The following is a 274,619-nucleotide window of genomic DNA, read 5'->3' on the forward strand; positions in this document are numbered from 1 at the left end:
GTAGCCCCACGTAGAGCGCATTGCAGTAGTCCAAGCGGGCGATAACTAGAGCATGCACCACTCTGGCGAGACAGTCCGCAGGCAGGTAGTGACTCAGCCTGCATACCAGACACACCAACAGCAAATAAAGTTAAGGTTTATCTCATTTTCTAAACTACTGCTATCATTTTTTCCTTCCTCTTCCTCTTTGTCATTTTTCCCATGGATTTCAAAAAAAAAAAGGCTATGGGGGAAAACTGAAAACAAAACCCCTTTTTCCTCCAATTTTTCCGGTTTTTCCCCAGGCCTTTCCATCTCTACTTAAGGACAGCCGGGGCAAAGCCACCTCAATATTTAAGCTCCATAGGTCTACCTTTTGAGTAGTGCTTTAAAAAAAGAAAAGAAACAGAAAACACAACATATACAGTCATACCTCGACATCCGAAGGCCTCGACTTCTGAAGAATTCGACTTCCGAAGTCGAAGCCTCCAGAAGTCCTCCCGGTGCACGCGTTCTGCACCTGCGCAGTGTGGTGCGCGCGGGGTCGGCGCATGTACAGAAGTACAAAATCGCGCTTCCCGCATGCGCCATAGCAGCACTTCGACTACCGAAGACTTCAACTTACGAAGATGACCGTGGAACGGATCATATTCGTAAGTCGAGGTACCACTGTACATGCAGTTTATTCTATCTCATTTTCTAAACTACTGCTATCATTTTCCATTTCTTCTTCCTCTTCCTTTTTGTCATTTTTCTCATGGACTTCTCAAAAACGGATATGGGGAGAAATGGGGGGGGGAAACTGGTCCCCCACCCAATTTTCCCAGTGGACATGGCAGAGCTCCTTGTAGCCTCCTGCACATGGAATGGATCCGACTGCTCCTGCTCGGGGAGGCTGTTCTCCTGCCACCGAGGGTTACACTGACTTTCTGAGACATTTTCGGGCAGCAGAAGAACGTTTTCTCTTCTCCTGGCAGACTCTCTCTTGTGTGGCCTTACATAGGTGAAATTTTCCGGCCCACATTTCTCCGCCTCCTTGATACTTGCTAGTTGCCTAAGTAATTCTAACCTAGTTGGACCGAAAGGTGTAAGGCTGCTTCTTGTGGATTTCTTTCCAAACTTCTGGAACCGTCCAGGAAATAAAACTTAGGTTCATGGTGGAAAATTTCTAGGGGAAAAGCATCCCCTGTGTGCCCAGAGAATGACTTTCTATATTTCATTTTCTCATTTCTCCACAGATGAAAGAAGGGTGTGTTTTTCTCTTTGACATCTGGTGGGAGGGTGTTCCAAAGGGCGGGTGCCTCTACCGAGAAGGCCCTCTGCCTGGTTCCCTGTAACTTGGCTTCTTGCAGTGAGGGAACTGCCAGAAGGCCCTCGGCGCTGGACCAGAGTGTCCGGGCAGAGCGATGGAGGTGGAGACGCTCCTTCAGGTATACTGGACCGAGGCCATTTAAGGGCTTTAAAGGTCAGCCAGCACCAACTATTTGAATTGTGCTCAGAAACATACTGGGAGCCAATGTAGGTCTTTCAAGATCGGTGTTATGTGGTCTCGGCGGCTGCTCCCAGTCACCAGTCTAGCTGCTGCATTCTGGATTAGTTGTAGTTTCTGGGTTACTTTCAAAGGTAGCTCCACATAGAGCGCATTGCAGTAGTCCAAGCGAGAGATAACTAGAGCATGCACCACTCTGGCAACAGTCCGTGGGCAGATAGGGTCTCAGCCTGCATACCAGATGGACCTGGTAAATAGCTGCCCTGGACACAGAATTAACCTGCACCTCCATGGGCAGCTGCGAGTCCAAAATGACTCCCAGGCCACGCACCTGGTCCTTCAGGGGCAGAGTTACCCCATTCAGGACCAGGCAGTCCTCCACACCTGCCTGCCTCCAGTTCCCCAAAACAGTTCTTCTGTCTTGTCAGGATTCAACCTCAATCTGTTAGCGGCAATCCATCCTCCAACTTCCAAACACTCAATAGCCCTGGTTAACTCCACATTCCAGCGAGCCAACAGAAGCTGAAAGGCCATCAACATGGGATAAAGCATCCCCTACCACTTGCATCTTAAAAAGCAGAGACCACCTTACCGGCAAAGGTCCATATAGTTAAAGCTATGGTTTTCCCAGTAGTGATGTATGGAAGTGAGAGCTGGACCATCAAGAAGGCCGATTGCCGAAGAATTGATGCTTTTGAATTATGGTGCTGGAGGAGACTCTTGAGAGTCCCATGGACTGCAAGAAGATCAAACCTATCCATTCTGAAGGAAATCAGCCCTGAGTGCTCACTGGAAGGACAGATCCTGAAGCTGAGGCTCCAATACTTTGGCCACCTCATGAGAAGAGAAGACTCCCTGGAAAAGACCCTGGTGTTGGGAAAGATGGAGGGAACAAGGAGAAGAGGACGACAGAGGACGAGATGGTTGGACAGTGTTCTCGAAGCTACGAACATGAGTTTGACCAAACTGCAGGAGGTAGTGGAAGACAGGAGTGCCTGGCGTGCTCTCTGGTCCATGGGGTCACGAAGAATCGGACACGACTAAACGACTAAACAACAACAACCACTCTCTGGAAACCATTTGGATCCATTAAGTGGCGGGGGTTGACCATCCGAATCGGTCCCACTTCCCTGTAGAGGGGAAGAGTTGCGGAGAAGTCCAGTTGTACCAGGAAGGGATCTGACCATGGCAGTTCCTTTGTTTCAATTTTACTGTCAGATCACCAACATCCATAGAGGTGAACACCAGGTCTAAGGCATGTCCGTGGCTATGAGTTGGGCCAGACTTATTCAGGGACAGCCCCATGGAGGCCATGCTTTCCACAAAGTCCCGAGCAGCCCCTTGTAAGGTCAGGTCGGCATGGATATTAAAATCCCCTAGGGCAGGCATGTCAAACCTGCGGCCCTCTAGATGTTTTGGACTACAATTCCCATCTTCCCCAACCACTGGTCCTGCTAGCTAGGGATCATGGGAGTTGTAGGCCAAAACATCTGGAGGGCCGCAGGTTTGACATGCCTGCCCTAGGACAACCAAACTAGGAGTCTCCAGGAGAACATCCGCCACGACCTGAAGCAGCTCGGGCAGGGAATCCTTGGTGCAGCGGGGAGGTTGGTACACCAAAAGGAATCTTGTACTGCCCCTATTGGCCAACTTCCAGAACATGCAATCAGAGAACTGGGTCTTCCCAATAGGATGCCCAGTGTAAACTAATGACTTCCTAAAAATCACTGCAACCCCCCCCTCCCCGCCCACAAGGCCTGGGCTGCTGTGTGTAAGAGAAACCTGATGGACAAGCAGCGGTAAGGACAGGCACACCTGCTTCATCCAACCAAGTCTCTGTTACACATGCCAGGTCAAGTCCTCCATCCACGATTAAGTCGTGGATGGCAGTGGTCTTATGAATCATTGACCTGGCATTTCACAGCAGTACCTTCAGGTCGTGTGGGTATCCCTTGCTGATTCCAGTATCCATCCGGTCAAGACCAGACCCGGAGGCAGGGATAGTCCTCAAACAATGACTAAACCTGCCTCCTCAGTAATGACATGGTCTGGTCTTAGCATAACTCCTCCTCCTACCCGTTATCACCGAGATTGGTTGTCCCAGTGCATCCCCCCTCTGTGGAACCTGCCCCAGCCTCCCCTTAAGAATAGGGTTGCAAGACTCAATAGTGGACAGGACTTGTGCCTTTAATTGCCCTGCTCTCTTTTGAGTCTGGAAACCTTAAAAAGAAACCAGCAGACCCTTTGCTTGGAAATTAAACAAAATAAGAACAAAATAAAACCTATTTTAAAAAATTTAAGCAATGAAAACAAAAAACAGTAAACGTTACAAACATACCAAAATTAAACAAATTCCCAAACCCAACTAAACATCCACCCCACCCCCCTGACAGAAAGAATTTTAAAAGGTAAAAAAATAAAATTTCAAAACATTTTAAAAAGAACTCTGTGCTGTTCTGAGTCCTCATGGGCAGCAACAGCAGCAGCGTCAGCTGTCCTTATGAGGCCTTTCAGGCCCCGCCCTGGCCAGGTGGTGAGAGGCAGGGACAGGACCTGCAGGCACTCACAGCAGTGGAGTCCTCCTGGGCAGTTGATTATCCGCATCAGGTACCTTACAAACATAGCTGCCAAGTTATCCCTTTTTTTAAGGGATTTTCCCTTATGCTGAATAGGCTTCCTCGCGAGAAAGGGGAAAACTTGGCAGCTATGCTTACAAATCAAAGATAAACTTGGTTCAAAATAGAGAAAGCATATTGGTAGAGATCTACTGCTTAGTTACGGCATACACAAAGATGCCGTTCTGGTTCTGCAAGAATTTTTTATAACGTCCCTCTAAATCAGGCATCCCCAAACTTCGGCCCTCCAGATGTTTTGGACTACAATTCCCATCATCCCTGGCCACTTGTCCTCTTAGCTAGGGATCATGGGAGTTGTAGGCCAAAACATCTGGAGGGCCGCAGTTTGGGGGTGCCTGCTTGAAATATTCTGAGCGCATAGTCTGGGGGAAAAAAGCCACAAATGCTTGATAAAACGAACAGATTGGTAAATCAGAAAGAAAATTCTCAAGTTCATGTCTTATTTTAATTAAATACCAATGTGCGGCAGTGTTTGAAATTAGCCAGATGCCAGGCACATTTTGCACCTGGCTACTGGCGACTCATCACTAGACAGCTGTTGCAACTGAAGCAATTTTCCACACTGCAAAAATGTACAGTATATGGTTTCTCCCCTGTACGAGTTCTTTCATGCACAGTAAAGAAACTACTGGAACTGAAGCTCTTTCCACACATCAACTTTCATACAGTTAGTCCCCTGAATGAGTTATCCGGTGTCGAGAAAGGTGGCTACTGCGGCGGTAGCTCTTTCCACACTCCAAACATTTATATGGTTTGTCCCCTGTGTGAATTCTCTTATGTGCATGAAAGGTGCTAGAGTCACTGAAGCTTTTTCCACATTCCAAACATTGATACGGTTTCTCCCCTGTATGAGTTCTTTGATGCACATTAAGGGAGGCACTCTGACTGAAGCTCTTTCCACACTCCATGCATTTAAATGGTTTCCCCCCTGTGTGAATTCTTTGATGTTTAGTAAGGGTCCCACTGTCACAGAAACTCTTTCCACACTCCCAGCATTTATAAGGTTTCTCCCCTGTATGAGTTATCTGATGTCTAGTAAAGCTGCTTCTGTAATTGAAGCTCTTACCACACTCCATGCATTTATACGGTTTCTCCCCTGTATGAGTTCTTCGATGCACAGTAAGGTGGCTACTTTGACCATACCTCTTTCCACACTCCAGGCATTCATGCGGTTTGTTCCCTGTAGGAGGTGTCTGATGTCTTTTAAGGTGAGCACTGCACCTGAAGCTTTCTCCACACTCGATGCACTTATATGGCTTTTCCCCTGTGTGAATTCTATGATGCAAGTTAAGGGAGTTGCTGTAATGGAAGCTCTTTCCACACTCAAAGCACTTAAATGGCTTTCCCCCTGTGTGAATACTATGGTGCATGTTAAGGGTCCTGCTGCAACTGAAGCTCTTTCCACACTCAAAGCACTTATATGGCTTCTCCCCTGTGTGAATACTATGGTGCATGTTAAGGGACCTGCTGCAACTGAAGCTCTTTCCACACTCGATGCATTTATAAGGTTTCTCCCCTGTATGAGTTATCTGATGTGTAGTAAGGTTGCTTTTGCGACTGAAGCTCTTTCCACACTCCATGCATTTGTAAGGTTTTTCACCTGAGTGTACTCTTTTATGTATAGTAAGATTTGAGCGTCTGCGGAATCTTTTTCCGCACATAGTACATTCATGTTTCCCCCCCACTCTGTTAATCTGATTTTCATCTACTTGAGAAGCACTGTGTTTATCCCTTGGCTTCACTGTTTCTCTCCCCTCTTGCTTGTTGGCTCCATCTTGAATCCCCAATTTCCTTTCCTTCTCTTGCTCCTCGGCTCTTTCTGGCCAGACTTCTGATGGTTCCTCCTCATCCAGGATCCCCCAAACATCTCCTGATGGAAAAAATAAATAAAAAATAAAGGTTGATGTAGTGCAAGGGGAACTTTGGGGAAGGATTAAACCTTGGTTCTTGCCCTGCGTAGCTTAACGGGGTGTGGGTGTGTGTAGAATCCTGGTATGTAGAGAATGGAATGTGTGTTGGTTCTCCTTTAAAGAGAAACGTTCCCCTCTTGGTTTTCCCTAATTGCTTTGATGTGATTTATTGCCCCGCCTGGAAGAAAGAAGATGTTATCTGGGTCCTAAGATGGAAGTATAGTGCTAAAAGTTAAATTCACTACAGCTGGGGTAACTTGGGTCCTGGGTTGTAAAAGAGCAATTAATTGTAATTAGTCTGTTAGTCCGGGATGTATGCTACCTCAGACCTGGGAAATTCGGGAGGGATTCATACCCCAGGGCGTTTGTGAATTAACATTCTCACAGTTGTACAGTGGTACCTCTACTTACGAATTTAATGCGTTCCGAACGCACATTCGTAAGTCGAAAAAAAATGTAAGTCAAATCCCATAGGAATGCATTGGGAGAAAAAATTCGTAAGTTGAAGCAACCCTATCTAAAAATTCGTAAGTAGAAAAAATTCTAAACTGCATCCAAAAAATCTAAACTGCATCCAAGATGGTGGACGGAGCTCCGTTCGTAAGTAGAATCATTCATAAGTAGAATTATTCGTAAGTAGAGATACCACTGTATTACCATAGCTGCCAAGTATCCCTTTTTCGCGGGAAACCCCCTTATTTCCAAGCCATTCCCGGTGCTGTCACGGATTTTTATATATCCCTTCAAACTCCCGGATTTCAAAGTAAGCAGCTCCAAGTCCCTCCCCCTGCTGGCCAGGGACTGGGAAAACCTTGCTTCCTTGCAGAGAATCATAGAATCATAGAGTTGGAAGAGACCACAAGGGCCATCCAGTCCAACCCCCTGCCAAGCAGAAAACAACATCAAAGCATTCTTGACATATGGCTATCAAGCCTCTGCTTAAAGACCTCCAAAGAAGGAGACTCCACCACACTTCTTGGCAGCAAATTCCACTGTCAAACAGCTCTTACTGTCAGGAAGTTCTTCCTAATGTTTAGGTGGAATCTTCTTTCTTGTAGGCTTTTCTTTCATTCCCTGCACGCTGAGATTAGCCTGCTTGTTGGGGGAGGGAGCGGAATGCAGATTCAGAGTCTTCATCGCTACCCCTCTGGTTTGTGTGTATCTGTATCACTCTGAGGTGAGGCAAGTGTGTTTTTTGGAGGCTTATTGGCTTTTGTGCACTTTAAAAAAGTTTGCTTTCCTTGTTTTGCTCCCTGCTTAATTAATTTGTGTGTATCTGGGGAGGGGGGCTGTTTGTAGAACAATAGGATTAAGGTCTTTTTCTCAACTCTGTTCATGTTATAACATTTTTGCTGTGAAGAAGAGGCATGTGATCTCTGCTGAGTCAAATTCAGTTTTGAGAACTGCAATAGTAAACCAAGCATCTGTGTTAATATCTTGTAGGCAGAGAAGCTGCCCAATAATCTTACAAAACCTCTGGAAGAGCATGACATTGTGAATGGATTAATCGAATTTATTTACCAAAAAAATTAAACATATACAGCCTTATTCTACATAATTAAAAAACTAATCTTAATTTCATGATGGAATAACCTTTGGATGGTAATATAGTTTCTCAAAAAGCATTTTATTAAAAAAAATCGATTTAAATAAAAAAAATCTCATTTTTAAATATTTTTTTAATCTATTGTTTGAAAAGCACCAAGTCCTCTCTCTAGGAAATTAGAATTCTCTCAATGCGTTCTCCTGTATCCAAATTAGGCCAGACACACAGAATTTTACATTTATTAGGAATGGTGGTTATTTGCATCCAGAGTGTCTGCCTGTACTTGACGCTTCTTAACAGGCAGAAATTCAACATGTAAAGATTTCCTCTTCACTACATGTTCACACTAGGGAAATGTAGTATCTGTGCTGAATGCTCACCTGTTGCGCAGCTTTTAAAGGTACAGCACCCAAGCCAGAGTCCCACATCTTTTTGCACAAGATAGTGACCGCCGAGGACTCCTTATCCCTTTCCCTTCTCCCCTTTTCATTGTAGGTCTCAGAATTATATTATATATAGATGGTTTATATGATTTTATTGTTATATATATGCCAATAAAGGTGTTGAATTGAATTGAACTGACCAATCGTGTCAATTCTGCCAACCCACCCCCCCACAAAAATCCTGGCTACGCCCAGGCTGGAAGACCAGTCTAAAATTACCAAATTGTTTCTGGTACCTGAACACTTTAATAGCAAAAAGTTATTTATTTATTTTAAAAAAATCTATCCTACCTCTCACTCCAAAGATGCTCAAGCTGACTAACGAACAGTAATACGCACAGAATATTACAGAGGTGTGTACAATGTCTCTCTCATATTTCCCCCCTCTAACATTTTAACAAATGAGTTTCGGTTATTGAGACATTGGGAAGAAAAGGGGGGAAGAGGAGGGTGGGATGGGGAGATGGATGGGGCTGGAGTCCATTCTGAAGGTGGGGAAAGATGATGATGTGTAGCCTGGTGTAAATTAATTTGTAGCCTGGGGGGGTTACCGTGGTGTGGACTCTCCCTGAGAATCGTAGACTGTCCCCGGGACAGGTGAGGGTGCTGATCCCTTATTTTCAAATCCAAAACTATGTGTATTGCATTGTTTTGATATGTGGAAATAGGAGCTAGGTCTTTAATCATTGGATCTTGACTGATTAAAGAATCCCTTCGATTGGTTTAAGATCACAATACCTCGTAGGGTTAATGAGGATATATACTCGGCGTGGCCAGTGGAATTGATATTCCAGCTGAACTATTTAAAATTTTAAAAGATGATGCTGTTAAGGTGCTACACCCAATATGCCAGCAAGTTTGGAAAGCTCAGCAGTGGCCAGAGGATTGGAGAAGATCAGTCTACATCCCAATTCCAAAGAAGGGCAGTGCCAAAGAATGCTCCAACTACCGCACAATTGCGCTCATTTCACACGCTAGCAAGGTTATGCTTAAAATTCTACAAGGCAGGCTTAGGCAGTATGTGGACCAAGAACTCCCAGAAGTGCAAGCTGGATTTCGAAGGGGCAGAGGAACAAAAAACCAAATAGCAAACATGTGCTGGATTATGGAGAAAGCTAGAGAGTTCCAGAAAAACGTCTACTTCTGCTTCATTGACTATGCAAAAGCAAACTATGGCAAGTTCTTAAAGAAATGGGAGTGGCCTGATCACCTCATCTGTCTCTTGAGAAATCTCTATGTGGGACAAGAAGCTACAGGCTAACTCAATTGCCTGCGGTTGGCTCTCGCTGGTCATATCCGCATGTACTAAAATGTCTTTCAGATTCTTGGTTCTGCGGAAACCAATACGTGGAGGCATACTCGGACAACCACTGTATTCTGCTCTGGTCAGACCTCACCTGGAGTACTGTGTCCAGATCTGGGCACCACAGTTCAAAAAGGATACTGACAAGCTGGAACGTGTCCAGAAGAGGGCAACCAAAATGGTCAAAGGCTTGGAAACAATGCCTTATGAGGAACGGCTTAGGGAGCTGGGTATGTTTAGCCTGGAGAAGAGAAGGTTAAGGGGTGATATGATAGCCATGTTCAAATATATAAAAGGATGTCATATAGAGGAGGGAGAAAGGTTGTTTTCTGCTGCTCCAGAGAAGCGGACACGGAGCAATGGATTCAAACTGCAAGAAAGAAGATTCCACCTAAACTTTAGGAAGAACTTCCTGACAGTAAGAGCTGTTCGGCAGTGGAATTTGCTACCAAGGAGTGTGGTGGAGTCTCCTTCTTTGGAGGTCTTTAAGCAGAGGCTTGACAGGCATATGTCAAGAATGCTTTGATGGTGTTTCCTGCTTGGCAGGGGGTTGGACTGGATGGCCCTTGTGGTCTCTTCCAACTCTATGATTCTAACCTGGGACTTCTTGTAAAATGTGCCAATGTTTTCTAATAATTTTGGCTATTGAGCTGGATAACGGGGTAAAATCGGACCAAGTGAGGAGATGATCTTTAGATTTAGATCGTTCTGCAAAGAGTGCATATCTAGGCCTATTGTACGCCCCTGCTTGTGCTGTTCTTATTATTTGTTGAGGATAGCCTCTGTTCGCAAATTCACACGCCATTTGGTTGCAGTTTATGTTGTGATCCTCTAGAGTGGTAGAATTTCTTTTAATTCTCAAAAATTGTCCGTAAGGTAAATTACGTTTAAGATGAAAAGGATGAAATGATTTGTAGTGCAAATAAGACAGCCTATCTGTAGGTTTTCTATAGGTTCTAATAGCCAGTTGGTTAGTACTATCCTGGATACAACTGTATCCAGAAAGGTAATGTGTTGACTGTGATAATGGGTGTCACTCAGCCAGCACCTCGTCAAGGTTTACTTTATTTAGAGGTTTCTTTGAGAAATTTATGTTTTTTCTATATCAAGGTTTCTTCTGGGAGATATAAGCTAATTTTTTTTTGAACAATTATTAGTTTAGTTTTAGTATTATTCACTTTATCAATATCTCATTTCAGGGATTTATCATGGCTTAGTTTTGTTTTTGCGCTGATTACATATTCCCGTGATTGTCTTTTTTGCCATTTCCCATTGTGGGGGCAGCAGCGAGGCCGCAGCCTGCCTATTGATAATACAACAGCTCAACTCAGAGCAGTTTGAAATGTCTGGATCTGCAGAGCTAGCTGAAAAACCAAGATAAATAATAATAGGCAAAACAAGTTGATGGACAATGCTGAAATGGCAAGCCCAGAAATCAAGAGGAAAAGACCTTTTAAAAAAAATGGGAAAAGTTTACAATATATTGTAAAGACCATTGTAAGCAGGGTAGAACATTAGCAGGATTTTAACCACGCTTGTAAATGAATGGAAAGTATGGATAATTTGGAATGATAAAATCTGGATAGTATTGACACATGGGGGGAAGTCAGAGTATTCTCAATATTTGGATCTTGATTTTTTTGTTGTTGTATGTTTACATATTTTAAAGTAAAATAAAAGACCACAAAAATGAATAACAACAGTATTTATATATATTTACAACATATATAAAAATGCAACCAAACATTAAAAAACATGAAACTACAGATTTCTGACCGGTACAAGATGCTCTGAGCATATGGAACCTTTTTTGGGTGGCAATACGAGACTGCGTCTTTTAGTGCTGGCTCCCCACCTAAAGAATAGTCCCCCCCAGGGAGGCAACCCAGAAGCCATCACTGGCTAATTGTAGTAGAGAAGCAAGAATATTTAACTTGGGAGAAATACAGGCATTGTGCTGTCCTTTAGCGAGCTTATGGAAGGCATTCCGAGCCACTGAGGTATCCATACCTATCATAACTATTAATGAAGGCGAAAAGGATCCTTACCCTGAGAGGTCACCATCTCATGAACCTCCACCATGACTTCCTTGTACAGAGCTCTCTGTAGGGCGCAGTTGTCGTCAGTGAAATGCAAGGACACCTCCTCAAGAAAGCTCACTGATCCCTGGAAGGACAAAACAAATGCCCTCCTTAAAGACTTTCCAAGGCAAGGTGTGGAAACCATCCCCCCCCCCCCAAGATGGGGAAACTGGAGATTTTACCTTCAGTGTTTGTTTGTTTGTTTGTTTGTTAATAAGACGTGAAAATCTGGATAACTAAATTTAAGACTGGGAAAAATGAGTGTTATGTCCCAGCCCACACTCCCTCCTTCCTTCCCTTTGTCAGGTGTGTAAATACCTAACATGCTGCCAGCAGGCAAAATGGGAGGTGGAGAGGGATGATTTTTTCAATGATGGCTTTAAGCATGCTGGTTTCTAAATTGGTTTGTGAATTTTAGTTGTGTTCTAGCGACCATTCGATTACTGTGCCACTTGGGAGACCTTTTCAATCAGATGGCCAGTTATATCCTATGGGGCCCTCCTTTTTTAACGATATATTTTTAGTACATACATTTTGCAGATGAGCAGTTTGTGCTGTGTTTAAGTTTTTCTCATGGTTTAATTTGCAGTGGACGTATGGCCTTTGATACAAAAAAAGCCAGAGACTTAATGGAGGAGGATCATCTCCTGCCATTGTCTGCAGCTCCTTCTGCACTCTAGGTGACTTGGAAACTAGAACTAATCCAGAATGCAGCAGCTAGACTGGTAACTGGGAGCGGCCGCCAAGACCACCTAAGACCTGAAAGACCCACATTGGCTCCCAGTACGTTTCTGAGCACAATTCCAAGAGTTGGTGCTGACATTTAAAGCCCTAAACGGCTTCCGTCCATTATACTTGAAGGAGCGTCTCCACCCCTATCATTCTGCCCAGACACTGAGCTCCAGCGCAAGGGCCTTCTGGCAGTTCCATCGCTGCGAGAAGCCAAATTACAGGGAATTAGGCAGAGGGCCTTCCAGGTAGTGGTGCCTGCCCTGTGGAACACCCTCCCATCAGATGTCAAAGAAATAAACAACTATCTGACTTTCAGAAGACATCTGAAGGCAGCCCTGTTTAGGGAAGTTTTTAAGGTCTCATGCTTTATTGCGTTTTTAATATTCTGTTGGGAATTGCCCAGAGTGGCTGGGGAAACCCAGCTAAATGGGCGGGGTATGAATGAACAAAACCATAATAATAATTCCTCTTGCTCATCCCTGGCTGGCTGGAGACTCTCCTGACTCCCTGTTTACTCCCCGCCATTCCTCCCCATTTCCTCCCATGCGGCCTTTACTGGGCGATACTTCTGGTTTCTCTGGAGAGAGGAGCGTGAAAAAAGGCCGCAGGATGAGGCCAGAGGACGGTGAAGGCCAGCGAGCAGCGTCGCTTGGGCGTCCCTCTTCCCCTCCCAGGAGAAGACATTTCCCTGTCACCTCTTAGTTCCCCCCCAGGAGGGACGCGGCTCCATCCCTTTTGCGCCTCTTCCTCCCGGCGTGCCCCTCCCTCTCTCCTGCCCTCCAATTCCGCCCCTGGATCGGCCGACTCCCCCCAGTTACCCGGCTCCAGTGAGGACAGCCGCCGACAGGCCCAAAATCTCCCCGGGGAAGCGGAACAGGAAGCGGAAGCTCCGCCTCTCTCGCCAGTCTTCCCTTCCGCTCTAGGAATCGAAGCTCTGGCGCCTCTGTTAACCGCTTCGGAGCCGCGGGCCAGATAGGGAGGAGAGGCGTCCGGCTGGTCTATGGCTCTGAAGCAGGAGGGAGAAGCCCTGCACGATGAGGCCAGCGGCGCCCCCAGTACAGGATTATCCCCCCACCCCTCCGCAGGTGCTCCAAGCAAGATCCGAGTTCAAGAGCAGCTTTATCCTCACCTTTAGTAGTATATTTATTTATATCCCGTCTTATCCTAAGAGTCAAGGCAGCTTTTAAAGGGGTTCCCATAGTTATAAATTCTGAAAGGCAGGCGGCATTAAAAGGGGAGGGTCTGCAAACGTTTCAAAGATCCTGGCTGGATTAAAGATGCACGTTTGACCTCTCAAGGTTCATGCATGGGGAACATGTGCCTCTCTCAACAGCTGCAGCCAGTATAGTCAAGACATAGATAATTTTTTATTGATTTTTCTCCATACAGACATTTATCTATGAAATCGCAATATAACAAAGGAATACACGTCTTTGAATCGTCCAAATTAATTGGTGAAGGAAAAAGAAGGGGATACACAGATACCAGAGTCCATTCTAACTGTTCTGAAGAAGTGTGCATGCACACGAAAGCTCATACAAAAATAAAAACTTAGTTGGTCTTTAAGGTGCTACTGAAAGAATTTTTTTATTTTGCATTCTAACTGTTGTTATTTTTCAGAGAGTTCATCTAAAGCGGCTGGGAGTTCCAAAAGTAGGCTATGGAGGCCTCTTTCAGTTGGTATATATTGCTCCATGGACTTGCACCCGGATCTTGCAAGAGTCATCTGAGGCCCAAAGTGGTGGCTCAAGTGGTGCTTGTGGAATCCTCTCCCCAGGGAGACTCGCCAGGCGCCATCTTTACCTATTTTAGGTTCCCATTTCACCTAGGGTTATGATGACCCTCAACCTGAGGGGCTTTTAAGTACTTGTGGGCTCTTCTAGCGAGGCAGTTTCCTTGTATTCGTACAGATGTGTTTCATACGTTCCCATCAGTTTGATGGTTGTAAGTGGTATTGATGTTTATGCAGTGTTCTAAGTCACCTTGAATCGCTTTTGTGAGCAAAGTGACTAATTAAAACGAATAATGGTGATAATTAGAGATGTAAAATTTCCAGCAATTCTGAAGCCACGGGGGGGGGGGGATGTTTCCTCCCCGATTTTTCCCAGGGTGTGTGTGTGTGGAAATTTTGGAAAAATTGAAAAAAAAAGTTCAGTGTGGAGTAGTTTTACAAATAGCATGAAAAACCGTGTAGACAATATATGAAAAAGTGAATGTCCACAAGGGGCTTTTGAGCCATGTGATAATGAAATCACTTTATAAGATCTGGATTAAATACAAAGAATTACTGGAGCCAAAGATACCATTGTGGACCTCAGCCACAGAAGCCATAGCAGTTAAAAGGAGGAATATGAAAGGAGAGTGGCCCACGTACCGATTGTTACTAGAACTGGATAAAGATGAGCCAACTTTGAAGAAATATGTTGAAATCAAAAGCCATCTGTCAGATTGGCCCCAATATTTTCAGTTAAACCAAAGATTGTGTACAGATAAGAAGGTCTTGCAAAAGAAACACCCAAATTCTAAGAAGACTTAACTCACAATAAAGGAAAACACATTTCACAAATTTATGACGGTTTATTAGAATGGGAAGTAAAAAACGAACAAGTTAAAGTAGTAATGGTAAGGTGTGTGCAGGACCTTGGATATAATATCTACATGGAACAATGGGAAAGATTGTGGAGGACAGATATTAAATTCACAACAAGCTACAACCTTAGGGAAAACACTATGAAGATGCTATACAGATGGCACCACACCCCTTTAAAACTCGCTAAAATGTATAAAGGCAGGTCGCCAACATGCTGGAGATGCAAAAAGGACATAGGATCTTATTTTCATATGTGGTGGAACTGTGTTTACATTTTTTAAAAGACCAGAAATCTTCATATTAGGTATATTACCAATAGAATTTTAAGATAAATTTAAGACCATTGTTTATGCAATCACGGCAGCCAGAATAATAGTGGCAAGAAACTGAAAAAATGAAATCCTACCAACGAAAACAGAGTGGCAGACTCTTATGATAGAATACCTGCAACTAGCAAAACTGATGGGAAGAATCAGAGGAGTGTTAAACCAGAAAGAATACGGAGAATGGAAAACATTTAAAGAATATCTAAAATCCTATTGTACAAACAACAATATACTTGTAGAACTAGATTGATACTTGTAAGTAAAAAGTGTATTAGATATCATAATGGATACACACACACACACACACACACGAAATAACATAAAGCTGTGCAAGAAAATATAGATAATATAAGCAGTATAATGAGAATGATCGGACGTTTTACATTTTAAAATGCTAGCAGTATTTAATTGTAATATATTGTATTTTTTCTGTTACTCTATTCTTTTCTAAACTTGTATTGTTTTTGCTTTGTATGATTTGTTTTCTACCGTATGTATATATGTCTATGTGGGAAATTAATATTTTTTAAAAAGGAACACAGTGTAGATAAAAAGTATTATGCTTACAATAAAACAACACCCTTAGCACCAACAGCAAATAATGTTAAGGTTTATTTTATCTCATTTTCTGAACTACTGCTATCGTTTTCCATTTCTTCTTCCTTTTCCTTTTTGTCATTTTTCTCATGGACTTCTAAAAAACAGCTTTGCGGGTAAATGGGGAAAAAACTGGTCCCCCACCCAATTTTCCCAGTGGACGTGGCACTGTTCCTTTTAGCCTCCTGCACATGAAATGGATCCGACTGCTCCTACTTGGGGAGGCTGTTCTACTGCCACCGAGGGCTAAGCTTATTTTCAGAGGACTTTTCACGAAGCGGAGGAACGTTTTCTCTTCTCCCGGCAGACGCTCTCTCACGTGGCCTTATATAGGTGAAATGTTCTGGCCCACATTTCTCCACCTCCTTGATATTTGCTAGTTGCCCAAGTAATTCTAACCTACCCGTACTACATTCAGAATGAGTTATCTGCCACCGGTGCTCTAGCTATCTCAGCAACTACTTCATTGCCCTCAGATCCATGGAAAACCACGGGGCTGTCCGGGCCCCATGCAATCGGAGAGGGTGCTTCGGAGCCAAACAGTCATTAGCGCTGGTTAACTCCACATTCCAGTGGGCCACCAGGGAAAAGCTGAAAGGCCATCAACATGGGATAAAGCATACCACTCTCTGGAAACCATTCGGATCCATTAAGTGATGGGGGTGGACCATCCAAATCCGTCCCACCTCCCTGCAAAGGGGAAGGGTCGCGGATAAGTCCAGTTGCACCAGGAAGGGATCTGACCATGGCAGTTCTTTTGTTTCAATTTTACAGTCAGATCACCAACATCCATAGAGGTGAACACCAGGTCTAAGGCATGTCCGTGGCTATGAGTTGGGCCAGACATATTCAGAGACAGCCCCGTGGAGACTGTGCTTTCCACAAAGTCCCGAGCGGCCCCTTCTAAGGTCGTGTCGGCGTGGATATCAAAATACCCTGGGACAACCAAACTTGGTGTCTACAGAAGCACATCTGCCACAACCTGAAGCAGCTCGGGCAGGGAATCCTTGGTGCAGCGGGGAGGTCGGTACACCAAAAGGAATCCGGTATGACCCCTATTGCCCAACTTCCAGAACACGCAATCAGAGAACTGGGTCTTCCCAATAGGACGCCTGGTGCAAACTAATAACTTCCTAAAAATTACTGCAACAACCCCCTTCCCGTCCACAAGGCCTGGGTTGCTATGTGTAAGAGAAACCTGGTGGACAAGCAGTGGCAAGGACAGGCCCATCTGCTTCATCCAACCAAGTCTCTGTTACACATGCCAGGTCAAGTCCTCCATCCACAATCAAATCATGGGTGGCAGTGGTCTTATGAATCACTGACCTGGCATTGCACAGCAGCACCTTCAGGTCATGTGGGTTTCCCTTGCCGATTCCTGTATCCGTCCGGTCAAGACCAGACCCGGAGGCAGCGATAGTCCTCAAACAACAACTGAAGCTGCCTCCTTGGTAATGACATGGTCTGGTCTTAGCATAACTCCTCCTCCTGCCCATGATCACGGAGATCGGTTGTCCCAGTGCATCCCCCCTCTGTGGAACTTGCCCGTCATTTTGTTGGCTGGGACCCACTCCCAGGCAGCCCTGACCCCTCCCCTTAAGAACAGAATAAAACCTATTAATAACAACAATATCCCCCCCACATATATTCAGTAAAATAGAAACACCGTCACCCAAACTCACCCCCACCCACCTTTCCCCCATCTCCCTCTTTCCCCCCTTTCCTTCCCAATGTTCCCAATGTCTCAACAAATGAAACTGATCTGTAAAAATGTTATGAGACATTGCACATATTTCTGTAAACCAAGAAAATAATAACAACAAAAAACAAAAAACATAAACATACCAAAATTAAACAAATTCCTAAACCCAACTAAACATCCATCCCACCCCCACCCCAAGAAGAATTTAAAAAGGTAAAAAATAAAATTTCAAAACATTTTAAAAAGAACTCTGCACTCTTCTGAGTTCTCCTGGGCAGCAACAGCAGGAGCAGCAGCTGTCCTTAAGAGGCCTGTCGGGCCCCGCCCTGGCCAGGTGGTGAGAGGCAGGGATAGGACCTGCAGGCACTCACAGCAGTGGAGTCCTCCTGGGCAGTTGATTATCCGCATCAGGTATCTTACATAACAAATCAATAAACTTGGTTCAGAATAGAGAAAGCCTATTGGTAGAGATCTACTGGTTAGTTACAGCATACAAAAAGATGCCGTTCTGCAAGAATTTTTTATAGCGTCCCTCCAAATATTCTGAGAACATAGTCTGAAAAGTCACAAATGCTTGACTAGAGGAACAGATTGGTAAATGAGAGAGGAAATTCTCAAGTCCTTGTCTTATTTTTATTAACTACCAATGTGGAACAGTGTTCGAAATTAGCCAGGTGCCAGACACATTTTGCACCCGGGTAGTGTCGACTTTTATATGCCTGTTGTCTTTGTCCATGGAGTTTTCTTGGCAGGGATACTGGAGTGGCTTGCCAGTTCCTTCTCCAGGTGGATCACGTTTAGTCAAAACTCTCCACTATGACCTGTCCATCTTGGGTGGCCCTGCATGGCATAGCTCATAGCTTCTCTGAGTTATTCAAGCCCCTTCGCCACGACAAGGCATTGATCCATGAAGGACAGATCGTGAAGCTGAGGCTCCAATACTTTGGCCACCTCATGAGAAGAGAAGAATCCTTGGAAAAGACCCTGATGTTGGGAAAGATTGAGGGCACTAGGAGAAGGGGACGACAGAGGACGAGATGGTTGGACAGTGTTCTCGAAGCTACGAACATGAGTTTGACCAAACTGCGGGAGGCAGTGCAAGACAGGAGTGCCTGGCGTGCTATGGTCCATGGGGTCACGAAGAGTCGGACACGACTAAACGACTAAACAACAACAAGTGTCGACTTATCACTAGACAGCTGTTGCAACTGAAGCTCTTTCCACACTCCAAAAATGTATATGGTTTGTCCCCTGTACCAGTTCTTTCATGCACAGTAACCACTGTAACTGAAGCTCTTTCCACACATCAACTTTCATAGGATTACTCCCCTGAATGAGTTATCCGGTGTCGAGAAAGGCGTTTACTGTGGCGGTAGCTCTTTCCACACTCCAAACATTCATATGGTTTGTCCCGTGTGAGTTCTTTGATGGATAGTAAGGGTACGACCTTCACAGAAACTCTTTCCACACTCCAAGCATTTATAAGGTTTCTCCCCTGTATGAGTTCTTTGATGCAGATTAAGGGAGGCACTCTGACTGAAGCTCTTTCCACACTCCATACATTTAAATGGTTTCTCCCCTGTGTGAGTTCTTTGATGTTTAGTAAGGGTACTACTGTCGCAGAAACCCTTTCCACACTCCCAGCATTTATAAGGTTTCTCCCCTGTATGAGTTCTTAGATGCACGATAAGGTGGCTACGGAACCTACATCTCTTTCCACACTCCCAGCATTTATATGGTTTCTCCCCTGTATGAGTTATTTGATGCACGGTAAGGTGGCTAATTTGACCAAACCTCTTTCCGCACTCCAGGCATTCGTGTGGTTTGTTCCCTGTACGAGATGTCTGATGTCTGTTAAGGTGAGCATTAAGGGCTCCACTCTGACTGAAGGCCTTTCCACACTCCATGCATTTATACGGTTTCTCCCCTGTATGAGTTATCTGATGTCTAATTAAGTTGTTACTGTAACGGAAGCTCTTTCCACACTCAATGCACTTATGTGGTTTTTCCCCTGTGTGAGTTCTTTGATGTTTAGTAAGGGTACTACTGTCACAGAAACCCTTTCCACACTCCCAGCATTGATAAGGTTTCTCCCCTGTATGAGTTATTTGATGTCCAGTTAAGTTGTTTCTGTAACTGAAGCTTTTTCCATACTCTATGCATTTATATGGCTTGTCCCCTGTATGAATTCTCTTATGTGCATGAAAGGTGCTATAGTCACTGAAGCTTTTACTACACTCCATGCATTTATACGGTTTCTCCCCTGTATGAGTTATCTGATGTCTAATTAAGTGGTTACTGTGACTGAAGCTCTTTCCACACTCAATGCACTTATGTGGTTTTTCCCCTGTGTGAGTTCTTTGATGTCTTTTAAGGTAAACATTGCAGTTGAAGCTCTTTCCACACTCAATGCACTTATGTGGTTTTTCCCCTGTGTGAGTTCTATGATGCACGTTAAGGTACCTTCTGCAATTGAAGCTCTTTCCACACTCCCTGCACTTATAAGGTTTCTCCCTTGTATGAGTTATCTGATGTCTAGTAAGGTGGCGTCTGCAACTGAAGCTCTTTACACACTCCCTGCACTTATAAGGTTTCTCCCTTGTATGAGTTATCTGATGTCTATTAAGGTTACTTCTGCAAATGAAGCTCTTTCCACACTCCATGCATTTATAAGGTTTTTCACCTGAGTGTACTCTTTGATGTATAGTAAGAGTTGAGCGACTACAGAATCTCTTTCCGCACGTAGTACATTCATGTTTTCCCCCCACTCTGTTAATTAGATTTTCATCTACTTGAGAAGCACTGTGTTTATCCCTTGGCTTCACTGTTTCTCTCCCCTCTTGTTTGTTGGCTCCATCTTGAATCCCCAACTTCCTTTCCTTTCCTTGTTCCTCGGCTCTTTCTGGCCAGACTTCTGATGGTTCCTCCTCATCCAGGATCCCCCAAACATCTCCTGATGGAATAAAAATTTAAAAATTTAAGGTTGATGTAGCTTTTTCATTATCAAAACTCAAGGCCTGGCAGTATGTTAAAAGACTATTGGAGGGTGAAACATCACCCCAAAGACGTTTTACATAAAAGGTGTTATACCTGGTTTTAAAAAAGCACCACCATTTAATCAATAATTATTAATATCTAAACTACAGAGCCCAGGGCTTGCCGATCAGAAGGTCAGCGGTTCAAATTCCCGCGACGGGGTGAGCTCCCGTTGCTCGGTCCCTGCTCCTGCCCACCTAGCAGTTCAAAAGCACGTCAAAGTGCAAGTAGATAAATAGGTACTGCTCCGGCAGGAAGCTAAATGGCGTTTCCGTGCGCTGCTCGGCTTAGCCATGCTGGCCACAGCAGTACATGTGAAAAGAATCTAGGAGTCTTGGTAGACCACAAACTTAACATGAGTCAACAGTGTGATGCAGCAGCTAAAAAAGCCAATGCAATTCTGGGCTGCATCAATAGGAGTATAGCATCTAGAATAAGGGAAGTAATAGTACCACTGTATTCTGCCATGTTCAAATATATAAAAGGATGTCATATAGAAGAGGGTGAAAGGTTGTTTTCTGCTGCTCCAGAGAAGCGGACACGGAACAATGGATTCAAGCTAGAAAAAATAAGATTCCACCTAAACATTAGGAAGAAGCTCCTGACAGTAAGAGCTGTTCGACAGTGGAATTTGCTGCCAAGGAGTGGGGTGGAGTCTCCTTTTTTGGAGGTCTGTAAGCGGAGGCTTGACAGCCATCTGTCAGGAATGCCTTGATGGTGTTTCCTGCTTGGCAGGGGGTTGGACTGGGTGGCCCTTGTGGTCTCTTCCAACTCTATGATTGTATGATCCTATGACCCGGAAGTTGTACGCAGGCTCCCTCGGTCAATAATGCAAGATGAGCGCCGCAACCCCCAAGTCGTCCACAACTGGACTTAACGGTCAGGGGTCCCTTTACGTTTACCAGGCCGCCCCCTGACGGGGGATTTACCTTTACCTTTACCAGGCCCCTTTACTTTACCTTTACCAGGTCCCTTTACTTTACCTTTACCTTTACCAGGTCCCTTTACCTTTACCAGGCCGCCCCCTGACCATTGATAATACAGCATCTCAACTCAGAGTGATTTGAAATGTCTGGATCTGCAGAGTTTGTTGAAAAACCAAAATAAATAATAATAGGCAGACCAGGTTGATGGACAATGCTGAAAGGGCAAAATTAACTGGGAAAGTTCATAAATCAAGAGGAAAAGACCTTTAAAAAATAATGGGGAAGTTTACAATTTATTTACAAGACCATTGTAAGCAGATTAGAACATTAGCAGGATTTTAACCACGCTTGCAAATGAACGGAAAGTATGGATAATTTGGAAGGATAAAATCTGGATAGTATTGATATCCAGTTGTAAATACTATCACTAGGACCCATGGGAGGGATGAGGGAAAGCCAGAGTATTCTCAATATTTCGATCTTGAATTTTTTGTTGTTGTATGTTTATATATTTTAAAATAAAATATAAGATCAAAAAATGAATAACAACAACAGTATTTATATATACTGTATTTACAACATATATAAAAATGCAACCAAACACCAAACATTAAAAAACCATGTATATCCTATAGATGCAACAAACAAACCAATACATCAATAGAAATCCATAACAACAACAATTTAACTGTATCTCTCTCTCCTGGGAGGAATAATCAAGTATCCCACAAATGAGGATCCCCCACAGAAAATAGTGTTTTTAGTATGCTTTCCCTACCATTCTCCACGCTAGATTGCCACAATGCATTATACTTCAGGATGCGATGGTTCAGAAACTACAGAGTGCTGACCGTTGCAACATGCTCTGAGCATATGAAACCTTTTCTGGGTGACTGTCTTCAACTCAAGTAATAATAATAATAATAATAATAATAATAATAATTTATTATTTATACCCCGCCCATCTGGCTGGGTTCCCCCAGCCACTCTGGGCGGCTTCCAACAAAACAGAAATTCTAAAATACAGAAATCCATCAGGGTGCTGATTTTGACCTATGCAGCTCAATGACTGCTTCTCATGAATCCACCAAGAGCATGCATTCATCATCTGAGGTCCTTCTCACAGTGCCCTCCCCAATTGAGGTGCAAAGAAAGATAATACAAGAATGGGTCTTTTAGTGGTGGCTCCCCACCTAAAGAATAGTCTCCCCAAGGGTAGCAGAGAAGCAACAATATTTATTTTCAGTCAGGCTTCTGGCCTTTAACTTGGGAGTAATACAGGCACTGCAACGTCCTTTAGCGAGCTGATGGAAGGCACTCCGAGGCACTGAGGAATCCATACCTATCATAACTATTGACGAAGGCGAAAAGGATCCTTACCCTGAGAGGTCACCATCTCATGAACCTCCACCATGACTTCCTTGTACAGAGCTCTCTGTAGGGCCCAGTTGTCCTCAGTGAAATGCAAGGACACCTCCTCAAAGCTCACTGATCCCTGGAAGGACAAAACAAATGCCTTCCGTAAAGACATTCAAAAACAAGGTATGGAAACCATCTCCCCTCTGCTCCCACTCCAATGATAGATGAGGCAACTGGAGATTTTACCTTCAGTGTTTGTTTGTTTGTTTGTTTGTTAATAAGACGTGAAAATCTGGATAACTAAATTTAAGACTGGGGAAAATGAGTGTTTTGACCCATGCCATACTCCCTCCTTCCTCCCCTTTCTTAGGTGTGTAAAGACCAAACATGCTGCCCAGCAGGCAAAATTGGAAGTGGAGAGGGATGATTTTTTCAAAGATGGCTTTATGCATACCAGTTTCTAAATTGGTTTGTGAACTTTAGTTGTGTTCTAGCGACCATTCGATTACTGTGCCACTTGGGAGACCTTTTCAATCAGATGGCCAGTTATATCCTATGGGGCCCTCTTTTTTTAATGATATATTTTTAGTACATACATTTTGCAGAGGAGCAGTTTGTGCTGTGTTTAAGTTTTTCTCATGGTTTAATTTGCAGTGGACATATGTGGCCTTTGATACAAAAAAAGCCAGAGACTTAATGGAGGAGGATCATCTCCTGCCATTGTCTGCAGCTCCTTCTGCACTCTAGGTGACTTGGAAACTAGAACTAATCCAGAATGCAGCAGCTAGACTGGTAACTGGGAGCGGCCACCAAGACCACATAAGACCTGAAAGACCTACATTGGCTCCCAGTACTTTTCTGAGCACAATTCAAAGTGTGGGTGCTGACCTTTAAAGCCCTAAACGGCCTCAGCTTAGTATACCTGAAAGAGCATCTCCACCCCCATCATTCACTGAGGTCCAGCTCTGAGGGCCTTCTAGAGGTTCCCTAGTTGCGAGAAGCCAAATTACAGGGAATCAGGCAGAGGGCCTTCTAGGTAGTGGTGGCCGCCCTGTGGAACACCCTCCCATCAGATGTCAAAGAAACAACTATCTGACTTTCAGAAGACATCTGAAGGCAGTCCTGTTTAGGGAAGTTTTTAATGTCTGATGTTTTATTGCGTTTTTAATATACTGTTGGGAATTGCCCAGAGTGGCTGGGGAAACCCAGTTAAATGGGCGGGGTATGAATGAATAAAACCATAATAATAATTCCTCTTGCTCATCCCTGGCTGGCAGGAGACTCTCCTGACTCCCTGTTTACTCCATGCCATTCCTCCCTATTTCTTCCCATGCGGTCTTTGCTGGGCGATACTTCTGGTTTCTCTGGAGAGAGGAGCGTGAGAAAAGGCCGCAGGATGAGGCCAGAGGCCGGTAAAGGCCGGCCATCCAGCAGCGTCGCTTGTGCGTCCCTCTTCCCCTCCCAGGAGAAGACGACATTTCCCTGTCAGCTCTTAGTTCCCCCCAGGAGAACTCCATCCCTTTTGCGCCTCTTCCTCCCGGCGTGCCCCTCCATTCCGCCCCTGGATCGGCCGACTCCCCCCCCCCCCCAGTTACCCGCTTGAAGGGAGGACAGCCGCCGACAGGCCCAAAATCTCCCCGGGGAAGCGGAAGCTCCTCCTCTCTCTCCAGTCTTCTCTTCCGCTCTAGGAATCGAAGCTCTGGCGCCTCTGTTAACCGCTTAGGAGCCGCAGGGCAGGGAGGGAAGAGAGGCGTCCGGCTGGTTGCCGGCTCTGAAGCAGGAGGTGGAAGCCCTGCAGGATCAGGCCAGCGGCGCCCCCAGGACAGGATTCCGCCCCCCCCCGCAGGTGCTCCAAGCATAGCTGCCAAGTTATCCCTTTTTTTAAGGGATTTTCCCTTATGCTGAATAGGCTTCCTCGCGAGAAAAGGGAAAACTTGGCAGCTATGGCTCCAAGCAAGATCCGAGTTCAAGAGCAGCTTTATCCTCACCTTTATAATTATAAAATTATTTAAAATATCCTTCCAGTAGCACCTTAGAGACCAACTAAATTTGTCATAGGTGTGAGCTTTCGTGTGCATGCACACTTCTTCAGATACACTTCTTTAGATCTGAAGAAGTGTGCATGCACACGAGAGCTCATACCTATGACAAACCTAGTTGGTCTCTAAGGTGCTACTGGAAGGATTTTTTAAATTTTGTTTTGACTACATCAGACCAACGGCTACCTACCTTTAGAATTATATTTATTTATATTCCGTCTTTTTCCAAGAGTCAAGGCAGCTTATAAAGGGGTTGCCATAGTTACAAATTCTAAAAGCAGGCGGCATTAAGAGAGGAACTGCAAACGTTTCAAAGATCCTGGCTGAAATCAGAATTAGAAAAAAATTAAAGATGCACTTATTTTGTGAAATCAGCTGAGAAGAGAGGTCCAGCGGCTGTAAAAAGATGTGTGTTTTTAATATGTTCAAATGACCTGACAGAATCTCAAGTTTGGATCAGCTATTTCAGATCAAACCAAATCCCTTCCAAGTGTGCCTCCCTTCTATGCATGTTTGACCTCTCAAGGTTTACATCCCACCCAAGCTCTTCCCTCTAGTCTTCTTCCCCTGCTTCAGGCATCAGAAACATGTGAGTCTCTCATCAGCTGCAGCCGGTATAGTCAAGCCATAGATAAATTTTTATTAATTTTACTCGATAGACGTTTATCTATGAAATCACAAGATAACAAAGGAATACAGGTCTTTGAATTGTCCAAATTAATCAGAGAAAGAAGAAGAAGGGGATATACAGAGATATCGGAGTCCATTCTAACTGTTGTTCTTTTTCAGAGAGTTCATCTAAAGCGGCTGGTAGTTCTAAAAGTATTGAGGCCTCTTTCAGTTACATATTGCTCCATGTACTTGCACCCAGACTGTGCAAGAGTCATTTGAGGCCCAAAGTGGTGGCTTAAGTGGTGCTTGTGGAATCCTCTCCCCAGGGAGGCTCGCATGGCACCATCTTTACCTATTCTGGGCGCCCATTTTAGTTATGATGACCCTCAACCTGAAGGGCTTTTAAGTACTTGTGGGCTCTCCTAGCAAGGCAGGTTGCTTGTATTCGTGAAGATGTGTTTCATACGTTCCCATCAGTTTGATTGCTGTAATTGGTATTGATGTTTATGCAGTGTTCTAAGTTGCCTTGAATCACTTTTGTGAGCAAAGTGACTAGTTTATATGAATAAAGATGATTGTTCTAATCCCTCACTGGGGTTGCTGATGGAAGATGACAGGAGCAACAACCAGAGGGCTGTTGTTTCCCCATCCCAGAATTAGGAGAAGAGGGGAAAGGCCTCTGGACCAAGGATGATGAACCTGTGGGTCTCCAGATATTCTCGGACTACAGCTTCCACCATCCCTGACCCATTCACCACACTGACTGAGGCTGATGTGGGTTGAATTCCAACAAGCCTGGTGGGCCATGTGCTACCCAGACCTACTGCAGCCCACAGACAACCCCCCTTTCCTAGGTCCTCATGTCTTTATTGGCCAGCTACTGCCTCTTTCCCCCTAGTTCTCCACCTTCTCTTTCTCCTTAGATGCTTTTTCCTTCCTCTCTCTCTTCCAACCGTCTGCAGAGTGTCTTACTGCTTTTATACCTCACCTCCCCACCCTATCAAGCAATAAGCAGCCGGCTTGCTGCACCCATCTATAACACATGCACCCCCTTCAGCCAATCAATTGAAATCGAACGAGGAGCATCTTCAGAACAGAGGCTTTCCCATGCTTGGGCCAATGTTACGAGTTCTTCCTTTTTCCTTCCGGGGGTTGGGCCCTTCTACGTTTCCTCAGAGTCTGAAGGGGGGTCGTTCCCCCGATAGGAACCTTTATAGGGTCTCTCACTTTTACGGGCTCCTTCGTGAGCAGCGAGACAGGAGCTGCCGCCCATGTTTGTCGCGCGGGCTGCCCGGTTGTGCTTCCTCTTCTCCCCTGTGTGAGTTCTCTCGTGCTCTGTCCGGTTGTAGCTCTGCCTGAAGCTCCGCCAGCAGTACGAACACTTGAACGGCCTCTCCCCGGTGTGCAGCCGCCGGTGCCTGGCGAGCTTTGACTTGCTGAGGAATTTCTTCCCGCAGTCGGGGCACTCGTAGAGCTTCTCTCCAGTGTGGAGCCTCTGATGCGTGTTGAGGCTCCGCTGGTGTATGAAGCTCTTCCCGCACGCGGCGCAGCGGAAGAGCATCTCCGCCGTGTGTAGCCGCTCTCGCCTGCAGTGGCCTGGCGCACCAAGCTTGAAAGCTCTCTCAGGAAGCGAGGCAAACGTCTTTTGTTTGGGCCGTGGCAGTGTTTTGCTGGGGGCCTTTTCCTCTGCCCCACAGGTAGTGGATTGGCCTGTCCTTCTCTTCAGGGCATTTCCTTCCTGCCACTTCCTGCGCTGACCCTCAGAGGCCTCCCTGCTTTTTTCAGCCCGAGCCACTGTGTTCTCCATTGCCAATCTTGAAACAACTGCTATCGGTTCAGGTTGCTCCACCCCGGTGATTCTCTTCGTTCTCACTCTCGGGCCAGTAACCTGTTAGAGTTGAAAGAAGGGAGTGGAGTCAAGATGCTGCTGCTGGGCACATGGAAAGGGAGGAGATGAGAAGAGCCCCGCAGGGTCAGACCAAAGTCCTATCTAGCCCAGCTTCCTGTTTCCCATGATGCTCAGCTCACAAGGAGGGCATGAGGAAAACAGCCCTTCCTCCTGCTGTATGTCCCCAAGAGCTAGTATTTAGAGGTATACTGCCTCTGAGACTGGAGGTTCTACTGCACTGTTGCAGCTAATAGATATTGAGAGACTTCTCACTGGTATTTTTCTCTCACCCTCTGGACCAGGAGGTGAGGAGCCCTTGTCAATCCAAGGTCTATGGTCTCCTCTGGGCAACCTTCCATGTCCCACATGCCATTGGTGGGTGGGGCCAAAGGCAGAAGTGAGTGGAGCAATTGATACAAAATTTATTTTTTATGGGAAGCGAAGTTTCTACCTGCACTCTCACACACCCCTCTGTCCTCTGTCCAGACGAGCAAGCAGGCATCCTTATCAGGGTTCTAGGACAAAGCCCATCTACGCAAAAATGTCTGAGTGTATAAAACAAGGCTGGAAAGGGATGAGGCCTGTGGAAGGTCCCAAGGGCTAGATAGAGATGCTTGGAGGGCTGCCCTCCAACCCTGAGTTACAGGGCGAGGTGTGTATGTGGCCTGTCTAGTTCAGCATTCTGATCAACAGAAGTATAGTGTCCAGGTAAAGGGACGTAATAGTACCACTCTATTCTTAAAAAAGGATGCGGGTGGCGCTATGGGTTAAACCACAGAGCCTAGGGCTTGCTGATCAGAAGGTCGGCGGTGAGCTCCCATTGCTCGGTTCCTGCTCCTGCCAACCTAGCAGTTCGAAAGCAGTTCAAAGTGCAAGTAGATAAATAGTTACCACTACAGCGGGAAGGTAAACGGCGTTTCTGTGTGCTGCTCTGGTTTGCCAGAAGTGGCTTTGTCATGCTGGCCATATGACCTGGAAGCTGTACACCGGCTCCTCTGTCTTGGTCAGATCACACTTGGAATACTGTGTCCAATTTTGAGCACCACAATTTATGAAGGACGTTGATAAGCTGCAACGTGTGCAGAGGAGGGCAACCAGGATGATCAAGGGTCTGGAAACTAAGCCTTACAAGGAGCACTTGAAGGAATTGGGTTTAGCCTGGAAAAGAGGAGACTAAGAAGAGATGTGATAGCCATCTTCAAATACTTTAAGGGAGCAAGCTTGTTTTCTCCTGTTCCAGAGGGTAGGACTCGAAACCATGGCTTCAAGTTACAAGAAAGGAGATTCCGACTAAGCATATGGAAAAACTTTCTGATAATAATAGCCGTTCAACAGTGGAATCGTCTCCCTCGGGGGGTTGTGGACTCTCCTTCTATGTGGATTCTCTGATGACAGTTAATATTTGACCTGCGGCTGAACCTCTGCCCTGTAATGCAAGCCGCTGTACAGCTTTTCTCCTGTGTGTATTCTCTAATGTTCAGTGAAGTTTGACCTGTGACTGCGCAGGTGTTTTGTCTCTTACCGGTCTGCGTCACCTGGTGGCCTGGGGCTTGGCAGAGCTCCTTGGAGCCTCCTGCACATGGAATGGATTCGACTGCTCCTGCTCTGGGGAGGCTGTTCTGCTGCCACCGAGGGCTACGCCAACTCTCTGAGGCCTTTTCACGAAGCGGAGGAACATTTTCTCCTCTCCCGGCAGACACTCTCTCGCGTGGCCTTAATCGGGTGGAATTTTCCGGCCCACATTTCTCCACCTCCTTGATACACACCCCTCTTTCGTCTGTGGAGAAACGAGAAAATGAAATACAGAAAGTCATTCCCTGGGCACACAGGGGATGCTTTTCCCCAACGAATTTTCCACCATGAACCTAAGTTTAATTTCCTGGACGGGTCCAGAAGTTTGGAAAGAAAACCACAAAAAGCAGCCTTACACCTTTCGGCCCAACTAGGCTAGAATTACTTAGGCAACTAGCAGCTGCCCAGGGGCCAAATTCAGCCTTCCAAGTCTCTCTGTCTGGAACTCTCCCAAGGCCACAACCTCTCACTAGCCTGGCATGGCCCCCTGGATAAGGTTCATGAAGTGCTTTGAACCCTAGACATGACTATAAAAATGTTGAGAACATGAGGAGAGCCTACAGCCAGATGAAGTCAAAGCCATCTAGTCCAGCATCCTGTCATCACCATGGCCAACCAGATAGATGTCCCAACAGAAAACCCAAAAGTATGTTTACACATCCAATATTTCCTTCCCTTAGCAAAGACAATCAATAAGTCAGTTGTTATTGGATCAACCAAAAGACACAGGGGAGAGGAGATAGAGAGAAAAACAGCGGAAATAATATTTGTCGTTCTTTTTTTTGGCTATACTGCCATTTAAGCTCAGTCTTTCTCTAAACGTACTATAGTATTGATGCTAATTGCTTTGTTTGTGTAATTGTTGTTATTGATATTCAGGAGCTTTCCCCATTTTGAATACTGTGTTGATTGGGATTATATGTGACTTGTTCCGTCCTACTTCTAATGGCTTTTACCCCAAGCAGAGCAGAAAAATGAAAGAACACTACTGAAAATAGCCTTGGCCAATTGCAAAAGCCCTCTCAGAAGCCAGCTTTCATCCGGCACCAGAAAGTAGACAGTGACAGGCCTAGGTGGTCCTCTCCAGGGTTGGCATTCCTTGGACCTGGGGCCAACACAGAGAAGGTTATCCTCCTGGGTTATGCCTGCCCACTTCAGTCAGCAAGGGCCTCAGCCACTGAATGGTGCATACAACATATGGCCACATGAGGGAATTTAACCAAGACACCAGAGAGCCACACGGCATCTCAACTCACCCAGTGAGCCGAAGTCTCCTCCATCCAGCTCCAGCTTAGCCTCCACCTCCTCAGATGGGATCTGCTTCTGGAAATGAGCAGAGAACATCCCTTTCAGCAGGGAGATGCAAGTGCTGGAAAGGGCAGACATCTTGGGAAGGGGAAGACAAGTCTCCACCAATCCACTCCCAAGGAGTGAATGAACTGCTTCCTCTTGACCTCTCTCAGGCCAGGGAAGGACTTGAATTACTGAGATGATTTATAGACCACATTTTGCACAGGCCACAGAATGCTCTGTAATAAAAACAAGGAGATAAGAATACAAAAAGATAACACAGAATGTTAGAAATAGACAAAAATAAAATGAAATGAAAAGACTATTACAACATGGCTTTCATCCCCAAAGAATTTTGGGAATGGTAGTTTGTTAAGGGGACTGAGTTTTGCATGGAGACCCCTATTCCGCTCACAGAGCTAAAATTTCCAAAAAATGCTCGTGAGGAGGATTTGATTGTTAAACCACTCTGGGAACTACAGCTCCGTAAGAGGAAAGGGGTTTCCACACAAATCTCAGCCCCCTTAAACCATGCACCTCTTTGCGGGTGTTTTGGAGGAATGTCACGGGCTGTTTGCACAATGCAGTAGGGTCACTCTGACATCACACAGCTGCCACATTGATACCAGATCATCTCAGGCTAAAAAATGGCCTCACCTTTCCCCGCTTTTGCGTTTCCTCTTGCAGGAACCCCTCAGCCAGGGCCACTGCCTGGGAGCAGGTCTCCGGCCCGCACTCCCTCACCCAGCTCTGGATCTCCGCCGGCAGGATGGTCAGGAACTGCTCCAGGATCAGCAGCTCCAGGATCTGCTCCTTCGTGTGCCTCTCGACTTTCAGCCACCGGGAACAAAGCTCCTGGAGCCGGCTGTAGGCCCCCCTAGGCCCTTCAGCCTCCTGGTAGCAGAAGCCCCGGAAGTGCTGATGCACCTTCTCCCTCCTCGTGGCCTCTTCTCGCAAGATGGCCACCTTCACTTTCCCATAATCCTCCTTGTCTCTAGCACTCAGGCTGCTGAAGGCCCATTCGGCTTCTCCACTGAGGGCCGGCAGGAGTTGGGCCGCCCACTCTTCCTTGGGCCACCGGCAGGCTTCAGCCACTTTCTCGAAGGAGGCCAGGAAAGATTTTGTGTCATCCCATGGGGATGGCTCCTCTGGCAATGGTGCGGTTCCCTGTTGAGACTGTTGGGACTCCACCATCTTCAAGAAGTCCTGCCACCGAGATTCACACTGCTGGTGCAGCACATCTCCTGGTTCCTGTTTAACCTGTTGCGCTGGTGCCCTTTGAACAAATCCCCTGATTCTCCCTTCAGAGAGCACTGTCGAGGACTTTCCTTCATCTACCTCCTTGTCCCCCGCTTTGGGAATTGCTGGGCCATGCTCCTGAATTTCGAACCCCGGCTGCATCCACTTCTCCAGGGCTGCCTGGAACTGGAGGCTGAATCCCACTGTGGGAATCTGTTCGGCAGCCATTTTGTTTCCAACAAAGGGCCCTTGTGTCCCAGTGCAGAGATGGGCTGCTGTGTGCAGAAAATGGCGCTTCTTGGATTGCGAAGTAGCTTTCTGCTCTTTTGTCGGTCTCTAGAAGAGGGCTATAGTGCTTGAGACTGACGTTAACGGGACCCCCTTGAAAAGAGAAAACAGGGTTTCAGGAGCCGAGAAAGAAAATGCACTGTGGTTGGGAACCTGTGGCCATCCTGATGTCACTAGACCATAAGTGCCATAATAATAATAATAATAATAATAATAATAATAATAATAATAATAATAATATATTATTTATACCCCGCCCATCTGGCCGGGTTCCCCCAGCCACTCTGGGCGGCTTCCAACAAAATACTAAAATACAGAAATCCATCAAACATTAAAAGCTTCCCTAAGCAGGGCTGCCTTGAGATGCCTTCTAAAGGTCTGGTAATTGTTGTTCTCTTTGACCTCTGGTGGGAGGGCATTCCACAGGGTGGGCGCCACTACCGAGAAAGCCCTCTGCCTAGTTCCCTATAACTTGGCTTCTCGTAGCGAGGGAACCGCCAGAAGGCCCTCGGCGCTGGACCTCAGTGTCTGGGTAGAACGATGGGGGTGGAGACGCTCCTTCAGGTATACTGGACCGAGGCCGTTTAGGGCTTTAAAGGTCAGCACCAACACTTTGAATTGTGCTCGGAAACGTACTGGCCACGCTGGCTGGAGCTGACGGGAGTTCGAGTCTCCCAAAACACATGGACACACGCAGCAGGTTCCCCATCCCTGAAATACACAAATCCAAAGCGCCAGCCCTACCATTGGGTTTCTTAATTCATTTGTGATCCTATTGTTTTGACTGTAAGAAAATCCTGTAAGCGGCTTGAATGTTCCAAAAATAAAAGCAAACACGTGGGATTTGAACTCTGACACCAGATACCCAGAGCAGAGAAAGCACAGAGCCTTGCGTGGGGAGTGGCCATCCTGAAATTTAAATCATTTCCCTGGATAGCCAATGTGGTGTGTGGTGTGGTTAAATGTCTGGACTAGGACCTCATTAACCAGGGTTCAAATCCCCACTCTGCCATGGAGCTCACTATGGTGACCTTGGGCCAGCCAGTGCCTCGCAGCCTAGCCTGCCTCACAGGGTTGTTATGAGGATAAAATGGGGAAGAGGAAAATTAGGTGTGCCACCTCCAGCTCCTTGGGGAAATGTAACTAATAAACAACAACAATATAGTAAGTCAAACATGAAACCTGGTAAACATTTCTCTCTGCACTTTTCCCAAATCAGTTAAAAACAACAACAACAACAACAACAACAACAACAGAGGCTCCACATTCCCAACACTCATACACACATTTACTGGGGAAAAGACACTGTGATTGCAGTCAATGGGGCTTACTCCCATCCCATGCAAGCCTACAAGGGAATTGAAAGCTTAGCGGTCTTCCCTCCCCCAAGAACACCTCTGATCTCCCTCCCAGCAACCTGACATTCACCTGACACTGCCCTGGAGGAGGACTCTGCAGCTGCAAAACGACCACTTCAGTCCAGGAGAGATGATGTATACATACATATACAGTATATTTATACTGTATACTGTATATTTAAAGCTGTTTCTGTGGGCGGGATCAGAGGAGGAAGGGGTTTGCCTACATTATTTGCATAGACATTTAAAAAACAAACAAGCACCCTCTCATCTCTATGATTACTTGTGCTCTGTTTTGTTTGTTTTACCTTTCTGAAGTTCAGATTCACCTCCTGTACAAAACGGGCTTTTCTTTTTCTTCTCCTGCCCCCGATTTCTATTTTCTACATAAATTTGCACGCGCAGGTGGTGGTGCTTAAAACCGGTACCATCTTCTTCGTTTTTTTAGTCTCGCAAAGGCTCCTGGGAAATGTAGTTCTCTGCTAAGAAGAAAATTCTAGGCGGGGGTGGGGTGGGAGGGGGGGAACTAGTTTTTAAGAAAAAAAATACACACACACGCACAGTTGTGGTCTAGCTTCCCTTCCCGATAAATGGCAAGGGCTCTTCAACGCTTGCTTTACTCAGAGTAGACCCACTGAAGTGAATGGGCACGCCACTAACTTAGATCCGTTGATTTCAATGGGTCTACCCTGCATTGGACTTTTTGTTGAATGCAACCCAGTGTACTTCTGGGAGCATATTTTTATTTGTTTCTAGAAGACTGCACTTGGAATACTGTGTACAGTTCTGGTCGCCTCAACTCAAAAAGGATATTGCACAGCTGAGAAAAAACAGGCAGCTCTCATGTAAGGAAAAGGCTGCAACGTTTGGGGCTTTTTAGTTTAGAGAAAAGGCAAGTAAAGGAGGGGAAAGGGCTATTGTGCCTGAATCTTGCTTGCTGGTATTCCACAGGCCGGCCCCTGTGAGAACAGGATGACAGACCAGATGAGCCTTTGGTCTGATCCAGAAGACTCCTCTTATGTTCTTAAACGATGAAATAATAAAATAATAAAATAATTTATTACTTATATCCTGCCCATCTGGCCAGGCCTCCCCAGCCACTCTAGGCAGCTACCAACACAATATTAAAAACTCATGGCAGGGTCCTTTCCAAATCTACTATTCTGTGATTCTCTGAAAATGTTTTGAACAAAAATGCTTTGTTTGTCTTCATATGCCTCCATGAGGGGTCTGGAGGGTGGCAACACAAAAACAGGTCCTTTTCTGCAGTGGCTCCCCATTTGTGGACAAGGGCTCTTCTGGCATTTTCGTTAGCTATCTTTAGGCGCTACGCAAAAAGATTCCTCTTCTCCCAGGGGGATTACTGGTTTGTTTGTTGTTTTGTTTGTTACTATGTTTTGTGTTTTTGTGTTCTTATATGTAAAATGCCCTGTGATCCTCAGATGAAGGGTGTTTTTGAAATTTGATGAAGTAATAGATATACAATAATGCCTACTACAAAAACAAACAAAACCATTTTCCTTACAAAAGAGCAATTTATTTAAATCTATCACTATATGTTGCAGAAACGTTCTGGTCATTGAGGCAGTCCCTAAGAAGGTTACATTCTCTATTTGTGGGATTTGTGACAACCATTGCGGGTTTGCTTTTATTTTTTATAAACAATATTTTATTAAAATGCCCTCTAGTTCTGATATTCCAGTGTGTACGTGCCAATGCTTTCATAGCCCAAATGAAACGGCAGACCCTCAAGATGAAAGAAGTACCAGAAAGTACCAAAAATACAGGAAAAAAATTTGGAGGAAAATTGCAGAGCCCAATAAGGACAACTGGGGAATGGGGGAGATAACTGGTTGGAGGGCCTTGAATCTTGAACAGATACACTTCACTCTGTAACAATTTGCTAGACACAAACACAGCACTTTCCAGGTGCTATTGGACTCCAATTCCCATCAGCACCCGAGGGCCAGCATGGCCAATAGTCATAGGGGATGATGGGAATTGGAGTCCAGCAACCTCCAGAAGACCCCCCCAAAAGTTCCCCCTATCCCTGCTCTAAAGGGGGGGGGGCATCCTTGCTTAACATTTTCCATGCTGACATTTCAGCTTATACACAAACCCTGTAAATATGGCCACACGTTACTAGTCAATGAACGCAGCCCGATCCTGCGCAGACTGGCTTCCCATTTTTCATTGAAATACCGGGTTTATATCCCTTCAATTTCCCACTCAGTAAGGATAGAGAGAGAGAGAAATTACTCAACTGGTGCTTCTCGTGAGGGAATACTCCAAATTCACGATTGCAAAGAATCAAGGGCAGGTGAAATGATCCCTATTCCAGCTCAAAGCTTTTCATTATCATATTCTAACGGAAACTGATTAGAGATGCTTACTGCGGCTCTGAACTGGACTGAAAATACTTTGTTTGCTTGCTTTCAAAATACTGATAATCTCTGGAACATTTATAGCCTGAGAAACAGGGGGCAGAGAGAGTATGTGCTATCCGTTGCTGTTGTTTATCTCTCTCTTCCTTGAGTGGAGTGCCTGAAACTTTGTCTCCCTCGCCACAGGCAATCAGTCCTAACTGGCACATTCAGCTTCAGGGATGGGGAACAGATATTGCTAGACTACAACCCCCACTGCCCTTGACTTTGGGTCACATTGGCTAAGGGCAGCTGGAGTCCAGCAGTAAGTCCAGCAATAATGTAGCAAGAACCAAGTGTTTGGCACTTCTGTTTCATGGAGCCACATGGCTCTGAAAAGACAAAGCTCTCTTCAAACGCCCCAGACGTCATTTAGCTCGCCAGCGTTGTCTTCCCCCAGAGAATCCTGGGAAGTGTAGTTTGTTAAAGGTGATGGGCATTGTTAGGTGACCCCATATTCTCCCACACGGAGCGACAGTTCTCAGTGTGGTTTAACAATCAATCCATCTATCTTCACAGGGGAACTCTGGGAACTGCAGCCCTGTGAGGGGAACAGGAGCCTCCTAACAGCCCCCAGCACACTTAACAAACTATGTTTCCCAGGATTCTTTGGAAGGGAAACCAGGAGTGTTTCAAGCAGTATGATAATGCTTTAAATGCATAGCCCGGATGAGTCCAGAACTCTCATTACAGTCGTACCTTGGAAGTCAAACGGAATCCGTTCTGGAAGTCCATTCGACTTCCAAAACGTTCGATAACCAAATCATGGCTTCTGATTGGCTGCAGGAAGCCACGGAAACCCCGTCAGACATTTGGCTTCCAAAACTATTTCATACGACATTCAGCTTCCAAAAGTATTTCACGAAGTGGAAGTGTGACTTCCAGGTTTGCAAGCAAGGAAGAGAAAAAATCCCAAGGACTCAGGCCAAAATGGCAATTTACTAGATATGTGATTTTCAAGTCTTAAGTGAAATTGATTCCTTTTACAGATGAGATGAAAACTCCAGGACAAGGCCCTGTATCGATAATCTTCCTGAGCTAATCTCTTAAGAGTTTCAAGGTCGAGGAATATCGAAACAGGGCCTTGTCCTGGAGTTTTCATCTCATTTGTAAAAGGAATCAATTTCACTTAAGACTTGAAAATCACATATCTAGTAAATCAAAATTTTGGTCTGAATCCTTGGGTTTTTTTCACTTCCTTGCTTGCAAGTTCCACCAAGAACTCCAATTTCTTTACTTCCAGGTTTGCGGCATTTGGGAGCCAAAACGTTCGACTTGCAAGGCGTCCGGGATCCAAGGTACAACTGTACTACTTATGTTCCAGACCACGACACTCCTTGCGCTGATGTGAACGACATTTGCCATTTTATCCATCGCACGGAGCAACGGATGGATGTTCAGCTTGTCGTCTAAAACCCCTGGAACTTCCTCATGTGGATGTGAAACCCATTTTTAGCTGGGGACCTTTACGGTGGAGCACAAGCGGTCTGTCTTCAAGCTTTGGGATCTTGCGTTTTATCAACCTACAGTACAATGCATCTCTGCAGCAAACACCATCGAGGTCCCTCCAGACATGGATTGCAGGGGCGCACACAGCCTCACTTGTGTCTCCTGCCATCTAGACACACACAGTTTTGAAGTTCCTCCCGGCCATCAGAAATGTGGCTTCTTATTTCCATGCGTCCTCTCGTGCTTGACGAGGTGCGTGGTCTGGCGGAACTTCCTCCCACAGATGGGGCACGGATATGGTTTCTCTCCCGTGTGGATTCTCTGGTGTCTAAGAAGGTGCGACAGACAGTTGGAGTTGTGGCCGCACTCCAAACACCTGAACCGATTCGTCCTCTTGCGGCCATTAAGGCTCGGCTTGGGACGGCTGCCCCCCTCGCACTTCGCACACTGATACGTTTTCTTCCCTGCATCTGCCATCTTTCCCTTGGACACCGCCGGGCTGAACTTCTTCCCGCAGTCCGAACACTTGTGCAGCCTCTCTCCCATGTGGGCTTTCATGTGTCTGTTAAGGGAGGATCTGTGAATGAAGCTTCTCCCGCAGATGGAGCACACCGGCCTTCCTGCTCCTTGCTGTCCCGCTTGTGGGATTGCGACTTTGAAGTAAAGCTCTTCTGCCACGGGCTTATCCCTCCAAGTCACTGTTGTTCTTCCTCCTCCCCTCTTTTCATCGTCTTGCTTCTCCTCTCCACACACTTCGTTTCCTTCCGACGGGACACAAAGCAGCTCGCCGTCATCCTGAATCGTCCACACAGGGCCTGCTGGAATGAAAGTCAGAGAATCTGATGTTAATCCTTCACTGTTTTCAGGGAATTATTGTATTATTTTGAAATGCAGTAGAAATATGAGATGATTAGGATTCCTTCCGATCTCAAAGCATGGGAAGTCAGATAATAATAATAATAATAATAATAATAATAATAATAATAATTTATAATTAGGGATAACATTGGGAATTGTTTGATTATTGGATAATTTGTATAACTTGGAATATATAATTTGCTTATTAATATTTTTAATAAATATTAATTTTTTAAAAGACAGAGAATCATAGAATTACCTCCTGCAATGCAGGAATTTTTAATCCAACATGGGGCTCAAACCCACGACCCTGGGATTAAGAGTCTCATGATCTGAGATGAGGAATTTTGCAGACAATTACGCAGACAATCCCCATGGTTAGGGCAAATTAACGGCCTTTTGGGCTTCCTCCACGTGAATAGTTCACTTTTTGAATAATAAGAATCATATGTCATGGGGGGGCATCAGGATTTTAGAGGTGCTTAGGTGGGGCATGGCCAAAAAAAGGTTGGGAACCACTAACTTAAAAGAAGAATAGTCACTTGAGCCAGGGAGGCCTATTCTGACCTGTTTTTCTTAAACAGACTGCACAGAAAAAGCAATTTGGTTCCACAAAATTCATTCCGATTGTGCAGATAAAAGATAACAGATAGAATTCTACAGGATGGGGTACTGGTGTGTGAAAACAGTCCGGATCCAAGCATCCCCAGATGGTGGAGACACCAGGCCTCTCTGCTTGGTCGCAAGTGGTTGAAAGCAAAATGTGCCCGGCTAATTTTGAACACTGGTCCAAACCGACCAGTGGCAGGGCAGGAAGGGTTAAGGACTACCAGGCTCACATCCGTGATCCAGTTCCCCACACCTGCTTTAAATTTACACACCTGCTGTTGTGATTCTGGGCGACTTTGCGGCTATTTCCCCCTCTTGGCCTCTTTGTCCAGCCGTCACCCCCTTTTTGTGAACTCTCTGGTGACTCACGAGGCTGTCCCTCCGTGGGAAGCTCTGCCCACAAACCGCACACCAGTGGGACTTCTGTCCCGTGTGGATCTTCTGATGCCGAAAGAGATTCGCTCTCCGTGTGAAGCTATGTCCGCAGACTGTGCATATGTAGAGCTTGGGCTCTGTGGGTGTTATCTGGTTTTCAAGGCCTTGCCTCCGGGTCACGCTCCTCCTGGAGAATGTGCTCCTCCTCTCCTGTGTCCCCAGAGGTGGGACTGAGAGTTCAGGGAGCTGTTCACAAGCAGCCGCCGCCACAGATCTCTCCTGCCAGCTTCCTTCATGCTGCTCCGCTGTACCTAGAACCCCGAAGTTGACCTCCAGCTCCTCTCTTCCCACATTGTTCTTGTTTGTCAGTTCATTGCCTCCTGGAACAGAAGGGGATTGGGGTAAGCAGGGGAAATGGGTGGGGGAAACCGCGCCCCAAATGTCGTTGTCACCTGTCTTGAGACAATGGAGTGTGCCTCTAGGGGTGAAGTAAACGTTTCTGAGCACAATTCAAAGTGTTGGTGCGGACCTTTAAAGCCCTAAAGAGTCTCGGCCCAGTATGCCTGAAGGAGTTTTTCCACCCCATCGTTCTGCCCGGACACTGAGGTCCAGCGCCGAGGGCCTCCTGGCGGTTCCCTCGTTGCGAGAAGCGAAGCTACAGGGAATCCGGCAGAGGGCCTTCTTGGTAGTGGCGCCTGCCCTGTGGAACGCCCTCGCATCAGATGTCAAAGAGATAAATAACTACCTGACTTTTAGAACAGGCATCCCCAAACTTCGGCCCTCCATATGTTTTGGACTACAATTCCCATCATCCCTGACCACTGGTCCTGTTAGCAAGGGATCATGGGAGTTGTAGGCCAAAACATCTGGAGGGCCGCAGTTTGGGGATGCCTGATTTAGAAGACATCTGAAGGCAGCCCTGTTTAGGGAAGTTTTTAACGTTTGATGTTTTATCACATTATTATTATTATTATTATTCTGTTGGGAGCTGCCCAGAGTGGCTGGGGAAACCCAGCCAAATGGGCGGGGTATAAACAATAATTATTAATTATTATTATTATTTTGCACTAGCAGCACTGAAGTGACCTCTCTGGGGTGCAAGCCTGAGCAGTGTTATGGGGGTCCTGAGTTCCCCAGAGGACAAGACCTCTCTCTCAGCCTCGCTGAGGATAGCAGAGCAATACATTTGGCACCAGCTTGGCTGCAGAAGTGGCTGGAAGGAGGCGTACAAGGCACCATCCAACCATCTTAGGGAATGCACTCTGGATTTGTGTAGGGTTTACTCCTTAGCCCTTTATTCTCCTGAAGATATCCCACAAGGCAGCAGAGGTTTCCTTCTGGGCTACCTTCCCTTCATTTCCCTCTACAGCAGTGTTTCTCAACCTTTTTTGGGCCACGGCACACTTGTTCTATGAAAAAAATCACGAGGCACACCAACTCTGTGCCGCCCTATATTTAGTTTAGTTTGTCTAAATTTTGCCGCGACGTGCGGCGACGAGAAGGGCGATTTACATTGTCACGTGCCTGGCGGCCGCCAATAGTCAGTGCTGACCCGCCGGAAAGGAAGTTGTTGAGCTTTTTTAGAGGAGTTAAAGTTGTTGAGCTTCTTTGAGGGAAGCCAGTGATGTACCAGTGATCTACCACAGACACCCAGTGATCTACCGGTAGATCACGATCTACCTGTTGGACATGCCTGGAATAGACCATGTGAAAAATGAACATAAGGCTTTAGCTGCGGTCCGTTCATTTTCAGCTTTGTATTATTGTTATTAAAAAAGACATTCTGTTGTTGCGCCCATAACCTCGGTTTAAGGCGCCCTTGAGCTCCTAGCTTTCATATCTCAGTTTCTAGCACTGCTTTGAAGCATACACATAAAGACGGTAAGTGTGAATTTTCTAAGGACATTTCCAAAAAACACAGATTTACTCGCAGCTCCTTACTCAAGAGTGCCCTGGAGGAACCAATCAAAGTTTGCGAAATCGCCTCTCTCTCCATAGAGCTGTATACCGAGGGCAGAGCGGATCACACACACATATAAACACGCACAAAAGTTGCTTTTCTTTCCAAAACGCAGAGCCTCTTCCGGATTCCTGCGACGGGCATGCAAATCCGTTTCCAGATCCGCCAAGCCAGGCTCTCGCATCGCTTCGCATCCACCTTAACTCCTCCCCGGCCCCGTTCCCACCCACTTAAAAAAGAAAAGAAAAAGCGTTACACCGAATTACCTCTTCCCTTCCGTGTCCACAGCCTGGATGTAAAAATACCGGGCGGGGAGGACCACCTCTGCTCTCAGGCCGGGTCCCCATACCAAACTCTTCTCGGGGCTCAGCTGGCTCCCCGCAGCCGACTCGCAAAGGGCCAGGATCACCGTACCCAATGGCCAGTAGCAAGTCAGCCCAAGGCGGAACATTTACAGAGCTTCCCGTCGAAGGAGCAAAGGGCAATGCGGGGGGTGGGGAGGCGAGCGTCTCTCTCGCGCTTAGAGACGGCAGTTTTGCAGGACGGAAGGCAGCGGGTGTTTCCTCCGCTTCCTGCCCTCGTCCGAAAGCTGCAAGGGAGAGGCGGCCTTTGTCTGGGCAATGCATGAGCGGGGAGAGGCTCCGGGACGGCAGCCACATGCCAGTTCCTTTGTCTTGTGACGGCAGCCCCTACTAACGACGGCCGGAGCCTTTGCGCTCCTCCGCCCGCATCTCCGGCGCGGCAAGAAGAGAGGGGCGAGGGGGGGGGTCGCCAAACGTCGCGGCACACCAGCCAGTGTCTCGCGGCACACTAGTGTGCCGCGGAACAGCGGTTGAGAAACGCTGCTCTACAGCACATGCAGAAACCACCTTCTTAATCACTGGACCCACTTTTGGTCTCGTCCACTCAATTCGCTGGAGCCTGTCTTCGTAAGTCCCTAATTCACCTAATTCTTCCAACTCTATGATTCTATATACAGATTTTTTAAAAAACAGCTGGCACATCTGCATATATGAAAACCAATTGTAAGGTAAGGAACGGCACTCGCTGCCTCAGCACTGGAAATAGAGGGAGCTATTCCATACCTAGAAAGCCAGCATTCTGGCTGCTCTTCTTCTTCATCTCCTCCTCCTCACAGAATTCTGGTGCAGTCTCATCCCCTTCAGAGAGGGTCACAACCACTTCTGCCAAAGTTCCTAGAGCCTAGAACAGAGTGGAAAGAGAGAAGAGGTTAGCAGCTCAAAGGATCTGTTCAAGGATCTCATTCCTCCATCCATGTTCTATCGCCAATTCTGCATCCCGCCAAACCTTTTAGGAGAGGTGGGGAGCCTTCTATGCCTGATCTTTAACTGCCCACGCCTGGCAGGCGAAACCTGAAAGGGCACAGCCATGCACTGCTCTCTTAACCTCAAAAATCCAGGAAGTCCAACAGCCCTGTGTGGCTCTTTGCAAAAGGGCTTTTAAACAGCCCTGTGTGAATTTTTGAACCTCCCATTTTCAAGGGCTCAAAAAGTAGCACAGGGACGAAGGAGCGGTTTCCACTGAAATGGCTGCTAAAATGAAGATAACCCCCTCCATTTCAACACATGTCCCACTGCCCATCATGGGAGCACTTCTTGCTCCAGCAAAGAACAATCGGGGGTTTGCCTTAAAGTTTCCAATTGTTCCTTTGATGCCCCTCCATTATACATGGCATCAAGTAGAGGGTGCGGGGGGGGGGGGGTTGGCTTGCCCAAAATGGCCTTGCAGGGCAAATGGGGATGGCCAGAGGTTCCCCAGCTCCTTCGCCTCACCTGTCCTTCCAAACCTTCAGCCTTTCGCTGTCTCATCAGGAAATCCTCAGCCAGGGCCACAGCCTGGGAGCAGGTTGCAGGAGTACCATCTCGGACCCAGCTCTGCATTGCCGGTGGCAAGACCGCCAAGAACTGCTCCAGGATCACCAGCTCCAGCACCTGCTCCTTGGTGCGCCTCTCTGGCTTCAGCCACTCACGGCACAGCGCATGGAGTCGGTCGCAGGCCTCTTGGGGTCCCTCAGCTTCTCGGTAGCAGAAAAGCCGGAAGCGCTGGCGCTGTGTCTCTGTCGTGGCGGCACCCTTGCTTGAGATCTCTTTGCCCGCTTTAACGCTGTCTCCCCTGTTGCCAGAGTCCAGATCCTCTGAGGTTTTGGGAGCTCCTCCTTTGAGGCCTGGCCAAAGACCAGTCGCTACCTCTCCACAAGCTCCCAAATCAGCTACCGTTTCGGAAGGGACCAGGAAGGATTTGGTGACGTCCCAGCGCATGGTTTTTGGAGACTCTGGGCTCTCCTTGTGAGGGGTGTTCACCGCCTTCAGGAACTCCTGCCATTGGACTTCCCAGCTGTGGGCCAATCCCTCCTCAGCTTCCAGCCGCCCTGGTCTCGGCATGGCCCAACTGGCAAATTCTCCAATCGTCCCAACCTGGGCAACACAGAGAGTCCTTGCTCCATTCTTCATTGCTTCCAGATCCCCAGGATTAACCACGCCCACCTCAGCTGCTGCGCATTCTCCTGACATCTTTACCACAGACAAATCTTGAAAACAGTTCTCAAGCGCATAAGATTTTTTTAAAAAAAGAAAAAGAAAAAACTGAGCCGCTTTCTGAAGGCAAGAAGCAAGCAAGGGATGCCTAGCCTTTGTGCTGGACTTTGTCCATTTCAGCTAGCTGATCTTGAAAGGAACAGGTGTGCAGAAAAACGAGGGGTTTGCACAGGAGCTACTAACAGCTTGCTCCTCTTGGAAACTCTGCTTCTCCCTAAAGGAAAAAAAAAAGAACTGTGAATCTGATCACACGCTTTCTGAACTTCCCCCCTGAAGAATCCTGAAAATTATAGTGTGTTAAGGGTGTTGGGAACTTTAGTTCTATGGGGTGAGGTATACCAAGTTGCCATAATTCTTCGACGGGGGGGGGGGGGAGTGTATTTTAAATATACTGTGCATATGCAGCCACTGAATCACAGCTGGTAAGGCAGTCTTCCTGCTTCTTTTGTAAAGAACTGGAGGAGGCTGGAGTTAATAGCCCATAAAAGCCCACCTAAGAATTAATATTTGCTTTTCCAAACAAAGAAAGCCCACCTAGTAAATTCAGAGCAGAGGTAGCATTGAAACTCGAGATCTTCCGGGATTCCACCCTTATCCCCACGCGCCCTCATAGTTCATCACCTCCGATTCACAGGCTTTTAAACCTGTTTAAAATTAATAAAATAAAATAAAATACAAACACCCCCGAGAGAAGCTGGGATTAGAAGCTTATTGCAAACGAACGGTGTAGTGTCCGGACGTTGAATTAAATAAGTAAGTCCTACAAATTCCACCCGCTTTCTCGCTCTAAGAACATAACTTTGGGGGTGGAGAGAGAGGAGGAAATCAGCTGCAAAGCTGTTTTACCATCCCACAAAACACACACACACACATCCCAAGAAATTTCTCCTCCGGCTTCTCAATACCTGCCCACCTTCTACTTCCACAAAAACTGATTTCCCTGCAAAGGAGCCTCTTTTTTGCATTTACTTGCTTCCCACGTGGCTGATGCCGACCAAAATAAGGACGAAGAAACTCTCCCGGCGGCTGGGAAAGGGGAGGAGCCTGCGTGGGGGCGTGTCAAGTCTGCGCGCGCGCGCCTGGATCCTGGGAGGACCAGCTTACTGCAGAAATCAGCAGCCCCGCCCACCCATCCCCCGTGGCCTCTCTAGGAATCCAAGGCTCTTAAACCCTGGGTGCCCGGAATGTGAGCTGTATTCGCTGAAACGAGGGGGTGGGTGGATTTTCCTGCAAGGCGAGGGGCGGAGATCTAAAACAGGGGTGGGATTGGGGGGAGGGGTTGCTACAGCCCTCCAAATGTTGGCCAATGGGGGCTGGGGTGGTGCGACCTGGGGATCTGCAACATCTGGAATAAAAGCCCCACCCCCATCAACGTTTGCTAAATGGTCAGAAGACTTAATATAGAAAAAGCTGCATTCGGCAGGTGGCGCCAAGAGAAATATTTGGAATTGTTTGTATGAAGTGCATGTGCAGCGGGCTCTGTCGGAACCCATTCCCTTCCCCCTCCAGCTCCCCCCCCCCCAATTTTTAGTTTTGAATGTATTTATTTTCACTGCAAAAAGTGAATGTAAAAAAAAATGTTTAAAAAACCCCCACATCAGGAGAGCTACATGTTCCACTATCCTTGTGATCAAGGGGTTTGAGCAATTCCTATGAGGATTATTATTATTATTATTATTATTATTATTATTAAGAGACCTGTAGGGTTGGAAGGGACCACGGTCAGCTAGTCCAGCCCCCTGCAATGCAGGAATTGCAGCAAAATGATCCCTAGCAGATGCCCTGTTTAGGGAAGTTTTGAATGTTTGATGTTTCATTGTGTTTTAATATCCTGTTGGAAGCCACCCAGAGTGGCTGGGAAGGCCCGGCCAGATGGACAGGGTATAAGTAATAAGTTTATTGTTGTTGTTGATGATGATGATGATGATGTTGCTGTTGTTTATTAAGTTTATAAACCACCCTTCATGAAAAGATCTCAGGGCGGTTCACAGAATAAAATGCAATGTAAAAACACAGGTAAATAATAATAACAAAAAACCCCAGCAAAACAATAAACCCCCCCCCTTCCCACAGACACATTTAAAAGGCTGTAGAATATTAATATTCTTACCCTAAAGTAATGAAGCCAATGTTGTTGTTTTTACAAAACGTCTTGTTCCCACTGAGGTCACATCAATGCCATGATTTAAAGCGTTCTTTTAATAGTCATGGAGAATTCTGGGAACTGCAGTTTGTTGAGGTTGCTAGGAAATGTTTTTTTGTGAAGCCAACAGACCACTTAATGATCTTCCTGCCCATTGCAGCCATTGTCATGTGCTACGCTGGGTGATTTTTCGTTTATATTCCCATTATGACTTTAATTTCTTACATAGTATTTTATTGCATTACAATTTTGAATTCAAAAATCCTAATACAAGAAATAAAGGGATAAAAATACAACTAAAAATCTATATGAATATTTAATACAATGCTGCAGACTGCCTAAAGGAAGCTTATGGCTTGCACTATGGGAAACCATGGGTTCGAAAAAAGGTAATCACCCCGTCGCAGGGATTCGAACCGCTGACCTTCTGATCGGCAAGCCCTAGGCTCTGTGGTTTAGACCACAGCGCCACCCACATATAAAATTGTATAAAATTATGCAAATAAAGGATTTTCCTTCCCCTCTCATAATGCCAGAACTCATGGACACCCAGTGAGACTGAATGCTGGACATGCAGCACAGAGTTCAGCTTTGGAATATTCTCCCACCAACTTGGGACGTCTGTGTTCAGAGAGGGCCACCTGTTCAGGCCAAGTGAAATGGCCACCTGGTGGGTGAAGAGGTGTTGGAGGAATCATGAGAGTTGGAAGGGGCTCCCTAGGGTCATCTAGTCCAACCCTAGGGTCATCTAGCTGCACGAATCGCAGCTAAACCATCCATGACAGATGGCCAACCAACCTTTTTGTAAACTCCAATGAAGGAGAGACCAGCACCTTCCGAGGGAGTCTGTTCCACAGTCGAAAAGCTTTTACCATCAGAAATCTCTTCCTAATATTTAGTCGGAATCTCCTCTCTTGTCATTTGAAGCCTCTGGAGCAGCAGAAGACAAGCTTGCTCCATCTTCATGCAAGAGCCCTTCAGATATTTGAAGACAGCTATTGGTTAAACCACAGAGCCTAGGGCTTGCCGATCAGAAGGTCGGAGGTTTGAAGGGGCGAGCTCCCATTGTTGGGTCCCAGCTCCTGCCCACCTAGCAGTTTGAAAGCACATCAAAGTGCAAGTAGATAAATAGGTACCGCTACAAGGGGAAGGTAAACGCCGTTTCCGTGCGCTGCTCTGGTTCGCCAGAAGCGGCTTAGTCATGCTGGCCACATGACCTGGAAGCTGTACACTGGCTCCCTCGGCCAATAGAGCAAGATGAGCGCCGCAACCCCATAGTCGGTCACAACTGGACCTAATGGTCAGGGGTCCCTTTACCTTTACCTATTATATCACCTCTGTGCCTTCTCCAGGCTAAACATACCCAACTGTGTAGTGGAGTCTCCTTTGGAGGTCTTTAAGCAGAGGCTTGACAGGCATATGTCAAGAATGCTTTGATGGTGTTTCCTGCTTGGCAGGGGGTTGGACTGGATGGCCCTTGTGGTCTCTTCCAACTCTATGATTCTATGATTCTAACTGCTCCTCCTAAGGCTTCTGGGTGTCATTCAGCCCACCCTGCACCCCTTAAGGTAGTCAAAACTATGGAATTTGCTCCCAGAAGAGCTAGTGACTGGCATCAACTTGGATGGTCCCTCTGCTCCTTTGCCCCCCCCCCCCGGCCCAATTCTACTCCACTTTACCTGGAGCAGAGAGCTTGGAAGCTGGATTGTGTAATCTAAAGCCAGAGGCCTTACATGCAACCCCCCCCCCCCACACACACATTCCAGGTATTTAATTAACTCATTCTGTAAGTGTGGACACTTATGCAGTCAAAACAGCACCACCCCGGGCACAAGAGGAATGTTTGCGGGAATCCCAAACTCTTCTTCTTTGGCGATCACTCATAGCCGACTGTCTTCCATAAACACGATTTTAACAAGCGCAAAGGAAACTTTGGTGTCCCATTGCGCCAGAAGTGGCTTAGTCATTCTGGCCGCATGACCCGGAAAGTTGTCTGTGGACAAACGCTGGCTCCCTCGGCCTGAAAGCAAGATGAGCGCCTCAACCCCATAGTCGCCTTTGAGTGGACGTAACCGTCCAGGGGTCCTTAACCTTTACCTTACCTACAATCCTAACCCCACTTAACTGGGAGTAAGCCCCACTGAATTTAATAGGGCTTACTTCTGAGTAGACATGGTTAGACACTGCAAGCATGCTCAGTGGGTGAGGAACTGGGCCCCTGTGGGCAATGGAAACGCAGAGGTGGGGAAAGGAATGGGATATCTTGGAACAATGGGTGGGGTATCTATATATATAAAAATGTAAAAATCTTGAAATTGACGGCCGCTATGTTCTCCGTAACCGCTTGACCGATCGTCCTGAAATTTTGACACAGCGATCCAGGCCACTCCCCGAGGGTTGTAGGGGACATGAAAAACCTCAAATCACACACCTCGGCAGGATTTGACCCGCTTTTCCACCAAGTCAAACAGCGCCCTCAAGTGGAATTCCTCCCACAGTACACCCCCTCCCTTCCTGAGAAATGTAAGCCACACCCACAAACCAAATGACATCACCATCAACCAAGCCACTTAAACCGCACAGGCGGCCATTATCAGACAGACTAGGCCGCTTTCCAGACTAGGCCAAGTGGAGGTAAGGGGGGGGCAATAGAGGGCAGGGATATGTAATGGGTCAGAACGGGGGGGGGGGACGACACAGGGATGAAACCTGCCCTCTCCACAGTGTCTCGCCTCGACTCAGGGGGACTCTGAGGCTCAGGGGGATCTGAAGGGGGGCTATTACCCTCCATTTCACAGACTAACGCACAGCAACGCGTGCAGGGCCAGCTAGTAAATAATAAAATTATTATTATTCTTAGATGCCTGACACCCTGAACAGGAGCAGTCCACACACAACCACATTTTGTCTCCATTATAATCACATCTCTGGGTGTGTTTTAATAATAAGCCCCCTTGGGAGCTAAAGAGGGTATAATACTCTTCGTGGATAAAATCAAACCTGTGGAGACCTGGAACCCAATTAGGAGACTGGTGTTACGTTTCATTGTTTATTTCATGAGAAGTTCACAGGCTGTCTCTCCCACCTAGAAACCCCTCAAGGTCTTTCACACCTTCCTATGCAGAGAGAAAGAAAACACTGGCAAACATTGTGACAGAAAACCTCTGATAAGATCCAAGTGAAGCAATTTGTGAATACTTTCCAGAAAGTCTTTTTCATGTGCCTCCTACTGCATTCTTCTTCTTTTTTAACAAGCACTCCATAAATTAAGCAATTTTGTTTCAAGCTGCAATCTGATACACATTCGCCATGGCAGTAAGCCCCATTGAACTCAGTGGGACTTAACGTCTCTGTAAAACCTGCACAGGATTGCCCTGTAAATGGTAGATCTGTGAGCCATAACTGTTCGAAAGCACAACACCAACAATATATGGATGGCTATTTATCCATCTGCTCTCAAACATGGACAAAGACGTGAAATTTACTGCAGGGCGGCACTGTGAAGATTTACACCATCCATTTAAAGCACATGGTTTTCCCAACAGAATTGTGGGAACTGTAGTTCCCCACCACCACGGAGCTACAATTCCCTGCACCTTTAGCAAGCTACAGTTTGAGGGATTATTTGGGGGAAGTGATGTGGTCTAAATGTGTGTCGGTTGTGCCTTAAATGGGTGGCGTGGCTCTGCCCAGTATGTAACGTGGGCTTCCCCAACCAGGCGCCTCCCCCGATATTTTGAACTATGACTCCCGCCAGCGCCAGCCAGCAGAATCAAAACATCTGGAAGTCCACCAAGAAAACGAAATACTAATTCAGAGGGGATTTTGGGAAAGCTGCCCTAAATTGTCCTCAAAGGGAACACATCAAAGCTTGCTTCACACCAAGTCAGCTGGCCGATCTAGTGATATCTTTAAAGGGAAAGCTTTTTTACTGCTTGAAAGGTGTACAATTTTGCAAGGTAGGGTTAAAAAATTCCTTCCCAGCCTTTTTTTAAAAAAAACATAAAGTGTAAGCCGCTTTAATTATCGTAGTAGAAAAGCGGGATGCAGATAATAAACTAACTAAACTATTACTTTGATACAAAATACTATTTTATTCTTTAAAAAAATGCTCCAAGGCTTATTGTTCCACCCGAGAAACTTCTTTAAGGGGTGACGCTGGGGGTGGGGGACTGAACCCGGGGCTGCCTGCGTCCATTTCATACACGAGTTAAACTTTAATAAAAATTCTACACGGCACCCTCGCTACCCAAGAGACTAGGGCTGCAATCCTATAACTACTTAATGGGAGTAATGGTCAGTGGCTGTGGTGGGGCAGAAGGGAGCCCAACAGCAGGTGGCGCCAGAGCCAACGAGAAAATCACAAGAGTTGGAATAGGTGGAGCCAACTAATTCTACTTTTGTCCCCACCCTCCTGCCGAGTTCTACAAGGGCAGAAACGGACTAAGGGCAGCACGGAACACTCCTCTGAGCTACCGGTATCTGTAAGACGGCAGTCGGCAGGCAATGGAGGCTGGTCCACTAGGACAAACGGGGGAGGGGTCAATGCTCCACCAAGCTCAGTCGGTCCTCAGCAACACCCACCTGCATACAGTGTTCTCCTTGCAGAGCAGGGAGAATAGGGGGAAACTAGAACTAGGCTGGCTCTGCCTGTCGTCAGCTCTCTGCCTCTCAGCCTTCTGCCATACTAGACCCAATAGGCAGCAGCCCACTGCTATGTACACCCACAGAGGTGAGCCCCACCTGTGAGGATCAAAGCCCAAGTTACCAAAATTTTGCAGTGGAGACATATTCCAACGTTGGGTTACTAAAACACACAGAAACTATACAGGACTAGTTGCATGTCGCACATTGCCCATGACCAGTTAATGCAGAGGAAACTGTCACCATATTCCTCATGCCCCATCCATTCCAAATATAGATAAATCATTGATGGGGGTGGAGGATGGAATTGCAACAAGATCTTCATAGCCCAAATAGGCATATTTCCTCTGCACATCCACAGATGTCCATCCACCAACATTTATTGGCACAGCAGCAACCTAACCATATACAGAGGTGGATGCCTAGCAACCGAAAAGCTTTGGTGTTAATTACCGCTGCAGTTCCCATACTGGGCATCAGGGTACGCTAGTGAGCAGGGGTAGGACTCGCAAGCGATTCGCTGCATAGGTTTCCCCTCTTTCCACGAGACGGCAACAATTGCTGCCCATCCGGACACTAAGTGCGATTGCTCAATTCACCTCTGGTATAACGGCATAGTCAAATTCCCTCAGAGGAGTGTGCCTGTTGTGACTCTGCTTGAGTACACTGGCCTGGGATTTTTCTCTTTCCAAGAAAGAGGCATGTCCAGTCCCAAAAAGTCAGGAGCGGATCCTGAACGGGCGGGGATTCTTACACCTAAACAAACTATGCTAAGACTGCGGTCTGCTCTCGTATCTTAGTCCGGGAGGCCGGAGGGGACATGCGCTTCAGCTCTCGGACGGCTGAGAGACGTAGGATGAGGGTTTCTCCCCCTTGTGCTTCCTCACGATGTGCTTGATCACATGTGCCCGCTGGCTGAAGCTCTTGCGGCAGACCAGGCAGGTGTACGGCTTCTCTCCCGTGTGCATCCTCTGGTGCACTTGGAGACCTGACGAGTGCCGGAAGCTCTTCCCGCAGTCGGAGCATTGGTACGGCTTCTCCTCGGTGTGGATAACTTCGTGGGTGAGCAGGCTCGTCTTCTGGTTGAAGCTCTTCCCGCAGTAGGAACACTTGTAGGGCTTCTCCCCTGTGTGGATCCTCTGGTGCCGGTTGACGCTCGATTGCGTGGCGAAGACCTTACCGCACACGGGGCAGGGACTCATCCGCTTCCCTTTGTACAGCTTCGCCGGGGTCTTGATGAAGCAAAGGTCGCCGCCTGGAACGATCACCGACTCAATCGTCCCCACGGACACATCCTTCCCCAGATCGATCTCGGGTTCGTTCTGGTGCTGGGGGACGTTCTCCTCCTCCTTTTCGGCGCCCGGCACATCTGAGGACTGCGCCTGGATCTCCGTCCCTTGCTCGTTCAGCAGCCGCCAGCTCATCACACTGCCCGTCTGCCGGACGCTCTTCTTGCATGACAAGCATTTGTAGACCTTCTCCCCCGTGGAATCCACCTGGTATGGGGCAATGCCCCATTTCGGCTTGAAGCTCTCCCCGCACTCCGAGCACTGGTAGGACTTCTCCTCAGTGTGGACGGCCTCGTGAGCCATGAGGTTGGCCCTGCGGTTGAAGCCCTTCCCGCAATCGAGACACCTGTAGGGCTTCTCTCCCGAGTGGATGATCAGGTGTCTGTTGAGGCTCGATTTACGAGTGAACTCTCTCCCGCAAGCGGGGCACACGTGTCTGCCCACGCCCTCCTGCAAGCTCTGGGGGCCCGTGATCTTCCATACTTGTATTTCGTTTGCCATGTGTCCCTCTGCTCCGCCTGGATCGCCAAAGCTCCCTTCTTCCATCTCACATTCTTCCTCTTCCACATCGGACTCCGATTCTTCAGGGGACAGGTGCCGCGCTTCCTTTCCGCTTTCATCCAACAATATTTCACGTCCTGGAGCAGAAGAGAACAGCGTTTATTGCGGCCGTCCACGTCAGAACGGAACACCGTGCAAGCCGGTTCAAACTTCTATATAGGTGCAGAAACTGCAATAGAATTTAGTACATGGAAATGAATTGCATACAGAGTGGAGTTCAACGTAGAATTAAATTGCTTGCCCAGCACGATGTCTCCCTCTCTCCTGCCCTGCAAACCCCCTACACCTGTTCTAGGCAGAGGGCCTTCTCGGTAGTGGCGCCCACCCTGTGGAAGGCCCTCCCATCAGATGTCAGATAAATAAACAACTATCTGACTTTTAGAAAACATCTGAAGGCAGCCCTGTTTAGGGAAGTTTTTAATGTCTGATGTTTTATCACTTAAAATTTATTATTATTATTATCATTAGGTCTGTTGGGAGCTGCCCAGAGTGGCTGGGGAAACACAGCCAAATGGGCAGGGTAGAAATAATAAATTATTATTGTTATTATTATAGGGTTTTCCCCAGCCCTCCAGAGCAGAATTGGGGGGCAGAAGGAGGGAAATCCCTGTTACTTCCACTCGTGCAACACCCTAAGTGAATCCCACCTGACGTATAACGCCTTCCAGTTAACGAAGCTTTCCTTATTGAACACCACTAAAACAAGAAGATGGTCTGTAGCGAAGGAGGGGTTCTTTCGGATCATTTAGGACTTTAAACACTAATATTTCCATTGTGTGTTATGCCCTTCCGAGAGCCATGAACAAAAATCATGCAGAGAGGAGGACTGTCCATGCTCCGGGGATTTCTGCAGGGATACCATGAACCCTAAGTCACAATGGTTACATTCTCCTGCCAGTCAGAGATAGCAAATGCCTCTGGATACCAACTTTGCTGTCCCTCGAGGCTCAGATGGTCTCAGTGGCCCGGAGTGCCTTCCATCAGCTTTGGCTGGTGGCCCAGCTACGCCCCTATCTGGACAGGGATAGCCTAACTACTGTTGTCTATGCTCTGGTAACCTCAAGGTTAGATTACTGCAATGCGTTATACGTAGGGCTGCCCCGGAAGACAGTTCGGAAACTTCAGCTAGTGCAGAATTCAGCGGCCAGGTTGCTCACCAGAGCAAGACGCTTTGAGCATATTACACCGATCCTGGTCCGATTGCACTGGCTACCAATTAGTTTCTGGGCCCAGTTCTTTGTTCTTTTTTTCTTTTGATAACATTTTATTAATTTTCCAAAAGCAACAACAAAAATAAAAATAAAAATAACAACAATAATGCAGAAAGAGAAAGAGAAAGAAAACACCATAAGCAAAATTTTTAAACCATAATTTTTGCTTGACTTCCCTCCACTCCCCCTCTTGGTTCCATTGTTTAGTACTCATTCACGCACATCCTTTAAACCTTATATTCTTAATAATCCAATTTTAAACCTTCTTCATCTTGTTACAAGTGATGTTTAGAAGTTATACTAATGTAAAAATCTATACACAACGCTTAAAAGATATGCATTAAACATTTGCTCCTTTTTATAAAATTCAAAGTCCTCTTTATTTTCTTGGGTTTCAAGTTAACTGATTTTGTCCTGCATAGTTCAATAGTTTATTTTGCCAATCTTCTTCATCTTCTTTGGCAGAGGCTTCTTCCTTCTTTAGGAGCTGGCTGGTCTTGGCCTGGTGTCCACTCTTAAGCACAGGAACAAAGTATTTCGTTCAATAAGTCCATCAAGACCTGTACATCTCAATATCATAACTTCATTTTTTTAAAAAACAATCATTTCCCACATTCCTTTCCAATCTTTATATGTCTTTTCCCAGGCCTTTTTAATGATTTTACATTCCCACCACCTTTTATCCTTTTTACCCTCCCATCCTGTTTCTTCCCTATCACAGTCAAAGCCTCCCAGATCATTTCACACAGGGTATCATTTTTATCACTAAAAGCCTCCTGTTTCCGGGCCCAATTAAAAGCGCTGGCTTTGACTTATAAAGCCTTAAATGGCTCAGGACCACAATACCTCAAAGATTGCCTCTTTCCATATGAACCTTCCTGGACTCTGAGATCACCCTCTGAGGAACTTCTTTGTCTGCCTCCTCCATGAGAGGTCTAGAGGATGGCAAGGCGAGAACAGGGCCTCTTCTGCAGTGGCTCCCCGTCTGTGAAATGCTCTCCCCAGGGAAGTTCGCCTGCCACCTTTAGGCGCCAGGCAAAAATGTTCCTTTTAAACCAGACCTTTGGTTGACCTGATTGACATCCTATACCCTTTTAAAATGTGGCTCTTTGGGGGGGGGCACATTATTGGGTTGTTGTTTTTATTTTGAATATATATATATATATATATATATATATATATATATATATATATATATATTGCGGTTTTTATTTGATAAAACAAACAACAACTACTACTGATGTAAACCACAGAGGACTGTTGTTGCCTTTGGGTGCTGCTTGTGGGCTCCCCTGGTTGACCAGTGGGGAGAACAGGATGCTGAACAGGGTGGGGCTCTGGCCTGACCCAGCAACCAGGCTCTTTTCAACCAAAGCTGCCTTCATAAACAGGGCCGTCTGCCGACTACGTGCGAAATAAAAAAATAAAAAAATAAAAAAAATAAAAATAAACAGGGCCGTCTTAAGCGTATCTGGCGCCGTGGTTCAAAGATCCCAGAGTTGTCGACCTTTCCCCAAGCCTCTGCGGGGATCGCTGTCCTCCAACGGAGGCTTGGAAAGGAAGCTGCACGCCCGCCAGCCATATGGTTGGTGGGGCACAGCTGGCGGGTGTGCAGGGAAAGGGGAGGCCTCTGGCAAAGCCGCGCAGCTCCCCCACTCGCTGGGACGCCCTTGAGAGGCCAGCGCCAGTAAGCCCAACAGGAAAGACGGCTCTGTTCAGAAAGCACAGAATTTAAGAGGCATGAAAGCCTTACCTGGCGAGGTGGGGCTGTTGTCGACCTCTTCCTTTACCTCTGTCTCCATCAAAGCCTGGTCTCCATCCGACAGGCCCACAACCACTTCATCGTACGTGTCCAGATCCTAAAACAGCCAAGTGCGACCCCCGTTATTAAGCCACAACAACAGGCTGTCCAATTCAGACTCTGGCCTATGCTGCCCCCGCAGACCACAACTGTCATATTGAGAGTCAGGTGCCACCAGAATAGGACCTCCTGGCAGACCAGAGTTCAAATCTCTCCTTCGCCATGAAGCTCACTGGGTGACCTCAGGCCAGTCGCTACCTCTCAGTCTAACCTACCTCGCACCTTGAGCTCCTTGGAGAAGGTGGTGGGATATAAATGGAGAAAAAAACAAATCCCTCCACAGTCCAAGGCAGAGGTGACCAACTCCCCTCGTAGGCTCCGCTTCTCCCTCCCTCCACGATGTGTTCTCGAACTCTGATCATGTCTGGATGCAGGATCAGAGAGGGAGGTGCAAGTTTGCGCAGAAACTAGCCCACCGTCCTATATAAAAATAAATTTTGAACCCATTGTTCCTCTAATTTCTGCCTCTGGCACGTGGCCCTCAGAAGGGAATGCGGCCCTCAAGAAGGAAAAGACAGCCCACCCCCTAGGTTCAGGCAGGATTCTTGACCAACTGTTTCAGTCAAGAGCTGTTATCTGGGGGTACCAAGAATGAGATGTGGTTTTGTGGATCCTGCCTCAGAATTGGGAGCCTGCGCTAATCAAGAGGGAGAGTGACCCTGCTCACTTTTTGTCTAAACTAAAAAGCCCCAAATGCTGTGGGCTCTCTCCAGATATTGTTGTTCCCTTGACCCTTATGGCCAACATCTAGCAAGCCAGGATTATGACAAACTTCTCTCTATCCACTTTCCTCTCACAACACACCATTGTTCCTCACCCCCCCTTCCACAGTAAGAATGAATGGGTGGTTTGTGAGCCATGGAGAGCAGCTCTACACAAAGACCTCCCCAAAAGTATCATGGGAACTGCAGTTGCCCCGCCCCACACAGAAAGCTACAATTCCCAGCACCCTCAACAACCGAAAAATCCCCAGGATTATTTGGGGAGAAGCCGGCTGCTTTTAAATGTGTGCTGGATGTGTTTCGATTTTATTGTGCGGATCTGCCCAGAAAGGGACAGAGACTGAGCAACTGAGGAATGGGTTCTCAAACCTCAAACAGTGTAACTGTTAAGAGAGACCCATGTTCGAATCCCCACTCAGCCATGATGCTCACTGGGTGACCTTGGGTCCTTGCCCATGTGGGTCCAGGCCACCTGCTCCTTGCACCCACACCATCACCACCATCATATTCCCCCGAGGAAGTTTCCCCATCCCCCCAAAAACCCCTCACCTGCCCTTCCCACCCACTCCCTACCTCTTGAGGCCTCAGCAGGAAGGCTTCTGCTAGGTCCACCGCCTGGTCGCAGGATGCCGGGCGACCATCCCTCACCCAGCTCTGGATCTCCGGTGGCAAGACAGCCAGGAACTGCTCCAAGACCACTAGCTCCAGGATCTGCTCCTTGGTGTGCCTCTTCGGCTTCAGCCAGCCGTAGCACAGCTCCTGGAGCCGGTCGCAGGCCGTACGGGGGCCCTCGGCCTCCCAGTAGCGGAAACCCCGGAAGCGCTGGCGCTTGGCCTCCGTGTCGATGTGGCCTCCGCTCGGGACATCGCCCTTCCCGTTTGGGTCTCCCGGTTTCAGGGTCCTGGAGATCTTCCAATCTCCGTCTCGGAAGGCCGGGAGGTGCTTCGCCCTCCTCTTCCTGGCAGGCTCCTGGCAGACGTCTGGGACAACTGGAGAGGTCTCGTCCCCCGACGGCTGAGCGGCGTCCCACGTGGAATGAGAGGGCTCGTCTCCCGGCGGGCAGCCCTGCCACAGAGCGTCCCAGGAGTGCAGAGGCCGTTCCTCTGGCTCCACCTTGATCTCCTGGGGCTCCAGGTGAGGTGGGCTGTGGTGAGGAAGACCCTCTTCATGCACCTCCGTCTTGAAATCTTCCGAGCCTGCGACAAGCGCCTCTTTCATTGTCGTCCCTGGGCAGCTTAGCGGCCTCACGTACCAACCTTGATGAGGCCTGGGCGAGAAAGGGCGAGACGGGATTCAAGGCTAAGTGTGATGTGATAAAATATAAATGAAATTTATGGGGAGGGGTATTGTTTTCATTTTGATTTCAGCGGCACCTTGGTTCTCAAACGCCTTGGTACTCAAACAACTTGGAACCCAACCACTGCAAACCTGGAAGTATGTTTGCAAACTTTTTACAGAAGCCAAACATACTCCGTTTTGAGTGTTATGCTTCTGATCTGAGTGTTACGCTTCCGTTTTGAGTGCCACACTTCCATTTTGAGTGTTATGCTGACATCTGCCTGTTTTTGCTACATATTTTTCATTTTTTGTTTTTGTGACTGTGTGGAACCCAGTTCAGCTACTGATTGATTGATTGATTGATTGATTGTGTAACTGCAATACATTGTTTATTGCTTTCATTTTATGGAGCAATGGTCTCATTAGATAGTAAAATTAATGTTAAATTGCTGTTTTAGGTTGTTTTTTTTTAAAAAAAGTCTGGAACAGATTAATCCATTTTCCATTACTTTCTATGGGAAAGCGCACCTTGGTTTTGGAACGTTTTGGTTTTGGAACCAACTTCCAGAACGGATTAAGTTTGAGAACCAAAATACTACTGTATATATTTTGAGGTTTTATATTTTGATTTTGTTCTGTGAACCGCCCTGAGACCTCTGGGTATAGGGTGATATATAGGTTCAATAAATGATATTAATATTTTTAAAAATGATTATTTTATTATTTTTAAGGATGTGTGACACATGGCTTAGACAGGGCACAGGAAGCTGCATTATCCAGAGCCAGACCATTACTCCACCTAGCTCTGCGCCACCTGCTCTGACTGGCAGCAGCTTAGACAGGTGCTGTGAGGGGCAAACAATACAGAGAGCCCCCTCCCATCTTGAGGACCAGTTCGTCCAATAGCAGCGGAGCTAGCGGGGAGGGGGAAGAGTCCAGTGGGGAAGCAGGAAGTAGGGGAAAAGGCTCTGGCAGGATGGCAGAGCCTCTGTTACAAGGGAGACAGGAAGAAAGAGCGGGGGAAAGGGGGGAGAAGGAAAACATGGAAAGGAGGCGGTTTCTCCCTCCGGTTCCGGAATTACGCAGGAGGAAGAGGGGAAAGAGATTTGGAGTACCCAGACTCCTATGTTGGAAGAAAACGCGGGAAACGCCATTCCAGGGTTCTGACCCAGACTGAGAACATGAATCCTGTACAGCTCTAGCACTGTAAATAGTTTGCACACAATAAAAGCATGAAAAGGCAACGGTTTGGAGAGTCGTTACTCTAGAGTAGCCGCAGCGTGCCCTCTATGACAGCCGCAGCGTGCCCTCTATGCCCTCTTCCTTAAATTAATTCTTCAATAAATTATCTTTCCACTGATATATTATTTTATGGTATTACTCCAAAAAAGTGGTGTTATGAGCCATCATTGCCAAAACAAAATGACACCTGATTGGCTCTCTAAACACTCCTTTTTCTGGTTATTTGGCTATAACGTTCAATAGACTACAGATAACTGAACAAACTTTGCTGCATTACATTCTTCATTAAATTATATTTCCATTGATATAAAATTTTATGCAGTGTTCCCCCCCCCCGGAAAAAATGTTTAGGGGTACTCTCATTTTGTCTGAAGAAAATCACCATATTATAGTTCAAACTGGGGAAAATAAATACAGTAAATGGAGGAAAGTACAAATATTCACAAAATGTTTTGGGGTATGCGCCCCCCTGCACCCCCCCCCAGGAAAAAAGCACTGATTTTATTGTATCACTCTCCAAAAAGTGTTGTTATGAGCCATCAAACCTTGGAAATACACTTTCCCCAAAAGGTTTCCACAATTTTGGCCCCTAGTGTAAAAAACAGTGCTGTAGATGATAAAAAATGGAAATGTAATTTTTTCTTACCTGCAAAGGTGATGATAGTCCCCTTCAATAATCACAAAAGGTGACTGCTGTTCAAGGGTTCTGTAGCCCTCTTCCAGAATCCCTCTAGGTGACTCCTGTCCTGCCATTCCTTCCCTTTTTACACCACTGACACCTGGTTCAGACTCAGTGGACCTTTTCCGTTGTTTTAAAATTTGTCTAAAGTGAGACATAGCGCTATCATTGAAAGTGTTGGTGGCGTGACTCACAGCAGCTGCATCAGGGTGATATTTTTCAACAAAACTCTGCACTTCGACCCATTTCGCACACATTTCTTCGATCAGGGCAGTAGGAACACTTTCGCTTCTCTTCTCGTCCTCCTCCGAAGACAATTCCTCCGTTGCCGCCTGTTGCTGCTCCATCAGAATGTTCTGGAGTTCCTCTGTGGTGAGTTCCGTCTTGTGCTCCTCCACTAACTCCTCCACATCGTCGCTGCTCACTTCCAAGCCCAAGGACTTCCCCAGAGACACAATATCCTCAACGAGAGGAGCATCCTCTTCAACATCCTCAAATACGCCTTCAGGGACAGCCGCTGGCCACAATTCCTTCCATGTGGACGTCAGCGTTCTCCGAGACACATCGCCCCATGCTTTGTCTATGAGATGCAAGCAATGTAGGATAGTGAAGCGGTTCTTCCAGAACTCTCTGAGGGTTAGCTCTGGGTCCGAGGTCACCTCAGAGCACATTTGGAACAGTGCTTTGGTGTAAAGCTTCTTAAAATTAGATATGACCTGCTGCTCCATGGGCTGGATGAGGGGAGTCGTGTTGGGGGGCAAAAACTTGACACTGATAAAACCAAACTCTTCCATCAACTCGTCCGCCAATCCTGGAGGGTGGGCTGGAGCATTATCCATAACAAGCAGGCACTTCAGTGGAAGGTTTTTGTCCTGGAGGTATTTTTTCACGCTTGGCCCAAACACTTCATGAACCCACTCAATAAAAAACCGCCTGGTTAGCCAAGCTCTGCTGTTTGCCCTCCACATCACAGGCAACTTGCTTTTTATGACATTGTTTTTCTTAAATACCCTGGGGTTCTCAGAAAGGTAGACGAGCAAAGGCTTCAACTTAAAATCTCCACTTGCATTCGCACATAATAAAAGGGTTAGCCTGTCTTTCATGGGCTTGTGTCCTGGCAAGGATTTCTCCTCCTCTGTTAGGTAGGTCCTCTTTGGCATTTTCCTCCAAAAGAGGCCTGTCTCGTCACAGTTGAAAACTTGTTGGGGGAGGAAACCCTCGGCCTCTACATAATCTTGAAATTCCAAAACAAATTGGTCGGCGTCTTCTTTGTTGGCACTGGCAACCTCACCATGTCTCCCCACAATGTGTATGCCACTTCTCCTCTTAAAATTATCAAACCACCCTCTGCTTGCCTTGAAACTCTCGCCCTCGGCATTTGCTCCAGGTGTGTTTCTGATGAGGTCGGCATGCAAATGCAAAGCTTTCTCACAAATCATGCTCTCAGAAATGCTGTCCCCAGCCAACTGTTTTTCAGTTATCCATATGAAAAGCAATTTTTCCACTTCCTCAATTGTCTGTGTTCTTTGTTTTGTAAGTGTTTTAACACCTCTCGCAACGTTGGCTCCTTTAATGGCTTTTTTATTTTTTAAGATGGTACAAATGGTAGATTTGGCTATACCAAACTGCAAGGCCAGATCACGTACACGGGCACCACTTTCATGTTTGGAAATAATTTCCTTCTTCACCTCTATTGTCGTTCTGTTAATGGTTCTCTTGGCTTTGCAGCTTTTATCCATTTCTCACAGCAAGGGGTGATTGGCAGAGGGATCCTGAGATGAGATGAGCAGAGATTTGATTGCACACAGTCACAAAAACAAATGGGTTGCAAGAGAGTCACCAAATAAGCCCAAATATCACCTCCATGCTCAGGACTCAACAGCCGGCAGCTAGGCCTCAGGATCTTGCACTCAGCAGAAGCCGCGTGGCATGTTCGACTTCTGAGGCGTGTTCAAAAACCGAAGCATTTACTTCCGGGTTTACGGCGTATGTAAACGGAGACGTTCGGAAACCGAGGTACCACTGTATACCGCTCAATTGTGGAAAAACCAACAAACAAACCCTCACACCTTCGTCCTAAGGTCCCTGGGCGGATCACAACCATTAAAAACCCAGTGCGGTGTAACGGTAAAGAGTGTTGGACTAGGACCTGGGAGACCTGGGTTCAAATCCCCACTCTGCCATGATGCTCACTGGGTGACCATGGGCCAGTCCTCATCTCTTAGCCTAACCCACCTCACAGGGTTGTTGAGAGGATGGAATAGGGAAGAGGAGAACCAGGCAAACCAACTTGAGACCCTTTGAAAATAAAGGTGGCCATCAATGTAATAATAATAATTTAAAAACCCAACATGAAAAACAAAATGAGCTAGGGGAAGTTCCACAAATGTGCGTAAGGCCAAAATAGACCCTTTACTCTTCAAAGGGCTCCACACAAGACTCACTGCTGTCGTGTGGCAGCATGAGTCCTACAGACCCTCCAAGTGTCCATATTTTCCTGGGACAGTCCTGGATTTGCAAAAGTTGCCCCCGTTTCTGATTTGATCCCACTTTTCATTGGGACGTCCCTATTTTCACCCGATAAATGTTGGAGAGTAACAGAGTTTTGCGACCCCCCCCCCAGCCAGGAGATCAGTAATTATATACAGTACAACCTTTAGAAGACATCTGAAGGCAGCCCAGCAAAGGGAAGTTTTAAAATGTTTTGTTATATATGTTGGAAGCAGCCCAGTGTGGCTGGGAAAACCCAGCCTGATGGGCGGGGTATAAATCATAAAATGATGATGATGATGATGGAGGAGGAATATTTTCATTGGAGAAATGTTGGGAGCGTATGAGTGTTGGGGGTTGTTCCTGCGCCGGATCAACCCTGCAGCCGCTTTGGGGTGTTCCTGGCCATCTCGACCGCCCTTTCCGCCTCTGCTTTGCGCCTGAGCCGAGCTGGGGAGGCGAGGGCGCACCATTGCACCGCCCCGACCCGGGGACCCCATTTCCAGCCTTGCGCCCCTTCCCAACCCCGCCAGACCCCTCCTCCGCCCCCCTGCCCTCCTTCCAGAGACCCTCACCTGGGATACCACCGGCGATCGGGCTTGGGAAAGCGCTGCTTCTCCGGCGGAGGCAGCCCCCTGCGCTGGGAAATTCAAAATTCAGCTTCTCGAGGAAGAGGTGGAGCCTCCCCGGCCGTGAGAGCAGAAAGGAAATGGCTCTCCAGCCGCCGCCACCCCGCCCACCCTCGCCTCTTTGAAGCGCACCCAAAGAACCCTGGGAACTGTAGTTTGAAGAGGGTGCCGGGAACTGTAGCTCCGCCAGAGGGAGAACTACAGTTCCCGGGATTCCAGCTGCCGGGGAGGGGGAGAGCCATGCGCTTTCGACGCCTGCGCTGCTGCGCGCAGCTGCGCTCTCTGAACTTAACTCGTGGCTGGCCAAGGGTTGAATGGAGAGGCGGATGGGCCGGGTAATATCGCTAGTCGGAGAATGGTGGAGGTTGAAGGGATACCACCGGTCATCTAGTCTAACCCCCTGCAATGCAGGAATCTGTCACCCAACGTGGGGCTCCAACGCACAGCCCTGGGCATCAGGGCCAACTTCTTCTTTTTTCTTTTTAATTAATTCATTTGGTTTTTCTGATTAAAATTTTACAGTCACAGATATCCAACATTCAGCATATAAACAAGATTCCAAGGAATCTCTTGGACTTCCCCCCTCCCCTTTGTGGGTCCTATTGTTTATCATTTCCTCCTGCATCTTTTATAATAATCCAAATCTTTTAACCTCTCCATTGTATCCAAAATTCACCACTAAACTACAGTAGGGGAAAGTGGGGCACATTGATCCTTCACTTGGGGCACATTGAGCCATTCCATTTTAAGAGCAAAGAAAGCATTTTTGCTACACAGTATAAACTTCCAAAAGAGTTTCAAAAATATCTCAAAGTTCTTAAGAGTCAGCATCACTTCAACTTGTACTCATTAAGTAAACATGGAAATGTTACCATCTTAGAAGCACCAGCAGTTCCTCCGAAGCAGAGTGGTTTTAGGCAACAATTTTACAATATCCTCAAAAGGAATCAAAGCTTCTGGTTCATAAGAGGGAGTGAACTTGGGCCGCTCATTCACTTTGGACAGAACACATTTTAGAAATTTTACAATGAAGTCCCCATATTCATCAGTTCCAGTAACTTCAGCAACATAATGGGAAATTGTGGTTTTTCCTAAAATCTTCACGATAACAAAGTTTCCCTCTTTCACATCAGTCTTGTTGAATTCTATATTTTCCTCTTCCTCTAGTTCAGGCATCCCCAAACTGCGGACCTCCAGGTATTTTGCCCTACAACTCCCATGATCCCTAGCAAACAGGACCAGTGGTCAGGGATGATAGGAATTGTAGTCCAAAACATCTGGAGGGCCGAAGTTGGGGGATGCCTGCTCTAGTTCATCTTTAGAAAATGTTTCAAAATCAGTCGAGTCACTTTCAAACAGCTGGCTCGCATTCAATTTTTTTCAATAAAATATTTGAGGACCCTGGGGACCCCCAAAATATACCCTCCAACATTTCTCTGAGGAAAATAGGGATGCCATAGTCCATTATTATTATTATTATTATTATTATTATTATTATTATTATTATTATTATTATTATTATTCTATACCCCCTGCCCATCTAATTGGGTTGCCCCAGTCACCCTGGGCAGCTTCCAACATGTATAAAAACATAATAAAACATCCAACATTAAAAAGCTTCCCTATTCAGGGCTGCCTTTAGATGGCTTCCAAAGGTTGTTTTTATTTTGGTATGAGCTTTCGTGTGCATGCACACTTCGTCAGATACACTGAAACAGAATCCACCAGACCCTTATGTATATTCAGAGAGTGGGGGGGTGGGGATGATGGGAATGGGTGATGGGCTGATGGGAGTGGTAAACCTGTAGATGGCTGTTAACGACTGCTGATGACTGCAATTGGTCCTGGGGGGAAAAAGCAAGAGCTGAGGCGCTAAAGAAAGCTTGATCATGCATAATGAGATAAGAATCCAATGTCTTTATTCATCCCAGGTGGCTCCATGGTTTTAAGCTTGGTAATGAGTTCCAATTCAGCAACTTCTCTTTCCAGTCTGTTCCTGAAATTTTTCTGTAATAAAACAGAGATCTTGTATAGAATGTCCTGGGAGATTGAAGTGTTCTCCTACTGTTTTCTCTGTCTTGTGGTTCCTGATGTCAGATTTATTTATCCTTTGGCGTAGGGTTTGGCCTGTTTGTCCAATATAGAGAGCTGAAGGGCACTGTTGGCATTTGATGGCATGCACAATGTTAGAAGATGCGCAATTAAATAGTCCTGAGATGGTATGTTGGATGTTGTTGGGGCCAGTAATGATGTTGTCCAGGTGTATGTGGCAGCAAAGTTGGCATCTGGGTTTGCACACGAAAGCTCATACCAAAATAAAAACTTAGTTGGTCTTTAAGGTGCTACTGAAGGAATTTTTTTATTTTGCTTCGACTCAGACCAACACGGCTACCTACCTATTCCAAAGCTTGTGTAGTCCTTGGCTCAGGGGTTCGCCTAACTCCATACTCTCCAACATTTCTCTGACCTCCCCCCCACCCCGTTTTACAGCATCCTTTGCTGGAGTGCCGATTCTGGTGAAACTGTAGATTTACAGCATTCGACTGCTCCTGAATATGGAGGCTCTACATAACCAACATGTGTTAAGAGCATAGGGGAAAGCATTGCTGTACTCAGTCCGTGCTTGCAAAAAACTTCTCACATGCATCTGGTTGGGCTCTTTGAGAACTGCATAGGGCATTGACCTGCCAGGCTTTTTTTTGGATGTTCTGGAGTTTTTTTGTGGTTTTTTTAAATGTTATTGAAATATTTTGACATAAAATACAATAAGAATCAAAGTAGCCTACGAAACAAGAATTTTTAAAAGAACAAAAAGATATAAAAGAAAAAAGGGGGGGGAGAAAGAGGGAGGGGAAACCACCCTACAAGGCCCTTCACCATATTTATATGCTATACTAGTGGATTTTAGCCCGTTTAAAAACGGGCGCTAGAGGAAGCGGCCTGCCGGGACTGGCTTGGCGGTGGCGGGTCTTCCCGCCACCGCCAAGCCAGTCCGCAGCGGGGGCTTTTCGCCGTTTGCCTTCCCCTGGGGGAGGCAAACGGCGAAAAACCTCGCCGCGCCGCAATTCGGCTCCGGGACTGGCTTGGCGGTGGCGGGTCTTCCCGCCACCGCCAAGCCAGTCCGCAGCGGGGGTTTTTCGCCGTTTGCCTTCCCCTGGGGGAGGCAAACAGCGAAAAACCCCGCCGCGCCGCAATTTGGCTCCGGGACTGGCTTGGCGGTGGCGGGATGTTCCCGCCACCGCCAAGCCAGTCCGCAGCGGGGGCTTTTCGCCGTTTGCCTTCCCCTGGGGGAGGCAAACGGCGAAAAACCCCGCCGCGCCGCAATTCGGCTCCGGGACTGGCTTGGCGGTGGCGGGTCTTCCCGCCACCGCCAAGCCAGTCCGCAGCGGGGGCTTTTCGCCGTTTGCCTTCCCCCGAGGGGGAGGCAAACGGCGAAAAACCCCGCCGCGCCGCAATTTGGCTCCGGGACTGGCTTGGCGGCGGCGGGAAAAAGGGGAGGAATTCCTCCCCTTCTTCCCGCCGCCGCCAAGCCAAAGCGGGCTTCCCTCCGCGCCCGCTGCCGCTTCGGCTTCCTCGGGTTCCCCGAGGAAGCGCCGTCCCATGCCGGAGGTGTGCGGCAAGGCTGCCGGGGGGGGGGAGCGCTTCTCTCCCCCGCCGCCTCACCGCGCACCTCCAGCATGAGACTGGGCTTCGGAGCGGCGGTTGGCGGAGCGGCAGTTGGCTGTTCCCTGTGTCCCGAGAGCGCGGGTCCAATCCCTGTGTCCCTGGTTGTCCCTCCGTCCAATCCCTGTGTCTCTGGGGGACATGCGCAGTACCCCAGGGACACACGGGACATCTGGACGCAGGGACAACATGGACATTATTATATAGGATTGTATTTCCTGCCATTTATCCACATACAGAGCTGTTCATGGGGGGGGGGGGTTAAAGAGCTACCATATTTTTTGTGATTGCATTTTTTAAAGAAGCTGTTTTCAGTGTTGTATTTTTAATTGTCGCATTCTGCCCTGGGTCCCTAAGAGTGAAGGGCAGGTAATAAATTAAAATAATAATAGCAGCAGAAATCAATATTGGAACTCCCTGCCTATTGACACCAGGCAGGTGCCTTCACTGTAGAACCTTTGTTTTTACAAGCCTATCCAGATATGAAGGATGTCGACATGTGTTTGAATCTTCTTCCTTTTAACTTTTCGTTGTTTTTAATTATTTCTGAACCTTTTAAATAGCTGTTTTTCCTGATTTTTATTTAAAAAATAATTTGTATTCTTTCTATAAAACCACTTTGAGGGTGTCTTTTAAATTGTATGTGTGCATACAATTGTGTGCATGCACACGAAAGCTCATACCAAAATAAAAAACTTAGTTGGTCTTTAAGGTGCTACTGAAGGAATTTTTTTATTTTAAATTGTAGTGACCTGAAACATTTTGTTACAGTGGCCTCACTTGTTATTGAGTGCTCATATTGAGGGATACAAGCCATTCCGTTCCCATCACCCCACCTCTCTTTCTTTCTCACACAGCCTTAGCATCTTTGGGATGTGGATCTGGCTTTTTTTATCGTTGTCTGGAAAAGGGAAAATTATTACCGGTATTAAATTTCAGTGTGGCTGGGCAAGGGTTAAAGGCAGCGAGCGGCGGCTCCTAGAGAGGCGTGGGAACTGGGGTGGGCTGCTGGGGGTGGGGAAGGAAGGAGGGAACTTCCTTTTCCTCTTTTTCTTTTTTTTGCACCCAGAAGCTGCACTTTGAAAACAGCCAGCAGAGGACGCTTGGGATGGAGGCAGCACTTTGGAGGCTGATGAGGGGTGAGAGCAAAGATGGGGGCATTTGGGTTCCAGGGGGTAGGGGGTTGAGGTGGTCCTAAGGAAGGAAGGCAGGCAGGGGGAGAAGAGGCAGGCAGACTGGTGTTGCCTGCACGGGCTGGCAGCAGCCCTCCAAGGTTTCAGGCAGGGGGGCATCCATTCCCAGGCTGGCCTGGAGATGCCATTGGGGATTGACATTCTGCATGCCAAGCAGATGCTCTGCCACTGAGCCACACTGGTTGTGTAGAAAAATGGATCTGGGCAGAACTGGGACGCCCTTGGCCGCAGCTTTAGCTTGGTGGTTTGTTCTCTCTGCTGGTGAAATCCCCTTCTTAAGAGGAAGCCTCTCTCCTCCTGCTTGGTTGCCTATAAAAAAAATAACTCAAACAATGCCTGAGCATGTTCTTGGTTCCCACCTCTAGAATGTATAACTCTATGGTGAGATTCATAGAACCGTACAGTTGGAAGGAGCCCTGAGGATCATCTAGTCCAGCCCCCTGCAATGAATATCTGCAACCTTGACATTATCAGCACCATGCTCTAACCCAGGCATAGGCAACCTTGGCTTGACAGGTGTTTTGGAACTACAACTCCCATGATCCCTGACCACTGGCCCTGTTAGCTAGGAGTCATGGGAGTTGTAGTTCCTAAACATCTGGAGAGCCAAGGTTGCCTATGCCTGCTCTAACCAACTGATCTCGCATTAGAGCAAGAGCATGCCTTGCTTTTTGCTTTGTGGTGAGAGTCTGTTTTTAAAATATATATATGACGTTTTATTGTATTTTTAATATTCTGTTGGAAGCCGCCCAGAGTGGCTGGGGAAACCCAGGCAGATGGGTGGGGTATAAATAATAAATTTATTATTAATAATAATAATATAATTATTGTATGTTCTCATTGTACCGAAGGATCTTAGCAAATATTTCCACATTCAGAGGTAGTGTACCTCCGAATACCAATTGCTGGGGGCAGGGCTCTGCTACCTTCTGGGTCCTGCATGTGGACTTTCAAGATTGATCCCTGTTGGGCAAGGTGTGATGGATATTTAGCCTGATCTTCTGTTGATGCAGGCTAGAATAGCATTAGTGGTTTTTGCTGCTGCATTACACCATTGGCTCATGTCAAGCATGTGGTCTCTCAAATTCTATACATTTCTGTAATGTTGCTCTTACACCTCCTTTTTCTATACAGTCGTACCTTGGTTGTCAAACGCCTTGCTACTTGAACGTTTTGGCTCCCGAACACTGCAAACCTGGAAGTGAGTGTTCCGGTTTGTGAACGTTCATTGGAAGCCAAACGTATGACGCGGTTTCTGCGGCTTCCAATTGCGTGCAGGAAGCTCCTGCAGCCGATCGGAAGCCATGCCTTGGTTGTTGAATGTTTTCGGAAGTCGAATGGACTTCCGGAATGGATTCCGTTTGAAAACCAAGGTACAACAGTACTGAAAAGCCTCAAGCGCAGTAACCTTTCCTTTCTGTTCTTCAGGAAAAAACGAATCTTCCAAAGTGGGGAGAGAGCACTACAGCCTAGCTGTGTAGCTGAGGGGCTCTGAAACGTCGCCTCCTCCACCTGGTCCGCTTCTCAAAATTGGCCAAGGCTTGATGGTTGGGATGTAGGCCGAGAGTGATGCAAAAGGGCAACCGGTTGAACCAAGCCCGAAGACAAAATGGCCGCTGAGCAAAGGATGGTGTCCTGTTTGGCTCCCCACCAGTATGAGGCTGTGGCGGAGAAGGAAGTAAAAATGGAAGAGCTGGACCCAGCGGAATCCACACCACCAGAGGGGCCAAAACGCTTCAGAAAGACCCCCCAAGGTGGGACCACTGGGGAATGCCTCAGCCGGGCCATTGCGAAGCAAGCCGAGTGTGAACTGGACGATGGGTTGTTGTCCCATTGCTGGGAGGCCCAGTGGCAGGAGTTCCTGAAGACCATACAGTCTCCATTTTCCAGGTGGACCAGCTCTCCGCAGCTCCCCATTCCATTGGCTCTCTCGGAAACGTCGGCCGGGGTTTGCCAGGGCCCCCTGCAAGAAGCGGCGAGCAGGCTCCCTTCAGGCATCAGAGAGGGGTCCCCCAGGACCGACCCCTTGGATGCGCAGCCCAGAGAGAAAGCTGGTTGCGGGGCTGTGAAGGGGGAGACCCCGCACGAGGGAGAGGCTCCTGGCGCTGAAACGCGGCGCCAATGTTTCCGCTGGTTCTGCTACCAGGAGGTCGAGGGGCCCCGGGGAGTCTGGGCCTGGCTGCGGGAGCTCTGCTGTGAGTGGCTGAGGCCCGAGCTCAACTCGAAGGAGCGGATCGTGGATTTGGTGACCCTGGAGCAGTTCCTGGCCATCTTGCCGGAGGAGATCCAGAGCTGGGTGGGCGAAGGCGGGCCAGAGACCTGTGCCCAGGCGGTGGCCCTGGCCGAAGACTTCCTGCTGAGGCAGCAGGAGGCAGAGAGGTGGAAACAGGAGGTGAGGATAGTTCCCGCCACCCCACACTCTGAAGGGGTCTCAAGGTGGGGGTGGCAGCGAGCGCTTTGGTCCTTCCTCCTGTCGCATCCCAAGTCAGGTAGAAAGAAAGAAAGGCCCTAGTAGATCAGCAGATGCTACAGAAAAGAGGGTACAGACTTGGGCGATGGTTACTTCATTGTTGTTTATTTCCTCCAAGGAGCTCAAGGTGGCTGCATGGCTCTCTCCCCTCCCGTATTATACACACAAAACCCTGTGAGGTATGGTAGGCTGAGAAGCAGTGACTGACAGGTCCAAGGTCACCCAGAAAGTGGGGATTTTAACCCGGGTCTCCTGGGGTCTATTCCACCTCTCTCACCACTGTAGCAAATGGTTTGGTTGAGATGTTTCTGCCAGAAGGTGATAACGATGGTTGTCATAATAATAATAAAAGTAAGAAGGAAAAGAAGAAGATTATTTAAGATTGTTACTCGTGGAATCCATAATAATTGGCCATAATAAAGCAATAGGCAAGTATTAATGATAATACAATACTAGTACCTAATTAAAGTTAATAGTTAATAATTAAAGTTAAAGTTAATAACCAACTTATTATTTTATTATTGTGTAATGTTAATAGTACATTTGTAAAGATCAATAATGATGCTAAAATAATTTTGAATTGGTTATTTAGTAATAAATATACATTATTAATCATAGCTGCCAAGTTATCCCTTTTTTAAAGGGATTTTCCCTTATGCTGAATAGGCTTCCTTGTGAGAAAAGGGAAAACTTGGCAGCTATGTTATTAATAGTAATAATAAAAAATTAGACACCAGTAGTACAGTGTAATTGTTGATTTATTGTTTTAAAAATAGATTAATGACGTGCTAAATTATTACGGAAGTGGGGCCTGCAACAAAGTGTGAAGTGCTTCTGTTCACAGTGCCAAACTACCATGCTATCTCTCTTGGATGCTTTAGTTGAGATTCCTGCAATGCAGGGAGTTGTACTAGATGACCCTCAGGGCCCCTTCCAACACTAAGCTTTTATTATTTTATGCCCTCTTTTTCCAGGATACTCCATTTCATTATTTGCTTCTCCTCCTGCACCCTCCAGTTTCCAAGCAGAATTATTATTATTATTACTACCCCACCCATCTGTCTGGGTTTCCCCAGCCACTCTGGGTGGCTTACAGCATATCTAAAAACATAATAAAAACATCAAATTCCCAGTTCCTTGCCTCCTTAGCCTGTTTATAAACGTATATTGCTGTTATTTAAATCAATAAATATGAGTTAATTCTTTTAAAAGGAAAAGTACCCTTTGTAAACTGACCACTCGAGTCACACTGCAACACTTTGCCTCCAAACCTCTGCTTATTGCGTTTCAGGTGCTGGGAGAATTTGAGGAGGTGGCGATGAGTTTCTCTCAAGAAGAGGATGCTGGAGAGAGGCCCCACCCCAGGGAGATCAAGCAAGAAGGCCAGGAGGGGACCACGTTGCTGGGTAAGCATCTTTCACTGTAGCAGTGTGTGTCCCCCCCCAAAATAATGTATTGCTATTGTTTACCGCCCTGCGCTACTTTGGCCACCTCATGAGAAGAGAAGAATCCTTGGAAAAGACCCTGATGTTGGGAAAGATTGAGGGCACTAGGAGAAGGGGACGACAGAGGACGAGGTGGTTGGACAGTGTTCTCGAAGCTACCAACATGAGTCTGACCAAACTGTGGGAGGCAGTGGAAGACAGGAGTGCCTGGCGTGCCATGGTCCATGGGGTCACGAAGAGTCGGACACGACTAAACGACTATACAACAACAACAACCGCCCTGCGCTTCTTTGGGAGGAATTTTTCAAAATTTCAGAAACAATTTTCCAGCATTGCAGGGGGTTGGGCTAGATGACCCTTGGGTCCCTTCCAACCTTACAATTCTATGATTCGATGATGATGATGATGATGATGATACAGTGAGCTTTTCCAAGAAAATGCTTCCTCTAACAGAATTGAGAAAAGTCTAGAGATGCAAAAATGCGGGGTAGCTGGGAATTCCCCCTCCCCAGTTGTTTCTCAGTCCTTCACATCTTCTTGGCTGAATGACTCCCGGGTCTCCACAACAATAAACGTGAGGTTTTGTTCTGTGGTTTGTTTCTCCAGCAACTGGTGTTTAGAGATAGACTACTTTTGAACATGAAGGTTCCATTTAGCCATTCTCAGAAAAGGCCTGCTGGATCAGGAGAGCATACTGTCTTTTCCAGGTTCCATTTTTAACAAGCTTCTGTTTTTTATTCCAGCAGGTGATGGCTGGGAGAGCGAGGAAGAAAGGCCCTCATTTGAGGTGCCGCTGGAAAGAACAAAGCCTCGAGACCCAGAAGAGGGCTTTGGGGATCAAGACGGAACGAGGCAGGAACAGAGAATACAAACAGACAACAGTCGGAGTAATAAATCCACCCTTTGCCAGAGTGCTGATTCTGGTGAAACTGTAGCACAGCGAATAATTTCCATGGGCAAGCGGCAGTATGTGTGCAATATTTGTGGGAAAGCTTTTACTCAGAAATCAAACCTCAACAGGCATCAGAGAATCCACACAGGAGGAAAAAAGTATCAGTGCTTTAAGTGTGAGAAAACCTTTAATTGGGAGACTAGCTTTACTAGACATCAGAGATTCCATTCGGGTGAAAAGCCTTACCTGTGCTTAGAATGTGGGAAGAGCTTCAGTCGGAATGCAAACCTTATCATCCATCAGAGAATCCACACAGGAGAGAAACCGCACCAGTGCATAGACTGTGGTCAGAGCTTTAGTCATATCTCCAACCTCATCAGGCACCACAGAGTTCATACTGGAGAGAAGCCTTATAAATGCCTAGAGTGCGGGAAGGGCTTCGCTCAAAAATCAAACCTTATCAAACATCAGAGGGTGCACTCAGACGACAAACCACACAGATGCTCTTCTTATGGGAAGAGATTCAATCAGAGGCCAAACCACAACAGACTCGAAAGGATTCTGCTTGGAGAAAATGCATGCAAATGCTTCAAGTGTGGGAAGGTCTTTTCCCGGAAAGGGAACCTCCTCAGGCATCAGAGCATCCACACAAAAGATAAGCCGCATAAGTGTCCGGAATGTGGGAAACGTTTCAACCAGAGGACAAACCTTAATGCTCACCAGAGAATTCACACCGGAGAGAAGCCTTACAAATGTCCAGACTGTGAAAAAAGCTTTCGGTGGAGAGCACACCTCCTCATACACAAGAGACTACACACAGGGGAGAAACCGCACAAGTGTGGTGATTGTGGACAGAGCTTTAGCCAGAGATCCAACCTTGTGAGACATCACCGAATCCACACTGGAGAAAAGCCATACCGATGCTCAGACTGTGGGAAGAGCTTTGGTCAGAAATCGAACCTGATCAAACATCAAAAGATTCACACTGAAGACAATGCTCTCAATCCAAAACCAAACCATATTCGGCACAAAAGAATTATCACAGGAGAAATCCTGTATAAGTGTTTCAGATGTGGGAAAACATTTTCCCGGAGAGGGAACCTTCTTCGACATCAGAGCATCCACAGCAGAGAGAAACCACACAAATGCTCTGTCTGTGGGAAGAGGTTCAATCAGAGAACGAACCTCATCAGCCACCAGAGGATTCACACAGGTGAGAAGCCTTTCAAATGTTTGGATTGTGGGAAGAGTTTTCGTCAGAGCCCGCACCTTATCAAACATCAGAAAGTCCATATAGAAGAGGAGGTGTCATACAGAAGTTCAGATTGTCCGGAAAGTGTAGATCCAGGGTTGAATCCTAGCAGACATGAGAGAATTGAGGTGGGAGAAACCCCGTACGAATGCCTTAAGTGTGGGAAAATATTTAATTGGCAATCAAACTTTATCAGGCATCAGAAAATTCATGCTGGCGAGGAGCCTCACAAATGCTCTGACTGTGGGGGGAAATTCAACCAAAGGAAAAACCTCATTGCCCACCAGAGAATCCACATGAGAGACAAGACCTACAAATGTCCAGACTGTGAACAGAGCTTCACGTGGGAAGCTCACCTTATCATCCATCAAAGAATCCACACGGGAGAGAAACCCCATAAATGCACAGAGTGCGGGCAGAGCTTCAGCCAGAGGTCCAACCTTATCCGACACCAGAGAATCCACACGGGTGAGAAGCCCTACAAATGTACAGACTGTGGCCAGAGTTTCAGTCGGAGAACGCACCTTGTTGTACATCAGAGAACGCACACAGGGGAGAAACCACACAAATGCCTGGACTGTGGGCAAGGCTTCAGTCAAAGGGCGCACCTTACAGTGCATCGGAGAATCCACACAGGGGAGAAGCCCCACAGGTGCGTGGACTGTGGGCAAGGCTTCTGTCAAAGATCGAATCTTATCAGGCATCAGAAGACCTATGCCTTCGAGAAGAACAAATAAGAGATGCTTCCATTGTAGCCTGTGCTGTCTTAGCCAGTCAGAGAACCACTGGGGACAGGGCCAAAACCATTATATAGCGCAGGCTGAGAGAGTGACACTTTTACAAAACCTCCAATATTGCTAGGCATCTTGGCAGGAACAGAGACTAGGAGGCCCTGCCTGCACCCAGAAAGTTGGGTGAGGACATGAGACCTCTCCTCCAGCTCCCCTTCCTTCTTCCAAGCCTTGCAAAGTAGCGACAGCAGCCAGTGGCTTGCGATGGACCAGCTACACTTGAAGAGAAAAGCATCTGGAACCCATTCCGACTTGGGGGAAACACCCGAGGCAAGGACCAGGGAACCCGTGGCCCTCCCAGATCCTGCCAGACTCCAACTCCCATCAGCCCCAGCCAGCATGACCAAAGTTCTCGGGGAATGATGGGAGTTGTAGTATTGATGTAAAAATTTTCTGAGACACCGTTAATGGAATCTTTCAAGGAGTTGGAGATGGCGTTTATAAGTGGTCCATGTTTCACAAACATACAGTAAGCTTGGTAGTACAGTAGCTTTGTAAACAAGCATTTTGGTTTCCCTGCAAATGTCCCAGTCCTCAAACATTCTGCACTTCAGTCGGGAGAAAGCCGCACACGCAGAGCTCACACATCACTTGGGAAGACAGGCGCACTAATATCAGTGTACTGGAGGAAGCAAAGATCACCAGTGTTGAAGCAATGATTCTTCAACCTCAACTTCGTTGGACTGTTGTGCGGATGCCTGATGATCGTCTTCCAAAGCAACTACTCTTCCTCTTCCTGGAATTCTGTGTCTCCTCCGGATCCAGCCCTCTTTCTTTCCAGTGGGACACCCCAGGTACCCAGTGCTAGCTTTCCCAGATAAGACCCCGTCTTTGCCTCCTGTCCCCTCCTTCCTGTTCCTCCCCAACATGCCCTTCTTTCTCTTAGAATGTAAGCCTGCGGGCAGGAGACCGACTTCTCTCTTTTGCACCATTGTACAGCACCTGGCACATAGAGGCACCTTTACAAAACAGCAACCCTAAGAATAAATGCACCGTGCTTAGAAGGCTGGAGATTGTTCAATTATTCAAGCGAAGGGAATCGAGAGACATTTGACTGTGCAGGTGAGCTCGCTGCTAAAAGTGACAAAGGTTTAGGGATGATATATGACACCATCGCGACACATGCGTCTTCATCCAGTGGCAGCCTAGAGCGTGGAGATAGAGACGGGGGGAACTGTATGATGTCTCAGCGAGAGAGCACCTGCTTTGCACGCAGAAGGCCCCGGGTTCAATTCCTGGCATCTTCGCTTAGGGCTATGAGAGACTGAAACCATGGAAGGCTGCTGCCAGTCAGTGCAGGCCGTACTGCACTAGATAGACCAATGTTTTTAGCCTGCATTTGGCTGATTCCTACGTTATCACCCCATGCCAGTTATTTTTTTGCCCCATTCATATGACAGGCTTTAACCAAAGGATCTCAAGTGTGCAGGGCCGGTTACAAGAAATAATAATGGTAATAATAATAGTAAAAATAATAAATATTATTTATAGCCCACCCATCTAGCTAGGTTTCCCCAGCCACTCTGGGCGGCTCCCAACAGAATATTGAAAACACCAAACATTAACAATTTCCCTGAACAGGGCTGCCTTCAAGATGTCTTCTAAAAGTCAGATAGTTGTTTATCTGTTTGACATCTGAATGTAGGGCATTTCACAGGGCGGGCACCACTCCTGAGAAGGCCCTCTGCCTGGTTCCCTATAACCTCACTTCTCGCAGTGAGGGAACCGCCAGAAGGCCCTCGGAGCTGGACCTCAGTGTCTGGGCTGAACGATGGGGGTGGAGATAAATAAAATATATTTTATTTCTGCTATATATTTTGGAAAGTTGTTTATCCTCTACTGATCTGGACACATTTGGATATCACAGCCAAATTTTGCACAAAATTCCTGAAAGGACAGAGCAGGGTGTTGTGTAGGGATACCACTGGACGCCATTTTGAATCAAGATGGCAGGCTGAACCTTTCAAAAATGAAGACGCTTCTTCAGGTATACTGGGTCAAGGGAGTTTAGGGCTTTAAAGGTCAGCACCAACACTTTGAATTGTGCTCGGAAACGTACTGGGAGCCAATGTAGGTCTTTCAGGACTGGTGTTATATGGTCTCAGCGGCCACTACATTCTGGATTAGTTGTAGTTTCCAGGTCATCTTCAAAGGTAGCCCCACATAGAGCGCATTGCAGTAGTCCAAGCAGGTAGGGTCTCAGCCTGCATACCAGATGGAGCTGGTAGACAGCTGCCCTGGACACAGAATTAACCTGTGCCTCCATGGACAGCTGTGAGTCCAAAATGACTCCCAGGCTACGCACCTAGTCCTTCGGCGGCACAGTTACCCCATTCAGGACCAGGGAGTCCCCCACACTACGGTATATATGACACACTATAACCAAAGACTCTCGAGTGCGCAGGGCAGGTTACAAGAAGTTACCCCCAAAATAGCATTTACACCAAAGATGCCAAGCCTTGCCTCCCTTGCTCCTTAACATTACACCTCTCCAAAAAAGATGCTCTTTTGGGTTTCGTAGAATTGTTGAATTGGAAGCTACCCTAAGGGTCATCCAGTCCAACCCCCTCAAACAGGGTCATCCCAGCTCTATCTGGAGATGCCAGGGATTGAACCTGGAACCATCTCAAATTGGGGAGAAGGGTCTGTTTCATCCTCAGGGAACATGCTGGCAAAACAGGGCATGGAAGGATTGAAAAATCACCGGCTGATGGGCAGAGACTTCAATCCTGCTCTTGGGGGGGTTGGGTCTAGGCAGGATTTCACCACCACCCTGATCACCCGGGGTTAAATCCTGCTGCTCTGGCAGGTGGCCACTTGTATCACTGTAGGGAGACTTGGAAGTCCTGAGAGATCACTAGAAAACAAACACACACTGGTGGGGAAAGGGGGAGGTAGAGTAGGCTTAATTTTATTAAATTTACATCGCTCTTCCAGCTACAAATAACCCCAGAGCTATTTACAACTAAAGTAAAAATACAATAATAAAAATCACATAAACAATATTCTAGAAGACAGTATCGTGAGAGGGCGTAATTTGTCCCACCCAGCCTAAGGCCTTATTGCCACCATAGCTCTAAAGCATCGTACAGCTTTAAACAGTTGTGGCTACCCCCAAAGAATCTTGGGAAATGTAGTTTGTTAAGAGTGCCAAGAATTGTTAAGAGACCCCATTCCCCTCATAGAGTTACAATGGCCGGAGCGGTTTAACAATCAACACCTATCATGGGAGTTAAAATTATTGGACTTAGTTGAGATGGCAAAGGTGTTTAATCAGAGAAAAATCATCAATATTTATGAAAGACTGGAAACTCGTTATAGACTTTTTACGTGGAAAAGAAAATGAACTTATGAAATCTAGGTTTGAGGATTGAAGGAAATACTGGTTTATCGAAAGTGGAATTGATGGGTGTTGTCTTGGAGTGGATGTTTTGAATAATTTTCTATATATAGAGGACAGCCTAGTGCGGCCACAGAAAATATCGGACTGTTAGTTGAGAATAATGTGTGGAGTTCTACTTCTTGGGCAAGAGTTCAAGGATGCGCCCCAGCCAGACGGGTGCTACACAGGGCCAATGAGGGGACCTGGCCTGAGAAAGAGTCTTCAAGGGCCAGAGACGGGGGCTTAGAGGCCCCCGGTTCCAAGGTTCTCCACCTCTGTTCTAGGGGGTGGCTTTCTCACGGGAACAGCTTGCTGGATCAGACCCATCTAACACAGCATCTTGTTGTCACATGAGCAAGCCTGCAAGCAGAAACTTAGCCCCACAGCAACTCTCCCCCGTCCTGCCATTTCTAGCAACTGGTATTCAGAGACATTACTGCCTCCAACCATGGCGGCAGAGCGTGGAAACGAGCAGAATTGAAGAGTTTAGGGCAGCATTTCCCAAAATTGGGACTCCAGCTGGTTTTGGACTAGATCTCCCATCATCCCTAGCTAGTGAGACCATTGGTCAGGGATGATGGGAATTGTAGTCCACAAACTGCTGGAGACCTGAGATTGGGAAACACTGGTTTAGGAGAATGTTCCGACAAAATATTTATCTAACCATGTGTTGTTGTTTTTTGGGAGGAAGCTAAGGCACAGAGGCCAAATGCCACCCTCCAATGCTCTCTACCTTGCCTGGGCACTCTCCACATGCCCCATCATCTCCCCAGCTACACCTGCTCTGACCCAGGCCATGCCCCATAGCAGCCCTACTCTCCTTGAGCGTTTTTACCTGGTTGGAATATGTCGAACTCTGATCATCCCAGAGGATGCTGGTCCATTTGGGCGGGCGGGGCCCTCGCTCGCCCTGCCTTCTTACCTGCAACCAGTCCAGAGGGTGGCATTGCCTGCCCACTTCCTCCGCGTCGCCCCCTGGGCAAAACCAGAACCAGTTGGCCTTGCCTGTCGTTGGCTCTCTGGCACCACCTACTGTCAGGCTCCCTGCAGTTCACCCCACCAGCCCCAAGGGGAAGCACCTCCCATAGGATAACCCCTCTGTCAAGGGCACTACCCAGCCAAGGAATGCATGCGGCCGATAGTTAAGTATTTATTGTCAACGATAACACAGTTGCTTCTACAGCTCTGGACACCTATGCACTCCAATCTAATGGTTAGGCAGCTATTCCAAGGAGCAGTTGCAAAACCAGGTCCCCTCCACCAGTTTATATATATTCTCCCCGATGGATTGCATGCACGCAGCTGGAGACTACGCCTACAATTTCCTCTGTTCCTCCCTTTTCAATCCCCTCCTGGTTCTGGGGGACAGTGACGCAGGAGAGGGTGTGGAAGTACCTGGCCCACCGCTTCTTTCTCCTCCCAAACCATCCTGTGCGCCAACTCCCGACACTTCCCCTTCCTCTTGCCTCCTGGTTGGTACAGATCCCCACAAACCACTGTCGCCCCCCCCCCCAGTCAGATTCCAGTCCCCCATTCCCCGGTGCAGTCGTCCGTGTCCTGCCGGTCCCTGACACCCTCTGACTTTTCTGGAAGGAACACAGAGAGGGTTGTGCGGGAGCCTATCAAAACCATCCCACTGTACAATGGAGAATTTTCATCTTCATCCCTCCAGCCGCTGTTGCAAAAACGAGGGGAAAAATGTATTTTGCCGCCTTAAAGGCTCAATCAAGTTATTGTGGGTTTTTTTTTTTTTTTGTGGATTCCAGTCTCACAAAAGCTTACGCTGCAGTAAATGCATTTTACTCCTCATGGTGGCGCCATAAGGCGTACTAGGCTTCAGTGCCTCTCTAGTCCAACATCTTGTTTGCCACAGTGGCCAACTAATGGGAAGCCCACAAACGGGATACGGGCCGCCTCCCGCGGATGTTCCCTAGCAACCGGCCTTCAGGGGCAGTGTATAGCGTCGTCATCACTAGTAACCAAATATATTCTCTGATTTCCAGGGATGCTCGCTTCTTTCCTGAACCCTTCCCCGCCGTCGGAGCCTTGGGACGACCTCCGCTCTGTGTGGATTTTCTCGTGGTTTGTTAGGATTACTCTCTGGTTAAATGTTTTCCCGCAATAGGAGCATTTATACGGCCTCTCCCCCGTGTGGATCCTCAGGTGTCTTTTGACGCTGGATTGTGTCGTGAAAACTTTCCCGCACAGAGGGCACTGCCTGTTTCCCGCTCCTTTGTACTGTCTTTGTGGAGCCGACGTTTGGCAAAGGTCGCCGGCTGGAATAGCCGTGGGTTGTATCTTCCACCCCTGCACCGGGTCTTTGGCCCACCTCTCTGCTCCCTCTTGTGGGCCGCAGATTCCTTCTTCGTTCCAACGTCCCGATTTTGGCGGGGGCGCCCCCAAAAGTTCCCCCCCCTGCTCGTGCACCAGCCTAGCACCTCCTGGAACAGAGAGGAAATTTTTGTCAAATGGGAATCTCGGAAATAGGGAAAAGATAAACGGCTGCAAGCCTGAAAAGGGGAGTCCTGCTGATAGAGGTGTCAAAAAAAGGTTATTTATGTATGCCGCTACTGCGGCCCGTGTTTTGTTAGCCCCCAAATGGAAAACGAGCAAAAGAAGAAGAATGGCAACTTAAACTAGTGGAAAATGAAATAAAAAAATTCCTTCAGTAGCACCTTAAAGACCAACTAAGTTTTTATTTTGGTATGAGCTTTCGTGTGCATGCACACTTCTTCAGATACACACGAAAGCTCATACCAAAATAAAAACTTAGTTGGTCTTTAAGGTGCTACTGAAGGAATTTTTTTATTTTGCTTCGACTCAGACCAACACGGCTACCTACCTGTAGTGGAATATGCGCAGCTTGTGGACCTAACTTATAGAATAAGACAAGAAGAAGAACATGCGTTTGAAGAAGGTCGGAAAATGTTTATTGAATATATGGGAGGAAATTGTGTGCAATTGAAAACGTTGGCAGCATTAAGATAAATTCAACAGTGTAAATAAGTTTTGATGGATGTAATAATGGAATACTGAATGGTTTAGTTTATATAAAATATGCAGGGATTTATGTTATGCAAAATGAACCATGGAAAGGGAAGAAAGGAAGTCATTGATATTTTAAGGTTGTATAAATGAATATTCTAAATTGTAAAAAAGATATATATACTGTGTGTGTGTGTGTGTGTATGAGAGAAGAGGTGCCATAAGTATTGGGATTCCACCAGCTCTTGAGGACATACCTGCGTAGACAATTGTTCCCCCATTCTCCTGATCTGAGCTTCCTTCATTAACAGCTGTTTCTAACTGCTGTACTGTTTTGATGGGGGTGTTTATTTTAATATTTTGACAGAACTGCTTTAGCAGTAGTGGGGCTCCCTGCCTTCTACCCTAACAGCCCTAATGAAACTCACCAGCCACTGCTCTGCGTGTCACCAGACTACAACTCCCATCTCAACCCTGGCAGGGCTGATGGGATCGAGAGTCCGCCAGCATGTTCCCCACCCCTGCTGTGGCCCCCTTGCACCAAATGCATTCTCCCTTGAAGTTCCCCCATCTCTAAGGCAAATCAGTCTCAAGGTTCCCCCTTCTCACCAATCTCTGCTGGGAAAGAGAGGCTCTCTCGGGGTCCTCCAGGCGAGATCTCAAGCACGTCTTCTGAGCGAGGCCCTCCTAGCTGAAAACCCTCGATGGTGCTGTTCTCTTCTGGAGACAAAGGGAGACAATACTGAACGTAAGAAAAGCCTGCTGGATCAGGCCAGTGGCCCATCTAGCCCAGCATCCTGCTCCCACAGTGGCCAACCAGAAGCCTGTGGAAAACCCACAAGCAGGATTCGAACACAAGAGCCATCTCCCCTCCTGTGGTTTCCAGGAACCTGTGCTCAGAAGTGCCTCCAGCCGTGTTGGCAGAGCAGAGTCACTGTGGCTAGCAGCAACTGATAGCCCTGAATTTGTCTCATCCTCTTTCACAGCCATCTAGGTTGGCCATTACTGACTCCGCGGTGGGAGAGACTTCCGTAGTGTAACTAGGCACTTCAAAAAAAATGTTGCTGGGAGGTCAACCATTGAGCTTCACCAGCAATAGTCTCACTTGGGAAGGAGGAGAAACAGGTGGAGGTTTGGGGAAAGCACTCTATGTTTACCCCCCCCCAAAAAAAAGCACTTATAAGAAATTTGCAGCCGAGAGCTGGTGCCTGCTTTTGCTATCGCTTTCCCCTCCTCCTGCCCCGTCTCTTTTCCTTTTGTGTCATGACTTTTGGATTCCCAAGCCTGAGGAGCAGGGAACATGTTAATATCGGTTGCCGTAAGCCCCTCTAGGAACCTTTCGAGGCCGAAGAGCAGAATTTTAAAAACTTGCTTCCAATAATAATACATCGAATAAATCATGCTGGACCAACCGCGTTTCCCTGTCCAAGATGCCAGGCTTTCTGTGAGTGGGAGAAGGCCCAGGCAAAACCAAGGACTGAGGAAGTCTTACCCAGTTGGCTGGCGTCTTGGTCCATGAGGGAGTCAACTGCTCCACCACCGACCTCCTGCTTGGGCCTCCTCAACTCCTTGGCACCGGACGGAGCCTGTTCTTCTGGTGGAAGTGGGGTGACCACCTCTGCCACAGCCTGGAAAAATAACAAGGATGAAGCCTTTTAGCAAATAAGGAGAAAAGGCTGCTTTTTTTGGGGGGGGGTGATTGGCGGACGAGGGCGGTTTTTCCTAGTCACATCTCGCCAATTTCAAATTTCTTCCGGAAGAGTAGCGTCTGGTTGAGGGCCTGTGGCAGGAGCCTGAGAAATGTTCTCTGGCACGTAGCACAGTCTCAGAAGCTGACCCATATTATCAGACTGTGCAAGCGCCACATTGAGCCCGATACGTTTTGCCCTGGTACAGTGGCTCTTCCTTCCCTTCGTCCGTGACTCAGAGGAAGTTGCGACACTTAACGTCTACTCTTGACAAACTTTTGGAGGGCCTCGTTTCACTTAAGGATGCAAGAAGAGGCCAACCAGATCAGGCCAGTGGCCCATCAAGTGCAGCATCCTGTTCTCACAGTGGTCAACCAGATGCCCATGAGACATTTGTGGGCAGGATCCGAGTGCAAGGGCACCTTCCTCTCCTGCAGTAACTGTTCGTAGCCTTGTTCTCCATGAAGCTGTCTGCTTTTGAACCTAGACCAGAACAACCCCCTCCAGAAACCGTTTCTTTCCCCCCCTTTCTTTTCCAGATTCATTTATTTTATATGGTTCATTTAAATTTTGCCCCATAAAAAATTAACATCAACAGACATCAATGGCATGTGTGCTTTTGCTTGTGACGCAAATCACTTTTGCCGTTTCTCTGATATAATAATAATAATAATAATAATAATAATAATAATAATAATTTATTATTTATACCCCGCCCAACTGGCTGGGTTTCCCCAGCCACTCTGGGCGGCTTCCGACTGAATATTAAAAACAGTACAGCATCAAACATTGAAAACCTCCCTAAACAGGGCTGCCTTCAGTTGTCTTCTAATAGTAAAATAATTGCTTATTGTTTTGACATCTGCTGGGAGGGCATTCCACAGGGCGGGTGCCACTACCGAGAAGGCCCTCTGTCTGGTTCCCTGCAACCTCCCCTCTCACAATGAGGGAACCGCCAGAAGGCCCTCAGTGCTGGATCTCAGTGTCTGGGCTGAATGATGGGGGTGGAGACGATATTTTTTTTTAATGATGAAAATGGGGGCAGAATTTAACATCCTGTGCTTTTTCTCAGTCTAACATGTCTCTCCAGAGTGTTCCCTGGGTGGCAGGAGTTTTGGATTTGCTGGGTCCCAGCTCCATTTGTGTCTACCTAGCAAACCAAACGAGACCCACTCTGTTTTATTTGGCTGAGTTACAATTAATTTGGCTTCTATTTCCAAGTTTCTGATTCATCGCTTGCATTATGTTATGGGGAAAAAATTAATAGAAACAAAATTTGTTTGTTTTTAAAAAAAGAAGGGCACCCAATAGTGAAAGGGAGCGAGTGTGTGCTCAAAGACCCCTAAGTATTTTTAAGTAGGGCCCAAGACAGCTCAGATGGTAGAGCACAAGACTTTTAAGATTGGGGTCGCAGGTTCGAGGCCCACATTAGGCGAATGATTCCTGCATTGCAGGGGGTTGGACTAGATGACCCTCAGAAGTCCCCTCCAACTCTATAATTCTAACAGGAAACTCAGTTTCTGTGGGCTGATCCTCACCCAGGCAAAGCGGTACCACTCAAGCACAAGAGGAAGACACCAGCAGACTCAAGGGTTTTAGGATTTTGCCTGCCCCATGTACAAACCCTCCCAACTTAGCATCTTCTGAGATTCACACAATGGTGTGAAGGTTGTAAGAAGCAGAATGTCTCTTCCACCATCCTGTTCTAGCAGATGCCCCAATGCAATGGCCACAAGCGGGAACCTGAGCACAACAGCACATAGCCCCACTGGCGAGTCCCAGAGGTGTGCTGTGCCTCCGCCGGTGGCTCCCCCCAACATGCGCTCAGTTCCTCTCCTATCCCAAGATTGCCACGGGCTACATGCCACGCCGTACCTGCTGCTCCTGGCTCCGAGAGGCCGCTTGCAGGAAGTCCTCGGCCAGGGCCACCGCCTGCGAGCAGCTTTCCGGGTCCTGTCCCCTGACCCAGCTCTGCATCTCCGGCGGCAGGATGGTCAGGAACTGCTCCAGGATCAGCAGCTCCAGGATCTGCTCCTTCGAGCGCCTCTTGACCTTCAGCCACCCGCGGCAAAGTTTTTGGAGTTGGCCGTAGGCCCCTCGCGGCCCCTCGGCCTCCTGGTAGCAGAAGCGCCGGAAGCGCTGGCGCTGCTCCTCCCTGCTCATGGTGTCCCCGCGCAAGATGGCTGCCTTTACTTTCCCATAATCCTCTCTGTCTTCGGCCTCCAGGCTTCGAAAGGCCCACTCGGCTTCTCCGCTGAGGGCCGGCTGGAGGCGGGCCGCCCACTCTTCCCGGGGCCACCGGCAGGCTTCGGCCACTTGCTCGAAGGAGGCCAAAAAACCCTCCGTGTCCTCCCAGGGCGTGGGCTCCTCTGGTAACTGTGGGAGCCCCCAGGCCGAGGGAGGATGAGACTCAATTTTCCTCAGGAACTCCTGCCACTGGGTTTCCCAGCGCTGAAGGGTGGCCTCTCCTGGTTCTGGTTTCACCTGGTCCGCTGGGATTTTGTGGAGGAAGCCCCAAATGCTTCCAGCCTGAAGCACACGTGGTGGTTTCCCAATTCCTGCTCCGGGGCAGGCTGGATCTTGACCCCCCGCTTTGTTCCTTGGGAGTTCCAGAGCGGGTGCGAGCCGGAGGCCAAATCCCGACTTGGGTCCCTGGTCTGCAGCCATGTTGTTCTCTCTCTTGCAAGGAACCAACTTCGCCTAGCTCCGAGATGCAAGCTCCCAAGCGCCGGTCGCGAATGATGCTGGGCCGATGGGCTGCTCAGCATCCAGCATCTGACTTTCCTTGCTCAGAGTTGGGCCAGGCTGAGCAGCAGAGCTCAAATGTGAAGCTAGATTTCTCCCTGCGGGGAAATAAAAAGGGAATGATTCCAGGATTGGAAGGGACGATGCACAATATGAAGCAAGTTGCCCCTATGCCACTGATACTGCGCTCGAGGATTGGGGGAGGCCCGTAGCTCAACGGTCCTGCTTCAAAGGGTCCCAGGTTCAAATCCTGACATCTCCAGGCAGATCTGGGATAGGCTCCCTGCCTGAAACAACGGAGAACTGATGCCAGTCAGTGTTGCCAATATTGAGCTAGATGTGCTCAGTATAAGACAGCTTCCTAGGTTTTTGCTAGAGAGAAGAATCCATTGAACATGGTGGGGCTTCGCTCCCAGCAAATACAGAATCATAGATTCTGAATAGAGACATTGGATTCTTATCTCATTATACACGATAAAGCTATTTTTAGCCATTTTAGCCATCTCACCCCTTGCTTTTTCCTGCAAGACCAATTGTAGTCGTTAACAGTCCTCAACATGTTTACCACACCTATCAGCCAATCACCCATTCCCATCACCCTTCTGAGTAATACCCCTCCCCACCCTCTCACTATATATAAGGGTCTTATGACTTCAGTTTCAGTGTATCTGAAGAAGTGTGCATGCACACAAAAGCTCATACCAATGACAAAGTTAGTTGGTCTCTAAAGTGCTACACGGGTGGCGTTGTGGGCTAAACCACAGAGCCTGGGGCTTGCCGATCAGAAGGTCGGTGGTTCGAATCCCCGCGACAGAGTGAGCTCCCGTTCCTCGGTCCCTGCTCCTGCCAACCTAGCAGTTCGAAAGCACATCAAGAGTGCAAGTAGATAAATAGGTACTGCTCCAGCGGGAAGGTAAACGGCGTTTCCGTGCGCTGCTCTGGTTTGCCAGAAGCGGCTTAGTCATGCTGGCCACATGACCCAGAAGTTGTACACTGGCTCCCTTGGCCAGTAAAGCGAGATGAGCGCACAACTCCAGAGTCGTCCCCGACTGGACCTAATGGTCAGGGGTCCCTTTACCCTTTACCTAAGGTGCTACTGGAAGGATTTTTTAAAATTTTGTTTCGAGAATTGCAAGGGTCATGTAGCTCAACCCCCTGCTATTCAGGAATCTTTTGCTCAACAAGGGACTCGAACACATGATCTAGAGCAGGGGTCAGCAAACTTTTTCAGCAGGGGGCCGGTCCACTGTCCCTCAGACCTTGTGGGGGCCAGACTATATTTTGAAAAAAAATATGAACGAATTCCTATGCCCCACAAATAACCCAGAGATGCATTTTAAATAAAACCACACATTCTACTCATGTAAAAACACCAGGTATGCCCCACAAATAACCCAGAGATGCATTTTAAATAAAAGGACACATTCTACTCATGTAAAAACATGCTGATTCCGGGACCATCTGTAGGCCGGATTTAGAAGGCGATTGGGCCGCATCTGGCCCCCGGGCCTTAGTTTAGGGACCCCTGATCTAGAGTACCGCGCTCTAACTGCTACAGTTTGGTTGGTTGTTTACACAGTTCCTAGCTGACTTTTCCTCTGGGGTTTTCAACCTTGTTGGGTCCACGGCTCCCTTGACCAACTACATTCTTTCTGCGGCATCCCTGTGGGGCTCAGGAGCCCAGATATATCCCCCCTTGCCTGCAGAGCTAGCAGCCCCTCATCCCTTTTCAACCTCCCTCCCTTGTGGAGGGTTCCCTCAGCCTCCTCTCCTCGGTCTGTGAGCTACCCCCACTGCCCCAAAGAGAGGTGCCTCCTCACCCTGCCCCACAGGGGCCTGGGAAGCACCCCCTGGCCAGCCCCAGAGGCAGCATTTGCCTGGAGAGCTTGTAGCCAGGGCGGCTGCAACAAAAACCTGTGCAAGCCTTTGGGAGGCAGAGATGCGAGAGGGCATCAGATGAGGGATGGAGGCCAGTGTTGCCCCACGGCACCTGTGACCATCATTCAAGGCACCCCAGCAACTGGCCCAAGGTAACTTAGGTAGCTTCATGGCCGAGTAGGGATTCGAACTCTGGTCCTCTCCTCCAGTTCTGCCACCCTGGGATTTCAGCTTCCATACAAGTATCGCTGTGGAGAGCCTGTGTGGTGTAATGGCTAGAGTGCTGGACTAGGACCTGGGAGAGCTGGGTTTGAATCCCCGGCCTCAGCCATGCTGCTCAATGGGTGACCTTGGGCCAGTCACTGCCTCTCAGCCTAACCTACCTCACAGGGTTGTTGTGAGGATGAAATGCGGAAGAGGAGAACCACGGAGACCACCTTGAGCTGTTTGGAAGATAAAAGGTGGGTTTATAACTGTAATAAATAAATATAAATATATAAATCCCACATTGCCCTTCAGCCATCCCACCCCCAACCCCCGCCTGTTCCTGGTTCTCCTAGACGTGCAGGATCTACCCCTTCGGGACTCACCCAGATCCAAAGCCACGTGCTCCTTCCTCCCCGCAAGGAGGGATCCCCAGACCCCCAAAGCAACAACGTGTCTTGGCAGGAAAGTGAATATAAATTTCTTATTTCTCCTGGCACAGAAAGCTGTTCTCCAGACCCCGGAGATGCGTCTCCCTGCCCTGCCAGAGCAAAGCCAGCAGCCGATCTGCCGGCGGCCCGATCCTTTGTGGCTTTACGCGGAAGAAAACGCCCTGCAAAGACTTAACTGCTGCTCGGAGTGCGTGACTTTCTGCAGCCCAAGCGAGGCGCCGGCTCAACTCCTCTCTTCCAAATATCCCTGCCTCTAGGTCTGCACCCTCCTCTCTCTTTCCCTTGCCTTGTGCATTTGCTTAAAAAAATAAATTAATAACAATGATTATTATTAAAATAGCCGCGGCCGCTTTAAAGGGGACGTCCAAAAAGCTTCCTTGGGAATGGTAGTTCACAGCAACAAGGAACTATACTACAAGTCCCAGGATGCATGGCGGGGCTGGCAGGAAATGACATCATCTCTCCCTCCCTCCCCCTGCTGCAAAGCTTTGAGCACATCGAATAGGTAGGGCAGAGAGGGATTTGAAATGGGGGTTAGGATGGGGAAAGAGTGTGCAAAAATAGAAACTCCCGTTGTTTGAACGAGATCAGGCAACAGGAGCTCTGTGCTGAGATAGGTTGGAGGGAGACTGGGGGCTCATCTCCAGTATATATAATATATGAGATAATATATGAGATAATATAATATATAATAAATATATACAGTGCTTTTTTTCCCTAAAAAATGTTTAGGGGTACTCTCATTCCGTCTGAGACTCAGGAAGCACCGAGACTGGAAATGAGGCCGCCATCTGGGGTAGCAGTGGAACTGACGATTCACCACGCTGGAGAAGAAACTAATTTTTTAAATTTTTTAGATTCACAAAATGTTTAGGGGTAGGTGTACCCCTGTGTCCCCCCAGAAAAAAAGCACTGAATAAATATATATAATATATAATAAATATTATGAAAAAATATATTCTCCAAATATTTCTATTAGTTTTCAGTATAGCGAAATACAGATTCAACCAACATAACTTTTTAGAAACAATGGGTAAGGAAAGTATGCACATTTTTTACAATAAATAGAACCTGCACTGCATTTTTAAAGCAGCATCATATCGCTTTAAGCAGCCATGCTAATATCACCCGCCAAAGAATCCTGGGGACAAGAGTTGAGTTTCTTAAGGGTGTTGCCATCCCGCTCACAGAGTTCCCTATAAAGGGGGATTTATTGTTTAAAACACTCTGAGAACTGTTGCTCTAGGAGGGGAACAGAGGTCTGCTAACAGCTCCCTTAACAAATCACAGCTCCCCTACTTTGGGGGGAAGAAGCTACAATATGGAATCATAGTATTGTGGAGTTGGAAGGGAACCCCAAGGGTCATCTATTCCAACCCCCTGCAATGCAGGGCAGTTTAAAACTAACCAAGATGATGGGCTATGCCGAAATGGAAAAGATGACCGCCAGGATCAGGCACCAAGATGACAAGAAATTCAGTCAAGAGTGGAAAAAGTTTGTAGAATATCTTAAAGACCACTGCGTATACTTAAAAATGTTAGCGGGATTGTTGCAACACTTATAATGTACCGGTAATATGAGTTAAGGTAAAAAAGGAGGTAAAATAGATTAGAAAAATGTACTGTACTAAGATGCAAAAAAGAGGGGAGTCTGAGGGATCTAAGTAATCCCAGAAGTGTAGAAATTGAAAATGATGTGAATGTATAAGAATATTGTTTTAAAAATGGAAATACAGTAATAGAAAACCCGTATCATGGTGTTTTAAAGGTATGCAACCAAAACATCAAGGGCACTGGGGCAGTCTCTAGCCAAAAAAAAGTTGGCAGCTGTACTGGGTGGCAGCCAACTAACTTCTACTTAAGAGCAGGAATTAGTGTGCCTGTTAGTCCTACAACCTTCCAAACTGATTTTCCTGCCCTTTCTGTCTCCTTTATTTCTGCTTATAGCATTGCTATCGTTTTTAACTCCTCCCGAGTTCAAGTGGCACACTGTCAAATAGAATTTAAACGGATGCTGCATATGGAGTGTTGCATCTGCCGCGGCCTTACGCAGAGCCAGGCCATTGCTCCATCTAGCCTAGTGATGCCAACTCTGACTGGCAGCTGCTCTCCAGGGTCTCCTCAGAGTTATTCCACATCACATCCTATGCCATTCTTTTAAGTCAGGGACAGAGAATTGTTGCCCACCAGACGTTACTAGACAAGACCAAGACAGAAACAGGATTCCCGCCGCAGTGGTACCTATTTATCTGCTTGCACTGGTATGCTTTCGAACTGCTACGGTAGGTTGGCAGGAGCTGGGACAGAGCAACAGGACCTCACCTTTATGAGCCTCCGAAACTTGTAGGCTCTACAGATCACCACACAGACAGCCATCAACAAGAACAAGGCTAATCGTACTTTGTTAAAACCTGTTTAATGTGCCGTACTTGCAAAGTCTTTCACAAAGATACCTGAACTTTGTTATATTGGTCCCTGCCCACAATCGCCTTCAGTAACTGTGGATATGCCTCCTTGTTCCATGACTGTGTTCTCAGTTTCCAGGACATAAGGCCCAAATCTAGTATGGACAGTCAACTTAAGGCTTGCCACCCAACTAAGGATTTCAGATGACCAAATTCGAATGACTTTAGGCCGCAATATAGTGTCTTTTTGGCTTTCAAGAGATCTTGGGAAAGGCAAAAACTAGTCCTGTCTCTCTCTGTACTAGAGCTTTCCAAACTGTGTGTTGCGATATTTCAGTGAGTTGGCTGCAGTGTGTAGTTGTGTTGCACAAATGCTCCTCACGCTCCTCCCGGGGCTGGAAAGGGGTTAGTTTAACCTCCGGTTTGCTAGCAAAACTGAATTACTGTGTCTCCGAAATGATGCATGTCTAAAAAGTGTGTCACCAACGTGAAAAGTTTGGAAAGCTCTGCTCTACACTATAATAAAGATTATATCCTTTGATAAACCTCTTCTCATTTTATTCACTATCTATGTTCCAGTAGAGCAAATGAGAACAAGCAGGAGGTTTTCAGAGATGTGCATTCTTTGTGGTGTAGCAAGAGTTGTATTTTTGCCAAAGCCGTTTCCCAGTTCCAAGCATTAACGGCATAGCATTTTCCCTGCGGTTCTTCCCTCGTCTGTGAATTTTCTCGTGTAAAATAAGGTGCCTGCTTTTGGCAAAAAAGCTCTTTCCACACTCTGGGCATTTATATGGTTTCTGCCACGTGGGTTTTTTGATGGGAAATAAGAGAGTCACCCCGGCCAAAGCTCTTGTCGCACACCGAGCATTTATAAGGCTTCTCCCCTGTGTGGGTTCTCTGGTGGGAAGTAAGGTTGCTGCTCTGACTGAAGCTCTTTCCGCACTCCAAGCAGCTGTATGGCTTCTCCCCCGTGTGGGTTCTCTGATGTAAGGTGAGGTGGGCACTCCGACTGAAAGTCTTCCCACACTCCGAGCATTCAAATGGTTTCTCTCCTGTATGCATTCTCAGGTGTGAAGTAAGGTTCCCGCTGAAATTAAAGCTCTTCCCACACGCCAGGCATTTATGCGGCTTCTCTCCTGTGTGGATTCTTTGGTGTGAAATAAGATGCTTGCTACAACTGAAGCTCCTGTCACACTCTAAGCATTTGTATAGTACCTTTCCTGTGTGGATTCTTTGATGTCTAGTAAGGTGTGCTTTCCGAATGAAGCTCTTTCCGCACTCTGAACATTTATACGGCCTCTCGCTTGAGTGCTGCGTCCTCTTATGTTGCATAAGTCTCGACTGATCACAGAAGCTCTTGCTGCAGCCGGAGCATTTATACAGCTTCTCCGCTAGGTGGATTCTCTTATGTGAAATAAGGCGTGTGCTTCGGTAGAAGCCCTTCCCGCACTCTGAGCACTTATAGGGTTTCTCCCCTCTGTGAAGCCTTTGGTGCAAAATAAGGTAGTCGCCCCGACTGAAGCTCTTTCCGCACTCAAAGCATCGAAATGGTTTCTCTCCTGTGTGGGTTCTCTGATGTCTGTTAAGGTCCGATTTGCAGCTGAAGTTTTTCCCACACACGGGGCACGTATTCCCAGCATCCTCAAATCTTTCCACAGACGCTTCGCTTGGTTCCCCCTCATTTTCAGTCTTGGACGTATCTACTGGTGGGAGAAAGAGAAATCTTACCCAACGGAACCTGGAGCAGTTATTAGACCCATTATTTCCCTTTTGGCTATACTGGGTTGATGGGAGGCAGAGCCCAACCATTTCTAGAAGGCCACAGATTTCCCACCCTTACCAACTTTTATTGGCTGGAACCAGAGGTGGGTAATGCTCAGCACAGGGGCCTAACCTGGCCCCCTGAACCCACCAGTTCAGCTTGCAGTGGTTCAAATATCAAATGAGACATAGCACTGGGCTGGGTGAAGAGGTTTAAATCTCTTTTCCCAGCCCGGTAGGAAGTGGGAGAGAGGGTGGCAGGGTGAGCGGAGGCTCATAGCTGCTGTGTGCCCATATACACAACACTGGTGATCCCTACATAACCTGCTTAGAGATTTTTATTCTGCTAAGTGTTATCATTGCTTTTAGAAATATATAAACAAATAAACAGCTCTCAGCCAGCTTTTGAAATCCTCCTGGAGAGCACCTCAGACCGCCTTCCTCCAGCACGATTCCTCTCACAGCCCAGTCTTCTTTGGAGGAAGAGAAATGCCTTCATTTAATTCATTTAAAACTCTTGTATCTCACCTTTCTTTTCTTCTGCCAAGAGAGCTCATGGCAGAAAGCAGTGGTAAAACATGAAATACAATGAAGCACACACCCCAAGGACCCTTGGAACTGCAGTTGTTCCCTGGATTATTTGGAGAGGGGGAAATGTGTTTTAAATGTATGGTGTGAGCACAGCCTGAGAAACAATAACAAACAACAATGGAATAAAAAAGCTGAGAGTATTAAAGTAGCAGTGCCTAAAACCAAATTAAAGGTGCAATCTTGTACATGTCTACTCAGCAGTAAGACCTGTTGTGTTCAGTAGGACTTACTCCCGGATAAGTGGGCAGAGAATTGCAGGCGAGGAAAAGATGGCGCTCCCCCATTCCATGTAACACAGAATGACTGGATTGGCAGTTGAATCTTAATTTTAGTTTTATTTACTAGAAGCATGTGCACTCGGCATTGTTCAGAAATGCAAGAGATGCCGCTTTGAAAGGTTCAGCCTGCCATCTTGATTCAAGATGGCGTCCATGCTCTGTCCTTTCAGGAATTTTACGCAAAATTTGGCTGTGATATCCAAATCGGTTGAGGATAAACAACTTTCCAAAATATATAGTAGAAATAAAATGTATTTTATTTATCGCCACCCCCATCGTTCAGCTTGGACACTGAGATCCAGCTCCGAGGGCCTTCTGGCGGTTCCCTCCCTACGAGAAAAGAAGTTACAGGGAACCAAGCAGAGGGCCTTCTCGGTGGTGGCACCCGCTCTGTAGAACACCCTCCCACCGGATGTCAAGGAAATAAACAACTATCTGACTTTCAGAAGACATCTGAAGGCAGCCCTGTTTAGGGAAGTTTTTAATGTTTGGTGTTTTATTGTGCTTTTAATATTCTGTTGGGAGCCGCCCAGAGTGGCTGGGGAAACCCAGCCAGATGGGTGGAGTATAAATAATAAATTGTTGTTGTTGTTGTTGTTGTTGTTGTTGTTGTTGTTGTTGTTGTTGTTGTTGTTGTTGTTGTTGTATACTTTCCCACTATTCTTGAAATAATAACATTGACTGGACCAAACGAAATAAAAAAATTCCTTCCAGTAGCACCTTAAGAGACCAACTAAGTTTGTCACTGGTATGAGCTTTCATGTGCATGCATGGTATCTGAAGAAGTGTGCATGCACACGAAAGCTCATACCAATGACAAACTTAGTTGGTCTCTAAGGTGCTACTGGAAGGATTTTTTTTACTTTGTTTCGACTACGGCAGACCAACATGGCTACCTACCTGTAACTATTGACTAGACCACCTCTTCCCCTACAGACCCTCTTGTGTGCTGTGATGAGAACATGGAGCCCTCTTGGTAGTACTACCACCCTCAGAGTCTAATAACGGTAATAATAAGAATAACCATAGGATATTCTATATGGGCAGTTGAATCTTAGCCATTCAGAACTGGCAACGGGAAAAGGACGTTAGAAAAGGGCTGCTGGATCAGACCAGAGGCCTATCATAATTCAGCATCCTGTTCTCACAGTGGCCAAGCAGATACCTAAGGGAAGCCCACAAACAGGACCTGGGAGTATGGAGGAGCCTCAGCTGAGCTTAACCCAGGCAAGGACTCGAGCTCAAAGAAAGGCATAGGTCTCCTCACCAGACAGACTGGCCTCTCCGTCCTCAACTTCCTGCTTGATTACCACGCACAGGTGCCCCTCTTCCGAGTCCCACGGAGACTGCCCTGCATCCGAGAAATTTGCATCTTCTTCTTCTTCTTCCTCCTCCTCCTCCTCCAATGCCACCTGAAACAGCAGAGAGCAATCCTTTTTCTCTTTTTTACATTATGGAGCCAGTTTTTAATTTTTCATTATTTTATCTTATTTCGACAAAGTAATAATCATAAATAAAAAAAGAATAAAAATGTGCACCCCACCCCCGAGACCATTCCATTGTAACTATTCAAGCTCCCAAAATTTCACCGCCTCTTGCGATGGTTTGACCCCTTTCGATTTTAACAGTACAAATTCTGCAAACACCCTCCATACCGCCTCAAAATCATTTCTCCTGCTTGCCTTAATGGCACATGTTAATTTATCGTTTAATAGCTATATCCCACACCTCTATACCATTCTTCCATTTTATATTCCACTTGCCCCTTCCTCATCTTAGCTATAATAATTCGTGCAGCTGTCAATAAATTTGTGAGCAAGTCCTTATAGCCTTCCACCCAATCCTTGCCAAATCCGTAATTCTACTGAGGGGAGACTTGCCTCCAGTCGCAACGATGCGTTTGGGAAGCAGGGCGGTGCAGAAAAAAATTGCCTCAAGATTGAACAGCTTTCAAAGTGCCAAGGTGGTTACCAGTCCAAATCTGAGCCCCGTATAATAGCTCTGCTAGGGGTTTAGCTTGGAAGACTTCTTGAGGGTATGTGTTTGCCACTCTTTGCATGGAAAAAGCATGTCAAGAATTTTGGCACTTTGGGATGCTTTTTCTTTTGCACATTTTTGGTGTGCTCCCCCATGACTCCGTGGACTGGAAGATAAGGCCCAAATATTTGAAAGCTTTGACCTGTTCGATTGGCTGATTGTCCATACGCCAACTGTGGGGCCTATAGTTTCTTGAGAAAACCATAACTTTGGTTTTCTTATAATTATAATGATTGATTCAGGACCCTAAACTGTGCTTTTATACCAAATTTCCTTTTTCCTGTGTATATTGTAATGTTTTATTGTTGCTATGCCCATCGGCTAACGTGAGTAAAGTTTCTATCTATCTATCTACCCAATCGTAAATTGATAATAATGCTACCTCTGGACTTTAAGTCAGCTTTAAACCAGTGGTTTCTATTACAGTGGTGCCTCGCTTAACGAATGCCCTGCTTAACGAAATTTCCGCTTAACGAAAGGTTTTTTCTAGTGAAGGTTGCCTCGCTAGACGAATTCGTTTTACGAAAAATTCGTCTAGCGAATCGCGGTTTCCCATAGGAATGCATTGAAATTCAATTAATGCGTTCCTATGGGCAAAAAAATTTCAAAAAAAATTTCAATGCATTCCTATGGGATTCGCTAGACGAATTTTTCGTTATAAGAAAAGACCCGTGGAACGAATTAAATTCATCTAGCGAGGCACCACTGTATCTCCTTAAACACCCTTTGCCAAAAATATTGTACTCCCACCACATGTGAACATAATTCCCTATTTCCTGGCATTCCCTCCAACATAGAACCGAATATTCCTTGTTTATTTGATTTAATCTGACTGGCGTTAAATCCCATCTCCAAACTAATTTATATTAATTTTCTTTTATTCTTAAGAGTTAGAATAAGAGCAATCCTTTCAGACTTGGGTGCTTCTGCAAAAAACATCGGGTGCTTCCACAAGAAACGTTGCACCTGGCTAGGCCTTCAGGGAACAGCCAAGCAAAACGAGGCATAAGGTGAAGTCCATCAACAACCTCAAGCTATACTTCTCTCTCATCCCTGGCCCTGTGCCGCACATAGGGAAATAGTTTCACCTGTTTCTCCTCTCTCTCGGCCTCTTGCCGCCTCAGCAGGAAGTCCTCGGCCAGGGCCACCGCCTGGGAGCAGCTTTCTGAGTCCTGTCCCCTGACCCAGCTCTGCATCTCTGGGGGCAGGACAGCCAGAAACTGCTCCAGGATCAGCAGATCCAGGATCTGCTCCTTGGTGTGTCCTTCGACCGTCAGCCACCCTCTACAAAGTTTCTGGAGTCTACAGTAAGCCCCTCTCGGCCCCTCGGCCTCCTGGTAGCAGAAGTGCCTGAAGTGTTGGCGGTTCTTCTCCCTCCTGATGGCATCCTGTCGCAAAATGTCTGCCTTCACCTTCCCATAATCCCCTTTGTCTCTGGCTTCCAGGCTGCTAAAGGTCCTCTCGGCTTCTCCTCTGAAGACAGGCAGGAGCCGGGCTGCCCATTCTTCTGGGGGCCACCGGCAGCCTTGGGCCACTTGCTCAAAGGAGGCCAGGAAGGCCTTCATGTCATCCCATGGCGCGGGCTCCTCCGACCACTGCAGCATTTTCCAGCCTGAGTGAGGAGACTCAACAATCTTCAGGGACTCCTGTCAATAAAAACAGATATTTCAAGCCATAGGGCTCAATATCGATGAAAAACTCACCTAAGGGTCAAAGCCAACGTTGCTTGGCAGTGTTTTCCAAACTTGAATTGCCAACTGTTTTTGGACTACAACTCCCATCGTCCATAGCTAGCAAGACCAGTGTCAAGGAATGATGGGAATTGTAGTCCAAAAACAGTTGGAGACTCGAGTTTGGAAAACACTGGGTTAGAGTGTTGGACTAGGACCAAAGTTCAAATCATCACTCAGTGACGAAGCTCACTGGGTGACCTTGGGGCAATGCAATTAAACGTAATTAAGAAACCCTTCTGAGTAAGTTCAGGGTGTCAGTAACCTTTCTAGTCCATCATCCTTAAATAGCTCAGTCAGTAGAGCATGAGACTCTTAATCTCAGGGTTGTGGGTTCAAGTCCTCACGTTGGGCATACGATTCCTGTATTTCAGGGGGCTGGACTAGATGACCCACGTAGTCACTTCCGGCTCTGAAATTCTGTGATTCTTCGATTCTATCCTGTTATCACACTGGCTAGCCAGATGCCCCCAGGAAAGCCCATAAGCATGACTGCGGCTTCAAGCAACTGGTATTCAGAAACAGACTGCCTTCGACCACGGCAGTAGTAATGTAGTAGTAATAAAAAAATTAAAATAGCCGCTATGCCATGCACAAACATCACAACACATGGGTGTCACCTGTCTCTCCTGCCCCTTGGCCTCTCCTGGCCTCAGCAGGAAATCCTCAGCGAGCAACACTGCCTGGGGACAATCCTCTGGGCCTTGTTCTTTGACCCAGCTCTGCATCTGTGGTGGCAGAATGGCCAGGAACTGCTCCAGGATCAGCCGCTCCAGGATCTGCTCCTTGGAGTGCCTCTCCACCTTCAGCCACCCGTAGCAAAGTCCCCGGAGCCGTATATACGTCCCTCTGGGTCCCTCGGCCTCCTGGTAGCAGAAGCATCTGAAACGTTGACGTTGCTCTTCCCTGTTCTTGGCCTCCGCTCTCAAGATGGCCGCCTTCATTTTCCCATAATCCTCTTTGTCTTTGCCTTCCAGCCCACTGAAAGCCTGCTCAGCATCTCCCGTGAGGGCCGGCAGGAGTTGGGCGGCCCACTCTCCCCTCGGCCACCGGAAGGTTTCGGCCACTCGTTCGAAAGAGGCCAGGAAAGACTTTGCATCATCCCACAGCTCCTCGGACCGAGGCAACTCCATTTTCTTCAGGAGTTCCTGCCATGGGGCTTCCGTCGGCTCCTCGCCTGGCTCCTGCTTCACTTGCCCTCCTGGAAACCTATGCAACAAGTCCTTGATCCTTCCATCCTGGAGGAAACCTGTGCTTTTCCCTTTTCTCGCTGGCGTCTCCTGCAATGTGTCACCTAGGGTATCCTGATTCCCCATTTTCATTCTCGAGTGGCTTTACAAACGTAAGGGCACGTTACGGACAATTCTAGAACAAATCGATAGGCATCCTGAGCTTCTGCCTAGAGAATGGAAAAGGGTAGAAACAAAAGAGAAAATGAATTAACAAGAGACAGCTCTAATATTGCAGCCACTTGCGTATGCTAAAAAATGGTAACTGCATGCAAGTTATACTGATTTTTTTTTGCATTTTTTTCACTCTTTTGTAGTTTTAATACTATCACCTATTAATAAGAGAGAGACTAAGTACACACCATAGATTTAAAGCACATGTCTTCTCCTCAATAATCCTGGGAACTGTAATTTGTTAGGAGTGCCAGGAATTGTAGCTATGCAGGGATGCCAACTACATTTCCCAGGTTTATTTTTTTTGGGGGGGGGGAAATCAGTGTGCTTTAAATGTGTGCTGTGCATGAAGTCTTGGCAACCGTACCCCAGTGAAAATGTCCTGGTCCCTGGCCCTTTTTCTTCTTTGTATGTACCTGTATTACATGTATGGAAGTGAGAGCTGGACCATAAAGAAGGCTGATCGCCGAAGAATTGATGCTTTTGAATTATGGTGCTGGAGGAGACTCTTGAGAGTCCCATGGACTGCTAGAAGATCAAACCTATCAATTCTTAAGGAAATCAGCCCTGAGTGCTCCCTGGAAGGACAGATCGTGAAGCTGAGGCTCCAATACTTTGGCCACCTCATGAGAAGAGAAGAATCCTTGGAAAAGACCCTGATGTTGGGAAAGATTGAGGGCACTAGGAGAAGGGGACGACAGAGGACAAGATGGTTGGACAGTGTTCTCGAAGCTACGAACATGAGTTTGACCAAACTGCGGGAGGCAGTGCAAGGCAGGAGTGCCTGGCGTGCTATGGTCCATGGGGTCACGAAGAGTCGGGCACGACTAAACGACTAAACAACAACAACAAATGTACCTGTATTAAATTTCCGCCTTTCCTCTCAAAGGAGCCCTGGGCCACAAACAATACAAGATGACAATCAAAACGTTTTGAGCAGCTAAAGAAAACCCTAAGCACGCCTAAAATACTTTAAGAGTCATGTGTGAGCTGCCCTCACAGCTAATAATTTCAAGGTTGCGAGGAGCTTAGCATCTTTTTTCCTGGGTGAACAGGAACGTTTGGCGTATTTGTATATAGATATATATATGCTTTTTCTGGGGGATGCAGAGGTAGGCATACCCCTAAACATTTTGTGAATCTTTGTACTTTTGTCCATTTACTGTATTGTATTTTTCCTGATTTGAACTATAAAATGGTGATAAATTAGAGTACCCCTAAACATTTTTAAAGGAAAAAAAGCACTGTATATATTCAAGAGGATCGATCTATATATCTCCTCCTGAATGTTGATAATGAATGGGAATTCTCCTTCCGGAAACCCTGGAGAGCTGCTGCCAGCCAGTGTTGACAGTACAATGCTAGATGACCCACTTTTACCTAGGTATAGATCTGCATCTGTACAGTACATATATATTTCCTTCCTTCCATAGAGGGGTCCTGCCTCCTTTTCCTGATCTAGAAGGAGCTTGAGTGGGAAGGATCCTGCTGTGCAAGGATCCAAAGGGTGGGGAAGGGGGAGCTATGGGGGTGCCCCTTTCCTCCTGCACCCCCTCCCCACTTCCTCCCCGCCGCCTCTCTCTGCAGCCCCTCCATGCTCACCCCTCCATGGAGCACAGTCTTTCTTCTTCTTGCAGGAAAAAAAAGGATCTTCCCAGGCGCCCCCTCCTCCCACAACAGGAAAAGACCCTTTGCCTGCTCCCCCGCCCCGTAAATCCTCATCTTTCTCCCTCCCTCCCTCCCTCTGCTGTCTTTTCTAGGAAGCAAAGCTCGGTTGGTTTAACCCCTTTGAGCTCTTGCTCCGGGAAACGTTGTTTCCCCCCCTATGGCTGGGAGTGACATCGAGAAGGGGCCTCTTGCGCAGAATCAGAGAATCGTAAGAGTTGGGAGGTGTTCTCAGGGGTCATCTAGTCCACCCCCCCCCGCAGTACAGAGATAGGAGCAACAGGGTCGGACTAGATGACCCTCGGGGATCCCTTTCTACGGTTCTATAATTCCGAGAGCGGGCTTTCTTCCTGCGGCTCAGCTGCAGCAAGGCTCTAAATGGGTGGGAATCGCGGGGAAACGGCAGATCGCCGCGGAAAAAATATGGGAGGAGCCGTTCTCCCTTTAGAAGCGTTTCTCTGGCAGCCGGAGCAACAGAGGAACCTGCCTTATTCCGAGTCAGATCAGGACTGTCTGCACTAGTTGGCAGTGGCTGTCCTGGGTTTCAGGCGGGGTGGCGTTTTCAGCCCCATGGAAACTTCTGCATTAAAAGAAGATGCTCTTTCACTAAGTTGTGCGGCGTTTCCATCCTAGGTTTTACATCAGGGATCTTGCACTGAGGGATCTTGCACTGAGCAGGAATTGGGCTTAATGACCCCCAAAGCCTAGAATTAATACTGTGGGGGAAGTTTTAAATGTGTAATGCTTTACTGTAGTTTTATAAATTCTGGGGCAACCCAGTCAGATGGGCAGCATAGAAATATTACTATTACTATTACTGCTACTACTTGGGGCACTTTACAACAACCTTTTTTTGCCCAGATTTTGCTTTTTGGTTGTGTAGGCTTTGCCTGTTTTGAGCATCGCCAGTTTTTCTTCTGGCTATTTTGTGGTGCCCACAAGTTACTTAAGAGTTCCAAATGTGCCCCCCCCCAAAAAAAACTTCCTTTTGCATGTAGAGGAGTCCATCCTTAACCAGTTAGCTGCCTGATAACATTTGCATAAATTTGTTTATGAATACACCCCTCCCCCAAAAAAATTATGAAGCAAAAGACAAGCTTTCTTCGTGTGTGTTTTTTGATGATGCAGGCAGGTTTTCCATCATGTCCGAGAGAGGGAAATGCCTTTTTGGGGATTAAGCTTGCTGCTACTGTTTTTGCATTTAAAAAAAATGCATTTTAAAATTGATCAAGAGGATGGAGCAGCTCTGCTATGAAGAAACATTGGAAAATCTGGGACTTTTTAATTCAGAGAGAAGGCAAGTAAGAGGAGACATGAAAGAGGTGTAAGCGTAGCAATGAGAAAACAAATTGAGACATTTTTATCTCCCACCATGCTAAAACTTGCAGACACTGAGTCTTTCACTTTGGCGGGGTGGGGGGAAACTGGGAAGGAGAATTTGTCACTGCAACACAACTGAAATATGACTGCAGCTCCCTGATCCATTCTCAAGTTGGTGTGCAGGATTTTTAGTTTGCCACAGGACTCTTTGCAGCTGAAATGTGTTTGGCTATTGGCTGTGGAAGATACCCAGTCCATCTTTTTTGCAGACCCCACCACATTCTTGGGTTAATCGGGGTTCACTTTGCACCCCGGCTGAACTAGTGACAAAGACAACAGACTCCAAACTAGCCGAAACAAATTAAATATTTTATTGATATACAGTGTTCAATGGAGGATTAGTAATGGGTGGGTGGAGAATCAATGGTCTACAATACACCATGAGCAGTAAAACACAATGGAAATAATCTTAGTGATCATATACATTAAAAAAAGGTAAAGGTAAAGGACCCCTGGATGGTTAAGTCCAGTCACGGACGACTCTGGGGTTGCGGCGCTCATCTTGCTTCACAGGCCGAGGGAGCTGGCGTTTGTCCGCAGTTTTTCCGGGTCATGTGGTCAGCATGACTAAGCCGCTTCTGGCGCAGCACCAAAACCAGAGCAGCACACGGAAACGCCATTCACCTTCCCGCCAGAGCAGTACCGTACCTATTTATCTACTTGCACTTTTGGGCGTGCTTTCGAACTGCTAGGTTGGCAGGAGCTGGGACCGAGCGACGGGAGCTCACCCCGTCGCGGGGATTTGAACCACCGACCTTCTGATTGGCAAGCCCAAGAGGCTCAGTGGTTTAGACCACAGTGCCACCCACGTCCCTTATACAGTATACATAAAGAACTCATTAAAAATAGTGGCATAATAATGGACAGACTCACCCAAAGCGAAGTGACTCATCAAAGCAATCTGAATGCCTGCTTCTCCCTACCACAAATTCCCTCCAGCCCATCTGGTTGAAACTGCCCTAAACCCCCATGATTTCCCCAGCTGTTCTATGCTGCTTAATGTTCTGGAATAATGTTCAGAGCTACTACCCACCCTGTGCAATGGGTCTGTGGCTCTCTCAGCAGAGTTAGAACAAGGAGGGAGGGAGGGACGAAACAAAGAGAAGGAAGAATAGAAAAGGGAAGTGGGTCCTTGGAGAACACATTCAATATTGATCAGAGATGGGGACTGGTTTCATCATATGCATTATGGGCTCAGAGCTGGGCACTTCAACGTTCACCAAGTTCCTGAACTTTTCTAGGGCAAGGGGAATTTGTGACCCTCCAGATGGACTCCAACTCCCATCAGCTCTGGCAGCCAGCATGCCATGTGGTCATGGATGATGGGAGTTGGTCCACCAATATCTGAAAGGCAAGAGATTCCCCTCGCTCCGGTCCAGCAGAAAGCAGCATTGCCATGGATGTGTTTGCCTGTGCTTGCTGAGCTGTTTGCCGTTGGGGCTTGCAAAGTGCTGTACATGGGCTTTGCAGGTGCCAACGATCAGGCAATTGGCAGGAGCCTGCAAACCACCTGCTGGCCTATCTACAATGCTTCCTGTCTGGGCCAGAGATTCCCCATTGCTGATTTGCAGAATCGGACAATTTGAGGGTGGCTTCCAAGCTATAGAACAAGTTGGAGACCCTTTGGTCCTCCAGAGGTTGCTGAACGACAAATCCCATCATCCCTGGCTATCAGACCTGCTTGCAGGGGTGGGTGGGAGCTGTTGCTTGGCAGCATCTAGAGGGTCAAAGGTTCCCCACACCTGCTATATCAAACAAGCAGAATTGAGCAGCAGGGGATCTACTCAGAAACCAATGAAGCTTAAGCTTCAGGGCCCCTAATCCCGGAGGGGCCCAAGAATCGACTTTAGTCCACAATGCTTAAAAAAATTGGGTCTAGTAGACCCGACTGGAGTCGCATGACACAAACTAATTTATTTTTTGTTGTATCCATTCCAATAATCTGAAAGTTTGAGAGTCAGTCGCACAGATATTGTAAAAGGTGCGGGGAATCTGTCGTGGAACCACCCCACAGAAAAAGGTTAACAGTGGTTACCCAGACCACATTGTTGGTTGTGAGGGGGCCCTCATAACAGTCCGAGCTTCAGGGCCCCTCAAAAGTAGGTCTGCCACCGGAATTGAGGCAGGAGAGTTTGTCTGTTCTGCTCAGAAAAAGATGAATGGACATGGGCAACCTGGGGCCCCAGAGCCTAATTTCATGCAGGCAGAGGTGGTGCCTGCCCACTTATGACACTTGCCCCACCCACCACGTGCCCCGCCTCCCAATAGGTTCTCCCTGTGAGAATGTGGCCTTTGATAGGGCAAAGGTTCCCCGTCATTCCCAAAGACAAATATCCCTCCTTCCAAAACGATTCCCCATCCGTAGCCACAAATGTTTCATCCTACAGCTGAAAATCAAACTCGGGGGTTGAAACACCAAACTTTTGCGAGTGGGCTAGGAGCTGATGATTTCAGACAAACTTACCCGAATCCCAACCATGTGCTCTTCACGTTTGGTACGTGAATGCATCCCCCACTCCAACATCTCCCACCGCTCATGAAATAAGGTCAATGTTCGGGGGGGGGGAACGAGATTTAGGGGGTTGCTGAGGGGTCAGAAATGCACAGCTCAAACTCCTTACATTAGAAGGCCTGTTTTAGATCAATATCACCCTGGGCCTGAATGGAGCCTCATGTATACTATTAGGGTTGCCATATTTCAAAAAGTGAAAACCCAGATGCAAAAGTTGTTTTAGGGTTCCCCAAATTTGCTGAGCTTCTTTTGCAAAATCTAAAATAGTTTTTGAGCTATTTTTAAGGAAGTTGGCCAAAATCTACACTTCCGACATGGGTTGCCACATGTCTGGATTTTCCCGTACATTTAAGCGAATTCCGCCCAGACACGGTTTACGGCGGCCAAATCCCGGCTATGTCTGGGAAATTCTGGACATATTTCAGCTCTTGTTATTGTTCCACTTCCTTACCCTAAGGTACTGGGGAGGGTGGCGGCGACTGAGAAAAACACATTTCAAAACCAGTTGAAATGAATTCCCGTGAAGAGAAAAAGCTGGATCCTGTATACATTTATATATAAAAATATCACATGTTGAAAGCCATAGAAAAAAAGGTGTGTCTCCATCATGTGGCAAAAGCTATGTAATCGTGTCCTCAGACACAACCCCACAGTGGGGGAACTCTGCAGCTTAGGGATGGGGAGAGAAAGCCCTCTCTCGAGCCACCGCCCTCCACTCAAAAATCTCTGAGGATGGTGGAACTACCAAGGGGCCCCCCTCTCTTGAGCTCAGCACTCAAAGGTGCGCAGGGAAGGAGGCAGATATTATTTCCTCGTCCTGTGGAGGTTTCTATGCCGTGTGGGTTCTCTCGTGTTTGATCAGGAGCCACTGCTGGCTGAACCGCCTCCAGCAATGGGCGCACCTGTAGGGCTTCTCTCCCGTGTGAGTCCTTTCGTGCCGCACGAGATCCGAGCGCTCGAAGAAGGTTTTCCCGCACGCCGAGCACTGGTGGGGCTTCTCGCCCGTGTGCTTCTTCTTGTGCTTGATGAGGTTCCAGCTGTAGACGAAGCTCTTCCCGCACGTGGAGCAAGTGTACGGCTTCTCCCCACCGTGCGTCCTCTCGTGCTTGAGGAGCAGCGAGTTGCGGCTGAAGCACTTGGCACACGCCGAGCACTGGAAGGGCTTCTTCTCGGAGTGCGTGGCCCTCTCGTGGGCGATCTGGCAGAAAGCTTTCCCACAGTAAGAGCACTGGCGAGACTTCTCAGGTCTCAGAAGAGGGTCCCTGGGGACGAGGCTCTCCCCAGCATCCCGAACCTGTCCCCCTCCATTTTGGATTCTTTCAAGTTGGCCAAGCCTGGAGCCTTCGCCGAAACCTCCCTGTGGAATGGCGCAGGGCTGTTCGTGAGGCCTAGAGAGGTGGTTGCCAAGGGACTCGTCTGCCACGCCAGGAACGGATCCTCCTGCCCAATTCCTCTGGCGGTTTCTTTGCTGCCTCTTTGAGCTATGTTGTCTCCTGCCTGTTTTGTCCACCTCCTCAGCCAGGGAAACGGTCTCAGTTGCTCTCCTGTGGAACGCTTCAGGCTCAGAATACTCCAGAATTTTCTCTCCACTTTTGCTCTGCTGCACATAACCTTTCAGAATGAAAAAAGGTGTGTGGGGGGGGGGGAACCCAAATTAACAGAACTGACAGCAGAATATATATATTTTTATTCCACTTTTTTTAGCATCTTGATTTATTAGGATTATCGGCTTATGATCCTGGGTCCTTCAAATCTTTTCCTGGTTTTGGAATTAAGATACCGTAATTATTTATTGTTCCCATGATGGAGGGATCCTTTCACCCTCTATTACTGAATTATATAATACTTTTATTTTAGGAACCAATATTTTTTAAAATACTTTCTAATATTCTGTTCCCAATCCATCTGCTCCTGGGGTTTTCCCCCCTTTTAGCTTCCCTATAATTTTCTCTATTTCTTTTTCTGAAATTGGTAGTCCCATAATCTCTCTATCGCTACTATCTAGCTTTATCTTCCAGTGTGTCTCGATATATTCTTTCATCTTCCCCATAGAATTGTTACCTGCTGAATATAACTCTTGGTAATACTCTCATCTTTCATCAAATACTCTTGGTAATACTCTCAACTTATCTTTCATCAAATTATTTATAACTCTTGGTAATACTCTCAACTTATCTTTCATCAAATTATTTATTCTACCTCTAACCTCACTCCCAAAGGAGCCCATGGCCACAAACACACCAGTGATCAAACAACACAATTAAAAAAAGAAAATCTTCCACTATATACTTCAGGAAGTTTTGTCTGGACACTTAAAATATTGAAGCTAAATTTCACACAGTGATTCCTGGAATCCAGGAGCAGGAGAAATTAGGCTTACCTAGCAGCCCAGCACCTGGATCCTGCTTGGTTTTCTTCATCTCCACAGGGCTGGAGGGAGATGGTTCAGCCTTTACAGAGCACACCATCACCTCCTCAAACTTTGCCAGCTCCTGAAAAAGAAAGAAGGATCCTTTTTAAGAGCAGGGAGACAGGAATCTATGCGGAGGTACAAGTACCAGGTGGGTGGACTTTGTTTTTTGTTTTGTTTTTTGAATAGCACAGATTATTTTTAGTTACAGGACCAGTCTAATCTAGCTCTGCAATGCCTACCCTGACTGGCAATGGCTCTGCAGGGTTCCAGAGGGGAGCCCAACTTGGAGATGCCGGGGATCAGTGCTCTAGAACTGAGCTACCATATGAATATTAGATTCTACACTGGCGGCCAAAATTGTGGAAACCCTTTGGAAGAAGTGTGTTTCCAAGGTTTGATGGCTCATAACACCACTTTTTTGGGGGAGTAACACCATAACATTATATATCAATGGAAAGATAATTTAATGAAGAATGTAATGCAGTAACTTTTATGAAGAATTATTTATTACAACAGCAGTCATAAAGAAGAAACGTGAAACACAGAAAAAATGAGATACACAAAAATTCTCATGCTCATTGGCTACATTCAAATGAAGGAAAGCTACTCCATATCAACCTAAGCAAATTGTGCTTTCTTTTTCTGGTTATTTGGCTGTAACCTTTGATAGAATACAGATAATTGAACACACTTCATTGCATTATATTCTTCATTAAATTATCTTTCCACTGATATATAATTTTATGGTATTACTCATAAAAAAGTGGTGTTATGAGCCATCAAACATTGGAAATACACTTCTTCCAAAAGGTTTCCATAATTTTGGCCACTAGTATAGAAAACCTTTATAGGTATAAAAAAGTTATTTAAAGCTCCAGTTCTCAAAGTGGTTTAGCAGTCTAGCCATCTTCCCAGGGAACTATGGGAATTGTAGTTCTGTGAGGAGAATATGGGTCTCGCCCAACAACGTTCAGCACCCCTAATAAACTACAGCCCCCAGAATTCTTTGGGGGAAACGAGGACTGTTTAAAGTGGTTTGAATTGTGTCAGAGCTACTAGCTGGTGCCAACTGACATTTAGGAGAGGCGGCCAACAGGAGCAAAGCTCACTTAGTTTCCTGTTTCCCTCTGGCTTCCTGCCTTGCCCCACAGATGTTGCTGGACTGGAAAGTTAGCAAATAGTCAGGCAAGAGACCAATGACAGCTGGAGATGCCAACGGTTGAAGGACGTTTACTCCATATACAACACGGGTGGGGGACCTCAGCCTGTGGCCCTCCGGGTCTCTCAACGTGGCCCTTGGGACTCTTCTCAGACCATACCCCCTCCTCCGTCCCCGTCTCCCCGGATAAAATGCGTCCTTTAACTGCTATGCTCTCTCTTGCTTGCCTGGTTGTATGTAATTCTGGCATAGCTGACTTGCAGCTTCTCATACAAACAAGCATGCGGCCCCCCCAGAAGGGAATGTGGCCCTCAGGCCATCAATGGTCCCCACCGCTTGCTGTTTGTAAAAGGATGAAACACTCTCACCTGCTCTTCCCATCTCTTGGCCTCCTGCTGCCTCAGGAGGAAGTCCTCGGCCAGGGCCACCGCCTGGGAGCAGGTCTCCGGGCCGCACTCCCTCACCCGGCTCTGGATCTCCGGCGGAAGGACGGTCAGGAACTGCTCCAGGATCAGCAGCTCCAGGATCTGCTCCTTGGAGTGCCTCTCGACTTTCAGCCACCGGGAGCACAGCTCCTGGAGCCGGCTGTAGGCCCCCCTGGGCCCTTCAGCCTCCTGGTAGCAGAAGCCCCGGAAGTGTTGGCGCAGTTTCTCTCTACCGATGGCATCCCGTTGCAAGATGGCCGCCTTCACTTTCCCATAATCCTCTCTGTCTCCGGCCTCCATCCTACTAAAGGCCTCCTCGGCTTCTCCTCTGAGGGCCGGCAAGAGTCGGGCCACCCACTCTTCCTTGGACCACCGGCAGGCTTGGGCCACTTGCTCGAAGGAGGCGAAGAAGGCCTTGGCGTCGTCCCAGGGGGTGGGCTCTTCCAGCAGTGGTGGGAGAGCCCAGCCTAACTGAGAAGCCTCCACTCTCTTCAGGAAGTCCTGCCACTGGGTTTCCCAGCGCTGCAGCTGCCCCTCGCTCGGTTCCTCCTTGATCTGAACTTCTGGTATTCTCTGCAGATCTTCTCCGATCATCACAGCCTGGAGGGCGTCAGGGGCTTTTCTGACACTTTGCAAGACTGCCTTTTGGCGATGACTCGCTTGCTCCTCCATTTCATCCCAGAGTTAAACTCTTGTATAGAAGCTTCTCTAGATTAAAACCAATATATATACAGTATTGGCTCCTGCAGCAGCTGCTGGGCCAGAAGGCAAGGAGCCCCATAGTAGGTGCAGCTTTTGCAAGATGTGTTACCTTCACTTTCCTATAATCCTCTCATAATCCCATAGCCAATAGGAGAAGGAGACAACTAATTTTGATTTTGGTTTTTTTATCCCATCCCATCCTCCTCCCTGTTGAATTCTGGGGAAGGAATACAGCTTAATGACAGAGCAAAGAAGATGGTCTGCCACTGAGCTGCAGCCCCCACCCCCGGCTTAGAGCATGGTTAGGCAAACTAAGGCCCGGGGGCCGGATCCGGCCCAATCACCTTCTAAATCCAGCCCATGGACAGTCCGGGAATCAGCGTCTTTTTACATGAGTAGAATGTGTGCTTTTATTTAAAATGCATCTCTGGGTTATTTGTGGGGCATAGGAATTCATTCATTCCTACCCCCCCAAAAAAAAATTAGTCCGGCCCCGCACAAGGTCTGAGGGACAGTGGATCGGCCCCCTACTGAAAAAGTTTGCTGACCCCTGGCTTAGAGTCTGACCCGCCCTGCAGCCCCTGGTCCCATGGAAAAGGAATCAGCCACAGTATCTCTGGAAACTCCAGAGCCAGGATCCTTTTCCTACAAAGGCTGGATCAACAAACCCTTTGTTATCAGGGCATAAGTGTCCAGGCATATGAAGGACTCAGGACTAGTTGTTCACACAGAACGTGCTTGACCCAGAGAGGCAAAAGTTGGCCCACCTACCCAAAGATGTGAACCATCAGTAGGCTTGGGGGAAACCCAGAGGTTCCCAAAAGTAGGGGGCGGGAGGATCTTCCCGAAAAAAATCTCAATAGAGACTGAGCATTCATTCGGAGTGGCCACAAAATACTGACTTGGGGGGAGGAGAGTGAAACCACAAGCGGAAGGCGGAACGGGATAGAGTATCCTGGAATGGGTGAGCTGAGGGTGTGTGTGCACCAAACTCTTAAAGCACATTTAAAGTGCAGTTCCTGTCCACCAAAGAAATTTATCCTAACTTTCTACCCCCAGAAAGTATTGAAGCAACTCAAGGAAGTTAGAAAGTTGACACCAGTCTTAAATCTCTTTTTCATGTGCTGTCGTTTTAACTTTTTGAACATCCTACGTTATCGCTATACATTTTCCTTGGCGGTAATTTTATCATTTCATCTTTTATACAAAACGCTTTGAGGATGCAGTATTGCTTTTTACAATCATGAAATAAATAAATAAATAAAATATAAAATAAAATAAAACAGTGAAAATCAATTAAAAGCCCCAAAAGTGGGTAGGAACCCAGACATGCAATACAGCGTGCTTAAAACGCTGACGCCACCCAATCACAAGCGCTTCTGTGTCGTATGGGTGATGCTTCTGGGGGGTGGGCTGAAACCAATTTCAAATTTCTATTTAAGGGCAGGACACCTTTGTTTGGGGTTCCTTCCTTGTTCTCATGCGTGAGAGGAAGGACCCTGTTGCAACAGCAAAAAGAAAGGCTTTGCTTCTCAAAATTCTGTGGTTGGCCTCTGTTATATTCTCCAACCGATGGAGAACCCAATAAGGGCTCTTGTGTACCCCATAAGGGAATAAGGGCAGATTTTTTGCTTATAACAGATGGCAGAGTGTTGAGGAGGATGGGAGGCAGGATGGAATGGAACCCAGGAAAGAATCCTTGACCAACGCCTTGCTGTGAAGGGGGTCGCAGTTTAGAAGCAGAGAAGGTCCCGGGTTCTAATCCCAGGATAGACACCCTCCCTCTTACCTGAAACCCTGGAACGCTGCTGCTGGTCAGTGCAGGCAGCCTTGAGCTTGACAGACCAATGGTCTGACTCAATTATAAAGCAGCTTCCAATGTAACTGTGTGTGTGTGTGCGTGTGTGTTTGAGGATGTGTCTCCCCATGGAACCAGATCCAGTGCTTTTTTCCCTGGGGGTACGCAGACCCCTCGACATTTTGTGAATCTAAGTTTGGCGTCATTGAGGGGCAGTATTTCACTAGGAGTAGGAAAATAGGAGGAAAAAAGCACCGGCCAGATCTATTCCCACCCCACCCCATTTCCCTGCATTGCAAAAACAAAAACACCTCCACCTTCCCTAAAAGAAAAGCGTTTTTGCGGGGAGGATCCGTTCTCTGATGTGGAAGGAAATGAGCGCGAGGGGTTTCGCTAGGGGTCAGAGTTAGACCTCCCGGGATCAAAGCAAAGGGGCTGGAGGTGTGTTGCCTCCCCCCCACCCCACCCCAAAAAGTCACTTCCTCTTCTTCTGTCCCCCCACCTTTGGAGACCCGCCTCTGCCCTCCTGCAACTCACCTCTCCACGCACTGAGATCTTTTCCCCCTTCCTTCCTCCTCCTGTTTTTTTTTGTTTGTTTTTTTGCTGAAGGGGAATTCAAAACCAAACTCCACCCCTAACAGGGGGGGAAAAACCTCCAGTGTTTTCCATCCAGCCAAAAAACAGCACTTTATTTGGCCCCTCTAGCAAACCAAACACTCGGTCACTTTAACCCTTTGATGCATTTGCAGACGGTCGGATAAGTGTCTGCATGAAGGGTGGGGAGACCAAGGGCCGTACAGTATTCCCTTCTGGGCAGCCTTCGGGGGGGGGGGCATAGCTGCCAAGTTATCCCTTTTTTAAAGGGATTTCCCCTTATGCTGAATAGGCTTCCTCGCGAGAAAAGGGAAAACTTGGCAGCTATTGGGGGGGGGGCATATGCCAATGGTGGGCGGGGCCTGGGGCAAAAGCCGACTAGGGAATAAAGGAAAACTTCACCTTTCTACTGGTAGGCTTAGTTTCAACGGGGGGGGGCTGGTGCCCACTGGGGCTGGTAGGGTGGAAGCCGAGGAGCCCAACAGTAGGTGGCACCGGAGAGGCAGTGGCAGGCAGAACCAACCAATTCTAGGGTTGCCCCCATCCTCCGACCTGCTGAGTTCTGCAAGGGGCAACACAGAGAGGAGGAAACCGACAGACAGTGTTTCTCTTTGGCTTGGTTGCAAGAAAGAATGCCACTGGTGGGGCAGTGCCCCGTTAGCCCTCAGGGACCAGTATCTCCACAGAGGGTGTGGTCTGGGAAGAGTCCTGAGGGTCAGAGAAGATGGCCCACCCCACCCCCCGGCAAATTTGCTTCCAGGGCCTGAAGACACAACACAGACAGACAGACAGACAGACAGACAGACACACACACACACACACACACACACACACACACACACCATCCCAGCATGACATAAAAGTGCTTACTTCATTAATAAAAATGTTCTGATCTGGATAAAAGCACAAACGGTGACATAAAAAAAAAGGAAAAACGACAAAAAAATAAGGAAAATAGACAAAAACGAGGGGAAAGAGAAAGAATTAATGGGAGAAAAATAAGAAAGAAATGAAAATAGAGAGCTTCCAGTTCCATGTCTATCACCTATTTGTAAACTCACCCATACCTAACAAAACCACTTTCTATAAACCAACATGATATTCACTGCTTCCTTCCTTTTTAAAAGCTCAAGGAAAAGGGAGGGCAGAGACCAAGCCTGCCTTTCACGCTCCAAGGTCTGGCCAGGAAGTTAAGGCCTGGCTGCGGTTACTCAGTGTGTAGCCTGTTCACCCCAGGCATTTGGTGATGGGAGAATATTCCTCCTTGCAATCCCATGATCACTGGATTGAAGCATGTTTTTAACTGGAATTGTTTTTAGACGTTTTAGAATGTTTTTGATGTGCTTTCGTTTTGGCATTCTTAAACCATTCCCCGCTACAACAAAGGAGATCTATGTGAAAACGTGGAAGCAACACAAAGCCCTATTTCGGAAAAGCTTTTAATGTGTGACAGACTATTGTACAGTTTTTTAATATTTTGCTGGAAGCCGCCCAGAGTGGCTGAGGAAACCCATATTATTATTATTATTATTATTATTATTATTATTATTATTATTATTATTATTATTATATAAACTTGCAACCTTTTGTTGGTGTATCTCTCATAGCTCTGCTTGGAGATGCTGGGTTGAACATGGAAGCCTCAGGGGGCCAAATAGATGCTCCACCCCAAGGGAGCGCCATTTAATGGGCAGCATTAAGGGCAGAGCTTTCCCAGGGGGAGATTGGTGAGCTCACCTTCCATTGCTAAAAGTCCTCATGGTTGACCACAGAGAGGCTTCAGGAACATGACTTGAGATGGCAGTAGTGGTGCCAAACTTGTCTTCTTTCCCTCTTTCCCCCAGTAGAGAGTGTGAGACCGTTGCATGCAAGATCCTGGGTTCGAATCCCCGCTTGGCCGCAGCGAAGCTGACGACTTACTTCCAGCCTAACCTGCTTCACAGGCTTGTTGTGAGGTTAATATTGGGGGGAGAGTCATGTATGCCACCTTGAGCATCTTAAGGGATGCAAACGGAATAAATAAATGGAACAAAAATATAATGGGATAGATAAATAATGGGAGATTGATGGCAATAATAAACAAATAAATAAAAATCCCTCCCTGCTGTTCACCCCATGAGAAATCAAATGAGCACCCCCCCCTTAAAACTAAACTAAAACAACAACAAAAACACGGTGGGATTGCGGATCTTTATTATTTTTTATTGCATTTGAGTCCAACATTTTCCTCCAAGGAGCTCAAGGTGACGTACATGGTTCTCCCCTTGTTATTTTACTCCCCACAACAACCCTGTGAGGTAGGTTAGGCTAAGAGGAAGTGACTGGCCCAAGGTCACCCCTTGAGCTTTGTGGCTGGGTAGGGATTTGAACCCTAGTCTCCCGGTTCCTATTCCGACACTCTAACCGCTACACCACACTGTCTCTTCTCACTATTAGACCCCGAGTGCTTGCAAGCATTGTAGGTATCAATAGTTATCTTGTGCCAAATTTGCTGAAATGCAAAGCTCTACAGCAGGCATCCCCAAACTTCGTCCCTCCAGATGTTTTGGACTACAATCCCCATCTTCCCCAACCACTGGTCCTGTTAGCTAGGGATCATGGGAGTTGTAGGCCAAAACATCTGGAGGGCTGCAGTTTGGGGATGCCTGCTCTACAGTAACTGTTGGTCATATGTGAGGAACCGCTAGTCCTCCAGATGTTGCTGGACTACGACTCCCATTAGCCATACCCACTGGCAATGCTTGCTGGGGCTCATAGGAGTTGTAGTTCAGCAGGAACCAAAAGGGGCCAAGAGGTTCCCCATACCTGCTGTAGTTCGAAGCAGCCCACCCGCCTCCCTGCTAAACTCATTCCGGCTTCCTTTCCAGCAATTAAGACTTGTGGGCAGTGGCAGCAGAGTAGGTCAAGTTGAAATGAGAAGTCTTTGGGGTCTTTTACCACACTGATGGGGCTTGAACTTGTTTTTATATGTGGGGAAGTTAATCTGCAGAAAACTTAAAAGGGGAAATTTCCACCTCATAATGGGAGATCAAGTTTGCTTTGCCCCTTACTTACAATAAAGAAAGGTGGCTTACCAGGGATGTTGTAGCAGCTTACAATGCAAGCTTGGAAGTCAATCTCTACTCCCGTTTTATATGTAAGGGACACAGAGAACAGAAGGGTCCGTCAAGTCCAGCATCCTGCCCTCACAGTGACTGACCAGATGCCTGCGGGAAGCCCGAAAATGGAAACCAAACCCAAACAAACTCTCCCCATCTAAGCTTTCCAACAACTAGCCTTCAGCTGTGGAAGTAGCCAACCTGGCTAGTAACCATCGAGAGCCCTCTCCTCCTCCATGAATTTGCCTAATCCTCTATTAAAACCGTCCGAGTTGGTGGCCGTCACTGCCTCCAGTGGCAGGGAGTTCCACAGTTTAATCATGCGCTGAGAGATTAAAACACACAGTGTGAGGCCCTTGATCACCCCTAAGGAAACTCTTGGGAGTTTTTGGTCATTGGGCGGAATGCAACAGCCCTGGGAATCTAAGAATGGGAGAGAGGAGCGCTTACGACGGCCTAAGACTGCCCGTCCTCTCCCACACCCCGAAGGACACGCAACCAGCCGCGAGCAGTCTACCGAAAGTCGAATTTATTGTGAGAAATAAGTGCTAATGATCTGCTCCCGGACATCCACCCCGCGGGGGTCTTGCTCCACCAGGCTGTCGGTTTCCAGGTAGGGAGGCACGGGGACCTCGGTGTCCACCCCTTGTCCGCCATTGATAATGGGCAACTGGCGCCGGAGGGCCATGTTGTGTAGCATGGCGCACACCACAAACACCTTGGCCACCTTCTCCGGGCGAAGCATTAGCCGCCCGCCAGTGGAGTGGAGGCAGCGGAAGCGCATCTTGAGCTGCCCAAAGGCCTGCTCCACCACCATCCGCGTCGTCTCGTGCGTGGCGTTGTAGCGGGCCACAGGCTCCGGGCCGTCGTCGGGGTGCGGCGTCATGAGGAAAGGGCGCAAGGGGTAGCCGCTGTCGCCTGCGGAGGAGAGGAGGGAGCATCGTGAGGCAACTTGAACAAAATATTCCCCCTCCCCACACTTCCCCCCTGCTCCCCGGAGGGCACGTTCCTCTGCCACACGCAACTGGGCACAGGCCTCCCCCTCTCACATACCCTTGCCCATGTTTGAGAATAATAATACAGTGGTACCTCGACTTACGAACAAATCGACAACCAAATTTTCGACTTACGAATGGGACATATGGCCGCACGCTTACGAATTTCTCGACATCTGAACGGAAACCGCAGCGGTTTTAGATAGGGTTTTTTTGACTTACAAATTTTTAGATGGGGTTGCTTCGACTTACGAATTTTTCCGTTTCCAATGCATTCCTATGGGAAATCGCATTTCCAATGGCGCTTTTCGACTTACGAATTTTTTTACCTACGAAGGTGCCTTCGGAACGGATTAAATTCGTAAGTCGAGGCACCACTGTAATAATAATAATAATAATAATAATAATAATAATAATAATAATAATGAATTATTTATACCCCACTCATCTGGCTGGGTTTCCCCAGCCACTCTGGGCGGCTCCCAACAGAACATGAAAACCATGATGAAAAAAAATAAAACATCAAACATTAAAAGCTTCCCTAAACAGGGCTGCCTTCAGATGTCTTCTAAAAGTCAGATAGTTGTTTATTTCCTTGACATCTGATGGACGGGAGTTCCACAGGTGGGGCGCCACTGCCGAGAAGGCCCTCTGCCTGGTTCTCTTGCCATGACAGAACTGTCAGAAGGCCCTCTGTACTGGACCTCAGTGGGGTTAGGGTTAGGGGGTGGAGACGCTCCTTCAGGTATACACGGCCGAGGCCGTTTAGGGCTTTCAAGGTCAGCACTAACACTTTGAATTGTGCTCGGAAACGTACCGACCGCTCCCCCACCTCCTCCTTGCCTCGCCAACTGCCCTTCCTGCCTGCCTCTCCCGGCTGCCCAGCTCAGACATGTGCAGAAGTGGCACCAAAAGCTAGGAAGCAAGTCGGGAAAAGAGGGTGGCACCCAAGCTGGAGGGGAAGGCGCTGTCCAAGCCAGGGGAGGGAGCAGGGAGGAAACATGGCACCAACTTTCAGAAAATATCGGGGGAGCTCAGAAGACAAATGAATGAACCTATTTTTGTAGGCCATGACAGCAACAAGAGTACTTTAGTGGTAAGGTAAAGGGGCCCCTGACCATCAGGTCCAGTCGTGTCCGACTCTGGGGCTGCGGTGCTTATCTCGCTCTATAGGCCGAGGGAGCTGGCGTTTGTCCACAGACAGCTTCTGGCTCATGTGGCCAGCATGACAAAGCTGCTTCTGGCGAACCAGAGCAGCGCACGGAAACGCCGTTTACCTTCCCGCCGGAGCGGTCCCTATTTATCTACTTGCACTTTGATGTGCTTTCGAACTGCTAGGTGGGCAGGAGCTGGGACCGAGCAACGGGAGCTCACCCCGTTGCAGGGATTCGAACCGCCGACCTTCTGATCAGCAAGCCCTAGACTCTGTGGTTTAACCCACAGCGCCACCTGGGTCCCTTATACTTTAGTGGTACCTCAGGTTAAGAACTTAATTCATTCTGGAGATCCATTCTTAACCTGGAACTGTTCTTCACCTGAAGCACCACTTTAGTTAATAGGGCCTCCCGCTGCCGCCGCCGCGCAATTTCTGTTCTCATCCTGAAGCAAAGTTCTTAACCTGAGGTACTATTTCTGGGTTGGCGGAGTCTGTAACCCGAAGCGTCTGTAACCCGAGGTACCACAAAAGAATTTCAGAAATAGACTGGAAAGAGAAGTTGCTGAATTACAACTTATCACCAAGCTCAAAACCATGGAGGGACCTGGTTTGAACAGAGATATCAGATTCTTATCTCATTATACATGATAAGCGATCTTCAGCCATCTCAACCCTTGCTTTTTCATGCAAAACCATTTGCAGTCGTTTTCGGTCATTAACAGCTATCAGTCAGTCAATCACCCATTTCCACCACCCTTCTGAGTGATCCCCCCTCCCCATCCCCACCCCTCCCCACCCCTTCTCTACATAAGTGCCTGGGGACTCCCATTTCACTGTATCTGAAGAAGTGTGCATGCACACGAAAGCTCATACCAAAATAAAAACTTAGTTGGTCTTTAAGGTGCTACTGAAGGAATTTTTTTATTTTACTTCAACCCAGACCAACACGGCTACCTACCTGTAACCCGAGGTACCACTGTATTTGCAAAAAAATGGCGAAATCAGGAGATACCTACTCAAGAGAAGTGGCAGTAAAAAATGGTGGAATATGCCGAATTGGCAAATTTAACAATGAAAATTAGCGATAGAGAAGAGGCAGACTATAAGGTGGAGTGGAAAGCTTTCTTGAGTATTTAAAGAATTATTGGAAACATGTTTTTTAAAAAAGGAAGGTAGGATTTGAATGGAGAACAGCAGTTGAATATTTGCTGGGAGCCCAGTGTGGAAAAGAGAAGGTAAACAATAATTATATTACGCAGCAAACTTAGAAACTATGGGGGGAACCATGGAGGGATGGAGGGGAAGTCGAATGTGAAATGGGTGTGTATTTGGAAAGTACTGTATGTATTCTTTTGTAAACTCTTGAAATTCAAAAATGAAATTTTAAATACAGTGGTATCTCAGGTTAAGAACGTAATTCGTTCTGGAGGTCCGTTCTTAACCTGAAACTGTTCTTCACCTGAAGCACTACTTTAGCTAATGGGGCCTCCCGCTGCCGCCGCACTGCAATTTCTGTTCTCATCCTGAAGCAAAGTTCTTAACCTGTGGTACTATTTCTGGGTTGGCGGAGTCTGTAACCTGAAGCGCCTGTAACCTGAGGTACCACTGTAAACCATATAAATTGGGGGAGTTTGGCCTGGCTGTGTGGGGAGGTGGCTGGCCAATAGAGGAAGGGAGGGAAGAAGACACCAACTTGCAGGAAATATTGGGGGAACTCGCCCCACTAAATGTTTTACTAGGGGGGGTCCAAAAGGACCATGGCACCATAAATTTGCTGCCTATGCACATGTTGTGTGGGTGTCTTAGGCAAATCTCAATAAATGTAGTATAAACACAGAGAACTGGGAAACACTTGCGTGCGAGCGCTCCAATTGGAGAACAGCCTTTACCAAAGGTATCATGGGCTTTGAAGACGCTCAAACTCAGGCCGAAAAGGAGAAACGCGCTAAGAGGAAGGCACGCTTGGCAAACCCTCACTGTGGTCCGCTCCAGCCCAGAAAGCTATGTCCCCACTGTGGAAGGACATGTGGATCCAGAATCAGCCTCCACAGTCACTGTTAAGACTGTATTCATGAAAGACAATCTTACTCGGCTATGAGGGATCGCCAAAGAAGAAGATGACAGCGGCACAGACATCCGGTGTGGGGACAGAGCTGACGTCCGACACGGTTTGTTCACACACACACCCCCCAGCACTCCAATACTCACCCAAGAGCCAACCCTTTCCTTCGGGCCACGACTCCAGGAGCCTCTGCAGCTGGGAGAGCTGGAATATCCGCGCGTCGTGGACGCTGCCGGGGAACTTTGCCAGCACGTGGGTGAAGCACCCCGAGGCGTCGCAGGTAGCCTGCACGTTGAGGCTGTGGAAGTTGTGGCAGTTGCGGTAGAGCGCTGGCATGTCAGCCGGCGCAATGATGGGGACATGGGTGCAGTCCACGATCCCAATGACGTTCGGGAAGCCGGCTATGTCAAAGAAGGCTTCCCGCGTGCGGCGCAGTTCCGAGTCGGTGGTGGGGAAGGTGATGTGCTCGTGGACGTGGCGGAGCATGGCCTCCAGGAAGGCGTCGAGGCAGCGGCTGACGGACGACTGGGACACACGCAGGTTGTCGCCCGTCATCCGCTGGAAGGACCCGGTGCCCAGCACCTGCAGCGCGATCAGGACCTTCTGCAAGGTGGGGATGTGCCTGCGGCTGGCTGAGGCACCGTCCAGGTAAGGAGCCAGCAGGGTGCAGAGGTCCTGGATGGCCTGGCGGTCCAGGCGGAAGCGGGTCAAGCACTCCTCGTCGGACACCTGCAGCTCGTGGGTGCGCATCCGGATGAGGCGGGTTCTCCGGGGCGGCCGCCGGCTGTGGATCTCAAGGTTGGCGGCATAGACAAGGTCCAATAGGCCCTCGTCGTCGGAGCTGCCCTCCTCTGGGTACAGGGGGAGGGGGCCGCCTGCCCGGGGAGCCACTTGCCCAAGGTTGCCTGCGGGGAAAAGGGGGGGGGGAGGAGAGAGATCCTGATCACACCAGGGACAAGATTAGAAACTTTTCTATATGTATATTGTATCACTCTTTCTCTCGAAAAAGAAACGTAAGAGGGAAATGGCTGAGAGGAAAATGGCAAAAACAGGAAAATGGGGAAATGTGACTTTTGCAGCTGGTGTTAAAGTCGCAAAACAATGAAGCACGGGACGGAGCAATGGAGGATTTCTGAAACAACAAGGCGATATGAGTTCCACCCAAGGCATGAAGCAGAACAGCCACAACCAGGAAAAGATAGACAATATTTTACAAGGACAGGAAGAAACACCATGGACAGAATAATTGCCACACACAGGAAGAACAAGGATCATGGGTAGGCAACCTAAGGCCCGGGGGCCGGATCTGGCCCAAACGCCTTTTCAATCCGGCCTGTGGACGGTCCGGGAATCAGCATGTTTTTACATGAGTGGAATGTGTCCTTTTATTTAAAATGCATCTCTGGGTTATTTGTGGGGCATAGGAATTCGTTCATTTCCCCCCACAAGGTCTGAGGGACAGTGGACCGACCCCCTGCTGAAAAAGTTTGCTGACCGCTGATATACCTAGATTGAGTTCCTCACTTGCAGTTCTAGAAATCATTTAATGTGTCAACAGGAATAGAAGTTATTAATATTGCAGTTGTTGTATAAGGGATTATTATTTTGACTGGGATGTAATTGAAATTAATAAGATTCTGGAAGGCAGGAATAAAGAAAATCATCAAACCATCAATTTTAGCACGCAGGGGGCCACCTAAATTATGTAATTCGGCATCTGAATGATTGGTATTTGTAACTGCATTATAATTTGGCATTGTTATAATGAGGCTATGATTGGGTTATTGTAATTGAAAACTAATAAAAATTATTATCAAAAAAGGAAAGATAAAGAAACATAAGAAAACTTTGGGGGGTAGAATCAAGAGTTGGAAAGGACCCTGAGGATCATCTCGTCCAGCGAAATGAACGAATGTGACCAAGTCCTAGCATTTCAGAGGTCTGCTCCCCTCCGTAATACTTAGCTGAACACGACCCTCTGTCTTCAAGGGCACGGCATTTGAAAAACCTGAACTGTACAGCTGAGTTGGCCATCACTATTCGCTGGTGACGTTCTTCCACAATTCCACCCTCTCTTGCTCCCGGCCTAAAGGTAAAGGGGCCCCTGACCATCAGGTCCAGTCGTGTCCGACTCTGGGGTTGCGGCACTCATCTTGCTCTATAGGCTGAGGGAGCCGGCGTTTGTCCGCAGACAGCTTCCGGGTCATGTGGCCAGCATGACAAAGCTGCTTCTGTCGAACCAGAGCAGCACACGGAAACGCCATTTACCTTCCCGCCGGAGTGGTCCCTATTTATCTACTTGCACTTTGACGTGCTTTTGAACTGCTAGGTTGGCAAGAGCTGTGACTGAGCAACGGGAGCTCACCCCGTCGCGGGGATTCGAACCACCGATCTTCTGATCGGCAAGCCCTAGGCTCTGTGGTTTAACCCACAGCGCCACCCGTGTAGCACTTTAGAGACCAACTAAGTTTGTCATTGGTATGAGCTTTTGTGTGCATGCACACTTCTTCAGATACACTGAAACTGAAGTCATCAGACCCTTATATATAGTGAGAGGGTGGGGAGGGGCAAGCCCTAGACTCAGTGGTTTAACCCACCTGGGTCCCCTGCTCCCGGCCTACTTGATCTCAAAACAACAGACACCACCTCAGCTTCCCTAGATGGATCAGTCCCCAGGATAGTCCTCCAGACATTGCTGGACTCCAGTACCCATCAGCCCCAGACAGCATGTATGATAGGAATTGTAGTACAATCTATGGAGGGCACTCCCAGCTACTCCTGGCAGTGGTTCTCTGAGGTTTGGGGCAAAGGCACCACCTGCTACCCCCTGAGATTCGTTTTTTAAAAATACGTAATGGCCAGGAGTGATGGCAAGATTTTGCGCAGCATTTTAGGCAGGCGTAGGGGAAACTTTGCTCCTCCAGATGTTGTTGAACGACGGCACTCACCCTTCCCTGGCGCTTGCTGGGGCTGAAGGGGATGGCAGTTCGGCAACATCTGGAGGGCCAAATGTCCACCCCACCCCCCTCTTTTAGGCAAATCCCAAGGGATGGCTCGGTCAGTACAGCTGGAGACAACTCTTAATCTCAGGGTTGTGGGTTCGAGCCCCATGCTTTGCAGGGGGTTGGATTAGATGACCCTCAGGGTCCCTTCCACAATTCTAAATTGAGCAGCCAGCCCATTTTGACAGAACTGTGGCAATCTGATAAAAGCATTACAGAGGATGCCAGTCCAATGTTTGCTTTGCCCATCAAGCCTGACTGGCAACATCTCAGGCAGGAACAGATCGTTCCCAGTCGCATTGCTCGTGATCCATTTAGCAGAAAGATCAGGCTTGATACAGGCAATAAACTCGCTCAGCCGCCACGTTCTGCTCTAGGGTCTCTGCTGAGAAGTAGCCATTGATCTTAAGCGCCCTAGAAGCTGATAGGCTGGCTACGACTCCCTCAAACAAGCAAAAAGGTCTCTAGGGTTTCCCCACCCCCTTAAAGATGAAACAGAGCCCCCCCCCCTCACGGAATAAAATATGTCAGCCGCCGCGAAGGCATGTTTCTAGAGCAAGAGTTTCCCTCGGGCAGCAGAAGCATCCCACCTGTTCCAACAGGTGATTTTCCCAGGTGCCAAGGACGGAGAACAAAGGAATTCTGCAGGCCTGCCCAATCCCTTTATTCACGTCTCAAGTGAAGGACTGGGATGACACACAAAAATCTGGAAGGGGCTGCAGATCCTTTGGAGGGTAACATCTCGAGAAAAGCTGGAGAAATGTTATCTATCGGGAGAACTTTAAAAGATAAAGTCAGAGCCATTGCTTGCTTTTGGCAATAAGCTCCGAAACTCCCCAGTGGGGCAATTGTTTGGGCCAAGGGGACAGCCCTGGATGCCAGGCACTCTGAATTTCTTGGGTGGGTGGGGGGGATGAGCCTACAAACCCAAAACAGGTGCGATGACTCAGTAAGCCAATAAGATAACCACGCAAAATGAACTTCTTACCCAAATTGCTGCCCTCTTCCTCATCAGCCTCTTGCTTTGCTTCCCTGAACAGAGGCTTAGGTGCAGAGTCGGAGGGGGGTTGCTCCGGCTCTGGCTCTGGAGAATCTGCGTTGTCCATTTCGAAGAGACCCAGCACCTGAAAAGAGCACCAAAGCTATAGATTAGGTCTGAATTGGCTCAGAAAGGCAGGGTAATACATAAGGGCAAAACGCCACTTAAAATTATGCTCCGTAATAGTTAGCGCTTGTAAAAGGGAGCGGTCAGAATTCATGTAACTGGTTCCTTTAATTTAAAACAAAACAAAACCCCACCCTTCTTGCACAAAGCATGCAAGTCCCCTGGGTTGTCACAACAACCCTGTGATGTAGAATAAGCTGGGAGGGGGTGACAGGGTGAATGGGGATTTAGTACCTGGGTTTCCCTGGTGCTGGTCCGGTACCCTAGTGCTATTCCACATTGGCTCAGTTCTGACTGTTCCCAGGGAAAGGGGGAAGGAATATTAGTGCAGCTGCAGAGGGAAAACTGCAGGGTAAGTTCCTGCACCCAAAAAACCACCAGTGTAAATAAGTTTTGATGGATGTGAAAATGGAACACTGAATGGTTTAGTTTATGTAAAATATGCAGGGATCTATGGCATGCAAACTGAACCATGGAAAGAGAAGAAGGGAAGTCATTGATATTTTAAGGTTGTTTAAATGAATATTCTAAAATGTAAAATAGAAAAACTTAATAAAAATTCTACAAAAAAAAAACAAAACAAACCAGAGAGAGATAGGATGGGTGGTCACAGAGAAAGTGAGAGAAAAATGGGATGGGGTGTCCAAAGAAACACAGAAATGAGATGAGGTGTCACAGGGTGGGGGCTGGGGTGTGTGTCAGGAGCGAGCCAGCAGTAAATCACGCCAGTAAATCATGCCATGCAAGCTGGAGTTAACTCTTTATTAGCAAAAACCAGGATCAGCACGGGAGTGTCAGGCCTAATGAGCACAGCAACTCATCTCTGGCAGGTGTTGCCCCATGAAGCAGTTGCTGAGTCCCTGCCTCCCCTCCTCTCCAGGGTTTTCCCCAAGCAATCTGAGACTACGCCTGAGTGAAGCTTACTTCTCCCTCTCCCTCTTTTCATGCCTCTCCTGGTTCTGGGAACCAAAGGGGAGCTTCCTGCAGCAGGAGGGGAAAACATATGTGCCTCTTCAGCCTGATCCATCTTTGCCTCTTGGCCTCCCTCGCCCCACTGTCCTGCTTCAGCTTCAGCCTCCGATTCTAGACCTCCCTCTGTCTCTGGACTCTCTCTGCTCACTAAGCCCTGTTCCAAGACTTCCTCCGTTCCCTCTGTCTCTGGACTCTCTCTGCTCACTAAGCCCTGTTCCAAGTTCCAAGCCCTGTTCCTGTTCCAAGTCTTCTCCGTCTGACCACTCATTGTCACTCTACCACCATACCCCGGGCTCTGAGCCATCTTCCCTTGGTGGCTCCCCAGCTGATTCCTCCCACCATTCCTCTGCGTCCAACCCGTTGGTGACAGACAGAGACAGAGAGAGGGCTGAGGTGCTGCAGAGAAAGAGCGCTGAGCAAGCATGCAAAGCAGCAAACCCTTCACCATTTTGGCTCTGTCACTTGAGGTCACATCAACCAAGATTGATCTTAATACAGCCAGACTAGGTCTGGACACCTCCAAAGGACTCAAATCAATAATGGTGTCGTGTCTAGAGTGAATATGCATGGGTTTACCCTCAAAGTGGGACACGGGTGGCGCTGTGGGTTAAACCACAGAGCCTAGGGCTTGCTGATCAGAAGGTTGGCGGTTCAAATCCCCACGACAGGGTGAGCTCCTGTTGCTTGGTCCCTGTTCCTGCCAACCTAGCAGTTCGAAAGTGTGTCAAAGTGCAAGTAGATAAATAGCTACCGCTCCGGCGGGAAGGTAAACGGCATTTCCGTGCGCTGCTCTGGTTTTGCCAGAAGCAGCTTAGTCATGCTGGCCACATGACCTGGAAGCTGTACGCCGGCTTCCTCAGCCAATAACGCAAGATGAGCGCCGCAACCCCAGAGTCGGCCACGACTGGACCTAATGGTCAGGGGTCCCTTTCCCCTCAAAGTAGGGATGCAGGTGGCACTGTGGTCTAAATCACTTGCCGATCAGAAGGTCAGCAGTTCAAATCCCTGGGACGGGGGGAGCTCCTGTTATTCAGTCCCAGCTCCTGCCTACCTAGCAGTTCGAAAGCACCTCAAAGTACAAGTACAGTGGGACCTCGACTTACAAGCTATTCATCATCCGACGTTTTTGAGTTACGCGCAGAAAAAGTGGCCGCGCGCTTACGATTTTTTCGACATCCGAACGGAAAACCCGTTTGCGGCTAGATGCAGTTTCCTCGATTTACGAGTTTTTAGATGCGGTTTCCTCAACTTATGAATTTTTTCGTTTCCAATGCATTCCTATGGGAAACCACTTTTCCTATGGGAAACTCAACTTACAAAGTTTTCGACCTACGAATGTGCATTCGGAACAGATTAAATTCATAAGTCGAGGTCCCACTGTAAGGTAGGCGTTTCCATGTGCTGCTCTGGCGGCATAGTCATGCTGGCCACATGACCCGGAAGCTGTCTGCAGACAAACGCCGGCTCCCTCGGTCTATAGAGCAAGATGAGCGCCGCAACCCCAGAGTCGTCCGCGATACTTTTACCTTTACCCTCAAGGTGCCTTGCAAGCTTAGCACAGCAGGTCTCTGATTAAGTCTTCCTAGCAGAAAGATGCTAAAAATGTTCTTGTTTCAACTGAGCTTTCACTGAAGCGTTTTGCATTATTAGTTTATTTGACCACTGAATGGTTTGTTTCTAACGCTCTGAACGCTGCATATTGCTTTGTGCAATTCCGTTGTTCACCGCTTAGGGATACTTCTGAGTGAGAGGCATACAAATTTAGTAAATCCAGACAAGGTCATCTAATTCCCTCCACCAAAGCCCCACTGCTCAGTGCAGGATCTGCTGGGCAGGATGCAGTCCCAGCAGACTTTGCGTATGCCTAGGTTTAGGCTTCCGTAAACAGACACATTCTTAGCAGTATATAGGGGGATTCTAAAAATGCAAGGAATCTTCGAGTGGAAAACAGCCTTGGAGGTAGCCCAACCCAACCCCTCTTCAGGGCAGGGCTTTTGCAATTACAGTAGGAGCAGGGAAACCCTTTTCAGCCGGAGGGCTGCATTGCCCTCTTGCCACATGGCAGTGGGTTTTTCACACAGGGGGGAAATTGGGCAGGGCAACCAATGGAAATTTGACACACTTTTGCCACAGTACTGGCTCTCATACGGGCGCTTTGTGATAACCGTCCCGCATTTGTAAGAAATCTGTCTGTTAGTGTGGCGGCACCTACACTGCGGAACTCCCTGCCTCTTGACAACAGGCAGGTGCCTTTGCTGCAAAGCGTAATGCTGGTGGTCAACAAAAGAGATTAAAAGACTCTCTAAAGGCAAATCTAAAGAAATGTAGTATAAACACCGACAACTGGAAAACACTGGTCTGTGAGCGCTCCAATTGGAGAACAGCTTTTACCAAAGGTGTCATGGGCTTTGAAGACGCTCAAACTCAGGACGAAAGGGAGAAACGTGCTAAGAGGAAGGCATGCTTGGCAAACCCTCACTATGATCAACTCCTGCCCAGAAACCAATGTCCCCACTGTGGAAGGACGTGTGGATCCAGAACTGGCCTCCACAGTCACTTACAAACTCAGGGTTAAAACCGTGTTAATGGAAGACAATCTTACTCAGCTACGAGTGATTGCCAAAGAAGAAGAAGGAAGACCTGCTAGAAATGTTTTTGTTTAAACAGGCCTACCCAGATGCTTAGAAAGCTGGTGTGAGTTTTAACCTGTTTTTAGTCTATTGCAGTCGGGCCAGGATCAGTGAAATATTCTCCCCCAATGTTTGCTGCTCCCCAAAGACACATTCACGCATGCACACAGATGCCGATCTGGATGAATCTCTGGCTCACCTGCTGCTCCCTCCTCTCCGCCTCCCTCTGCATCTGTAGGAAATCCTCGGCCAAAGCGGCCGCCTGGGAGCACGTCTCCGGTTCGTGTTCCCTCACCCAGCTCTGGAGGTCTGGCGGAAGGATGGCCAAGAACTGCTCCAGGATCAGCAGCTCCAGGATCTGCTCCTTGGTGTGCCTCTCCGGCTTCAGCCACCGGTGGCACAGATACCAGAGCTGGCTGCACACCTCGCGGGGGCCCTCGGCCTCCTGGTAGCGGAACTGGCGGAAGCGCTGGCGCTTCATCTCCATGCTGGCCGAGTCGTCGCCCAACACCTCCTCCTTCACTTTCACCACCCCAGACTCGCCAATCTCCCCAGAGTCCAGGCTGTTGTGGGCCTCGGGGCCTTCCCCGGCCAGGCCCTGCTGGTGGCGAGACGCCCGTCCGCTCCTGGGCCATGGGCGGGCCACTGCCGGCCCCTCGAGGGAGGATGGAAAGGCTCGCCTGTCTTCCCACTCCGCTGGCCGGGACGCTGGCGGGTTTCTCCACCCCGAGCGAGGGGAGCGAGTGGCGTTGAGGAGGGCCTTCTGATGAGCCACCCGGCCCCTGGGCAGCCTCTCCTCTTTGTCTCGGGGGCCGCGGGAGGCCTCTCCTTTCCCCCGCCAGCCTTCCTCAGACTCAGGGTTCTCATGTTCGTCCTCCTCGACCTCCATCCTCTTCCCCCGCCGGGCTACCTGCTCCAGCTCGCCCTGCAAATGGAGGCTCGAAGTCGCGCCCCGCTTGGCGGCCATTTTGAGACAGCCTAACTGCCGGCCTTCTCCGAAAACGCAAAGGGTTTCTCTGGGAGAGGAATGCCTCCGCCTTCTGGCTTACACCTGTGGGAAAACTGGCTGCTGCAATGGGGTCGTCTTTGCCTCAGAAGCACACGGAGATCAATGTTTGACGGCAGGGCCTTCTACCTGAAGAGCAAGGAAGAAAAACAGAAATTAACAGAGAAAAATTCTCCTCAGTTAAAAACAGCCAAGGGATCCCCCAACCTATTGTAGGTGGCATAAACAGAAGTATTCTACACCTTAATTTATAGAGACCAAATTAGCTTTATTTTGATACCAAAATATGCCCAATTGGTTGAAAAATAAGTGAAACAGGTGGTGTTTTTTTCTAAACTGATGCAGAAATCTTTAAAAAAAATTCTCCTGAGCTCCATTTTGGACCAAAAAATCTTTTAAAAAATTAGGTTAATTTGAAGAAAATCTGAGTTGTGAGAGAGCACATAGCACCAGATGATTTGGCGTGGAATGACCCAGTGTCCTGAATCAAGGGAAATCATATTCCTGCTGTATTTGATCTTGGTCAGAGCACACCTGGAGTCCTGTGTCCAGTTCTGGGCAGCAGAATTTTAAAAAGATATTGACAAGCTGGAAGATGTGCAGAGGAAGGCAAGCAAGATGATCAAGGGTGTGAGAACCAAGCCCTATGAGGGAATTTAGCCTGGAAAAGTGGAGACTGAGAGGAGCTATGCCAGCCCTCTTCAAATACCTAAAGGCCTGTCACACACAAGACAAGCTTGTTTTATCCTGCTCCACAGGGTGGGAATCGAATCAATGGATTCAAGTTACAGGAAAGGAGATTCTGGAGTACGCAGTAGAGGCACCTCTTTTCCTGTGGATGTTAAAAAGTGTGGCTCTTAACTGTAACAGATTCATGGTACCGGCACCTAATTTTCTAGAAAAAAGAACTATGTGGAACGGATGACGTATTTAAGCAGAGGCTGGACAGATGTCTGCTAAAATGGCAGTCGGGGCAGGAGGAATCTCTCTTTCATTTTAGGACACCTGCCTAGGATCTCCTGATAAAACACTGAGGGGAGGGAGGAAACCTCCCATTTAGAGGCGCCTTAAGTTAGGGTTGCCATAGTCTGGAATTTCTCGGACATAGCTGGGATTCGGCCATCAGAAACATTGTCCGGGCAGAAAATCGCTGGAATGTCCGGGGAAATCCGGATGCATGTCAACCCATGTTGGAAGCGTAGATTTTGGCGAATTTCCTTAAAAACAGCTCAACAGCTTTTGTGTTTGGATTTTCACTTTTTGAAATACGGCAACCCTACTTAAATGGTGCTTGGAGTCCCAATTTTGGGACTACAAAGCGCCTCACACACGACGTCATTGTGACTGACTTAGATCACCCTGGGAAATTCTACTTGTGGCCCTGCACCTTTTAAAATATCGCAGAAATCAGGATCATTATTTTTTGCTATCAGTCTTGTACTGTGGAATTTTATTTATTTATTTATTTATTTATTTATTTATTTATTTCATAAAACTTATGAGCAGCTTGGTTTTAGGAGGAAAAAAACACCTCAAAACACAGAGAGTATGAAGTAGAAAGAGATCAAGGAACGCTGTTTTCATCGCCATACCAAAAGCAGAAACCACTAATGGCTTCAGATGTCTTGCAAGGACCTCTATTTCATAGCTGTCAAGTTTTCCCTTTTCTCGCGAGGAAGCCTATTCAGCATAAGGGAATTTCCCTTTTAAAAAAAAGGGAGAACTCGACAGCTATGCTATTTTTACCCAGGCTTTCCCTGGCCAATAAGATCAGATCCTGTTTAACGTGTTTGAATCTGAAACGTGTTTCTGTTTTATTTCACATTCTGCATTTTTATATCACTGTTTTACTGGGTCCAGGTTGCATGCTTAGTTTAATATTTTAACAATATACTGTTTTGACTGCTAGGTCTGTGCACACTTACACAACATTTTTGAAATATTATATACCCAAGCAATCACTACGCTCGGCCGATGAGAGCCTCCGGCAGATAGCACCTTATCAAGAGGTCCGTTCCGCACCTTTTAGTATGGTGGTACCTGCCCTTTGGAATGCCCAAATGTTGAAGTCTTTTGGGTGCCTACTGAAGACCTCCCTCTTCCAACAAGCCAAAATGGAGATGTTTCCCAGGCTCCATCCACACTCTTCATTTAAAGCACCATCATTCCACTTTATAAACCGTCATAGCTTCCCCCAAAGAATCCTGGGAACTGTAGTTTTTAGAGGTGCTGACAGTTGCTAGATCTTTATTCCCTTCACAGAACTACAGTTCCCAAAGCAGTTTCTCATCTTCACAAGGAATTCTGATGGCCCTCAATACAAGACAGTGTGTGTGTTAGATCTCAGGACCAGAGGCTCTATGTGGCCCTCTAGACCTCTCTACCTGGCCCTTGAGTCGCTCCCAAGGCCACACCCGCTCCGCCTGGCTAGAATGCATTCATGAACTCCAATACTTCTTGGTTTGTGGAAACTTAAGTTTACTGCACAAATGTAAAATTTACATTCATTGCTCTGCCCACATTTCCTGCTGGCCCTATCCAAGACTGGCTTGTGGCCCCCAGGAGGTCACCCAGAATGGAATGAGGCCCTCAGCTTGTAAAAGGCTCCCTGCCCCCTGGATTATAGTTTAAATCTGACATGACCTCACAAATGGAAGGGCTCTGAATGCAACAGAGGTTCTAACTGCCAGAGGACATTTTTTTGCCAATTTCCAGTGAGAACAGGAAATTGGCCATTAGGATGTTCTTACTCATTTATTTGCAAGTTGGGAGAGAAGGCAACACACTAAAATTAGGATGGTTACCAATAGATTAATCACTGATTAATGCATCCATTTCCCCCTTAAACCAACATTCATTAGCATTTGACTTAAAATAGCTTTGACTGGGGGTGGGGGGTGGGGAAGCATTTTCTCTGAGATCTCACACATCTATGGCAATTTCTAACATTTTAGTGCAAGAATTTTTCTACTGTGTCCCATATCAAAATCCAAATGATATGATGAGTGGGGATGTGAAATGTTTTAATAAATAACAGCACAACGAAAAGAGTTAACAAACTGAGAAAACTGACAATGTACAAAATAAATAACAGCACAATGAAAAGAGTTAATGAATTGAGAAAACTTTTTTTAAAGTTATCTAGCAGGCTAAAATGGACTATTGCAGAAGTCTCATTGAAAAGGCGGTTACATTCATCCTTGTACCCACTTTCCTGGGAGTAAGCCTATTGAATTCAGTGGGACTTACTGCTCTGGGCTAACCCAAAATCTTAACCCTCTGAAACATGCTAGTTTTACCTACTTTTTTCTTCTTCTTCAGGCAGCGAAAGAGCATTAAAAAAAAATCTCTTGCACAGGACGTTTACAAAAATAAAATAACAATAAGACCTTTATGGGAGCTGCACTGAGTGCCGAGGAAAACCAAATGAGGTCTGGATCAGACCCGTGGGGGAATTTAGATGTCTCTTAACTTGTACACAGACACACACTAAAAAAAGCTGTTTTCTAACCTTGCACACACACTAGAAAGGAGCAATCCTTTCTTCCAGAGGCTGCAGAGCCTTAAAAGAGGAAGAAGAAGGGATCAGCGTCCCTCTCCCCATATATATTTTGTGGGGGAGGAAGGGAGTGGGATAATCGGGTCGCGGGATCCTCTCTCTTTCTTTCCGCCTTGTCCTTGGATCTGGGATCAGCTGCAGCTTCTGCCATTGTCCTAGCAGAGAGGCCATGCTTGGAGGGAGAGAGAGAAGGATCAACCCGCACAAAACCCAGCCTGGGGGTGGGCGAGAGGGAGGCTCAGGATCCCTCCCCCCCTCCCATTTCACCCCCCCTCCTTCCCTCTCTCCTACTTTTATTTGATCAGGAGGTTTTTCGGGGAGGGGTTCAACTTTCCCTTTTTTCTCCTTTTTTTTTGCACAGCTCGCTGGACTGACGCTGCTTTTTACCCACCGTGCATGTTGCCGAATGCATTTCTTTCCTGGAGGATCTATTGCAACGGAACAATTATTTTTGTTATTTTTTAATGCAAACTCTTCTTTAAATATAAAAAATAAAAAATCCAGCCTCTCTTTCTGTATGTGTGCGCCTTTCTCTCCTCCCATCAGAAAAGGGCCTCGGGTATTAAGCGGCTCTTCTAAGCTCAAGTTTCTCGTCCTCTCTGGGACGCTCAGCCCTCTATCGGTTTAACCCGTCCAGCACCTCCTCGTAAGAAAAGGCCAAAAAAGGGGGAAGGAAAATAAATTTTAATAGCCAAGAAGCCGATGGGTTGAACTACTAATTTCCAAGCCATTGATTTGTATTTATTTTTCCCCGCCCACGCAAGGATTAAATCTCCAAATGCGTTTGGGTGGCGCGTGGATTGTCCTAGATGCGCAGTTCTTGCGATTCGTTTCTTTAAAAATCGGTTTGCAAAAAAAGATAAGAAAAAAAAAGATGGGAAGCTAAGCTAAGAGAGGGTTAAACGGCAGTGGGTAGGGCAGAAATCTTTTTTTATTTTTTTTTAAGCAGAAGAAAAGATCTAGTAGGCGGAAGGAGAGGGTTTTAAGGGAGGGATTTAAAAGCCAGACAATGCCTCTCATTGGAAAACAAAGTAGATTCAGCAGAGCTTTCCAAGAAATAAATAAAGGCGCCGCGCTCCCCCTCCAGGAGAGTTCATCGGAGGGGAGGAAAAAGTAAACACACTTAAGAATAAAATTTAAGAAATCGCACACACACACACACACACACACACACGCATTTTGCATTTTGCAACCTGACTCCAGTTACCTGCTTCCAGCGGTTTTTTGTGTGTGTGTGGTTTTTTTTTTTTGCTTTCCCACCTGAGAACAAAAGAATGATGTGGCTGTTCAGGAGCCCGGCCATAGGAGGAAAAGGAACTGCACTTCTTTAGGGGTCAGGATTGCAAAGGGGGAGGAGGAGGAGGAGGAGAGGGGGAGAGGAGAAGAAGAAGAAGAAGAAAAGCTTCATTCCGGGTAGGAAGCCTGGCTGGCACGCCGCCATACTGCGGGAGGAGCTGCACCTTTCGAACTGCTGCCTGGCAGGCAGGAGAACTTGGTCCTTTGCGCGCGGGGAGGAGAGAGAGTCGGGTAAATCCGCAGCTTGCATAAGGAAGCGTCTCAGAGTCTGCAGAAGTTGGGGTGGCTGTTAATGGAGAAGCTAAGAGGGCCCTGGCAGCGGGATCGGGTCAAAGGGTAACTGGATCGGGGCCACCTAAGTGCAGACCACGGCCCCCAGTGGGGGGGGGAAGAGAGCTAAAAGCCAGAGCCAAGCACAGCAGAGCTCTCCATGGTTGGGATTCCCAGCAACTTGATACATGCTCTCCAACATTTCTCCAATGAAAAGAGCGACGTCCTATTCAATAATAACAACAACAACAATAATTTATACCCCCCGCCCACCTGGCTGGGTTGCCCCAGCCACTCCAAGCCATAGCTGCCAAGTTTTCCCTTTTCTCGCGAGGAAGCCTATTCAGCATAAGGGAAAATCCATTAAAAAAAAGGGATAACTTGGCAGCTATGCTCCAAGCAGCTTCCAGCATATATAGAAACATGATAAAACAAACCATAGCTGTCAAGTTCTCCCTTTTTAAAAAGGAAACTCCCTTATGTTTAATAGGCTTCCTCGTGAGAAAAAGGGAAAACTTGACAGCTATGACATAAACATTAAAAAAACCCTTTCCTATGCAGTACAGGGCTGCCTTCAGATGTCTTCTCTCTCTCTCTCTCTCTCTCTCTCTCTCTCTCTCTCTCTCTCTCAATTTTTATTAAATTTTCTGTTTAACATTTTAGAATATTCATTTAAACAATCTTAAAATATCAATGACTTCCCTTCTTCTCTTTTCATGGTTCATTTTGCATAACATAAATCCCTGCATATTTTACATAAACTAAACCATTCAGTATTCCATTATTCTGTCCATCAAAATTTATTTACAGTGTCTTCTAAAGGTTGTATACTTTTCTCCTTGGCTTGGGTGTGTGTGTGCCGCATAACTCCATACCTTCCAACATTTCTCCAATGAAAATAGGGAGGGATGTTTTAAGGAAAAGCGGGTCATTCTGGGATCAAATCAGAAACTGGGATGGCTTCCGTAAATCCGGGATTGTCCCTGGAAAGCGGACACTTGGAGGCTCTGCATGATATTCAGAGGCATGTCGCCTCCAACAGTGGCAGAAGACGGACATCTCAGCCCCTGTTAGCCTTAATTTTTATTATTATTCTTTTCTATTTTAATTGCACCTTTCCTTCATCAAGGACTCCAGGCCGGCATGTGAAAAGACACAGACAGAAACAGTAGAAAGATTTCTAAAAAAACATCTTAAAACGTCGCAGCTAAATAATCTCAAGTTAGCCAAGAATAATATCTCCCCACATACATCAAATATCAGAGATGGAATCAAAGAATTGGTGAGTTGGAAAGGAGCTCGGGAGACATCTAGAAGCCGCAGAAGCTGCGCCGGACGTTCAGCTCCCAAAAATCGTTGAAAACCGGAACTCACTTCCAGTTTTCGATTGTTTGGGAGCCGATTTGTTCAGGATCCAAGGTACGACTGTATTCCGGAATATAACAATCCCAAAGTCCTTCAGCTCATATTTCTTGCATAGAAATGGAGGCAGCATTTTGGGGGTGGGGGCACTATTGAAATTTTCCCACAATGCTCAGGAGAGAACATAGAAATGCTCAGGAGAGAACATTGTGGGTAATTATTCCTGGCATCCAGCGGTGGGTGACCACTGTTTAAAATTCCCCACAATGCCCCCTGTTTCAGTGTTTGCCTCAGAGCATTCTGGGAAATTTTTAAGTGGTGGCTGCCCAGCACTGAATGCCAAGGATTTATTTGTTTTTTATAGCGAGCTCAAGGAAGGGGGCCTTTGTCCCATGCCTGTCAGCCAAGGGCAAGAAGCCAGAGAACAATATGCTAGCTTTACCAGTTCAGAACATACTCAGTTCACAATTCAAGTTAATCCAAATGATCCTCAGACAAAAATCCCGCCCCCAGGATTCAGAATGTTACAAGCGGCTGTGCTGAAGTCAAAAAAATGTATTTAAGAAGGCCAAGCAAATGTGAAAACACACACAGAGTGGAATAGAGTCTAAAGGGTTAAAAAAACACGTAAGGGGAATGAACTTGAAGGTGAGCAAGAAGTTGTTCAATGTTCTGCCCCAGTATGAACGTAATTCAAGTTCAGTTCACGCGGCTTTTATGGGAACTACTTTTCTAAGGTAGATCAGAGATTTTTGAACTAAATCCACGAACTTCGTTAAACCGAATTAGTTCATTCAAAGCACTGTCCAAAACAAAAATAATATACCTGGCTGTCTTAAAAAAACCTGTGCCTACACAGAGGTCTAAAATTGTTCACCGCTTCACCCTACACTTGTCCTAGTTACCGGTACCAATTAGTTTCCAATCATAATTCAAAATAGTGTTGCTACCGACCTTTTAACCCTGAAATGGCTTAGGCCAGCTTTCCTCAACCTGGTGACTTCCAGATGTTTTTGTCAGGCTCTTGTCACCAAAACACCACAGCAGCAGCCCTTACTCAGGAGGAAGTAAGATGAATGGCTCCCTCGGTTTTTGAGCATCTCAGAAGCCGAACGTTTCGGAAGCCGAACACCAAAAACCCGGAAGTAATTGCTTCCGTTTTCGAATGCTCTTCGGAAGTCAAACAGCCTCCGCTGCATGTTTTTCTTTTTTTCTCAATGGATTTTGCCGACTGCCCATTGCTCCTCGGTTTTTGAACATTTCGGAAGTTGAACAGTCTTCCAGAACGGATTACATTAAAAAATCGAGGTTCCACTGTATATATATGAATGACACAGCAGTACTGTATACGGATTTTATAAAATAAATAAATATTAGCCAACACAGTGCCCTCTTTTTGATTTATTTTATTTATTGGTACATATCCTGTCCTTCCTCCAAGAGGAGCCCAGGGAGGCAAACACTTCTGTGATAAAATAGAAAATAAAAATAAAAATTAAAACTGGGTTTTTTTAATTAAAAAAAAGCAAAACCTAAAAACATCTAAAAACAAATTCAAAGCTCCAACTACACCATACCATTAAAGCAGCATCACACTGTTTAGCCACAGTTTCTCCATAAGGAATCCTGGGAACTGTGGTTTGCTAAGGGTGCTGCGAGTTGTTAGGAGTCCCCCTATTCCCCCCACAGAGCTACAGTTCCCAGGATGGTTTAACACTCAGTCCCTCTTCCCAGGGAAACTCTGTGGCCGCTGGACAAGATGGGCCACTGGCCTGATCCTGGTTCTCCTCTTATGTCTTTTTGAGGACACGGGAGGGGAAGGGTGAGCCAGCCTGAGCCTCACCTGGGCTCATTTCAGACACGATGGTTTATGCAGCCTTTCAAAGTCAAGGTTCAGTTACTCATCACTCTTCCTTTGTGGAGCTCAAGCCTTGAATGGAGCTGGCCAGAGCAACAGAAGCTCTTTTGTCCAGTGGTTCAGCAGAATGCACACCTAAACCTCTCCATCAAGTAAACTCATATAGAATTACAGAGTTGGAAGGGACCCCGAGGATCATCTAGTCCAACCCCCTGCAATGCAGGAATTTGCAGCAGTCTCTTATGGGGATCAAACCTGCAACCTTGGCATTATCAGCGCCACAACTCTAGCCGACTGAGCTACCCAGCTCTTCATAGCACAAACGAAACAGGCGATCCGGGGGGGGGGGGGAAGCGTTAACACAAAGTGCTGTTTCAGAAGAAATTAGTCATTAGTCTTTGTTGCCAGTCTCCAGGCCCATGGATCTGCTAGTAGCAAAGTGCTTTTCTGAGCCTCCTACTCGCCATGTGCTTGGAAGCAACCCGTTACAGCCCCATTCTCAGAAGGGGAAATAACTCAACAACCCACCAACTTGGGAAAGTAGTTATCACCTTTCTGCTACACGTAAGCTCTGAACAATACAGTGGTACCTTGGTTTTTTAACGTAATCTGTTCGGGAAGACCATTCCAAAATGTTCAAAAACTGAGGCGCAAAGGGCGTCCTGCCAATTCAACAGAGAAAATTGTGAAAAACAACAGATACACGCAGTGGAAGCCATTTGACATCCGAGGCGTGTTCGAAAATGGAAGCATTTATTTCTGGGTTTTCAGCGTTTGAAAACTGAAATGTTCGGCAATGGAGACGTCCAAAAACCAAGGTACCACCGTATTAAGATCATAAGCCCACCTCCTGGTGCATATCTACAATTTATTTCCTGCGTGGGTTCTCTTGTGTGCAAGAAGATCTGAACTAGTAATGAAGCTTTTCCCACAGGCCAAGCACTTAAATGGCTTCTCCCCCGTGTGAGTGCTCTGATGCCTGCGGAAGTTGGACCTCAGGCTGAACGTCTTTCCGCAAACCCCGCAACTGTACGGTTTTTCACCGGTGTGGATTCTCTGGTGTCCCCGGAGGAGAGAGCTAGCGGTGAACCTTTTCCCGCACTCAGGACACTTGTACGGCTTCTCCCCCGTGTGAACGCGCAGGTGCGAAATGAGCTGAGAGTTGTGCCCAAAGCTCCTCCCACAATCCGAGCACCGGTACGGCTTTTCCCCTGTGTGGATTCTCTCGTGTCTGATCAGGAATGTGCTCACGCTGAAGGACTTCCCACAGTCGGAGCATTTGAAAGGCAGCTCTCCGCGGTGGCTTTTCAGGTGGTTGGCAAAAGAGGAGTGTTGCCGGAACCGGCGCCCGCAGTCCGAGCATTTGTACGGCTTCTCCGCGGTGTGGGTCCGGTAATGTTTGGTGAGGTCCGAGCACATGGCAAAGCTCTTCCCGCAGCACGAACACCGGAAGGGCCGTTCTCCCGTGTGGGTCCTCAGGTGGCTGCCGAACGAGGAGCTCTGCCAGAAGCACTTCCCGCACTCCAAGCACTTGTAGGGTTTCTCTCCCGTGTGGGTCCGGTAGTGTCGAGTGAGGTCTGAGCTCACGGCGAAGCTTTTCCCGCAGTGCGTGCAGGTGTACGGCTTCTCGCCCGTGTGGGTCCTTGCATGGGCCACGAGGGTTGACTTCAAACTGAAGCTTTTCCCACACTCCATGCACTTATAGGGTTTCTCGCCCGTGTGGATTCGCTGATGCGCAGTGAGACCCGTGGGCCGACTGAACCCTCGTCCGCACACGTCACACTTGTGTCGTTTATCGTCTTTGAGGAGTCCCTGCTGGATGTTTTTCTCCAAGGCCTCCTTCCTTCTGGCATAAAGGACAGAATCTGCAGCGCTCCCTCCCGGATGATTTCCCCTTCGCCTCTCAGGGCGCCCCCCTTCTTGGCTTGGAGGCTGCAACCGATCAGGATTTTCCGTCAGAGGAGTCTCCTCCTTGTTCTCGGTCCTCCGTCCATCACCTGCAGAAACAAAATATTCAGAACTTCCATCAGCTGCAGATGCATTTCGAGTTCCATCTACGGTTTTGATCCCTCAGTCTCAAAAAGCCTGTCCATCTGTCTACATGGCCTGTGGGGACAGAGAGGAGGATCTGGCCCATTGCAATCCTGGGCTGCATCAATAGGAGTACAGCATCTAGATCTAGGGAAGTAATAGTACCACTGTATTCTGCTCTGGTCAGACCTCACCTGGAGTACTGTGTCCAGTTCTGGGCACCACAGTTCAAGAAGGATACAGACAAGCTGGAACATGTCCAGAAGAGGGCAACCAAAATGGTCAAAGGCCTGGAAACGATGCCTTATGAGGAATAGCTTAGGGAGCTGGGTATGTTTAGCCTGGAGAAGAGAAGGTTAAGGGGTGATATGATAGCCATGTTCAAATATATAAAAGGATGTCATATAGAGGAGGGAGAAAGGTTGTTTTCTGCTGCTCCAGAGAAGCGGACACGGAACAATGGATTCAAACTACAAGAAAGAAGATTCCACCTAAACATTAGGAAGAACTTCCTGACAGTAAGAGCTGTTCGGCAGTGGAATTTGCTACCAAGGAGTGTGGTGGAGTCTCCTTCTTTGGAGGTCTTGAAGCAGAGGCTTGACAGTCATATGTCAAGAATGCTTTGATGGTGTTTCCTGCTTGGCAGGGGGTTGGACTGGATGGCCCTTGTGGTCTCTTCCAACTCTATTATTCTATTATTTTTCGCTCCATAAGACACACTTTTTTCCTCCTAAAAAGTAAGGGGAAATGTCTGTGTGTCTTATAGAGCAACCCCCCCCCCCATTTTCTGTTGCATGAGATTTTTCAGCTGTTCTTATATGTTCTTTCAATGCTGATTTCATATCTGAAGTTGGTTTTGTTCTGTAAGCTCTAGGTTTTTTTGCAATTCATGTTTTTCACTTTTCACCATAATCTTTGTTTTTCGCAATGCGAGAATTCAATATTTTATTAAACACATAGCCAAAGTAGTACAATATGATTATAAATGTAAGTGACATATAGCATTGAACATGACATGTATATCTATGTACAGCTGAAGGTATGCAAAAAATGTATTCCCTTGGGATACAGTATATACAAGCTGCTGTTATTCAGGTAAGAATTTGTGCTTGTTTTTGAGGAGGGTGTGATTCAGAATATATTTTTTCTTGTTTTCCTGCTCTAAAAACTAGGTGTGTCTTACGGTCAGGTGCGTCCTATGGGGGGGGGGACACACAAAAAAGCTCTTACCAAGGTATTTTATTCAATATTCACAGAGAGAAGTGTAGTAAAGTCCCCACCCCCTCCGTCTCTCCTATTATATGTCATCCCTGTGTTGGCTGATCTGTGCCTTCTGCCTTTGAGCTCTCTGCTCTCCTACTCTCAATGCCCACCGGATCCTGGGAGAGCGGGGGTCAGGAATGCTTTCCAAAGAAACTGAGTCTGTCAGCTGTCTCTCCCCTGGTGCTTCTTCTTCCTCTTGCTCCTCTCCCAATCTTCCCCAGCTTTTACCCTCTGCAGCCTCTGAACTGTGACCTTCTGCAAACCACTGTTCTAAATCTATACTATCTCCCTCTTCTCTGGGAAGTGTGGGAGAAGGGGGAGAGGACGATCTCCACCATTCCTCCTCCGATGTCCAGTCTCTGACAGCCAGACTACACAGGCCCCAGACTCTTTTGATCAAGGCACAAGAAAAACCTCACCTAGCATGCTGGCACAGCCTTGGTCCTCCGCCTCCTCTTTAGCCTCTGAGCCCACCAGCATCTGTTCAGCCTCCGATGTCATCCCTGTTGCCGGAGTGCAATTCAAAGCTGTGCCTCCCGACAGCAGCAGCCCCTGAAATGGCAAAGAAGCATAACAGACAATACAGCAAAAGGGTTGGTTCAGCACTACTACTGCATGTTGGCTGATGTAAAATTAATTATTTCTATTATTATTATTAATAAAAACAAGCATGGACTAATGGAGGAGTGGGGAACCTCTGGCCTCTCCATAGGAATGACCTCCCCCATTTAATAATAATAATAATAATAATAATAATAATAATAATAATAATAATACGGTAATAATAATTTATACCCTACCCATCTGGCTGGGTTTCCCAAGCCACTCTGGGTGTTTCCCAACAGAATATTAAAAACGCGGTAAAACATCAAACATTCAAAACTTCCCTAAACAGGGCTGCCTTCTGATGTCTTCTAAAAGTCAGATAGTTGTTTATTTCCTTGACATCTGATGGGAGGACGTTCCACAGGGCAGGCGCCACTACCAAGAAGGCACTCTGCCTGGTTCCCTGTAACCTCACTTCTCGCAGGGAGGGAACTGCCAGAAGGCCCTTGGAACTGGACCTCAGTGTCCGGGCTGAATGATGGGGGTGGAGACGCTTCTTCAGATATACTGGGCCGAGGCCATTTCCCTTCTGGCGCTACAATTCCCAGAGTGATTTAACACTCACCCATCCCTCTTCCCAGGAAACTCTGAGAATTGTAGCTTTGTGAAGGGAATTGGATATCTTAATGGTTAACCACTCCCAACGAACTACAGCTCCCAGAATTATTTGGGGGAAGTAATGGCTGTTCAAATGGATGCTCTGAAAGTAGACTACCTTGGCTCTGGCTCCTCCTACTGGTGGCCTCCCTGCTTTCCACCCTGTCAGTTCCAATGAGCCCCAGCCCCCAGGGCCTGCAACATTTGGGACATCCTGATGAAGCGCCCTCACCTGTTGTTTTGGTTTCTCGGCTTCTCTTTGCCTCACCAGGAAGTCCTCAGCCAAAGCCACCGCCTGGGCGCAGGTCTCTGGGCAGCCATCTTTGACCCAGCTTTGCATCTCTGGAGGCAGGATGGCCAGGAACTGCTCCAGGATCAGCAGCTCCAGGATCTGCTCTTTGGAAGATCTCTCTGGCTTCAGCCAGTGATGGCAAAGATGCCACAGGCGGCTGCAGGCCTCGCGGGGCCCGTCAACGTCCTGGTAGTGGAATTCCCTGAAGAGTTTCCACTCCATGTCTAGGGTAGCAGACTCACTTCCTTGGGTCTCATCTCTCGCCTTCCAATTGTCTTCCCCATTGCTGGCGTCCAGCTTCCCATATTCCTGTGGTAACGCTCCAAGGAATTTTGGCACGTCTTGGGGACACTGGTTAGCGTTCGTCATGCCATCCAAGGAGGCCGGAAAAGCCTTTGTGTTACGCCACAGAATGGGCTCCTGCATTACTGGGCTTTCCCATCCCGAGTGAAGACATCTCACTGCCTTGAGGAGCTCCTGAGACCCTGAACATGGCAGAGTCCTCTTGTCGCCTGGTTCTTCTTTAAATGGCTCCGGCATTTCCCAGTTTGGAAAATCCAGATTGTTGCTGGCCTCAGGATCACAAGAGGATCCCCCCCCCCACGGACTCTACCCTGAGTTCAAATCCACCTGGGTCTTGTTCCTCTGTTTTTACCTTTGTCTGCATTCCCTGCTCTAACTCAGCCTGACTGACCGCCATTTTGACTCTCAGGGAAACAATGGCCTCACATCCGTGTGGCTACTATTTACTTCTCAAATTTTCAGCTCCTGTATTTTCACAGGGAAATAATTCCATCTTCTGGCTGCCCTAGAACAAAACAGAAACACATCACATCACAGAGAACAGAGAGGTTCTGAGCTCCGAAACAGTAAGAAAAAAATTAACTGGAACTTGCAAGAAGGCAGCCGGTGTCCCTGAGGGAAAATAAGAGACAGAAAGGCAGAATTTAACAGCACATATGGAAATGTTTCTTCTTGTTTTTTCCTTTCAGCATCTCTCTTGGTAAAAAGAGTCAATGTTTTCCCCTTTGGGGCTTGGATATGGAAGATAGAGCAGGCTCCCCCCACCCCTATTGCTCCAGAGGGCAGGATGCAAACCATTTGATTCAAGTTACAAGAAAGGAGATTCTGATTCAACAACAGGAAGAACTTTCAGACAGCAAGAGCTGTCTGACAGTGGAATGGACTCCCTTGGGAGGTGGTGGGCTTGCCTTCCTTGGAGATTTTTAAGCAGAGTTTGGATGACCATCTGTCATGAATGCTTTAGTTGAGATTCCTGCATTGCACATGGTTCTACTAGATGACTCTCAGGTCCCTTCCAACTCCCCAGTTCTATGATTCTTGGTCAAATCATAAGAACGCAGGAAACTGCCTTCTACAGAGCCAGATGCAAAAGGTGATTTCAATGATAATCATAATCGTGACATGGGAACTCTCACCCACCCAAACACCACCCCTTTTTTATTCCCCTCCTTGGAAAGGGGACATAACTCAGTGGTAAGTAAAAGGTAAAGGACCCCTGGATGGTTAAGTCCAGTCAAATGTGACTATGAGGTTGCGGCGCTCATCTCGCTTTCAGGCCGAGGCCGTTTGTCCACAGACAGCTTTCTGGGTCATGTGACCAGGCCAGCATGACTAAACCGCTTCTAGCGCAACAGGACACTGTGATGGGAACCACAGCGCCCTGAAATGCCATTTACCGTCCCACCACAGCGGTACCTATATATCTACTTGCACTGACATGTTTTCAAACTGCTAGGTTGACAGGAGCTGGGACCGAACAACGGGAGCTCATCCCGTCGTGCGGAATTGAACTGCCGACCTCCTGATCCACAAGCCCAAGAAGCTCAGTGGTTTAGACCACAGTGTCACCCAAGTCCCATACATGACTCAGTGGTAGAGGATCTGATCTGCCTTGCATGCAGAAAGTTTCGGGTTCAACCACACCAAGTGGCTCTGGGAATGCCTCCTGTCCAAAACCCAGGAGACTTTGCCACTATCAGTCAGTAGTCAACGCTGAGCTAAATGGACCAAGGGTCTGATTCTGCCTTTCCTGGAGGGGCTGCTTTCTCTGTTCCTGACCTTCTGCACTCTCAGGCGCTCTCCTCTCCAGTCTCCAAACACACCCAGCCCCCAGGTGTGAGAAACCAGACGGAAAGAGGATAAGGTCCCCTCTCTACCCGTCTGCAGCACCAAAAGAACGCGCGGCTAAGAGATGCGCAAAGGCGCAGAGCCAAAACTCACCCGCCTTGACCCCGTGGCACCCGAAGAGACATCAAAGCAGGCACGCAGCAGCAGCTGCATTCACATTTAGAGGAGCAACCCAGGAGAGCCGACCCAAGAGGAGGCGGTGCAGGAAGGAGCTCCCACCCCCTTCTACTCTTTGCACTGCCGGGGTGGGGAAAGCTGGGCAGGAGCGCACCAACACACGCTTCCAACTTCCTCTCTTGTGTGCGCTCCGCATCCTCTCTAGGAGAAGAGCCTCTCTCCCGATTTAACTCCCAAAATAATCTCGTTTACCTTTCTGCACAGGCTGCAGCTATAAAATTGACGAATTTACGCTGAAATGGCAACAAACAAACAAACCCCAACAACCCTACAGGACGAATTAGAAACCAGGAAGAGGCACATTTTAATAAAGAACAGGGGAAGGTTAATTGAGAAACGATTGCAAATAATCACATCCATCAGTGGGTTTGATAGGAAGCCTGCTGTAAAAATTTTGAAGTATGGATTGACGAAGGATTTATAATAATGGAGAAGGAGATGTAGAGGGGAAATCATCATATGAGGATCCCCAAAAGCAGGGAGGGGACACAGAGATCCAGCGGCGAGGGCCTTCTGGCGGTTCCCTCATTGCGAGAAGCAAAGCTACAGGGAACCAGGCAAAGGGCCTTCTCGGTAGTGGCACCCGCCCTGTGGAACGCCCTCCCATCAGAGGTCAAAGAGACATTCAAAGAGACTACCTGACATTTAGAAAATACCTAAAGGCAGCCCTGTTTAGGGAAGCTTTTAATCTGTGATATTTTAATGTATTTTAATGCGTGTTGGAAGCCGCCCAGAGTGTGTGTGGGGGGGTAACCCGGCCAGATGGGTGGAGTATTGTTGTTGTTGTTATGTCCCTCTTGTGTTTTCTGTTCTGTTCTTTCAGTTATTGCATGTGGAATTGAAAATGGCAAAAATAAATTGTACAGGCTGCAGCTATTGCATTGGAAAAGACATGGGGGGTTTATAGCGAGGCAGATTGGCAAGTGCCACAGGGACCCTAAGACTAAGATTTTATATTTTTTTTTAAAAATTTTTTTAAAGAATTGTAATGGGAATCACAGGGATGCGGGTGGCACTGTGGGTTAAACCACAGAGCCTAGGCCTTGCCGATCAGAAGGTTGGCGGTTTGAATCCCCGCGACGGGGTGAGCTCCCGTTGCTCAGTCCCAGCTCCTGCCAACCTAGCAGTTCAAAAGCACGCCAAAGTGCAAGTAGATAAATAGGTACTGCTTCAAGTGGGAAGGTAAATGGCGCTTCTGTGTGCTGCTCTGATTCGCCAGAAGTGGCTTTGTCATGCTGGCCATATGACCTGGAAGCTGTACGGCTCCCTCGGCCAATAATGCAAAATGAGCGCCGCAACCTGAGTCGGTCACGACTGGACCTAATGGTCAGGGGTCCCTTTACCTTTAATGGGAATCACAGGTGGGCAAAGTGCCATTGCACACAGATCCAGCTTGTAACTTCCCACATGCATGTTTGACGTTTTACTGTGTTTGATGTTTTAATTCAGAGGTTTTCAACCTTTTTGGGTCCATGGCTCCCTTGACCAGCTACGTACATCCTTTCTGCGGCTCCGCTGTGGGGCTCAGGAGCCCAGTTGTGTCACCCCTTGCATGCAGAGCCCACAGCCCCTCACCCCTTTTCGAACTCCCTCCCTTGTGGAGTGTTCCCTAGGCCTCTTCTCCTCTCCCCTCTCCTTGGGAGTCCTCTGGGCAGCCACTGCTGCTGTCCCTGGTCTCTGAGCTGCGCCCCCCCCCAAAAGAGAGGTGCCTCCTCACACTGCCCCACAAGGGCCTCAGATTTTTCTGTCCATTCCCAACAGCAAAGGCCCCTTGCCAGTTTGCTTGCTTACTCTGAGGCTACCTCACGCATAGCTGCCAAGTCTCCTGTTTTTTGCGGGAAATCCCCGGATTTTAATCCGTTTCCCGCTGTTATCCCAAATAGAAAAAAATCCCGGAAATCCCCCGGATTTCCTACCTGCCAGGGAGGCTCCATTTCGGGTGCCGCTCTGCCCATGTCTGGGCACCGGAAACCGGGCAGTGCCGGCACCAGAAGTTGCTTCCGGACATGCGTAGAAGTGACTTCCGGTGCCGCGCCGCTGCTGATCCCGCATTTTTTAGCGGGAGACTTGGCAGCTATGTACCTCAGCTCCTGGCAGCCAACACCCCCTGGACAGAGGCCAGTGTTGTCCTTGGCCATCATTCAAGGCACTCCAGGGTGCCACGACACGCTGGTTGAAAACCACTGTTTTAATTGATTGGAAGCCGTCCAAAGTGGCAGGGGCAACTCAGTCAGCAGATGGATGCCTAATAATAATAATAATAATAATAATAATAAATCACTAGCCTGATCCAGCCAGGTTCTTCTCGTGTTCTTATGGATGTATACACACAAATAATTAAATAAATTCCAAAAACAAAGCAAAAATGCATGATCTTCCTCATCCACTTGATCTTGGCAGCTGAGCAAAGCAACAGAGAAACAGGCTTTTTTATATATAAAGTTTTTATAATGTTTCCCAGTGTTCTGCGAAGTTCACAGCATCGACAGAGCATTCAGAGCCATGAAACCAAGGGAATAATAATAATTTAAAAAGACACACACTGGCGGGAGCTGGTCCAGCAACATCTGGAACGGCAAAGGGTCCCCCACACGTCACCTAATAGATCTGCATATATTAGCCATTCTTGCCAATTAACTGAAACATCTACAGCAGGCACCCCCAAACTCGTCCCTCCAGATGTTTTGGGACTACAATTCCCATCATCCCTGACCACTGGTCCTGTTAGCTAGGGATGATGGGAGTTGTAGTTCCAAAACATCTGAAGGGCCGAGTTTGGGAATGCCTGATCTACAGAGTCAGACCACTAGCTCACCTAGTTCAGTACTGTCAACACTGACTGGCAGCAGCTCTCTGAGGTTATAGACAAGAGCTTTTCCCAAGTTGGTAGAGGATGAGACTCGTTAATCTCAGGGTCATGGGTTCGAGCCCCATGTTTGGCAAAAGATTCCTGCATTGCAGGGGGTTGGACTAGATGACCCTCAGGATCCCTTCCGACTCTACAATTCTATGAAAAGGACTATTTAAAGGGGTATGATGTTTAAGTGCATAGTGCAGATAGGGCCCATCACACCACTTTAAAGAGCCCTTTTAGGGTGCCCCAATTCCCCTCACAGAGCTGCAATTCCCAGAGTGGTTTAAGAATCTGTCCCTCATCCCTGGAAACTGTAGCTCTCTGAAGAGTACAGGGGTGTCACCTAACAAAACTCAGCACCCTGAACAAATGACAGCTCCCAGAATGCTTTGGGAGAAGCCATGATTTTTTTCTTCAAAGTAATAGGATGCTGCTTTAACTGTATGGGGTAAACGAGGCCTTAAGAGTCCCATATGGGGATTGAACCTGCAACCTCGGCGTTATCAGCACCATGCTCTAACCCAGGCATGTCAAACCTGTGGCCCTCCAGATGTTTTGGACTACAATTCCCATCTTCCCCAACCACTGGTCCTGCTAGCTAGGGATCATGGGAGTTGTAGGCCAAAACATCTGGAGGGCCGCAGGTTTGACATGCCTGCTCTAACCAACTGAGCTATCCAGGCAAGAACATAGGAAGCAGCCTGACCTTCAGCCAGACCCTTCTTCCATCTAGTTCAGCCCCGTTTCAGGAAACTGGCAATGGCTCGCCATGGTTTCAGGCAGGGAAACTCCCCCAGCCCTTACCTGGATTGAACTACCGGTAGGAACCTTCTGCACACAAGGCAGGTGTCCCACAGCCCATCCCACTTCTCCTATAGAGATACGGCCACTGGGTAAATTATTGCAGGTGACCGCTAGGTTCTCAAGACTCGGTGGATCGATGCACACAAATATTCACAAAGCAGGTTGGTGCAATCATTTCCACGGCCAATAATTCTCTTAATGGTTTGTTCAGAAGATGGTCATGCTGCTTTGACAAACCTCCTATGCTTGTATTTTGCAATGGGGTCCCCTTATGCCTTCTCCCTTCACTCATGTAACAAAACACCTTTCAGTGAAGACATTTTAAAAACAAGTAAATTGAGGGGGTTATTCTAACGCAGGAGGTCACCTTGAGAGTAAATTCCTGTCCAGTATTTTTTTTTAAAAAAAAAACCCACACACATGAGAATGATCTTGTTCATGGGTAGGCAAACAAAGGCCCAGGGGCTGGATCCTTATAAATCCGGCTCGCTGACAGTGTGTGAATCAGCGTGTTTCTACATGAGTAGAATGTGTCCTTTTATTTAAAATCCATCTCTGGGTTATTTGTGAGGCATAGGAATTCATTCATTTTTTCCCCAAAATATAGTCCAGCTCCCCATAAGGTCTGAGGGACAGTGGACCAGCCCCCTGCTAAAAAGGTTGCTGACCCCTGATTCTTGTTTGACTACAACTCCCATCATCCCCAGCCAGTTTGGCCGAAGAACATGATGGGAGTTGTAGTCCAACAACATTTGAGGACCTAAGATTGAAGAACGCGGCTCTAGAGCAGGGAGTAGCAATGTGTCTCCCTCCAGAGGTTGTTAAGTTAGAATGCCTATCCTTTTTTCACTTTGAGCCGTGCTAGCCAAGGCTGATGGAAGATGAAATCCAGCCTCTGGAGAGGCCCACATTGGCTACCCCATTCTATAGATCTGATCAGGCCGCCAGTAGGGTTGCCATATGTCCTCTTTTTCCAGGACACGTCCTCTTTTTCATGATGAGAGTTATCACAGAGATGCAGAGTTAAAAGTAGAAGTTGCCAAATGCATCCTCATTTTCTTGCTTTTCAAAATATGGCAACTCTAGATCCCGTATGCAAATACAGTAGTGCTTGGTTCCGGAACAGAATGTGTTCCGGGAGTCCATTCGACTTCCAGAACCGTTCGAAAACCAAGCTGCGGCTTCCGATTGGCTGCAGGAACTTCCTGCAGCCAATCGGAAGCCGTGGAAGTCACACAGGACATTCAGGTTCTGGAAATTGTTCGAAAACCAGAACACTCACTTCCAGTTTTTGATCGTTTGGAAGCTGAAACGTACGAGTTCCAAGGCATTCGGCAACCAAGGTATGATTATCTCGTGAAAAAGTAGACAACTTAATTCAAAATTTAATCCCTCCCCCAGCAAGCATGCACACACACACACACATACATTAAAAGTGTCTAGGATTTCCTTGCGATGTGTATTTTCTGATGTGCAATAAGGTTTGAGCGCAGCCTGAAGCTTTTCCCACATTCCGAACATTCGTATGGTTTTTCTCCCGTGTGGATTCTCAGGTGTCCCGTAAGGAGTGTGCTGACACCAAAGGTTTTCCCGCATTCGGGGCATTTGTATGGCTTCTCTCCTGTGTGGACTCGCTGGTGCCTGCTGAGCTGCTGGCTCACAGTGAAACTTTTCCCGCACTCCAGGCATTTGTACGGCTTTTCCCCCGTGTGGACTCTCCGGTGAGTAATAATCTGCGAACTGTTGCAGAAGCGCTTGCCACAGTCGGGACACTGGTACGGTTTCTCCCCTGTGTGTGAGATTTCGTGCCGGATCAGGTCTGAGCTCACGCTGAAGCTTTTCCCGCAGTCCGAGCACTTGAACGGCCTGTCTCCCGTGTGGATTCTCTGGTGGTTTTTAAGGTGCGAGCTTTGGCGGAATGCCTGCCCGCACTCCGCGCATTTGTACGGCTTCTCCCCCGAATGAGTCCTCTTGTGCTTAATGAGCTGCGAGCTCACGCTGAAGCTTTTCCCGCATTGCTGGCACCCGTACGGCTTCTCGCCGTTGTGTGTCCTTTCGTGGGCTATCAGGTTTGACTTCAATGTGAAGGATTTCCCGCAGTCAGGACACTCGTACGGCTTCTCCCCGGTGTGGATTCTCTGATGTGCGATCAGGCCGGTGCTGCGGCTGAAGCTCTTCCCACAGATGCCGCAAGTCCTTTGCTTCTTGCCTTTGGGAGGGATCTGCTGGTTTGTGGGCTCAACAAAATCCCCAGGGGTTCTCTCAGGATCATTCACACTGTCTTCCGGGTGGCTTCCCATCTTTGTCTCTGAATAAGGCAGGAAAGCTGTTTTGTTATCCTGACATTGCAAATGAGGGTCTACTTGGGTTGGCCATTCCCGCTGTGGATTACCCTCCTGCTGATTCAGCCAGCTGTCACCTAAAGGAGAGGAAAGCAACAATAATCTAGATGAATGGTTTGCAGTGAATTGGTAGGGAGTGGTTTAATGTTGGTTTAGTATAGCTTCATACTATGAGCTTGCTTTGAATTGTTGTTTTATGTTGTAGCCAGGGTTGCCAGACTCAATAGAGGGGGTTGGCAGGGGGTTGGACTGGATGGCCCTTGTGGTCTCTTCCAACTCTATGATTCTAGGACAGGACTTCTGTGCCTTTAATTGCCCTGCTCTCTTTTGAGTCTGGAAACCTTAAAGAGAAACCAGCAGACCCTTTGTTTAATTTCCAAGCAAAGGGTCTGCTGGTTTCTCTTTAAGGTTTCCAGACTCAAAAGAGAGCAGGGCAATTAAAGGCACAGAAGTCCTGTCCTCTATTGAGTCTGGCAACCCTAGTTGTAGCTGGCATTATAATTGTTGCAGATAAACTTGGTTCTTAGTAAGTGTCCCAAGTAAGCTGTGTTGGTCCATAAAGAGGGGGGGGGACACAAAAATCCATAGTGGGGGTTGAGGAAATACTTTTATCACAAGGGTGGGGTAAGTTTTGCAGTCCAGGGGCCACATTTCTTTAAGGGCTTCCTTCTGTGGCCTACAATTCCCAGTTCCCTGTGACGAGGGGCTGATCGGTGAACCACTCTGGGAATTACACAAGATTTCTCCCTATCTTCCTCTCTCTGCTGAGTTCCACAAGGGGCAAAACTGAGACCACATTCACACCATAGTTTTAAAGTAAAAAGGTAAAAAAGGTAAAGGTAACCTGGACGGTTAAGTCCAGTCAAGGGTGAGTATGGGGTTGCGGCGCTCATCTCGCTTTCAGGCTGAAGGAGCTGGTGTTTGTCCACAGACAGCTTTCCGGGTCATGTGGCCAGTAGGACTAAACCGCTTCTGGTGCAACGGAAACACCGTGACGGAAGTCAGAGCGCACGGAAATGCCATTTACCTTCCCGCCACAGTGGTACCTATTTATCTACTTGCACTGGGATGCTTTCGAACTGCTCGGTGGGCAGGAGCTGGAAGAGAGCAACAGGAGCTCACTCCGTCTTGGGGATTCGAACCACCGACTTTCTGATCCTTAAGCCCAAGAGGCTCAGTGGTTTAGACCACAGTGTCCCCCCCCCCCCATAGCACTTTAAGCAGCCATGGCTTCCTCCAAAGAATTCTGGGAGCTGGAGTTTCTTGTGGTTGTGCTGAGTGTTCTAGGGGAGCCCTATTCCCCTCCCAGAGCTACAGTTCCCAGAGTCCCCTGTGAGGAGGGATTGATAGTTATAGCACGCTGTGAACTGTAGCTCTGGGAGGGAAATAGGTGCTTCCTAGCAACTGTCGGTACCCTTAACAAACCACAGCTCCCATAATTCTTTGGGGGGGGAGCCATGGCAGTTTAAAGAGGTATCATAGCGCTTAAAATTTATGGTCTGAATGTGGCCTAGCTCCTTCCAAGCACTGAATGCAATGGGATAAATCTCAAGGCAAATCTTTAAAAATTAGAACAGCCTTTACCTTTACCAAAGGTGTAATGGGCTTTGAAGATGCTCAAACTCAGAACAAAAGGGGAAAACATGCTAAGAGGAAGGCACGCTTGGCAAACCCTCACCGTGATCAATTCCCGCCCGGAAACCTATGTCCCCACTGTGGAAGGACGTGTGGATCCAGAAGTGGCCTCCACAGTCACTTACGGACTCACTGTTAAGACCGTGTTCATGGAAGACAATCTTACTCGGATGCGAGTGATCCCCAAAGAAGAATAGGACATTCTTTCAAGCCCCAGTTCAGTTGTTGGGGCTGACCCTGCAGCCTCCAGGGAAAGTGTTTGAAGGTTTGTGCGCCCACAGACATCACATGGGCACCTCCTGTTCTAGGGACCCGGGACAGGAAGAAGCCTGCATTCCAGGCAACCAAGGACTTCCGCCTTACCCAAAGAGGATGCACCTCTGCCAACCTCTTCTTTGACTACTACACGTGGCAGCTTCTTTCTGGCCTCTGAAGGAGCAGCAGGATTCGTAGGCACTACCTGAAACAACCAGGAGGACACAACCGGGTCAAGGCAGCTGGAGAAAGGCAACAGGGTGGATGGAAAAGTACTGGGCAAAGGGGGAGGGGGTGCCGGAAAGAAGGCTGGACCTTTGCTCCTCTGATGGGCTACTCAAAAGGAGGGTGCATCTAGTCCACCTTTCTCTTCCCACAGTGACCAATCAGATTCATCTTGGGAAGCCGGCAAACAACAATGCGTTGTTTTTGAGAATCCCACAAAGAACAACACATTGTTTGGGAATCCAGCAGGCAACAATGCAGTATTATCACAAACTTTGAATGCTGCCAGGGTCGGCTTAGAAAGAAATGTTCTCATATCTGACTCCCAGTAATGTGTAAGACAGGTACAAATATTTGCTGGAAATGTAAAGAAAAATAAGGCACCTTCTATCATATGTGGTGGTCTTGTAAGGTAATAAAAGCATTCTGGGAAATGATATATAATGAGGTGAAAAAAATGTTCAAATTAACTTTTGTAAAAACAACCAAACCAGAGGCTTTTTTATTAGGATTTATAGGTACAGACATTCCAAGGGAGCAGAGAAGATTTTTTATGTTTGTGATGACAGCCACACGGATGCTAGTAGCCAGAGATGGAAAGAAGATAAAGTCCCTACCAGAGAAGAATGGCAAATTAAACTGCTGGACTATGCCGAAATGGCAAAACTGACTGGAAACTTCAGGAACCAAAAAGACCAAAACTTTAATGAAGAATGGGAATTTTTTAAAATTTACCTTGGAGACCACTGTAAGCAGATAAAAACATTAGAAATAACACTTGTAATGCAGCAAGTATTATGGAAACAATAGAGTAATATAAAATATGGACTACTGAAAAATATGCAGTAGAAAAGGTTAACAATAGGACCCATGGAGGGGAAGGTGGAAGCCCAGAGATTCAAAGGGATCTTTAACTGTGGGTGTCTCTAGTTGGATTGTTATATCTTTATACTTGTAAAATCAAATAAAAATTATTTCAAAAAAGAAAAGAAATAAATGCCCTCACCTCTTTGGGTTTCTCACCCGTTTGCTGCCTCCCCAGGAAACCTTCTGCCAGGGCCACCGCCTGGGCGCAGGTCTCCGGCCTGCCTTCCCTGACCCAGCTCTGCATCTCCGAGGGCAGGACGGCCAGGAACTGCTCCAGGACCAGCAGCTCCAGGATCTGCTCCTTGGTGTGCCTCTCTGGCTTCAGCCACCGGTGGCAGAGGTACCAGAGATGGCTACACACTTCCCGCGGCCCCCCGACCTCCTGGTAGCGAAGCTGACGGAAGTTCAGCCGCTGCATCTCCAGGGCGACGGTGTCTCTTTCCCGGGGCTCCTCCTTGGCTCCCCCAGAATCCAAACCCATGTGGGCCTCTTCTGATGTTCTGCTCAGGCCTGCCAGGAGACTGTTTGCGCTGTCTCCTTCAGGGCTGCCACTGCCGCAGTGCGTTCTTTCCGTAGAGAGCGGGCAAGGCTTGGGATCTTCCCGTGGGGCAAGTTCTGGCATGCGTGGGCCACTCCATCCCATGTTTGCTGACTGCCTCGCTGTCAGGAACGGCTCCATAACCTCCCGCTGGACTCTGCCAGGCCCCTTCTTCAATTGGGGTCCTGCTCCGCCCTGCCTCTTTGCTTGTGTTCCCGGACCTGCGCCCCGATTCGGCAAAGCTTGAATTTTACTCCGGTCCATCCCTTGTGCCATCTCTCGCACAGAATGTGACAGCTCCTAAACCATGTCTTCAGTCGCCGGCTTCGTTCGGTTCAGCCACTCAATCTGGTGCGAGGCAAGAAGCTCCATTGGCAATGACCCTGTCCTGAATCCAATGACAAACCTCGCAGAGGCAAAAGACGGAAGATTATTCCTGAAGAATTTTTATTTTATTTTTAAGAGCTGTGTTAACATTCGGAACATAGAAAGTCAGGCCATCAGTCTAACTACCTCAGTGCTGTTTGCACTGACTGGCAGTAGTTCTCTAGGATTTCTCTCCTTCCCCCTCCAAATTGTTTTATTTGATTTTACATATTAAGAATTACAATCATACCACAACACATTCCAAAAGTACAAGATTCCCACAAATCACTAGACATCCCTCCTCCCCCTCATTGTTAAACCTTTTCTCCTGCATCTTTTAATCAAAAACTTTATATTTCCATAGTTTCCATAGTTCAGGTAGGTAACCATGTTGGCCTGACACAGTCGAAATAAATAAATAAAATTATCCAGTAGCACCTTAGAGACCAACTACGGCAAGTATGTTCTGGGTATAAGCTTTCGTGTGCATGCACACGAAAGCTTATATCCAGAACAAAGTTGGTGCTACTGGACATTTTATTTATTTATTTCCATAGTTCTCGTTACATTATAAGTGTTATTGCAATCCCGCTAATGATTTTAACCATTTACAGTATTCTCCAAGGTAAATTATAAATTTCCTTCATTTCTTATTAAATTTTTCGTCTTCCTGATTTCTGATCGTTCCGGTCATTTTAGCCATTTCAGCATAGTCTTGATCTGCCATTCTTCTCTGGTAGTGAGTTTATGTTCTTTTCACCTCTGAGCTAGCAGTAGGATTTCTCTCTCAACCCTGACTGGAGTTAGAATCATAGAATCATAGAGATGGAAGAGACCACAAGGGCCATCCAGTCCAAACCCTGCCAAGCAGGAAACACCATCAAAGCATTCCTTTGCTGGGAACTGAACCTGCGACCTTCTGCATGCCAAGCAGATGTTCCGGGACTGAGCTGAAAAGGCTTAGTAGGTTCTTGCAGGGGTATTAAGCACATTTCCCAGGCACCTCCTCAACAGCAGATAAAAGCGGTTCTATTCCGCCAAGATTCTGAAGCAATTTATATTTGTGTTGCTCAGTCTGTTTATGGTTTTGGTTTGAGCTGCAGAGTTGGTTTCTGGTGGCTCAATTAGTGAATTGTTCCTTTCTTGCTATGTGGGTCTTATCTTGTATATCACAGGTGCGAGAGGAGTGGAAGGGGATGCGGGGAGCAAGGTAACACTTTGTGTATTATCTGCCTTACTTGGGGATCAAGAAATAGCTAAATTTTGTCCCTACTGAGAAAAAGGGAAAGGTTAACAGCTCAGCAGAACACATGATTTGCATGCAGAAGGCTCCCAGGTTCAACCCTCAGCATTTCCATGTAGGACTAGAAAGGACTCTTGTCTGAAACTCTGGAGAGCTGCTGCCAGTCAGTGTGGACAATACTGAGCTAGGGAAACCAATGGTCTGACTTAGTATATGGAAACTGTACAGGGAAGTTTTTTAAAAAATGTTTTATAATGTTTTATAGGGGACACGGGTGGCCTCTTGGGCTTGCCGATCAGAAGGTCAGCAGTTCGAATCCCCGCAATGGAGTGAGCTCTCGTTGCTCTGTCCCAGCTCCTGCCAACCTAGCAGTTCGAAAGCATGTCAGCACAAGTAGATAGATAGGTACTACTGTGGCGGGAAAGTGAACGGCATTTCCATGTGCTCTGGTTTCCGTCACGGTGTCCCATTGCACCAGAAGTGGTTTAGTCCTGCTGGCCACATGACCCGGAAAGCTGTCTGTGGAGAAACGGCGGCTGAAAGCGAAATGAGTGCTGCAACCCCATAGTCACCTTTGACTGGACTTAACCGTCCAGGGGTCCTTTACTTTTTACCTTTTTTAACCTATTATGTTTTATATATGTTGGAAGCTGCCCAGAGTGGCTGGGGAATAAATAAAATAATAATAATAATAATAATAATAATAATAATAATAATAATAATAATAATAATGTGCTCAGATGTTACTAGCCCAGAAATGGAAAGAAGACAAAGTCCAGAGAAGCGGACACGGAGCAATGGATTCAAGCTACAAGAAAGAAGATTCCACCTAAACATTAGGAAGAACTTCCTGACAGTAAGAGCTGTTTGACAGTGCAATTTGCTGCCAAGGAGTGTGGTGGAGTCTCCTTCTTTGGAGGTATTTAAGCAGAGGCTTGACAGCCATCTGTCAGGAATGCTTTGATGGTGTTTCCGGCTTGGCAGGGGGTTGGACTAGATGGCCCTTGTGGTCTCTTACACCTCTATGATTCCCCACCGGAGAAGAAAGGCAAGCAAAGCTGACTGGAAAATTCAGGAACCCAGAGGACAAAACCTTTTTTTAAAAGAACAGGGGAAAAAATGATAATTTATTTAGGAGACCACTGCAAGCAGATGAAAACATGAGCAGGATTTCAATCTCACTTGCAATGTAACAAATAATACCATGGATATTAACATGGATTGATATAAAATATAAATTATGAAATAATATGCAGCTGTAAATGTTGACAATAGGACCCGTGGAGGAGGTGGGGGGAAATCTTGAGATTCAGATTAATCTCTATATATGGATATGCATTTGGATTATTATAATTTTATATCTGTAAAATCAAATAGAAATGATTTCAAAATATATATGAGGAGGAGGAGGAGGTTCCTGTATGTGTCAGTATAGAGAGACATGGGCTGCAATCGACAGAGAACCTGCTCTGCATGCACAAGGTCCCAGCGTCAATCCCCAAGCAGGGCTGTCCTGAAACCCCAGGGGGCTGCTGCCTGCCTGTGCAGACAATACGGGGCTGGATGGACCATCAGTCTGACTCCGTACATGTCAAAACGCCCTCACCGCTTCCAAACCACCTGAATGAGTTTTCCTTGCCGATTCCTCTTCCCTCCTGGCTCGCCTCCCTCGTTGCCCCAAAACACAGCTTTGCACTCACCTCTCTGACCTTCTGCAGAAAGAAGCCATGGTTTTGCAGCCGAGTTCCCTGGCAGGAAAAGGGACAGCATTGGCTGGCTGCTCCCTGGGCCTCTCTGCAAAACACAGCTCTATGCGTTTAACCCATTGGGGGCTGTGGGGCAGTTTCCCAGCACAGAGGTGGTATGCGAGCAAACAGGCTGGAATAGCCGTCTTATTAAAAGCAGAGTCAGCCAGACCCTTTGGGTCCATCTAGCATTGTCTACACCAGGGGTCAGCAAACTTTTTCAGCAGGGGGCCGGTCCACTGTCCCTCAGACCTTGTGGGGGGCCAGACTATATTTTGAAGGGAAAAAATGAATGAATTCCTATGCCCCACAAATAACCCAGAGATGCATTTTAAATAAAAGGACACATTCTACTCATGTAAAAACACATTCCCGGACTGTCCACGGGCTGGATTTAGGAGATTAGGCCGCATCCGGCCCCCGGGGCTTAGTTTGCCTACTCATGGCCTACACCAGGCACGTCCAACAGGTAGATCACTGGATGTCTGTGGTAGATCACTGGTAGATCACTGGCTCCCCCCAAACTTTAGCTCCCCTAAAAAAAAAGCTCAACAAATTTGCCCTGCACCCCCCAAAAATGTGGCTTTCCTCCTCCCTGAAAGGTCAACAACTTCGACCTGAACCCCAGAAAAACAGGGCTTTCCTTCATAGAAAAAGTTCAACAACCTTGACCTGAACCCCCCAAAAGGGGGTAGATCACTGCCAGTTTTTAACTCTATGAGTAGATCGCAGTCTCTTGGGAGTTGGCCACCCCTGTTCTAGACAAAAAGGCCACTCATGTCAGCTTATACCTTGGGTTCCCAATGTGGCCTTGGGCCCCTCCCATTTGTAACGATGGTTGGTTTTTAACAGAGGATTGTGTGGAAGGGGCTGGAAAGTAGTGTGTAGGCATCTAGGGACACATTTAGCCATAGTGTCTCTGGATCCCACATCGGGCCCATAAAGAAGACGGTGCAGACAAGCTAGAGGCCAGCAACATCCCGCTTGGGTCCAGAACGTTCAAAAGCAGCTGATTTTCATGCTCCTCTGTGTGCTGTAGGGGGTTCCCTCCGAAAACTTCTGACAGCCAGATCCCTGTAGGCAAGGGCAGAGTCTCATGTTCGCATTTCTTGTGTGGCGGCAGCAGCCACAACCCTTTGCTCACCTGGTGCTGCCCACCTTTCCTGCTGTTCTCAGCATGTGTTGCTTGTCAGCAGTGGGGGTTGGCAGCGGGCAGGACCCCCAGCTCAGGGTGCCTGGGGCAAGGGAACTTTTTACAAGTTATTTGAAGAAACAACAAAGAGACTTAGAACGACTGGCAGGATTTAAATAAACATACACAAACTTTTTTAATTAAATTATGAACTTGAAGATTTTGAAAATAACATTTATAACTGTAAAGCATGCAGAAACAATATAGATTAATAAAACAGTTATGGGAGCTGGGGGAAGTCTGGGGGGAGGGGAATGGGGGAAATGGGGGGGGAGTATTTGAATGCAATGTTGATAATTGGTATGGATTTAAAATGTTTCAATAAAAATTAATAAAAGAAAAGTAACATATAACTGGGCAGAAGCCCCACTCAATGCAATGAGGTTTAATTATGACAATGTGTGGAGATGGTGAGCCTGTATTTGCAGAGGGCATTTGAAGCGGACGCCCTGTTCAGATACTTTTTCATTTTCTTCCCATCTAAGGCCTCCAGAGCAAGGAGCTATCCTGCCTGATGTGGGTGAAGGGGTTCATATTTTAGTCATCTATTAATCCAATGATGCATGAATTTTTCAGCTGCAGAAGGTCTTGTGGGGAGAGGAAGGTTTCCTAGAACTGCAAAGTTGAGGGTCATCTAGTCCCACCTCCTGCATTGCAGGAAACCTTTGCCCAACATGGGGGAGTCCGTTTGAGGAAAAGATTATTTATTGGGACTGTTAATAGTGTAACTGTCTATTTAAGAAGCTGCAGAGGGAATTTTGGGGAAAGGGAGGAAAATGCAAAGCAACAGCAACCCATTTTGTTTTGTTATTTCTGCTGATTTTGACTAATGAATCCTCTCAAATGACCCTTGGAAAACTGCCCAACTTGCTCTTGGTGGGTCAGTATTTTTTATGTCGGTCACTCCAGCCTGGAGAGAAACCCCTGCTGGGCCTGAGAGGCAGATTTAGTCTCCTCAGGAGATACTGAGGGGAGTTTCATTTCCACTCAGATAAAAGTAAGGGAGGAGGGTCTCTCCAGAAAACGAGGCTCCTGAGAACGTGTAGAGTTCGGTTCCTGAGTCAGCGTCATAAAAAGACACCCGTCCCCCTTCATAGTGCAGAGTCACCCGGATCCTCCTGGGCTTCTCATTCAGGGACAGAGGAGAGTAACCAGGGGAAGTGCGGGCCCAGTACCTGCCTCCAGACTTCCCCATAGCCCAGATCCCTCCCTCAGGACTGAAGTAGAAGAAACCCTTTCTCCTCACAGACTTCCTGGCAACCCCCACACCCCACCCTTCCCCACTTTCCACTTTGACTTCCCAGAAATGTCTCCCTGCTGTGAATCCCTCACGTCCCAACACAAAAGGCTGGTAGCAGAATCTCTCAGGATTGTCGGGCAGGTCTTGCTTCTCGTCTCCCCATCTTACGCTTTTCCAATCCTCGGACAGGATGAGTTGGGGATGGGCTGTGTCTGGATCCAGAGTGACATTTGCTGTTGGGGAGAAGAGGAGGGAAAGAGAAGATTAGGCAGAGCAAGCTGAGAGACAGAAACGGACATCCTGGAAAAAACACACCAAAAAAACACCTGAAAAATCCAGATTCCCCCCTTCAGATGAATGGGATTTCTTTGCATCGCATGCAAGACTGAGACTCCTTGCAGGCTCTCATCTTCCTTGTTGGTTTCTAAATCAGTTTCCTTCACTTTCTTATAGTCACAGGTAGGTAGCCGTGTTGGTCTGATGTAGTCGAAACAAGATAAAAAATTCCTTCCAGCAGCTCCTTAGAGACCAACTAAGTTTGTCATTGGTATGAGCTTCCGTGTGCATGTGTATCTGAAGAAGTGTGCATGCACACGAAAGCTCATACCAATGACAAACTTAAGTTGGTCTCTAAGGAGCTGCTGGACAGAATTTTTTTATTTTGCTTCTTATAGTCAGTGTGTATTTTTTTATTATTAGAAAATTAAACAAAACTACATACGAAGCCTTGCATATACTCAATCACACACACCTATTCACGATAAAAACTGACACATAGCTACATTATAAACACCCTATACAGACTGACAGAGCCACACATTATCTTAACCCGCCACCACTCTACACCCACCTATTGTGATAGACTTCCAATCACATAAGTCGTAATGCCTTTTAATCTCCGTTAATTTCCTTTGCATATTGTTAACTTTATACATTTCTTATCACTCTATACCTCATTACGATAAAGACCAAATGGTATTACATAATTCATCTTCTATTTTCTCCTTATACTAATTGCGGAACTTTCCTTAATCTGATAAAAGTTCTGGCTTTTCAAGATAATTTTTTAAAACACATTAAACAAAAACAAAACATTCAACAACAAACACAACAACACATAATAAACACAAAATTTCCTCTTCTTAACATATATTCAATTATTACAATTCATAATAATAACTTCTTTGATTTCCTCATAAGGTTTCAACTTCCATCCCTTTTCTGTTTTCATCAAAATCTCCTCGTAGGTGGCCCTCCTTCCCTCCATATTTATTTTTTTTACCATCAGCACCTCCACTGGTGAAATCCACCATGGAGTTTTCATTTCTAACAGCGATTTGTTTCTCTCCCACACCTCATATAAAGACCTTCTTATCACATGATTTGTAAAACCTTTATGAACTCTTTTTTTATCATACCACAGATATGTGTGCCACCCAAATCTGTTGTCGTAGCCTTCTATCAGATAATTTAGATATATTTTTGGAATTATATATTAACAAATATTTATCTAATTTAGATATTTCTTTTTCAAAGCCTACCTGTTTATCTTTGGCCACTCTATATATAATTTGGATGTACTGAAACCAATCATTAACATACATTTCTATTTCCTAATAATCCCTTCATTTTAATTCCCCATTTAATTCTTGTAATAAATTTTATGAAAGAAAGCAAGATCTATAAAATTGAGGTGGAAACCAGGATAATAGTCTATAGGCAGGAATGGAACGCAAGACGGCATGCAGGTTCTTCGTAGGGACAAGCTCTGCCCCCAATCCAAGCCTTCAAACCCCCTCCCAGTTAATTCATGGGACAGACAAAGAACCCAAACACCACTAGAGGACTGTTACCCAGAGTTATGCCATTGATGGGGGTCTCAAAGTCTGCAGAACTGACGGTTCAACACCCATGAAATATCAGACCCCATCCCTCTTGTGATATTGTTCCTCCCCTAGAAATTTACCTTTCTGAATCGATTTTCTGTATAACAGAGCATCTGAGGAAGCAAAAAGATATAAAGTGTAAGGGCAACACTCTTCCACCTGAAATAAATCTCCATACAAAAGTAACAATTCACAACATAGCATCCTTAAATTCAAGTACGGTCAAACCTCGGTTTTCGATCACCTCCGTTGCTGTACGTTTCGGCACTCAAACGTCAAAACCTGGAAGTGAGTGTTGCAAGTGCCGCGCCTCAGAAATTGACCATTTTGGAAGTCTGGAGCAGATTACGTTCTGAGGTTTGATTGTACAATTATTAAATAGTACAATGGAACCTCCTGCCAACCTAGCAGATCGAAAGCACGTCAAAGTGCAAGTAGATAAATAGGTACTGCTCTGGAGGGAAGGTAAACGGCGTTTCCATGCGCTGCTCTGGTTACGCCAGAAGCGGCTTTGTCATGCTGGCCACATGACCCGGAAAAACAAACGTCAGCTCCCTTGGCCAGTAAAGCGAGATGAGCACCACAACAACAGAGTCATTCATGACTGGACTTAACAGTCTGGGGTCCCTTTTTACAGTGGAACCTCAGAAGCCGACCGCATTTAAATTTGAATGTTTCAGCTCCCGAATGATAGAAAAATGGAAGTGATCGCTTTTCGGAAACCGAACATCCAGCACAGCTTCTGCAGCTTCCGTTTGGCTACAGAAAGCTTCTTCAGCCAATTGGAAGCCGCGCCTTGGTATTTGAACCATTTCGAGAGTCGAATGGAGGTACGACTGTAGAGAAAATAATTAAAAACAAGAAAATCATAGGAAGAATCTATGAAAATATCTAAAGCTTTAAAACTCAGCAATCATAAAGCAAGCTTCCATCCTCAATGGGGGAACCCTTAGGAGATCTTGAAGGCTGAAGCGCTAGATATGGCAGCTGCAGGGGGACGTCTGAGGCGGAGACGGCTCAGGCCCTGGCTCCACTGCTGAGACACAAGCCTGAGCAGGAGGCAGAGGTGAAACTGGGGGCTTCTTAATGCCCTTTGACTCCATTCAGAGCAGGAGAACCTCCCAAAGGACAATCTCAGATTGTGTAGACGGGGAACTGAAAGGAAAAGGAGGTTCCGTAGAATTGTAAACAGAAGCACATGGGAGGAAAAATATCCGGACTTTGCTCTACACTCTGGTTCAGGCTTCCTTTACAGGATCCAGCGTCACAATATACATGGGCCATTCTAGGGGACAGGAAATGAAGGCTGGAGCACCGAGAAGGAAGTTATCCTGGGGTTCCTCAATTCCATGCAATAAGAGCCTGGCATGTTCAGTTCTGAAGGAAGAATAGAATTCTCAGTCTGAAATCCTGGCAGCCAGTTTTCATTACCCTTCAATTGTTTAATTGCATCCTCCACAAGGTGATTTAGATCACAGGATTCCAAGATCCTGTTCCTCAGTTCTGGAGGGAAAGCAAGTGGCTTCTCTGGACTCTCTCTTTTCTCATACCTGGTGAAAAGAAAAACAATGTCAGCCCATTCAAATCCACAATTTCTGTTAAAGGAAAAGAAAGGAATTGAGAGGAGGAAGCCGGAGGAAAGCCTAGAGGGACAGGCAAGCACTGAGTGGGGAGTTTCTTTTTTTATATATATAATAATTTTTATTGGTTTTTATATAGACAAGACAAACAAAAAATACAATATAAATTCTGTCCCTTCATCCCCTCCCCCCCCACAGGCCCACTTCTGCCACCAGCAACACCTGCGGAGGTGGAGAGTCAAAGGGGTCCATTTTAAGGCTAGGTTTGACCTCCCCCCCTCTCCTCCCCCCCCAGTCCCTCCCCTGCCACTGAAGGGACGGGGACGGAGGAGCACTGAGGTTTGGTTTACTCCCTGCTTCTCCTTCAACACAACCAACCAACAAACAATAAAACAATAACATAATCTAAATCCTACTTTCTTAACATTGTATTTGTGACTTCCTCGATTCTCTTCTTCCTGGTTTTGTGGCGATTTTCGTATTCTAATTCAAAATCTTACCCTTATAATATTCACTCAATCCTCCTCCTTCTTCATGCTGCACCTCCGCCAGTCCTCTCCTGCCACCAGAGGAACCCGCAAGGCGCAGCACTTCAAAGGATATCCATTTTTGCATCTGGGTTTCCTTCCATCCCCCTCCCCTCCCCTCAGGACACCCCCTGCCACCAGGTGTTCTGAGTGGGGAGTTTCTTCCTCACTACGGACTCCTCAGCCAGACCCCCAAGGGCCAAAACAGGAACCCCAGGCCTCTGAGTCTCCCCACTGATGTCTATTCAGAGAAGGAGGAGAATTATATGGAATCAAGAGGCAGGAATTGTCTTAGGGTGTTGACAGCACAGCACACATTTCCTTTCTCTAGATGTCTCCAGAGAAGGTGTGAGGAAAAAACAGAGATTCACTTCTGTTGGGAAACACAAAATGCGAATGCGAATGAGCCAGATCCACTTACCTCTGAAAGGTTCTTCTCATATCCTAGAGGGGAAAAGAGAAGGGAATTAACTGCACACCACAGGCCACACTAGGAAGACCCCCTCAGACCCTGGAGTGGAGAAACAGCCTGCCCTCAGATGTCAGTCTGCCTGGCACATGCCAAGGTTTTGGGTAGGAATGGCGGAATCAGCCAGTTTTGGTTTCTCACAGCTTTTATTTTTCCAATATGAAATTATCAGTTTTTCCAATATCAATTTTTCCACATTTATATATCAGTTTGCAATTCTTGTTTAAAATCCTTATGAAAATGCACCACCATTTAAGGGAATTTCACGTTTGTGGATTCAATAGACGATTCCAACTCATCTCATGTCTTATAATTTATTAACTTTAATCCAGTTTGAATTGTGCAATTGAGGCGTAAGTAAGCCTACAGGATAATCCTACTAGGGCACTGCCCCAAACTGTCTTCCACAGAAGTCCCCAAATTTCAAATGCTACTTTCCAACTGGAAATGCTTTTATTACATCAAAGGGGTAATAAAACAGCTCAGTGTTTCTTTGGGCTCATCCACACTTCTGCTTTTCCTGGGCCCAGAAAACACGGGTCCAAGTGGTTTTGCCTTTGCCCTGCCACTTTCCCTCAGGAAAAACCTGCTCCTTAGTGCAACATCAAAGCAAACGTCAATCTGGAGAAAACCTGGCTGATGTTTGCTCTCATTCAGCAGTAAACAGCGGGTTTTCCTGGAGGAAAGCGGTGGGACAAGCAGCAGTCTGGATGAGTCCCTCAGTCTTGCTCTTTGGTCTGAGCACCATTTGGGGCCGATCTGTATCCATGGGGAAGGTGATCAACCCAGAAGTCATGGAGGGAACTGGAAGAGAAGCTGGGTCAAGAGACTGGTTCATGTCGGAAGGAGGCCTGGATGCATCTTTGGCGAAGCCCAGCACAGGGCTGGAAGGCAGCATTGCCAAGCGGGAAGGCATTTGGAGACAAATCATCAGTATACATGAAAGGGGCACATAAAGTATGGGAGACAGCCTTTTCATGGACCCATGGGCTTTTCCTGCCACTGTCTTACCTGCAGGAGTTCACTCGCTGGCTGCTGACCCTTTTCCTCCATCTCCTGGATGATCCTCGCAAGGGAGGTGAGTTTCCTGGCGAGTCTGGCCAGCTCCTTATCCCTTCTCCCTGCAATCTCCCTCTTCACCTCTTCCACATGGTTCAGCAGATGTTTTTCTTGTTTTTTCAGGAACTGGTGCAGTTCTTTGAACTTCTCCAGAGTCTTCAGCCTCTCCCTTTCTGTTAATTTCTGCAAGAAAAGAGGAGGTCTGAGTGTGGAAGATGGTCAGCCTTCAAAACAGCAGGAAGAAAAATATGAGAATTCCACAGGAAGGGCACTTCTGATTTTTCAGAGACATGAAACCTCCAGTGTCTAAAGATGTAATAATTTACTTCAAGGAGAGGCCCTCTGCATTTCTCTTTCAGTTGACTTCTATTTTGCAGAGAGCTACTTCCTAAATCAGGGGCAGGCAACCAAGGGCCCAGGGGCCGGATGCGGCCGAATCACCTTATCAATCCGACCCGTGGACAGTCTGGGAATCAGAATGTTTTTACATGAGTAGAATGTGTGCTTTTATTTAGAATGCATCTCTGGGTTATTTGTGGGGCATAGGAATTTGTTCACACACAACCCCCCCCCAAATATTGTCTGGCCAACCATGTGGTCTGAGGGACAGTGCTGAAAAAGTTTGCTGACCCCTGGTGTCTGTTAGCATAAATCCTCTGCATGGCACAGATGCTGCATGTGGATGAATGTTTACTTTATAAAACTGCTGTACTTTCCCACACAGGAGCTCAAGCTGTAACTTGATCTCCTGTCATGTGATGTTCTTTGTTCTGTTTCTACTTTCACTTTCTTCTGAACTGGAGAGTGATGGCTGAAACCACACTCTCTGAATAAACGTAGATTAGCACCTACGATTGTTTGCTGTCTTCTTTACCGAAGCCAGTGGCAATAGTAAGAATATTGGTGATTTACACCCCAATATTCTAACAGTGTCTACACCCCTGGTGTAGACAATGCTAGATGGACCCAAAAAGTCTGGCTGACTCTGCTTTTAATAAGACGGCTATTCCAGCTTGTTTTCTCGCATACCACCTCTCTGTTGGGAAACTGCCCCACAGCCCACAATGGGTTAAACAGAAAGAGCTGTGTTTTGCAGAGAGGCCCAGGGAGCAGCCAGCCAATGCTGTCCCTTCCTTTTCCTGCCAGGGAACTCAGCTGCAAAACCATGGCTTCTTTCTGCCCACGGCTGAAAAAGGTTGCTGAGCTCTGGCCTAAAGCAAGGAGCTTTTTTCCTAGCCAGGGATGTTCCCTGTATGTTTTGGGGCATGGCATAACCAGAGTTCATAGTTGTCCAGAGAACATCCAGGGACATAAAACATTCCTCAGTTTAGACTGGAGCCATTTAGGTGTAAGAAGGCAACAGAAACAGAGGAGGAGGACAAAGTGCAGAGTTTATCCCCATAGCTCCCTGAATATCCTAAAGATGAACAAGAGCACACATTCAGAAAGACAACTCTTTAGTAACATTTATGGTAAATCAGGATTTGGACTGAATTGCTTCCACCCTCTCAGCTCACAATTCCTCAGACTTCTCCTTGACTGCTATTCACATAATAAACAACAAGGGGAAATAAACTCTACTAGCTGCACTCCTTTGAAATTCACACCTCTGATATTTTCATGGTTGACCCAGCCAGGTAAAATTGACAAAAAAATGTATTTATGAGGGTAAAGTACAGATCAAAATATTTATACAAGGAGGTAGCTACCCTAACATCTGATTCATTTTCAGAATAATAAATTAATAAACAGAGAGATATGGAAAAATGAGAAATGGGGAGAAGCTGAAATGGGCCGATTTCCCAATCCCTCCTCAGTCTTGGCTCGATTCTTCAAGTGCTTGTTCCCTCACTAGTAACAATAGTGATAGTTATAATAAAAATAAATTTTTTTTTATTTATACCCTGCCCATCTGGCTGGGTTTCCCCAGCCACTCTTGGCGGCTTCCAACAGAACATTAAAATACAATAATCTATTACACTTACAAGGAGGTCTTTGCTTTCCTTGTCCAGGTCTGCTTGAAAGGCCAGAATTTCCTTTCTCTCTTTCCTCAGAATTTCCAGGCGGCGACAGATCTCTCCCTAAAGAGAAAAGGAAAAAACTCATGTTTGATTAAGACACACAGAGACAAGATGAATAGTATGGTGGCTTCTTGCAACCAGTGGCCTTGCTATACTGTACAGTCATACCTTGGGTTGAGCACGCTGCGGGTTGCGTACTTTCGGGTTAAGAACTGCACGGACTCCGAACTGTTTATGGTACTTCTGGGTTCCGCCGCGCGCACATGTGCAGAAGCGTTCTGCACACTTCGCACATGCACAGAGGTGTTCTATTGGCGTTTCACGCATGCGCGGAAGCACCATTTGGGGTGCGTAATTTTCAGGGTGTGAACGGCACCCCGAAACGGATTGAGTTCGCAACCCGAGGTACCACTGTAATAGCAAAGTGGTACTGGAGGAAATAAAAGTCCAGAAGTTTTCAACTTTTTTGGGTCCATGACTCCCTGGACCACCTACCTTTTTTCTGTGGCCCTCCTGTAGGGCTCAGGGACACAGTTAGTCCCCTCTTGTTTACAGACTTCTACCTAGTCTTTGCAGATGCTACTCAGGGATATCAAGGGAGATCCCTTTGTCCCCCTGGCAGAGAGAAAGACTTCAACTCCCTCCTCTCAGTCATCCCAGGAGCCCTCAGGCTTCCCCTGGGCTGCTTTTTACATAATAAACCACCACCAATTCATGCCATGCCTACTTTGGACCTGAGAATGAAAAATAAAACCTCCCAAGAAAAATCCACAGCTGTTTCTCCCCTCAAGATCCAGGGATCTCCTACCTTGTATTCCTCGAAAGCCTCCTCCAGAGGAATCACCTTGTGATTTTTATGTTCCTTTGATTTGACACACACCAGGCAGATGGGGGCTTCGTGGACTTTGCAGAAGAGCTTCAGGGGCTCCTGGTGATCTTCGCAGACTCCTCCTTCTCCCTTTCCCTCGGCCTCTTCTTCCCCCCCTCCTTCTTCCCTCCCCACTTGAAGGCTGAGCTTCTTGGCTATTTCTACCATGTTAGCCAGTTGCCGGTTGGGGATGAGGGTCCTTCTCTGCACTGTTTTTCTGCATTGAGGGCAGGAAACCTCTGCCTCCGATCTCCCCCAGCACTGGATCAGGCAGGATCGGCAGAAGTTGTGCCCACACTCTGGGCTGGTCACTGGATCCTTGAAATAATCCCGGCAGATGCAGCATGTGGCTTCATCACGGAGACGCTGGATGAGATCCCCAAAAGCAGCCATGGCTCCCTCACACGAATTAAGTTCCGCCTTCCCAGTTTTCAATTTCCTTTCCCGGAAATGACTCGGTGATCACGTGATCTTTATCTCTTTTTTATTATTTAAAAAACGTCCCCAGGTCTTTGCAGTTGCTGAATATTTTCTCAAGGAGCAGCGGATGTTTTTTGATTGCACAACAGCTTCCCATGTTTTTCATTACACAGAAACACACACATACTGTACCTAGTAAGCTGTGCTACTCATAACTGCAACATTTTCATTCAAAGGCTTCCTTGTCATTTTTGAATTGGAGAAAATCTGCCTCTGCCCTAAATGGACGGGAGTTCCGATTTAGCAAGCGGGATTTGATTCCGTGAAGAAAACTCCTAAAAGTCTGGTTGCTAATTCTAATTTACCGTAATTCCTTTCTAGCATGCTGGCAAGACTGAAACAGACGCTTTCAGCATTGCCAACCCGGTGCCCTCTCTTTGCTTCAGACTACAATTCCCATCCCATCACCTTGCCGACAAAGGTCCGTATAGTTAAAGCTATGGTTTTCCCAGTAGTGATGTATGGAAGTGAGAGCTGGACCATAAAGAAGGCTGATCGCCGAAGAATTGATGCTTTTGAATTATGGTGCTGGAGGAGACTCTTGAGAGTCCCATGGACTGCTAGAAGATCAAACCTATCAATTCTTAAGGAAATCAGCCCTGAGTGCTCCCTGGAAGGACAGATCGTGAAGCTGAGGCTCCAATACTTTGGCCACCTCATGAGAAGAGAAGAATCCTTGGAAAAGACCCTGATGTTGGGAAAGATTGAGGGCACTAGGAGAAGGGGACGACAGAGGACAAGATGGTTGGACAGTGTTCTCGAAGCTACGAACATGAGTTTGACCAAACTACGGGAGGCAGTGCAAGACAGGAGTGCCTGGCGTGCTATGGTCCATGGGGTCACGAAGAGTCGGACACGACTAAACGACTAAACAACAACAACAACACAATTCCCATCCAGTGGTGGAGCATATGCCCGCCTTGTCCAGGGTGGGCGCGCACCCGAGGGGCTTGGGGAGCGGAGGGTGCCCTCCCAGGCGCGGGATAGCCGCTTCCTTCGTCTCCCCTTCCCACTTGCCTGCCTCCTTCCCGTCCTCTCACCTGCCTGCCTACTCCAGCCGGGAATACGGGATGGGCAACAGCGCACTGCCCGCCGATGACTCCCACGTCCACTGCCAGCCTTCGGGTTGGGGGAAGGGGGAGCTGCAAAGCGGAAGAGAAGCTCCCCCCTTCCCCCGACGGCTCGCGGTAGGCGTGAGACTGGAGTCTGAGTCCGGGCGGGCGGCGATCCGAAAGACACCCGCGGCAGGGCACACCTTGCCCCCACCTTCCTCCACCAGTGCTCCCATCATCCCTGGCCAGGACATCTCCAGGTATGGCTAACAAGGCCCCCTACCTGGAGACCCTGCAGAGCAGCTGCCAGTCAGTGGAGGCAATATTGACCTCGATGGACCAATGGGCTGGCCTGGCAGAAGGCACCATCTGTGGTGTGGCAGACAAGTTATGGAGCTCCTTCCCTAGATAGGAATGCCTGGTGTGATCTTGGCTGTTATTATTAATCAATATTACTACACATTGTGAAGTCTTCCTATAGTCCTGATAAAGTGTGCTCCCTTGCAAGGGCTGAAAAACCTGGAGGGCTTTAACAGAGAATTAGATAAAAATTCCTGGAGGACAAGACTTTGGATGCTTATATGCTCTGCCTCTGTGGTTGGAAGCAGTAATCCTCCTGAATAGCGGTTGTGGAGTCTCTAAAAAGGGAGAGGCTCTTGTGCCCACGTCCTGCTTAGGGGTTTCCCACACACATAATGTTTGAAAGATGTTTTCAGTTTCACCATCACCTGCAGGTAAAAGGAGAGATCAAGACGGAGAAATCCCACCAAGGAACGTTCCTTTGTTAGCTGAGATTGCAAAGCAAAAGCATGAGTCCAAAGGACACCAGGGAGCAAATGAACACAGCCATCTCCCAGAAGTCCAGTTCCCTTTAGTGAAAGCCTCATGCACTTTGGAGCAGAAAAGCCCTTCTCCTCAAATCATGGGAGGAACGACCAGCAGTGTTTGGGTCTGGGGAGGCTGAATGCTGAATAATATCCCTACGAATGCGCCCCGTGTGTGTGGAGAGCTTCAAGCGAGAATCCGCCCTGGCTGAACACTAGAGGATGCACATGGGAGAGGAAGCATACGAGTTTCCCGAGTGCACAAAGAGGTTCAGTTGCATTGTAAGATGCACACTAAGCAGAAAGCGCACAAGTGCTTCTACTGTGGGAAAAGCTTTTCCTAGAGAGTAAACCTCACAGAGCTGTTTTGGATAAAAAGTGGCGCAAGGGAGGAATAAGCGATTTCAACAGCACTAGGTACCCACGTTGCTAGCACCTGCTAGCACCTTGCCATTATTTAAGCTGTGTTTCCGACAGTCATAGCAGTTTGATTCTCTGCTCCACCCATCACTACGGTTTGAAAACTTGCTGGCTGCAGAAATGCTTGATTTAATGTGAATGTGCTTCTCAAACCACTTTCTTTGAACACAGGTATCTGTTTGTGAGGAAATAAGAATGCAGTTTCACAGATCAATGAAAAACAAGTTAAAATAGGTGACATAAAAGGAAAGGGGAATGGGGAGGGAGGAGGAAAGGAATAAGCTCAGGTACTAATTCTCAAAGTTATGGCCAGTTGGGGTAGAAACAGTGCAGGGGGCTTGACGGAGTGACTGTTACTAGGAGACAGTTGCGGATGAGCCCAAGGCAGCTCTGAGCCGCAGTGATAGAATACCCCTTATTGGGGTCTCTCTCTCTCTCTCTCTCTCTCTCTCTCTGCCTCTCTGCTCTGCAACCTCATGGAATATTGGCATTTGCTCAGTTCTATGTATGCCTGTTTCCAGCATGGTCTACTTTAAAAAAGGTTCAATCTAAGCTCTGATGTTTCATCCATTGTGTCATTTAACGTCACACTGTGTTGTGCACCTTCAAACAGCATTCTTGAACATGTCCAGCCTATAAATAAGGAACATTAATGCATAAACTCGAAACACCTATAACTGGGCAGAAGCCTCACTCAATGCAATAAGGTTTATTTCTGTCAAAGTGTGGAGATGGTGGGGCTGTATTTGCAGAGGGCATTTGAAGCCGACACCCTGTTCAATTTCCTTTTTTTTTTCTTCCCGTCTAAGGTTTCCAGAGCAAGGAACTCTGCCTGACGTGAGTTAAGGGGTTCATTTTTTAGTCATCTACTAATCCAATGATGCATGAATTTTTCAGCTGTATAAGGTCATGTGGGGAGAGGAAGGTTTCCTAGAACTGCAGAGTTGAGGGTCATCTAGTCCCACACCCTGCAGTGCAGGAAACTTTTGCCCAACATGGGGCTCAGACCCACAACCCTGGGGTTAAGAGTCTCGCCCTCTGCCAAATCAGACATCTCAAAAGGAAAACAAGATTCAAGGTAAGGGAGCCAGTTTGAGCAAAATATTATTTATTGGGACTGTTAAATGTGTGACTGTCTCTTTAGGAAGTAAGTTGCAGAGGGAATTATGAGGAAAGGAAGGAAAATGCAAAGCAACAACAACCCATTGTGTTTTGTTATTTCTGCTGATTTTGACTGGAATGAATCCTCTCAAAGGGTCTTGAAAAACTGCCCAACGTGCTCTTGGCGTGTAAATGTTTTTTATACCAATCACTCTGGTCTGGAGAGAAACTCCCAATTGGGCCCGAGAGGCAGATTTAGTCTCCTCAGGAGATTCTGAGGTGGGTTTTCTTTTCCCACAGAGTAAAGAAAGGGAGGAGGGTCTCTCCAGAGAATGAGGCTCCTGAGAACGTGTAGAGTTCGGCTCCTGAGTCAACATCAGAAAAAGATACACGTCCCCCTTCATAGCCCAGAGTCACCCGGATCCTCCTGGGCTTCTTATTCAGGGACAGAGGAGAGAAATCAGAGGAGGTGAAGGCCAAGTACTTGCCTCCAGACTTCCCCACAGCCCAGATTCCCTCCTCAGGCCTTAAGGGGAAGATGCCCTTCCTCCTCACAGACTTCCTGGCGACCCCCACAGCCCACATTTCCCCACTTCCCACTTTGACTTCCCAGAAATGTCTGCCTGCTGTGAATCCCTCATGTCCCAACACAGAAGGCTGCTCATTGAATCTCTCAGGATTGTCGGGCAGGGCTTGAGGTTTGTGTCCCCCTCTCACGCTTTTCCGATCCTCAGACAGGATGAGACAGGGATGGGCTGTGTCTGGATCCAGAGTGATATTTGCTGTTGGGGGAAAGATGAGGGAAAGAGAAGATTAGGCAGAGTCAGCAGAGAGAGAAAAAGACAGACATCCTGATCCAAAAAACACACCCGAAAACCCCAGATTCCCTTTCAGATGAATGCGATTTCTTTGCATCGCCTGCAAAACTGAGACTCCTTGCAGACTTTCATCAGAATAAATACCTTCCTTGTTCGTTTTTAAATCAGTTTTCTTCACTTTCTTATATTTGATGTGTATTGTGCCTGCCCTCCTTTGGAGACCTCTGGTTGGGATGGGGGATGAGGACCCCCCTGTTGCAATAATAATAATAATCATCATCAACATCATCATCACATTTGCCTACTGCCCTTCATCTAAAATGGTCAAAGGCCTGGAAACGATGCCTTATGGGGAACGGCTTAAGGAGCTGGGTATGTTTAGCCTGTAGAAGAGAAGGTTAAGGGGTGATATGATAGCCATGTTCAAATATATAAAAGGATGCCATATAGAGGAGGGATAAAGGTTGCTTTCTGCTGCTCCAGAGAAGCGGACACGGAGCAATGGATTCAAACTACAAGAAAGAAGATTCCACCTAAACATTAGGAAGAACTTCCTGACAGTAAGAGCTGTTCGGCAGTGGAATTTGCTACCAAGGAGTGTGGTGGAATCTCCTTCTTTGGAGGTCTTTAAGCAGAGGCTTGACAGGCATGTGTCAAGAATGCTTTGATGGTGTTTCCTGCTTGGCAGGGGGTTGCACTGGATGGCCCTCGTGGTCCCTTCCAACTCTATGATTCTATAGGTCTGAGGATGGTTCACAGCATAAAAATACAACACAAAAACACATTTAGGCGTCCTGTCACTTTCGTGGGGGTCACATTCTGGGCCCACAAGTGAAAATCACACTAAGTGGGGAGCCTGTTTATTCTTGCTCTTCGGCTCTCTCACCCACTTGGTCTCTCCTTGCCTTCCTCCCTCCCATCTTAGAAGTTTAGGGCTTGCCGCCAGGGAAGAGGAGGCGGGTGGCAAGGCAGTTTTACAAAGGACTGCTTATTCCATGCTTCTCTTTTGGATTGAATATATAGCATAAGACGGGTTCCCTGGGGGAAAGAGGGAATAACTCAAAAGGTTACCAGTTAGGGGCTAAGACAGTCACGATAGGCAAGTGTAGAGTTGCTGTATTTTGAAGAGCAAAAAAGAGGACACATTTGCCAACTTCTACTTTCAACTATGGATTGCTATGACGACACTCATTTTAAATACCCCTACTCTGTGTAGGCTATAAAAGCTGTGATATATTGCTAGTAGTGAAGGAAGAGGTGACCCATTTCTGATTCTGCAGTTTACCCAAACTAGGTCCCACATTCTTTCCTTCTTTCTCTCTTGAAGAGCCCTCAGCCCAAAAGCATAACACAAATTAAAGACAGGATGCTTGGCCTTATCAGGTTGCAAGGAAGCTAGATGGATGGCCTTGCCAGTTGCAAAGGGAGACAGAATGGCTGGTCTTATCAGGGCTGATGCATTAGCCTTTGACGCACAGGCCTTGCGAGACAGGAATTCTAACCCTGCACAAGGATGGTACCAGGGTCGAACTTAGGTCGAGGAGAGCTTTACATTGACAATGTGTATATGATAAGGTGCAGGACAGGAATCTTTAAGATATACTCAAAATGTAACCCTTTACGGGCATTAGATGTATCTGTATTATTTCTGGGGATTCCTGGGGAGGGGGCAAGGAGGGACCAAAAGGGGATATAAGCTCTATGTATCTGCTGTTAGATGCACTGCTTTGTGAACTATCACATGGTGCCTTTCTGCCAAGACTAGGTGGCAGAAATAAACTCTTTCTCTGGAAGAAACCTCGGTGTCCGTTTGACTCCTCCCTCTTTCCCGGGAGCAACGCAGCGTATCCGGCTACGGAAGAGGGCTGAAAAAGGCTACAAGTGGGGAGCCTGTTTATTCCTGCTCTCCATCTCTCTCACCCACTTGGTCTCTCCTTGTCTTCCTACCATCTTGGAAGTGTAGGGCTTGCCGCCAGGGAAGAGGAGGCAGGTAGCAGGGGAATTTTACAAAGGACTGCTTATTCCATGCTTCTCTTTTGGATTTAACATATAGCATAAGACTGGTTCCCTGGGGGAAGGGGGGAATAACTCAAAAGGTTACCAGTTAGGGGCTGAGACAGTCATGATAGGCAAGTGTAGAGTTGCTGTATTTTGAAGAGCAAAAAAGAGGACACATTTGCCAACTTCTACTTTTAACTACGGATTGCTATGACGACACTCATTTTAAATACCCCTACTCTATGTAGGCTATAAAAGCTGTGATATATTGCTAGTAGCAGTGTTCTTAACTTTCACCAAAAAAAGAATAAAAAGAATACGTATTGCTCCCTCGCTTGCCACATGAAAGTATTTGGGCTCATGTTCACTCTTTGTGAACATAAGTGTGCACAGAACAATTTATTAAACTGTTTAACATCTGCATATGGACTCTCCTTAAGGGCAGGGGGTGTTAATTCTTGCCCTCCCAGAGTCCTTCTCCAAGATCTTGTAGCTGAGCCAGTGTCCTTTTAGTTCAGCCACAAGAGAAGGGATTTACACAGTATGTAGATGCTGCTCTGTTGTGATTCTCTGCTGCAGATTAGCTTAGCCAGGTGCCTCTAGATCTGAGTCTAATGTTCTGTGCTTTCCCCCACAATCAAACAGTATATAAATTTTAAGAAAGCAAAATCTATAAAATTGAGGGGGAAACCAGGATAAAGGTCTATAGGCAGGAATGGAACTCAGACTGGTGTGCAGGTTCTTCACAGGGACGAGCTCTGCCCCAAATCCAATCCTTCAAACTCCCTCCCAGTTCATTCATGGGACAGACAAAGAACCCAAACACCCAGAGTTACGCCATTGATGGGGGTCCCAAAGTCTGCAGAACAGACGGTTCAACACCCATGAAATATCAGTCCCCATCCCTCTTGTGATATTGTTCCTCCCCTGGAAATTTACCTTTCTGAATCAGTTTTCTGTATAACAGAGCATCTGAGGAAGCAAAAAGATATAAAGTGTAAGGGCAACACTCTTCCACCTGAAATAAATCTCCATACAAAAGTAACATTTCATAACATAGCCTCCTTAAATTTAAGTACCTGTATGGTCAAACCTCGGTTTTCGATCGTCTCCGTTTCTGTACGTTTCGGCTCCCGAACATCAAAAACCTGGAAGTGAGTTGTTGCAAGAGCCACACCTCAGAAATTGACCGTTTTGGAAGTCGGACATCCTTCTGGAGCGGATTACGTTCGACTTCTGAGGTTTGACTGTACAATGATTAAATAGTAAAGTGGAACCTCAGAAGCCGACCACCTTTGAACTCAAACGTTTTGGCTCCCGACTACAGAAAACCAGGAGTGATTGCTTTTCGGAAGCCAAACATCTTGCACGGCTTCTGCAGCTTCTGATTGGCTGCAGGAAGTTTCTTCAGCCAATCGGAAGCCAAGCCTTGTTTCTCAAACCATTTGGGGAGTCAAACCAATTCCTAGAATGGATTAAATACAAGAACCGAGGTACGACTGTAGAAAAAATAATTAAAAACAAGAAAATCATAGGAAGAATCTATGAAAATAACTAAAGCTTTAAAACTCAGCAATCATAAATCAAGCTTACAAATAGCAGAATTAATTTTTTTAGCATGAATCCTGAAGATCTCTGATCTTTGTCACAGAAATTGGGCTCTACATTCTTGGACTGGAGGGGAGGCAGAGCAGTAGGAATCCTGTAAAAGGACATAGAGGGGAGATGGAGGCAGCCATAACATCTTCCCCAAGCAAAATAGTGGGGTAAATTATTAAAACCAAAATTGATTGTGAAACATAAGGAGAAGCAAAGGTTGACGAGGAAGGATTGGCAGAGCTCTCACACAAAAGCAAGTCCTTCCTCACGGACCTTCTACAGATTTTTGAGGTTGTTAACGAGCATAATCATGCCCTTTGGGGCTCATGTGCTCTTGCATCCACTCTCAATGTGGGAAATTTCAGGAGATTTTGACACATGAAGCACTAGATATGGCAGCTGCAGGGGGACGTCTGAGGAGGAGACGCCTCAGGCCTTGGCTCCACTGTTGAGAAACAAGCCTGAGCAGGAGGCAGAGGGGGAATTGGGGGCTTCTTAATGCCCTTTGGCTCCATTCAGAGCAGGACAACCTCCAAAAGGACAACCCCAGATTGTGTAGACTGGTATCCAAAAGGAAAAGGAGGTTCCGTATAACTGAAAACAGATGCAAATGAGAGGGAAAATCCTGACTTTGCTCTACACTCTGGTTCAGGAATTCTTTACAGGTTCCAGCATCACAATATACATGGGCCATTCTGGGGGACAGGAAATGAAGGTTGGAGCACCAAAAAGGAAGTTCTCCTGGGATTACTCAATTCCATGCAATAAGAGCCTGGCATGTTCAGTTCTGAAGGAATAATAGAATTCCCAGTGTGAAATCCTGGCAGCCATTTTTCATTACCCTTCAATTGTTTCATTGCATCCTCCAAAAGGTGATTTAGTTCACAGGATTCCAAGATCCAGTTCCTCAGTTCTGGAGGGAAAGGCAGTGGCTTCTCTGGACTCTCTCTTTTCTCATACCTAGCGAAAAGAAAAACAATGTCAGCCCATTCAAATCTACAATTTCTGTTAAAGGAAAAGAAAGGAACTGAGAGGAGGAAGCCGGCTGTGGGAAGCCTAGAGGGACAGGCAGGCACTGAGTGGGGAGTTTCCTCCTCACTACGGACTCCTCAGCCAGACCCCCAAGGGCCAAAACGGCAACCCCATGCCTCTGAGTCTCCCCACTGATGTCTATTCAAGGAAGAAGCAGAATCATATGGTGTCTGAGGGTGAGGACAGCACAGCACACATTTCCTTTCTCTAGATCAGTGGTTCCCAACAGGTGGTCCGCGGACCCCCAGGGGTCCGCGACCTATGCCAGAGGGGTCCGCAAGATGCTATTAGAATAAAAAATATATTAAATATATTTCGTATGATAACAGGTTTTTTGTTTTGGCCGCTTCCTGCATGAGCAGAGTCTAGCGCAAAACTAGAATTAGATAGGGGCAGTAGTTCTGCTGTATGCCGTTAGGTGGGGCTTTACAAACACTACTGTTTTGCAAAGAGGCAGCGCGCACATTCTACTAACGCTCACCTCCCCAAGATGCTTTGCGCGCGTCGGCTTCATTTGTGCGCTACTGCGCAGGTACCCTGTCTTCTCCATTCCCCTCCCTCCTCCCTGGCGCGCGCTGCCTCTTTGCAAAACAGTAGTGTTTGTAAACAAAGCGTTGTTTATCGCAGAAGCTACAGTTCGCGTAGTTAAAAATGGACCGTTGGTTAAAAAGTGGTTCGTTAAAACGACAAAGGCCTACAGATGAAGAGGAAGAACTGTAAAAAACGTATAAATATAAAATATAAAAAGACTCTTAATTTGGCTCTCACTTTTTAATTTTAGGATTAGGAATTAATGGGGGTCCTTGTCACAATAGCGGCTCAATGAGGGGTCCTCGAGAAAATTTTGTTGGGAACCCCTGCTCTAGATGCTTTCAGAGAAGTTGTGAGGAAGAAACAGAGAATCACTTCTGTTGGCAAACGTGAAATGTACCCTAAAACCTCTACTCTGAACCTGAGTGACACCTTAAATACTCCAGGCGGAATATGGTCAGAAACAGCCAATTCCTGCTCCTTTGTGAGAAATTGCCCCTCCCAAGGGGGCTCTATGGGGCAGGTGTTTGCTTGGGACAGGGTGGGACGGCCAGCAGAGTGTTTGCTGTAGAGTGACTGAAGTGGTCAGTCTAGAAAGAAACAACTAAGGCAATAATTGCTCCGAAGAAAGTAACTTTGCCTTGTTGTGCGTGCCAGTAAAACAGCCTTCTCTCAACAACACTTGAGTAAACTCAAAATATTTGTTTCTGAAGCTTAGGGATCCCTTGCTTTGATATATAAGATAACCTTAGCTCTAGAATCAGATGTTTGCAGAAGATGAGACAGATCTTCCACAGGTGCACAACCAAATCAAATGATACATCAAAAGGACATTCAGGCCAATACAAAGCAAATTATACACATTGCAAAAGTAAAACCAAACCTCACAAAGGAAATAGCGCTAATTCAATGGGGACAATTGGGAGGCTACAAATTCCAAAGAGGGGGTCCTTCTTTTACCTGTGAGATGCTGCAGAGTGTGAGTCCTACAGAGTCCTGCAGCATCTCACTGGAACAACAGGATCCCCGCTTTGGAATTTGTAGCCTCCCAATTCTCCCCATTGAATTAGTGCTATTTCCTTTGTGAGGTTTGGTTTTACTGCAGCCCCCTGCAAGGCCATGTTTGAGGTTCTTGCATCCCGGCCTCATGGAGAGATGCTAATGCGAATGAGCCATATCCACTTACCTCTGAAAGGTGCTTCTCATATCCTAGAGGGGAAAAGAGAAGGGAATTCACTGCACACCACAGGCCACACTAAGAAGACCCTCTCAGACCCTGGAGTGGAGGAACAGCATGGCCCCTGGATGTCAGTCTGCCAGGCACATGACAAGGTTTTTGGTAGGGATGGCGGAATCAGCCAATTTTGGTTTCTCACAGCTTTTATTTTTCCAATCTGAAATTATCAATTTTTCCAATATCAAGTTCTCCACATTTCCACATCAGTTTGCAATTTTTGTTTAAAATCCTTATGAAAATTCACCAACATTTAAAGGAATCTCACATTTTTGGATTCAACAGAAGATTCCAACCCATCTCATGTCTTAGATCACGGGTGTCAAACACAAGGCCCAGGGGCCAAATCCAGCCCGCCAGACCTCGTCATGTGGCCCGCCGAGCGCCCCAGCCAGCGGGACCCAGCAGCGGGACCTTGCTGCTGAAGCGCTGCGCCGACAAAGCGCCGACAAACAGCTGGGGCCGGGGGGGGGGGTAGAAAGGCGGCCGGAGCAGCGCTGTGTGGAGCGCCCCGAGCCACAGCAGGAGGAGGAGGAGGCAGCTTGCCGGGTCCCTTCGCGCTCTTGACGCTGAATCAAGGCGGTGACCCCCCCTCCCTTTCTTTCCTCCTCTCTCTCATTCTTATTCTTTCTTTCCCTCTCCTTCCTTCTTTATCTCTGTCTTCTCTCCCTCTTTCTTTTTCTTTCCTTCTTTATTCCTTCTTTCCTACTCTTCTTTCTCTCACCTCTTTCCTTCCTCTCTCCCGCCTGCTCCCTCTTTTCTTTCTATCTTTCTTTCTTTCTTTCTTTCTTTCTTTCTTTCTATCTTCCTTCCTTCCTTCCTTCCTTCCGTCCTTCCCATCTTTATTCCTCTCCCTCATTCTTATTCTTTCTTTCCCTCTCTACTTCCTTCCTTCTTTCTGCCTTTCCGTCTTCTCTCCCTCTTTCTTTTTCTTTCCTTCTTTATTCCCTTCCTTCTTTCCTACTCTTCTTTCTCTCCCCTCTTTCCTTCCTTCCTTCCTCTCTCCCTCCCACTCCCTCTTTTCTTCCTTCCTCCCTCCCTCCCCTCCCCTCCCTCTCCTCAGAAACATAGGATGCTGCTTTATACTTCTGGCCCTTAAACCCTGGAACCAGGAGAGCAGCTCCAGTGAGTCAACCTCAGCCAGTCCCTTTGGTGAAGGGTGGTGGCTCACTGGCAGAACATCTGTCCTGCATGCAGAAGGACACCAGCATCTCCAGGTACTAGTAGCTCTGCAAAGCTCCTGCATGAAACCCTAGCAAGCCTCCGCCACCCAGTGCAGTTACCAAAAATCATTTTTCAATAAATTGTACAATAATTGTACATTTGAATATCTACTTGCCATTATTCTGACTATGTTTCTGCTTTCAGAGCTAGTTATTACTTACATTATTACAAAAAACAGTAATAATTGAATGCAGTGACAATAATTTATGATAATAAAGAGTGGACACATAGTCCTACAGATACACCCGGCCCTTTGAGGGTGACCAAACTGCTGATGCGGCCCCCGATGAATTTGAGTTTGACACCCCTGTCTTAGATTATAATTTATTACTTTTAATCCAGGTTGCATTGTGCAATTCAGACGTAAGTAAGCCTACAGGATAATCCTACCAGGGCACTGTCCCAAATTGCCTTCCATAGAAGTCCCCAAATTTCAAATCCAAAGGGGTAATAAAACAGCTCAGTGTTTCTTTGGGCTCATCCACACTTCTGCTTTTCCTGTGCCCAGAAAAAACACAGGTCCAAGGGTTTTGCTTTGCCCTGCCGCTTTTGCTCAGGAAAAACCTGCTCCTTAGTGCAACATCAAAGCAAATGTCAATCTGGAGAAAACCTGGCTGATGTTTACTCTCATTCAGCAGTAAACAGCGGGTTTTCCTGGAGGAAAGGGGTGGGACAAGCAGCAGTCTGGATCAGTCCCTCTGTCTTCCTCTTTGGTCACTAAGCACCATTTTGGGCTGATCTGTATCCATGGGGAAGGGGATCAACCCTGAAGTCGTGGAGGGAACAGGAAGAGAAGCTTGGTGAAGAGACTGACTCATGTCAGAAGGAGGCCTGCGTGCATCCTTGGCGAAGCCCAGCAAAGGGCAGGAAGGCAGCATTGCCCAGGGGGGAGGCATTCAGAGACAAATCATCAGCAAAGAGCAGAAAATCACCTCCAGTTCCATCAAGACCACTGAAAAATCTCTAGTCTGCATTCAGGTGAGTTAAGCATCCTAGGTCTCTTGGGTCTTCCTGTCCATTACAAACCTGACTAGAGGCTCCATCAACTGAGCCCCTGAACTCCTTGTATACATGAAAGGGGCACAGAAAGAATTGGAGGCAGCATTTTCCTGGACCCATGGGCTGTTCCTGCCACCGTCTTACCTGCAGGAGTTCACTCACTGGCTGCTGACACTTTTCCTCCATCTCCTGGATGATCCTCTCAAGAAAGGAGAGATTGCTGGAGAGTTTGGCCAGCTGCTCATTCCTTCTCCCTGCAATCTCCTTCTCCACCTCTTCCACATGATTCAGCAGACGTTTTTCTTGTTCTTCCAGGAACTGGCGCAGTTCTTTGAAATTCTCCACAGTCCTCAGCCTCTGCATTTCTGTTAATTTCTGCAAGAAAAGAGGAGGTCTGAGTGTGGAAGATGGTCAGCCTTCAAAACATCAGGAAGAGAATGATGAGAATGCCACAGGGAGGACACTTCTTATTTTTCGTATTTCTATTTCGCAGAGAGCTACAGCCAAAAGCAAGGAGCTCTTTTTCTAGCCACGGATGTTCCCTGCATGTGTTGGAGCATGGTTTCAGGGGACTTCAGTATAGGGAGCCTCCACCCCTCCTCCTGACAAGCACATCGCCTAGCGAGAGCAGCAGCAGCAGCAGGTCGGGAGAGGAGATTGAGGTCACTGGTGCTGCGGTGGAGGAAGGGCTCAGTGACGCTAGAGAGCCCCTGCCCCAGCCTGACCAGCAAGGGGATGAAGGAAGACAGCCCCTTCCGGCGCCCAAATTGAGTCAGGCACCCAAACGTAGGGTCAGGGGTTGCCGTTTTGGGGTGCCCAAGCTCTTATGCTGGGCGTGAAACAGGCGGAGTCCATTGCCAGATTCTGGGAGCGACTAGACCAGGCATCCCCAAACTGCGGCCCTGCAGATGTTTTGGCCTGCAACTCCCATGATCCCTAGCTAAGAGGACCAGTAGTCAGGGATTATGGGAATTGTAGTCCAAAACATCTGGAGGGCCGAAGTTTGGGGATGCCTGGACTAGACAGTCATGTTTTCAGCTTTCTCTGCACTGTAAATACTATGTACAATAAAACTGTTAAGTAAAAGCACGGACTCGGGCGCTTTTACTCGAGAGTAGCCGCAACAACATCCTGACACATGGCATAACCAGAGTTCTAAGTTGTTCAGAGAACATCCATGGGCATAAAACTCCCCTCTGTTTAGGCTGGGGCCATTTAGGTGTAGGAAGGCAGCAGAAAAAGAGGAGGAGGACATAGTGCAGAGTTCATCCCCATAGCAACCCTGTTTTATTTAAAGCAGGCATCCCCGAACTCGGCCCTCCAGATGTTTTGGGACCAGTTCCCATCATCCCAGACCACTGGTCCTGTTAGCTAGGGATGATGGGAGTTGTAGTCCCAAAACATCTGAAGGGCCGAGTTTGGGGGTGCCTGATTTAAAGGTTCAAAATGGCCAGAGCTTCCTAAAAATGAAGGAGAGCACACATTTAGAAACACAATTCTTTAGTAATATTTATGGTAAATTCGGATTTGGACTGATTTGCTTCCACCCTCTCAGCTCACTAGTCCTCAGGCTTCTCCTTGACTGCTATTCACATAATGAACGACAAGGGGAAATAAACTCAATTTAGCTTCATTCAAAGGTGAACTTACCTAATTTGCTATTGCTGAAAAAATATGGAGACCAAAACAGAGCAATCCTTTGAAATTCACACCTCTGATAATTTCCAGGTTGACCCAGCCAGGTAATATTCACAAAAAATGTATTTCTGAGGTTAAAGTACAGATAAAAATATTTATACAAGGAGGTAGCTACCCAAACATCCGATTCATTTTCAGAATCATAAATTAATAAACAGACTGATATGGAAAAATGAGAAATGGGGAGAAGTTGAAATGGGTAGATTTCCCCATCACTTTCCAGTCCCTACTCGATTCTTCAAGTGCTTGTTCCCTCCCTAATAATAAGAGTGGTGCTTACAAGAAGATCTTTGCTTTTCTTGACCAGATCTTCTTGATAGGCCAGAATTTCCTCTCTCTCTTTCCTCAGAATATCCAGGCGGTGACAGATCTCTCCCTGAAAAGAAAAGAAAAACTCAGGTTTGATTGAGACACAAAGAGAGGAGATGAATATTATACTGGCTTCTTGCACCCAGTGGCCTTGCTGTAATAGCAATGTAATTTACTGGGGGAAATAAAAGTCCAGAGGTTTTCAACCTTTTTGGGTCCATGACTCCCTGAACCAGCTACCTTTTTTCTGTGGGTCTCAGGGACCCAGTTGGTCCCCTCTTGCTTACAGACTTCTACATAGTCTTTGCAGATGCTACTCAGGGATATCAAGGGAGATCCCTTTGTCCCCCTGGCAGAGAGAAAGACTTCAACTCCCTCCTCCCAGCCATCCCAGGAGCCCCCAGGCTTCCCCTGGGCTGCTTTTTACATAATAAACCACCACCAATTCATGCCATGCCTGCTTTGGACCTGAGAATTAAAAAGGAAACCTCCCAAGAAGAATCTACAGTTATTTCTCCACATCAATATCCAGGGATCTCCTACCTTGTATTCCTCGAAAGCCTCCTCCAGAGGAATCACCTTGTGATTTGCATGTTCCTTTGATTTGTCACACAACAGGCAGATGGGGGCTTCGTGGACTTTGCAGAAGAGCATCAGGGGTTCCTTGTGCTCCTCGCAGACTCCTCCTTCTCCCTTTCCCTCGGCCTCTTCGCACACTCTCCCTTCCCCCCCTCCTTCTCCCTTTCCCTCTTGAAGGCTGGGATTCTTGGCTATTTCTACCACGTTAGCCAGTTGCCGGTTGGGGATGAGGCCACTTCTTTGCACTGTTTTTCTGCACTGAGGGCAGGAAGCCTCTGCCTCCGATTCCCCCCAGCAATGGGTCAGGCAGGACCGGCAGAAGTTGTGGCCACACTCTGCGATGGTCACTGGATCCTTGAAATAATCCCGGCAGATGCAGCACGTGGCTTCATCACGGAGACGCTGGATGAGATCCCCAGAAGCAGCCATGGCTCCCTCACACGAGTTAAGTTCCGCCTTCCCAGTTTTCACAGAGTTTCCTTTCCCGGAAGAGCTTCCTTTCCCGGAAATGACTCAGTGATCACGTGATCTTTATCTTTCTTTTTTAAAAAAATGTCCCCAGGTCTTTGCAGTTGCTGAATGTTTTCTCAAGGAGCAGCGAATGCTTTTGTTATTGCTTCCCTTGTTTTTCATTACACACAAACACACACATACCTAGTAAGCTGTGTTATTCATACTGCAACATTTTCATTCGAAGGCTTCCTTGTCATTTTTGAATTGGAGAAAATCTGACTCTGCCCTAAATGGACGGGGGTTCTGATTTAGCAAACGGGACTTGATTCTGTGAAGTGAACTCCTAAAAGTCTGGTTGCTAATTCTAACTTAATTCGTTTTTAGCATGCTGGAAAAGAACTTATGATTGAAACAGATGCTTTCAGCATTGCCAACCTGGTGCCCTCTGTTTGCTTCAGACTACAATTCCCATCCAGTGGTGGAGCATATGGCCGCACTGCCCAGTTATAAATAAATCATCATCATTATCATCCTCCACCTAGTTCAGTGTGGTCAACAAGGACTGGCAGCAGCTCTCCAGGTTTATAGACAGGAAGCTATTCCTGAGACAGTAGAGCATGAGACTCTTAATCACAGGATCACGGGTTCAAGTCCCACGTTGGGCAAGAGATTCCTGCATTGCAGGGGGTTGGACATAATAATAATAATAATAATAATAATAATAATAATAATAATAATAATAATAATAATATATTTGTACCCCTAGATGACCCTTGGGGTCCCTTATGACTCTACAATTCTACAACAAGGACAGTTCAAAATGCTAGTTACAGGTAGGTAGCCGTGTTGGTCTGCACACTAGCCCCTTGTTGTTTAGTCGTGTCCGACTCTTTGTAGCACCTTAGAAACCAACAAAGTTTGTCATTGGTATGAGCTTTTGTGTGCATGCACAGATATGTTCAAAATGCTGTGGTAGTGGTTTAAGTGTATAGCGCAGCTGGGGCCTCTCACTCCACCTTAAAGAGGGTGTTATGTACTGAGCTGAATCCTAGAACAATAGGATTCAGAATCAGCGGGAGCTACCCAATCCAACTCCAGGTGGAAGTGAATCCGCAACCTGATTGGCCTGCTGGAGCAGCCAATCAGGCGGCTGGCAGAAGTGAATCTGCTACCTGATTGGCCTGTAGGAGCAGCCAATCAGGCTGCAGGCAGAAGTCAATCCACAATATAATTGGCCCACAGGTGTAGCCCTGAAGTAGCCAATCAGGCAAGGCCCATTGTGTAAATAATGTATATAAGCAGATGGTTTTGGGAAAAGAGCCATTCGTCATCTCTTCTCCTCCTTGATGACTATGAGCTGAATAAAGAGCATGAAATTCACTCTCGACTCCGAGTATATTTCAGAGGGATTTTAGGAAAACCACCCCCCCCCCGCCCAATTCTGCTCACAGGACTATAATTCCCAGGGTGGTTTAACAATTCATCTCTCTTCCCTGGGAATCGTAGCTCTCGGAAGGGAACGGGGTGCCACCTAACAGCCCTCAGCACTGATAACGAAAAAATACCAGGGGGAATTTTAGCCAATGCAAATTCTCCCAACACTCCACAGACCCACCTAGACCTCCAAGAATCCTTGAGCAGCCAGTAGGTCTGATCTTTATTGAACGATACCATTGCCACAGCATCCCCTCGATGCTGGCCAAGAGAGAGCTCACCCTGAGCGATGGTGTGTCGGAGGTTATACCCCTTCTGCTTTGGGCAGTCCCTTTGCCAGGGTGCCTCCTTGAAACATCAGACATTTGTCACAAGCCAAGATGGCACAAGAAGTAAGGTGACTGCATTTCTTTAAAAATTCTCAGTCCAATTTCATGCGGCCCTCAGCTTCGTTTCATGTTGGTGAGGAGGAGGGGGAGAAGGGGCAAAGACAAAGGAGAAAGGGGGCTTATCTGCCAGCACCCTATTTTGATGCCAACACACTCACTTTTGATTCGGGACCCACCCACCTAAAGTACATTGCTCCCCCACCCTAAAAGGATGTCCACCACTTACCTTCCCTCAGATGTGTAAAACCTTGGACCATCAATAAAGGAGCAGCATAAATTAGGTCTAGGGAACCTTTGGTGCTCAAGATGCTGCTGAACTACAATTCCCATTGGCTGCAGCCAGCATGGCCAATGGCTGATGGGAGATGTAGTTCAGCAAATGCTGGAGGGCCAAATGTTTGTCCTCCCACCGTCTGTGTCAATGATCCTTCTAGACCAGGCATCCCCAAACTTCGGCCCTCCAGATGTTTTGGGCTACAATACCCATCTTCCCCGACCACTGGTCCCGTTAGCTAGTGATCAAGGGAGTTGTAGGCCAAAACATCTGGAGGGCCGCCGTTTGGGGATGCCTGTTCCAGACCTAATATTGGTGAATGCTGAAGACACACCTTTTTACCCTGGCTTTTGGTGCCTGTATATTTTAAAGACCCATCTTATTTTCGTAACTTTTTTTGAACTGTTTTTTATATTGCATTTTAATGGGTGTAACCCTCCCTGGGGTCGTGGTGTGAAGGGCAGGTAATAAATTGTTAATAATAATAATAATAATAATAATAATTTCAAAAGCTCCATCAGAAGCTCGCTCCCTACACACCCTCATGACTGTCAAAGGAAGGGAGAGATAAAAGGGGGTGGCAGCAGGAGGGAGAAAACAATGGCCCCTCGCTTTTCGCCTCGCCCAACACAAGGCCCTTTTTGGGTGGGCCTTGACCCGTAAAAGGTTGCCCCCACCCACCCCCTGAAGCACACAACCTAGACAGAAAGCATGAGACAGAAGGTTTGGAGCTCATTTATTTGGAGGGAAGGGTTTGCTGAACGTCCCTCTTGGGCTCGATTTGCCTACAGGTTGCCTCCTTTGTGGTTTTTCCCATTTGCACTATGGGTCAAATGTCAAAGCGCTGAATATCCACCCAAACACCCTTGGCCCAGTTACCACCATCCAAGCAATATTATTCCCTTCCTTACTCCGTAGCTCTTCAAAGCATCTCCTCGCACAAATACTCTTTTAGCCTTCCTCAAAAGTCAGAGCACAACGCTAAGGAATCTGCACTATGGATGAGGAAATCCCGAAGTTCAAACCACATGCTTAGATGTTGCTGAACTACAACTCCCATCATCCCTGGCAATGCTTGCTGGGGCTGATGGTAGTTGTAGTTCAGAAGGATCTAAATGCCCCCCCTCACCTGTGATAAGGGGTATTCTTAAGCTACCCCTGCCTTAGCCAATCTATCTCGTCTTTCCGCTATGGGAATGGTTTCGTGCTGACCCACCTTACCGGGTTGTTGTTAAGGTAGCCTGGTTCACGTGTCATGCCAAGCCAAACCTTGGCTTAGCTCTGCATTTCCCAAACTTGGGTCTCCAGCTGTTTTGGGACTGCATCTCTCATCATCCCTAGCTAGGAGGACTGGTGGTCGGGGATGATGAGAATTGTAGTCCCAAAACAGCTGGAAACTCAAGTTGGGGAAACACTGGATTAGCATGAATGTGTGGCCTCTGGGAGAAGAGATTGTGGCCACTTTCCTCGTCCTGTTTGATTGGCTGCTGCTCCAGACTGGAGGTTTCCAAGCAGAGGTTGGATGGCCATCTGCCATGGATGCTTTAGTTGAGATTCAGGCATTGCAGGGGGCTGGACTAGAGGACCCTCAGGGTCCCTTCCAGCTCTAGGATTCTATGATTGTAAGCCGTAGCTTAGCTTAGCACTCCATCCCAACCTGGGCTTGTGGGTCTAGCTTGTCCAAACTAAAAGCCGTAAACCACAGGCCAAATCATGATTCATCTGAACCATGGCTAGTTCAACCATGACCCCTGGTTTGGGGGACACGCCAAGCCAAGCTTAGCTCAGCACAGCGGCAAATTACTGGGCGAGGAGTGAAGCGTCCCTGGGAGCCTGTGTGGCTTGGCTTCGTGCAACGTGCAAACTAGGGTACTGTACGAGAAGCGCTTTTGACATTTCGAACTCTTAAATCCGGTGGGTCAGCAGCCACACGCCCCCCCATTCATTTAAAGTGCTACGATAGCAACTTCAAGCAATAATGGCTTCCCCCAAAGAATTCTGGGAGCTGTGCTTCTTTTAAGGATACCGTTGAGTTGTCAGTAGGCCCTTGGTCCCCCTCACAGAGCTACAATTTCCCATGGTTTAACAGTCAACCCCCCTTCACAGGGACTTTTGTTATTTCAACCCATGTGCCTATTTTACACCTTTGATTTTCCTCTTTTAAGTTTTGTCTGCCGTTACAACCGTTCTCTCTGTTTTATATACAAATGAACAATCCTTACTCCCCCTCACAAAATCCCTCTTCACTGGGCGTGGTAGCAGTGTGAAAGGAAAAGGGGTCTCTCCCAACAACTGTCAGCCATTTTAAAAAATGACGCTAACCACAATTATTGGGGGGAGGGAATCATGACTGTTTAAAGTGGCATCACAGTGCCTTCTCTTTGTCCCCCTCCCCGAGAGACTCAGAGGGTGGCAACACAAGAAGGGGCCTTTTTTGTGGTGGCTCCCCAATTGTGGAATGCCCTCCCTAGAAAGGCTCGCTAGGTGCCATCATTCCATGTCTTTAGGCACCAGGCAAACACATTCCTCTTTAGCCAGCCCTTTAGCCATTAAGTAACCTATGGACTGTTAATGCTGTTGTGTGGGGACCGCTATTGGGATCATTTTATTTTTCTATTGTGTCTTCTTATGCCTTCATTATGTTTTTATTATTGATACTCCGCAAAATGTGTCCTTAATGTTGTACACCACCTTAGGATCACAGCATCACAGAACTGTAGAGTTGGAAAGGGACCCCAAGGGTCCTCTAGTCTACCCCCTGCAATGCAGGAATCTCAACTAGATGATCCATAACAGATGACCATCCAACCGCTGCTTTAAAACCTCCAAGGAAGGAGAGCCCAACACCTCCCGAGGGACACCTTTTTTGTTAAAGGTGTGAATGTGGCCACAGCCTTCTGTTGACAGATTATTTCCATGCCCTCCTTAGCATTGATTGGATATGTGGGGGGCGCTGTGCTCTAAACCACTGAGCTCCTTGGGCTTGCTGATCAGGTCAGTGGTTCAAATCTCCGCAACGGAGTGAGCTCCCATTGCTCTCTCCCAGCCCCTACCCACCGAGCATTTTGAAAGCACGCCAGTGCAAGTAGATAAATAGGTACCGCTGTGACAGGAAGGTAAATGGCATTTCCGTACGCTCTGGTTTCCCTTGGGCCAGAAGCGGTTTAGTCCTGCTGGCCACATGACCCAGAAAGCTGTCTGTGGACAAACGCCGGCTCCCTTGCCTTGAAAGAGAGATGAGCACCGCAACCCCAGTCACCTTTGACTGGACCAGGGGTCCTTTACCGTTTTACCTAGCATTGATTTCCTCTTTACACAAACTCTCTCTCTTTCTTGACCTTCCCCTTCCGGTCCTAAGTTTTTCTCGCCGTGTGGATATTCAGGTGTGTGATGAGCGTCGAGCGGAGGCGGAAGCACTTATTGTTTGTTTTAAAGAAGCAAGACTCCTCCCAAAGTTAATTACCGCAGTAAAGTCCCCAAATGTTCTACGAAAAGGGAAGTGAACTTTTTATTTTCATAATTTAAGATGAGTTTACCACCTTCCCGGACGGACTGCCTTATTATTTGGAACAAATGAGAAATGGAAACGAACTGTGTGGCTATTGGAATTTATATAAATAGAAGATTGTCATTTTGTATGTTTTTGGAAGCTGTTTTGTTAAGCTGTAAGAGTAAAACCTCGCCAGCCGGGTGTGCTTTCTGCCTGGATACCATCTGAATGATTATAGAGTGGATTTATGAGGTGTGACACACTTTGAATTCGAGTGATAAGAGTCGCCTAATTGGAGTCTCAGGAGGCAGAGTGCAGCTAAAGGGCGGGGAGAGCCATAAATCTGTTATAAGAGACTGTGCATAATCTGAATCGGCTGTTCCCCGCCTGAAAAAGCTGCATTTCTGTGATTGATGGACTTTTTGAGGAGAAGATGGAATATGATTTGAGCCTTTCAAGATGGCGCTTGCTTGTGCTTGACTGTCGACGTGGCCGGAGAGGCACTCCAGATAAGAGGAGGATTTATGGGGAGGTTGGACTGGACAAAAAACCCACACAGAGAACAATGAGTGTTGTAAAGACTTTATTATGTCATAAATTCAAGTAACAACAAATTGTACATAGATAAGTTAAATATATCTGTAAAACATGAGTAAGAAGTATAAAGCAAGTTTGAACAATGAAAGCGACAACGCCAAAGAAAATGATGACAGTAAGAAACAGAAAAAGAAGAAGGGAAGTCACAGAACAACAACACTAGAAATGAACATGAAAACTGAGATTATTATTAGTAATCCTTTTTCCCTTTTCATTTTTTTCTTTTTTATCCTTTTTTAATTTTTATATAACTCTGGAATAATTGGAATTTGAAATACTAATGAAGGTAATGTTTTGTTTGTGTATATTTGAAAAATTAAATAAAGATTATTTGATAAAAAATAGAGAACAATTTTGTGTTAAAGCTCGTTTGATGCTCATCTCAAAAGCTTTGACAAAAAGACAAGAGAGAAGATAATATCTAGGATTGTTGGGAAAAGATCGGGACTATTTTGGACTATGAGGAAGATTTTGACATCAGGATTAGGATGGCAGTGTGGACAGTTATTTAGAATCCCCAGATTTTGAAGCATGGGAAGCCACAATTTTTTTATGATTTGGCATAATATTTGGTTTAATTGATATGTATTTGTATAATTTGAAATAATTGATGTGATATAATTGTGTTTTAATTGGAAAATCTAATAAAAAGTATTAAAAAAAAAAGAGTCCCCAAATGTTCTAGGCTCCATTATGAAACATCTCGGCTTGATGGTTCAGAATGAAGGCCAAGGACACATCGCAAGAGCAGCCACAGACCCACACTGACAACAACAGCTCCCAGTGACTCACGCTGTAGTGTACAGATGTGGAAGTGTGAACTCCACAAATGGGAGGAATATGGCTCCACTCTCTTTTCGCATACTTGGCAAAAAAATAAGGAGATCCATGCTGGATCAGGCCAAAGGTCGATTTAGTCCCAGATGCTGGAAGATTCCGGACTGCCAAAAAAAGTAAAACTATGGAACTCCCTCACATAAGAGGCAAGGACAGCCACCAATTTGGCTATTCTGCCTGACGTGGGTGACGGGAGGGAGCCCGTTTGAGGAGAAGATTGTTTATTGGGACTGTTAAAAGTGTGACTGTCTCTTTAAGAAGTAAGCGGCAAAGGGAATTATGGGGGAAAGAAAGAAAAGGGTCCTTGAAAAACTGCCCAACGTGCTCTTGGTGGGTAAACGTTTTTTATATCGGTCACTCTGGTCTGGAGAGAAACTCCTGCTGGGCCCGAGAGGCAGATTTAGTTTCCTCAGGAGATACTGAGGTGGGTTTCATTTCTCCACAGATAAAAGAAAGGGAGGAGGGTCTCTCCAGAGAATGAGGCTCCTGAGAAGGCGTAGAGTTTGGCTCCTGAGTCAGCGTCAGAAAAAGACACACGTCTCCCTTCATAGTCCAGAGTCACCCGGATCCTCCTGGGCTCCCAACTCAGGAATAGAGGAGAGGAAGAAGGGGGTGTGCAGGCATAGTACTTGCCTCCAGACTTCCCCACATCCCAGACCCCATCTTTAGGGCTTAAGGAGAAGCAGCCCTTTCTCTTCACAGACTTCCTGGCGACCCCCACACTCCACTCTTCCCCACGTTCCACATTGACTTCCCAGAAATGTCTGCCTGCTATGAATCCCTCACGTCCCAACACACAGGACAAGTTGCTGAATCTCTCAGGATTGTTGGGCAGGTCTTGCTTTTCGTTTTCCCATCTTACGCTTTTCCGATCCTCGGACACGATGAGCCTGGGATGGGCTGTGTCTGGATCCAGAGTCACATTTGCTGTGGGAACGATGATGAGGGAAATAGAAAATTAGGCAGAGTGAACTGAGAGACAGAAACGGACATCCTGAAAAAAACAAAAAAAGCACCTGAGAAATCCAGATTCACCTTCAGATGAATGGGATTTATTTGCATCGCATGCAAGACTGAGACTCCTTGCAGACTCTCATCTTCCTTGTTGGTTTTTAAATCAATTTCCTTCACTTTCTTATATTCAGTGTGTATTCTTCCTGCCCTCCTCTCAACCCAGGCATTTTCTAAGAGGAAAAACCACCCAGGAAACCTTTTACTCAGCTCTTCTGTGTTAGTGAAGGGGAAAGAGAGGAGAATTGGAGGAGGCAGGAGAGGAGAGAAGCTGCTTTCCTCTGACAATCTCTGTTGGAATTGGCCTTTAGGGACCTCGGGGTGGGGGACTCCCCTGGAACAAGAAAGAAAGAAGGAAGAAGAGGGGAGCCTGTTTATTCCTGCCCTCCAGCTCCCTCACCAACTTGGTCTCTTCTGTGCCTTCCTCCTCATTTTGGAAGTTTAGGGCTTGCCGCCAGGGAAGAGGAGGCAGGTGGCAGGGCAATTTTTCAAAGGACTGCTTATTCCATGCTTCTCTTTTGGATTTAATATATACCATACTAGCTGTCCCGGCCACGCATTGCTGTGGCTCCTCCCTGTGATTCCTACCACCCTTTTGCAGGGGTCGTGGAGGTGGGGGTGCCAGCAGAGTTTGTTCACTGTTCCTTGTTTTTTCGGGGGGGGGGGTCGCGTCGGTGGCGGGGGACGTGGTGGGTTCGGCCGTGTTGCTGATGTTCCTCCCTGTGATTTTCCCCAACCTTTAGTGGAGGCGGTGGGGGTGGCAGCAGGGTTTGGGGGGGGGCTGGTCGCGCGGGTGGCAGGGGACATGGTGTCTGTGGTTCAGGTTGTTGTGGTTCCTCCCTGTGATTTCCCCCCCCTTTTGCTGCGGCAGGGGTGGTTGAGCTGTTGGTGGGTTACGTTGTGACTGTGGTTGTGTCGGAGGGGTCGAACGGAGTCCGCTGTGGGTTTTTGTGGGTGTGGGTTTCGATAGTTGTGGCATTTTTGGTGGGAGCGGTTTTTTGGGAGAGGGGGTGTTTATACCTGTGGCAAGGTCTGTTCTGTGTAGTCGGTGGCGGCTGCGGTTGTGGGGTTTTTTCCTTTGGTGTGTTGAGATTTGGGTTTTTGATGGTGGTGGCGGCAGCGGCGGTTGTGTCGGTGGTGGGTTGCCTCGTCAGGGACGGTGCCTGGGGTTGTGGGTTGTGGTTGTGGCTGTTGCTTTGGCCGTTTTGCCTTTGTCTGATAATGGCCGTTTTGCTGCTTTCATTTGCTCGGGTGATGACGTCAATTTTTGGCACTCTTAGCCTCAGCTTTGGCTTCTATTTCCCAGCTCCCCCGGCTGTGTGTTTTGAGGGTTCCAAATGACCAGGTTTTGGAGGTTTTACGTTGTGGAGGTGTCACATCTGTCTTCCCAATGGGCATGGTGTTACTCAGACATTCTCATTTGACGTTGTGTCCAAATTTGAACGTAATCGGTCAAGCGGTTGTGGCGAAAGGTCAACGCACACACACAGACCCTTTTACATTTTTATATATATAGAAGACTAGTTCCCTTCCTGGGGGAAAGGGGGGAGATAACTCAAAAGGTTACCAGTTAGGGGCTAAGTCGGCAAGTGTAGGATTGCCATATTTTGAAGAGCAGAAAAGAGGACACATCTGCCAACTTCTACTTTTAACCATGGATTTCTATTACACTCATTTTAAACACCCCTACTTTATGTAGGCTATAGAAGCTGTGATATATTGCTAGTAGCAATGCTCTTAACTTTCAACAACAAAAGAATGATAATAATACATATTGCTCCCTCGCTTGCCACATGAAAGTATTTGGGTTCATGTTCACCTCTTTGTGAACGTAAGTGTGCGCAGAACAATTGATTAAACTGTTTAACATCTGCGTATGGGCTCTCCTTAAGGGCAGGGGGATGTTAACTCTTGCCCTCCCAGACTCCTTCTCCAAGATCTTGTAGCTGAACCAGCGTCCTTTTAGTTCAGCCACAGGAAAAGAGTTTTATACATTATGTCACTTGCTTAAGATGCTGCTCTGTTGCGATTCTCTGCTGCAAACTAGCTTAGCCGGGTGCCTTAGATCAGAGTCTAATGGACTCATGCCAACCTATCCTGTTTCCCCGAAAATAAGACATACCCATAAAATAAGCACCTGTTGTTTCCTTATTTCAAGCAAAAGATGAAATCATAGAACAAATAACTGCAAAGGCGACAACTGTAGGCCTAAGCAGTGGTGTTAAATATTCTCCAAAAGATTATTCTCAAGAATTTAATATCACTAGGCCTAAGGAATTAAAACAGTTAACATGTTTAGCTGTAATTCCTGCATCGCAGGGGGTTGGACTAGATGATCCTTGGGATCCTTTCAAACTCAGAAATGGTAAACCATACTAGAAAATGGCAAAATACAATCATTCAAAATCAACGAATAAAATGGGGATCTGAACTGGAGGGCTGGAGGAAGGTTTAACATCTGCCCCAAGTAAACTGGTGGGGAAAAGCTGTTGAAACTGGAATTTCCAAGCATGCTGACAAACCAGACTGCAGAGGAAGAATCGGCAGAGCATTGCACTGTAATTCCAAGGGTCTCGTGCAATGGGAAGTCCTTCCTTGTGGAATGGGGCTGATCTCATGAGAACTGTGGGAACTCTCAGGAGATTGGGATGGCTGAAGCACGAGAAATGGCTGGTGAGGTTGAAACTCTGAGGAAGAGGCGGATCAGGCCTTGGCTCTGCTGCTGGGAGACCAGCCTGGCAGGAGGTGGAGGAGGGACTAAGTGCTTGTGGGTGCCCTTTTTAACACACTTCACAAGGGGGAAATTCAAACAAATCTCGAGAAGCTCCAAAAGAATCTCTCCCGATTGTGTAGAGGGAAAACAAAATGCAAGGGAGGTTCCGTATACATGAGAACTCGACAAGAGGGACATTGGACTGACCCTGCAGGATTCTCTTTAAGGGCTTTTGTAAGATATTGTAAGGCTCTGAGACTTTTCCCTACAATCAAGCAATATATAAATTTATGAAAGAAAGAAAAATCTATAAAATTAAGGGGGAAACCAGGATAACAGTCTATAGGTAGGAGTAGAACTCAGTCTGGTGTGCAGTTTCTTCGCAGGGACAAGCTCTGCCCCAAATCCAAGCCTTCAAACCCTCTCCCAGTTCATTCATGGGACATTCAAAGAACCGAAACACCACTAGAGGACTGTTACCCAGAGTTACAAAATTGATGGGGGTCCCAACGTCTGCGGAACAGACGGTTCAACACCCATGAAATATCAGTCCCCATCCCTCCTGTGAAATTGTTCTTCCCTTGGAAATTTACCTTTCTGAATCGGTTTTCTGTATAACAGAGCATCTGAGGAAGCAAAAAGATATAAAGTGTAAGGGCAACACGCTTCCACCAGAAATAAATCTCCATACAAAAATAACACTTCATAACTTGGAATCGTTAAATTCAAGTACAATTATTAAGTATTAATTAAATTGTACAAAAAAATAATTAAAAACAAGAAAATCATAGGAAGAATCTATGAAAATAACTAAAGCTTTAAAATTCAGCAATCATAAAGCAAGCTTACAAATAACAGAATAAAAACATTCAACATGAACCCTGAGGGTCTCTGAACTTTGTCCCTGAAATTGGGCTCTACATTCCTGGACTGGAGGGGAGGCAGGGCAATAGGAATCCTGTAAAAGGATAAAGAGGGGGAGATGGAGGCAGCCTTAACATCTTCCCAAGTAACGTGGTGGGGAAAATTATTAAAGCCATAACTGTGAAATATAAAAGAGAAGTGAAGGTTGATGAGGAAGGATTGGCAGAGCTCTCACGCAAAGGCAAGTCCTTCCTCACAAACCTTCTACACATCTTTAAGGATGTTAACAAGCAGAATTGTGCCCTTTGGGGCTCATGTGCTCTTGCTTCCACTCTCAATGTGGGAACTCTCAGGAGCTCTTGAAGGATGAAGCCCTAGATATGGCAGCTGCAGGGGGACGTCTGAGGAGGAGACAGCTCAGGCCTTGGCTCCACGGCTGAGAAACAAGCCTGAGCAGGAAGCAGAGGAGGAACTGGGGGCTCCTTAATGCCTCTTTGACTCCATTCAGAGCAGGAGAACCTCCAAAAGGACAACCCCAGATTGTGTAGACTGGTAACCAAAAGGAAAAGGAGGTTCTGTATAACTGAAGACAGATGCACATGGGTGGAAACAATCCTGACTTTGCTCTACACTCTGGTTCAGGCTTTCTTTACAAGCTCCAGCGTCACAATGTACATGGACCATTCTGGGGGACAGGAAATGAAGGCTGGAGCACCGAGAAGGAAGCTATCCTGGGGTTCCTCAATTCCATGCAATAAGAGCCTGGCATGTTCAGTTCTGAAGGTAGAAATGGAATTCTCAGTGTGAAATCCTGGCAGCCATTTTTCATTACCTTTCCATTGTTTCATTGCATCCTCCACAAGGTGATTTAGTTCACAGGATTCCAAGATCCTGTTCCTCAGTTCTGGAGAGAAAAGCAGTGGCTTCTCTGGTCTCTCTCTTTTCTCATACCTGGTGAAAAGAATAACAATGTCAGCCCATTCAAATCCACAATTTCTGTTAAAGGAAAAGAAAGGAGCTGAGAGGACGAGGCTGGTTGTGGAAAGCCTAGAAGGACAGGCAGGCACTGAGTGGGGAGTTTCTTCCTCACTACGGACTCCTCAGCCAGACCCCCAAGGGCCAAAACAGCAACCCCAGGCCTCTGAGTCTCCCCACTGATGTCTATTCAAAGAAGAAGCAGAATCATATGGTATCAAAGGGCAGGAACTGCCTGAGGGTGAGGACAGCACAGCACACATTTCCTTTTTCTAGATGTCCCCAGAGAAGTTGTGAGGAAGAAACAGAGATTCACTTCTGTTGGGAAACATGAAATGTTCCTTAAAACCTCTACTCTGAACATGAGTGACACTTTAAGTGACACTTGAGTAAACTCAAAATATTTGTTTCTGGAGCTTATGGATCTCTGGCTTTGATATATTAGATAACCTCTGCTCTAGAATCAGATGTTTGCAGAAGATGAGACAGATCTTCCACAGGTGCACAACCAAATCAAATGATTAATCAAAAGGACATTCAGGCCAATACAAAACAAATTATACACATTGCAAAAGTAAAACCAAACCTCACAAAGGAAATAGCGCTAATTCATGGGGAGAATTGGGGTGCTACAAGTTCCAAAGAGGGGGGCCTGTTTTACCTGTGAGATGCTGCAGGGAGTGAGTCCTACAGTCTCCCCCCTGCAGCCCCTGGAGGGCCATGTTTGAGGTTCTTGCATCACGGCCTCATGGAGAGATGGTAATGCAAAGGAGCCAGATCCACTTACCTCTGAAAGGTTCTTCTCACATCCTAGAGGGGAAAAGAGAAGGGAATTCACTGCACACCACAGGCCACACTACGAAGACCCCCTCAGACCCTGGAGTGGAGGAAAAGCACTTCCATAGAAGTCCCCAAATTTCAAATCCAAACACCTCAGTGTTTCTTTGGGCTCATCCACACTTCTGCTTTTCCTGTGCCCAGAAAACACAGGGGCAAAGGGTTTTGCCTTTGCCCTGCCACTTTCCCTCATGAGAAGCCTGCTCCTTACTGCAACATCGAAGCAAACGTCAATCTGGAGAAAACCTGGCAGATGTTTGCTCTAAAACAGCAGCAAACAGTGGATTTTCCTGGAGGAAAGGGGTGGGACAAGCAGCAGTCTGGATGAATCCCTTTGTCTGGCTCTTTGGTCACTGTGACTGAGCACCATTTTGGGCCGATCTGTATCCATGGGGAATTGGATCAACCCAGAGGTTGTGGAGAGAACGGGAAGAGAAGCTTGGTCAAGAGATTGGCTCATGTCGGAAAGAGGCCTGAATGCATCCTTGGCGAAGCCCAGCCCCTCAAGGGAAGGAAGGCAGCGTTGCCAAGTGGGAAGGCATTCGGACACAAATCACAAGCAAAGAGCAGAAGACCACCTCCAGTTCCATCAAGACCACAGAAGAATCTCTAGTCTGCATTCAGGTGAGTTAAGCATCCCAGGTCTCTTGGGTCTTCCTGTCCATTACAAACCTGACTAGAGGCTCCATCAACTGAGCCCCTGCACTCCTTGCATACATGAAAGGGGCACAGAAAGGATTGGAGGCAGCCTTTTCCTGGAGCCTTGGGCTGTTCCTGCCACCGTCTTACCTGCAGGAGTTCACTCGCTGGCTGCTGCCTCTTTTCCTCCATCTCCTGTATGATCTTCTCAAGAGAGGAGAGTTTCCTGGAGAGTCTGGCCAGCTGCTCATCCCTTCTCCTTGCAATCTCCTTCTCCACCTCTTCCACATGATTCAGCCGATGTTTTTCCTGTTCTTCCGGGAACTGGTGCAGTTCTTTGAACTTCTCCACAGTCTTCAGCCTCTCCGTTTCTGTTAATTTCTGCAAAAAAGGGGAGGTTTGAGTGTGGAAGATGGTCAGCCTTCAAAACACCAGGAAGAGAATTGTGAGAATTCCCACAGGGAGGACACTTCTGATTTTTCAGAGACATGAAACCTCCAGTGGCTAAAGATGTAAACATTTATTCTGTGGGACGGCCCTCTCCATTGCTCTTTCTGTTGACTTCTATTCTGCAGAGGGCTACTGCCTAAAAAGCAAGCAGCTTTTTTCCTAGCCACGGATATTTCCTGCATGTTTTGGAGCATGGCATTACCAGAGTTCATAGTTGTCCAGAGAACATCAATGGACATAAAACACCCCTCAGTTTAGACTGGAGTCATTTAGGTGTAGGAAGGCAACAGAAAGAGGAGGATGATGACTAAGTGCAGAGTTCATCCCCATAGCTCCCCTGTTTTCTTTAAAGGTTCAAAATGGCCTGAGTTTCCTAAAAATGAAGAAAGCACACTTTTAGAAAGACAATCCTATAGTACTGGTAATATTTATGGTAAATCATGATTTGAATTGAATTGCTTCCACCTTCTCAGCTCACAATTCCTCAGGCTTCTCCTTGACTGCTTTCACGTAATAAATGACAAGGGGAAATAAACTCAATCTAGCTGCATTTCATTGAAATTCACACCTCTAATATTTTCAAGGTTGACCCAGCCAGGTAATATTCACAAAAAATGTATTCATGAGGGTAAAGTACAGATCAAAATATTTATACAAGAAGGTAGCTACCCTAACATCTGATTCATTTTCTGAATAATACATTAATAAACAGACTGATATGGAAAAATGAGAATTGGGGAGAAGCTGAAATGGGCAGATTTCCCCAACCCTCCTCAGTCCTGACTCGATTCTTCAAGTGCTTTCCCCCTGTCTAGTAACAATAGTGACACTTACAAGGATGTATTTGCTCTTTCTGTCCAGGTCTGCTTGATAGGCCAGAATTTCCTCTCTCTCTCCCCTCAGAATCTCCAGGCGGCGACAGATCTCTCCCTAAAGAGAAAAGGGAAAACTCAAGTTTGATTAAGACACACAGAGACAAGATGAATAGTATGCTGGTTTCTTGCGACCAGTGGCCTTGCTATAGTGTAATAGCAAAGTACTGTACTTTACTGGAGTCGAAACAAAGTAAAAAAATTCATTCCATTAGCACCTTAGAGACCAACCAACTAAGTTTGTCATTGGTATGAGCTTTTGTGTGCATGCACACTTCTTCAGATACACTGAAACAGAAGTCACTGGACCCTTATATATAGTGAGAGGATGGGGAGGGGTATTACTCAGAAGGGTGGTGGGAATGGGTGATTGGCTGATAGGTGTGGCAAACCTGTTGAGGACTGTTAACGACTGCAATTGGTCTTGCAGGAAAAAGCAAGGGGTGAGATGGCTAAAAACAGCTTTATCATGTATAATGAGATAAGAATCCAATGTCTCTATTCAGGCCAGATCTCTGCATGGTTTTAAGTTTGGTAATGAGGAAATAAAAGTCCAGAGGTTTTCAACCTTTTTGTGTCCATGACTCCCTGGATCAGCTACCTTTTTTCTGTGGCACCCCTATGGGGCTCAGGGACCCAGTTCCCCCCCCTGCTTACAGACTTCTACTTAGTCTTTGCAGATGCTACTCAGGGGCATGGAGAGAGATCCCTTTGTCCCCTTGGCAGAAAGACTTCAACTCCCTCCTCTCAGTCAATCCAGGAACCCTCAGGCTTCCCCTTGGCTGCCTTTTACATAATAAACCACCACCAATTCATGCCATGTCTGCTTTGGACCTGAGAATTAAAAATAAAACCTCCCAAGAAGAATCTACAGCTATTTCTCCACATCAAGATCCAGGGATCTCCTACCTTGTATTCCTCGAAAGCCTCCTCCAGAGGAATCACCTTGTGATTTTCATGTTCCTTTGATTTGTCACACACCACGCAGATGGGGTCTTCGTGGACTATGCAGAAGAGCTTCAGGGGCTCCTGGTGATCTTCGCAGATTCTCCACCTCCATTTTTCCCCTTCCTCCTTTCCCGCTTGAAGGCAGAGATTCTTGGCTATTTCTACCACGTTAGCCAGTTGCCGGTTGCGGATAAGGCTCCTTCTCAGAACTGCTTTTCTGCACTGAGGGCAGGAAACCTCTGCCTCCGATCTCCCCCAGCAATAGATTAGGCAGGATCGGCAGAAGTTGTGCCCACACTCTGGGCTGGTCACTGGATCCTTGAAATAATCCCGGCAGATGCAGCACGTGGCTTCATCACATAGACGCTGGATGTGACCCCTTGCAGCAGCCATGCCTCCCTCGTGCCAAAAACCGAGTTAAGTTCCGCCTTCCCAGTTTTCAGCCACTGAGGATTTCCTTTCCCGGAAATGACTCAGTGATCACGTGTCCTTTATCCTCTTTTTTTTAAAAAAAAATGTCCCCAGGCGTTTGCAGCTGCTGAATGTTTTCTCAAGTAGCAGCGAATGCTTCTGGATTGTTTCCCATGTTTTTCATTACAAACAAACACACATACACCTAGCTTACTCTTCATAACTGTAACATTTTCATTCAAATGCTTCCTTTTCACTTTTGAATTGGAGAAATGGACGGGAGTTCTGATTTAGCAAACGGGACTTGATTCCGTGAAGATAACTCCTAAAAATCTGGTTGCTACTTCTAATTTACCGTAATTCGTTTTTAGCATGCTGGCAAGATTGAAACAGACGCTTTCAGAATTGCCAACCTGGTGCCCTCTGTTTGCTTCAGACTACAATTCCCATCCAGTGGTGGAGCATATGCCCGTGCTGCCCAGGTATAAATAACAAATCAGCCTCTTCCTCTTCCACCACCACCACCTAGTTCAGTGTGGTCAACAAGGACTGGCAGCAGCTCTCCAGGGTAATAGACAGGAAGCTTTTCCTGAGAGGGTAGAGCATGAGACTCTTAATCACAGGATCACAGGTTCAAGTCCGACATTGGGCTAGAGCAGGCATCCCCAAACTGCGGCCCTCCATATTTTTGGACTACAATCCCCATAATCCCTGACCACTGGTCCTGTAAGCTAGGGATCATGGGAGTTGTAGGCCAAAACATCTGGAGGGCCGCAGTTTGGGGATGCCTGGGCTAGAGATTCCTGCATTGCCTGTGAGGGGGCACCCTGTTGCAACAGTTCAATAACGATCAGGCTTACTATCTGCTTTGCTTCTCAATATTCTCTGGTTGGCCTCTGTTCTTTTCTCCTTCTGATGGAAAACCTACAAAGGACTTCTTCTCTACTCTTTACCAAATTATGTTCAGTTATTAACAAAGATAATTACAAAGAATTAGTATCAAAAATCCTCGTACCTGACTTCCTGTCTCTTATATTTCATTTCTTACATTGAATGTAAGGAACACCTCATGGGAAGAAATCCATTTTAAAAATAATAATCAAGTGGCCCTCTGTCCATTTTGATGCGGCCCTCAGCTTCGTTTCATGTTGGTGAGGAGGAGGGGGAGGAGGGGTAAATACAAAGGAGAAAGGGGGCTTATCCGCCAGCTCTCTACCCACCCCTTTGACGCCAACACACCCACTTTCAATTTGGGACCCACCCACCTAAAGTACATGGCTCCCCCACCCTAAAAGGATGTCCAACCTTTGGTCCTCTAGATGCTGCTGAACTACAATTCCCATGCCAGCATGGCCAATGGGTGATGGGAGATGTAGTTCAGCAACTGCTGGAGGGCCAAATGTTTGTCCTCCCACCGTCTGTGTCAGGTTGTAGAGACCTAATTTTGGTGAATGCTGAAGACACACCTTTTTACCCTGGCTTTTGGCGCCTGTATATTTTAAAGACCCATCTTATTTTTGTAACTTGTTTTGAACTGTTTTTGATATTGCATTTGAATGGTTATAACCCTCCCTGGAATCGTGGTGAGAAGGGCAGGTAATAAATTGTCAATAATAATACAGTAATTTCAAAAGCCCCATCAGAAGCTCGCTCCCTACACACCCTCATGACTGTCAAAGCAAGGGAGAGATAAAAGGGGGTTTTGAACTGTTTGTGATATTGCGTTTTAATCAATAAAGGGAAGCTTTTAATGTTTAACAGACCACTGTATTTTAAAATTTTGTTGGAAGCCGCCCAGAATGGCTGGGGAAACCCAGCCAGATGGGCGGGGTATAAATAATAAATTATTATTATATTATTATTATTATTATAATGGTTGTAACCCCCCCTGGGGTCGTGGTGTGAAGGGCAGGTAGAATCATAGAGTTGGAAGAGACCACAAGGGCCATCCAGTTCAATTGTTAATAATAATAATAATAATTTCAAAAGCTCCATCAGAAGCTCGCTCCCTACACACCCTCATAACTGTCAAAGAAAGGGAGAGATAAAAGGGGGTGGCAGCAGGAGGGGGAAAACAATGGCCCCTCGCTTTTCGCCTCGCCTAACACAAGGCCCTTTTTGGGTGGGCCGTGACCCGTAAAAGGTTGCCCCCACCCACCCCCTGAAGCACACAACCTAGACAGAAAACACGAGACGGAAGGTTTGGAGCTTATTTATTTGGAAAGAAGGGTTTGCTGAACATCCCTCTTGGGCTCGATTTGCCTACAGGTTGCCTCCTTGGTGGTTTTTTCCATTTGCACTACGGGTCAAATGTTAAAGCGCTGAATATCCACACAAACAAACACCCATGGCCCAGTTACCACCTTCCAAGCAATATTATTCCGTTCCTTACTCAGTAGCTCTTCAAAGGATCTCCTTGCACAAATACTCCTTCAGCCTTCCTCAAAAGTCAGAGCACAACGCTAAGGAATCCGCAGTGGATAAGGAAATCCCGAGGTTCAAACCACATGCTTAGATATTGCTGAACTACAACTTCCATCATCCCTGGCCACTGGTAATGCTTGCTGGGGCTGATGGGAGTTGTAGTTCAGAAGGATCTAAATGTGCCCCTCCAGCTGTGATAAGGGACGGGGGTGGTCGGGGCTGATGGGAATCGTAGTCCCAAAACAGGTGGAGACTCAAGTTGGGGAAACACTGGATTAGCTCCTCTGGGAGAGGAGATTGTGGCCACTTTCCTTGTCCTGTTTGATCCAAGCAGAGGTTGGATGGCCGTCTGCCATGGATGCTTTAGTTGAGATTCCGGCATTGCAGGGGGCTGGACTAGAGGACCCTCGGGGTTCCTTCCAGCTCTAGGATTCTATGATTGTAAGCCGTAGCTTAGCTTAGCACTCCATCCCAACCTGGGCTTGTGGGTCTAGCTTGTCCAAACTAAAAGCCGCAAACCACAGGCCAAATCATGATTCATCTGAACCATGGCTAGTTCAACCATGACCCCTGGTTTGGGGGACATGCCAAGCCAAGCTTAGCTCAGCACAGCGGCAAATTACTGGGCGAGGAGTGAAGCATCTCTGGGAGCCTGTGTGGCTTGGCTTCATGCGACGTGCAAACTAGGGTACTGTACGAGAAGCGCTTTTGACATTTCGAAGTCTTAAATCGGTAGGTCAGCAGCCACACACACCCCATACGTTTAAAGTGCTACGATAGCACTTCAAGCAATAATGGCTTCCCCCAAATAATTCTGGGAGTTGTGCTTCTTTTAAGGATACCCTTGATTTGTCAGTAGGCCCTTGGTCCCACTCACAGAGCTACAATTTCCCATGGTTTAACAGTCAACCCCCCTTCACAGGGACTTTTGTTATTTCAACCCATGTGCCTATTTTACAGCTTTTATTTTCCTCTTTTAAGTTTTGTCTGCCGTTACAACCGTTCTCTCTGTTTTATATACAGTACATCATAAAACAAAATGAACAACCCTTACTCCCCCCAAAATCCCTCTTCACTGGGTGTGGTAGCACTGTGAAAGGAAAAGGGGTCTCTCCCAACAACTGTCAGCCATCTTAAAAAATGACATTAACCACAAGTATTGGGGGGAGTCATGACTGTGTAATGTGGTAGCACAGTGCCTTCTCTTTGTCCCCCTCCCCAAGAGACTCAGAGGGTGGCAACACAAGAAGGGGCCTTTTTTGTGGTGGCTCCCCAATTGTGGAATGCTCTCCCTAGAAAGGCTCGCTAGGTGCCATCATTCCATGTCTTTAGGCACCAAGAAACACATTCCTCTTTAGCCAGGCCTTTAGCCATTAAGTAACCTATGGACTGTTAAAGCTGTTGTGGGGGGACCACTATTATGATCATTTTATTTTTCTACTGTCTCTTATTATGCCTTCATTATGCTTTTATTATTGATGCTCCGCAAAATGTGTCCTTAATGTTGTATACCACCCTGGGATCACAGCATCACAGAACTAGTTGGAAAGGGACCCCAAGGGTCCTCTAGTCCAGCCCCCTGCAATGCAGGAATCTCAACTAGATTATCCATAACAGATGACCATCCAACCTCTGCTTAAAAACCTCCAAGGAAGGAGAGCCCAACACCTTATTGTTAAAGGTTGTGAATGTAGCCAGAGCCTCCTGTTGACATATTATTTCCATGCCCTCCTTAGCATTGATTGGATATGTGGGTGGTGCTGTGATCTAAACCACTGAGCCTCTTGGGCTTGCTGATCGGAAGGTCAGCAGTTTGAATCCCTGTGATGGGGTGAGCTCCCATTGCTCTGTCCCAGCTCCTGCCAACCTAGCATTTCAAAAGCACACAAGTGCAAGTAGATAAATAGGTACCGCTCTAGCGGGAAGGTAAACGGTATTTCCGTGCACTCTTGTTTCCGTCACGGTGTCCCATTGCGCCAGAAGCGGTTTAGTCCTGCTGGCCACATGACCCGGAAAGCTGTCTGCGGTCAAATGCTGGCTCCCTCGGCCTGAAAGCGAGAGGAGCGCTGCAACCCCATAGTCGCCTTTGACTGGACTTTCCCGTCCAGGGGTCCTTTACCTTTTTACCTAGCATTGATTTCCTCTTTACACAAACTCCCTCTCTCTCCTTCTTGACCTTCCCCTTCCGGTCCTAAGTTTTTCTCGCCGCGTGGATTTTCAGGTGTGTGATGAGCGTCGAGCGGAGGCGGAAGCACTTCGCGCACTCGGAGCACTGGTACGGTTTCTCCCCCGTGTGGATCCTCAGGTGCCCGGCCAGGAGGGTGCTGACGCCAAAAGTCTTCCCGCACTCCAGGCACTGGTAGGGCTTCTCCCCCGTGTGGACCGCCTGGTGCCGGATGAGCTGCTGGCTGACGGCGAAGCCTTTCCCGCACTCCAGGCACTTGTAGGGCTTCTCCCCGGTGTGGACCCGGCGGTGCGTGATGACCTGCGAGCTGTTGCAGAAGCGCTTCCCGCAGTCCGGGCACTGGTAGGGCTTCTCTCCCGTGTGGGCCCTCTCGTGCCGGATGAGGTCCGAACTGATGCTGAAGCCCTTGCCGCAGTACGAGCACTTGAAGGGTTTGAGGCCAGTGTGGATCTTCTGGTGGTTCTTGAGGTGCGAGCGCTGGCGGAAACTCTGCCCGCACTCGGCGCACTGGTAGGGCTTCTCCCCCGAGTGGGTCCTCTCGTGCTCGATGAGCTGCGTGGTCACCGGGAAACTCTTCCCGCAGGCCTGGCACTGGTAGGGCTTCTCGCCTGTGTGGGTCCTCTGGTGAACCACCAGGGTGGACTTGGAGCGGAAGCTGCGCCCGCAGTGCGGGCACTTGTAGGGCTTCTCTCCTGTGTGCACCCTCTCGTGGGCCAGCAGGCCCGTGCGGCGGCTGAAGCTCTTCCCGCAAACGCCGCAGGTCGTCTCCCGCTTGCCTCGGGGGGATTTTGGCTGGTTTGCGGGTTCGCCAAGGTGGGCAGAGGCTTCTCCGCAAGCGACACTCTCCTCTGGGCCCTTTCCCAACTTCCTCTTGGGTCCAGGCTGCGTCGAAGGAGCATCTTCCTCTTCCTCTGTTGTTGGTAGGGGACACTTTCCTTCCCCCTTGTCTGGCAGCTCCACCGGCTCTGCAATTTCCACTTGTGAATCCTCCATTTCTCTCATCTGTCCGTCACCTGGGAGCATAATAATAATAATAATAATAATAATAATAATAATAATTTAATAGAATAATTTATTTTTTATACCCCACCCATCTGGCTGTGTTTCCCCAGCCACTCTGGGTGGCTCCCAACAGAATATTAAAAACACTATAAAACATCGAACATTAAAAACTTCCCTAAACAGGGTGGCCTTCAAAGAACTAAGAGAGGTCCATTTGGCAAACTGTTTCCTGTGAGTAGCCTCCTATGCAGGGCTGCTCAGGGATTCTTACAAAGAAACATATAAAATCTCTTCCATTTTTAAACCATGTGTTAAAATCAGTGCAGTTATGAAACGTTTGTGGTGTCATCTTGAATCAAAATGGCACCCAGTGGTCTGTAAACATAGATGGAAACCTCCTCCTTGATCTCAGGAACAATCGCAGGAAATCTGGTTGAAAATGCCACGCAACGCTAAATGATATAAATTATAAAAAGAATATTAATATATAATAAATCTGCAAGTACTTGGCAATCGTGATGAGTAATTTCTATGCAGTTTTACAGACATTTCGCGGAGGAATCAAAACTGAATTATATTAATCCCACCAAAATATCTTTTGAAGCCCCAAGTCATGTTACAACTTTTTAGCACCCCTCATTTTGGGGGGATTTGAAAGCTGGAAAATTCAACCTACCCGTGCAGCTGCCAACCCTGTTGCCCTCCTGCTTGACCTCTGCTTGACCAGGCTGCTCCTCTCCTGTCTCTGAAGGAGGCTGATTAGCTTCAAGGAGATTCACAGGCATCTCCTGCTGGTAAACCACCTGGAAAAATGAGAAGCGAGGATTTCCATCTGGTGTTCAGAAGCATTGCTGCCTCCTCTATAAATACATCTTATAAAAACTGATTTTATGGCCCCTCCAGGCTGGTGTCTTTGCATTTAAGCACAGGACTCGCCCCCAGCACTCTTGACAAACTACAGCACTCTTGACAAACTACAGCTCCCAGGATTCTTCAGGAGAAGTTCTGTACTTGAAACAGGAGTCGGACTGGGTGAGCTTGAAAGGGATGGTGTGGACCCGCCCACATTTGTGGTGTATTTATACTGGACTCCCCACACATCATTCCCAATTTACTAGCTGTTCTGCTGCCCCAATGTCACTGTGCTCTTGCTGACCGGAAGGGACGCTCTTGCGCTACAACGCAACAAAAGTGGCACACCCACACCCCAACATTTGCAGTTTTAAAAAGCGCTACTGGATTTATTAAGGAAGTTACAGGACATGCGTGGATTGGAAAGGACGCAGCATGTTCATCTGCAAAACTTTTCCAGGTGCCATTTGTCCACAGACAGCTTTCCGGGTCATGTGGCCAGCAGGACTAAACCGCTTCTGGCGCAACGGAACACCAGAGCTCAGGGAAACACCGTTTAACTTCCCGCCACAGCAGTTCCAATTTATCTACTTGCACTGGCATACTTTCAAACTGCTAGGTTGGCAGGAGCTAGGACAGAGCCAGTGCTTTTTTTCTGGGGACACACAGGGGTACGTATACCCCTAAACAGTTTGTGAATCTAAGTTTAGCATCATTGAGGGGCACTATTTCAACATGAGTAGGAAAATAATAGTACCCCTAAACATTTTTTAGGAAAAAAAGCATTGGACAGAGCAATGGGAGCTCACCCCGTCACAGGGATTCGAACCGCCAACCTTCTGATCAGCAAGCCCAAGAGGCTCAGTGGTTTAGACCACAGCACCACCCAGAAGGCGGATTGTGTGTCACCGCCCCAATACCTTCCAGAGCACAAATCATCATGAGCGCATAAGAAAAATAACTTCCTGCAGGCACAGCCGGTGCGCTACCAATGAGTTACTTCTCCAAGATGCATCTATGGGAAGCGATGAATCGGTGGGATAAAATACATCTGGGAGCAGCCAACTTTCCTTCACTCTGTTTCTACATTTTCTAAAGTCTCGTCCAGGACGGATCTGACCTCACCTGCTCCCCGCAACTCCCAGCTTCCCGTTGTCCCTGCAGGAAGCCCTCGGCCAGGGCCACTGCCTGGGCGCAGCTCTCGGGCCCTCCTCTCTTCACCCAGGTCTGGATCTCCGACGGCAGGACGGCCAGGAACTGCTCCAGGACCAGCAGCTCCAGGATCTGCTCCTTGGTGTGCCTCTCCGGCTTCAGCCACCGGTGGCAAAGGTACCAGAGCTGACTGCAAACTTCCCGTGGTCCCTCGACCTCCTGGTAGTGGAACTGGCGGAAGTTCAGCCGCTGTACCTCCATGGCGACGGCACCCTTTCCCAAGGGATCCCCCCATGGGTCTGTATAGCCCACCTCAGAGGCTGGTTCGGCTTCCCCACTGTGGCCTGGTAGGAGTTGTGTGTCCTGTTCTCCATTTGGATCTGCCAGCCCATCCAAGGCAGGCAAGCAAGTCTTTGTGACATCCCAAGGGGCTGGAAGCAGGAGTGGAGGGTTGCCCCATGTGGGTCTTCTGAACGCCTGCTCCCCTCTGCAGCTCAGGACGTCCTCGCTTTCCCCACGAAGGTTGCTGTGCTGGAGTTTGTGAAGCCCTTCCAACCTGGTTGCCGAATCCTGACCCTCTGGGTCCACGGGGGGCAGAGCCGCATCCTCCGGCACAGGCTGGAAACGGAGGCCCAGGGTTGCCGACGCTTCCTGTTCCATAGCCATTTTTGTGTTCGCCCTCCCCCCCCCCAAACCCAGTGGGGAAAGAGTCAGGCCTCTCTCAGTCCAGGCCCACTATCAAAGTCCGAGCCTCCAAGCCTGCTGAAATTTCTCAGCCAGAGTATGTCAACGAAACTGCTTCATCTTTGGGAACGCTGGGCAACTTCCAGGTGGGCTGGCTCCCCGTTCAATTGAAGCAGAGGGCATCTTGGGGAGTTGGTGGTTTTCCAGATGACTGAGAGCAGGGCACTTTACCTCTAAGAGGAGGAAGACAGGAATGTGGAAGGAGAGAAATAGGTAAGGCTGCATCAGCAGAAGTCTAGTGTCCAGATCACGGGAAGTAATAGTACCACTCTATTCTGCCTTAGTCAGACCACACTTGGAATGCTGTGTCCAATTCTGGCCACCACAGTTTAAGAACAATATTGAGAAACTGGAATGTGTGCAGAGGAGTGCAACCAAGATGATCAAGGATCTGGAAACTAAGACTTATGAGGAGCTCTTGAAGGAGCTGGGTATGTTTAGCCTGGAAAAGAGGAGACACAGAGGAGATAGGATAGCCATCTTCAAATATCTTAAGAGCTGTCACATGGAAGAGAGAGCATGCTTTTTTTCTCCTACTTTGGAGGGTAGCACTCAAACCAATGGCTTCAGGTTACAAGAAAGGAATTTCCGACTAAACATTTAGAAAAACTTTCTGACAGTAAAAGCTGTTCGGCAGTGGAACAGACTTCCACAAGAGGTGGTGAACTCTCCTTCCTTGGAGGTTTTTAAGCAGAGGTTGGATTGCCATCTGTCTTGGATGCTTTTGCTGGGATTCCTGCATTGCAGGGGGTTGGACTAGATGACCCCCTGGTGTCCCTTCCAACTCTAAGATTCTATGATTCTAAGGCTGGAAATGAAATGTTTTGGTGCATCTCTGAAAATGATGGCAAAACTTACAGGAAGAATTAGAAATCAGGAAGAGGAGGTCTTTAATAAAGAATGGGGAACGTTTATATATATATTTTGAAAAGCTATTGTAAACAACGGCAGGATTGGCAGAGAACCTGCAGTAAAAATTTGAACTATGGATTGGCAAAGGATTTATAAAAATAAGAGTTATGATAGATATGCAGAGGGGGAAATCATTACATTAAGATCCACAATGGGGGCGGGGAAGGAAGTCAGAAGGTATTGTATATTGATGTATTTAATTCATTTGTTTATGTAAATAGAAAATGCAAAAATAAAATTTATACATAAAAAAGAAACTGAGTGCCAAAGTGTGAAGGGCGGGGGGGGGACATGATCTGCAGCATGCAATATTTATCTCCATGCAATGAAAGGATTCATCTCCCGACTCCTGAATGTCGAAGGTCTGTTAAAAGGACAAAGCAAGACCCCTTACTCCCCCTACCGCTTAGTTGGTAACCCTTTTATTTTTTTCAAAAAATAAAGGCACAAGAGCCCTGCCCGGAAAGAAAGGTGGCAACTCTCCACCCCCATGATGCATCTTCAGCCTGGCTCAAAGGGACTAGCGCCTTTAACTGATGCGTTTGCTTCGTTCCTCCTCTGCTTCTCCCCTTTGACACTTCTCTCCCTGCGCGAAAGGCTCTCACCTCTGCAACTCCTTGCAGCCATGCAGAATGTGCAGCTTCCTCCTCCATCGGGCAGTAAAGGAAAAGAAGGGGCCCTCCCCACCCCAACAAACTGCTTGGTCCTCTCTAGCACCCGGAGCTCTATTGATCCCAGCTCTTAAAGGGGCCGTTCACATGAGCTGTGCTCTCCTCTAGCACAATGGGTAATGGAGGGAGAGGTGCAAGGAGGGTGTCAGGACTGGGTGACCCTGTCCCTGATCTCGACTCTGTTGGGTGACAGGCGGGTGCACAAGCCACCAGGCACAGGCAGGGTTAATTTTTGCTAGGGATCAAGAAATTCCTGAGCACAGAAAGAATATGTGTAGAGTAACCATTTAAATGCAAAACAAAAAAACAAAACAAAAAAACCACCCAGCAACGTCGGTGATGAAACACAGCATCTGAGCACGTGCAGAAAGCCGTGCAATCGAGCGAGGCAGCAGGGAGCACGACCCGCTGCTGAAAACAGCTGAGATTTACTCAGAGTAAACATGGATGGACAGGACTGGGCTACGTGAGGAATATTGTCAATTGCAGCCTTTTCAGTTCAAACCCTCCTGCAAGTATTTTTGTTTTTGTTTTTAATGGGACTTATATCTACAAAGAGATAAACATAGGATTACCCTGTGAGAAAGATATCCACAGCAGAAGGTAAGCAGCAGCAGCAACAACAACAACAACAACAACAACGCTGAATTTACGTAGCTGTGAGATAATATTTTTAGGTATGTGTTTTTAAATGTTAATCACTTGGAGACTTTTACAATTTATTGTTTATTATTGCAATTTATTAGTCCCTTGCTACCAAAAGGTATCCAAGAGACTAGCATTTATAAACATATACATAGATACAGTATTATTATTATTATTATTATTATTATTATTATTATTATTATTATTATTATTATTATATTTATTACCCGTCCTTGGCCGGCAGGTCCCAGAGTGGGTTATAGCAATTTAAAATTCAGAATTTAAATGAGCCAAAACAAATTCCAGACCGGGTGGGCTCTTGGGGAAAGGACATATTAACATATTAAATGCTTACCAAAAGGTTGAACAGATCGAGCAGAGCTTCCTAGCAAGGCCATAAATAAATGGAAAAGGGAATATATGCACCTGTGTGAAACAGTGAGGAAAAGGCCTTTCCTTTTGGGAAGCGGTTGTATTAGCAGAAAGGCAAGAAGGCTGTGAGTTGAGCAAGGCTCCTGTTAGAAGGTGAACTGCAATAGGTATCTGCAATGCAAATGAAAGCGAGTGGGCTGCAAATTATTGCTTGTTGCAATATCCTGCAGCATTCTCAGTTTTCAACTGTTATTGATCCCATTGCCAGGAGGGGCAGGGCAGGGTGAGTGTGTGTCTCAATTATTAGGACTATTTTGATGTTAAAAATAGATGCAGGAGCTCCCTGACTCCAGCATTTCTCTGGTTGTCAAATTCTCTCTTGAAAGTGCTCTAGACCACCTGTTTGCGAAGCACTCACCCTGCTCAGTTTTGCAGGGAGCTTATTGTAGTAATAATAACATTTTGGGCATTCGTTCTGATCTGCTTGCAGGGAGGGTAGTTGGCTCAAAGCAAGTGTCATGGCATACTTGCCTGTGCATTTCCCCCATCCCTTTTACACCGGAAAAGTCTGATCTTTTGGAAAAGAGGGTTTGTTGCGCCAGACCTCCCAAACAGTTTTGCACAACTGGAATTGGCTGGTATGCGATTGAACAATTCCTCCCACAAATACAGCAAGCCCACGCAACTTATGCAGGAATTATGTTCCAGGGATCGCGCCTGAAAAGCCCAAATCGTGAATAGTCAAAACACATTGGGTTCAGTGGCAGATGGGACTGACAAAAGAACTTTTTACCAGACACCACTCCCCTTAAAAAAAATTAATATATATTTTTGCCAAGTGTGTAAAGCTGAATTGTATGCAAATTGCAGGCTTACTGTAGTGACACTGCTTAATAAATAAGGGTTGTGGCAGAGCAATATTTGGAAGGCCAGAAGTTCCTCTCGCAGCAAGTGAAGGATGTCAGCTGGACTCTAAATAAGGAATGATGCAGCACTGTGAGGAAATGAAGGTGATAATATGTTTGGGACAGGAGCGGGAAACCTGATTTTAAGACATTGTATTAAATTAATTTAAATTGGTTTGATTTGTAATAATTTGGAAAATTAATTAAAAATAATTTGGGGCGGGGGGAGAAGTTCCCCACACCTGCCATAATAAATGTCTCCTTCTTTGGAGGTCTTTAAGCAGAGGCTTGACAGCCATATGTCAAGAATGCTTTGATGGTATTTCCTGCTTGGCAGGGGGTTGGACTAGATGGCCCTTGTGGTCTCTTCCAACTCTATGATTCTATGTTTCTATGAAATACACCATTTTCTTTTTTTAAAAAATAGGCCTTTGATTGTTGAATAAGCAGCTTTTAGAAACTGCAGGAAATGAGCATGCACAGAGCCTTTATTCTTTCACGTGTTTCCCTCATAGATTATGTATGTATGTATATATATGTATTTTCCTTAGGTAGCTTCCACTCCATTCAACCTCAAGCCCATTCAATGCAGGGGCTTCACCTAGCCAAGCTCTGCGTAACCGTTACAAAACACTGCTGATGTATTTGAAACCAAAGACTAATTTCGGATGCTATGCACACCATGAAGAAAATGGGGACCGGAGGGTGAAAGGGCAGAGATGCCTTTAGAGGAAGCGGGGACTGGCCCAAGACAAAATGGCTGCCAAACAGGAAACACCCTTGGGCTCCTCTTCCCAGACTCCTGTAGAGGGGAAGATGCTGCCAAGAAGGAAAATGGAGATGCGATGCTCAAAGGACTTGAACTCCGGGGAGAGTTTGGAGGAAACAAGCCTTTCTCAGGTCAACAGGGGTGAATTTCTAAACCAACGGCAGGTCAAAGAGGAGCCCAACGAGGCATTGGCGCAGCACTGGGAAGCCCAGTGGCAAGAGTTCCTGAAGACGGTGGAGTCGCCTCACTTGCAGTGGGGGAACCCACAACTGGAGGACGCGCCCAGCCCGGCCATGGGCACCCAAGTACACATGGCTTCCTCGGAGGGGTCGTTGCGACAAGAAACTCTGGTCCTGCCAAGCCTTGACAGGCAGAAGACCTGTGGCTTCTTGGAAGCCGCCGTCATGGGAGGTGCAGCACAGGTGAAGGAAGAGAACTTGGACAATATCCCAGACAGTGGGGATGTGGCCCGGCAGCGCTTTAGGCAACTGCGCTGCCGGGAGGGGGATGGGCCGCGCATGGTTTGCGCCCGGCTGTGCTTCCTTTGCCGTCAGTGGCTGAAGCCAGAAATGCACTCGAAGGAGCAGATCCTGGACTTGGTGGTCCTGGAGCAGCTCTTGAACATCCTGCCCCCAGAGATGCGGAGCTGGGTCAGGGATCGCGGGGCAGAGACCTGCGCCCAGGCGGTGGCCCTAGCCGAGGACTTCCTGCTGGGGCAGGAAGAGGGTGGAAGGCTAGAGGAACAAGTGAGTATGTTAGTTTCATTTAACATGGTTACCTCAAAGATCTTCTCACCCCTTGTATCAGGCATTCCCAAACTGCGGCCCTCCAGATGTTTTGGCCTACAACTCCCATGATCCCTAGCTAAGAGGACCAGTAGTTGGGGAAGATGGGAATTGTAGTCCAAAACATCTGGAGGGCCAAAGCAAGGCTTATAAACTCAGTCACAGACCCTCCAATTGTCCCTATTTCCCAGGGACAGTCCCAGATTGACAGAAGCCGTCTCGGTTTCTGATTTGATCCTGGAATGTCCCACGTTTCCTTAGGATGCCCCCAATTTTCACCGGAGAAATGTTGGAGGGTATGGAGTTATGCTAATACGGATAGAAGTTATAAATATTGCAGCTGTTGTATAAGGAATTACTATTATGAATGGAATGGAATTGGTACAGTATCAGTAAGATTTTGGAATGCAGAAATAAAGTAAACCATCAATTCTAGTGCGTGGGAGGGCCACCTAAATTATGTAATTGGATATTTGAATGATTGATATTGGGAATTGCGTTGTTATAATTATGCTATATTTGGATTATTATAATGGAAAACTAATAAAAATTATTATCCCCGGCCAAAAAGAATTATGCAGAGCTAACCGGGAGACTCCGAGACCAGAGGGAAGAAGCGATGGAAGAAGACTGGAAAAAATTTAAAGTGTATTTAAGAAAGAATTGTATTTTTGGAAAGAATTAATAGAAGTTTAGGAGCTCCAGGGAGGTTGTAGAAATAAAAAATGTGTAGATAAATATTGATAGTGAGGTGTAGTTATAATTATGCAATTACGTGAGATTTCATGATATGATATAAGATACGATTAGAAAAAGAATAGTTATATGGTAAATAAGGTATAAGAATAAGATTAAGAAATTACTAAAGATGATATAGAATGCAACGCCGCAGGAAGGGATATGAGGAAGTCATTAATATTAGACTAGATATAAGTTGAAGATTTTGTATTTTTGTGTTTTTTTGTATTTTGTATTTTTGTATTTTGTAGTCTGTATGTTTTTTGCTATTGTGTTTTTGTTTGTTATAAAAATAATAAATATATTTGGAAAATACAAGAAAAACAAAAAAGAATTATGCGACCTTTGAGCCAAGGAGATAAGTAATTATACAGCCTTTAGAAGACATCTGAAGACAGCCCTGTATAGGGAAGTTTTTTATGTTTATTGTTTCATTTTTATATTACATTTTTATATATGTTGGAACATTTTTATTTTTATATATGTTGGAAGCTTCCCAGAGTGGTTGGGGAAACCCAGTCAGATAGGTGGGATGTTGTTGTTGTTGTTGTTGTTAGCCCCTTATCCTGATCCCTGTATCCAGCAGTGAACCAAACACAGAGTCATAGGCTTCAGGCAAACCAGAGCTTTATGGGTGAGTGGAGATTTGAACCCTGGTCTCCCACATCTTAGTCCAACGCTCTAAGCACTATACTGCACTGCCTCTCATTACATGTAAATTTGCTTGGTATATAAGGCAGCATCTTCTCTCTGTTACAGTACAGGGGACTAGTCAGGAAGGAAGAATCTGTGAATTCCCCCAAAGAAGAGGTGACTCCATTGGACGTGAGCCTCTCTGAGGAGAGCAAGCAGGAGTGCGTCAAGGCCAGCAAGATAGTCGGTAAGTATTGTTGTTATGTGAGAGTCCGGAGGAAGTGGGTATCGGGTCACTTCTAGATTGTTTGCTGCCATAACTCTCAAATCACCATGAATGAGCCTTGGTGCTGTAGAAATAGTAATAGTCAGAATAATAGGTAATAATTACAGTAGGCTTCACAAGTACTGGGATGGATCACTTTGGTTCTTGCTGCTACAGAACAAAGTTGGATCGGGTCAGGACCTTTTCATTCCAGCATCTTATTAGTTACAGCATCCTGCCAGCCAGCAACCGCTACTGAAAGAGAGATTGTCTCTTGATAAAGAGCTCCCATTCAGCTGTCACATATATTGTGCAAAAAAGATCTGCAGTCGTACCCTGGAAGTCGAACAGAATCCGTTCTGGAAGTCTGTTCGACTGCCTAAACATTCAAAAACCAAAGCACAGCTTCTGATTGGCTGCAGGAATCTCCTGTGGCCAATTGGAAGCCATGGAAGCCCCATCGGACGTTCGGCTTCCAAAAATAGTTCGCCAAAACCAGAACAATCACTTCCAAGTTTGTGACATTTAGGGGGCCAAAACATGCAAGAACAAAGCTGTTTGAAAACCAAGGTACGGCTGTACTTATTTTAAAAAATATGTTTTTCCCTATATAAAAACACATTCTCAAGTGACAGGGATGATGAGAGTCCGACAACATATGGCTACTAGCCAGGAGGGCTATCTTTGTTTGTTCAAAAGATTTCAAGACTGCTTGATCAAAAAAGCTCTCTGAGCCCAGGGCACAGGTAAAATTAGATATAACACACAGCTAGACTCCACAGTCTAATTAAAAAAAACTAGACACAAAGCCATTGCTATTATTCCTCCACTTTCATAGGCCTCGGAATACCAGTTGTGGGAATCTCAAGTGAGGAGAGGAGCTTTCTTGTGGTCAGATCCTGCTTGTAGGCTTCCCATTGGGGCATCTGGTTGGCCACTGTGAGAAGGGGATCACAGAGTTGGAAGGGGCCCTGAGGATCATCTAGTCCAACCCCTGCAATGCAGGAATCACAGATTGAACCTGCAACCTTGGCATTGTCAGCACCGCACTCTATCCAACTGAGCTCTCCAAGATGCTGGACTCAATGAGCCTTTGACCTGATCCCACAAAGCTCTTCTTAAACTATATTTTAAGACTACATAAGCTGTTTTGTTTTGTTTTTGTAAAGTATTACCCTTCCTGAGTCTGGAGGATGTGGGTGAGCTATCTCTAAATTCAATTACACTTTTTAAGAATCTTTTCTGTTGTGCGGTTCTTTTTCTTCCTTGCAGGAAACGATTGTTCCTCTGCCACAGTAATGCTACATAAAAACGAAGAGGAAAACGGTCTCCTTGGATTTTTCGATCAAGTGGAACCATCTAGGCCGGCAGTGGGGAAAGGAGAAGCCAGCCTTACTGAGTGCAGGGATCGTCATAGTACATTTGAGAGTCAGTCCAGGCCTGAGAGCTGGAGAGAAGACCGCCAAGGGAGTGAAACAGACCTCCGCAAGGGCTTCGATGAAACCATGGCCTGGCAGGAGACTCCGGCAGGTGAGAGACAAAAGACTTGCAAAATTTGTGGGGGAAAGTTCAGCTGGAGGACTGATCTCATCAAGCACAAGAGGACTCACACGGGAGAAAAACCTTACAAATGTTTGGATTGTGGGAAGTGTTTCAGCCAGATATCAGACCTTAACATCCACAAGAGAATCCACACGGGAGAAAAACCCTTTAAGTGCTCTCACTGTGGGAAAAGTTTCAGCAGGAGCACAAACCTTATTGTGCATGAGAGGATGCACACAGGAGAGAAGCCCTATAAATGCTCATACTGCGACAAAACCTTCTGCGCCGGCTCGCAGCTTATTAGTCATCAGAGAATCCACACAGGAGACAAGCCCTATAAGTGTTTTGAGTGTGGGAGAACTTTTAGTTGGAGCGCCACTTTTCAAAGACACCAGAGAATCCACATGGGTGAGAAACCGTATAAGTGCTTGGAATGCGGCAAAAGTTTCACTTTCAAGTCTGTCCTTACTGCTCACGAGAGAACCCACACGGGAGATAAGCCCCATAAGTGCTCTGAATGTGGGAAAAGCTTTAGTCAGAGGGCTCACCTTAGTAGTCACCAGAGAATCCACACTGGAGAGAAACCATTTCAGTGTTCGCAGTGTGGGAAAAATTTCGGTCTGAGGTCAGTTCTGATTGCCCACGAAAATACTCATGTTTTAGAGAAACCGCACAAGTGTTCAGACTGCGGGAAAAGTTTCAGCAACAAATCCCAGCTCACAAATCATCAGAGGCTGCACACGGGAGATAAACCTTATAAATGTTTTGTCTGCGGGAAAACATTCAACTTGCGCTCCCTCCTTACTGGACATTTGAGAACCCACACCGGAGAAAAACAGTATAAATGTTCACACTGCAAGAAGTGCTTTGGTGGCAGATCAACTCTTGTGGCGCATGAGAGGACCCACACGGGAGAGAAGCCGCACAGATGCCCGGATTGTGGGAAAACCTTCAGCCAGAAGACTAATCTCAACAGTCATCAGAGAATCCACACTGGAGAGAAGCCTCATAAATGTCTGGACTGCGGGAAGGGCTTCAGTCAGAAATCGCACCTCCTTAATCACCAGAGGGACCACACAGGAGAGAAACCATTCAAATGTGCGTGCTGCGATAAATGCTTTGGCGCCAGGTCCACCCTCGTGGCACACGAGAAGACCCACACAGGAGAGAAGCCACATGAATGCAAACATTGCGGTAGGAGCTTCAGTCGGAAAGCGCACCTTGCCAGGCATGAGCGGACCCACGGTGCTGGCAAAGCATTATTGGTGCTCAGTCAGTAGGAAGGCTTCTGGGTGGCCAGAAGCCCACCCTGTAAATAAACTATATACTTTTCGCTGCAGGAACAAATACAAACTTTGTTAACAGCCCATCCACATGTAATTTAGGAATAAATCCCAGAGAGATCGGGGGTGGGGGGAGGTGAATCTGCCTAGATTTGGCTGCATGCCTGATGCCATCATTTCTGGGGTCTTGTTTAGGGATTGTTTTGTGCTTTTTTTCGGGAGGAAGGAGCTGCAACTCGGCAGTAGAGCACACAATATGCCCAGAGCGTAGTGGTCAGTCCCTGATGTCTCCATTTTAAAGAAAGGATCTGGTAAGCAGGAAGCAACTCTGTATAAGAGGGGCCTACTACAAGCATTGCAGTGCGGAAAATGCTCTGTCCAAAAGCCAAGCCTCTCCATTCCATTCCGCCTCTCCAGTTTCCAGGATTTCACCACTACCAGTAAACATTCCTTGGCAACTGAGCATGCTTAGTCCTTACTGGAAGTTCATCCCACCGCCTCAGTTTCCGGCTTTTCCTCCACCCCACATCCCGCAACAGTCTCGACAGCATTCCGTGGCAACTGAGCATGCTCAGTCTTTATTGGCATGTTTTGGAGGGCTTCCCAACACCCCTTAATATTTTGGGTGTTTGGTTTTTTTAAAAAAATAACTACTGTATTTTTCTGTTGGTAAGATTATGTTTTTTGCTTTTAAAAAATTTAGGCAGTGGGTGGGTGAGCTTTTGGTGGCGGCAACCCCCCCCCCAAGAAAAGCTCAAGAAATATTGATTTATTAATTTTGGGTTCAAAAAAATATCTTCTTGGGCCTTCTTATAAATGGGGGCATCTTATACAGTGCTTTTTTTCCTTTAAAAAATGTTTACTCTCCTTTTGACTAAAGAAAATCACCATTTTATAGTTCAAATCGGGAAAAATAAATACAATAAATGGACAAAAGTACTAAGATTCACAAAATGTGGAGAAGAGGGCCTTCTCAGCAGTGGCTCCCATCCTGTGGAACACCCTCCCATCAGATGTCAAAGAAATAAACAACTATATGACATTTAGAAGACATCTGAAGGCAGCTCTGCTTAGGGAAGTTTTTAAAGAGTGATGTTTTAATGTATTTTTAACCTTTTGTTGGAAGCCACCCAGAGTGGCTGGGGAAATCCAGCCAGATGGGCAGGGTAGAAATAATAAATTATTATTGTTAAATGGGTATGCAGGGGGTACTCCTGCATACCCCCACTGGTCTTGTTGTTGTTGTTTAGTCGTTGAGTCGTGTCCGATTCTTCGTGACCCCATGGACGCCAGGCTCTCCTGTCTTCCACTGCCTCCAGCTCTCGAACATAGAAAAATATGGTATTTTGTACTTCTATAAGACTTGGTGATTACCCAAGTTTGCTGATGCCTCTTCTCTTTGGTACAAGAAAAAAACCCCGGCAAGAGCCTGGCTGCGGGATCAGGCCAATGGCCCATCTAGTCCAACATCCTCCCTTGCCCCAGTGGCTAATCAGATGCCTCAGTGGAAAGCAAGCACCCACATCGTTCAGCCTGGACACTGAGGTCCAGCTCCGAGGGCCTTCTGGTGGTTCCCTCCCTGCGAGAAGTGAGGTTACAGGGAACCAGGCAGAGGGCCTTCTCAGTAGTGGCGCCTGCCCTGTGGAACGCCCTCCCATCAGATGTCAAGGACATAAACAACCACCAGTATTTGACTTTTAGAAGACATCCCTGTTTAGGGAAGTTTTTAATGGTTGATGTTTTCTTGTATTTTTAATATTTTGTTGGAAGCCGTCCAGAGTGGCTGGGGAAACACAGCCAGATGGGCGGAGTATAAATAATAAATTATTATTATTATTATTACCCAGCAAAAGTAAAACCTGCATTCCTGGCTCCATCTGCTTTTGAATTTGCCACAGGCTCACGCAGTCACATGGCCCCCAGAAGGTTGCTTACAAGAGAATGAGGCACTCGGGCCGAAAAAGGTTCCCTACCTGTGCATTACATACTGTACACTACAGTGGGGCAATGTGAGAGCATTGCGTAGAGCTGGGAGGGACCCCAAGAGTCATCTAGTCCAACCCCCTGCAATACAGGAGAATCAACTAAGGCGTCTGTTTTCCCGCAGATGTGAAATGTGGATAGGGGGCACTAGCATTGCTGGAAGGGAGGTGTGTGTGTGTAGCCAGGCTTTTGGGGTGGTGGTGGGGGGAGAAAGGGGGCCTACTATGGGCCTGACTTACCCCACTTTGCCAAATCTCATAGCTCTGCGGTGGCCCCATTGAAATGGAGAATGGGATGGGGTGTGGGGCTGGAGACACGATTGGGATGAGGGGTGCAGTCCAGGTTGGTTGGGGGAGGATGGAGCTGGCAATAAATTTTCTTTTAAGAACACTTTTACAGTATTTCATGTTATTAAAGTACAAGACTGCTAATGTCACAAAACAAAACAAAAGCATCCGTGACAGATGGCCATCCAACCTCTGCTTAAAAACTTCCAAGGAAGGAGAGTCCACCACCTCCAAGGGAGACAGTTACACAGTCGGACAGCTTCAAGTCAGAAGGTTTTTCTGTATGTTGAGTCGGAATCTCCCTTCTTGTAACTTTGAGCCTTTGGTTTGAGTCCTACCCTCCTGAGCAGGAGAAAACAAGCCTTAATAATAATAATAAATGGAATAAAAGTAACTTAATTTAAACAAGTTTAATATAAATGATCAGCATCATCCTGCTAGAGTTACACACTTTTAATTTTCATTTATTTTACCGGGTGGGTGGGTGTCTGCTAGACGAGACCACAGGCAAATCTAGTTTAACCAATCCCACCACCAGATGACTCAGGGAAGCCTGCAAACAAGGGACTTGTGAATATTTGCAAATTTTGTTTTTGATCATTTCCTTGGTGAATTTAATCAAATGGCATTTGCCGCACCCACAACCCTCTGGGTTTGTTTATTTCATCCCTTTCCTCCGCCTGCTTGCTTATACTGTATATCTTCCTACAATCCTCCTGAAAGACTCTGCGGGAACCTCCACGCATTTTTACGTGGTTTTGCATGAGATAATACCGGTAAGCCGCAGCTCCCATCAGACGCAGCTCTTCAGCTTGGCTCTCTAAGGGTTAAGAAAAACGAGCTGCTGCTCCCAGAGAGGCCCAGGAAGATGAAAGGGTAGAGCGTGTCAGTTTGAGGAAAGGGGGCGAGTTCCTTCCTGTTTGAATTGCCTCCACCGGAGGATGAATGGAGGAAAGAGCGGAGCAAAGGAAAGCGGCTTGCGATGCAGAGGGGAGGGTGGTGAGTACGCAGCAATGGAGGGAACGCAAACAGTAGCCAGCCTTTCTCCTTCCTGGGGGTTCTGCGCTTTCTAACAGCCGGATGGCAGGCAGAAATCCAACGGGGGAAGCTTTACTCTTTTCTTCTTCCCCCTGCTCCCTTGGCGTTCAAGTTTCTGCCTGCAAAAATCAGCCGCTGAAGCCAGGGAATAAAAGGGAAAAGCGCCAAAAACAAAGAAGCCACCAAGCCATTTAAACACTTAAGCAAAATTAATAATAATAATAATAATAATTTTATTACTTATCCCCCGCCCATCTGGCCAGGCCTCCGCAGCCACTCTGGGCAGCTTCCAACAGAATATAAAAAACACAAAACATCAAACATAAAAAACTTCCCTAAAAGAGAACGTTGCTTTGTTGTTAAGCAAACGGAGGCGCAAGTGGGGTTGGCCCCGTGCAAACCGAGGAAAGGACTCCCACACCTTTTTAAATGATGCAGAAGAGGGGGTTTCAGCAGGATAGAGCTGTGCACTAGATTCTGTTGCTGTGCACTTATCCTCCAAAATGAAAGGTTGGGCTCCAGTTTGGAGGTCTAGTTTTGGGGGGGTCCAGCTATTTCTTCTGTGTCCCCGATTTTGATAGCAGTGGTGGCATGTGTATGTGTATGTATGTATGCATGTGTTTTATATATTGCTCTCTCATGGCCACCAAGCTTTAAAAGGAGATCAGCCACATTCAGGGGAAATAAGGCTACCAGTGCCACAATGGCGATGCTGGACCTCCGCTGTTGGGAGGCAGCCTGTGAACCCTGAATAACAGCTGCTGGAGTTCAGAAGCAGGGAGAGTGTGGCTGTTGCCCTCAGGTCCTACTTGTGGGTTTCCCATTGGGGCATCTGGTTAGCCTCTGTGAAAGATGGATGTTGGGCCTGATCCTGCAGGGCAGCTCTTACAGTGTCCACCCATCAGATGAGGAGTGGGACTATGTCGGGCATCCCCAAACTCTGCCCTCCAGATGTTTTGGGACTACAATTCCCATCATCCCTAGCTAACAGGACCAGTGTTCAGGGATGATGGGAATTATAGTCCCCAAACATCTGGAGGGCCAAGTTTGGGGGTGCCTGGACTATGTGCAAGTGTGGAATATGCAACCCCAGATGGTGGCCAGGGGTGAATCAGCCTTTCATGCCCCCTCCCCAAAGGTTTGCCAACCATGCTTTAAAAGTTTAGGATGACTCTCCTCTTTTTGCAAATTAGCACCCCTTCCCAAGGTCACACCCGCACCATACTGCTTATCTGGTGAGCCAGTGAGCATCACTACACACCATGCCAAATCCTGACCAATGCAGCAACATTCATTGGATTCCGATTAAGGTATGATTTTGTTGTAGCAGCCCAGTGGAATAGAGTCATTGACCTTTTCTGTCTCAGTGAAGTCAGACCACTGCGTTAGCAGCACGGAAGTGACCTCCATAGGGCACAAGCCTGGGCAGTGTGTCTGGAGGTCCTGGGCTGCCTAGATGATTAAAAAAAACACCCCTCTTGTCCTTGCTGATGTGGTCCAAAGGAAAGCAGAGCAATACATATGACACCAGCTGGGCTGCAGGAGTTGCAGGACGGAGGTGTACAAGGCACCATCCAACCGTCTTAGGGACTCCACTCCGGATTTGTGTAGGGTTTACTCCTGAGCCTTTTCTTTTCCCAAAGATATCCTTCTTTGGGGTGTGCTTGGCTCTCTGCTCCCACAGCTGATGATGGGAAATCCTGTCTTTCTCAGTCTTTTGCACCATGGCTGGCAGCCCCTGTCCAATCTCCTGCACATACTTGCCCTAGGGCTAGCAGAGGTTCGCCTGCAGAGAAAAGTGGACTAACCTGACTTGCTGTGAATGTGTGCGTCCAGGAATTGCTCAGCTCCCAGCCTCTGTGGTGTGCACGTTCCTTCACAGAGCACAGTGCATAGATAACAGGATGCATCAAATGCCTGTACTTGAGCGATGGCCGGGGGGGGGGGGCAAATTGTTTCTGCTTCTGCAGCAGAGCCTGTTCAGGGCCTGCTGTGATTACATTTAAGGTCCAGGTTTTGTGCTTTTCAACTATGGCTGCGCTGTTCAGGGTGTGGGGGTGTGGTATGGGAGACAATGACCATGCTGGGGTGTGATGTTAGTTCGAATCATAGAATTGGAAGGGACTCCATGGGTCATCTAGTCCAGCTCCCTGCAATGCAGGAATCTCAGCTAAAGGCAGTGGAGGCTCAGGATCTGAGTTTCCCTTCTCCTAGATGGGCTTCCTTCCTGCTTGGACAATCCCCACCTGCCCCTCACTTCCCTCTACAGCACAAGCAGAAACTGCCTTCTTGACCATTGGACCCTCCGCTCAATCCGCCGGAGCCTGTCTTCACATGCCGGGACAGTTCCTAACTCACTGAGGATTTGAGGCCCATTGGTTGCCCTCACCTGGTTTAGATGGCTATTGGAAGCCATTCCCGGGGTGTGGCCGCTGTCACACGCTGACAGCTTCTAGGAGCCACAGGTGAGAGTTGAGTGCAGGTGGGGACCAGAGGTGCACAAACTGCCCCAGAAGGAGCACAACATGTCCCCCACCAGAGATATAACCCCTCTGCTGAAGCTTCACAATTGGGAAAAAACCCATAGACTATTGAATGTAATACAGGTAGTTGTAAACCGAGGGTGTGGTGATATCAGGCCCTGCCAGGAAGGCTTAATGTGGGCTTATCTGTCTGGCCCTTGGCTCTCCCCAGGCCACACTTCTCACTGGCCATGTTCTGAAGCTCCTATCTGGAATGTGCCACAAAATTCTGAAAATGCCTCTTGCTTTCCTGGATGGCAAGCGAGTGTGTGGGTGTCAAAGTCTCTGGGTTCTTGCATGGCTGTAATGTGCCCTGATCTTCAAAGGAACGCATCGCCTCCTTTGCTACACCCATTTTTAAATTTTGCCACACCCACCTCTTTCCTGGAAGGCTGCCTGCCTATCAAAGAATGTGACCCTCAGTCTGGAGATAATAATAATAAATAAAAGATGGTTCCTTATTGCTGCTCTAATCCAAGGTTTCCTAGTGCAGCGCTGAGCTGCAATTCTGCCACGTTTCCAAGACATTTGCGCTGTTGCAAACAAGAGTATTGATTTGGCAATGAAGCAAATGAACCAGAGACTGCCCACGGCTCCCAAGGTTCTGGCAAAATGTTTCTGGCAACTCCAGCAGGCATGGAGAAGCAGGAGATTTGTGCAGGCTTTGCCTTGGCGATCCTTTCTCTTTTCCTTGGTATTCAGAAGCTTTTCTGCCTCCTATTGTGGAGGCAGAGTTAGTGGCCGTCCTTAGCCATACCTTCCATGAACTTACCTGCTTTCCTTTTGTAGCCAAAAAGCATCATTGGGAGCGGATTTAACTCTCTTGCCTGTTCTGAATCTCCCAAACTCCTTCACATGTCTGCAATTTCTAATATTATGAGAGAGAGAAATCTCTTTCTATCCATTTTTATAGAATTGCAGAATTGATGGTAGCCCAAGGGTCATCTAGTCCAGCCCCCTGCAATGCAGGAATCTCAGCTAAAGCATCCATGACAAATGACCATCCACCCTCTGCTTAAAAACTTCCAAGGAAGGAGAGTCCACAACCATGCATAATTTTATACTACTCTGACATCTCCCATGCCCATGTTCTGAATCTAATTTGAAGTTTATATGGAGATCTATACATTTAAAAGATTTTTTAAATCCTGCCATGCCACTTTAAAAAATCTGTATCAGGTGTGAAAGAACCTGTGACCTCCAGCTGATGCTGAATTCGAACTCGCATCATCCCTGACCACTGGCCATGCTTGCCAGGGCTGATAGGATTTAAAGTTCAGCAACATCTGGGGGGCCAAAAGTTCCCCATTCATGATCTGTATTCTGTCCAATATCCTCTTTGCCTGGCCTACTTCACAGGGTTGTTGTGAGGATAAAATGGAGAGGGGAAGAACCATGTCACTGCCTTGAGCTTTTTGGAAGAAAGGAGGGATATAAATGCAAGATCATATTACTTATTTTCATTTCTGGTTTACCTCTCTCCCATCCCAGAGAGAGCCCTTTCCGCTATTCTGGAATGTCTACGTAGCTAAACGTTAGCCAAGAAGAAGCCCTGATTCATCTTTGCAGCCTGCTGAATGACACCCATCCACCTTTACATGGCAAACTGGATCTAAGAACCAAGACAGAGCCAGAGGCTGAATATTTGTTGTAACGTTCAGCGAGGAAGCGAGAAGTTCCCTGGGATAAAGAGGGAGACTGAACTCGGATGAGGCCATTCTGGGCCCGAGACAAGATGGCCGTCAGGGAAGGGACACAGTCTGGCTTTGGCCTGCGGTTCCACGCAGAGCTTGAGCAAGGAGTCCCCCAGCAGATCAAAATGGAGGACGAGGATACCTCGGATTCCACCTCAGGGGAAGGGTTGGAAGAAGCCCCTTACATCATCCAGGCCGGAAGCATCCGCGAATTCCTGCAGAGGCCTCCCGGAGACCAGGAAACTGGCAATGGGCTGCTTCAGTGTTGGGAAACCCAGTGGCAGGACTTTCTGAAGACCCTGGAATACCCTCGCTTGGAATGGGAGACACCACAGATCCTCGAGGAACCCACCCCGTGGGACAACACCAAGTCTTTCCTGGCCTCCTTTGAGCAAGTGGCAGAAGCGTGCCGGTGGCCCCGAGAGGACTGGATGGCCCATCTTCTGCCAGCCCTCAGCGGGGAAGCCGAGCAGATCTTCACCAACCTGGACACCAGAGACAGGATTGACTATGACAAGGTCAAGGCGGCCATCTTGCGTGGGGATGCCATCATCAGGGAGAGGCAGCGCCAGAACTTCCGCCGGTTCTGCTACCAGGAGGCCGAGGGGCCAAGAGGCGTTTACGGGCAGCTCCAGCAGCTGTGCGGTCAGTGGCTGAAGGTGGAGAGGAGCTCGAAGGAGCAGATCCTGGAGCTGCTGATCCTGGAGCAGTTCCTGGCCATCCTGCCGCTGGAGATGCAAAGCTGGGTCGGGGAACACGGGCCGGAGACCTGCTCCCAGGCGGTGGCCCTGGCTGAGGACTTCCTTCAGAGGGCTTATGCTGGAGAGAGTTGGGAAGAGCAGGTGAGAGTCTAGATTTTCCAGCTTTGCCATAAGTTTCTCTCTTCAGGGTTATACCCCTGCTCTCGACAGCGATGCCTGATGTGCTTGTCCAGGTATAATGAAAGCAGACAAATATCCTAGGCAGAGGAGATGGGGGGGGTTTGCGCGCTCCAACAAAAAGTTACAGCATGGTTTCTTCCCTGTTCAGGTTTCTAGACACTCTTTTCCACACAAATCCTCCTCCCGCAGCATTATGCTTAGTCCTCGCTGGGCTGCCTTGGGCGGGGGGCACGGTGATTCACTGTATTTATTACATTCATAGACCACCTTTTCCTCCAAGGAGCTCAAGGGTGGCGTACATGGTTCTCCCCTCCCTATTTCATCCTCACAACCACCCTGTGAGGTAGGAAAGACTGAGAGACAGGGATTGGCGCCAGGTCAGCCAGTGAGTTGCATGGCTGCATTTGAACCCTCACTAACTACTACACCACACTGGCTCTCCCAGTGTATTTCGAAACCTTTATATGGACGAACCCTAGAATTATGCTCTAAAAGTAAAGCGTCTTGATAAAGTTGTCCATTTAACTCAGTTTGGTTGGCCAGAAAGGCTTAGCCTGTCAGGCATGTGTACCAAGAACTGTCGTAAAAATAAAGAGCAAATAAAACCATGAAACACGCTCCGGGCAATGACATAAACACGCTCTTAAGAGTTCAAGGGATTTAAGAGAAGTAAGCAAGTTTGTAGAATAAAAAATAAGGCCAGGGGCATGTGAGGAAGGAAGTGAGCTAAAACCCAGGTCTTTTCTTCAGCTGGAACTCAGTTTCGACACCTCTCAGGTGGGAGCCATTGCCATTCTAAGAGATTGAGGGAGGTGTTCATGGTGAGTTCCCGCATCTCTTTTTCTAGAAAAATAGCACTGGTTAGATCAATATTGGAATGGATCTTGGCATAAAAATCCTAAAAGAGGTTCCGTGTTAGTGTGTGAAGGCCATGACTGCTTGAACAAGGCAGGTGTCCCTGTGGCCCCACAGCACCAGCTGAGGAGGAGGCCTCACTCTGCCCAACGGTAGAGCCAGTCCCGTCAGGCTACACTTAGGCACAATCTGCATCACTTTCCCATGGCCGCCACACCTCACGACCCAAATCCTTCCTTGAAGAGGGATCTTATCTTTCTTTTCTAGGGCAACCCAGTCAGATGGGTGGGGCAAAGGAATTTATTTTATTTATTTATTTATTTATTTATTTATTTATTTATTTCAGGAGTTGGGACCAATTGAGGAGGTCGCTCTGGATTTCTCTGAGGAAGACGAGACCCCACTGAATGGGGAGCGGAAGCGTGGTTACACAGAGGCCAATAGGGAGGATGATGACAGCGATGCCACCTCACTAGGTGAGGATGACTATTGATTTTCACTTAAAATTAACACCAATGGCTTCTCTTCAGTGAACTGAGACTGGCCAACAGTGAAACCATCCTAGTCCTCTTCAGAATATGCCCACTACACTTAATGGGCATGACTGACTTAGGTTCACTAATTGCAGTGGGCCTACTCTGTGTCTACGCCTTAAAATGTATAGTAACCAATTGCTATAAAAATGACAGCAGCAGTTGACCATTGTGGTGGTCACGGAAACAAACAAAACGCAAACAGGTGGCAGTAAGCAAGTTCCTGCAGTAAGCAAGCTATTTCTGCTGCCCACCACCCACTCCCCATCATTGCAGGGGGTTGGACTAGATGACCCTTGGGACCCTTCCAACTCTTAAGATTCTATGATTCTACATCCAGACCTGCTGGATAGCTCAGTTGGTTAGAGCGTGGTGCTGATAATGCCAAGGTCTCAGGTTCAATCCCAGTAAGGGACAGCTGCATATTTCTGCATTGCAGAGGGTTGGACTAGATGATCCTCGGAGTCCCTTCCAACTTTATGATTCCATGATAACAGCAGTTGCAAGTAACCAAGGACTAGAAAACATGTAAAATAAATTAAACAAAGGAGAATTTTTTTAAAAAAAGATGTGACTTTCTCAAGGATTTCTCTCCATCTCTGAACGGGCCTTCTCTGCAGTGGCTCCTCATCTGTGGAATGCCCTCCCCAGGGAAGTTTGCCTATTTAACCAGGTCTTGGTTGGGTTTGATTTGATTGACATCCTATGCCCTTTTAAAATGTGGGGGTTTTTTGAGGGGGGGCTGTTGTTTTTATTTTGATTATTGATTTTGTGGTTCTATATTTTATTCTGTAATCTGCCCCGAGACCTGCGGGTATAGGGCGGTATATAAATTCAATTAGTAGTAGTAGTAGTAGAATGGTAGAATAGTTCTACCATTGGCCCATCTAGCCCAGCATCCTGTTCTCACAATGGCCAGCCAGATGACCCAATGAGAAGCCTGCAAACAGGGCCTATGTGGAACAGCACCCTGTCCATTTCCAATTCGTAGCAACTGGTACTCAAAGGGAGAGCACAGCCATCTCTGCTAGTAGCTGTTGATAGCCTTATCCTGTGGTTTAACAGTCAATCCCTCCAACCAGGGAACTCTGGGAATCCTAGCTCTCCGGGGGGGAACAGGGGTGCCTCCTAATTACTCTCAGCACCCTGAACAAATTACAGCTCCCAGGATTCTCTGTGGGCAGCCATGACTGTTTTAAGTGGTGTGATACTGCTTTAAATGTATGGGGCATGTGAGGACTGAGAGAGAGAATGAGAGAGAAGGACAAGTATTTGGGCTTGCTTTCTTCTTTCTTTCCCCAGCCACTTTGGGCGGCTCCCAACACCAGGCACAATAAAACATCAAACATAAAAAACTTCCCTGTACAGGGTTGCCTTCAGATGTCTTCTAAAAGTCAGATAGTTGTTTATTTCCTTGACATCTGATGGGAGGGCGTTCCTGAGGGCGGGTGCCACTACCGAGAAGGCCCTCTGCCTGGTTCCCTGTAACCTCACTTCTCGCAGTGAGGGAACCGCCAGAAGGCCCTCGGAGCTGGACCTCAGCATCCAGGCTGAACGATGTTTCATGAGATGTTTCATGAATAAAGAGGCTACTGACTTTTGACACTTGAGGGTTATAGTTTTAGCAATTATTTACCCACCTTATTTTTAGCAATTGTCAGTTGCTATACAGTGGAACCTCGGGTTGTGGACGTAATCCGTGATGGAGGCATGTCCGCAACCTGCAGCATTCGCATCCTGAAGCGACGTGTCTGCATAGGCGCAATTTGGTGCTTCTGCGCAGGCGCGAAGCACGATTTAGTACTTCACAGGCGCGAAGGGCAAAACCTGGAAGTAAACCATCCCAGTACTTCCGGGTTTCCCGTGGTCCTCAACCCGAAAACACGTAACCTGAAGCATACGTAACATGAGGTATGACTGTAAATTGCTTTTGGTGTTTTGTTTTAACACTGTAACCCACCCTGGGACCTTGGGGTGATGGGTGAATATTATTATTATTATTATTATTATTATTATTATTATTATTATTGTGGAATGGCTGTATGGAACTTCCAGGAGCATAGGCAGTGTACCTCTAAATGCCAGCTGCTTGGGGTGCTTCCCAGAGGCATCTGATTGGCCAACTACAGGAAACAGGAAGCTGGGCTACATGGACCATTGGTCCAGTCCAGCAGGGCCCTCCTTTGTTTTTTCTGCCATGTTTAAAATGTCTCCTTTGTTGTGGCAGGTGAAGATTGGGCGAGTGCCAATGAGACGGAGACACCCCGTTCGGAAGAATTTTATCAAGCATACCCAAACGGGACTCGGACGGGAAGGAGAGCAGAAAGCAAGGCTTCCTGTTTCCGTGAGCAGGAAGAGCACCACCCTGAGAGGAAAGAGGAAAATGGCCCACCACAGAGAGCAGAAACATGTGTGATTTGGGAGGGTGACGAGCCCCTTGAGGGAAGCAGGGAAGCACAGGGGATCCACATGCCAAAGAAGAAGGGCATGTTCAAGGTTGATGGATTGAGCTTCAGGCAGAGAACAGACCCTATTAAATGTGAGGAATCCAACACAGTGGAGCAGCCCTACAAATGCTCTGATGGTGGGAAAAGCTTCAAGGTGATCTCTCACTCCATTTCTGGTAAAAGAAGACATGGGGAAAGGAAGCAACACAGGTGCCCGGACTGTGGGAAATCCTTCATTGCCAAAGCACACCTTATCATTCATCAGAGAACCCACACTGGAGAGAGGCCGTTCAAGTGCCTGGTCTGTGGGAAGACTTTTGCCCAGAGTTCCAACCTCAGTGTCCATCAGAGAAGCCACACAGGAGTGAAGCCGTTCCAGTGCTCTGACTGTGGGAAAAACTTCTGTTCCAACACCAGCCTTACCAAACACCAGAGCACCCACGTGAAGGGGGCCCCATATAAATGTTTAGTGTGTGGGAAGAGCTTCAAGGTGCACTCTCACTTTATCACCCACAAAAGAATCCATGAGAGAGGGAAATCGCACACATGCTCATACTGTGGGAAGAGCTTCCTTGCTGCATCACACCTCATAATTCATCAGCGAATTCATACTGGAGAGAGACCCTATAAATGTGTGGAATGTGGGAAATCCTTTAGTCAGAAGGCTCACCTTAAGGTCCACCAACGAACGCACAAAAGAGGAAAATCGTTCCAGTGTTCTGAGTGTGGAGAAAGCTTCAGTTCCAGGATCAGCCTTATCCAACATCAAATAATCCACCCTGGAGTGAGCCCCTATAAATGCTCTGAATGTGGGAAAACCTTCAGGGTGAATTCCCACCTTATTGCTCACAAGAGGAACCATGTAGCCAAGAAACCCCATAAATGTGCATACTGTGGGAAATCCTTCTTTACCAAATCGTATCTTATCATTCATCAGAGAATCCACACAGGAGAGAGACCGTTCAAATGCTTGGCCTGCGGGAAAGGTTTTAGCCAGAGTTCGCACCTTAATGTTCATAAACGAACCCACATTGGGGTGAAGACATTCCAGTGCTCTGACTGTGGGAAAAGTTTCAGTTCGAGCACAAACCTTATTAAGCATCAGAGCATCCACACAAGAGGAAACCTCTATATATGCTCTGACTGTGGGAAAAGCTTCAAAGTCCATTCCCACCTTATTGCTCACAAGAGAATCCACACAGCCAAGAAACCCCACAAGTGTTCGTACTGCGGGAAGTCCTTCTTTGCCAAATCGTACCTCATGACCCACCAGAGAATCCACACAGGAGAGAGGCCATACAAATGTTTGGCCTGTGGAAAAAGCTTCACACAGAGCTCCCACCTTACCGCTCATCAAAGGACTCACGAAGGAAAAAAGTCATTCCGTTGCTCAGTCTGTGGGAAAAGCTTCAGGGTCAGCTCTCACCTTATTGCACACAAGAGGATTCATGAGGCAAAGAAAGCCCATAAGTGTTCCTACTGCAGCAAATCCTTCATTTTCAAGTCCTATCTTATCATACATGAGAGAATGCACACGGGAGAGAGACCCTTCAAGTGTTTGGTTTGTGGTAAAAGCTTCAGTCAGAAATCACACCTTAATGTTCATCAGAGAACTCATGTGGGGAAGAAACCATTCCAACGCTCTGAATCCAGGAAAAGCTTTAGGGTGAGCTCTCAGCTTATTTCCCATAAGAGAACCCACACAACAAAGAAGCTGCACAACAACAACAACAACAACAACAACAGTAATAGTACTAAATGTTTGGATTGTGGGAAAACTTTCATATCCAAATCGTATCTGATCATCCATCAGAGAATACACACAGGAGAGAGACCCTACAAGTGCACGGTCTGTGGGAAATGTTTCAGCCAAAGCTCTCATCTGACAGTCCACCAGAGAACCCACAAGGGAGATAAGTTGTTCCCGTGTTCAGACTGTGAGGAAAAATTCAGTTCCAGGATGAAGCTTCTTAAGCATCAGAGAATCCACATGAACGGGAATCCATTTAAATGCTTGGACTGTGGGAAATCTTTTGTCACCAAATCACAGCTTGTGGTACACCAAAGAAGCCACACTGGGGAGAGGCCGTATAAATGTTTGGACTGTGGGAAAGGGTTCAGCCAGAGCTCAAACCTCATTAGGCACCAGAGGATTCATTCGGGGGAGAACCCCTATAAATGCTCAGACTGTGGGAAAAGCTTCTGTTCAGGTGAGAACCTTATTAAGCATCAGAGAATCCACACTTAAGGAAGCAAGATCCTGAATTATGTGCTCATACACTTCCAGAAGCCATAAAAGTGTATGGACTTAAACAACAGATTGGATTTTATTAGTCAGTAGGTGGTGGTGAGGAAAATATATCTGACAAAACACCATGCTGCAAAAAGCTTTTTTTGATTATTACTCAAAAATTTGCTGTTCACCAGTGAAGCCATGGAGGAATCAGCTGAGGTAAATACATTAGACAAAGGGAAGCATCCCTTGTGAGCTCAGATTTTTCTGTGCGTCGAAAAGGTGGAACTTGAGTCTGCATCAGGTTTTGAACTCAGGGCTTACGGGATGCTAGGGTGGTTTGACAGATGCATCATCACCCTCTTCTGGCCAAAATAGGGAATTTCAAGGAAAACTGCTCGAACTTTTAAGAATGAGCAACAGTGGGCCAAGTGGTGGTGTTTCTAGAGAATTCTTAAAGCTTCCAGGTCACCATCAGTAAGTTGCTCTCCTTGTGACAGATTGCCTTGGCTCATCTTTTGCACCCTCCTTCATCAACCTAAGAGGAGCAGAGTCAGAATCTTAGACTGGGTGGAGTGGGGTGGGGTCTCATTGAAGCTGCCTTTCAGATTATTTGTCCATCCAGCCCTTTATTTTCTATTCTGACTGGCTGCAGCATTCCAAGATCTTGAGAGGATAAAGACTTTCCCAGCGCTTACGAATAGAAGAGCCCAAGAATAGTGTGCTGGATCAAGCCAATAGCCCATCTAGTCCAGTATCTTGTTCTCACAGTGGCCAACCTGTGAGAAACTGGATAGCAAAACATGAACGCCATAGCAATCTCCCCTCCCATGGTTTCCAGCAACTCGTATTCAGAAGCATTGCTGCTTCCAACTGTGGAGGCAGAGCATATCCACCTTGACTAGTAGCCACTTGAGGCCATTTTTTAAAAACAAAACAAAGCAATGAATTGGTCCTGGAGCCATACAAAGCCAGGTTCTATCCCTGAGCTCCAGGAATCTTCCACAGCTACTGAAATTTCTGCATATGGAACGGTGGTGCAGGAGAAAAACACTGCTTAGGTTTTAAAATATATCTATGTCAGAAAATCCACATGGGAGAGAAACACTCAGATTGCCGCTGAAACTCTTGAGTAAACCTTGAGCAAACCTTGGAGTAAACCCTGGTGCTGTCAAGGAATCTGTGCAAGACAGAATGCTTTTTTTACGTTGTATGAGGAACCGGACACCTTCTCTTAAAAAGGAGAGAGAGAAATCCAGGCTGCTGACCAATCTAGGGCTTTTAACCTTCCCCCCCCCCCACGATTTTTCGTTTTATAGTATTTTGTGGGTCTGTTGGCAGAGCGGACTTTCCGTTATCCCAAGGAACAACCGAGTGGGCCCTCTCTGGCTGTGCAACTTGCTGCCAGGAGCAAGTCCTGAGTTACTTCCTTCCAAATGACTGGATTGTGGGAATGGTGTGGGAAGACCTGTTTGTGTTATGTGTGTGTGTGGGGGGGGGTGCTTGGCTCTCTGCTCCCACAGCTGATGATGGGAAATCCTGTCTTTCTCAGTCTTTTGCACCATGGCTGGCAGCCACCGTCCAATCTCCTGCACATACTTGCCATAAGGCTAGCAGAGGTTACCCTGCAGAGAAAAGTGGACTAACCTGACTTGCTGTGAATGTGTGCGTCCAGAATTGCTCAGCTCCCAGCCTCTGTGGTGTGCACGTTCCTGCACAGGGCACAGGGCATAGACAACAGGATGCATCAAATGCCTATACTTGAGGCGGTGGCCTAGAATAGCGTTAGCCTCTTTTGCTGCTGCATCACACTGTTGACTCAAGTTCAGCTTGTGGTCCACCAAGACCCCTAGATCCTTTTCACATGTACTGCTAGTAAGCCAGATGTCCTCCATCCTATATTTGTGCATCTGGTTCTTCCTGCCTAAGTGCAGAACCTTACATTTGTTCCCATTGAAATTCATTTTGTTAGCCTGCGCCCGGTTCTCCAATCTGTTGCGGTCATTTTGAATTCTGATTCTGTCTTCTGCGCCATTAGCTACCCCTTCCAGTTTGGTGCCATCTGCAGATTTGATGAGCACTTGGGCTCCTTCCTCTGAGGGATCAACAGCCGTTTGCTTCAGCTCTGCCCCCACTGCAAATACATGGGGCAAACCCATCTTTGCTCTTTCTCCCCCATATCATTTTTCAGAAAAGGGACAAATTGACACATCAGGGTGTGAGGTCATATCTGCACCGTCTAGTCAGGAGCTAGTAATCACGTATTATGTCAGATAAGCACTGTCCAGTCAGGAGCAAACCCACCCCCTCCTCTATAGCAGAACATAATAACAGAACAGCCTTGGTTTGTTGTTGGCATGTGCCTTTGGGGTAAAGTTCAAACCATTGGAGAATTACAGCACCTGCAGGAGAGACATGTTTTATTACACGATGGCAGATGAAAGTTAGGCTGATGTAGGTGTACCATGGCGTTTCACTGGCTACAGAATTGCTTATTTTCAACAAACGACGTGTTTCCAGCAGTGTTTGCAGACCTCGATGTTGCCCAGGTTGTACATTTGGCAAATAATTTTTTGTGTGGAAATACCTTTTTATTCCTGCTGCATTTCAAATAAACACTTTCCTACAGGATCAGATTTTGCCCGGCCCAGGAAGAGGCAAAAGAGCCCAGAGCTATTCAATTTGACAAGCTCGTTTATCTGAGCACCTTCACAAGCAGAGGTGGATTTAGGGGAATACGACTGGTTCGCCCGCACTGGGTGCTGAGCTGGGAAGGCGCTGCATGCCCCCCCCCAAAACAATGACTTAGAACATAGGGCAAGAGGCAGGGGCACCAAATTTTGGTATCAGTCAGGGCACTGCTCAAATTTGAAAGCCTAAGGTCTGCCACTGACACAAGCTGGGACTGGAACACCAAGGTCAGAAAATAATGGGACTCGGAAGCTCAAACATACCAGTCCAACTGCAGAACCAACATTTTCTTACAGGTCTCTGTCCCATCCAAGCAGACACTCTTCTGGATTTCAGCTAAAGAAGATGTCTTTCTGTCTCCCTCTTAATGTGCATTTACAGTTGACTGATTGATTGGAAATGATTCATTTGCTATTTGCATTTTTGCCTATCTGTGGAGTTGTTTTTTTTCTCTCTCTTTCCAACCTCCTCCCTGCCACAGCTGTTACCTGTTTTCCTACCACAGGATGGGTAGTTTGAACTTGATTTTTGAAGACGTCCACCTGTATGGCTTACTTTATATTTCCAGAAGTAAAATAAAAAATGAGTTGGTTATCTTCATTTTTAAGACCACACTACAGAGTGCCGTGATGACTACCTTTGTGGATATGAATGTATTCCCCATTTCTGTTTGGTTTTGGTTTGGAAAAAATACCAGTTGCCGTGGTTCCCAAACTTTCTGTGCCATATGGACCGCTTGAAAATTGCTAAGAGTTGGTGGGCCACTTAATGATTTTGTTACCTGTTGTAGCAATTGTAACCCACTGTGCTAGATGCTGTGTAATTTTAAAAGAACATTTCCATTGCTGCTTGGATTTGTTAAATTGTGCGACGGTTTGCATCCAATAACATTCAAATGGTAATGCAATAAATTACAATGCGACAAATAAAAGCAGCAATAGAAATACATTTAAAAGTCACTATGAAATTAACTTTGGGCATGCCTGCCTGAAGCCTGCGGACCACATTTTGGGAACCCCTGATTTATTGAAGTCCTGTGCGGAATTGACCCACTGGACCAAAGTTAAGACATGTTTCTTAATTTAAGTGTCTCTACTCTGAGGTGTCATCGAAACGATAAAGCAGTATCATGCCGCTCCCCAAATCCTGGGAGCTGTTAAGGGTGGTGAGAGTTGCTTAGGGTTGCCATACGTCTGGAATACCACAGCTGGACGCAGTGTCTGAGTGGAAATCGGCTAATAATAATAATTAATAATAATAATAATAAATGTTGGGACGTATGGCAACCCATGTTGGCAGTGTTGTTGATTATCCTTAGAAATGGCTCAAAAACTTCATTTGTCAACTTTTGGTGAATTTGCTTTAAAAAAAGGTCAACATCCTCAACAACTTTTCTGTCCGGATTTTCACTGTTTGAAATATGGCAATCTTAGAGTTGTTTAGAGACCCTTATTCCCCTCACGGAGCTCTATTTTTTTAGAGTGGTCTAACAGGCAGTCTGTCTTCCTGGGGGTGGGGTGGGGGGATAGAAATCTGTCCTCCTGTCAGAGAAATATCTCCTCACTCGTCCTGCTTAAGTTATTCCACCTTCTTTAGCAGAGTTTGTCTTTTCACCCAGTGAGGTGAATGGCTCAACTGGATATATATGAAACAAAGCTTTCATAGTAGAGAAATGTAGCATAGTAACATGCTGACTGAGGGAAACGAAGCACTTTGAGGTAAGTGACAGTTGAACCCTTTTTTTAAACTGACAGCCTGAAGGGAGGGGCCATTCTAGAGTACAGCATGAAAGCCCCACCCACTAGAGGCCAGGTATTCTGCTAATCAAATTAGGCTTCAGTGTTTTTCCTACAGAGAGCTCTTGTGAGGGGAATAGGAGGCCTAACAACTCTTTATATATAATTTATATTTTCAGTTTTACATCTCAAAATAAGCATTTTACATGCTGTTAGATATCCCACGACTTCCGTCCTTCTATTTCCTCCGTTCATTTTATTTATCTTTCATTCCTGCATATTTTGCTGTCGCCATTTTAGTCTGTTATCAACTTTTACGTCGCTCAAACATTAATTACACTGTTGATTTTATCTTAAGGCTGCCAGCGTTTTCAGCTGTGTACCGTTATTTTCCATATCCTCAATAAATATTTTCCATATATGTTCTTCTTGCTTTCATATTCTATATGTTAAACCTGCAAGCAATGCATATTCTACCATCTTATGTTGCTAGTCCTCTTTGCCTGGCACCTCGCTCACTTTCCATTTTGGGGCTAACCAAACTCGGGCTGCTGTTGTTGCATACATAAATAAATTTTGTTGACACTCAGGGGCTTCAGTCTAGATTTCCCCCAGCAAAAAGGACTCCGGTCTTTTGGGAAAAGTTATTTTCAACATATTTTTTTTCAACATATTTCCCAATATTCTTTTACCTTTGTACATGTCCACCACATATGAAAAAACGTTCCCTTCATTTCTTTGCATTTCCAACACGTATCCAATTCTGCTTCCTAACAGCTCTCGCCACCCTTACAAACTACAGCTCCCAGGATTATTCGGGGGAAGAAGCTAACGCCCACACAGAGGCCTGTAAATATGTAGGGTGACCCCAGCCAGCATGGCCAATGGTCAGGAATGATGGGAGATGGAGTCCAGCATCACAGAATTGTAGAGATGGAAGGGACCCTGAGGGTCATCCAGTCTAACCCCCTGCAATGCAGGAGTATGCAGCTGTCTCCTACGGGGATCGAACCTGCAACCTTGGCATCATCAGTACCACATTCTAACCAATGGAGGTATCTGGAGGGCATCTGGTTCCCCTCCCCTCCTGTAGATATGCTAACCTTGGGAAAAGTTTATATTTATATTTTAGTTCAGCGTTATCACAGATTGCTTTTATTGTAAGACCTCGATATCTCTGAAATGATGGCCAGCAGATTAGTGGCCCCATTCTGAACAGCCTCGGCTGGTATCTACAAATGCCTGCCACAACTACACCTTACCTTGTGAGAGGCAGCAGGTACAAGTTACTTGTGATTCTGTCATGAATTCTACTCAATATTGATCCAGAGCAGAACTCGGTTGTATAGTTAGCAGAGTAAAAACTTAAACACATTGCAAGATTCCCCAAAAATAGTCCAGAGGCAATGGTGTTTCATTCAAGCACAGCTTTACTGCTATGGAAGGCAAATAAGCATCATGGTCACAAATCCAATACATTAAGGATTGGCACTGTCCATAAGAAATCCAGTTGCAGCAGACTTAACTGAAACTTACAGTAACTTTAAGTCTTATTATAACACTACCGGTATCTATGTACAGAACCCCACACCAGAAGGAAAAGAGATAGAAAATGTGAAACCCAGGCTCCTTCTGGTCTTATTATTATAGTCAGCAGGACCTTGACAGAAAGAGATAACAGGACCAATTTAAGCCAGCTGTACTCAGCTTCTCTGAAGGAATAATCTTCTGCTTGTTTCTTTCATGCAGAGAAGTTTCCAGAACCCTTTTGAACTAAATAAAAAAATTCCTTCAGTAGCACCTTAAAGACCAACTAAGTTTTTATTTTGGTATGAGCTTTCGTGTGCATGCACACTTCGTCAGATATTTTGAACTAATTACAATAGGAAAGATCTCTACACATCAGATCAATACTTTCTGTACTAAGAAATGCAAAAGTGACAGATTCTCCAGCGGTTTGACTTCACCTCCAGAGGCACACTCCATTGTCTCCCTTGGACGTACATGCCACTTGCAGCAGCTTCCCCCAAATTATTCTGGAACTGTAGTTTTTTAAAGGGTGTTGAGAATTGCTGAGACGACCCGTGTTTTCCCCACAGAGGTACAATTTGCAGAGAGAACCCTGGGAAAGGCATGGATTGTTAAACCACTCTGTGGAACTGTCAGCTCCATGAGGGGAATGAGAGCAACGTTTAACACCCTTATAGTTCTTGGGATGCTTTTGCTGAAGGTGATGGACTCTCTTTCCTTGGAGGTTTTTAAGCAGAGTTTGGAATGGCCATCTGCCAGGGACTCTTTAGCTGTGGTTCCTGCATTGCAGGGGGTTGGACTAGATGACCCTTCGGGTCCCCTTCTGACTCCACCATTGTATGATTCTAAGCCATACTCTCTGCAGAACTTCAGGCGCATGGCACAGAACTTCTTTCTTCAGCAGGCATTTCTCGTTAGATTTGATGGTGAATTTTTATCATTCCACTTTGTCAGATTCATCTTTTTGCAATTTTATTAGAGACGTCGATGATTAAGTGGAATAGAGAATAAAGGAATAAATAAATACAATTGTTCACTGCTCATTTCATTTAAGATGAATAAGAAATATGTGCCGATAGGACCTGCAATCCAGTGTTGCAGTGTATGCAATGGACGTAGCCAGGATTTATTTGGGGGGGGGCAGGCTTTATGTTAAGGGGGGCAGAACCAAGTTACGGTATCTGCAACACAATTGGTCAGTTAGTTAAGTATTTTTATTTATTTACTTTTTATTTGTGGGGGAGCAGCTGCCTGTCCTGCCCCCTGGCTACGGCTATGGTGTGTACACTTACTTGTTTTGTGCCTGGTTTTTGCCAGCCATGCCCTTCCTCCAGGATACTCCATTGCCTTTCCCTACCAACAGCCATTTTCATACATACACACCCCTTAGGATTCTCCCTCATCCAACCAGTTATTATTATTTTTCTTTTTTCTCTCCAAACTTTTGTCTCCGCCCAAGCCTACTGAGATCTCCCTCTTTTTCCAGGAAGTTGGCCAGTTGACTACATTAAACATCCACATTCAGAGAATGGGTTTAATATTAGCATTATAGCAGGGGAGGGGAAGCTGCAGCCTTCCAGATGTTACAACTCCCATCTCATGAGTGATCAAGGTGTTATTGCGCTACAAATGGGTAGTGCGGATGGGGCCTCTCCTAAAGCTCTTCTTCCCTGCACCGTTTTTAAGCCAGAGGGGCGCTGTAGGGTTAAACCGAGCGAGCTCCTCCGGTTGCCTAGAAAGCCTGAGAAATAGCAACCCCCCGTTTTGTGCAGCTGGCGAAGCATGAAATCGGCTTCCTGGTGGGGGCAGGGGAGGAAATGGCCTGTTTGAATCCTTGCAAGCAGCACCAGGAGAGATAATCGATAATCTGGCAGTAGCTGCATGCGCAGCAGAAGGAAGCCGACCCCTTGCTCCCCATAGAAGGGGAGGGGCAGATCCCCGAAAAAGGTGAGCTCTCAAGTGGGTTGCATGCAGCTACAATTTATTACGATGGAGGGGTAGCGGGGCAGAGTTGTATTCACTGGAATTGCAAAAATAGAGAGGAAGGAATTTAATGAATGCTTGTAGGCGCAAGCGAGTTTAAGAACAGCTGGTGTCAGCCAGCAGTAACATCCCCTCCCTCTTTCCACCCAAGCCAGAGCAAAATGCTCAAACAAAGCCCCACGTCAGCGAATCCGTAACTTATATATATAACTGCAGTTGTGTTGCGGTTCATCGTGAACTGCAAAAGAACATGCTGTACAGTATAAGGATCCTGCGCCAAATCCGGCTTTTATTGGGTGTATCATTTCAAAGGGTGTGCGTGAGCACTCCATACCCGCCAACATTTCTGCGATGAAATGAGGGACGTCCTAAGGAAAAGCGGAATATTCCGGGATGAAATCAGAAAGCTTCTGTAAATCCAGGATCGTCCCTGGAAAATAGGGACAGTTGGAGGGTCTGGAACGTCCCCTGCAAAAGTAAAACACCAGCAAAAACCAGACCCCTATACTTGTTCCCAGGCCTTCCTTCTAAGTCGTGGGTTCTCCCAAGTTCAGTGTCAGCCTGGTTTGTCTCTTCAGTTATACCTGTATACCTGTATACCTGAAGGAGCGTCTCCACCCCCATCATTCTGCCCGGACACTGAGGTCCAGCGCCGTGGGCCTTCTGGCGGTTCCCTCGTTGCGAGAAGCCAAGTTACAGGGAACCAGGCAGAGGGCCTTCCTGGTAGTGGCACCCACCCTGTGGAACGCCCTCCCATCAGATGTCAAAGAGAAAAACATCTGCCAGACTTTTAGAAGACATCTGAAGGCAGCCCTGTTTAGGAAAGCTTTTAATGTTTAACAGACCAATGTATTTTAATATTTTGTTGGAAGCCGCCCCCAAGGTGGCTTGGGAAACCCAGCCAAATGGGCGGGGTATAAATAATAAATTATTATTATATTATTCAGTTAAGCAGACAGTTTTCTGCCCTGAGAGTCACTAGCCCACAGCCCTTTCCTGCCCTGTTCTCTTTCTATGGAGATAAGGTATTTTCATTGCCAGGACTATAGTTAACTTGGATGCTAAACATGGGTGTAGGCAGGAGAGCAGTCTTCCCCCCCAAAAAATCAAGTAAATAAATAAAAATGTTGTTGTTGTTTAGTTGTTTAGTCGTGTCCGACTCTTCGTGACCCCATGGAAAGATTTTGACAGGTTTTTCTGAGCACTTGTAGTCGAAAGATAGTAAATTTTGAAGAAAACGTGGTCAAGACACTTCATTCCGAATCTGCTAGTCAGAGCCAGACAGGCAGAGAATGGTGACAGGGGGGTGTCCTGCCCCCCCACCCCAACATAAATTCTGGCTATGCCCATGATGCCAAACAAAAGCTGTGTGTTTATTTTGAGACGGGGTGTGTTTGGGATCTAGAAATGTTCTAAGTGATGGTGGTGTTCGTTTTATTGATTCCAATTGTGGTAGGTATGCCAGTCTGCAACAAAAGACAGACAGACAGACAGACAGACAGACAGACAGACAGATGAAACCTTAATGACTGAATACTGTACATTTATTGTAAGTTTTTGTCTGCTACTACAGTCCCCTTCATCAGATGCATTAAGTGTTATGAATGCCAGGTGCTTTGGAGTCTATATCTATTTGAGTTGCTTGGATGCAGCGTGTTAATATTTTTCATAGAATCGTAGAGTTGGAAGGGACCCTGAGGGTCATCTAGTCCAACCCCCTGCAATGCAGGAATATGCAGCTGTCCCATACGGGTATCGAACCTGTAACCTTGGTGTTATCAGCACCACGTTCTACCCAACTGAGCTATCCAGGCTATTAATGGCACATACATAAGAGTAGGGATGAATAGAAATTAATTTCAATTTCTTTCAGTATCTTGCTTTCTAATGTTTAGTTCTGTTCTCCAAATTTCCACATCAGCTTGCAATTTATATTTTCAAGTCCTTGTGAAAATCAATTCTCATTTTACTGCTAGTTACTCATAATATGCACAGTTTTTTATGCAGTTTCTCCTAATACAATTCTGTTTTGTTTACGTTAATATATACATTTCAACGCACACTTTATCCATTTTTGTTCACATTACGTGGCTGGAGGACTGCAGTGCAAAAATTGGACAAGCGCAAATTTCAAAGGATGGCTGTTTCGTTTTGCATGTTGTTTTCCCCCCAGAAAATGCCAATCGCATAAGATCGTCTTTAAATGCAGACTGAATCAAATTTATCCACCAACCCCACTGAAGAGCCTTGGCTGCATTTCTTACAGGAAGACAGTGCAAAAGAATAAACTTCCTGCATTTCACGGACTGGTTAAGATATTACAAAATCCAGGAAACAGGACAGGACACTGAACCGGGTGTCGTTAATTTGTCCTAGCCACAAGAAAGTGTGTTGTGTTTTTGTGTGTTTAGTTTTAAAAGCATCACTGGCTCCCTTTTAGGATTTGGTTAATCACGAAAATAATGCACACATTACTGTGATCGACTTTTTTTTCACATTTCTCCTTCGTCAGCTGCCCTGCTAAAAATAATATTATACTGTTTCCATCATTCCATCATGTGGTTATAGAGCTTTGAGCAAAAACTGGCCTACTGAACAAAGGTAAAATTTGCATATACGGTAAGGCCCTTGAAATGAAAAAAATTTCCCACTCCTGACATGGAATATCAGTTTAGCGGGTTAATTTATTGGGTTTCTCTCTCTCTCTCTCTCTCTCTCTCTCTCTCTCTCTCTCTCTCTCTCTCTCTCTCTCCAGCCTTCTGTTTTCTGTATATCTTCCTTGCAGGAGCAAAACCTTGTGTGTGATGCTGACATCTGTATGTCTAAATACCCTAAATAATTTGTAGCACGATCGAAGAAAAAAAAAGGACCCTGGGAGATCAGTTTGAGGAACTGGTGCTGTTTGCCCAATGCTCGCAGCAAAAGAAGGAGGTCTGTAGGCAACCAGTGCAGGCCGACGTTGACACAAGGCTGGAAAGGACAAAATGGCTGCTGAGCGGGCAGCGGTGGCCAACCTCCAGATGGCAGGAGACCAAGTGCTGCATATAAAAATGGAAGAGGAGGATGAGGAAGAGGAAGACGGACCGGCGAAAGGGCCTTGCGTCATCCGGGCTGGGAGGCTGAGGGACATTTTGGGATGGCCAGGGCCGGAGCAGGTCAAGCAGGAGCTGGACGAAGAGGTGCCTCAGTGCTGGGAAGCCCACGGCCAGAAGCACGTGAGACTCATCCAGTCGCCTCATTCTGGATGGGGGCCCCCTCAGCAGCCGGAGGAGCTCATCCTGAGGCAGCGAGGAGCAAGGAGACGGGAGCAGCAGGTAAAAAGCAGGGAGCCGGTGATCGAACCAAAGTGGTTGTCCACCTGTGAGCAGGTCGGCTGCTTCTGCTTATTTACAGAGCTCTGAGCGATTTGGACCAGAAATGCCTTAAGGAGCACCGAGCTCCTTAAGGCCCAACTGGGAGACTTATTGTGATTCCTCATCACCCCTGAGGTTTGGTTGCCCTTTACTATGTACCGGTAGTATGACAGGCTGTGGCCTGTGGAACTCCCTGCTCGTAGATGCACAACAGGAATCATTCCTGCAATTAGACGTTGCCTGTGTCATTGAGACAAGCCTTTGCAATGTCATTTTTTAAAATAATAATTTTTATTAGTTTCCAGTTCAATAATAGCCTCATTATAGCAATACCAAATTATAATACAATTACAGTCGTACCTTGGTTTTCAAACAGCTTAGTTCTCGAATGTTTTGATTCCCAAACGCCACAAACCCGGAAGTGACGGTTTCAGTTTGCGAACTATTTTTGGAAGCCGAACGTCCGACGGGGCTTCCACGGCTTCCGATTTTCTGCAGGACCTTCCTGCAGCCAATCAGAAGCTGTACTTTGGTTTCTGAACATTTTGGAAGTTGAACGGATTTCCGGAACGGATTCCGTTCGACTTCCAAGGTACGACGGTACTAATACCAATCATTCAAATACCAAATTGTATAATTTAGGTGCCCAACCCCCCCATGTGCTAGAATTGATGATTGGATGATTTTCTTCATTTCTGCGTTGCAAAATCTTATTAATTTCAATTACATTCCGGTCAAAATAATAACCCCTTATACAACAACTGCAATATTAATAACTTCTATTCGTGTTGACACATTAAATTATTTATAGAATTACAATGAGGCATTCAAACTATATCCTTGTTCCTCCTGCATATGGCAATTATTCTGTCCGTGGTGTTTCTTCCTGTCCTTGCAAGATATTATGTCTCTCTTTTCCCAGTTGTTGCTGTTCTCCATCATGCTTTGGGCGGACCTGATATCCCATTGTCGTTTCAGAGATTTATCCATAGGCCTTTGCAATGTCCAGCATTATACCAGCATTCATAGATGTTTTTACTGATGCGTTTATTGAATTTCTTAAATTTAATATACAGTGGTAACTTGGAAGTCGAACGGGATCTGTTCTGGAAGCCCATTTGACTTCCAAAACATTTGGAAACCTAAGTGCAGCTTCTGATTGGCTGCAGGAAGCTCTTGCAGCCAATCGGAAGCCCCGTCGGATGTTTAGGTTCCAAAGAATGTTTGCAAACCGGAACACTCACTTCTGGGTTTGTGGCATTTGGGAGCCAAAATGTCTGAGTTACCAAGGCATTCGGGATCCAAGGTATGACTGTAGTGAAAAATGTGGAATACAGTATAAATATTTCAAAAAACAAATTAAAGAATAACAGGGAGGAGGGTTGATGTGTATTGTGGAGTAGATCTGCCCTGGGGACCAATGTTCCACTGATGGAGAGGCGCCCCTCCACATGTGGCCCTCAGGCCTGGGGTTCCTCACCCACTGCAGTAAATAAATGAACACGTAGCATGTGTGAACCAACAGCCTTTGTTTCCCAGGTGCCGGTCCTTTTTGATGAGATGGATGCCCATTCCCTGGAGGCCGACCACACCTTGCTGGACAGACGGCGGTATCTCCGCAGAGAGGCCAAGCAGAGGCTGGAGAGGGAAGCCAGCTCACTCGGTAAGGGCTCATTCTGTGTGTATTCTGTCGCTGAATTTTGCATCCTGAAAACCTCTGTGGGTCATCACCATTACTGCTTTGCCTGATTGCAGCTTGGAGGGGAGCGGTGCCACATCTATCTGCAGGGCAGGGAAACAGGACCACCGGCAGGCGAGGGAGCAGTTTTTGCATGTTTGCAGGGGGCAGGTGGAAAACTGTGTGCAGCTTTGTATTTGCAGTGCACGTGCTGAAGAAAACAGAGCGCTGCCTTGTACTAGATCAGACCAGGGGTCTTCTCTACACACCAGGCGCGGGGAGCCGTTGTTGGTCTAAGGGCCGCGTTCCCTCATTAGCTGCCCTCCGAGGGCCACATGATGGGGTGGGGGCAGAGACAAAAGTGGGCGAAGAAACAGTTGTAACTCTTAACCTTTGTAACGTAGACTTACATTCCAGCAAGGAACACCCCCTAAAAAAGATGTCCCTTTCTCTACACACACCGTTCTCTCCATCTGGTCAAGCAAAAAGGAGTGATCTCACTCCGAGGCCACATTTGATCCATGCAGAATGACTCCTAAGAGGGCCAGGGCAAGACCACTGAGGGGGGTGTGGTCTGGGAAGAGGGGGCGTGGCTTGGGGAGGTTCCTGAGGGCCAGGTCAATATGTCTGCAGGGCCACTTTTGGACTCTGGGCTTGAGCCTCCACAACATTGCCTCAGATCAAGGCAATCCAACATGTGGCCCTTGAGGCCTCATTTGGCGGCCCTTGGCAACCTTTGAAGCCCTCAAGCTGCCTTGCCAAAGCCAGGTAAGCGAAGCACTTGGCTTGGGAAGGAGGCGTGAGGGCTCTGACAGGGTCCTCGAGTCCTCTTGTCCCCTTCCCAAAACCTAGCTAGCACTTTCTCAGTTTATCCGGCTTTGTGAAGGGCACAAGGGCTGCGGTGGGGGGCTCAAATTTTGGCCTCGGCTCCCTGCCACCGTGAGCAACAACATAGTTCCATGTCAAAGTACTCCTGCGGCCCACTTAGTTTGGAAAGTTGGACCTCCCTCTGCCTTAGTTGAACTAAAAAAAAAAGCAGCGGTTCACCCTCTCCCACTTCCCTGTTGGCAACAGTTGGCTCTGCCGCGCCGACGCACCATTTCCCAAAGATGAGCCGCCGTGGCACCAACTGGTCGTACGCTGAGGTGATTGACCTCCTGGATATCTGGGGGGAGCAGAGGATCCAGCAGGTCCTTCAGAGCAGCCACCGGAACATGGACACCTTCCAGGTCATTGCCAACGAGATGGCCAAGAGGGGCCACGAGCGGACCGCCCAGGAGTGCCGCACCAAGACCAAGACGATGCGCCGGGACTACAAGAAGGTGAAAGAGAACAACTACTCTGGGACAGGGCGCCTCACCTGCCCCTTTTACGACCAGCTGGAGCAGATCCTGGATTCCAGAGCGCCCCAACCCATGGGGCAGGCCCAGAGTTACGGACACCAGGAGGAGTCGGGGGGAGATGATGGTCCCCCGTGCGGCCTGGAGGATGGGGGCCCCCACGAGTCTGAGGACTACCTCGAGCCCCAGGACTTCTTCGACCCCTCTGCCCAGTTCTCCATTGAACTCGTCGATTCAGTGGACTCCACCGACATGGTGTGCAAAACAGAGGAGAACTTTGAGGAGCCAATAAGCACCCCCCGGCCGGCCCCAGGTAAGTGCCCCCATTTTGGGGGGTTATTTATAAAGACGAGAGGTCAGGTTTCACTTCCCTTCTGTCCCCTCCTCCCTCCCTCCCTCCCTCTGCACAAAGAGGAATAATTGGGTGCGCAATGTGGTGACACAATAGAAGTGTGTGGAGAAAGTGTGGAAAGAGAGATGTTTTTCGCTGGAACCCAGTGGGAGACATCCAGTGAAGCAGAATGCTTGGGATGCTGAGGAGAGACAGAAGAAAGTCCTTCTTTAAATAATAACGAAAACAATATATTATTTATACCCTGCCCATCTGGCTGCGTTTCCCCAGCCACTCTGGGCGGCTCACAACAGAATATTAAAAACACAAGAAAACATCAAACATTAAAAACTTCCCTAAACAGGACTGCCTTCAGATGTCTTCTAAAAGTCAGATAGCTTTTTATTTCCTTGACATCTGATGGGAGGGCGTTCCACAGGGTGGGTGCCGCTACCGAGAAGGCCCTCTGCCTGGTTCCATGTAACCTCACTTCTTGCAGTGAGGGAACCGCCAGAAGGCCCTCGGCGCTGGACCTCAGTGTCTGGGCTGAACAATGGGGGTGGAGACGCTCCTTCAGGTATACTGGGCCGAGGCCGTTTAGGACTTTAAAGGTCAGCACCAACACTTTGAATTGTGCTCGGAAACGTACTGGGAGCCAATGTAGATCTTTCAAGCGGCTGCTTCCAGTCACCAGTCTAGCTGCCACATTCTGGATTAGTTGTAGTTTCCGGATCACCTTCAAAGGTAGCCCCACATAGAGCGCATTGCAGTAGTCCAAGCGGGAGATGACTAGAGCATGCACCACTCTGGCGAGACAGTCTGCAGGCAGGTAGGGTCTCAGCCTGCGTACCAGATGGAGCTGGTAGACAGCTGCCCTGGACACAGAATTGACCTGTGCCTCCATGGACAGCTGTGAGTCCAAAATGACTCCCAGGCTGCACACCTGGTCCTTCAGGGGCACAGTTACCCCATTCAGAACCAGGGAGTCCCCCACACCTACCCATCCTCCATTCCCCCAAAACAGTACCCATCTTGTCGGGATTCAACCTCAAATCTGTTAGCCGCCATCCATCCTCCAGCTGCCTCCAGACACTCACAAAGGACCTTCACTGGTTCTGATTTGAAAGAGAGGTAGAGCTGGCTGCCATTCCACTTTACAGTTAAACTATGGAATTTGCTCCCACGAGAGGCAGCAATGGCCGCCATCTTGGATGGCTTTAAGAGACAAACTCACGAAGGAGAATAAGGCTGGTTGCTACCCCTGAATGTTGTGTTCTGCCACCACTGACGGAGGCAGTGCGTCTCCAAATACCAGTTGCCAGAAACCGCAGGAGGGGAGAGAGCACGGCGGCAAACAGGTACTTCTTTTGGACTCCCCATCTTGTCAGCCATGTTAAGAGAAGGATGCTGGACTGGGTGGACCGTTGACTCTTCTTATACCCTTATCTCTGGAGTCTTCTTTGTGGTTTCGTTCTGGCCTTCTGTTTTAGTTTTAGCTTATGAGCCAGTTTCCCAGCTTGTACTTTCCTCCTTCTGTGGTAAACCCAGCTTTGAGCTAATTTGAGAGTACGCACCATTTTCATGTCGATAAGCTCAGCAAATCCTCTAGCTCTTCCTCCTGCTGTTTGGCCCAGCGCTCCATGCATGACCTGGTTAGCCCAGCATTGCCGTCATCTAAATCCTGCATTTGGCATAAATGCATAAAATTTAAATCCAGCCATTCTGCAGCTGCTTGTCTCGGGGAATTATCTCTCCCTCCCAGCGGTTGCTTGCCGCTGTTTTAAGCCACCTAAATTTAGCAGCTGTCATGGACTGGCTGGACGCAGAGGAATGGTAGGAGGAAGCAGCTGGGGAACCCACAGGGGAAGAAGGCTCAGATCCCACGGAGTGGTGGTGGGATGACAATGAGGGGTCAGAGGGAGAAGACTGGGAGGAGGAAGTGTTGGAAGCCAAAGAGGTAACAGGGCTTAGTGAGCGGGGGGAGAGTCTGTAGCAGAGAGAAGTCCAGAATCAGGCAGAAGCTGAAGCAGGAGAGGAGGAAGGCCAAGAGGCAGAGATGGGTCAGGCTGGGGAAGAGGCACATGTGTCTCCCCCTCCTGCTGCAAGAAACTCCCCTCTGATTCCCAGAACCAGGAGAGGCATGAAAAGGGCAGAGGGAAAAGTAAGCTTCACACAGGCATAGTCTCAGATTGCTTGGGGAAAACCCTGGAGAGGAGAGGAGGCAGGGACTCAGCAACTGCTTCATGGGGCAACACCTGCCGAAGATGAGTTGCTGTGCTCATTAGGCCTGACACTCCTGTTTTTAATTCCAACTTGTTTGGTGTGATTTACTGCTGTCAGTGGCCTTTGCTAAGGCTACATGAAAAAACAACGAAAGCACTATAATCAGACATAAAAATGGCAATAAACAAGAGCTGAGATTGTCATCTGACAAAATGCTTAAAAGGAATAAGTCCTACCCACGCCGCTTAAAGGATGAGCAGAACAAAGGCCGCTGACATATCTGATGGGGGACTAAAAACAGACGGCAGTGGTGCTAGGTCAGCTTCCGTAGGGAGAGCATTTCACAAACGAGGAGCCACCACTGAAAAGGCTGTTCCCATGTCAACACGTTCCACATGTCCCTCAGTGATGGGGGAACACCCAGAGCCTCTGATGGTGAACGCAAGGTCTGAGTTGGTTCGGGTGGAAAGAGGCGGTATATTACGATGCAAAATTATATTTAATGCCCTTCCCTTTGTTTTTTAGAAGCCGATCATTTGCTCAACCCCTTGCCATCTGCCCCGCCCAGTCTCCCTGGCAGCCCAGCCACCACTGGCTCCACAGCAGGTAAGAGGGAATGGGGAAGAAATTTCGTATGCTGAATGGTGATGTTTAATCAATGGATCCAGAGTGCTGAATTAATTCTGCAGAACCTCAGGGAGTTGGGTGGGACCTTAGAGGTCTTCTGGTCTTTTCCAGGAAGTTGGCATGTTGACTACATTAAAGATCCAGATAATGGGTTTAATATTAGCAGGGTCAGGGAAGCTGTGGCCTTCCAGATGTTGCTGGACTACAACTCCCATCATCCCCGGCTTCTGAGGGTGATGTGAGTTGGAGCAACATCTGGGAGGGCCACAGGCTCCCCATCCCAGCTCCTTCAAGCGATGCTCATCAGCTTGGCTGTCCCCTTCCCAGAATTCCTTGCAGCCTTTCAATGCCCTCACTCTGCTTTTGTGTTTCTCCCCCTCCCCGCTTCCCAAATTGCTCCCAGACGTGCACCCGACCCCTTGCCACAGCCCCTTGCCGGGGCCGACGGGCCTCTCGGCTGCCGAACGCCTCGCCAACATCCGGAACCGGCACAAGAAGACCAGGAACGTTTTGGCTGTAGAGCTTGCGATGGCAGCGGACCTGCGGATGCAGGTGGCTACCGACAGGATCCTTTCCGCCCTCGACGACTACACCAAAGCGGACTTGGAGGACCGCGAGAAGGACAGGGTGGGCACTGAGCAGATCATTGCCATCATGCAACGGCAGACAGAACTTCTGGAGCGGCTCATACGGCGGCGGCAGTCCTCCACTCCGGCGGCCGTGTCCACTGCCCCCTCACGGCAAGCATGGCCACCACGGACAGGCCAATCCAGCCACCGGCCTGCAGGCCCTTCTTCCTCCCGCCTGGGCGTTCCCAGGCGGCCGTTGGCACCCAGGGCCCGTACCAGGAGAAGGCCTCAGAACTACAGCCCTTGACTCTCACCATTTGCAATCCCCTACAAGAGCTTGCGGTTGTCTGCTTGCTGTGTTTCATTCTTTCATTTGGTTAACCTCTTGGGAGTTGTTTTCTCTTCCACCCCCCACCCCCCCATGCTTTCCCATTAGGGTTAAAAAGAGAGCGTTGTCAACAAACCGAAGGTTTGGTCGTAACAGCCGTTTGTTCTGCCATTGCCAAAACAAAAACCCTATTTTTAAAAAATTAAGTATTTTCTTTCTTTTTTAATAAACCTCGAGCCCTGGCATCAAGTTAAAAAAGAAAGGACGCAAAAAGTGAACCAGCTGGCTGCTGTTTCTGGTGGGGAAGTCCGTGGCTTTTTTTCCCCTTCAGAACTCAGAACTTCATTGACGTTCCTTGGCAACCAGATTGGGCCGAGCCAAATTTCTTGGCCTGAAGCCACATAGTAGAAAAAGTGGCTTCAAGGATGGGAAGAGCTGGTCTGTCCACATGCACATTTGGGCACTGGTTTATTTACAGCAGGGATTGGGAACTTCTGGCCCTATTGACCTGACATTATATGCCACCGTTACTATGAAGAACCACTTGGGAGTGTAAAATGAACTCCGAGGGGCCTTCATTGAAGGATTAAATTTATGTCCCACTGTTCCTCTATATATTTTCCTCCCAACAACCCTGTGAGGTAGGCTAGGCTGAGAGAGAGCGACTGGCCCAAGGACTCCCAGTGAGCCTCATGGCTGAATAGGGGTTTGAACCTTGGCCTCCCAGGTCCTGGCTCAACCCTCTGACCTTTGGATCAGTGCTTCTCCAACAGTAGGCCTCAGGCCCACAGCCTTCCACGTGCCTCCTCAGTGATGCACCCGGCCCCATAGCCAGCCCATGGCCATTTGGTTGGACAATGCCAGCACCTGCAACTCCTCGCATACTGAGCAGAGGAGAGCAGGGAAAGAAGCGGAGGAATTTTCTGTGGAAAAATAACACGCTGGGGAAATTTATGCCCCAGTGTCCAGTCTCCGCTTGGAGAGATGGCAAGAACAGAGACAGTGAAATGGGTAGTGGGCCACAAGGGACATTGGTGGCCACCAACTTGGCTGGGTTTAAAAGGGGGCTAAACGAAATCATGGCTACAGGCCACAAAGGCTATGCTCTGCCTCCACAGTTAAGAGGCAGCACACACTTCTGAATATCAGTTGCTGGAAAGTGCTGGTGCACTCAGGTCCCGCTTAATAATAAACAAACACCTGACTTTTAGAAGACATCTGAAGGCAGACCTTTTTAGGGAGGTGTTTAATGTTTGATGTTTGCTGCCATTCAGTGGATTTGTAACTGGCTGACTGACCGAACCCAAAGGGTGCTCACCAATGGCTCCTCCTCATCCTGGAGAGTAGTGACTAGTGGGGAGCCACAGGGTTCTGTCTTGGGCCCAGTCTTATTCAACATCTTTATCAATGACTTGGATGATGGGCTTGAGGGCATCCTGAGCAAGTTTGCAGATGACACCAAATTGGGAGGGGTGGCTAATACCCCAGAGGACAGGATTACACTTCAAAATGACCTTAGCAGATTAGACAACTGGGCCAAAGCAAGCAAAATGAATTTTAACAGGGAGAAATGTAAAGTACTACACTTGGGCAAAAAAAAAATTGAAAGGCACAAATACAGGATGGGAGACACCTGGCTTGGGAGCAGTACATGTGAAAAGGATCTAGGAGTCTTGGTAGACCACAAACTTGACATGAGTCAGCATGTGATGCAGCAGCTAAAAAAGCCAATGCAATTCTGGGCTGCATCAATAGGAGTATAGCATCTAGATCAAGGAAAGTAATACTACCACTGTATTCTGCTCTGGTCAGACCTCACCTGGAGTACTGTGTCCAGTTCTGGGCACCACAGTTCAAGAAGGATACTGACAAGCTGGAACGTGTCCAGAAGAGGGCAACCAAAATGGTCAAAGGCCTTATGAGGAACGGCTTAGGGAGCTGGGTATGTTTAGCCTGGAGAAGAGAAGGTTAAGGGGTGATATGATAACCATGTTCAAATATATAAAAGGATGTCATATAGAGGAGGGAGAAAGGTTGTTTTCTGCTCCAGAGAAGTGGACACGGAGCAATGGATTCAAAATACAAGAAAGAAGATTCCACCTAAACATTAGGAAGAACTTCCTGACAGTTAAGAGCTGTTCGACATTGGAACTTGCTGCCAAGGAGTGTGGTGGAGTCTCCTTCTTTGGAGGTCTTTAAGTAGAGGCTTGACAGGCATATGTCAAGAATGCTTTGATGGTGTTTCCTGCTCGACAGGCGGTTGGACTGGATGGCCCTTGTGGTCTCTTCCAACTCTATGATTCTATGTTTTATCACTTCTTTATTGATAATAATAGAATCATAGAATAATATTATTCTGGGAGCCACCCAGAGTGGCTGGGGAAACCCAGGCAGATGGGCGGGGTTTGTTTGTTGATTGATTGATTGATTGATTGACTTCCCACTGGGGAATCTGGACTAGACGGGTCCCTGGCGTGATCCACTTCTTATGTTCTTAAAATGTAGATGCAATAATGTGGGAAGGTCAGGGAAGCGCTGCAGAACAAACTGATAAAGGATGATGTGTGGACAGTCAGGTATAAATCCCTACCAATTGCACTATTATTGGCAGGCTGCAGAACGCACGTTGAATGTGTCAGGTTGCGGAATGCCCCTGTGATAAAAAAGCAGCCTGTGTGGAATCTAGGTTTCTCATAACGCTCAACTGAAATTTCCTCGCCGGTAAGATCTAACCCTGTATCTGGGGGCATCAGAGATCAACCTTCGCCCTCTTCTGTCTTAGTTTTTATTGCCTTACAAGTCACCAACAGCTGAGTACCAACATGCCATACACAGTCCTTTATATCTTTAGTTTCCCCCCTCCAACCCACCCCTAAGATCCCCAAATCCTACAATATCGACCATTGGGAATATCAGGGTGGTGGTACAAGGAAAAGGGAATTCTATTTGGCGGAATGCAGATTCCAATTCTTGCGAGTAAATATAAACCAGAGGCAGAAAGTCACAGGTTCAAAATCCCTAGCATCTTCCGAGAAGGCAGGAGGAGAACCCCCACCTGAAACTCTCAGAGAGCTGCTGCCAGTCAGTGTAGACAGTCTTGAGCTAAGTAAACCAATGGTCTGACTCGGGATGCGACAGCTTCCTCTATCCTAATGAAGGTGAACGTCGGGAGATTCAGGAGAGACAAAAAGAGGTGCTTGGTCACACAGCACAGAGTTTAGCTATGACATCTGCTCCCATAGGAGGCCAAATTTGGACGGCTTTAAAATGGGGTGAGACAAATTCATGGAGGACATGTCTAGAGGCTGTCTCTGAACGGCAGCCGGTGGAATGAGTGCTGCTGAAAGCAGGGCGTTTACTTGACCAAGACCCCTTGCCTGTCGGATTTACTGTGGTGCCTCGGTTTTCAAACGTAATCCATTCGGCAAGACAGTTCGAGTTCTGAAAAGTTTGAAAACCGAAAACTCGATAGCCGACAGCTAGGCCTCAGGATCTTGCACTTAGCGGAAGCTGCATGGCATGTTCGACTCCCGAAGCGTGTTCAAAAACCCAAGCATTTACTTCCGGGTTGACGGCGTTCGAAAACCGAAATGTTTGTCAATGGAGGCGTTCAAAAACCGAGGCGCCAATGTCTTTCCCGCAGCCCTCCCCAAGGACCCTATGCTTTCTCCCCGCTGTGGGTTCTCGCGTGCGCCATCAGGTTCGAGCTGGAGCTGAAGCTCTTGCCGCAGTCGACGCACAGGTAGGGCTTCTCCCCTGTGTGGATCCTCTGGTGGCCGATGAGGTGCGACTTCTGGCTGAAGCTCTTCCCGCAGTCGGAGCACTTGAAGGGCCGCACGCCGGTGTGCGTCCTCTCGTGCGTGTTGAGGTTGGAGCTGACGCTGAATCCCTTGCCACAGTGGAGGCAGACGTAGGGCTTCTCGCCCGTGTGGGTCCTCTGGTGGCTGGTGAGGTGCTGCTTCTGGCTGAAGCTCTTCCCGCAGTCGGCGCACTTGTATGGCTTGTGCCCCGTGTGGATCCTCTCGTGCGCGACCAGGTCCGAGTTCATGCAGAAGCTCTTCCCGCACACCAAGCACTTGAAGAGCTTCTCCCCCGTGTGGATCCTCTGGTGCCGGTTGAGGTGCGACCTCCCGCTGAAGGTTTTCCCGCAGTCCAGGCACTTGTGCGCCTTCTCGCTGCAGTGCATCCTCTGGTGCCCGTGGAGGTGCGAGCTCCGGCTGAAGATCTTCCCGCACTCGCGGCACGTGTAAGGTTTCTCTCCCGCGTGGGCCCGCCGGTGGGCGGTGAGCTGCGAGCTCTGGCCGAAGCTCCTCTCGCAATCCAAGCACTGGTAGGGCTTCTTGCCCGCGTGCGACCTGTCGTGCCGGATCAGATCCGAGCGGGCACCGAAGCTTTTCCCGCAGCGCAAGCACTCGAAGGGCTCGCCCCCGACGTGGCTCCGCAGGTGGCTGGTGAAGGAATGGTTGTTGCGGAAGCTCTTCCCGCACTTGAAACACTCGTACGGCTTCTCCCCGGCATGGCTCCGCAAGTGCCAGGCGAAATGGGAGCTCGTGTCAAAGCTTTCCCCGCAGTGCAGGCAGGCATATGACTTCTCTCCTGCGTGCGTTGTCCTGTCGTGGGCAACCAGCCCAGATCTCAGCACAAAGGTTTCCGAGCACATCGTGCAACTGTGTGGTTTCCCTCCTGCGTGGATCCTCTGGTGGCAAATATGACCAAGGGTCTTCTCGCCCAGAACACAGGAACTTTCTTCTTTGGGCTGGAGGATCCCCTCCTCTTCACTTCCACCAAGATCCTCGTCACCTCCCCAAGGAGGAAGGGAGCTGCCTGGTCGTTTTCCAGGGTGTTCTGAGTTGGGCTGATGTGCAGAAATGGCTCCATTCTCCTCGCACCAGGAGAGTCTTTCTCTGGACAAACACTGTGGTTCCATTTGCTCAGGGGCCCCCAGACATGGCTTCTCCTCCTTCTCCTCTTCCTTATCGTCATGAGCCCAACTGAAACCTGCTGAAACACGTAAAACAGTCAAACCTATTATTATTATTATTATTATTATTATTATTATTATTATTATTATTATTACTACTTTATTGGGTTTATATACAGTCCTATACCCGGAGGTCTCATTGCAGTTCACAGAAAAGATCAAAACATATAAGAACAGAATAAAAACAACAACCCAATAATGCTGCCCCCCCCCAAAAAGAGCCACATTTTAAAAGGGTATATATAGGATGTCAAACAGATCAACCAAAGGCCTGGTTAAAAAGGAACGTTTTTGCCTGGCACCTAAAGGTGTATAATGAAAGTGCCAGGTGAACTTCCCTTGGGAGAGCATTCCACAGATGGGGAGCCACTGCAGAGAAGTCCCTGTTCTCACGTTGCTACCCTTCGGACCTCTTGAGGAGGAGGCACACGAAGGAGGGCCTCAGAAGGTGATCTCAGGGTCTGGGTAGGTTCATATGGAAAGAGGTATTGCGGTCCTGAGCCATTTAAGGCTTTATAGGTCAAAACCAGCACTTTGAATTGGGCCCAGAAACTAACTGGTAGCCAGTGCAGTCAGTGCAATATGCTCAAACTTAGTAATGCTAGGGCATGACCCAAAATACTTAGCAAGTACAAAACAAATGACAAAATCCTGCATCGAGCACAAATGAAACCCATACTTCCTTATGGACTAGCCACTTGCCATTGTTATTTATTTTAAACAAAAAGGGAAAAAAACCACACACATTTTTCAGGTTGACAAATTCTGCACCTCTTTTGGCCCTATACGGCTCAGCGCTGCAGTTCCTCAAGACTGCCTCTCCCCATAGGAACCAGCCCAGACCTGGCCGTCTTCATAAGAGGCCCTTCTCTTTGGCCCACCAAAAAGAGGCCACGCAATAACAGGGCATTTTTGGGGAGACATGCCATTAGAAACAACAAAGGAGATTGTGGCAAATATAAACACAATAAAAGCCAAGTTTAAACTGTAAAGCAGGCATTCCCAAACTGCGGCCCTCCAGATGTTTTGGCCTACAACTCCCATGATCCCTAGCTAACAGGACCAGTGGTTGGGGAAGATGGTAATTGTAGTCCAAAACATCTGGAGGGCCAAAGTTTGGGGGTGCCTGCTGTAAAGCCACTGTTATGGAAATGATTCTTCTTCTTAACTGTCTGCATTAGTCTAGCAACATTTTTTTTAAAAAAAAATGTCAAGAAACATTTAGCAGTTAATGAAGATGCCTGCAGAATTTCTGTTGGATTCAGAAAAGCTGAGCAAATGCCACCGAAGGTTTGGCTTCTTGTTGATGCCCCCCCCCCCCAATTTCACAGTCGAGCTTGGTCTTAAAGATTCAGGTGGTCACTAAGTTATCCTGAGTTATTCAGGGATTTGTAAAGTAATACAAGGATCTTCAACCTGGCTCAACAGCTGGTGAGCAACGGGTGCAGATGTTTTAACAGTGGTATCACCTATTTCTTGGCCATCTGCTTCTCCCTCCCCCCTCAGCAGTAGTCTAGCCACCACAATCTGCGTTAGCTAGAGTTTCCAGACCAGGCCCACTTGGCAAAACCAGGCCCAGATTGCAAAACTGCTCTAGGAACAGGGTGGGGGTGGGGAATGGGTTTGAGATGTCACAGGTGCCAACCAATCCGTGCTATGCACAGCCCATTTCTACTAGCAGAATCATTTCTTCCCATGCTCAACAGTGTTTGAAAAGAGTGGCACAAGGGCATATCCAGAGCCACCCCACTGCTCAGGCTATGCCAGAAGAGGAACAACACAAAGGAATCCTCACCCCCAGTTTCGGTGCCTTCGTCATTGTCCTCCTCCTCCTGCTTAGGTTCCCTGAAAAGCTGTTTTGCTTCAATACCCAACGGAGCACCATCTGATTCCGGGAGACTGGCAGACACCTGATGAAGCAGCACCTGAAAGCAGCCGGATTTAAGTCAGAATCCAAAGCAGGGCATTGGTCCATCTAGTTCAGTACTGCCTGCACTGACTGGCAGCAGCTCTCCAGGGTTTCCACATGGACTCTCTCCTAGCCTTACCTGAAAATGTTGGGGACCGAATAGAAACTGTGTCCATGCAAAACAGGTGCTCTACTGCTGAGCTGTGGGCTCCCCTGCAAAGGACTAGGAACATGCGAAGATGCGTCATACCAAGGAAGAACATCTAACACAGTATTGTCTACACTGACTGGCAGCAACTCTCCACTGTTTCAGGCAGGGGACATTACTTGAAGGCTTGGGATTGAACCTGGGACCTTCTGCACACAAATTAGAGCTCAACATCAAAAAACACTAAGATCATGGCCACTGGTCCCACCACCTCCTGGCAAATAGAAGGGGAGGAAATGGAGGCAGTGAGAGATTTTACTTTCTTGGGTTCCATGATCACTGCAGGTGGTGACAGCAGTCACAAAATTAAAAGACGCCTGCTTCTTGGGAGAAAAGCAATGACAAACCTAGACAGCATCTTAAAAAGCAGAGACATCACCTTGCCGACAAAGGTCCGTATAGTTAAAGCTATGGTTTTCCCAGTAGTGATGTATGGAAGTGAGAGCTGGACCATAAAGAAGGCTGATCGCCGAAGAATTGATGCTTTTGAATTATGGTGCTGGAGGAGACTCTTGAGAGTCCCATGGACTGCAAGAAGATCAAACCTATCCATTCTGAAGGAAATCAGCCCTGAGTGCTCACTGGAAGGACAGATCGTGAAGCTGAGGCTCCAATACTTTGGCCACCTCATGAGAAGAGAAGCCTCCCTGGAAAAGACCCTGATGTTGGGAAAGATTGAGGGCACAAGGAGAAGGGGATGACAGAGGACGAGATGGTTGGACAGTGTTCTCGAAGCTACCAACATGAGTTTGACCAAAAAACTGTGGGAGGCAGTGGAAGACAGGAGTGCCTGGCGTGCTATGGTCCATGGGGTCACAAAGAGTCGGACATGACTAAACAACTACAACAACCACCACACTAAGGTATCACCGGTGTCTCCCTACCCCCTACCCCCTCACCTCTTTTCCTTGTCTCTCCTCCGCCTCTTCCCGCCTCAGGAGGAAATCCTCGGCCAGCGCCACCGCCTGGGAGCAGGTCTCTGGTGTGCCTTCCCTGACCCAGCTCTGAATCTCCAGAGGCAGGATGGCCAGGAACTGCTCCAGGATCAGCAGCTCCAGGATCTGCCCCTTGGAGTTCCTCTCCGGCTTCAGCCAGTGCCGGCAAAGTTCCCAGAGTTGCCGGCACGCCTCCCTCGGCCCCTCGGCCTCCTGGTAGAGGAAGGCCCGGAAACACTGGCGATAGGCCTCTGCCTCCAGGGAATCCAACTCGCAAAAGGCCTCTTCCTTCACTGGCGCCCGTTCTCCATCGCGGCTCTCGTAGGCTTGCAGAGAGGCTCTGTCAACAACATCTAGTCCAACAAAGAGAGAAGTATTTACAAGTCGTACCTTGGTTTTTTAACAGCTTAGTTCTCGAACGTTTTGGCTCCTGGACACCACAACCCTGGAAGTGACTGTTCCAGTTTGCAAACTATTTTTGGAAGCCGAACATCCGGCGGGGCTTCCGCAGCTTCCGATGGGCCGCAGGAGCTTCTGTTCAACTTCCAAGGTACGACTGTATTTGTTAGCTGTTATTCTAGTCCCAATAAGTACACACGTACGGCAGACACTCGTTTATCCGAAAACCTGTCAAAACGGAAGTTTCCGGAACGGGCAGAGAGTGGGCACCCATCATATCTTGACAATAAGGCTGCTCCACAGAACAGGGGCATCCATGCTAAAATCCCTGCATCACGGTGGAAAAGGTTTCTGAGATCTTTGGGTGTTGAAGGGGAAGCTGCCCCACAGATCACAGTGATCTGCTTTGTAGATAAACAGCAGTGCGAGGGCAGGGGCTGGACTAGATGACCCCTGGGGGTCCCTTCCGACTCTACAGTCCTATGATTCTGTAAGACCTTGAACTGGGCACTTACCGGTAGCATACATCTGCTCCGAATCTCCTTTGAGGCCTGGAACGCACACTACCCGTTGCTTTTTCCCAGCCCGCTGGCTAGAAGCGACCCCGCCCTCAATGGGAGCCTCTGCCTCGTCCCACGGCGCATCCGGATTTCTGAGCCTCCCGTCAGAGATCTGCACAACCGTCAAGAACTCGGGCGACCCCCAACCTTCGTCAGGCTCCTGCTTCACCCGGCACTGCATCCCCGCGGACTGGAGCAGGAAGCTGTGAGAGGGCGGCTCCATCATGCTCAACGGCCCTTTTGTCCTGCCAACAAATCAAGAACAGGGCCGTGACGGCGAAGGAAACATTCCGAAATCTGAGAAAGTAGGGAGCTTTGAATCCAAGCTTTGCTTTCCGAAACGTTCAGATTTCCTAAAATGCGTTAGTGACAATCCTACAGCACATCCTATGCATGTTAGGCCTTACATGTATAAAATTATGATGTGTGGAGGTTTCTCCCCTCTCTTGGAGAACACCAGAACCCAACGGGGTCAACCGATGAAGCTGAATGGTGAGAAATTCAGTACGAAAAGGAAAGACTTTGAGATTTTTTATGTTTGTGTTTTTAATATTCTGTTGGGAGCCACCCAGAGTGGCAGGGTATAAATAATAAATCGCTGTTGTTGATGATTCTATGACAGCTTCACAAAGGAAGATTAGGTATGCCTACTAGTCCCAATGGCAACGTTGAGCCTCCACTCCGAGAGGGAGGAATTGCTTCTGAATAATGGCTCCTGGGAATTTCAGGCAGGAAGAGCTGTGTCATTGCATTCAGGTCCTCCTTGTTTCCTCCAAGGACTCTTCCATACCTCCACTTGTGCCTAGAAACCATGAGGATGATAATTGTAAGAGGGGGGAAAAACCCCTTAGAATTGCAGAGTTGGAAAGAACCCCCGAGGGTCATCTAGTCCAACCCCCTGCAATGCAGGAATCTTTTGCTCAATATGGGACTCGAACCCATGACCTTGAGATTAGGTTTCCTGTAATAATAATAATAATAATAATAATAATAATAATAATAATTTATTTATACCCCACTCATCTGGCTGGGTTTCCCCAGCCACTCTGGGCAGCTCCCAATAGAATATTAAAACCACGATAAAACATCAAACATTAAAACTTCCCTAAACAGGGCTGCCTTCAGATGTCTTCTAAAAGTAAGGTAGTTGTTTATTTCCTTGACATCTGATGGGAGGGCGTTCCACAGGGCGGGTGCCACTACTGAGAAGGCCCTCTGCCTGGTTCCCTGTAACCTCACTTCTCGCAAGGAGGGAACCACCAGAAGGCCCTCGGAGCTGGACCTCAGTGGCCGGGTTGAACAATGGGGGTGGAGATGCTCCTTCAGGAATACTGGGCTGATGCTGGTTAGGGCAGGGGTCAGCAAACGTTTTCAGCAGGGGGCCGGTCCACTGTCCCTCAGACCTGGGGGCTGGACTATATTTTGGAGGGGGGGGGGAAATGAACAAATTCCTATGCCCCACAAATAACCCAGAGATGCATTTTAAATAAAAGCACACTTTCTACTCATGTAAAAACACCAGGCAGGCCCCACAAATAACCCAGAGATGCATTTTAAATAAAAGCACACATTCTACTCATGTAAAAACACCAGGCAGGCCCCACAAATAACCCAGAGACGCATTTTAAATAAAAGGACACATTCTACTCATGTAAAAACACGCTGATGATTTAGGGCATTAAAGGTCAGCACCAACACTTTGAATTTTGCTCGGAAACGTGCTGGGAGCCAATGTAGGTCTTTCAGGACCGGCGTTATATGGTCTCAGTGGCCACTCCCGGTCATCAGTCTAGCTGCCACATTCTGGATTAGTTGTAGTTTCCAGATCACCTTCAAAGGTAGCCCCACGTAGAGCGCATTGCAGTAGTCCAAGTGAGAGATAACTAGAGCATGCACCACTCCGGCGAGACAGTCCGCGAGCAGGTAGGGTCTCAGCCTGCGTACCAGATGGAGCTGATAGACAGATGCCCTGGACACAGAATTGACCTGCGCCTCCATGGACAGCTGTGCGTCCAAATTGATTCCCAGGCTGCACACCTAGTCCTTCAGGGGCACAGTTACCCCATTCAGGACCAGGGAGCACCCCCCAAACCTGCCCACCCCCTGTTCCCCAAAACAGTACGACTGAGCTTTCCTCACTGAGCTATCCTCGTACCTCCACCCTTCCTCCGCCTCCTGCATCATTTTAGGCTTGCTCACACATTACACTAAAGGCAGGTACATGTTGCCTCTACACGTGTTAGTGTTTGCATGTAAGAGATCACACGTGTCGATTTGGACACTTTAACTACCCTGGTTGCACATACATGTGGACAGTATCTGCCATTGGTGTACACAAGTGCACAGATTGTACACTGCTTTAATGTAATGTGTGAACGTTATAAACCTGGATCATGCTCCCTCTGCATCGCCTTTAAAAAGCCCCAGGTTGCATCTTGCAAAGAATTTATAGCTGGTTTTTCAAACTTCCATTCATTTCTTTAAATAAAGGGTTCTAAAACGCCAATCAGAACATTTTTAAATACACGTGGAAAACAATCGACGATAAATCAAATTGACCCGAAACCCAGCACAGCGTTTCAGGGCAAGATTTTCAAAATGCAAACGTCAGATCTGATGGGAGGGCAACCAGGGGAATTCAATCCAGGCTGTTCGTTCAAAAAAATCAAAAGGTCTACAAGGGGCTCTGGAAACTAGGGAGGCTGCAGATCTTCCTCCTAAATAACAATATTAATAATAAATTCTCCGGGGGCCCGAACCCAGCCCCCAACACCTCCAGCCTTGCAAATCGCTCATCAGCTCCTGAGAAATGCAAAATATAGATCTACAGAGATGTGTATAGCTACCTGCCTCTCTCACCGCCTCTGCTGTTCTTGAGTCGCTATTTGGGGGGGGAAGAGAAAAAAGGAAATCCAAAATACATGCACACACGCAAATACGCCCCCCTCCCCAATGCACACACACAAAAAGAAGGCTGGGCAGGAAGTAACAGCCTACTCTGTCTGAGAGCCCCCCCCTCCTCCCCCGATTTCTGGACCTCTCTAGGAACCTCAGCTCGGATGTTTAACCCTTCCATTCCTGCTGGACGCGAAGATCAGTGCTGAGCTGCTCAGAGATAGATTGCCACCTTTCCTGTTTCCCCCTTCTGACAGGGCTCCTGCGCATTCGGCAGCAGAGTTGCCAGCTTGCTCGCCGCTTCCTGCTCCTGTGCATTTAGCAGATGAGCTGGATCCAGGTGACAACAGAGTGGCCCAATTTCCTTTCCTTCTTCCCCTGCTCCTTGGCGGACGGGAAGATTGCCAACTGTTTTTCCCTGCTCCTATGCATTTAGCAGCTGCCTCGCGTTCCATTATTGCGATCGTTGTTGGTTGATTATATCACCCTTCAGGACCCAGGGGATGTGGGGAAAGTTTAAAATTCAGAAATTAAAAACAGCTTGAACCAAATTACAGCCACAGGAATAGGATAGGGCCTGGAAAAAGATACATCTGGGTTGCCAAAGGCCAGGGTAAAGAAATACCCCAAAGGCCTGGGTGAAATACGGTGGTTCCTCGGTTTAAGTACACAATTGGTTCCAGAAGTCTGTACTTAACCTGAAGCGTACTTAACCTGAAGTGAACTTTCCCATTGAAAGTAATGGAAAGTCGATTAATCCGTTCCAGACGGTCTGCAGAGTACTTAAACTGAAGCATATTTAATCTGAAGCTAACTTTCCCATTGAAAGTAATGGAAAGTGGATTAATCCGTTCCAGACAGGTCTGCGGAGTACTCAACCTGAAGCGTACTTAACTCGAAGTATGAGTGTAATTGGTTCTGGAAGTGCGTACTTAACCTGAAGCGTACTTAACCTGAAGCGAACTTTCCCATTGAAAGTAATGGAAAGTGGATTAATCCGTTCCAGACGGGTCCGCGGAGTACTTAAACTGAAAGTACTCAAAGCAAAGCATACTTAAACCGAGGTATGACTGTATCAGTACACAGCCCAGCATGTATATAGGTATAAGGAGCATCAAGGTGAGAGCTGGGGCAGTTTCACCTGGTGCCTCACAGGCAGAGGCCAATGCATCTTGGTTTTTTTAACATTGTGGTATACGGTATCAACGAACCACCGTGATGTTTGGCTGGCGATACACTGCGATGTTGAAAAGCTGGTATCGCCCGGACCTAGTTCCCCAAGCTGCCTAGAGAAGGCCAAGGGAGTTCCGTAAGGTGGCCACTTTTGCTTGCTGCCCCTTGCTCCTGTGCATTTAATAGATGCATGGCTCTGTGAGGAGCAAACCACAGGACCAAGGGTTCTTTTTCGTGTGTGTGGAGGGGGCGTGCTTTAAATTTGTGGTGTGTATACGTATCAAGAACTGTTTCCTGGACTGGGCATTCATAGAACACAAACATGCCTCTGACTTCTGGGACTTACTGATATACATGTCATCTCTTAGGAATACTGTATACATTCGAGTACAGTGGTACCTTGGTTTGCAACCATAATCCGTTCTGGATGTCCGTTTGTAAACCAAAACAGGTTGTAACCCAAGGCGCGCTTTCGCCAATCGGGCCTTCCTCCCCCCCAAAAAAATTGTTTGTAATCCCCCCAAAAATGGGTTGTAATCAAAAAAGTTAGCAAACCGGGAGACACACATTCGGGTTTGACGTGTTTGTAATCCAAAATGTATGCAAACCAGACTGTTTGTAAACCAAGGTACCACTGTATATCCCTTCTTCCTGTTCCCCTGATCTCATCTCCATCCTTCTTCCCCACAGAACGTCTCAGCCTCAAGTACATGTGGCTGTCATGCTCTACTCCTGCGCCACTGCCTTCTTGTTCCTAGGACATGTGTGCTGTATCTCTGTGCCCCCATATGCCATATTCATTCTGCCATACCCACCGAGGGGTGGGTGATGGCTGCTCTGTCACCTGAACCATTAAGAGTGTGCCTGAACATTCCATGATGTCAGAGCAGGGCAGCCAATGGGTGCACCGGTCTCACAAGCTGACAAGTGACGCTGCATGCCTACCTGGATGTTGTTGGCATCTGTCTGTCTCAAGAGACAATGGAGTGTGCATCTGGGGGTGAAGTCAAACCGCTGCAATAGCAGCAACAAAGTGAGGTCCTGGGGTTTACTCCTGAGCCTTTCTTCTCCTGAAGATATCCCGCAAGGCAGTGGAGGTTTAGGACCAGAGTTTTCCTTCTCCTGGATGAGCTACCTTCCCCAGGTTGAGGAGCCCCATCTTCCCCTCACTTCCCCCTGCAGCACCTGAAGAAACCACCTTCTTGACAGTCAGCTCAATCTGCCATGCTGGGGCAGTTCCTAACCCCCTGAGGGTCTGAGATTCATTGGCTAGTTTCCCAGGGTGTGGCTGCTGTTTGCATGCTGCTGACAACTTATAGGAACCACAGGTGAGGGCTGAGGGCTTGGCAAACTATCTTAGACAAACTACCTTAGAAGGAGCAGAGTGTCATCGTCCCCACAAGAGCTACTACCACTCTCCTAACATCTCATACACGCGGGTGGCGCTGTGGTCTAAACCACTGAGCCTCTTGGGCTTGCTGATCGAAAGGTCAATGGTTCGAGTCCCTGTGATGGAGTGAGCTCCCGTTGCTCTGTCCCAGCTCCTGCCAACCTAGCATGCCAGTGCAAGTAGATAAATAGGTATTGCTGTGGCAGGAAGGTAAAACGGCATTTCTGTGCACTCTGGTTTCTGTCGCGGTGTTCCATTGCGCCAGAAGTGGTTTAGTCCTGCTGGTCACATGACCCAGAAAGCTGTCTGTGGACCAATGCCAGCTCCCTTGGCCTGAAAGCAAGATGCGCGCCGCAACCCCATAGTCGCCTTTGACTGGACTTACCAGGGGTCCTTTACCTTTTTAAAATGCATGCCTACCAATTTATGTAATATATTACTGAAGTCCACCTTCCTTCCTTTAAAGCAGGGAGGAGCCCTGCGGATGCTGCTAAATTAAAACTCTGATTGGTTCTCGCAAGGATGCCCATTGGGCAGGGCTGATGAGAGATGTCATCAGCCACATCTGCAACACCAGAGATTCTCCACTTTTGCCTTAAAGCAGGCATCCCCAACCTTTGGCCCTCCAGATGTTTTGGTCTACAACTCCCATGATCCCTAGCTAAGAGGACCAGTGGTCAGGGATGATGGGAATTGTAGTCCAAAACATCTGGAGGGCCGAAGTTTGGGGGTGCCTGCCTTAAAGCATAAATCACCGCCCTCTCTGAAAACACTGTAGTTCTAACCATTTTGAGGGATAATCATAAGAATGGATCACTCTGCTTTTATTCCTAGACTTTCCCCTTTCAACAAGCCTTACAGGTCGATACTTTTTTACCCGTCTGTTTGTGTGTTAGATGTGATAATGTTTTTATGTATAATAATGCTTTTTTCCAATAGATTTCATGCATTGTATTGTGAAATCACTTTGAGATGCTTCACAGAAAATGAATCATAAATGAAATTAATAATAATAATAATAATAATAATAATAATAATAAACAACCCAGGTGATAATGACTACGTCCAGAGCAGATCTTTAAACAAATTTTACTGAATAAACATGTTCAGACCATGTTAGCTATGGAGGAGAGGGGGGAAGAAGAATAAATTGCCACCTAAGGAATATCATGCAAGACATAACAGGAGCAAAGGAACATGTTTTTTTAAAGAGACATACAGGAAAGGGGGGCTCTCTTAAGAGGAACTTAGACAAAGTTTGTTAGGAAGAAAGCGTAATCTTAAACAATATTATTAGGTTTCTGCCTTTCAGGCCTTCAAAACACTTCCTGATAACTTAGGAGTAAGTACTTCAAAAAGAACAAAATAAAACCCTACATTATTTAAATATTTAATTAGCCAAGTTTCATCCCTATATGCTGCTGATAGATAGATCTGAGTAGCAAACCTTGCATGATCTTAAAGGCCTCTGTGGGATTTAGAGTGCAAATCTCTTGGGCGGAGAAATAGTTTATCAGCAGAAGCCCTAAGCGGAGGCTGAGCTCAGTTCCCAAGGCATAGAAGCAACCAGACCACAGCAAATCCTGCAATGTGGTGCAGGCCAAGTGCCCTAAAGTAAAACGCCAAAAAGATTAGTGTTCTGTTTTTAAAAAAACAAAAAAGGGAATATTATTATTTCAAATCATGCAATTAGCAATTCATGATATAATCAGCATATAATAACATGATTTTCAAAAAATAAAAAAGGAGAAGTGGTCACATTTAAAGTTTCCTGTGGATCCCAGCTTGAGCAGGCAGAAGAGCGAAACAAGCAGTTTTTAAAAAACGTTTCCCAGGAACCCCTCTACCCCGGGGCAGGGGGAAGGAACAGGGGAAGGGGTGGGTTTTTTTGGGGGGGGGAGTTTCTTATGAACCCCAAGGGGAGGAGAAAAATTAAGAAGTTGGCATGAGATGTAATGATGACTGTCCAAATCGAGAAGGGATAGAAACCTAAATTCTTGGGATTGCAAAGGAAGAGCAGAAAAAGGCAAGGCAGAGTGTCAAAGTACACCAACGAGCAGGATGATATATTGCACGGCTTAGAACATTCTTAGAAGAAAGAGACCTCCTCCTCTTCCCCGCTGCTCCCCTATTCGTTTCTAACTTCCTGTTCGCTGTCGGTTTTCTCGCAAGGAAGAACCTCGGGATCCCCGACGGATGTGCTTTTCTCGCCCTTCTCTCCCGCGTGGACCGTGTAATGCCTGTGCAGTTCCGACTTGGACCTGAAGTTTTTCCCGCAGTCTGCGCACAGAAACGGCTTGGCCCCCGTGTGGGTTCTCTGATGAGAGATAAGGTTGGAGTTCCGGTTGAAGCTCTTCCCGCAATCCAGGCAGACGTAGGGCTTCTCCCCCGTGTGGATCTTCTGGTGCCTGGTGAGGCTGGTGCTGTCGCAGAAGCTTTTCCCGCAGTCCGAGCATATGTACGGGGTTCCCCCCGTGTGGACTCTCTGATGCCGGATAAGGCTCATGTTGGAATAGTAGCTCTTCCCGCACTCTGCGCACTCGAAAGGCTTCACCCCGGAGTGCGTCTTCTGGTGCGTGATGAGGTTCGAGCTCCAGCGGAAGCCTTTCCCGCACTCCAGGCAAGTGTACGGCATCTCCCCCGTGTGGATTCTCTGATGAAGGGTGAGGTCCGCCTTCCGGCAGAAGTTCTTCCCGCAGTCGGCGCAGTTGTATGGCTTCTCCCCCGTGTGGATCCTCTGGTGGATCCGTAGCTCCGACCTCTCGCAGAAGCCGACGCCGCACTCCAAGCACTTGTACGGCTTCTCTCCCTTGTGGATGATGGAGTGCCGGACGAGGTGAGACTTGACCCGGAAGCTCTTCCCGCAGTCCAGGCACTGGTAGGCCTTCTCCCCAGCGTGGATCCTCTGGTGGATCGTGAGGCCCGAGCTCTGGCAGAAACACTTGCCGCAGTCCAAGCATTTGTACGGCTTCTCCCCTGTGTGGATCCTCTGGTGCCGGACGAGGCTGGTGCTGTAATTGAAGCTCTTCCCGCAGTCCAGGCATTTGTAAGGTAAGTCGCCCGTGTGCGTCACCTTGAACTCGATGATGCTCGAGCTGTCCGGGAAGCCGCCAGCATCCTCAACACCGGCGTCCTCGTTCTTCACCGTGGGGATCCTCGGCTGGCTCACGGTTTCACCAAGCGCCTCATCCCTCCCCTGAGGAGGAACGGGCTTCCCCCCTGGGGAACTTCCTCGATGTTCCTTGGGCCCCGGCCAACTTCCAGAGGCCTCTTCGGGCTTAACGCGCTGGGGGGGCCCCTCCTCTTCCAGGCTGCCCATCACAACCCCGCTTGTTTCGTCTTCGTCATCAGAATGCTCTGGCTGATCCCGCTCTTCGTTGGGGGTCGTCGGCTCCTCACCTGCTGAGGTAGACAGAAAGGAGAGAAGAATTTGAAAGCTTATTTAGGGTTCCAGATGAGCTATGGCCTATGAAACATGCCTTTTCAAGTCAGAGCCTCTGTGTGTGTGTGTGTGTGGTAGTTGTTGTTGCCAGAATAAGGCCAGGAAGATCTGTGTTCAAATCCAGCCATGCAGCTCACTGGGTCAGTTGCTGCTTCTTTGTCTAAGCCAGGCACCCCAAACCTGCGGCCTTCCAGATGTTTTGGCCTACAACTCCCATGATCCCTAGCTAACAGGACCAGTGGTTAGGGATGATGGGAATTGTAGTCCAAAACATCTGGAGGGCCAAAGGTTGGGGGTGTCTGGTCTAAGCTACCTCACGGGGTTGTTGTGAGGATGGAAGAGGAAGGGGTTGTAAGGAAAGAACCGTGTGTATGCTGCTTTTATTTATTTGCTGCACCCTGAGGAGATCATGGTGGCATACTTGGCTTCATCTCCATGCTAACTTTTATCCACAGAACAACCCTGTGAGGTAGGGGAGAGAGGGAGAAGAGAGAGAGAGAGTCTCGAGCTGTGGTCCACTTGGTCCTAGTTATCCACCCTAACCACAACACCAACAATACTGCAATTCGAACACACTGGTCAGGAAATTAATAAGGAGCTATAAGAACCCACCTCTTGTCTTTCAGACCTTCTCTCAAGGCTCTGCCTCAAGGTGATGCCCAGATTATAGAAACCTCTTCCTGGGTGCATTGTAAAGAGGCCCCCCTTTTAGATCAGACCACAGCCTGTTGAGTCCAGCATTTGGAGGAGCCTAGCTCAGTTGGTGAAGCACGAGACTCTTAATTTCAGGGTTGTGGGTTTGTGTCCCACCTTGGGCAAAAGATTCCTGCCTTGCAGGGGGTGGGACTAGATGACCCTCAGGGTCCTTTCCACCTCTACCATTCTATGATTCTAGAATTCTGTATACCCAATTATTGTTTTGTATAACAGTTTCATGGGACGCGGGTAGCACTGTGGGTTAAACCACAGAGCCTAGGGCTTGCCGATCAGAAGGTCGGCGGTTCGAATCCCTGTGACAGGGTGAGCTCCCGTTGTTCAGTCCCAGCTCCTGCCAACCTAGCAGTTCGAAAGCATGTCAAGGAACAAGTAGATAAATAGGTACCGCTCCGGCGGGAAGGTAAACGGCGTTTCCATGCGTTGCTCTGGTTCGCCAGAAGCAGCTTAGTCATGCTGGCCACATGACCTGGAAGCTGTACGCCGGCTCCCTCGGCCAGTAAAGTGAGATGAGCACCGCAACCCCAGTCGGTCACGACTGGACCTAATGGTCAGGGGTCCCTTTACCTTTATAACAGCTTCAAGCAATTTTTTGTCTTGTTTTGCTGCCTCTACACCTTTGTTGAAAATTAAAAACAAAAACGAGCAAACAGGATACCCTTAAAAACAACACCTGAGTTACTCCAAGGAGACATTTTGACTCCCAATCTTTGAGGAGGGAGTCTTTCTCCTGTTGCTGTTGCTAAATCCTTGCGAGTCAGAAATGCATCGGTCTTCAGAAATAATCACAATCCACTTTCTGGCCCATCTCTGGCATACACAGATTGAGGGACTCAGCCTCAACGGAAGAAACCTTAGGCCAGTCCACCTAGGCCTCATCCCACCTCCCAATAAAGAGTGTGATGGCTTCAAAGCATCCGAAACCCTGCTAATCCTTACCCAGCGAGCTGGCAGCGACAGTGTCACCCTCCCCAAACGCCCGGTTCGGGTCGCAGTCCAGCAGAGCCTCTTCTGCCGCAGCAAAATCCAGGCCTCTCTCTTTTGCCGGCACCTGAAATAGAAGCAAAGATCCCATTTGGCACAGAGGGACAGAGAGCAGGAGAAGGGCAGGGCTAGGGTGTCAGTCTGCATTTCTTGGTACAGAAAGTATTGATCTGATGTGCGGAGATCTTTCCTATTCTGCTTAGTTCAAGAGGGTTCAGGAAGGTTTCTTCTCTGTGTGAAAGAAAGAAGCAAGCAGAAGGTTCGTGATGTTTAGGTTATTCCTTCAGAGAAGCTGAGTACAAGCCCCGCTTGTGGGTCTTCCTGCTCAGGATCTGGTTTGGCCAATGCTTGACCAAATGGGCCATTGGCCTGATGCAGCTGCCAGGCTCTTCGTATGCTGGCTAGGGAGTACTTAAATACTGAGCTGTCTAGGGAATACTTAAATAAATAAATAAATGACATTAATTAAAAAATACTTAAATAAATAAATAAATAAATAACAAACAACAAGTGGGACATGAGCACACCACACTTCACCTCTGCTCACCAGCAACCTCCGCAACAGCTGATATTCAGAGGCATATACTGCCTCTGACCCACGAGAGGTCCGGTGGGTGGCAAGAATGGGGCCTTTTCTGCAATGCCTCCCCGTCTGTGGAATGCTCTCCCCAGGGAGGTTCGCCTGGGGTCTTAGAATCATAGAATCATAGAATCATAGAGTTGGAAGAGACCACATTATACACCTTTAAGCACCAGGCAAAGGATGTCAATCAGCCAAATGTCTGGTTGAAGAGGAACATTTTTGCCTGGCGCAAAAATCAATCAGCCAAAAACACAAAAGAGGAAATGAATGACACACACACACCCCCCAAAAAATGTTATGCAATGCTGCATAAAACTCATATGCATCGATGCCCAAACAATGCACCTAACCCCCACCTGCTCCTCCAGCTGTTCGGGCTTCCTCTTCCTCTGCCGAAACCCCTCCGCCAGGGCCACCGCCTGGGCACAGCTCTTTGGGCAGCCCTCCATGACCCAGCTCTGCACCTCCGGGGGCAGGACAGCCAGGAACTGCTCCAAGACCACCAGCTCCAGGATCTGCTCCTTGGTGTGCCTCTCCGGCTTCAGCCACCGGCAGCAGAGGAACCAGAGGCGGCTGCAGGCCTCTTGGGGCCCCTCCGCCTCCCGGTAGCAAAACTGCCGGAAGCGCTGGCGCTGGATCTCCGAAATGACCGCGTCCTCGTCTGGGTCCCCTACTTCCTGCAGGGGCCCAGAGGGATCCACACTCGGGGAGTCCTCTTGGCAGCCAAGGCCAGGCCGGGTTTGGGTCTCCCACTCTTCTGTGGCTTCTGTCTCCAGTTTGACGGAGGGTGGAGAAGTCTGGGTATTCTTCGGGTGTGGAGAGTCCAATGCCTGCGGGCTCCTCTCATCAGAGCTCTGGGAGTCTGCTGCCCTTGGCAGCTCCCGCCACTGTGACTCCACATCCACAAACAGCCCTGGTTTGTGTTTAACACGCTGGCCTGGCAAACTTGGCAAATAATCCCCGACGTTGCTGGCCTGGGTGACACCGGGACCATCATGTCCTTCTGCCCACACCATGGGGTCTGCTGCTCCCGCCTCTTCTTCTTCCTCCTCCTCCTCCCTCTCTTCCATTTCCTCCTCTGTCACCGATGGCACAGCCCGATCCAGCTTGGCTGCGAACGTGGCACCCAAATCTGGCAGCATTCCCTGATCAGCAGACATTGCGGCAACTTCGCTACTGCAGGGCAGCCTCCCAAGGTCTCTCCGCCTCTCTCCAGATTTTAATTGGGGATCGCCGAGCCTCCGGTGTCTAGAAACGAGAGCAAATCATGTTCCAAAGAAGCTTTTTTCCTGAAGGAAAGACACAGAAACAAAACAACGTAAGGAGAGGCCTGTTGAATCAGGGCAAAGGGCCGCCTAGTCCTGCATTCTGTTCTCAAAGTGGCCAAACGGAAGTCTCTTAGGCAGGGTTCAAAATCCCCCAAGTGCCAGGCTCATTTTGCAACCGGCACAGGTCCAATTACGACCGCGTCTCCATCTGGCTGGCCATTCCAGCTTTCTTAAGCAGGTAATAATAATTTATTTATTATTTATTTCCCCAGCCACTCTGGGCGGCTTTCAACAGAACATTAAAAACAGAATAAAACTTCAAACATTAAAAACTTCCCTAAACAGGGCTGCCTTCAGGTGTCTTCTAAAAGTCGGACAGTTGTTTATTTCCTTGACATCTGATGGGAGGGTGTTCCACAGGGTGGGTGCCACCACTGAGAAGGCCCTCTGCCTGGTGAACAGAAGAGCTCGTTTATATCCCACCCTTTTCTCCAGTTGACTCACCCCGCTTGTCAGTTAATCCCTACAACAGGGGTCAGCAGACTTTTTCAGCAGGGGGCCGGTCCACTGTCCCTTAGACCTTGTGGGGGGCCGGACTATATTTTGAAAAAAATATGAACGAATTCCTATGTCCCACAAATAACCCAGAGATGCATTTTAAATAAAAGGACACATTCTACTCATGTAAAAACACCAGGCAGGCCCCACAAATAACCCAGAGATGCATTTTAAATAAAAGGAGACATTCTACTCATGTAAAAACATGCTGATTCCCGGACCATCCACAGGCTGGATTTAGAAGGCGATTGGGCCGCATCCGGCCCCTGGGCCTTAGTTTGGAGACCGTGCCCTACAACAACCCTGTGAGGTAGGTTAAGAGGCTGTGACTGACTCCCAGGTCACCCAGCGAGCTCCATGACCAAATGGGCGTTTGAACCCTGCTCTCCCACGTCCTAGTCCGACACTCTAATCACTACACCACCATGGCTTCTTAGAGTACTTCTGTTGTGGGACAGCTCTATAAATTAAGCATGTAAATAAATATGGGGAAAGCAAAATGTCACTTAGAGCATGATCTGAAATATTTTCCTTGAAGCTTGAATTTGTCTTCTTCTGGATTGTTTTAGCCGATTACTTGCAGTTCCCAGTAATCGGTTTTCAGACGCATATACTGCCTTCAATAGTCAAGGTAAAACTTTAGCCATTGTGGCTAGCAGTCACTGATTGCGTTCTCTTTGAAACCCAAACTGGGAGACCCATGAACTTACTGGAGTGAGAGAGATCAACACGTTCATTTGATGGCCTGCCCTCTTCCAACCCCGCTCAAAGCAGTTGTCCAAAGAGGAGGCCAAAGAAAAGCTTGCATTTGGCCTCTGGGGCAGAGACTCTCTTCCGATCCAGGTATAGACAGTACTGAACTAGATGGAGCCAATGGCCTGGCTTTGTGTAAGGTAGCTTCATTTTAACTTTATCATTCAGGTCAAAGTCTTGGTCAAGAACCTTACCCGTCCAACAAATGACAACAAAATTGGGCAAGTCAATTTGTTATTGTGTTATTTTATACACCTTTCGGTGCCAGGTGAAAAGGTTCCTCTTCAACTGGGCCTTTGGCTGATTGACATCCGATGCCCTTTGAAATGTGTTTTTTTGGGGGGGGATTATTGGTATGTTTTCGTTCTTATTATGTATTTTGTATTTTTTTATGTTGTTTTTGATGTCACGAATCTCCCCGAGATCTACAGATGAAGGACAGTATACAATTTTTTAATAATAATGACACTGACAATAACAATAATATATTCTTGCATTGAATCAAAGCTGCACTTTGGGTTTTTTCCCTGCGTTGTTCAGAAGCGTTCTAGATCTTTTCTTCTTACCAGACTCAGTTTTTGAGCTGAGGCACCATCAACCATGGCTATTTCATAGAATCATAGAATCATAAGAGTTGGAAGAGACCACAAGGGCCATCCAGTCCAACCCCCTGCCAAGCAGGAAACACCATCAAAGCATTCTTGACATATGGCTGTCAAGCCTCTGCTTAAAGACCTCCAAAGAAGGAGACTCCACCACACTTCTTGGCAGCAAATTCCACTGCCGAACAGCTCTTACTGTCAGGAAGTTCTTCCTAATGTTTAGGTGGAATCTTCTTTCTTGTAGTTTGAATCCATTGCTCCGTGTCCGCTTCTCTGGAGCAGCAGAATACAACCTTTCACCCTCCTCTATATGACATCCTTTTATATATTTGAACATGGCTATAATATCACCCCTTAACCTTCTCTTCTCCAGGCTAAACATACCCAGCTATTTACTGGAGATCTGCTGCCTCTGGGTGGGAGATTCCGTAAAGCAGGGATGTAGCACTCCTGGACTACAATTCCCACCATCCCTTGACCTTTGGTCGCAATTGATTAGATTATTCATTCACATTTCAATCAGGTGATGGGAAAGCACCTCTCCAAGAGACCTTGGAGAACCACTACAGATTGGAGCAGACAATTCTGGGCTAGACAAACCCTTTAATGGGGAACTTTATGAGACTCCCAGATACAGCTGGATTCATGATTTGTCATCCCTCAAATAACTTTTGGAATAATGTGGTTGTTTTTTGTAAAAAAAAGATGGGAAGACCAGGGTGGGAAACATCCATGGCTGCCTTATACTGAGTTAGGATGGAATCATCAAATATCTAAAGGGCTCTCACATGGAAGATGCAGCAACCAATGGATTCACATTACAAGAATGGTGATTCCTACAGTGGAGCAGACTCCCTCCAGAGATGGTGGACTCTCCTTCCTTGGAGGTTTTAAAGCAGAAGTTTGGATGGCCATTGGTCATGCATGATCTAGTTGAGATTCCCGCATTGCATTGCATTGTTTGTTGTATTAGATTTATCTACCGCCCATCACAAGATCTCGGGACAGTTCACAAGATAAAAAAACAAAAAAAGTAAAAGCACGAATAAAAAGTTAAAATAAAAACAATAAAATAATAATCCCCCTCCCACAAACACATTTGAAAGAGTGCAGAATGTTAATCAGCCAAAGGCCTGGTTGAAGAGCAACGTTTTCACCTGGTGCCTAAAGTTATATAATGAAGGTGCCAGGCAAGCCTCCCTGGGGAAAGATTTCCACACATGGGGAGACACTGCAGAAAAGGCCCTGCTCTCATGTTGTCAACCTCTGGACCTCTTGTGGAGGGGGCACAGGAGGAAGGGCCTCAGTGAATGATTTCAGGGTCTGGTTAGTTCATATGGAGAGAGGCGGTCCTTGAGGTATCGCAGTACCAGTGGTGTAGCTAGGTGCCTGGGGCGGCCTGTGTGCCCGCGGGGCGGGGCGGGGCACACCAGAATCCCAGTGCCTGAGCCCCATTCTGCTCTAGTGCTTGAGTACTCAAAGTCTGCAGGGAGTCAGTCTATCACAGGCATAGACAAACTCAGCCCTCCAGATGTTTTGGGACTACAACTCCCTAGCTAACAGGGCCAGTGGTCGGGGATGATGGGAACTGTAGTCCCAAAACATCTAGAGTGCTGAGTTAGCCTATGGCTGGTCTACCACCTCCCCCTCAGCTGTAGAGCGGCTGAGGGCCCTTTTGGGCACTGCAGAGCCTGCAGGTGCCCAAACCACCCTGTTATTCCCAGGAGAGATGCGTGGCTTGGCTACGCCTCTGGCAGTACTGAGGAACAGATGACCCTTGGGTCCCTTCCAGCTCTACAATTCTATTATTCTACCTAGCTCAGCGTTGTCTGTACTGACTGGCAGCAGCCCTCCTGGATTTCAGCCCTACATGAAAATGTTGGGGGCTGAATCTGGGGACCACCTTCTGCACGCCAAACGCCTTCTGCTGCTTCCTCACATTTACGATGACTTCATCCCATTCTCGGTTAGGAACGCAGGGCGCCGACTAGCACAGAGTCAGACCTTGGGGATCCATCCAGCTCAGCGCTGCCCACACTGGCCGGCAGCGCCTCTCCAGGAGTTTCAAGCAGGGGGCGTTCCCAGCCCCCTGCTTGAAAGGAGGATGTCGGGATTTGAACCTGGGACCGTCTGCATGCAGAGCTGGTGTCCCTGGCCCCCGCGGGGCGCAGCTGCAGGACCTCCCTAGCGCAGGGCGAGGAGGGGGAGAACTCCCTTGGGGGCTGCACCGCTTTCAACCCTCCTGCACCCGCCTCCCCCGAAGCAGCCCCGCCCTTCCCGGCCCCTTGCCTGCCCTGCCATTGCATCTCTGCGCCCCCCCCCCGCCCGCTGCGCATCCCCGCTTCGAACCTTCCCT

At 47.3% G+C, this 274,619-nt stretch overlaps 20 protein-coding genes and 1 long non-coding RNA gene across 53 annotated transcripts in view; 5 read left to right on the forward strand and 16 right to left on the reverse strand.

Moving 5' to 3' along the window:
* Window positions 1-4,527: 4,527 nt before the first annotated feature.
* On the reverse strand, window positions 4,528-31,538 carry LOC118080233 (uncharacterized). Its single transcript, XM_088662490.1, is given in 9 exon segments — window positions 4,528-4,768; window positions 4,770-5,974; window positions 11,355-11,472; window positions 12,938-13,072; window positions 18,473-18,746; window positions 18,748-20,287; window positions 22,677-22,791; window positions 24,251-24,373; window positions 30,714-31,538. Coding segments are annotated over 9 exon segments (4,359 nt in total). The 5' UTR covers window positions 31,524-31,538; the 3' UTR covers window positions 4,528-4,729.
* On the reverse strand, window positions 25,310-30,453 carry LOC148687106 (uncharacterized). 3 transcript variants are annotated; one of them, XM_088664249.1, is made up of 3 exons: window positions 30,023-30,453; window positions 28,717-28,971; window positions 25,310-27,194 (listed from the first exon to the last, which is right to left on the reverse strand). In XM_088664249.1, the coding sequence occupies exon 3, from the start codon at window positions 27,111-27,113 to the stop codon at window positions 26,469-26,471; it is 645 nt and encodes a 214-aa protein (XP_088520375.1). In that variant the 5' UTR covers window positions 27,114-27,194; window positions 28,717-28,971; window positions 30,023-30,453; the 3' UTR covers window positions 25,310-26,468. The 3 variants fall into 2 exon arrangements, with proteins under 3 accessions (XP_088520375.1, XP_088520377.1, XP_088520376.1); XM_088664250.1 differs by lacking the exon at window positions 30,023-30,453 and having other exon boundaries at window positions 28,717-29,103.
* Window positions 31,539-36,518: 4,980 nt separating the features above from the next.
* On the reverse strand, window positions 36,519-46,957 carry LOC118080232 (uncharacterized). Of its 3 annotated transcripts, none has more exons than XM_088663881.1 (5): window positions 45,281-46,957; window positions 42,409-43,384; window positions 41,701-41,818; window positions 38,553-39,035; window positions 36,519-37,631 (listed from the first exon to the last, which is right to left on the reverse strand). In XM_088663881.1, exons 2-5 carry the CDS (start codon window positions 43,144-43,146, stop codon window positions 37,018-37,020), a joined length of 1,953 nt encoding a protein of 650 aa, XP_088520007.1. In that variant the 5' UTR covers window positions 43,147-43,384; window positions 45,281-46,957; the 3' UTR covers window positions 36,519-37,017. The 3 variants fall into 3 exon arrangements, with proteins under 3 accessions (XP_088520007.1, XP_060126651.2, XP_088520008.1); XM_060270668.2 differs by lacking the exon at window positions 45,281-46,957 and adding an exon at window positions 44,140-44,226; XM_088663882.1 differs by lacking the exon at window positions 45,281-46,957 and adding an exon at window positions 43,705-44,081.
* Window positions 46,958-48,348: 1,391 nt separating this feature from the next.
* On the reverse strand, window positions 48,349-62,195 carry LOC118081121 (uncharacterized). 2 transcript variants are annotated; one of them, XM_088663672.1, is made up of 5 exons: window positions 61,866-62,147; window positions 58,768-60,572; window positions 56,175-56,868; window positions 54,772-54,877; window positions 48,349-51,884 (listed from the first exon to the last, which is right to left on the reverse strand). In XM_088663672.1, exons 2-5 carry the CDS (start codon window positions 60,537-60,539, stop codon window positions 50,785-50,787), a joined length of 3,672 nt encoding a protein of 1,223 aa, XP_088519798.1. In that variant the 5' UTR covers window positions 60,540-60,572; window positions 61,866-62,147; the 3' UTR covers window positions 48,349-50,784. The 2 variants fall into 2 exon arrangements, with proteins under 2 accessions (XP_088519798.1, XP_088519799.1); XM_088663673.1 differs by lacking the exon at window positions 58,768-60,572 and having other exon boundaries at window positions 61,866-62,195.
* A 4,428-nt stretch (window positions 62,196-66,623) lies between these two features.
* Window positions 66,624-80,169, forward strand: LOC118081127 (uncharacterized). Of its 2 annotated transcripts, none has more exons than XM_088663711.1 (5): window positions 66,624-66,721; window positions 68,204-69,167; window positions 70,537-70,651; window positions 71,434-74,687; window positions 79,011-80,169. In XM_088663711.1, the coding sequence occupies exons 2-4, from the start codon at window positions 68,385-68,387 to the stop codon at window positions 73,569-73,571; spliced, it is 3,036 nt and encodes a 1,011-aa protein (XP_088519837.1). In that variant the 5' UTR covers window positions 66,624-66,721; window positions 68,204-68,384; the 3' UTR covers window positions 73,572-74,687; window positions 79,011-80,169. The 2 variants fall into 2 exon arrangements, with proteins under 2 accessions (XP_088519837.1, XP_088519838.1); XM_088663712.1 differs by having other exon boundaries at window positions 71,437-74,687.
* Window positions 76,521-87,114, reverse strand: LOC148687107 (zinc finger and SCAN domain-containing protein 23-like). 2 transcript variants are annotated; one of them, XM_088664059.1, is made up of 5 exons: window positions 86,894-87,114; window positions 83,556-84,523; window positions 81,485-81,620; window positions 80,602-80,712; window positions 76,521-79,448 (listed from the first exon to the last, which is right to left on the reverse strand). In XM_088664059.1, the coding sequence occupies exons 2-5, from the start codon at window positions 84,345-84,347 to the stop codon at window positions 78,952-78,954; spliced, it is 1,536 nt and encodes a 511-aa protein (XP_088520185.1). In that variant the 5' UTR covers window positions 84,348-84,523; window positions 86,894-87,114; the 3' UTR covers window positions 76,521-78,951. The 2 variants fall into 2 exon arrangements, with proteins under 2 accessions (XP_088520185.1, XP_088520186.1); XM_088664060.1 differs by lacking the exon at window positions 80,602-80,712.
* A 276-nt stretch (window positions 87,115-87,390) lies between these two features.
* Window positions 87,391-88,711, forward strand: LOC148687108 (uncharacterized). Its single transcript, XR_015948570.1, has 2 exons — window positions 87,391-87,464; window positions 87,692-88,711. It is a non-coding gene; the product is annotated as an uncharacterized LOC148687108 (long non-coding RNA).
* Window positions 88,712-89,356: 645 nt separating this feature from the next.
* On the reverse strand, window positions 89,357-98,921 carry LOC148687109 (uncharacterized). Of its 3 annotated transcripts, none has more exons than XM_088663792.1 (5): window positions 98,767-98,921; window positions 96,382-97,160; window positions 95,120-95,677; window positions 93,262-93,406; window positions 89,357-91,064 (listed from the first exon to the last, which is right to left on the reverse strand). In XM_088663792.1, the coding sequence occupies exons 2-5, from the start codon at window positions 97,081-97,083 to the stop codon at window positions 90,151-90,153; spliced, it is 2,319 nt and encodes a 772-aa protein (XP_088519918.1). In that variant the 5' UTR covers window positions 97,084-97,160; window positions 98,767-98,921; the 3' UTR covers window positions 89,357-90,150. The 3 variants fall into 3 exon arrangements, with proteins under 3 accessions (XP_088519918.1, XP_088519917.1, XP_088519919.1); XM_088663791.1 differs by having other exon boundaries at window positions 89,357-91,067; XM_088663793.1 differs by having other exon boundaries at window positions 98,545-98,895.
* Window positions 98,922-100,497: 1,576 nt separating this feature from the next.
* On the reverse strand, window positions 100,498-109,921 carry LOC148687110 (zinc finger protein 174-like). The gene is made up of 4 exons (XM_088664021.1): window positions 109,756-109,921; window positions 106,662-107,426; window positions 105,102-105,213; window positions 100,498-104,332 (listed from the first exon to the last, which is right to left on the reverse strand). The coding sequence occupies exons 2-4, from the start codon at window positions 107,388-107,390 to the stop codon at window positions 103,551-103,553; spliced, it is 1,623 nt and encodes a 540-aa protein (XP_088520147.1). The 5' UTR covers window positions 107,391-107,426; window positions 109,756-109,921; the 3' UTR covers window positions 100,498-103,550.
* A 3,496-nt stretch (window positions 109,922-113,417) lies between these two features.
* On the reverse strand, window positions 113,418-131,173 carry LOC118081185 (uncharacterized). Of its 4 annotated transcripts, none has more exons than XM_088663856.1 (5): window positions 130,665-131,173; window positions 125,092-126,027; window positions 121,114-121,249; window positions 117,270-118,028; window positions 113,418-113,828 (listed from the first exon to the last, which is right to left on the reverse strand). In XM_088663856.1, the coding sequence occupies exons 2-5, from the start codon at window positions 125,857-125,859 to the stop codon at window positions 113,440-113,442; spliced, it is 2,052 nt and encodes a 683-aa protein (XP_088519982.1). In that variant the 5' UTR covers window positions 125,860-126,027; window positions 130,665-131,173; the 3' UTR covers window positions 113,418-113,439. The 4 variants fall into 4 exon arrangements, with proteins under 4 accessions (XP_088519982.1, XP_034963377.1, XP_088519980.1 ...); XM_035107486.3 differs by lacking the exon at window positions 130,665-131,173 and adding an exon at window positions 129,849-130,058; XM_088663854.1 differs by lacking the exon at window positions 130,665-131,173 and adding an exon at window positions 129,198-129,814 and having other exon boundaries at window positions 125,092-126,023.
* Window positions 131,174-133,775: 2,602 nt separating this feature from the next.
* Window positions 133,776-143,799, reverse strand: LOC148687111 (uncharacterized). 5 transcript variants are annotated; one of them, XM_088663861.1, is made up of 5 exons: window positions 141,277-142,000; window positions 138,973-139,840; window positions 138,038-138,089; window positions 137,957-137,983; window positions 133,776-136,240 (listed from the first exon to the last, which is right to left on the reverse strand). In XM_088663861.1, the coding sequence occupies exons 2-5, from the start codon at window positions 139,570-139,572 to the stop codon at window positions 135,105-135,107; spliced, it is 1,815 nt and encodes a 604-aa protein (XP_088519987.1). In that variant the 5' UTR covers window positions 139,573-139,840; window positions 141,277-142,000; the 3' UTR covers window positions 133,776-135,104. The 5 variants fall into 5 exon arrangements, with proteins under 5 accessions (XP_088519987.1, XP_088519984.1, XP_088519986.1 ...); XM_088663858.1 differs by lacking the exon at window positions 141,277-142,000 and adding an exon at window positions 143,277-143,799 and having other exon boundaries at window positions 137,957-138,089; XM_088663860.1 differs by lacking the exon at window positions 141,277-142,000 and adding an exon at window positions 142,704-143,254 and having other exon boundaries at window positions 137,957-138,089.
* A 2,587-nt stretch (window positions 143,800-146,386) lies between these two features.
* LOC118080231 (uncharacterized) lies at window positions 146,387-155,372 on the reverse strand. Its single transcript, XM_088663947.1, has 4 exons — window positions 154,190-155,372; window positions 150,482-151,286; window positions 149,359-149,455; window positions 146,387-147,437 (listed from the first exon to the last, which is right to left on the reverse strand). The coding sequence occupies exons 2-4, from the start codon at window positions 151,154-151,156 to the stop codon at window positions 146,458-146,460; spliced, it is 1,752 nt and encodes a 583-aa protein (XP_088520073.1). The 5' UTR covers window positions 151,157-151,286; window positions 154,190-155,372; the 3' UTR covers window positions 146,387-146,457.
* Window positions 155,373-155,519: 147 nt separating this feature from the next.
* Window positions 155,520-165,942, reverse strand: LOC132591570 (zinc finger protein RFP). Its single transcript, XM_060270768.2, has 7 exons — window positions 165,017-165,942; window positions 164,173-164,268; window positions 162,140-162,370; window positions 161,081-161,103; window positions 159,984-160,102; window positions 158,633-158,665; window positions 155,520-156,899 (listed from the first exon to the last, which is right to left on the reverse strand). The coding sequence occupies exons 1-7, from the start codon at window positions 165,467-165,469 to the stop codon at window positions 156,382-156,384; spliced, it is 1,473 nt and encodes a 490-aa protein (XP_060126751.2). The 5' UTR covers window positions 165,470-165,942; the 3' UTR covers window positions 155,520-156,381.
* A 3,001-nt stretch (window positions 165,943-168,943) lies between these two features.
* On the reverse strand, window positions 168,944-181,475 carry LOC118080227 (zinc finger protein RFP). 4 transcript variants are annotated; one of them, XM_060270767.2, is made up of 7 exons: window positions 180,939-181,475; window positions 180,367-180,462; window positions 178,533-178,763; window positions 176,118-176,140; window positions 174,210-174,328; window positions 172,709-172,741; window positions 168,944-169,735 (listed from the first exon to the last, which is right to left on the reverse strand). In XM_060270767.2, the coding sequence occupies exons 1-7, from the start codon at window positions 181,401-181,403 to the stop codon at window positions 169,218-169,220; spliced, it is 1,485 nt and encodes a 494-aa protein (XP_060126750.2). In that variant the 5' UTR covers window positions 181,404-181,475; the 3' UTR covers window positions 168,944-169,217. The 4 variants fall into 4 exon arrangements, with proteins under 4 accessions (XP_060126750.2, XP_088520207.1, XP_088520206.1 ...); XM_088664081.1 differs by having other exon boundaries at window positions 176,118-176,325; window positions 180,939-181,436; XM_088664080.1 differs by having other exon boundaries at window positions 180,039-180,462; window positions 180,939-181,436.
* Window positions 181,476-187,580: 6,105 nt separating this feature from the next.
* LOC118081291 (zinc finger protein RFP-like) lies at window positions 187,581-198,215 on the reverse strand. The gene is made up of 7 exons (XM_035107729.3): window positions 197,719-198,215; window positions 196,772-196,867; window positions 195,638-195,868; window positions 194,799-194,821; window positions 193,869-193,987; window positions 192,766-192,798; window positions 187,581-189,375 (listed from the first exon to the last, which is right to left on the reverse strand). The coding sequence occupies exons 1-7, from the start codon at window positions 198,148-198,150 to the stop codon at window positions 188,858-188,860; spliced, it is 1,452 nt and encodes a 483-aa protein (XP_034963620.2). The 5' UTR covers window positions 198,151-198,215; the 3' UTR covers window positions 187,581-188,857.
* A 2,149-nt stretch (window positions 198,216-200,364) lies between these two features.
* LOC118081221 (uncharacterized) lies at window positions 200,365-208,160 on the reverse strand. 2 transcript variants are annotated; one of them, XM_035107572.3, is made up of 4 exons: window positions 208,045-208,160; window positions 205,757-206,700; window positions 204,456-204,582; window positions 200,365-203,790 (listed from the first exon to the last, which is right to left on the reverse strand). In XM_035107572.3, the coding sequence occupies exons 2-4, from the start codon at window positions 206,447-206,449 to the stop codon at window positions 202,784-202,786; spliced, it is 1,827 nt and encodes a 608-aa protein (XP_034963463.2). In that variant the 5' UTR covers window positions 206,450-206,700; window positions 208,045-208,160; the 3' UTR covers window positions 200,365-202,783. The 2 variants fall into 2 exon arrangements, with proteins under 2 accessions (XP_034963463.2, XP_034963462.2); XM_035107571.3 differs by having other exon boundaries at window positions 205,757-206,969; window positions 208,045-208,115.
* Window positions 208,161-208,196: 36 nt separating this feature from the next.
* Window positions 208,197-217,278, forward strand: LOC118081274 (uncharacterized). 2 transcript variants are annotated; one of them, XM_060270253.2, is made up of 4 exons: window positions 208,197-208,713; window positions 210,584-211,547; window positions 213,084-213,204; window positions 214,495-217,278. In XM_060270253.2, exons 2-4 carry the CDS (start codon window positions 210,789-210,791, stop codon window positions 216,042-216,044), a joined length of 2,430 nt encoding a protein of 809 aa, XP_060126236.2. In that variant the 5' UTR covers window positions 208,197-208,713; window positions 210,584-210,788; the 3' UTR covers window positions 216,045-217,278. The 2 variants fall into 2 exon arrangements, with proteins under 2 accessions (XP_060126236.2, XP_088519888.1); XM_088663762.1 differs by having other exon boundaries at window positions 208,213-208,787.
* Window positions 217,279-218,405: 1,127 nt separating this feature from the next.
* On the forward strand, window positions 218,406-233,825 carry LOC118081123 (uncharacterized). Its single transcript, XM_035107326.3, has 4 exons — window positions 218,406-219,316; window positions 223,369-224,413; window positions 225,654-225,783; window positions 228,068-233,825. The coding sequence occupies exons 2-4, from the start codon at window positions 223,586-223,588 to the stop codon at window positions 230,533-230,535; spliced, it is 3,426 nt and encodes a 1,141-aa protein (XP_034963217.1). The 5' UTR covers window positions 218,406-219,316; window positions 223,369-223,585; the 3' UTR covers window positions 230,536-233,825.
* A 4,360-nt stretch (window positions 233,826-238,185) lies between these two features.
* On the forward strand, window positions 238,186-252,496 carry LOC118081260 (uncharacterized). 6 transcript variants are annotated; one of them, XM_088664048.1, is made up of 7 exons: window positions 238,207-238,424; window positions 239,917-241,061; window positions 241,216-241,774; window positions 243,353-243,476; window positions 244,566-245,144; window positions 247,911-247,991; window positions 248,416-252,496. In XM_088664048.1, the coding sequence occupies exons 3-7, from the start codon at window positions 241,445-241,447 to the stop codon at window positions 248,886-248,888; spliced, it is 1,587 nt and encodes a 528-aa protein (XP_088520174.1). In that variant the 5' UTR covers window positions 238,207-238,424; window positions 239,917-241,061; window positions 241,216-241,444; the 3' UTR covers window positions 248,889-252,496. The 6 variants fall into 6 exon arrangements, with proteins under 6 accessions (XP_034963550.1, XP_088520174.1, XP_088520173.1 ...); XM_088664047.1 differs by having other exon boundaries at window positions 240,973-241,061; XM_088664046.1 differs by lacking the exon at window positions 238,207-238,424 and adding an exon at window positions 238,513-238,936 and having other exon boundaries at window positions 240,973-241,061.
* On the reverse strand, window positions 251,681-260,905 carry LOC118081174 (uncharacterized). 5 transcript variants are annotated; one of them, XM_088663837.1, is made up of 5 exons: window positions 260,748-260,905; window positions 257,857-258,146; window positions 256,907-257,295; window positions 255,686-255,815; window positions 251,681-253,907 (listed from the first exon to the last, which is right to left on the reverse strand). In XM_088663837.1, exons 2-5 carry the CDS (start codon window positions 258,125-258,127, stop codon window positions 252,568-252,570), a joined length of 2,130 nt encoding a protein of 709 aa, XP_088519963.1. In that variant the 5' UTR covers window positions 258,128-258,146; window positions 260,748-260,905; the 3' UTR covers window positions 251,681-252,567. The 5 variants fall into 5 exon arrangements, with proteins under 5 accessions (XP_088519963.1, XP_034963347.3, XP_088519961.1 ...); XM_035107456.3 differs by having other exon boundaries at window positions 251,681-253,910; XM_088663835.1 differs by having other exon boundaries at window positions 251,681-253,910; window positions 257,857-258,703; window positions 260,748-260,883.
* A 3,527-nt stretch (window positions 260,906-264,432) lies between these two features.
* LOC118081166 (uncharacterized) overlaps window positions 264,433-274,619 on the reverse strand; it is a 10,334-nt gene continuing 147 nt past the window's right edge. The window contains exons 1-4 of one of the 3 annotated variants that reach the window (XM_088663823.1): window positions 274,613-274,619; window positions 269,439-270,371; window positions 268,455-268,566; window positions 264,433-266,761 (exon numbers count right to left, since the gene is read on the reverse strand). The exon at window positions 274,613-274,619 is cut by the window's right edge and continues 91 nt beyond it. In XM_088663823.1, the coding sequence (XP_088519949.1) occupies window positions 265,488-266,761; window positions 268,455-268,566; window positions 269,439-270,242 (2,190 nt within the window). In that variant the 5' untranslated portion in view covers window positions 270,243-270,371; window positions 274,613-274,619 and the 3' untranslated portion in view covers window positions 264,433-265,487. The remainder of the gene's footprint in view (window positions 266,762-268,454; window positions 268,567-269,438; window positions 270,372-274,612) is intronic. The other 2 variants (XM_088663824.1, XM_035107438.3) reach the window with 2 other exon arrangements.

Source organism: Zootoca vivipara, chromosome 2, assembly GCF_965207765.1.
Source record: "Zootoca vivipara chromosome 2, rZooViv2.hap1.1, whole genome shotgun sequence".
NCBI lineage: Eukaryota > Metazoa > Chordata > Lepidosauria > Squamata > Lacertidae > Zootoca > Zootoca vivipara.

What these genes read in the sequence shown, in the direction of transcription:
- LOC148687106 (XM_088664249.1), bottom strand. Translation starts at nt 27,113, where the DNA reads ATGGAGAACACAGTGGCTCGGGCTGAAAAAAGCAGGGAGGCCTCTGAG.
- LOC118080232 (XM_088663881.1), bottom strand. Translation starts at nt 43,146, where the DNA reads ATGTCAGGAGAATGCGCAGCAGCTGAGGTGGGCGTGGTTAATCCTGGG. An exon ending in CTGAAGGTTTGGAAGGACAG is followed by an intron (nt 41,819 to 42,408) that starts GTGAGGCGAAGG and finishes ACTCTGTTCTAG; the next exon opens with GCTCTAGGAACTTTGGCAGA. An exon ending in CCAGAATGCTGGCTTTCTAG is followed by an intron (nt 39,036 to 41,700) that starts GTATGGAATAGC and finishes CTTCTGTTCCAG; the next exon opens with GAGGCAATGAACTGACAAAC.
- LOC118081121 (XM_088663672.1), bottom strand. Translation starts at nt 60,539, where the DNA reads ATGGATAAAAGCTGCAAAGCCAAGAGAACCATTAACAGAACGACAATA. An exon ending in TCCTGCTGAGGCCTCAAGAG is followed by an intron (nt 54,878 to 56,174) that starts GTAGGGAGTGGG and finishes TGGCTGTTTTAG; the next exon opens with GATCTGGACACGTACGATGA. An exon ending in CAACAGCCCCACCTCGCCAG is followed by an intron (nt 51,885 to 54,771) that starts GTAAGGCTTTCA and finishes CTTCTGCTCCAG; the next exon opens with GACGTGAAATATTGTTGGAT.
- LOC118081127 (XM_088663711.1), top strand. Translation starts at nt 68,385, where the DNA reads ATGGCCGCTGAGCAAAGGATGGTGTCCTGTTTGGCTCCCCACCAGTAT. An exon ending in CAGAGAGGTGGAAACAGGAG is followed by an intron (nt 69,168 to 70,536) that starts GTGAGGATAGTT and finishes ATTGCGTTTCAG; the next exon opens with GTGCTGGGAGAATTTGAGGA. An exon ending in GGAGGGGACCACGTTGCTGG is followed by an intron (nt 70,652 to 71,433) that starts GTAAGCATCTTT and finishes TTTTTATTCCAG; the next exon opens with CAGGTGATGGCTGGGAGAGC.
- LOC148687107 (XM_088664059.1), bottom strand. Translation starts at nt 84,347, where the DNA reads ATGGCTGCAGACCAGGGACCCAAGTCGGGATTTGGCCTCCGGCTCGCA. An exon ending in CTCGGAGCCAGGAGCAGCAG is followed by an intron (nt 81,621 to 83,555) that starts GTACGGCGTGGC and finishes TTATTTTTCCAG; the next exon opens with GCTGTGGCAGAGGTGGTCAC. An exon ending in CCAAGACGCCAGCCAACTGG is followed by an intron (nt 80,713 to 81,484) that starts GTAAGACTTCCT and finishes CTTTGTCTCCAG; the next exon opens with AAGAGAACAGCACCATCGAG.
- LOC148687109 (XM_088663791.1), bottom strand. Translation starts at nt 97,083, where the DNA reads ATGAAAATGGGGAATCAGGATACCCTAGGTGACACATTGCAGGAGACG. An exon ending in CCAAGGGGCAGGAGAGACAG is followed by an intron (nt 95,678 to 96,381) that starts GTGACACCCATG and finishes TTTTATTGACAG; the next exon opens with GAGTCCCTGAAGATTGTTGA. An exon ending in CGGAGAGGCCAGTCTGTCTG is followed by an intron (nt 91,068 to 93,261) that starts GTGAGGAGACCT and finishes TTCTCCCACCAG; the next exon opens with TAGATACGTCCAAGACTGAA.
- LOC148687110 (XM_088664021.1), bottom strand. Translation starts at nt 107,390, where the DNA reads ATGGAGGAGCAAGCGAGTCATCGCCAAAAGGCAGTCTTGCAAAGTGTC. An exon ending in CCAAGAGATGGGAAGAGCAG is followed by an intron (nt 105,214 to 106,661) that starts GTGAGAGTGTTT and finishes TTTCTTTTTCAG; the next exon opens with GAGCTGGCAAAGTTTGAGGA. An exon ending in TCCAGGTGCTGGGCTGCTAG is followed by an intron (nt 104,333 to 105,101) that starts GTAAGCCTAATT and finishes TCATTCTGAAAG; the next exon opens with GTTATGTGCAGCAGAGCAAA.
- LOC118081185 (XM_088663856.1), bottom strand. Translation starts at nt 125,859, where the DNA reads ATGGCCGCCAAGCGGGGCGCGACTTCGAGCCTCCATTTGCAGGGCGAG. An exon ending in GGAAGAGGGCAGCAATTTGG is followed by an intron (nt 118,029 to 121,113) that starts GTAAGAAGTTCA and finishes TTTTCCCCGCAG; the next exon opens with GCAACCTTGGGCAAGTGGCT. An exon ending in AGGAAAGGGTTGGCTCTTGG is followed by an intron (nt 113,829 to 117,269) that starts GTGAGTATTGGA and finishes TCTCCTCCGCAG; the next exon opens with GCGACAGCGGCTACCCCTTG.
- LOC148687111 (XM_088663858.1), bottom strand. Translation starts at nt 139,572, where the DNA reads ATGCCGGAGCCATTTAAAGAAGAACCAGGCGACAAGAGGACTCTGCCA. An exon ending in CCGAGAAACCAAAACAACAG is followed by an intron (nt 138,090 to 138,972) that starts GTGAGGGCGCTT and finishes TTGCCATTTCAG; the next exon opens with GGGCTGCTGCTGTCGGGAGG. An exon ending in AGGCTGTGCCAGCATGCTAG is followed by an intron (nt 136,241 to 137,956) that starts GTGAGGTTTTTC and finishes TTGTTTCTGCAG; the next exon opens with GTGATGGACGGAGGACCGAG.
- LOC118080231 (XM_088663947.1), bottom strand. Translation starts at nt 151,156, where the DNA reads ATGGCACAAGGGATGGACCGGAGTAAAATTCAAGCTTTGCCGAATCGG. An exon ending in CGGGTGAGAAACCCAAAGAG is followed by an intron (nt 149,456 to 150,481) that starts GTGAGGGCATTT and finishes TGGTTGTTTCAG; the next exon opens with GTAGTGCCTACGAATCCTGC. An exon ending in CAGAGGTGCATCCTCTTTGG is followed by an intron (nt 147,438 to 149,358) that starts GTAAGGCGGAAG and finishes CCTCTCCTTTAG; the next exon opens with GTGACAGCTGGCTGAATCAG.
- LOC132591570 (XM_060270768.2), bottom strand. Translation starts at nt 165,469, where the DNA reads ATGGCTGCTTTTGGGGATCTCATCCAGCGTCTCCGTGATGAAGCCACA. An exon ending in AGGAAAGCAAAGACCTCCTT is followed by an intron (nt 162,371 to 164,172) that starts GTAAGTGTAATA and finishes CTTTTCTTGCAG; the next exon opens with AAATTAACAGAAAGGGAGAG. An exon ending in CAGAAAATCGATTCAGAAAG is followed by an intron (nt 156,900 to 158,632) that starts GTAAATTTCTAG and finishes TCTCCCCAACAG; the next exon opens with CAAATGTCACTCTGGATCCA.
- LOC118080227 (XM_060270767.2), bottom strand. Translation starts at nt 181,403, where the DNA reads ATGGCTGCTTCTGGGGATCTCATCCAGCGTCTCCGTGATGAAGCCACG. An exon ending in CAGTGAGTGAACTCCTGCAG is followed by an intron (nt 176,141 to 178,532) that starts GTAAGACGGTGG and finishes TTTCCCCTCTAG; the next exon opens with GATATGAGAAGCACCTTTCA. An exon ending in ATGAGAAGCACCTTTCAGAG is followed by an intron (nt 174,329 to 176,117) that starts GTAAGTGGATAT and finishes TCTTTTCGCTAG; the next exon opens with GTATGAGAAAAGAGAGAGTC.
- LOC118081291 (XM_035107729.3), bottom strand. Translation starts at nt 198,150, where the DNA reads ATGGCTGCTGCAAGGGGTCACATCCAGCGTCTATGTGATGAAGCCACG. An exon ending in AGGCTTTCGAGGAATACAAG is followed by an intron (nt 196,868 to 197,718) that starts GTAGGAGATCCC and finishes TTTTCTCTTTAG; the next exon opens with GGAGAGATCTGTCGCCGCCT. An exon ending in GAAAGAGCAAATACATCCTT is followed by an intron (nt 195,869 to 196,771) that starts GTAAGTGTCACT and finishes CCTTTTTTGCAG; the next exon opens with AAATTAACAGAAACGGAGAG.
- LOC118081221 (XM_035107572.3), bottom strand. Translation starts at nt 206,449, where the DNA reads ATGGCTATGGAACAGGAAGCGTCGGCAACCCTGGGCCTCCGTTTCCAG. An exon ending in CTGGGAGTTGCGGGGAGCAG is followed by an intron (nt 204,583 to 205,756) that starts GTGAGGTCAGAT and finishes TCATTTTTCCAG; the next exon opens with GTGGTTTACCAGCAGGAGAT. An exon ending in CAGGGTTGGCAGCTGCACGG is followed by an intron (nt 203,791 to 204,455) that starts GTAGGTTGAATT and finishes TTATGCTCCCAG; the next exon opens with GTGACGGACAGATGAGAGAA.
- LOC118081274 (XM_060270253.2), top strand. Translation starts at nt 210,789, where the DNA reads ATGGCTGCCAAACAGGAAACACCCTTGGGCTCCTCTTCCCAGACTCCT. An exon ending in GTGGAAGGCTAGAGGAACAA is followed by an intron (nt 211,548 to 213,083) that starts GTGAGTATGTTA and finishes TCTCTGTTACAG; the next exon opens with TACAGGGGACTAGTCAGGAA. An exon ending in CAAGGCCAGCAAGATAGTCG is followed by an intron (nt 213,205 to 214,494) that starts GTAAGTATTGTT and finishes TCTTCCTTGCAG; the next exon opens with GAAACGATTGTTCCTCTGCC.
- LOC118081123 (XM_035107326.3), top strand. Translation starts at nt 223,586, where the DNA reads ATGAGGCCATTCTGGGCCCGAGACAAGATGGCCGTCAGGGAAGGGACA. An exon ending in GAGAGAGTTGGGAAGAGCAG is followed by an intron (nt 224,414 to 225,653) that starts GTGAGAGTCTAG and finishes TATTTATTTCAG; the next exon opens with GAGTTGGGACCAATTGAGGA. An exon ending in CAGCGATGCCACCTCACTAG is followed by an intron (nt 225,784 to 228,067) that starts GTGAGGATGACT and finishes TTGTTGTGGCAG; the next exon opens with GTGAAGATTGGGCGAGTGCC.
- LOC118081260 (XM_035107659.3), top strand. Translation starts at nt 241,445, where the DNA reads ATGGCTGCTGAGCGGGCAGCGGTGGCCAACCTCCAGATGGCAGGAGAC. An exon ending in CAAGGAGACGGGAGCAGCAG is followed by an intron (nt 241,775 to 243,352) that starts GTAAAAAGCAGG and finishes TTTGTTTCCCAG; the next exon opens with GTGCCGGTCCTTTTTGATGA. An exon ending in CACCACTGGCTCCACAGCAG is followed by an intron (nt 247,992 to 248,415) that starts GTAAGAGGGAAT and finishes AATTGCTCCCAG; the next exon opens with ACGTGCACCCGACCCCTTGC.
- LOC118081174 (XM_035107456.3), bottom strand. Translation starts at nt 258,127, where the DNA reads ATGATGGAGCCGCCCTCTCACAGCTTCCTGCTCCAGTCCGCGGGGATG. An exon ending in AGGAGAGACAAGGAAAAGAG is followed by an intron (nt 255,816 to 256,906) that starts GTGAGGGGGTAG and finishes GGCTGCTTTCAG; the next exon opens with GTGCTGCTTCATCAGGTGTC. An exon ending in CGAAGGCACCGAAACTGGGG is followed by an intron (nt 253,911 to 255,685) that starts GTGAGGATTCCT and finishes TACGTGTTTCAG; the next exon opens with CAGGTTTCAGTTGGGCTCAT.